The sequence below is a fragment of the Gossypium hirsutum genome, chromosome A10, assembly GCF_007990345.1.
Source record: "Gossypium hirsutum isolate 1008001.06 chromosome A10, Gossypium_hirsutum_v2.1, whole genome shotgun sequence".
Taxonomy (NCBI): Eukaryota; Viridiplantae; Streptophyta; class Magnoliopsida; order Malvales; family Malvaceae; genus Gossypium; species Gossypium hirsutum.
The window spans coordinates 102,643,123-102,924,918 of NC_053433.1; the positions used below are offsets into that span (position 1 = coordinate 102,643,123).

At 33.4% G+C, this 281,796-nt stretch overlaps 14 protein-coding genes, 4 long non-coding RNA genes and 2 pseudogenes across 27 annotated transcripts; 8 read left to right on the top strand and 12 right to left on the bottom strand.

Moving 5' to 3' along the window:
- Positions 1–1,488: 1,488 nt before the first annotated feature.
- LOC107935602 (uncharacterized) lies at positions 1,489–2,376 on the bottom strand. Its single transcript, XR_005902623.1, has 2 exons — positions 2,253–2,376; positions 1,489–1,978 (listed from the first exon to the last, which is right to left on the bottom strand). It is a non-coding gene; the product is annotated as an uncharacterized lncRNA (long non-coding RNA).
- A 7,694-nt stretch (positions 2,377–10,070) lies between these two features.
- LOC107942336 (MATH domain and coiled-coil domain-containing protein At3g58370-like) lies at positions 10,071–12,731 on the top strand (annotated as a pseudogene).
- Positions 12,732–12,760: 29 nt separating this feature from the next.
- Positions 12,761–23,626, bottom strand: LOC107942335 (pleiotropic drug resistance protein 3-like). Its single transcript, XM_041077856.1, is given in 25 exon segments — positions 12,761–13,104; positions 13,228–13,482; positions 13,731–13,902; positions 13,992–14,169; positions 14,172–14,218; positions 14,391–14,524; positions 14,651–14,734; positions 14,827–15,117; positions 15,205–15,522; positions 15,623–15,696; positions 15,786–15,923; positions 16,016–16,169; positions 16,463–16,566; positions 16,669–16,829; positions 17,277–17,590; positions 17,681–17,962; positions 18,058–18,359; positions 18,481–18,571; positions 18,651–18,704; positions 18,873–18,949; positions 19,035–19,194; positions 22,484–22,568; positions 22,686–22,768; positions 23,012–23,135; positions 23,220–23,626. Coding segments are annotated over 25 exon segments (4,356 nt in total). The 3' UTR covers positions 12,761–12,837.
- Positions 23,627–25,905: 2,279 nt separating this feature from the next.
- Positions 25,906–27,993, bottom strand: LOC107942339 (pentatricopeptide repeat-containing protein At3g06430, chloroplastic). The gene is made up of 2 exons (XM_016875994.2): positions 27,519–27,993; positions 25,906–27,435 (listed from the first exon to the last, which is right to left on the bottom strand). Exons 1-2 carry the CDS (start codon positions 27,852–27,854, stop codon positions 26,323–26,325), a joined length of 1,449 nt encoding a protein of 482 aa, XP_016731483.1. The 5' UTR covers positions 27,855–27,993; the 3' UTR covers positions 25,906–26,322.
- Positions 27,994–41,682: 13,689 nt separating this feature from the next.
- Positions 41,683–44,730, top strand: LOC107942338 (pyruvate dehydrogenase (acetyl-transferring) kinase, mitochondrial). The gene is made up of 6 exons (XM_016875993.2): positions 41,683–42,534; positions 42,994–43,252; positions 43,404–43,584; positions 43,733–43,880; positions 43,981–44,194; positions 44,459–44,730. Exons 1-6 carry the CDS (start codon positions 42,286–42,288, stop codon positions 44,515–44,517), a joined length of 1,110 nt encoding a protein of 369 aa, XP_016731482.1. The 5' UTR covers positions 41,683–42,285; the 3' UTR covers positions 44,518–44,730.
- A 184-nt stretch (positions 44,731–44,914) lies between these two features.
- LOC107942337 (probable boron transporter 7) lies at positions 44,915–50,083 on the bottom strand. The gene is made up of 14 exons (XM_016875992.2): positions 49,908–50,083; positions 48,935–49,040; positions 48,739–48,821; positions 48,343–48,535; positions 48,069–48,207; positions 47,810–47,975; positions 47,531–47,697; positions 47,161–47,334; positions 46,937–47,032; positions 46,719–46,835; positions 46,291–46,610; positions 45,875–46,154; positions 45,457–45,594; positions 44,915–45,373 (listed from the first exon to the last, which is right to left on the bottom strand). The coding sequence occupies exons 2-14, from the start codon at positions 49,036–49,038 to the stop codon at positions 45,362–45,364; spliced, it is 1,989 nt and encodes a 662-aa protein (XP_016731481.1). The 5' UTR covers positions 49,039–49,040; positions 49,908–50,083; the 3' UTR covers positions 44,915–45,361.
- A 1,854-nt stretch (positions 50,084–51,937) lies between these two features.
- LOC121207550 (uncharacterized) lies at positions 51,938–53,393 on the bottom strand. Its single transcript, XR_005902625.1, has 2 exons — positions 52,546–53,393; positions 51,938–52,446 (listed from the first exon to the last, which is right to left on the bottom strand). It is a non-coding gene; the product is annotated as an uncharacterized lncRNA (long non-coding RNA).
- A 480-nt stretch (positions 53,394–53,873) lies between these two features.
- LOC107942334 (uncharacterized) lies at positions 53,874–59,635 on the top strand. 2 transcript variants are annotated; one of them, XR_005902626.1, is made up of 4 exons: positions 53,874–54,636; positions 54,745–54,874; positions 54,950–55,295; positions 59,356–59,635. It is a non-coding gene; the product is annotated as an uncharacterized lncRNA (long non-coding RNA). The 2 variants fall into 2 exon arrangements; XR_001695815.2 differs by lacking the exon at positions 59,356–59,635 and having other exon boundaries at positions 54,950–55,321.
- Positions 59,636–77,392: 17,757 nt separating this feature from the next.
- Positions 77,393–86,193, bottom strand: LOC121203496 (probable boron transporter 6; annotated as a pseudogene).
- Positions 86,194–117,201: 31,008 nt separating this feature from the next.
- On the top strand, positions 117,202–121,473 carry LOC107896559 (probable GTP diphosphokinase CRSH, chloroplastic). 2 transcript variants are annotated; one of them, XM_041077859.1, is made up of 5 exons: positions 117,287–117,884; positions 118,677–119,609; positions 119,719–120,003; positions 120,214–120,366; positions 120,751–121,473. In XM_041077859.1, exons 1-4 carry the CDS (start codon positions 117,495–117,497, stop codon positions 120,346–120,348), a joined length of 1,743 nt encoding a protein of 580 aa, XP_040933793.1. In that variant the 5' UTR covers positions 117,287–117,494; the 3' UTR covers positions 120,349–120,366; positions 120,751–121,473. The 2 variants fall into 2 exon arrangements, with proteins under 2 accessions (XP_016677237.2, XP_040933793.1); XM_016821748.2 differs by lacking the exon at positions 120,751–121,473 and having other exon boundaries at positions 117,202–117,884; positions 120,214–120,529.
- LOC107895473 (ABC transporter B family member 11) lies at positions 120,579–125,365 on the bottom strand. Its single transcript, XM_041077858.1, has 7 exons — positions 124,865–125,365; positions 123,718–124,246; positions 123,316–123,589; positions 122,371–123,173; positions 121,827–122,093; positions 121,477–121,740; positions 120,579–121,375 (listed from the first exon to the last, which is right to left on the bottom strand). Exons 1-7 carry the CDS (start codon positions 124,984–124,986, stop codon positions 120,734–120,736), a joined length of 2,901 nt encoding a protein of 966 aa, XP_040933792.1. The 5' UTR covers positions 124,987–125,365; the 3' UTR covers positions 120,579–120,733.
- Positions 125,366–134,831: 9,466 nt separating this feature from the next.
- LOC107896560 (flap endonuclease 1) lies at positions 134,832–139,362 on the bottom strand. Its single transcript, XM_016821749.2, has 17 exons — positions 138,993–139,362; positions 138,775–138,891; positions 138,599–138,657; positions 138,387–138,446; positions 138,183–138,236; positions 138,018–138,066; positions 137,874–137,921; positions 137,641–137,706; positions 137,501–137,551; positions 137,152–137,271; positions 136,995–137,079; positions 136,808–136,889; positions 136,593–136,707; positions 136,441–136,497; positions 136,303–136,349; positions 136,167–136,221; positions 134,832–135,101 (listed from the first exon to the last, which is right to left on the bottom strand). Exons 1-17 carry the CDS (start codon positions 139,002–139,004, stop codon positions 135,027–135,029), a joined length of 1,152 nt encoding a protein of 383 aa, XP_016677238.1. The 5' UTR covers positions 139,005–139,362; the 3' UTR covers positions 134,832–135,026.
- Positions 139,363–140,354: 992 nt separating this feature from the next.
- On the bottom strand, positions 140,355–143,563 carry LOC107896561 (uncharacterized). The gene is made up of 3 exons (XR_001683777.2): positions 143,184–143,563; positions 142,596–142,763; positions 140,355–140,674 (listed from the first exon to the last, which is right to left on the bottom strand). It is a non-coding gene; the product is annotated as an uncharacterized lncRNA (long non-coding RNA).
- Positions 143,564–160,726: 17,163 nt separating this feature from the next.
- On the bottom strand, positions 160,727–165,003 carry LOC107895474 (uncharacterized). The gene is made up of 6 exons (XM_016820745.2): positions 164,989–165,003; positions 163,784–164,053; positions 163,463–163,508; positions 162,968–163,154; positions 161,380–161,459; positions 160,727–161,226 (listed from the first exon to the last, which is right to left on the bottom strand). The coding sequence occupies exons 1-5, from the start codon at positions 165,001–165,003 to the stop codon at positions 161,444–161,446; spliced, it is 534 nt and encodes a 177-aa protein (XP_016676234.1). The 3' UTR covers positions 160,727–161,226; positions 161,380–161,443.
- A 2,098-nt stretch (positions 165,004–167,101) lies between these two features.
- LOC107896564 (protein transport protein SEC23) lies at positions 167,102–178,191 on the top strand. 6 transcript variants are annotated; one of them, XM_041077861.1, is made up of 14 exons: positions 167,110–167,307; positions 167,435–167,825; positions 167,990–168,744; positions 168,815–168,988; positions 169,084–169,245; positions 169,399–169,541; positions 170,042–170,117; positions 170,197–170,372; positions 170,471–170,552; positions 174,336–174,413; positions 175,508–175,669; positions 175,790–176,053; positions 176,985–177,089; positions 177,761–178,191. In XM_041077861.1, exons 3-14 carry the CDS (start codon positions 168,022–168,024, stop codon positions 177,899–177,901), a joined length of 2,286 nt encoding a protein of 761 aa, XP_040933795.1. In that variant the 5' UTR covers positions 167,110–167,307; positions 167,435–167,825; positions 167,990–168,021; the 3' UTR covers positions 177,902–178,191. The 6 variants fall into 6 exon arrangements, with proteins under 6 accessions (XP_040933798.1, XP_040933795.1, XP_040933794.1 ...); XM_041077860.1 differs by having other exon boundaries at positions 167,435–167,510; XM_041077862.1 differs by having other exon boundaries at positions 167,435–167,510; positions 167,995–168,744.
- A 544-nt stretch (positions 178,192–178,735) lies between these two features.
- On the bottom strand, positions 178,736–184,367 carry LOC107896562 (uncharacterized). 2 transcript variants are annotated; one of them, XM_016821750.2, is made up of 11 exons: positions 184,128–184,367; positions 183,710–183,792; positions 183,431–183,616; positions 183,170–183,281; positions 183,008–183,041; positions 182,702–182,739; positions 182,550–182,584; positions 182,282–182,434; positions 179,602–182,117; positions 179,241–179,318; positions 178,736–179,124 (listed from the first exon to the last, which is right to left on the bottom strand). In XM_016821750.2, exons 2-11 carry the CDS (start codon positions 183,766–183,768, stop codon positions 179,051–179,053), a joined length of 3,285 nt encoding a protein of 1,094 aa, XP_016677239.1. In that variant the 5' UTR covers positions 183,769–183,792; positions 184,128–184,367; the 3' UTR covers positions 178,736–179,050. The 2 variants fall into 2 exon arrangements, with proteins under 2 accessions (XP_016677239.1, XP_016677240.1); XM_016821751.2 differs by lacking the exon at positions 184,128–184,367 and adding an exon at positions 183,903–184,040.
- Positions 184,368–188,937: 4,570 nt separating this feature from the next.
- LOC107896565 (60S ribosomal protein L10) lies at positions 188,938–191,368 on the top strand. The gene is made up of 4 exons (XM_016821760.2): positions 188,938–189,093; positions 189,625–190,125; positions 190,736–190,818; positions 191,124–191,368. The coding sequence occupies exons 1-4, from the start codon at positions 189,084–189,086 to the stop codon at positions 191,190–191,192; spliced, it is 663 nt and encodes a 220-aa protein (XP_016677249.1). The 5' UTR covers positions 188,938–189,083; the 3' UTR covers positions 191,193–191,368.
- A 2,673-nt stretch (positions 191,369–194,041) lies between these two features.
- Positions 194,042–197,217, top strand: LOC107896566 (uncharacterized). Its single transcript, XM_041078577.1, has 4 exons — positions 194,042–194,047; positions 194,142–194,744; positions 195,361–195,633; positions 196,716–197,217. The coding sequence occupies exons 1-4, from the start codon at positions 194,042–194,044 to the stop codon at positions 196,983–196,985; spliced, it is 1,152 nt and encodes a 383-aa protein (XP_040934511.1). The 3' UTR covers positions 196,986–197,217.
- Positions 197,218–201,221: 4,004 nt separating this feature from the next.
- On the top strand, positions 201,222–204,482 carry LOC107896567 (protein ENHANCED DISEASE RESISTANCE 4). 2 transcript variants are annotated; one of them, XM_016821763.2, is made up of 3 exons: positions 201,222–201,549; positions 201,712–203,952; positions 204,066–204,482. In XM_016821763.2, exons 1-3 carry the CDS (start codon positions 201,429–201,431, stop codon positions 204,077–204,079), a joined length of 2,376 nt encoding a protein of 791 aa, XP_016677252.1. In that variant the 5' UTR covers positions 201,222–201,428; the 3' UTR covers positions 204,080–204,482. The 2 variants fall into 2 exon arrangements, with proteins under 2 accessions (XP_016677252.1, XP_016677251.1); XM_016821762.2 differs by having other exon boundaries at positions 201,712–204,482.
- Positions 204,483–204,526: 44 nt separating this feature from the next.
- On the bottom strand, positions 204,527–207,152 carry LOC107896569 (probable RNA-binding protein EIF1AD). The gene is made up of 4 exons (XM_016821764.2): positions 206,834–207,152; positions 206,270–206,345; positions 205,731–205,857; positions 204,527–205,032 (listed from the first exon to the last, which is right to left on the bottom strand). Exons 1-4 carry the CDS (start codon positions 206,945–206,947, stop codon positions 204,810–204,812), a joined length of 540 nt encoding a protein of 179 aa, XP_016677253.1. The 5' UTR covers positions 206,948–207,152; the 3' UTR covers positions 204,527–204,809.
- Between the last annotated feature and the right edge of the window lie 74,644 nt (positions 207,153–281,796).

Genomic DNA, 281,796 nt, shown 5'->3' on the forward strand with positions numbered 1-281,796 from the left:
TAGTGAAATGACATACTCTAAACAAAAGAAATGTTAATCATTACCTGGATAAGAACTCGATAAATACAAGAGCCTCAAAGCAAGGACGAATTTCAACCAAGGGCAAGAGAGCGATAATTGAGAAACGCAGATTGTTCGTGAAACCCGAGGACGGGTACAGGGCCTAAAGAGAAAGTCAAGAGCCGAAGTAATGAATATAGTCGCAAAAAAAATCATGACAAAGAAGGACATACGACAAATATGCCTAAAGCTCATAACATAATCATATAGGCATAAAGGCATTTAAGACAAACATGTGCATATCATGATAACGTCATGCATGACATATACAGATACTCAGTAGAGCGAGAGGAGGTGATGATAGCTGTACTAAATCCAAGGAAAAGACACCTGAGTTCCACCAGACAACAGGTTTTGGTATTTTGATGCTGTTACTTCCGTTTTCAAAATTCAACTTATATTGCGAGAAATGGGTTGAGCCTCGGGACACGCTGAGGTAATTTTAATTTCTATTTTCAAAAAAATCAACTCATATTGCGAGAGGTGAGTTGAGCCTCGGGACACGCTGAGGTAATTTTAATTTCTATTTTCAAAAAAATCAACTCATATTGCGAGAGGTGAGTTGAGCCTCGGGACACGCTGAGGTAATTTTAATTTCTATTTTCAAAAAAATCAACTCATATTGCGAGAGGTGAGTTGAGCCTCGGGACACGCTGAGGTAATTTTAATTTCTATTTTCAAAAAAATCAACTCATATTGCGAGAGGTAAGGTGAGCCTCGGGACACGCTGAGGTAATTTTAATTTCTATTTTCAAAAAAAATCAACTCATATTGCGAGAGATGAATTGAGCCTCGGGACACGCTGAGGTAATTTTAATTTCTATTTTTAAAAAAAAATCAACTCATATTGCGAGAGATGAATTGAGCCTCGGGACACGCTGAGGTAATTTTAATTTCTATTTTTAAAAAAATCAACTCATATTGCGAGAGATGAATTGAGCCTTGGGACACGCTGAGGTAATTTCAATTTCTGTTTTCAAAAAAAATCAACTCATATTGCGAGAAATGAGTTGAGCCTCAAGACACGTTGAGGTATTTTCAATTTCTATTTTCAAAAATCAACTCATATTGCGAGAGGTGAGTTGAGCCTCGGTTCACATGCTGAGGTAATTTCAATTTGTGTTGTCAAAAAAATCAACTCGTATTGCGAGAGGCGAGTTGAGCCTCAAGACATACTTAGGTATTGTCAATTTTTTGTATGTTTCAAAAATCAACTCATATTACGATAGGTGAATTGAGCCTCATGACACGCTAAATGAGTTGAGCTCAGGATCACATATCGAGTAAAGAATAAGATTGGGGCTATTGAAGTCACCAGATTTTGTTTCCTTGAAGTTGCAGTGGAGCTGATCAAGGATATTAGATGATGTCCTTCTAAAGTTACAGAAGAGAAGACCACAAGCCTTATCTGACTAAAGCAACAGAAGAGCAAATTGAAGCTGTTAATCTTATATTTCTGAAGTCACAGTAAAGCAGATCGAAGTTACAAATCTTATATCCTTGAAGTTACATTGAAGTATATTGAAGCCACAAAGCATATATCAGAAGAGGTAATGGATTGAACCAAAGCTACAAGATACGGGGGACTAAAAAGAGACTACCTGGATGAGAAGATCACCAAAAGAAGTCAAAACTTAGCGAGACCGAGCAAAATTGGCCTTTCTTTGTATCTTTGCTCTATTCCCGTTACACGACAATAAGCAAAGAGAGGCAGCTGTTGTAGGCCAATTTTGGCCCGTTTACAAAATACCCAGGCCCATTAAACCATTTAACCCATCCTCAAACCCAAAACCTAAAATTAACCTAGCCTAACATCCAAGCCCAATCCCAAAACCCTAAACTCCCACTTGCCTCTTCCCACTCTCCCATGCTGTCTGCCACCAGCACCATCACACACCCCACCGTCCATGCCCATGCCCTGAAAACAAGCAAAACAGAAGCAAGAATAGAAAATAATAATAATAAAGTATGTAAAAATTAGGCCATATAAAAGCCACCCAAACAACAAACGAAAAGGAGGAGGATGTACAAAAAGTTTGTATCAAAAACAAAAGAAAAAGAAAAGCTTAGAAGGTGAACTTCAATTTTTTTCCTCTGTTATCTCAATCTTTCTGTTTATCTTTGCTTTGTTTTATTTTTTTTCATTAACTTACTTTAAAACGAAAAAGAATCAAGGAAGAAAATAGTCTTACCGAATCTACCCCGTGGCCGCTCCCCTCTCCGTTCGGCACGGTGAACCGCCGGCGATGATGGGTGTTGAAACCTTAACTGAAGAAAGGAGGAAGAGATAAAAAGGGGGTTTGAGAGCAGTTTTTCAGAAAAAAATATATAAAGGTTAAATGGTTTTAAAATAAAAAATTGAAAAGTCAAAAGGAAACGACGCCACTAACTATGATTTGTATGTTTCTGCTTTTAGGGATATTTGTCCCCCTGGTCCCTCAACCTCTCCAGTGCTTTGCAATTTAGTGCTTTAGTTACCTTTTTCCTATGATTTTGCAATTTGGCCACCTAATTCTCTGAGGTTTTCAATTTAGCCCCGTACCAAGCACTGCGTCTTAATGATTGGGGATATTTCTGTTTTCGGTCCTCCCATGTTGCGCGCATATTGCAATCTGGTCCTCTCCTCCTTATTTTCTTTTCAAATCTGCCCCACAACTTTGTTTTTAGTTTAATTTTAGTCTTGTTTTCGTTTTGTTTTTCGTTTTTTTATCTAAATATCCTTGTTATTTTCATATTATTAATATTATTATTTATTATTATTATTGTACATTAGTGTATATCTTCATGTATGTATATATCTATGTAGTAATGTTTCTATTACTTTATTTTAATATTTTTATTATAATGGCTTTTGTGTTTCAATATTATTATTATTATTATTATTATTATTATATATCCTTGTTAGATGTATACATATATATATATTACTGTTTTTAATACCTTTATTTTAATATCATTTTATTATATTTACCTTTTGGTATTGTATTACATGGTTATTATTATATTTATTAGTGAATGCCGCTTACCCCCCGTATATATTTTTAATACGTATTAATAGTCAATTTTTTAATATATATTATATGAATAATTTATATATAATATTATGTATATATTTTAATATTATCAGTTATATATCTCTATACTATATGATTTCTAATACTATTATTTATATATATTTTCTTAGTACCACATTATGTATATATCATGTATATATTTATTTTTACCCATATTGTATTTATTATTAATTTTAATACATTTATTTTATAATCCGTATGTATATACCTTTCTTATTTGTATTATTTGTGTATGTTGCATTATTGATTTTGTATTTATTATTTTCCCTATTGCTACTTATTATATTATTATTTGGTGTATATATATCTTTTACTATTATTAGTATAAATGTATTTTCCTTGTCCATAGTATTCCTAATATTATTGTATATGTTCAATTACACTATGTGTATTTGTATCTAGTATGTATATATTTAGTAATATTGCATATATATGTCTATTAGGCATTATATTTTCATACATCATGTATATATGTCATATATTATATTTTTGCATATTATCTTATGTATATATTACCTTATATTATTATTACTAAATGTACTTTATATTTGTTTATGTTTGGTTTTTATTTCCCTTTTAAATATTATTATTGTTTTGCTACTGCTCTAGTATTATGTTAATATTTTTCATTTGAAAATGTCATTGTTTGCATATTTGATTTATTTCAAATTCTTATTTCATGAATATTTTTTATGTTTTAATTACTAATCGAGGCAATACACTGATTTAACGTTAAGTCGTAAATTTCATCGCTATGTTGGATGGAATTTGTCGGCTCGTGTTAAAACGGTATATCCTTCTCAAAAATCAAAAATTGAAAGTTCTCGTCTTTTAAATTGGATCACGATTGGAATTTAAATTGAACTAGCATTTTTGAAAATTAAGTCAGCACATGTTTAAAAGATACCAATTTTGGGCGTCGCGAGGGTGCTCATACCTTCCTCGCGCGTAACTGACTCCCGAGCCCTACTTTTTCTCTGATTTTAACGTAGACCTAAACTCGGCCTTCTTTTTAAAAAAAATAATAAATTTATTAGGTGTCCGATCATACCTATAAAAAGGATCGGTGGCGACTCCCCTCTTTATTTCTGTTTTTCAGTTTATGTTTCAAAAAAAAATCAAACTTCAGTTTTCAAGTTCTCAATAAATTGCCACAATTAGAGACCCCAAACCAAATTTTTTTTTACGTCGCTACATCGGTTACGAACTCTTCTTTTATTTTATTTTTCGGTTTTTTTTATCTCAACTGTTTCTTTGCACCTTTTTTTTAATGAGTGTTGCCAGGCTATCAGGCAACATCCATAAATTTTTTCATATTTTTTTTGAATTATTTTAACTAGCACAGTTAAAAAAAATTTACTAGTGCCGACTGACACATCAGTGTCACCTATTAAAATATATATTTTTTGTTTTCTTTTTGCATCGTGACTGATTAAAAAAATTACCTATAAATTTTTTTTGTATTTTTCACACGTATTTCAAAAAATATATATGAGTGCTACTTGATATGGTGGTGGCACCAATTTTTATTTTTATTTTTTTAAATCTGATGATTAAGGGGGGAAGGGAGTGGTATTGTCGATATATCAGGTAACACCAGTGATAATTGTAGCAAACAAGTCATTTTTATATATAATTTTTTCTTCAAATCATGTAATTAATTAATATTTTAAAGTTATTTATATAAAAAAGGACCAACAGGTAGGGGTGAATTAGATAATTTTACTATTATCTCTTAATTTTTAAAGGAATATAATTATAATTGTGCCATTTTGGAAGCCAAGACCTCTAATTTGGAAATCGCCTTGTTGGTTGAGATTTGCAGTCTCAAGCTTCCAAGCAGCAAATTAAGATATAACATTAGTTTTACTTAAGCATTTTGATAGCAATCCAAAGGAGAAAATGGGGTAATAGAGTGCATTTTGATCTGTAACACCCCTAATCTGAATCCGTTACCGAAATAGAGTTACAGAGCATTATCGGAGTTATCTATTTATTTATCAGATATTTTATTTCATCTAACGTTCATATTTGGAACCAATTGAAATCAAACATATTGTCCCTTAAACGTACTTATTTTTCTCGACATGTTTTACTTGAATTTATTACTTGTCTCAATATACTTAATTTTCTTGTATTAACGTATCAAAGATAATCACATATTTACATGTCATGATAAATATCATTCTCTTGCCATTTCTTCATAAACATAAATCAGGTAATTCATTATATCGATATTTCATGCATTTAAAATTACAATTCAAGTTACACTAATTTACCTCGTTGCTTGTTCATGTTTATAATTTTATTAATCGATATCTTTTCTTTTCCACGTTCAAGTCTCGTATTCGAGTCATCTGGATCTCTATAAATAAATTTGATCGTCGTTTTTATTTATTTCATGTTCTAATACATTCAATTAATGCTTTAAACAAAATTATCATTTTACCCTTAAACTTTTAATTAATGACGATTTCATGCTTAGGCTCAAAAAAATAAAATTCTTGCAATTTAATCTTTATTTCCAGCCATTATTCTTATACAAATTGATAACAACCCATGAATTCTATAAAATATCAGAATTTTCTATAATTTTAACACTTTTCAATATAATCCTTAAAACATATTTTTCCCCGATCTTGAACTAAATTAATAATGTCATTTAATTTTACAATTTAAAATAATAAAATAATCCATTCCATGCAAATTGGTCATTTTTAAAATTTTTACAAAATTTCCCATAAAGTTTTACTTTTATTCAATTTAGTCCCTGAGCCTAAAACATGCAAATTAGCCATACTAGCTGAATATTCACACATATTTTCCTCCTCCTCCTCTCCATTCCACATCCTTTATTTATATAACATGCTATAAATAACATTATCAATAATTTCACTATTTACTTATATGTATATTAGAAACTGCCCATTTGTATCATAGTCACTAAATTATTTATATCTTGAGCTGCAGAACTCAAAATTAATATATTGTAATTTTATATGAAACTAGAGTTACGTATCTTATTACCATAAAATTTTAAGAATTTTTTGTTTAGGCAATAAGTACATTTTATTCTTTAAAGTCACCCTTATTCTGCTGTCTGACAGTTCCGACTCTTCTTTACTAAAAATTAATTATCTCATTGTACAGGATTCGGATGATGTTATCGTTTGTTTCTATTGAAAATAGACTCATTCAGGATTTTAAAAATATAAATTTAAGAATCTAATTATTTTTCTCAAATTTTTTATGATTTTCCAAAGTCAGAATAGGGGAATCCGAAATCATTCTGACCTTATCTAACTAAATTTATTATATCTCATAATTCACGATTTCATTGCTTACACCGTTTCTTCTATAAGAAACTAAACTCAATAAGATTTAATTCCATATTTTTTTCATCCTCTAATTCGATTTCTAAAATTTATGGTAATTTTTCAAAGTTACCCTACTGCTGCTATCTAAAACTGTTTTAGTGCAAAATGTTAATTACCATGTTTATAACACCCTTATTTTCTTTCTCTACGCTATTTCTCATCACTTTCTCTTATTTTCTCTTCACTAACATATCAAGAACATAGAACCATATATAAGAAAATTCTACTTTAGCTTCATTTATTCTACTTTAGCTTCATTTCCATGCTTTTTCAATAATATCAAACTTAAAAATACATGGAAATCTTGATGTTCTTACCTTGTCTTATTGTTTCCAATTTTTAACTTGATTTTCTCTCTCCTCCAGCTTCCGTTTCTTGAATCTAACTTGATATTCTAGCTTCCCATAGTCTCCTTGTGATCTTTCTCTTTTGATGGCTAGAGAAATTCTTTTGATTTCTAGGTGAAAATGATGAATTTTTGGTGAAAGGACCAAATTGTAAAGAAAGTAAAACTTTCTTTCTTTCTCTCTTCTTCTCACGTTAGTTTGCATGGGAAAGATGATGGATAGTGTGTGTTGTGTGTGTGTTTTTTTTCACACACACATATATATATAAACTAAATAAAATAATAAAATATCTTATTAAAATATTAAATAAATAATAATTATCTAATTAAATAATTATTAAATATCACCAACATCATCATTACTTTCTAGATTTCTCTCTCTTCCATTGACCATTTTGCCCTTTGTGATCTTTTAAAATTTCATTCTTAGTCATTACTTAATTTGGTAAAGTTATAATTTAGTCCCTTATAGTTCTTCACCTATTCAATTTGGTCCTAATTCATCAATTTTCCTTAGTTTCTAGATCATTCCACCCTTAAAATATTTTCACTATTAGTCCTTCAAATTTTTCATATTTACACTTTAATCCCTCAAGTTTTGAGTATTTACTCTTAGGCCACAAAACTTTTCTCACTTTTACAATTTAGTCCTTCCTTGAATCAATATGTCATAATATACTTTCCAGTGACATAATTCAAATTTCCTCTTCTTGTCACTTTATTTCATTATTTTACTATATTAAAGATAATATCTTACTCTAGAAATTTTCAGGGTATTACATGATTCTTCTATTTATTAAATGAACATCAATATTTGGCAAATCAATTAAGAAGTTCTTTTTTTTTTGTTAAAAAAAATTAACCACAGTATTTAATTAAAAAAATTAAAAATAGACTTGTTTAACACTTATCTTATAAAATCGTATCAGGAGGCGATTGAGTAAATACAAGCAGTCTCATTATGCGTCTCTTAATCTCTTTAGCTATAGTATCAACTGCCATATTTGTTGTTTTTAGCACAAATCGAAACATAACATACCAAGTAATTATTTTTATAACATATGATACAAACGATTAATTTTATGAGATTTATTAAATTAAACAAAGTGAATTAATTTTAAAAATGACGTAAAATTAAGTGATATTTTTAAATTATGTGACCCATTGTAGTTTAACTTAAACAATTGTATTTAGAGGTGAATACAAGGTAAACAAGTTCCTGTCCTAAAAAAGAGAAGAAGTAAATTTGTGTTTAAATCCTTTTAAAATTATAAGATAATTTAAAGTTTTATTTTTTCATCCCTAATATTTTTTTCTACATTCTTCCTTGATTGCATTTACTGAATAGAAAATAAAATCGAATTGAATTAAATGCAATAATTGGAGTGAAGTATAGTAGATTGGATCAACATGGATTTATTCATTGTTCGGGTTATTCATCCAAGTTCGAAGGTCCGTCCGAAATTTAAAAGGATTTAGACAAAAATATTAGGCTCAAAAAATGAACTTGAAAAAAAAAGGCCCATTTAAAATATAGGTCAGGCTTGAACATTCAAGGCCTGAGCCCGGCCCATCCCAATCCGTTTTTAAGTTTATGATAATTTATATTACGTTATTTTTATATATTATGTAATTTGTAACACATTAAAAATATGAACCTATACCAAATATATGATACTATTCTAATGTAAATATTAAAATAATGTTGAGATGATTATGTGAAAATTTTCAATAAATAAAAAAATAAAATTATTAATATTAAAAAAATATAATATAAATATTTTTAAAAAATATTTAAAATATAATATAAGCGAGCTTAAAATAGACTTGGGTTAGTTTTTTTAAAATATGAACAAGTTTAGACAAAATTTTAGACTCATATTTCGGGCAAAGTCGAACTTAGATAAATATAAAGTATATTAATATTATGTTTAGACTAAACGCGAAACATCTAGATCAACATGGTACATAGCTTTAAAAATGCCATGTTGAAAGAAGCCTAACATAGTGACATAATGTTGAAATCAAACGAAGAAGAGAAGAGAAGTAGAAAAGGGCCTTTGGGCTTTAGGTGTCCACCAAATGGGCTTATGTATATTGGAAGACCCTCAAACACAAAGAACTGCAAAAAATTAAATATGCTTTTAGTTCCTATACATTTTGAGTTTTTAAAATTTAGTCCTTTTATTTATTTTAAAAAAATAAAAGTCCAATTTTTAACAACAGTAATTTATTTCAGTTAAATTTTAATATTTTTTATCAATTATTCTTTAATTTTTAAATCAATCGTTTGAATATTAGAATGTCATATTTTCAAATTTTAAGGAACTTAATTAATAGTATTATCAATTGGACTTTAATTTTTAAATCAAAGGGGCTAAATTTTAAAAATATAAAGAGTAAAATGACTGAGAACCTAATTAAACCAAAACAAAAATGCGACCATTAGCCATGGAAGAACTTTAAAAGGAGCGCATTTGCTCTATTCTTATTTCAACAGGTTGCGTAGCCTACAAGGCAAAGATACATGCTATACTTTTCTATTACCTTTTTTTTTTTTTTTTCTTCACAGCTGCTTCTTTATTGAAAACCATATTTCATTCAGCAAGCAGAGAATGTATGCTTGTTAATTTATCACAAACAATCCTCAAATAAGCAAAGCATAAATGTCGAATCCTCCAAAAAGACCTTTTTACGTTTGGAATCACTTTCTGACTCTCCTTTTCCTATATATTTGTGTATATGTATATATGTATATATAGCAAACCATGTTTGAGCCAATTAGACGGTGTCTAACAATCCTTTCCTGTACAAAATCTGTCCCCATGGCTACTCTCGTATCCGATAATATTGGAAATTGGCCAACCATGCTGCTGTTACATTTTGTGGTTGAAGTGCATGCAGCTTGATGACATGCTGCAGCACATATGCTTGCTGTAACAGCAAGGTTTCTCTTTAGTTTCATTCTAATTAATCTAGTTTAAAATGGACAAGTTGATGACAACTTGATGCATTAGGTGTTGAATGACTAGTTTAGGTGGCTTGTTTATGTGTACAAGCAATGTTTTAATAGTCCCAATGCTGATTAGTGGGGTTAGTTGACTATTTGGTGATGTATTTGACTATAAATGTATGTTTTTTCTAGTTGAATGAATGAGCTGAATGAGCTATCAGCCATTAGCTCCCTTGCTGCACATTTGTGAGCAAGTAAAAATGCTTCTTGCACCTTGCTTCATGTTCTGTGCTCTTGTTCTCTCTTTTGTTGCTGCCTCTTGCACCAACAATTGGTATCATGAGCCTATGTCTTACGGGACCATTGATTTTGCTTCCCCTGCTTGTTGAAAAGAAAGAAGCTGTCAAAGCACAAGCAAGTCATTAAGGACTGCTTGTAGAGAAGATAATATCGGCTCAAACTTATAAGATCCCCAAACTAGCTTGAATAAGCTGAAGGAGGAGTTTAAAGGAAAGGTGTGAGCTTTCCAAATGTGCAAGCTTAGCAAGATGTCAAAGCTGCAAGCTTAGCAAAGTGCGAGCCTGATGAAGACACCTGTTGAAGACAATATGCAAAGATGTGAGTCTGTCAAAGGTGTGAGCTCAGCAACATGTGGAAGCTCAATGCGTGTTGTATAGTTGCAAGCCTCTTGAAGACAGTAAGCAAAGTGTGAGCCTGTCGAATTGCAAGCCAAAATGGCAGAATGAAGGCAAGCAACTATACTCACGAACTGTTTGTGCAAGAAGAAAATGAATTGGTCAGCTTGAATCAAAGCATCTAAGAGCTGCCAAGTTCAAAAAACTTGATGAATGACTGGTATTTGCAGCATGGAGTCCAAGGAGGAGTATTGGAAATTGGCCAACCATGCTGCTGTTACATTTTGTGGTTGAAGTGCATGCAGCTTGATGACATGCTGCAGCACATATGCTTGCTGTAACAGCAAGGTTTCTCTTTAGTTTCATTCTAATTAATCTAGTTTAAAATGGACAAGTTGATGACAACTTGATGCATTAGGTGTTGAATGACTAGTTTAGGTGGCTTGTTTATGTGTACAAGCAATGTTTTAATAGTCCCAATGCTGATTAGTGGGGTTAGTTGACTATTTGGTGATGTATTTGACTATAAATGTATGTTTTTCTAGTTGAATGAATGAGCTGAATGAGCTATCAGCCATTAGCTCCCTTGCTGCACATTTGTGAGCAAGTAAAAATGCTTCTTGCACCTTGCTTCATGTTCTGTGCTCTTGTTCTCTCTTTTGTTGCTGCATCTTGCACCAACAGATAACCTTGATGGTATCTATCATTAAACATCTCTGTATATGATTGTTCTTCATTCAAACACAATGTCTGGTTCATTGTTCTTTTAATTTCAGCTCATATTTTGTGCAGGCTTGTTAAATTTGCAGAAGTTGAAAGATCTATATCAGATACAGCACCCTGTCATTACATACTAAAGATACAATCATTTTCATTACTTTCAAAGAATGGCATTGAAAAATATGAATCTGGAGAGTTCCAAGCTGGTGGATACAAATGGTACTTTTGACTTATTAATGGCTGAATTATAGGACAGTATGTTTTATAAGTTAATGTTGGCTTTTTATCACTTGCTTACCCTATCGTTTTCGTGCGCACTTGCAGGAAACTCGTACTGTATCCGAATGGGAACAGAAGCAGAAATGTGAAAGAACACCTTTCTCTATACTTGGTTTTTGTTGATGTTAGTTCTCTCTTTCGTCACGGTTTGGAGGTCCATGCCGATTTCCGGTTTTTCTTGCTTGATCAGAGCAAGGACAACTACTTGGTAGTTCATGGTATTTTGATTCCATGCAGCTTTCTTTTTTCACTTCAACTTTAGAATGTATGTATATACATGTATAGAAGATGTGAAATTGATTTTTGTTATTTGTCATGTCATGCCTAAGATGCCAAGGAAAAAAGCAGGCGCTTTCACAGATTAAAACATCAATGGGGATTTGATCAGTTGATCCCCATTAGATCGTTTAATGATGTTTCCAACGGATACCTACTCGATGACACTTGCGTATTCGGAGCTGAAGTGTTCATTACCAAGGAAACGAGCTCGGGAAGAGCAGAATGCTTGTCAGTGATGAAAGATGCCATCGGTTGCAAGCATGTTTGGAAGATTGAAAACTTTTCAAAATTAGAATCAGAATACTCGGAATCACAAGCATTTTTTTCTGGAGATCAGAAATGGTATGGTATCCATGATATGAATATGAATACGGATATGATACGTTTTCAAGGCCTACTCAGGTTCGATTTTTCATGTTCATGATGCAGGAAAATACAGCTTTATCCGAAAGGAAGACGACATGGATCAGGCACTCATATCTCCCTGTATTTGGCTTTGGAAGATCCAGTAACTCTCACGGCTGGTTCTAAAATGTTTGTGGAGTTCACTTTGCGTGTCCTGGATCAGATGCAAAGCAGGCACATCGCTGGAAAAGGTATAAACGCTGATACCATTCGTTTAATAACATTCATCTTCATCAAGCACATCATATCATAATCACACAAGTAAAAATATCGGTTTGTGTTGCAGTTAGTCACTGGTTTAGTGAGTCAAGCCCGGAAAGTGGTGGGCAAAATTTGTTTCATTGCCGTATTTCCACCATACCGGTGCTGGCTGCCTGGTCAAGGATATCTGCATGGTGGAAGCAGAGGTGATCGTCCACGCGGTTGCTAGTATATTGTAACTACAACCATTATGTAAACAAATTTGTATTCGAACTTATTACAACATGTTGTGTAATTTTTTTTGGTTGGATTTGCTTAGAATTTACAACATGCCTTGTTACTGTAATTGGTCCACCTGAAGCCTGTTATATTTACATATTGAGGATTTGCTTAGAGTTAAGACATATATATATTGAGTTGAATGACTTTCATAAGTAAAACCTGTCTCTTTATTAGTTTATCAGGGAATGTTTTGTACAGATAGCAGCAACAGAGGCTGAGATTTGATTTAACTCCTTTGGAAATTTAATTTTCCGATAAAATAAGCGAAAAGAAGTGCCAATCCGACGGGGAAGATGATGAGAACAATGGAAACTGAACCTAGAGACGTATGATGATAACCAAAATAATTTTCTAAGAAAGCAGAAACCGTCGTAGGTTCTCCGAAAGCGTGCATTTCTTTATCGATATCTCCATACTGCGACGTGAAGATGGCATTCAGTGACCAAGACGTGGGGGTTAAATAATATAGCCAAACCCACCAACTCGGCATTTCCTGCAAGAGGGCATCAATTTCATGCTTAAACATGCCGAAATTCAGCAAGGATTGGCATAACAAGGAGCAATCACATTCACTAGTATTTTTATTTAGTATTAGGAGTTTTCAAAGCTTACGTACCGGTCTAGGCATGTAAAAGCCGGAGAACAAATTCAAGACGGAGTAAGAAGATGAAGCCATAATGAAAGCCACTGGGGTGTTGGGTGTCAATGACACTATCATCATCCCTAAGTAGGTGAAGCATAGCAGTGAACAAAACATGGTGTAAAATGACCACAATACTTTATAGGCTGACCAGTAGAAACCAATCATTGGATATGTGATCATTACATATAGAAGTGCAACACCAACCAAGTATGGAATCTCAATTATGACCTACAAAATGAAAATCCCAACTCCATTAGATAAAGAAAACAAAAATGGCAACATCTCAAGATATCCTTCACCTTTTACTAGAAACACCATGGATTTACTACATCTTACTTGGCACCATGCTGACCTTATCGGATTAATTAACTTCCATCAAAAGAAAATGGTACTCAAATTATAGTGTAAAGCACCATCAAGTGTATCTTGAAATGCTAGACAGAATAACTCAGATAAACTTTGAGGGAAGTTTAAACCTGTGCAAATGAGTAAGCCCACGAAGAGTACATTCCTGCAAACATTTCACGATACATAACTGTTCTTTGGATTGAAATGAATGGTAAAATTGATGAGCAACTGTTGATGCCAAAGAAGAATAGTGCTGAATACATCACACCAAGTGCATTGAACAGGTCTTGTTGGTTATTTCTATAAAAAAAGAAGGAAAAAAAAAAGGTATATTGCATCAGTCTTGAATATTTTCAATTTTGAAGCTCATAGTTATCGGGATTACTGACATTTTGGTTCCTCTCTGCCAGAATAGTATGCCGAAGATAACAGATGAGACAGAGAAGAAAAAAAAGCGTGCCAAATTGTATGAAGGACTTCTCCAATAAGACAAGTGCTGTTTCCATAGGCATGCTTTGAACTGCTCCCAACCATTCTGAGGAAATCGGGTAGGGAACTCCAATTCTTTGAATCAGGAGGTGGTGAACTCAATTGCTTAACCAACTCTATATTTTCCCTGTTATAGTAAGATGGCCATAAGAGTTACTTGCATGCTAAGCTAGCCAAAATGCAACCATATATAATATGTATGGAAGTCAGCAAATGAAAGCCAATGCTGGTAGTGGAAAAACCAACTACTAAATTTGTGACAGTGTTAGCCTGCACCTAGCATTTTCCGTTGTACTTACTTATACAAAGTGGATGTCTCATAAACATCAGCAAAATCTATGCTAGTTTGGGCCTCTGCAGATTTAGAAGTAACGTCTAGCATCCATGTCGCTGGATTATACTTGTCTTTAATCTTGGGAAATCCAGGGATGTTCTAAAGCATTATATGGTAACAAAAACGGAATATCTCAGAACCATTAATAATGATAATATGTTTCCAAAGATTAGATAATACTTGCAACCGTCATATTGTTCATAATAAATCCTCTAGTAAGCTGACCTGAAAGTACTGAATAACTCGACTGGAGTTCTGACCCAGCGGTCCAGAGTAGATAATGCGCCCGCCAGTTTTCATTAAAATCAACTGCCATGCCATGTGAGCAAGAAAAAAGTGCATGTTAGCTTTAGATCCCATTTCACCATAAGAAATGTTATGTATATATCATATTATTCTACCTCATCAAATGCCTCAAATATATGAATACTAGGTTGGTGGATAGTGCAAACTACAGTTCTCCCAGTTTCAACAACATTCTTCACTGCCCTCATAACAATTGCTGCTGCTCTTGCATCTAAACCTGTAGTTGGTTCATCCATGAACATGATGGAGGGATTGGCAACGAGCTCAACAGCTATGGTCAGCCTCTTACGCTGCTCAGTAGATAAACCATTAACTCCAGCTATGCCTACTATGGAATCTTTGATTTCATCAAGCTCTATGGTTTCAAGTACTTCATTTATGAAGCTCTGCAGGAAAAATAAAAAAGAAGAGACAATGATGAATAAGAAAAAGGAAATCATTAATTATAATCTGAAGTAAGGTGCCTTCCATACAGCTTTAGTTTCTGAATCAATATAAGAAGGAAGACGCAGCCAAGCAGAATATATTAGTGATTCTTCTACGGTGAGATGGGGAGTATGTATATCAGTTTGCTCACAGTAGCCTGATACCCTGGCATATGCATCTTGAACCTTGAGGTACCCACCAATTCTAATCTCTCCTTCAATTATGCCCCCAGTTTTCCTTCCGGAAAGAACATCCATAAGAGTTGTTTTACCTGCTCCACTGACACCCATCAATGCTGTTAAAATACCAGGCCTAAATGCTCCGGTAATGTCCGATAAAAGCTGCACCTTTTTCTGCTTAAAACCCTGAAACAAGAATTTACAACTTCGTTCGAGTTAGAGAGCAATGAAGAATTTATAATGCCAACTACATGAACGAATCTAGAAGTAGGATTAGGATTGTTACCATAGGAATATTCACATAGTACTGCACATCCCGGAATGCCACAGTCAGTGGCTGGAAAGGCAAAACCATTTTTCCTATAGACATATTCATACAACACAAATTCTACATTAATATATAATAACACTTTTCAATTTTGATGTTAAAGAGGATTCGATATTCTCACCTGTTTCAGATCCAGAAAAACTGTCAGTTTCAACACTGATTTTGCTTTCATTGTGTATGCTTTCATCTCTACTATCTTCTTGTCCTTGTAGCTGATAGTATCTTTCGAAAGAAACCATAGCACGAGACTTTCCTGGAGCTGAACTTCATCAATGTATTGATTAGCACAAAATTTATATATATTTTCCCTTTTAAAGAGGAGCTCTGGCCAGCAGTTGAAGATCAACTTACGCTTCAAGAAAGTCAAAGCCAACATAAAAATGACATTGAAAAGCGCTGTTAATCCAAATAAAGCTGCAACCGATAACCAGTAAAAGGAGCTATCAAAGTTCAATCCACGATTTTCTAGAGTTTCTTGTCCAGCGCTTGTGTTTCCGGACTTAACCTATAAGCAAAATTAAACAAGTTAAGAACCAATATATGATTTATGCCTAATGAATGAATCATTGATGGAGGCTCTAATGGATCAGAATTACTAAAGATAAGAAGCAGACAAAAATGAAAATCACATTGGTTCTTTGCATGCTAACACTAGTTTCTCTTGTTCTCAGCTTCTGGCCAAGGCCAAACAAAGATTTAAGATGATGACAATATGCCAAATCCTTTGGTTCATCCATATTCATAATGCATCAAAGTGCCGACTGCAACCACTGCAATTTATTGAGTAGTGAGTTTTACCTTTTCCCACCGAGGAGCAAGAAGTTCATTCAATGCCATGCCTATCTCCCCATATGATACCGGATTTAGCCAAAATCCCCAGTTTAACCAAGGAGGCATAGATGCTGCAACCATATAAGGTGCAAAAATTGTAAAGAAAAGCACTTGGCATTTATCTAAGCAAATGAATTTCAAATCAAATGGTGGAGAGCAGCTAATGACATTACGTTGTGTCACGATGAAGCCACCGAAGGATGACATAATCACTAGTGCAAGAGTGCCAGCAGTTGTAGAAGCAACTATAGTTTGGGACACCGAGGAAATTAAACGGAACATGGACATTCCTGCTACGTGCAGACCAAAGCTTACAAGGAACTGCCGAAAGAACCTAATAGGAGCATATATAATATACTTCAGATGAGATACACAAACACACACACATATATCAATCACAATCAAAATTTTAAAAATTTAGTACTTTGAAGAGTGAACTGTTAGACTTGATTTCATCCATATGTTTTCCCTAACCAACTTAAAGCTATTTTATAAAGTTACATTTTAGAGTCCATGGCAGTAAGGTTTATAGATCCTATGTGAATTGAAACATGTATGTCTCCAATATTACAAAATCAGATTGATCTTTATCTTTTCATCTGCATTAGTATTCATTTTTTTGTAATGTACCCCTTCTGAATTGATGCATATACTAGTAAGTACTAATAGTCATGTCTAAGGGATAATTAAGCCACTCATGTATAATAAGTAACATACATCTGACACTTCAACTTAATCCCCAAAAACATAGAACTAAAGTTTCCATATGTGCAGATCTTACCTTCCAACCTCAGGGCTGTAACCAATGGTATAATAGGTGAGAGAGATCAATAAAAATGACTCTAAGAATGAAAGCGGGATTTTTAGGATTGCTGCAGGAATTGCATAAGCCCACGCAGGATAGAAGCATAACTCCCGCTGTTTGTGGAAAACTTCGAGTCTTGATACGGTTAAGCTCAATTCTGGAAATGCATCAACAATGATTAACATGAGAGTAAAAAATAAAGCACCCAAATAATAATTCGCATGGATGATGTCAACAGCCATTCGAGTGCGTAGGAAAACAGTCATAGTCATTGATGCACCCATGAGAAGCTGCAGAGAAAAATAATCCAACAATAATGCTCTCAGCTATGAAGGATAAAAATGGAAGTTGATCAGATGATGAAACACGATGTCAATTACCTGTAAAGTCTTGAACACATACAGAAAAGAGTTCCTCTTCATCAAAAGGAATTCCCTCCTTAAGCAAGCCTTAAACAGTTCCCATTTACTAAGCGAGTACCTTTTAAAGGAAAGAGAATCTCGGCGGCTTTGAGTCTTTTCAAGTGGATCCGAGAGCTCCTTCTCTAAACTTACGCCGATTTTACATTCTTTGAACTTTTGGATGAATTGATTAACAGAAACATATCTGTAAGGCTGTTCCTTATGGTACCAGTACTGTGCTTGATCTTTTCTTGAGATTACCTGGAGCAGATAAAAAAGTATAATCATTTAAGAGACCAATGAGGACATGGAGACAATGACGTTCACAAGTATGAGCCTCACAATCACAGGTATACCTCCTGAATGAAGTCAGCAATTCCTTTTCTTTCCAGGCACCTAAACCCGCAATTCTTGAAGAATTTGTGAATATAAGTGCGAGGGCCATGATACACAACTTTCCCTTCTGCCATCAGAATAACATCATCGAAGAGATCAAAGATCTCTGGTGCAGGTTGAAGAAGAGATATCAATGCAGTAGCATCAGTATGATGCACCAAATGCTGAATGCAGGAAACAACCTGGAAACTAGTAGAGCTATCAAGGCCATTCGATATTTCGTCCATGAATAAAACTTTTGTTGGACCTACAATCATCTCCCCTGCACTTAAAAGAAAATCCAGTCCTATTCAACCCAATTCCTAGACGTTTTAAGTTTATTGCACTACATTCTACTAACCAAATGACACATATTAGCAAGTCTACCCTCAAACATACACTACCTGTAGTCAATCTCTTCTTTTCACCACCTGAGATACCTCTTCTTATGGCATCACCAACCATTGTGTCAGCACAGTTGTCAAGTCCAAGAATCTGAAAAAAAAAAAAAGACACGACATGAGTTCATGTTTCAAGAAGGTATTCTTCCCTGTAAAAGAAAACCAGTTTTTACCTTCAGAATATAATCTGTTTGAAGGGTACTTTCCGTACCTTCAACTGATATTGCCTGAAAGAAACGATAATAGTTTAGTCCATATAACATTGTGCAAAAGAACGGACGTTATGCATCATATATAAAAGTTATCTGTATTCTATGTGCAAGTCTTATATCAAAATGGAAGAGCACTTTGATTAATTCGAGCACTGAAAATAAAATAGAAAGCTGAACAGAAACCTTCATGTAAGCATCTACATCAGGATCCGGAACTATCCCTGCCTGCTTTTCTCTTTGGCTGACTTCCTTAATGATTTCTTTATAAGCACGCAAAAGATTAGGAAATAACAAAGAAAAGGAAGTAACTTAATATCAAAATCAACATATAAATTGAGCACTTACCAGCTCTGCTTCCTATACCCTGAAAGCGTGCAGAAAAATCAAGTGTCTCCCTTACTGTCATCTCTGGAGTATGCAGATCATATTGGCTAACATAAGTTGATGTTTTCCGAGGATTAAACTCATCTAGTCCATAACCATTGTAAGTTATTTCCCCTGAAACCTTTTGCAGAATGAAAAAGATAATAAGCATGTGTTGGAGTTTGAGTGCACTTTAACCGGGTAAAGTAAGAATTTCAAACAGAGCACCAGCAGCAACGTATTATACCCGGATAAAATATGAAGAAAAAATGCTTGAAGTTCAAGCTTTTAGCTATTGTTGGGGATTTTTGACAGCAGAGGAACGGAGCAGAGGAAGAAATACAGGACAGAACAAGGCAGTATTTTTACTTGCTCACAAATGTGCAGCAAGGGAGCTCTGGCTTCAGCTCATTTAGCTCATCTTTTCAATAAGAAAAACAATACATTTATAGCTAAAAACTATCACCAAATACTACCTACTACCACTAAGTAGCCTAGTAAATTGATAAACATAACTTGCACACATGGTAAAGCTGATTTGTCAATCTATCAGCACCTAAACCTATCAAAAACATCAACAACTAGTTCATTTTTAACCAAACTAAACTAAATTGCAACTACAACAAACAACATGTTGCTGCAGCATGCAGCATGCAGCATGCATACAAGCCGTATGCACTCAACAAAAACATAACAGCAGCATGGATGGCCAATTTCCAACACTCCTCCTTGGACTCCATGCTGCAAATGTCATTCATTCATCAAGTTTTTGAACTTGGCAGTCCTTAGATGCCTTCTTTCAAGCTGACCCTGCACAAGAACTTCATTCTCAACTTATCTTCAACCTTGGCCTCATTATCAACAGAATCTCACTCACACACTTGACTATCCCAGTCTTTTGTGCCTAAATATTCGTTGATCAAATGGAGTCTTCTCCTCCTTCATAGCAAATCTGACTTGCACACTTGACTATCCCAGTCTTTTGTGCCAAACATTTTCTCATCAAATGGAGTCTTCTCCTCCTTCATAGCCTCGGTTGACAACACATCTTGCCTAGCTTGTTCATTTGTTCATTACTGTCCTGTTTCTTCTTACACAAACAGCTTGCAAGTATAGTTTGCTTGCCTTCAATCTACAGCTTGCACCCTCTCGAGCTTGCATTTAGACCGTCCGCCACACTTTGGCTTGCACCCACTCGGCTTGCATTTAGACGAGCTCTCACTTTGACAGGCTCGCACTTGGTTTACTGTCTTCAACAGGCTTGCAACTTTACAACTTGCATTGAACTTCACCTTTGATAGACTTGCTCTTCACATACTGTCTTCCTTGAAACTCCTCATTCAGCTTATTCTAAGCTTGTTTAAGAGTCTCACAGGGGTGAGTTGCTGCTGTCTTCTCCTCCTTCAACTTATAGTCTCACAAATGTGAGTTGCTGCTACCTTAACAAATAGCCCTCAAAGATGTTAGACTTTGGCAGCTTCTTTCTTAACAAGTAGCAGAAGCAAAGACAAGCCTTCAAAGATGACAGGCTTCAACGGCTCCTTGCCTTTCTAGCAGTAGAAGCAAAAATTCCAAAGGCCCTTAAGACTAAGGCTCTGATACCAATTCCAAAGGCTAAGGCTCTGTATTCCAAAAATTCCAAAGGCCCTTAAGACTAAGGCTCTGTATGCTTCAACGGCTCATTGCCTTTCAAGCCGAAGCCAAGTCTGCCTCGAGCACCTCTGCCTACGAAGGCAAGAATACCTGGTCAAACGAGCCTAAAGCAGATGGTGCAGGAAGATATCCACCATGTCCACACTGCAGAAGGGCAAGTCACCCGGGTAAAGTATGTTGGTTCAGGCCTGTGTGCAGTGCAGATTTTGCAAGAAGATGGGTCATGTAGAAAGGGTTTGCAAAAATAAGGGCAGACCAAGATACAACCAACCCCAGCAGCCAAGAGCTGAAGCTCAAGTAGTAGAAGAAGACAATGACCAAGAAGAACAAGTTTTTGCAGTTTCTTGTTCAGCTGTTAAAGGAAAAGCTACAGATGGATGGTTGATAGACAGTGGTTGCACAAACCGCATGACCCCTGATGCTAGCATTTTTAAGTCAATTGACAGAAGCTTCAAAACAAATGTGAAGGTCGGAAATGGACACTTCATCAAAGTTGAAGGCAAAGGAGATGTGCTGATAAGCACTCCTACAAGTACCAAACTTGTTAAAAATGTCTTGTTAGTGCCTGAAATTGATAGAAATTTGCTTAGCATTGCTCAACTGCTTGAGAAGGGCTATTCAGTTGTATTCAAAGGCAAAGAATGCCTGATTAGTGATCCTAGTGGATCCAAGCTCATGACAGTAGCTATGACAGAAAAAAGTTTTATTGTGGACTGGAATAAGAGTCCAGATAGTGCCTACACAGCTGCTGCAGATGAATCCATGCTGTGTCACAAGAGGTTTAGCCATGCCAACAACATGTCAATGGCTCAGCTAACCAAAGAAGATTTGGTTAAAAATTTCACTAATTCTGTTGAGAAAGAAAGGAAATTTTTGACATTCAAAGAGGTGCATGATATGCATGGGAACCAATCATCTGCTCAGATAAAAGAATTAAAGGCACATGTAACTAGCTTGGAACTTGAGTTGAAATCATTGCAAGCAACTAACAGAGATATGGCGGAGCAGTTAGAGAACAAAGCAATTGAAGCAGAAAAACTGGGAGATCAAAATATAGGACTCCAATCCCGCATTTCAGAACTCGAAATAATGTTGGAAAAGAGAGAAAAAGAAATTTTTATTCTCACGAAGAAACTTGAGGATGATAACAGTGAATCATTGTCTGGTATGAAGAACTTGACTGCTCAGGAAATTAATCTGCTATCAGAGAAGGAGACTTTGCAAGCTGAGAAGGCTCTGTTGAAAGAAAATTTGGCATTTGAAGGTGATGAAGCATCAAATCAAGTACAGAGGTTAATGGATGAGGTAAACACATTGCAGCAGTAGCTGGAATCTCTTCATATCCAGAAGGCAAAACTAGAATTGCAGTTTGATAGAAAGAAACAAAAGTCATCCGAAAGATTGAATGAAATGGAGAATCAAAAATTGGAGTTGAAGCTAATGGTCGAGGACCTTCAAAGAGATTTGGAAGCAAAAGGAGATGAGAAAAATGATTTAGTGAATAAAATCATTAGAGAATGCTTAATGAACAAGAGTTTGCAGCATGCAAGCCAAGGAGGAGTGTTGGAAACTGGCCTGCATGCAGCATGTGAATTTCCAACAGCATGCCATAGCTTAGCAATTACTAAATCAAGCAGCACTAGGTTGTGGAATGCAGCTTCATATGGTGTTATTATAAACTTTGTACTTTGACCCAAAACAGCATCAATGGTTGTGTTAAGTTGTTAACATTGAAACATTTCGGGAGAAATATATTTCGAATTAGTTAAAAATGTCACCTCGAGAGTTTGGCTTAATTTCCCAGCAAGTGCCAGCAAAAATGTAGTTTTGCCACATCCTGGAGGGCCAAGCAATAAAGTCATCCTAGATGTAACCATATCCAAACAGAAGTTTAGTCAACCTAGTCCCCAATATGTATATAAATATAGAAGGTTTTATTCTCTTCTCTTGTTTAACGTAGAAGTATTTCCATTGGTGTACCTTCCGGGTTTTATGATGCCGTTGACATCTTTTAGGATGCTTATCTTGGCTTCTTGTTTTGAACCTAATAAATTAGATATACCCTGTCACAACGGTAGAAACTAGAAAACATTACTAAATTAATCACCAACTAGCAAACCGAAAACAAATACATACAAGAAATACTATCATATTTGAGAAAAGACAAGTGAAATACCCAAGGTTTGATCATAACTTGCAACTTAGGTATATTATGAATGAATGCATGAGCCATCTCAGCTCAAGATTTACTTATAGAATTACAAAAGTGATATCAACAAAATGGTGATCTACTCGCCGGTACTTACAGAAAAGGCGCCTTTGGTGGCATTCCAGAGTGTGGGAAGAGGTTTGCCATGAACCAACTGGCACTCGGCTTGGACACTTAAATTTTTATACCTCACTTCCACAGAAGGCAACTGTACTCCAGCCCTGTAAAATTTAAAACATGCTCTTAACACGAATCGGATTAGAGAATGCATCAATGCTGCTATACATGATGAGAGTGAGAGTTACCTGTCAATTCTGTGCCTAAGTTTTTCCAACAAACTCAGGTTATCATTTTGAACATGTTTTATGAGCTTGTCTATGAAACAATGCCGCTCATCAGGTCCAAGTTTGGTGACATTAACAAGTCGTTTTCTTCCAACTTTGTCATCGAAAAGAGCCGTAGTAATGCGTTCAAACAATGGTAGTCTCTCAACTGCAGCCCATTGGGACTCGTATTCATCATCATCATCATCATCATCATCATAACAATAATCATCATAACAATAATAATCATCATCATCATAATCACTATCATCATCAAAAGAAGTCAGAGTACGTAAAGTCTGCACCTCCTCAGTTGAGACACTCCTTCCAATATTTGATAACTGGATTCTCACGGATTCTATCTCATCTGAACCATCCTGTTGGGCCATCATACAGTATTGGGATGATGAACCAAAGGGTTGAAAACATGCAGAGAGTTAAGATGTTGTGAGAGGTAAATATGTAGCAGGGAAACGTGGAAAGTAAACGATACGTTAAATTCAAAGACAATTAAAGCCAAAGCGAAGCGATGCGCCTTATGAAAATGGAGTCGAAAGGGTAGAAACAAACAACAAATAAACAAGCATATTACAAGCATAACTCGAGGTGACATTAATTAATGGGCTATTTTTAGTTGTATTGTTTTGGAACCTTGTGAGGAGGACGAACAATGAACAAATCGATGTATTATTATATTTGATTAAATACTAAGTTAAAATATGCTACAGTATCTCCTATTTTATTTCAAGAATTAAAAATACAAATCTAAATATTTTTTTTTATTTTAAAATGTTATACCAATAATTTTTTTTTTAAAAATTAACTGAAGTTAATAATTGAATTTAAATTTTAACTAAATTCGAAACAATACTTAACAATTTTAATTTTTTGCTTCAAATGAGAGATTAGGGTAATTTAGATAACATAGTGATGATAGTGGCAAAGCTCCATTTTTATGTATACATTTGAGTATTTGGCTCTACTCTTGTCCTCAATGGTTGGGTGCTTATCATTTAACCTTGAAAAGGTTCGAAAGCTTGTAAGCAAAATAAATCAAAGAAAACATGTTTATAACTTAATATTACTAAGTCATTTGGATTATTAGTTTGTAAACTACACAATTTCGATTCAGAAAATTTTGAATTCCTATAACCTAATCTCTAGCTATACCACTCCATTCCAACAATTTATTAGCTTATCCAAAAAAATTTATTTTCATTTTTCGATTTTTTAGTCTTTAAATTTACTTTTTTTGTAAAATCACTTCAAAATGGATAAAAAAATTAATTTTTTTAACTTTGCTGAAGTAGCATGTGGATGACACATCGATATTTAATTAATTTTTTTAAAAATTTAAAAATTCAAAAAATATAAGAACTATTTTTAAAAATTTTAAAAATTAAAAATTATAAAAATATTTTTTAATTTTAAAAAATTAAATAACTGCTTACATGTCATCCACATGGCAATTTATGTATATGCCACATCATCATAGTTAATAAACGTCAAATTTTTCCATTCATTTTAGGGTGATTTAACAAAAAAATAACAAAAAATGTAAGTTCAATGGCTAAAAGAGAAGAAAAATTAAATAAAGGACTAAAATGATATTTTCTTTATAAAGCTGAAGGGCCAAATAAGTCATTATACCTTGTTCTATATTTATAATATTAAATTTCTACTTATGTACTTAAAATCCAAACTACTTTAATTATATTAGTTGTCTTTCTTCGTATTGTTAATATAGATAGATTGGTTCAATTAGGTGAAATTCATTTCATTGAGAGATTTAAGTAAGAGTGTATGAAATAAGCTTGTCTACTTGGGTATAAGCCGTTTATTTTCACTCTGTTTTAACTTTCCAATCCTTCTTATTATTAATGAATCTATTTTTCTTTAAAATAAAGGTATGTTGGTCATATACAATGCTTAATCAAACTGGACTCGAATTAGAAATGTCAAACAGTGGCATACAAATTGGAATTGTCCTTTTCAATTACCTGCATGTTTCAAAAGTTTGCTGCCACCAGCAAGTGCACCTCAATGAATTCTAATCTAAAACTTTACACATGGAGTATTGGTATTTACTCTGGTATCTGCTTTGCAAAACACAATTCTTTATATGTGAGGTTTTAGGGTTGAATCAATTGAGGCATGACAAAATCTTGATATCTACTTCGTAAAGTAGATTCTTTTATATGTGAGATTCTAGGTTTGAATTTATTGAGATGCACCTATACATTGCAAAATCTTAAAGAGTTCTGTGAGTGCTTAAAAGGTTTCATATTGTGTATGAAGTGTCTCAAGTTGGAATGGTACCTTTAAGCTACCGCAATTGTCTCAAGTTTTGTTGCCGATTCGAACCTAAAACCTCACACGCAAAAGGCTCTTTACAAAATGCACTTCTTTGTTGATGGCAAAATATTTGTATTAAGTGCACTCTTTGTACAAAAGATTCTAGGTTTGAATAGAGGACAATTTCTGATAGAGTATCACAACATAACCCGAAGGTTCAGGTTGTGATAGAAAGTATGGTTCGGTCGTGGGTCGTGACAGATAGTGCAAGTAAATATTAGATGAATCTATTCCATCACAATAACCTGATAAAAACCATCTATCTATAGCCTTTTGGATTCCAGAACCCACAAATTCTAATCACTCACAAAAGTAGATAACCGATGAAGATCCTCTTCCCACTGTCAATAAAAAGAAGAAATTACAGCTCTGAAATTCCCCTACATTCCCCTACATTCAACAACTTTGTACATAAAATGAACTATTCCCCTACATTCAACAACTTTGTACATAAAATGAACTATTCCCCTACATTCAACAACTTTGTACATAAATTGAAGTACCCGCAAGCTTCCATCCAAACATCAATGAACCCCCAAAGATATCAGTCACAGCAAATATAAGAGGATAGGCAGTGATCAACCATCCATTCTAGAAAGCAAATGCAGCAGCTGATCTATCAGTGACTCGATTCATTAAGATCGCAAGCGCATTCAAGGAAAAGCTATGCTTCTCCGATTCGGTTGTGGGAGAAATACAGCAGCACTGTTATTGGTTTCACTCAAATGTTCTACTGAGATGGTAGACAACCATTATTAAGCAACTCCTGTTGTAGTTGCTCCAAATAGTAGATCTTGTCATTCATGCCTTCCTTTCTGTATGCATCCACCATGATGGAGAAGGTTAACTCATTAGGTGGGCATTGCTTGTCTTTCATTCGATTAAAAACTCTCGCCATTTCCATCAAATCCTCTGCCTTTGCACAAGCAAATATTACAGCATTGTAAAATGAGGTATTTTCAGGTATCTCAAACTTGGCAGCCAACTGAGCTGTGCTAATAACTTTATGAAAGAGACCAGCATTAGCATATCCATTGATAAGGCAGCAAAAGGTCTTGGTGTCTGCCTTCATCCCTTCAGCACGCATTTGATCAAACGTGTATTCCATGTGTTTCACATCCCCGACATCAGCAAATGCCTCAATGACATTGTTGTAAGTAGAGGTTGTCCACGGAAATTGAAGCTTCCGCATGTATTCCATCACGGATGACATCTTATCATACATTCTTTTCTTCCCATAAGCACCGATCAAGATATTGAAAGAGCGTGTTTCTGGCTCGATGCCAAAATTTCGGAATTTCTCATACCATCTCTCCATCATATCAATCTGCCCTTTGTTACCAAATACACTGAGGATGGTGTTCATTGTCCACACATCAGGTTTGCATGCTGAGCTCTCCAACATGCCAGATAGGACTTTCTCCATCTGATCAAACTTCCCCGCCTTACCATATCCACTTAACACTATGTTCTGGGTAACTGTATTCGGAGTTATCAACCGCTCATCCATTTCCTCATACAGAGACTCAACCAAGTCGAATCGCGAGGCATCAACACACGCCTTAATCAAGGTACTGTAGGTGAAGACATCAGGCTGACAACGAGGAAGTGTTTTCATTTGGTTAAGCGTTGAGAAAGCATCGTCAATGAGATTGTTTCGACAATAAGCAGCGAGCAATGCCGTGTAAAGCTCTGGAGTTGGTTCACATCCTTCTTCAACCATTTCATCGAACAGCTGGCGGGCACGGTGGGGTTGCCCGGATTTCCCAAGAAGAACAAGTAGTTTCATGTACGTGCCTTCTTTTGGTTGATAAAAGGGTTGTTCCCTAAGCATCTCAAATACCTGAATATTAAAAATTGGCTACCTTATCATCAGAATAAAGAATCCCACGACCGCTAAAAGAAGAGGAGAAGTAGAGAGTGAACCTGGAGAGCTTGAAGCCACTGCTTCTTTAGGATGCAATCGGACAAGGTTTCGGTGACGGTGGAGACCCAGGCCTTGGCGGCGTTCTTGCGGTCGAGTTTCTTCTTGAGATTCTTGAGGGGGGTTTTCTTGGAAGACCCAGGAATGGAATGGTGTGACAGGCCAGGGTACTCTCCTTCCTTCCAGTGCCTCTTCTTATCGGAAACAGCACCGGCGACGGCAGATGGAACAATGAAGGAGTTTGTGGGATGGGGCTTGGACTTGGGCATGGGTTCTGGGCGTAGCAGAGCAGAGGAGAGCAGAGAAGAAGAGAAGGAAAGGGACATTGAGGATGCCATAGGATTAAAGTGTGGATCTTTGGGAGCAATTCAACTAAGCAGCAGCAGTTGAGCTAGAGTTCTCTCTCTATTGCCGCTGTTTAGTATAGGAAAGGATAATAATAAAATAGTCCCTATAGGTTGCAAATATGATAAAATTATATTTTGCTCCCTTTCATTCAAAAAATAATAAAATAGTCCCTGTATGTTTAAAAAGAAAAAGGTAAATTACACCAACAGTCATCAAACTTTAGGGTAAATGACAAAACAGTCACCTAGGTTTCATTTCAGTCACTTAACTTTCAAAAAGTAACAAAACGGTCACTAACGTTATAAAAAAGTGACAAAACAATCACTAACTAACAGTTACCGTTAGGGTATTAACGGGATTGTTGACGTGGCAAGTTAACCGCTGATGTGGCAAGTTAACTTGCCACGTTGGCGACGGCTGATGGGTTTGGGACGGGTTTAGGGAAAAAAATTGAAGGGTTAATGGGTTAATGTTTTAGGGTTAGAAACAGATTAGCTTCAGGGGGATTTGGGGGGGGAACGAAAATCTATTTGGAAAATTTTGATCGGTATTTGGGGTTTTTTAGGTTTTAAACTGAATTGGGAATTGATTTGGGGTTAGAAATCGGTTCAATAATCGATTAACAGGGTATAAGTTTTAGGGTTTAGGGTGGTTTATTTTGTTTAGGGAGAAAAGAAGACGAACCGAAAGTTTTTGATTGTCAGAGACAATGGGCAGTAGAAGGGAAGCTACCAGTGCTGTTACATCCACTTTAACGGGTAAGTTCCTGCATTTAGTTTTAAATTTTTTGGATTTCAATGCTGTTATTTCGATTTAAGGTTAATTATGGATATTTCGATTTCAAATTTAATTTCGATTTTGATTTTGCTTTCGATTTCTATTTCAATTTTGATTACAATTTTGAAACACTCACTGATTCTGATTTTGATTTTGATTTCGATTTTGATTTCGAACTCAATCTAGGATTAGAATTTGATTTTGATTTCAATTTAGATTTCGACTTAAGGTTATTTCAATTTTGATTTTATTTGTTATTAATGTGCATGACAGATTAGGGTTTGATTTTTAAAGTTTATGACATATAATGTGTACTGTATTGTGTCTGCCATTGTTTAAGGTTATTTCGATTTTGATTTTGATGTGTTTGTATCTGCCATTGTATGAATGCCATTATCAAACTGATCTTTATTGTGTGTATCCGTCATTGTTTGTATCTGTCATTGTATGAATGCCATTATCAAACTGATCTTTATTGTGTATATCTGCCATTGTTTGTATCTGCCATTGTATGAATGTCATTATCAAATTGATGTTTATTGTGTATATTTGCCATTGTTTGTATCTGCCATTAAATTATACATTATTAAACTGATGTTTATTGTGTATATCTGCCATACATTATTAAACTGATGTTTATTGTGTATATCTGCCATTGTTTGTATCTGCCATTAAATTATACATTATTAAACTGATGTTTATTGTGTATATCTGCCATTGTTTGTATCTAGGCTCCTATTGTTATTTACTTTCTTTATTGTACTGGTTATTGCCTATTTTTGTCTGCCACATGAGAAAAATGGTTGTGTTTAATTAAATTAATTTTTGTATTGGTTGTTGTCTGCCATATGCATGACAGAAGTGTTTGTATTAAATTATTCGGTATTTTGTATTGGTTATTGTCTGACAAAAATGGTTAAAGTGTTTGCCTATGTTGTCTACCTTTATTGATGAGTACTTTGTTTGGCAGGTTTAATTGATGACAATTTTAATGAAAATGAAGAAAACGTATCTGGTAGTGATGTGTCTGGTAGTGAAGTGTCTGGTAGTGATAGTGATGCATCTGAAAGAGTTACTTTAGATGGTTTAAACATGGATGGTATAGGAGTAGATGAACTGTGAGATAGTGATGATTCTGGGAGGTTAGATAGTGCACATGGATCTGACTCAGATGGCCAAAATTGGCCTGAGTTCAATCTACATGGGTAATCCTAAACTTGAGGTTGGAATGTTATTTAAGTCCAAACACAGTCTAAAAGAAACTGCCAAGCAGTATGGTATGTTGAATAATTATTTTATTAAGTTTCCCAAAAATGATTTAAGAAGGTTAAAGGCAGTCTGCAATGAAAAATGTTCTTGGTTCATATGGGCTTCTAGGCTAAACCCTAATGACCCTACTGACCAGACTTGGCAAATTAGGAGTTCAAACCCTAACCATACTTGTTCTAAAGTCTATAAAAATAGGAATGTAACCTCAGCTTGGATAGGTAAACAGTATAAAGAAAAATTCATTGCCGATTCTGATTGTTCTTTGAAATCATTACAGCAAGATGTCAAAAGAGATTTTTGTTGCTTGGTCTCACTAACCAAATGTAGGAGGGCTAAACTTAGGGCATTGGAATTAATTGAAGGAGTTCATAAGGCTCAATATGAGAAGATTTATGAGTATTTATTGGAGGTTAGGACCCAAAATGAGGGAACAACAACAATCTGTTATTTGGATAACAGATTGTTTCAAAGGATGTATGTCTGTTTGCAGGCATGCAAAGATGGCTATAGGGCTGGTTGTAGGAGGATAGTAGGTTTAGATGGATGTTTCTTAAAAGGCTACTATGGTGGCTACTTGCTTGCAGCTGTTGGGATAGATGCAAATAATGGCATCTATCCACTTGCATATGCTGCTGTCGAAAGTTCAAACCAAGCATCATGGCTTTGGTTCTTGGAGTTGCTTGCAATGGACTTGGAAATTATGAGCTCGTACCACATATCTTTCATGTCTAACAAACAAAAGGTAAAACTCTATTTATATATATATTTTTATGTTGTTTCTATTTAAGGTTTGTCAAAGAATTAAATTAGTTTTTTCCTAATTGCAGGGACTTTTGGAAGCAATATGTATGTTGTTTCCTAATGCAGAAACAAGGCACTATGTTAGACACCTACATTCTAATTTCCAGAATGCTGGTTTCCAAACAAAGGAGTTGAAAGATTTGCTTTGGAAAGCTGCAAGAGTAAGCACTACAAGAGAGTTTGATGATGCCATGGATGAACTGAGAAAAACCAATCACCATGCTTATGACTGGTTGAAGAAGAAAAATCCTGCTCACTGGTTAATGTCTCACTTCTCAATTAGGAGCCATTCTGACATGTTGGTGAATAATCTATCTGAATCATTTAACAAGGTAAATCCCTATGTTTTATGTTTCTTACTGGTCATTAGCAATTCACTAATCATTTATGTGATTTATGGACAGATGATACTGGAAGCAAGAGGTAAACCTATTCTGACCATGATGGAAACAGTAAGGACCAAGATTATGTTACTTATTGTCAAGAAGAAAGAAGAAGCTGACAAATGGAAAGGAACTTTGTGTCCAAAGATCAAGAAAAAGCTGGATGTAAATATAAAAGATTCATTAAGGTAAAGATTCTTTCTAATGCCTATATTCTGACTTAATGTTGCTGATCACATGCAGTGATTGTTGGAAAGCTATTGACTTTTTTTAATATGTATGCAATGATTATTGGAAAGTTGTTGACTATTTTTTAATATGCATGCAATGATTGTTGGAAAGCTGTTGACTATTTTTTAATATGCATGCAATGATTGTTGATGTGTTGCCTATTTTTTAATATGCATGTAATGAGTTTTTTTATAATATTTTAACCAAGCATGCTCACTATTTTTTAAGTGTGTTCCATCACATGCTGGTGGGGACAAGTATTAGGTTGAATGTGGTCCAGGCAGCCAGCATGTGGTGGACTTAGTTCAGAATTCCTGCTCTTGCAGGAATTGGGATCTCACTGGCATCCCTTGCTTACTTGCATTATTTGTCATTCATGTAAAAAATGAGTTCCCAGATACCTATGAACAAACCTGGCACACCAAGCAAACCCAGATTCAAATTTACTCCAACTTTGTAAGTCCAGTAAGGGGTCCTAAACAATGGGCCTCTTTGTCAAACATGCTACCAATACTACCTCCTCCATTAAGAAGGCCACCTGGCAGACCTACTAAAGTAAAAAGGAAAGAACCTGATGAACCACAAACAACAGAAAGGTTGAGCAAGAGAGGGGTGGAGATGAGGTACAGTAAATGCAAAATAATAGGCCACAATAAGAGGAGTTGCAAAGGGGAAGTTGGCCAAAACATTCTAGTAAGTAATTTGCCTTAACTTATAATATACTTCTATCTATGAATTTGTTTGTTTTTCACATTTCTTTTATTCTTGTAGGTTAAAAGACATCAAGTTGGTGTCTGATCCTAGCAAGAGGCTACCCCAAGTCAGCAAGAGGGTACCCCAACTCAACAAGGTGTCCCAACTCAGTTACCTACTGCCCTGTAGCACCCCAAACCCGGCCCAGAAGTTATGGCCGGATCTGGCATGCCACATCAAAAACGTAAAAAAAAAATTTCCATTCTAAGTCCAGAAAATCGTACTTGATGTTCAAAAGATTAATTCATTAAAGGTTAAAGTGAATGGAAGCTGTGCACCAGGTAGGAAACCGGAAAAGAGGTGGTGAGTCCATCGGATTGCTTAAGTACCAAGCTCCCTTCGGATCCAATCCTAGACATGCATACCGCCATTGCCACACTTTAACGTCATGGATATTTCTAGGAAACCGATTTGATTAAGTCATTTTTAGGAAAAGTGATTAATTTTGGAAAATACTTTCATTGCGGAAGCTTTGCTTGTAGTCGTGTTATTTTGAAATCAGCTGTTGTTTTTGAAAACGCGCCCTAAAGCTATCCAATTTCAACAGTTAAAATAAGTATTACCTATCTTAGTAATACATATTAAAAACCATCAAAAATAAATAAGCGGCCTTATTACATTTAAAAGCCCAAAACCTCAAACGTAATTAAAAGGATGTCTAGTTCACCAGAAGAAAATCAAACTTTCAGAACGGGTGGCCACTCCGAATTCCCTCACAGCTCCAAGCCCACTATGGTTAGGGATTACCTGCGTGGATGAAAATAAAAGGGATGAGTTTGGGGAAACTCAGTGTGTAAAATAACCCAACCATAGTCTAAATCAGCTCAACCCACAGAAACAGAATAAGTTGGCCTTAGCCCAGAACAGAATTCAGAATAAAGCCCATTGGCCCATAACAGAACAGAACAGATATTACATGTTTATGCAGAAACCCAACCATATCCAACCGTATACACCCCCGTACCAACCTTACACCGTGTGGGGAGACAACTCGACCCACCCAACCGCTACACACCACAGAATTTGCAGCATGGCTGCCAGAACAGATAATGTGACAGAGTCACCAGATACAGATAATCGTGGCAGAGCCACCAGAACAGATATATGTGGCAGAGCCACCAGATCAGATATTTGTGGCATAGCCACCAGAACGCTTCCTCCATAATATAACCCATGTCCCCATGCAACAGATATATAATCATGGCATACATCATACAGAATCAGATCGTCATGCTTTTCAGTCAAAATTAACCCTAGTGGTATAACGGTAATTTTACACCTAGGGGTATAACAGTAATTTTCTATACATAGGGGTATTATAGTAATTTAGCTACTTTTAGGGTTTTCATGCATATCCTAACTATTTACGTACTATCAGAACACTTACCGCACATACTTACTGAATTGGGCCCGTCGGCCCATGAACCCGATCTTTGGCCCATTAAGCCCAAATTATCAAAATGTACGAAATCGCGCGTACTGCAGTTTATTACTTTAGATTACCAAATATACAAACCCAACTATTTTACAAGCATTCGCACACTCGCAAATTCCCAAAATACCGACTTTTCGGCATTTCGGCATTTCGGCTTTTGCCAATCTAGTCTATGAGAGGGTGTCAGTTACACACCTGTTTGCGATGATATGCTGACGAGATCCACACACGAACCGCCTACAATTGGATTACTAACACGTTAATCTAACTATTCAAATACAAACTACGTATTAACCCCTTACAATATTCGGCCAACTACACCTACAGATCATAATAAGCTTATAAGAAATCAATAAGCAACTCATTAACAAATTTTTGTCAATGTTTACCACATAATCATAATTTCACTGCAAGCTGTCTTCCTGAGCAACAGTCACTAAATCATTTATAACTGGAGCTACAAAACTCCAAATCAAGTTCCGTTAATTTTCCCTGAAAATAGACTCATATATCTTTTATCCATAAAATTTTCAGAATTTTTGGTATGGCCAATCAATACCAGATTTTTCTTAAAGTTTCTCATGTTTCACTGTTTGACTAATTTAACCACTCTTCATTACGAATCAAATTTCTCATTGTACAGAATTCAAAATATGTTCTTGTTTATTTCATTAGAAACTAGACTCAATAAGCTTTAATTACATAATTTATTCAGCTTCTAATTCTTCTCCCACAATTTATGGTGATTTTCCAAAGTCACGTTACTGCTGCTGTCCCAAGCAGATTTATTACCAAATCACTCTTTCACACATACCTTGCATGCATGTTATTTAAACATGTATATCACCAATCAATCATCACATATCTATGATTTTACTTAAGTATAATCTCCATTTCATCATTTTAAAGCACAACATGTTAGCTGATTTTCCCTTTAACATCTAAGGCACATGCATGCTCATTTGTTTGGCTCAACTTCACCTATCTTCCATTTTTCATCAAAAGAACATGAAACAACAACCATTTCCTTCATTTTAATTCATGACTAAATGCTCACAACACAACTAAAAATCAAAATATACTTCAAGAGTTAAGGTAGAATCAAGAAGAACTCATGAACCTCAAAATAGAAGCAAGGTACCAAGAACTTATCTTCAATTTTCCTCCTCCTAATGACCGAATACTCAAGAGCTTTCTCCTCTCCTTTCTCTTCTCTAACTTCAGCTATGATGAACAAAGATGGACAAAACTTTGTTCTTTTCACCCCTTTTTCTTTTAATAAAACTTCATATTTCATCCATTTAATTCTTTAATACAAAAGACATGAAATTCTTATCGTGAAACATTTACCTAACCCATTATCATGAAACATTTACCTAACCTATTATCATGGAACATTTACCTAACCTATTATCATGAAACATTTACCTAACCTATTATCAATTTGTATCAATTTGTACCATAAATTATGGATATGAAGTGTACATTTTGTCTACAACAACATGATGGCTGGCCACTTCATGTAAAATGGGAGGTTTGTCATGCAAATCCTCCTATTTTGCACTCCTATTTATTTGGCCACTTCAATTTAGCCTATAGCATTTTCAAACATTTTCACATAGGTCCTATTTCATAATTTCACCCCCTTTTTCTTATAGAACAAAAATTAACTAAAATTGCCGAGTTCTATCTTAAGCTTGGGCTTTCTAGAGGCCCACTAACATAATTAAACCTATGCCAACATTCACAGGATTCCCGAAAATTGGGGCGTTACATGCCCCAACTCATCAAGAAGCTGCCTCAAGACAAAAGCTCCCATTAAAGAGAAAATCAACCACAACCACTATTAGATGGATGCCTTCTACTCAAGAGTCATCCATGACAGACCATTGATGATGATGTGAACAAACTGCAGTTTGTTAACCTTTTAAAACTGTGTAAATTTGTCTGCTACTGATTATTAACTTAGGCAGATAATTTTTTGGGAAATTTCCCTATGATTGCTACTGTTGATAAACTTAGGCATAGTCACTGAATCTTTTTGTAAATTTTCCTACAATTCACATCTGTTCAATTGTAATGAATTGTAGGAAAATTTGGCAATATTTTGCCCCTCATTCCTTTTGTAAACAGTTTACAGTTTGGCCTTAATATATGAGCAATTTATCATGCTATTTGTTATCCAACTGTTATCTTTTCTAACTAGCAGCCATGTATACCAACTGTTAAATTTGTATATCAATTGTTATCTTTTCTAACCAGTAGCCATGTATACCAAATGTTAAGCAATTTGTAAACAACAACATGAGTTGGTTAGCTATGTATACCAGCAGCCATTTTTAACACATGTTAAGCAACAAAAATATTCCAACACAATTTGTAATCAACAAAAATTTTCCATTTCATTCAAGTGTTTGTAAACAACATGAGATGGTTAGCCATGTATAACAGCAGCCATCTATACCACCATAAGCAACAATTTACCAGCAACAAAATTACAAAACATAAGCTGGTTTTCAATTAACATAAAATGATTTTTAAAGTTTTGAAAATAGCAAAACAGTAACAATTACAAGCACCAAAAACCAGGTTCTTCTCTCCCTCTTCCTTGCATCCTCCAATGTCCTCAGTTTTTTTAGAAGACCTAACAACACCATTCTTGAACGGGGCGTCAATGGTGGATCAAACCAGCTGAAAAATCGACATGGTTTTCGAAATCGACTGCCGAATTGGTTACACCCAAAAAACCTCCTACCTGGGTTGTCATCGGACCAAGACATGCTTAATTTGGCTGGGTCTCCACAAAAGCACACCGGAATCACTTCAGGCATATCCATTTTTCCTCTTCTCATTCTTCTTCTTCTCTTCCTGCTTCTCTTCTTCTTCTTCTTCTTTTTCCAAACCCTAAAATGGTGTTGGTACTATTATTAAAGTGTTAGTAACCGGCCAGCTAGACTTAAGGTTGACAGCTAGGACTCCGTCGCCTGCCACGTCACTTTACTGTGACGTCTATAACGGAAAACGGTAAAAAGGACCGTTTTGTTACTTTTTGAAAGTTAAGTGACTGAAATGAAACCTATGTGACTGTTTTATCATTTACCCTAAAGTTTGGTGACTGTTGGTGTAATTTACCCAAAAGAAAATTATTTCTTTCTATTAAAAAATCTCATCCAAACTGACCAAATAATCAAATAACCCCATATAGCATGTCACATATATCTTATGTTAATATATATTCATTGATTTAGAATAGGAAAAATAGATGAAATTTTTAAAAAGATCGATTTACTATTTATCTATTTTTAGTAGAGAAAACAAAATACAATTCAACTTTTAATATAAAAACCTTCATAATACTTTTACCATAAAAATATTTTAAAAAAATAAAATTAGTATTAATATTATTTTATAAAAATTTAAGTCTTAGAGTTCTTGGAGTTTAAAATATTCGACTCCCACGTATGGGACTATGGGTTCTAGTTTAAATTGTTTTCTGTTCATCTATTTATATGTTGTATTTTGAAAATTAAGAGAAAAATGTTTGGGTCTAATTTGTTTTTATGGGTAAATTAATGAAATATGTTGATTTTTTTAATATTTAAGTAAATAGGTTGTTTTTTTTATATTTATCGGGATAAGTTTTTTTTGGAGAGAAAAATGAAAATGCGTTTTTACTTTGTTAATAATTTTTTTCTTTTACAGTTAGAAATTAGAAATTTATAAATTTATTTTTGTTTGTGTTTAGGACAGATATAGTCATAGTTTTAAGTTGTGTTTAGGTTCATAGTGATGTTGTAGAGCTCGGTGACCTAAACATTTCACCTTCCATATGAGGATGGAGTCATTACTAAAGAAGTCGGTATTGCATTGTAACTCAATGTCCTAGTTGATGCTGATTATACGGTCAAAATTTGAAGTGTATCTAGAGCTTCAAGTTTACAAAGGTTATTCTGTCAAGGGATGAAGTATAACTAGGGCCCCAATTAACAGTGAATATACGGGCACGAAAACGAGTTTCATCTTATTAGATGAGGATATTTTATAAAACCTATACAGAAGTCTAAAATCATAGTCATATCAAAAAGCACAGTACCGGCTGTTTGTTGACAATATGTGCTTTTTGCTATGAGTCTAATGCTTAAGTTAGTGGTTTTGTTTAGAGAGAATGAATAAAAATCGGAGATAATGAATAGTAAATATATCCAAATAATATTTTCAAAGAGTATATCTCTCGCGTGATAATCTTCTCAATCTTAGAGCTTAAGATACCTCAGAATTGATTCATCCTTCTGCTTCGTTTGTTTGCTCTTTTTATCCCATTATGATGGTGTCAACATTAAAATTCTTTTGCACTCTCACCATTCCACAACTCCCTTTTTATCTTCTTAATATTAAACATGTATTAAATATTTCTTTATGAGTATGACATAATAATAACATAACATATTACCAAGAATGTGCTCCAATTGAGTGATCATCAACAAGACCGTGGTGGCCATGTTATCTGCAGGTACTTCAATTCTATACTCCTCAATCCCACATCACTCTCTCTGCTTTTCTTTTCCTTTTTTGCTTTGCAATTTCCTTTTCCACTTTGGGTATTCCATATTCATATAAAGAAACAACGAAAAAGATTTGAGAAAAGTAGTACCACAAACCAAATAAAATAAGAATGTTAACTAACTCAATAACTAATGATCAACAAAAGTAATCAAGACAGCTTTCATCAGTCACTATCAAGTCAAGACTAGCTTCAATGGTGAAGCTAGATAATTTTTTTAGGTAGTTAAAATTAAATTATATATTTTTACGATAATAAAAATATAATTTTATTATTTTAATAGCCTAAATTTTTATAATTTTTAAAGAGATAAATTAAACTTTTATCATTTTTAAGAGACCAAAGTACAATTTTCCTATTATTAATTTAAAATTTTATAAATTATAAAGGACTTAAATTAAAAATTTATCATTTTAAGAGGGTAGGTTTCTACTAAACTCTGCCCCTCACTAACTCGTAATAAACACTCTATTAATATTCTTGTCCTATAAATAAAATTAGTTTAATTCCATCACAAGTCCTCAAAACTATTGTCTAGATTTTAAGTTAGTTACTAAATTTCAAAACTTTTTAATTGAAATTTTAAAATATTAATATTAAGATTAGTATTTGATACATTAATAGTGTATTTTTTTATATATTTCACAAGTAGTTTTAAAAATTTGTTGTTGTCGAAACCTTCTTTTGAAATTGACTTTTTATTTTAAAAACTAAAATGGAGTCACTACCAATCTTTTTTAATTAGGTGTGATCAGATCATCTCAAGGCTTTGTCATTTTAATAAAATGTTAGATTTATTAAAATCATTTTCGGTCTACAACAATCTAGGAAATGGGTTCGAGAGTCGGTCATGTATGAGGAAGGATTAGCATCCTCATAATGCCCAAAGTTAGTACCAAATTGATTACTTGATGTCTTAGTGTCGAAAGTTGAAAATTCGAAGAGAAATTAAAATATGATCCCCCTTTACATGATGTTCTTTTTAATTAAAATCACTTAGTTAAATTAAAACTTATGTAAAATGCCTTCTTATCTCGAGATAACCAAAACGAAAAAGTCATGTCACGTAAGTTAGGGCACACATCTCGAATCCTCAAAAATAAATTTTCTGATTGTTTAATTATTATTTAAATCTCGTGTGTTTTTAGTTTTAAAAAGGATGTTCAATTATTTAGGTTCAAAGAGAAAGTCAAACTCCATAAGTTAGAGCACAACTTCTCGAATCTCTAAATAAAGAACGTTGCCTCGGTTTTAAATTTTCCCTTTTTATGCATCAAGTAAAAATGAATGTAACATTTAAAGCGATGTGCATTTAATTTATTTGGGCATAGTATGAAAATGGACAAATATATTTAAACATGATACATGAGATAGAAATAGCAAAATAATATAAAATAGCCATGTGGGTAAAACATATTAGAATGATAAATAATAAAGAAATAAATAAATACCATAATAATAATGTAACTATAATAATAATAAAAATATTAATAGCAATAGCCATATCACTATCATAATACCAAAGTAAATAAATAAATAAAATATGTAATAACCATCTAAAAAATGCACAAAAAGGAATATAAATAACATAAATTTTAAGTGCTAAAATAAAATGAAAAACAGTAATTAAATCGATAAAATTAAATAAATGAATGATTAAATTGAAATTTAAATAGAATTTAAAGTATGAATTATATAAAATAAATAAATAAAGCAAAATAAGTGTAATTATTCCAAACCTAGTACACGTGTTGTTTCCAGGAGTGACTAATGGTCAGAGGATCAAAATGAAAATAAAATAAAATTAAATGGTAAATTTTAAAGAAAAAAGAAAAATTAAATCAGGACTATATCAAAACATGCTCAAAAGCGGGAGGACTTGGGCAACAATTATCCCACCCCTTTAAAAACACGCGGATCTAAAGGAGTTTAGGTCAGGCATTTGAGTCGTGTCTTAAAACGATGACCTTTTAGGGCTTCTGGAACCTAGCCAAAACGACGTCATATCATGGTCCCTATATATACTAAATTTTTTTTTAAATCATTTCTAAGCTCAGTTAAAAAAAAACTTTAGGACCCTTTTTTTTTTCTCTCGTCCCTTCCCTTATTCGGCCTTGGTGCTGACGAGTCTCCGTCGTGGCCACCGGTCATCGACGACGGAGACCGCCGCCTCTAGTGGCCGGAGACCCTAAAAGCTTCCCCTTTTATCCCCCTTTTTTTTAGAGAAACCGGATCTTGGTTCAAAATCCCTAGAATCCAATCAACGCTCAACAACAAAAAATGAGACTTTTCGGCTTTTATCCCTTTTCAGCGCGGCCGTAGGAGAATCCCGAGGGATTCAACATCCTTCGAGGCTAAAGAACCACCAACAACGGTGGCGCAAGTGAAAGCTTAAGTCTTTTGTATTTATATATATATGCTTCGAAATAAAAAAAATTAAAATACCTTCTTTTATTTAAGCACTTGTAGGTTTTTGCTTTCTTGTATTCTATTTTTGATTCTCTGTCCGTAAAAATACAGTTTGTTCCTTATGCTTTTATTGCTGATTACATATATATATTCTTTTCCTTTTCTCTGTTTCTGCTATCTCTGTCCTCTATCTTGTTTCTTTTTGTTTATTGCAGGTATTCCTGGCAAGGTCAACAGCGCGGGGAGCCGCGCCTTGCCATTTCGGTGAAAAAAGGGGGAAAGGCTTCGAGCGACACATTGGCTAATGTGGCAAAAGAGCGGTGCCGAAGCTGCTAGGGTTTCTGTTAGTTTTTTAGGTTTTGAGCTTGGGTTGATGTAGTATTGGGCTTTTAGGGTTTTGTTAGATTGGGTAATGTATTTGGCCCTCGGTTTCAGGTTGTATGATGGACTGGACTTTTGTTATTATTATTTGTTTTGTTTATTGGGCCAGACGGATTTGGGCTTTTACAGCTATCTCTTTTTCTTTTTTTACAAATATTTTGCTATACCCTTACACTTGTCAACTTTTTAGTCCTACTTATATAGTCTAAAAACTTCATTGCAATATACCAATTAGGTCTCTTTTAAATTCCGGTGTCAATTTTAGGCATTAACTTTCAATTCAAACTTGGCATATAACATATTTAAAAAAACATTGACGAAACTGTAAACACATATATACCCATGACGTGTTAAAAAAAGTATAAATAAAATTTAGGAGGATTATTTTTTTAACACATTAGATCCAAACTATCTATGCAGTATGTCTATACACATTTATAATTTGATTTATATGTTTTAAATATGCTCCGTGCCAAATTTAAAATTCCATTTAATATCCGAGCTAATTTAGATTGATAGAAGAACTTGATGTAAACAATAGACTCAATTAAAACATTTTAAAGCTTAAGAATTAATTTAGAATCGGGCTATAACTTAAGGATATCTTATGGCATTAACCCTTAAAAAGTTATAAACGGTTCAAAAAAGGTTCGTAACAATAAATGATGTTAATATGGAATCATAAATTAACGTTCATATATTTAAAAAAGTGCCAAAAAAATCATAATTACTTGAAATTAATAAAAATTTCCTTATATTACCAAATATTAATGGTATTTTTATTGATATTTAATCTCCGCGGTGACTGCTGTTTTTACAATAATAGATAAACATATCTCCCAATACACCCTTAAAAAACCGGCTTTGCGAACTATTATATATATGTATATATGCATTTTTCTCTTCTCTAATGTATATATATGCATGCATTTTTCTTTGTTAATCGAAATAACCAAAAAAAAGAAAAGAAAAAAGAAGATAAATTGATTGAGTCATCAATTGGCCAAAAGAATAGAGGCTTTCAGTTTTCAGCAGGGTCTGATAATTGCCCTTTTTCTGTTTTGTGTTTGCTGCTTTAAAATCACACTTAAAAATTCTGGGGAAAGAATATACTATGACGGTCATGGGTTTTTCATGGCGTCTGCAATCGTAAAACCCAGTTTTCCATGGCTTTTTCCTTTTGTCGTTTTCTTTTCTCTGTCTCTCTTTCTCTTTCGGTTTTAGTAATTATATTAGACGTTACATTATTGTCCAATTAAAATTCAATTAGTGTTAAGGCTTTTCCTTGTTTTGGGTATTGTTTTTGTTTCTCTTATTTATTTTGTATAATCTTGAGCATTTTCCCTAGTAAAAGTTTCTGGCACTTGCATGTTGGGTTTCCTGGATGAATTATAATCGTTACAGCTAGGGAAGGTGGTGTGATGGCGGCCAAGAAGGCGTGTGAGTCTTTTTCCAAGAGCTTAATTGAGGATGTGCATAAATGGGGTTGCATGAAGCAGACAGGGGTGAGCTTGAGGTACATGATGGAGTTTGGGTCCAAACCCACTGACCGGAACTTGTTGATTTCGGGTCAGTTCCTCCACAAGGAGCTCCCCATTAGGATTGCTCGCAGAGCCATTGAGCTTGATACCCTCCCTTATGGCCTTTCTGAAAAGCGTGCTATTTTGAAGGTCTCTTCTTTTTCTTCTTCTTTCTCCTTTATAAAATTTCCATGTCTTGGATGGCTTGTTGCTTCACTTTTTTGGCCAAAAAAAAGGGTCTTCAAGCTTCAACCTCCACTTAGCCTTTAAATACCTGATTCTGCATAGTGGTTAGTAGATCTTAACCTTCAATTTCATGATTAGTAGTAATTCCTTCTTACTGTATTGTGTAGATTCTTCTTCATGTGTTCTGCCTTGTGATTTTCAAGTTATTTGTTGCCCTTTGCTTACATTTTGATGCATGCAGTCCCTGCTGAGTTTTTTAGGGCCTCTAAATCTAATATAGACATAGAATTTCACTTAAAAAATCCAAGAAATTGTTTGCTTTTTTCATAAAATTTTACCTATTGTGTCAATTGCAGTCCTTAATGGTTTAGCTTTGGAAATGGGGAGATATATGACTCATTTACTTGAACTTGTGATTCATAGGTCCGAGACTGGTACCTGGATTCCTTCCGTGACCTAAGATCTTTCCCTGAGATCAAAGATATAAATGATGAGAAGGAATTTACACAAATGATCAAGGCTATCAAGGTGCGACACAACAACGTGGTCCCTACGATGGCTTTGGGGGTTCAACAGTTGAAGAAAGGAATAGATCCCAAGATTGTTTATGAGGATCTTGATGAGATTCATCAGTTTCTCGATCGGTTTTACTTGTCACGGATTGGAATCCGCATGCTTATTGGTTAGTTTCGACTTCATTAGTTTTGGTGAGATGAATCTGTTGTTTTCTTGATGCAACACTTGCTGCTAAATGTTTTTCATTACCACATTTGTAACTGTATATTCAAGCTCGGTCTATACACTCTGCATGGTTTAAATTTTGGTGAAACCAGGGCAGCACGTCGAGCTGCATAAACCAAATCCTGCTCCACATGTTGTGGGCTATATACATACAAAAATGTCTCCAGTGGAGGTGGCAAAAAATGCTAGCGAGGCTGCACGTGCTATTTGTTTGCGTGAATATGGAAGTGCACCTGATATTAATATCTACGGTGATCCTAGTTTTACATTTCCGTAAGTTGGTTTATCTCACATTTGTCGCATTTGATCCATTTAGTTTCCATCCTGGAGCCATTCTTTGTCTTTAGTTCAGTCATACGTATGGTTAAGCAATGATCTTGTGCTTCCTGTCCTGCATATTATCTGTTTTCTTGCGTTACAGTTACGTTCCAACACACTTGCAACTTATGGTATTCGAGCTGGTCAAAAATTCCCTGCGTGCTGTCCAAGAGCGCTTTATGTATTCAGATAAAGTTGCACCACCTGTTCGAATAATAGTTGCCGAGGGAATCGAGGATGTAACTATAAAGGTAGTTTTATCATGCTTAATGTTTGTCCATACTATTTTCATTTAAATATGCATTTTCACTTGTTGTCTAACAATATTAATTGGTCTAACTGGCAATCCAGATCTCAGATGAGGGGGGTGGCATAAAAAGAAGTGGTCTTCCCAAAATTTTCACTTACCTTTATAGCACTGCCAAAAACCCCTTGGATGAGCATACAGATCTTGGAACAGATGATAGAATAACAATGGCAGGATACGGTTATGGAATACCTATAAGCCGCTTGTATGCAAAGTATTTCGGAGGAGATCTTCAAGTTATCTCCATGGAAGGATATGGTGAGTGCGGTTTGCTACGATTTTGATTGTCTACAATCGAATGTTGATAAGACAGTCATACTGTTTCGCTTTGTAAGCAAGCATATTTGGTTGACATCACATGTATCTTTGCGTATACATGAACATATAGTTGCATTATATATTGTTTAGGTGGCACTGGCACTGGCATCTCAAGGTAGATTTTAAGTAGAAAGCAACAGTCAAAAGGATTGTTCATATTATAGAAGCAGATAACTAACATATCTTTTGTGTTGTGATTGACAGGGACTGATGCATATCTTCATTTGTCTCGCTTGGGAGACTCACAAGAGCCATTGCCATGATTCTCTTTATCTACTTGGTCTGCACCGCCAGGAGGAGGGAAATATAGCGATGAACAAGGGGGAGAAATTTTAATGTCTATCAAAGTGTTTGTATTAAAATAAATATTGTATAATCCAAGTACAATCACCTCACCTCCTGCATAGTTTTCTTATTTCCAGCTGGTGGAACATTGTTTTCAATGTCGAAACATGGAACCAAATAGTGTTTTTCAAGGCCAAAAGTCTTGATTCAAACTTGTAACTTGGTATGCTTCGATGCCATCCAGCTTCTAAGAAACAAATGACCTTGAGAAGTAAAGAGATTGAGGTCATACCTTTTCAGTTGCAATTGCGGGAGTCCACCATGGCTCATGGGAGTGCCATGGGACATTGGTCAAAGGCCCAAGGAGAAAAAGCAAAATGAAACATGCTCTTTTATTATTATCACTCATGCAAGGAAAAACATTTTTTAACAACAAATTCAATAAAAGAATCGGCCTTTCCATTTCTTTTTAACGTGAAATGTACCTTATCGTCACTGTAATATTCTAGCAGATATGCCTAATTTGGAAGGACTAAAATAATAGTAGTGCAAACGAAGAAAAAGGGGGAAATACGGTTCAATGCTTCCTTTACTCTATTTTTGCTTATCAGAAAGGCAAAATTCTTGGACAATCTTCTCATAGGACAATCTTTTCATTCCATATGTGATGAATGTACACGTGAATGGCTTCCCTTTTATACTGAAACTAGCTTAAATAGTGCTATTCTCAATATTGCCCTTAGCCTATACAAATATTAATCCCGTACCATTAGCAATCCTTATTGTAGTCAGCTCATCGAACACGAAAAATTAATGTCGCTCTCATGGATGAACCTGTATTCCATAATCAAGCATAATGACGATGAACTGGGAGTGGAATATCGCATTATAAAATGGAAGTTTAAAGAGATATATACCTGATGTAACCTTTCTTCCTTAAAGCTTACGGTTCTAAGCTTCAATTCTCCTCTGTGCGTTGTCATTTCATCTAATATCTCAGCATCAGAAAAGTTGTCTTCAGATCCTTCATTGTGAGAAACAAATGATTCCCTTCCCTGTTTAAACATTACCATGTTTGCGATCAATGTGCATATGAAAAGAAGTATAAAGTCATTTAAATCAAAGGAACATTTATAACTTAAACTGCGCTAGAGCATAGAAAGAAAAACTGTATCATTTACGCTAAGATTTTCAGTTATGGAGAGGAAACCCTTCCCATAAGTTCGTTCCACAGGTCGAAACACCAAACTATTTAGTGTAATTACTAATAGCATATGCAAATATTGCTCTGGATCTAAAACAACAAATTATTAGAAAGGACCAAAAAGGATGTACCTTGAATGATAAACTTAAGTTTCTGCGTGGTGTGCCAAGAATTTCTTCATACTCAGCTGCATCAAGTTCCCGCAGATGTTCAGGAGCGAAAAACTTTGGAAGGATGTGCTGTCTGATGCTGATGAGGAGGAAGAACGGCAGCGGAAACAGTATTCCAGCTATAGGTATCCATGTCACCCCGAAACATACCAGAAAGTATACCAACTGGAAGAGTGTAAACATCAAAATGGACTTGAAAGGTACTGACTCCACAAATGATGCATGAACACCTTCAAGGACTCTGTTCAAAGATATAAGATGCAAAACCACATCAACTATCACATTCAATTTCTTATCAGAGTTATGCTACTGCTTCTATACAATATATCTTTGTATAAATCATTAAACATGTTTATTCTTAAGGTACAATGACTTACTTGTAACGTCTCCTAGGGGTGATAAACAGTAGCAACATCCTTTCCCAGAACTGGTTCCCTGGGAGGCTGTCAATCGCCATGTAGGCAAAGTATCCCCACAGTACCGAGGTAGGTATCATTTTTACCACAGGCAGAGCACACAATGAAAGTCCAACAAGGAAGGACTGCAACAAGTTGCTCATTCTTTGCTCATTAACTCTAACTGGCAAATGAGCATCAATGTGCTTCTCAGGATCAAAATTTTCTTTTCCATTCTCCCTACCATCACGTTTCATTACAGCCTCTTTCAAGTTCTTCAACTCTTTATCTACTGAAGTAGGCTGCAATCCAAATTATGTTGTAATGAGACTTTCAGCCAATTAAATATTTTGCAAGCATGCATTACATACAAAGTAATATAAGCAGTATTACAAGCCTATAGTACTTACAGCAGGAGATTCGTCCATTTCTATGAACACAGCTTGCATCCTCCCATAGATTTCTGAGTTGCTTGCTAGTTGCGATATGCCCTCCTTGGCACTTTGTACCATTTTTTTCCGAATCAGCTGCAATTGATTGATTATATAGTATAAGAATCTAGATTGATGGGAATCATATGAATCATATGGCAATTAGAGGAATGGTTCCCAAAAGTACGATGTCTTACCTGCCTTTTGAGAACTGCAAGGCTTTTAGTGTGCATGGGAGATTGTGGAAGGACCCCATTTGAAGGAGGGAGTCCCAGCAACCCACAAATCAAAGTCTGAAATGACATGTGTTTAAGCCTGATATTAGTATGAAATATATATATATATTTGAAAATATCAATTTTAAAAAAAAAAGGGGGTGGTGGCAACTATGGAGAGAGAATAGGTCGGAAGAATTAAGTACCATAATTCCTAGCAATAAGATATCATAATGGTAAGCAGAAGGATTTTTAAGGTTAAACTCCTTTTGTTGTGCCAACTGTGAAGCAACACTGTGATCGAAGAAGTATAGACCTGCTATCATTACTGCTGGTATAAAGGCAGCAAAGATGTACATTATGGGTACCTTTCCCATATCCTGTAACAAGAGTTGAATATAAAATTATTGGGGCTTTCATCTGATTAGAAAAACCAGGTATGCACCAAACAAACATTCCAATGTTTCCTAGATTATAGCTTAAGGTTATGAATTTTAGAGACAGTTCAATTATAAGATATCAATAACATAAGATCCCTGGAAAGGGAACAAATAAAGTAATGGATTCATCACTTACCTTTATCACTGTCCAGTGATGTAATGATTCAGATTCCCAAAGAAGTGGACAGAACAGCCTCCTGGGGACTCCAGAACTAACTTGTCCAGGTATCATGTAAGACAATGCTGTCCAACACAAGATCATAAGGGGAACACCATAATCTGCAAGAAAACCTCTAATCCAACCTGAAAGAAAAGCCATTAAAAACAAGATTTAAACAAAAAAAAAAAAAAGTCCCACAAATAATATCAAGTGAAACTGTCAAATCAGTAAATGTCAGTTAGTGAGTTGATGTACCTGTTCCGTAACGCCACAATCTTGCCTTACGAGTCTTTAGGGAAGTGAATAGAACCCCAAATGAGAAAATGACTGCAAGCAACCCATTTGTATATAGCCAGGGGAACTGATATTTCTCCAACTTAGGATTTTCACCTTTGGGAACATTGAACTCACTGATCACTCCCTATGATCCAAACATTATAGTTATCAAGGTTAAACCATAGAACTTTGTCATCATAAACATCACAATTTCTTTGTTGCATAAGACATTCAATACCTTAACAGCCTCTTGAAGGAAAAGAACAGTTATCAACATGCCGAAAAGCTCTCCAGCAACTCTTGTAAATCTGTTGATTATGGTGCATGCATTGAATATAGCAAGAAAAATGAGCAGCATAGCTGTCCATACACACACCCAGGGAAAGAAAACAAAAGAAATGAAATTAAACAATGAGAACATTTCTGCTGAATCAAGAAGCTCGAAAAATATTAAATAATAATTTTAAAATTACAATCAGGGAAAAGAAAAAAGAAGGAATGACATCCATTACCATGCAGTCCAAGCCAAAAAGAGCTCCTGGCCCAACTCAGGCCTTCGTTTGCAGAAATTGTACAAATAAGTGTACATTATAATTGTTGGCTCTGCAACACCTACTATTAACAAAGGTTGCCCACCTAAAATGGAGTGAATGATTCCACAAATAGCTGTGGAAGCCAATGTTTCCACTGTGCTGAGGGCACCGTCTGAAACAAGAAAAACAAAAACAATCATATGGTTTATTCATTAAAAGCCATAAACTCGACAAAAATAGGATAAATAAGTTTTCAGCACTAATATCCAGCATTAATAATCTTAGAGATAAGATGATTTGCATTGAAGCAACTTCATCCTTCATCATGCTAGCTTTTCAACATTCTCATTTTAAGGAGATAAGCAGATGCACTACCTGTATCTCGACTCAATTGCTCTCCAAAGGCAATAACAGGAAGAGCAGAAGCAAAGAAGATATAGAAAGTAGGAGCAAATATCCTGTTAAAAATTTAAGAAGGAAAAGAAAAGAAATACGAATCAAAATAAAAATATCTTCATCAGAGGAACAAAATGTAGTGCCAGAAACATCAAAACAAAGAACATGAACATACCGAAAGCCTGAGCAAAGTCCATTGATCCAATCTTGCTTGTAGCACGCGCTTCTTCCCTTGATGTCTTTGGTTATCCCCTTGAATGGACTTTTCATGTTTCCCATAACTGATTCAACAAGGGCAATTAAAAAAAAAAATAGCTTTTACATAAATCTATATTCTACAATGATAGCAACACATATGTCCAAATCATCCTCTTAACCACATAGGCAAAACAGTGCAAAGAATAAAATATCTCTAAGAAGTTGGCAAAGCACATCACACTAAAGAGAACATGTATATATCATGTATGCATGTGGATTTTGCGAAGACCAGTGGTGATCATGATACAATTGCCTTAACAAAGAGAAAATCAATTACCAAAAAATAATGGGATACATGTGATCTGTAATTTACAATTAACAACTTCATAGAATATAGCAGAACCATCCAAAATAAAGCTAATATAAAAACCATCTGATCTGTTGATACTGACACAGTTCATAGAAATCTCATAAAACAATACATATGACAACCATTCAGATGGATGGTTTGTGGCAGGCTGAATCAAGGGGAAAAAAACCAATAATGTGTAAAAGAAGATGAATATCTGAAAGAACCAATAATACTACAAAAAAAAATCAGCATAATGCAAACTACAAAACATAGTAATTTTACTCACATTTTTCTTTTTTTAAGAAAAAAAAAGGTTGATATTCAAGATTCAACTAGAGAACAGTGGAACATTTCCATTTCTACTATAAAACAAGCAGGGGAAAACCCCACATTTTCTACATTGGAAAAAAAATCAAAATCTCCAAGGAAAAAAACAACAAAGAAGTTACTCACATTTAAAGTTGTTTTTTTCTTTTTCATTGTTTTGATTCTATGTTTGAAAGCCCATGCACGTAAAATCCAACAAAAAAAAAAGAAAGAAAGAAAGAGCATGTAACATCGCTGAAATGAAAATTGGAAAAGAAAAATGGCGACGGACCTCGAAACTCCAGCGCCGGAGACAGTTTTCAAGTTAGATTTTACTTCTGCTTCTTCTTCTTCTTTTTTTCTCTCTCCTATGTCTCCTTTAAAATGGAAATGGAAATCAAACTGTCTAAAATCTTCTTCCCTGTTTGCAGTTTACAAAGAGAAGAGAGGCTGAGAATGTGAGGGAGGGGTTCCATGCCACTGACCCTTTATACTATACCAACATATATTTTCATCATTTTTCTCATAGCTTTATATATATTTATCCGGTCCCTGTACTTTTTGGACATATAAAATTTACTCCCTCTATTTTTATTTTAAATTTAGTCCTCAAATTGATACTACTGTCAATCAATTTTCGTTACATTTTATTATGTGATAACAGATTCAATTTTAACAAGAGTCGGTTAACATTGTTATGAATTAGATTTTGATATTTAAATCAGACTAAAACTAAATTTGAAAATTCTAAATAATACAGGGACTGGAGCATAATTATACCTTTGTCATATCGTTTATTTCATTTTTTATTTGGCAGTGTAGGAGAAGTCCAAGATGTTGCCAGCTAATGATATTGTCAAAAACATTGTACTAGGAAAATACAAATAACATTCTTTTCTTTTGGGTTAAATGCTTTCACACGTCAAGGGTTTTGTTTTAGTAATACAAATAATATATGATTTTTGTAGTTTATGATCAAATATCAACATCAATTTTATTAATAGAAATAATTATTCATAACAATTTATTTAGTAATCTAATTTTATTTCAACATGTGAGTATTTAATTAATTTTTAAATTTTAAAAATTAAAATTATTAAAAATTAAAAACATATTTTTAAAAATTTTAAAAAATTAATTAATTATTGATGTGTCATTTACATAGCAATCCATGTGTATACTATATGGGCAAAGTTAACAAATGATAATTTTTTCATCTATTTTGGGATGATTTGATAAAAAAAATATAAATTCAAAGGCTAAAAGAGACAAAAAAAATAAATGAAGGGTTAAAATATTTTTTTGTAAAGTTGGGGGCTAAAAAATTCATTATGCCTAATAATTATATTAGTCCTTTTTTGGTTTTTCTCAAGGTTAACAAATTAATCCTCCGTATTCTGTAGATCCATTAAGGGGTAGATGCTGGTCACGAGTTTCAAAGATAATTATATTAGTCTTTAACTAAATATGAATTTGATGAATGAGAGACTTTTTATTCATTGATCCAACATGCAAGGGCGAAGCCAGAAAATTTTTGTAGGGAGCCGAAATTAAATTGTAATTTTTACGATAATAAAAATATAATTTTTAAATGATTAAAAATACAATTTTAACTTTACTAATTTAAAATTTTAAAAATTTTAAAAGAGACAATAAAATTTTAAAAATTTTAAAAGGGGACAAGGACCTTCCACCCCTCCCCAGATTTGCCTCTGGCAACATGTATTAAGGATGATAAATATATTTAAGGGAGAGATCCATTTACATTATAGTTTTATACAACATTTATAACATTTTCTACAATCCATATTTTAGCAATTCAATGATTGAATTTATTAATATAGATATTTTTTTATTTATATAAATTTTTAAATTTATCTGATATCTTTATCATATCGACCCAAATATTATCTTTATTATAATATATTTAAGGGTTGAAATTCTTTTTACATAAATCATATAGTTAAACATTTTTAATTTACTCAAAACTTAACATGCATTAGATCTTTATGAAGTAGCTTTGCATCATTTCGTATAATTTTGTACGATAAATATTTTTATGATCTAACTGCCATATTTTATATTCCATTGCCATATTTCATATTCCATAGATCATGCATGTCAAATGTGACAAAAATTAATTTTTTTTAAATATGTATTTTATGTAAAAAAAAAATCCTTTCAATTGTTCAATAAAAACTAGTATATACATTATGAAGTTTTGAAGTTTTACATGCATAACAAGAACAATTGTATTGATAAATCATAATTATAATAGTAATTAATATACTAATAAATAAATCTTTAGAATCAATATTATAATTATTTTAAAAGATAGAATTTATATAGGAAATAAAGTATGAAATTGATTAAAACAATAAGAATAAAGAGTATCTGCACTATCTGCCTAACTATAGTACTATAGAAGGTTGATGGGTTCTGCCACCTGCTGAAGATGCTAAACGAGAGCGGAGACGAGGGAGCAATTGTTCAGAGACTGCCCTGTTGCAAAGGAAATGTGGGAGAAGTTAAATATTTGTTGGCCTAGTTTAGTTGCAACTTCTGACTTTCAAGAAGAGCTAATAAATATTTTTGAATATCATTTTGTTCCCAACTGCAGGTTGATTACATGCGCTTTATGGGCGATTTGGACTTGCAGAAATAGATTTCTACATGAGAGGGAAATGAAGTCGGGTTCTCAAGTTGCAGATTTTGTTTTAAACTACCTAAAGGAATTAGATGGGCTAAATAGGTCTGTACTTGAAAAAAAGCTCCATACGATCAGGTGGGGTGCTCCGATAGGCCAAGAGTCAAAATAAACTTTGATGCCGCTTTCAACAGTCAAAAAAGAGAATCGTGCTCTGGGTTAGTAGTCAGAAATGAAAAAGGAGAAGTTATATGCTCAGGTACTATTTTAAATGCGAACATACCATTAACTTTTGCGACTGAAGTGACGACGTGTTTTCAGGCTCTTGATCTGGGCATACAACTTGGGCTGAGTGAAGTGGAAGTAGAGGGAGACTCTTGGATGGTGATTCGCAAATTGCAAGAAGAGAAAAAGGACAGATCTGAAATCGCAGCACTTATCAAAGACTCAAAGCATCGGAGTTTAAGTTTCAGATACTGTGTTTTTCGTTTTATCTACAGGGATTCTAACAAAGTTGCTCACTTTATAGCGACTGAAGGACTCAAAAAGGGAGAAACTATTTATCTGATGAATAGGGTTCCTCCTGGGCTGAGGCCGTGGTGGATGAGGAGCGGAGGTGGACGGAGCACTTAAGGGAAATAAGGAGCCGGATTGTTGAAGAAGAACTGGGAGGTGATTTTGAAGAAAGTTAACACTTGGAATTCTCATGAAGGGAAGCATGTTTCTAGAGAGTAAGTGAATTCAGACTACTGTTGATGGATGGAAGAGACAGATGATAATTATGATCTGTTGTTTTTCTAGGTGGTGTCATTATCTTCAAGAGGGGGTATTTGTTGGATTACAGCTGGGACGCAAGTTCTTAAAGCTTCCCCGACTATTCGTCTGCTGGGTCTTTAATGTTTTGGGAAGATTTTATCTTGGGCTATTTTATTTTGTGTTTTTATCTGCTTTCGACTTGGTTTCTAGATGACATTGTCTTACTTTGGTTCGGTTTTGTTTGTGTTGGTTTTGTTTTGGGGCTGAGGTGAATACAGATCCAGTATTATTTCAAAAAAACAAATGTTTCAAATCCAAACAAGGTAATCTTCAATCAGAATGTAAGACTACAATGTATAAAGGAAGAAAACGTAAACCAAATGCACCCTTTAAAGTTAAAATGTAATCTTTTTTACCAATAATATGTCTTAGATGGGTTTAGTAAGAAAAAGGTTCAATCTTTTTAAGTAAAATTTCGAATTCAAGTTTAGTAGATAGAGAAAATAGTGATAAAAGAGGTTGTACTCCCTTTCAATGGTCTAACTTGACTTGACTTTAGATTTAATTAAACCCACTATGGTTATTAGACACCAAAAGTTTTGTATTTTTTTTTGAAAAATCATATTTGGATTGGGCTTTATTAAAATGTACCAAAAAACTAACATAAACCTAAAATAATAAAATAACAGGACAACTGACCCAGAACTAACACATTGGGCCTTACTGGATCCTATATGAAAATAATTGTAAGATAGTCCTAATAAATGAAAACACACCATAATTCTACTAAGAACAAGCCCGTATACTTTGGCACCTAAAAACAAAATAGCATATTCTAGAACCTAATTAAAAAAACCACCATTTCACTGCCCAATCAGAAAAAGCAATCTGTTGCCCGTCCCATCTAATCGTCTGCCGTTTTTTCTTCATGACGCTTCCAGATTTCCAAGGAGAGCTCTTCCACTGAAGCTATTGATTGCTAATCCCTTCTCTCCATTTCACATTTTGCCTTCATTCTTACATTTTCCTCATCCTTTCCGCAAAACATTTTCCAGATTTCCACAGAGAGCTATATTTACCTCGCCCTTTCATTTTCATTTCAAAAATGCTCTCCAGGGTCTCATCTGACCTTCATGTTCAGTCCAGTTCTCGCACCCTCTCATTGTCAGCATGTTTCTCAGCGAATTTGGGAACCCGTCCTATCAGGTAAAACTCTTTCTTTTCCTTCATTGATTCAGTAGCTATACTATGTGCTAGTTCATTTGCTGTTCGTGGGGTGAACTCAAAACTAAAATTCTTAGAAAATGACAGTGACTTCTGAATGTCGTAGATATAAGCCCCTATCTGTGATTTATCTATACTATCCAACTTGCACTTCTTTATTATTGCTAATGAATCACCCTCAATGATAATTGATGTCCATTACATGTTGATACCGAGTCGAACTGCTATGCGACATGCGAGAGCCTCAGCCCAAAAGCCGATACAACGCACTCATGAATCTCCGAGCACGAAACCAGAACCTTACCCTCGCTGTTCCTAGTGACTAATTCCACTGTCGATAGCCAAGATCTTTCATCAAAAGCTGCATCGAAATTGATATTTACTACCTTTGCAGGTGGAGGCTTCCATTTACTAATAACTTTACATATTCCTGTCTTTTTTTGTTCTATCGTACTTAGCTCTGATATGTAATTTTGTACAAAACATGCTATTTCTTTTCCAGGTTTGTTGGTCTTCTTGTGAATCCTGTTATTTCTGTCACCCCAAATTTCCCATAATGCACAGCAGACAACCTTACTCTGAGATGGAGAACTCTGCAAAAACACCCAGATGAGCCACTGCGTGAACTCCAGGTTCGGTTCTTGTAGCACATACTAATATGATAGTTCTTTCCATACTGTTACTGAAATTAAACATTCTCTGAATAGGTGTTCCATATTTTTTTATCCTCGTCCACATCGAGGGTATTCTGTAGTATTTGAAACTCTCTGTTTATACATATTAGCCCTTGTAGCTAAGAAATTTTTTGAAATTTTCCAGAATGTATTTTTTATCTTTGAGGGTATATCTATACTCCATAGCTTTTTGTAAAATTCCTTATAGTCGTTTTGTAAAGCGTAAGCTCTAGGCTCTTTTGCCATATTCTATAATAGTTTATAGGCGCTACGCACTGTAAACTCTCCCGAGGGTTCACCATTCCAAGCCCGCAAGTCTTCATGGGGTTCTTCTGCCAATGGTGTCCGAAGGATTTTCACTACTACTTCCTCTGGAAAGGTAACTTCTATCAGCTCTTTTTTCCATGATCTACTGTTATTATCAATCAACTCAGCAATTCTAAAATCACTCATATCATTAACAAAAGACATTAATCTGGAATTTTCCAATTCTGGTACCCACGCATCATTAAGTGCTGAAATATCTGAGCTCTTGCCTACCTTCCAACATAATCCCATTTCGACAGTACTCCAAGCGGCCCATATACTTTTCCATATGTATGAAACATTATTTTTCAACTACACCTTTAAAAAGTTATCATTTGGGAAATATTTTCCTTTAAGAACTTGTGTTACTAAAGAATCTAAATTTTTTAGAATTCGCCAACCTTGTTTTGTAAGCAAAGCGATATTGAATGTTGCCATACTTTGGAATCCCATTCCACCCTCTTCTTTAGAAAGACACAAATTTTCCATTTGCACCAATGGATTCCTCTTTTGCCCCATGCTTTCTGCCACCAAAGTTTAGCAAAACTACTATCTAATTCTTTACAAAGAGAAGCTGGAAGAAGGAAACACGACATCGCATAAGTTGGGATAGCCTGAAGTACTGACTTTATAAAAACTTCCTTACCTCATTGTGATAAAATTCTTGTACTCCATCCATCGATTCTTGAGTGGACCTTCGCTTTGAGGTTTTGAAAAGACTTTTTTTCCTGCCAACCACATTGGGAAGACCGATATATTTCTCTAGATTTGTCGAGCTCTGTACCCCTAGTATTGTTGAAACTTCAGCTTTCCTCCTTTCTGAAGTATTCGAACTGTAAAAAATAGTGGATTTGTTGAAGTTTACACATTGACCTAAGCATTCCTCGTACTCTTTTAGAATAACCTTTAGTGTTGTTGCTCCTTTTTCTGATGCCTCACCAAACAATATACAATCATCTGCGAAAAGAAAATATGATATTATTGGTCCTCTCCTACTAGCCTTTGCACATTTTACAACACCTTCTTTTATTGCCAATCTCATCAATGATGAAAGGCCCTCACTGCATAAAAGAAAAAGAAAAGGGCTCAGTGGATCTCCCTAGCGTAGACCTCGAGATGACTGAAAAGTTCTTCATCTGCCCCCATTTATATTAACCGTAAAAGATGTTGTGGAAATACACTTCATGATCAATTCCACCCATTGGTTAGCAAATCCTATTCGCAACATGATACCCTGAAGAAAACCCCATTCAACTCTGTCATATGCTTTGTTCATATCAAGTTTAACCGCCATATATCCTTTCAGTCCTATTCGCTTTTGCCGAAAAGAATGTAGTATCTCATAGGCCAATATCACATTATTAGATATTAACGTCCCTGGTACAAAAGCACTTTGTGCCTCATCAATACATCTACCAATTACTCATTGAAATCTGTTACCTTTTATCTTTGCCATTATTTTGTAAAGAACCGAACACAAACTGATAGGTCGAAAATTGGCTAGACTTGTGGGATTTTGAGTTTTTGGGATCAACGCAATATCTGTTTGATTAAGAGAGCCAAAATCCTGACCTCTATTTAAAATACCCAAACAAAAATTGATGACATCTCCACCTACTATGTGCCAGTATTTTTGAAAAAATAGTGTTGAAAAACCATCCGGTCCTAGGGCTTTTGTGGGCCTCATATCTTTCAATGCTGAATACACTTCCTTTTCTGTAAAAGTTTATAATAGAGCATTATTGACCTCTGCCGAAACCCTGCTTTCAATGTCCGTTAAAAGATGAGATGAATCTCCGACACCATTTGACTTGAAAAGCTTCTGAAAAAATAGAGTTGCCACTTCACTAATCTCGTTAGCATCCTTAGCCTCTCCTCCCTCCTCTATCTCCAACACATTGATTGTATTCACTCGTCGATGATAAGAAGCAAATCTATGAAAAAAGGCAGAATTCTTATCCCCTACTTTAAGCTAATTTGCTCTTGCCTTTTGTTCTCAATAAATCTTATCTTTGTCAATTTCTAAATTAAGAGAGATCTTTGTATCTATAATTTTGGAAATTGTTTTGTCACTTCGTTCCTCCGCCAACATTATTTCAAGATCCCTTATAAGCTTTTTCTTTAATCCATCCCTCCCTTCTTTAATTGTTCGTTCCCCAACTTTCAGATCTATTTGTAGCCGTTCCAACTTCTCCACTATTGTACCCCTAGTTAATTCCCATGAATCTTTAACTAGTTCTTCCATTATCTCCTCCAAAGTCCACCATACTTCAAACTTAAATCTTAGAATTCCCATATACTTTTTTCCCCCTTTGTATTTAAAAGGAGTGGACAATGATCCGATATTGAATGAGGTAAATGTCGAATATTACCTATTGGAAAGATATGCCTCCATCTATTATTTGCAACACCTCTATCGAGTCTTTCTCTTATATTAGTTTCTGGCAAGTTCCCTTTTTCCCATGTATACCAAGTTCCCTTAAATCCCAAATCTTCTAGTTGGCACACTTCTAAAGTTTCCTGAAAAGCCTCCATTCTTCACTCCTCCCTTGGTATCCCTCTATTTTTTTTCAAATGAGTACAAGATTTCGTTAAAATCTCCACATACTAACCATGGATGATTTTTATCTTGTCCTAGTTTCCGTAGCAAGTCCCAAGAAACACTCTTATCTTGAACATAAAGGGAGCCATAGAAACCTGTCAATATCCATTCTTCTTTATCATCACCCTCCTTAACCATGACATCAATATGATGTTTAGAAAAGCTCCTCAAAGTAACTGCGATATCACCTTTCCATGCTAGACTTAATCCACCTCTCGAACCTTCCGCTTTAACATCGATACCATTCAAAAAGCCCTAACCTCTCCTGACCATCTCCATCCGTTGCTTATCAACTTTTGTCTCCATTAAAAAGACCATATAGGGATTATGCTGCTTTAGAAAAAAATCGCAGCCTTCTTATTGTCCGTAGACTCCCCAATTCACAGACATTCCAACTAATGTGTTTCATGGCGTTCGGTCAACTTGCCAATTGGCAGCTGCCGATTTTGTACATTCAGAAAGATTATTCTCCTCCATGATCTCACGCATTACTTGAGGCCAAACTTCCCCGCCTTCCTCTAGACTTTCCTGTCTTGCTCTTTTAACTCCCTCTTCTTGTCCACCCTCCAAACATCAGATTACATAATCTTCTTCCATAAGTTTCCTCTTCCTTTTATTATTAACCTCTCTGCTTTGTGTCAAAGTAGCCATTGGACCAATTCTTCTCCATCTTTTCTTCTTAGATGAGCATGGCTCAATACCCAACTGATTTTTATTGTCCACCAGCTGGTCATCTTCCTTAGCTATTGATGTATCCTCCTGTTCCTTACCGTCCTCTTTACCATCCTTAATTAGCTTCATTATTTGTATCCCATTCATATTTATTCCTTCCTTCGTTATGCCTTCTGCCCTTCTCCAGAACCGGTTCTTCCTCTCCTATATACGAGTATTGAGTCCCTTCTCTCCTTAAAAGCGTTTTAAATTTCACGCACTCCTTCCCAATTAAATTAGATTCTGCTTTCAAAGCTAGTGTGAAGGGTGGATCATCACCTATTTTACTTATTTCTGTTGGGGTTAGCACTGAACATTTTTTAAAGCTATGCCTCATTCGTCCACACCCAAAGCAAAACATTGGTAAACTTTCGTACTTAAAAGAAATCCACAACTTAGTCATATTATTAATTGATACAAAAATACCTCGTCGAAGCGGCTTCTGTACATTTAAATTGATCCTAAGATGACACCTCACCATTGATCTCAGTTCTTATTAAACCTCCAAACGTGACTCCAATTGCATGCAATAGATCTTTTTTGTCGTACTCTGGTAAACACGCCCCTATTTTCGACCAGAAAGGAGAAGAAATAAGCCGAATCTGAGTTCTTTCTACTGGTTTAGATAATCTATTAAATAAAATAAGACTCTTACGGAAAAGCCATGGTCTCTCTTCCATTATTGACTCCAGATCCTCTTCAAGATCAAATTCAATTAAGAATAAATTCTGCCCTACCGTCTGAAACTCAAATTTCTTTCTTGTCTTCCATATACTCCTCATTTGTGCTTTAAAACTATCTTGATTATACAATTTTTCAGTCCAAATTGTGTAGATCAGATTTGGCCTCTCACTCAGCACCACCATCGATCCTTTGACTGAGAGTTGAAGGAGTTCTTCAGCTAGAAGCCCGATCTCATCTCTCCCTACCCCAACGTCACCACTACTTTCCTCCATCCTAAGCCGCAGATGTTACTGCTTTCTCCAGGACACTATAGGAAGCACTCTTGGCTGCTACGGTTTTTTTTAAAATCTTAATATTTGAAATGGTTGGAGTACTTTTTTTTTGTCAAAGTTTTGTATTAAGAATATTAAAATGTACAAACTATTTTTAAAAAATAAAAAAAATTTAAAAATATTTTTCAAAAACCAATTTTATGGAAATAAAGTGATGCTTAAAGTTGTTACATCCATTATGGGGATAGAAAAAAATTTCACCTATAAATTTTTATCTAAAAGATTAAGAAAATATTGTATAAAACTGTGATTCTATGTCATCAGGAAGATAAATCTAATTTGCTATTTTACTATTAAAAAGGGATAAGGACAACATAGAATCACGATTTTATACAATTTTAATTAATTTTTTCATTTTAATTTAAACAATCCCAATTAAATTGAAAACCATTACATTTTTATTTTGAAAATTAAGTGTGTAAAATATACTAAAAAAGTGCATAGGTTTTAAAAAGGTAATAATTTAATTATTAAAAATAAAATACGTAACAAACTTTATTTTAATTTTAAATTTGGATTGACATTGTTATAGTTTCGTCAATTAGAGAAATTTGTCAGAAATTAATGAAGAATCCATCCGGTTTAAGAAGTCTCCGCGTGAGAAAATTTGTTGTATGGGGCAGGCAGACCAAAGACACCAGCCAAAACCGCGTAGACCCCACCCCACTTTTTTTATTCAATCTAATATTTTAGAATTAATAAATAATATTAATACGAAACAATTAAATAATTAAAATATATGGCAAAAAAAACCCTAAAAAATGTAAAAAATTAATTCAGCTCCTTTATTAAATTCGCACCAGATTAAGTCAACTGATTTAATGACTTTCTCTAAATTGATACTTTTGTTGATTTTAATCTAATCAGTTTAACCGACTGATTTGGTCCAATTTAAAATTTTATGATTTTTTTATAATTTTTATTATTTTATATTAATTTTAATACTTTTTATAATTTTTATGATTTTTATAAAATTTAATATGTCTTTATAAAATTTTAAATATGCTTTATTAATTTTATAAATATTTTAGAATTTTATGTTTTTGATAAAATTTATATATTTTTTAATTTTTATAAGATTATATCAATTTTCATATTTTTTATAAAGATTTTCTGATGTTATTATTATTTTTATAAAAAATATTAGATTAAATCAGAAGTTGTCATGTGTCACTATTTAATTAATTTATTAATTTATTTTTACAGTTAATATGGTTAATGACGAAAACCGCTAACGGTATTAATTAATTATTTTAAATAGCAATAGTAGAGTTAATTGATTCTTTTGCATTTTTGTTAAGGATTCCATTTATATACAGTAAATTACTAATATTAAAATTAATTTTGATATAAAATATATGTGAGGAAGTTGGAAATTGTCATTAATTTGTTAGCGAGTGACGACAAGTGAAGTGAACACTGACAAAATTCAATAACGCCGCTCACATGATTTGCAGTTAGACCCTATAAAGCCATAATTTTATAGATTTAGTCCATATTCTTTAATTATATCATTCAAAGTCCTTACACTTTTCCAATTTTGAAATTTTAGTATTGACTCAAATGACAATCGTTAATCCATTAACTGAAACTTTAGTGAGTAATATGTGGAAATAACAAGCTAATTTAGTATTATACATATTATAATATGTTTGCCGTTTCATATTTTGGAAAATAGCATTATTTAACTTAATGAATTTAATAGTTACCATTTGGTGAGGACTAAAATTGTAAAATTTGAAAAATAAAAGGACTAAAAATGACCAAATTAAAATACAGAGACTAACTGTATAACTTTTGCAAAGTAAAGGGGCTATTAGCAGAATTTAACCAAAGTATTTCATATCCGAAATGCTAGGGTTGAATATTTCAATTGAAATAAAATGTCATTATGACATTTAAGAATAAAACAACTGTCAGAATATATGTGATTATATACCATTTATAATAATAACAACTTTATATAAAGTTCCCTAAAAACCCTATATATAAAAGTTCTCCCAATGCATGGGATAGGTTAATTCAACAAGGGTATTTATAGTATTTAAGAAAATTAAGAAAAAATATTGGGAGTTAATTAAGATATCGGTTTTATTATTTTTATTTGTATTTTAAGTATTTTATATTTAGTCAATTGAGTCTTAACTCGACTGGTATGGGTATTATTGTCAATGCAAAATAACGTGAGTTCGAGTGCGCTGAAGCGCATTATTCTCCTATTTATGAGTTAGGTAGTAGCTATAGGTAATTCTAGACATTGTGTCAAAAAGAACAGATATAATAAGAATTTATAATAAAGTTGTTAAAAAATAAAAAAAAATAATTAACTTTTAAATGTTACTAATTAATTATATATATGCATTCGTATATTTATATTATTTTTCGAGTTTTTACACGTTTTTAATTATTTTTTTTTGTATATTTTTATGCATTTGTGAATTTGGTGTTGTGTTCATGTTATTTGTTTTAATTATTTTAAATTGTTTAAGTCATGTATTAATTCATCTCACATTTAGTATAGCTTTTTTGAGTTTATTAAAAAATTATATAATCTTAACGATAAATGTTGAGTATAGCGGTAAAACATATTGCACTTTAAATGAGAGAATTTATGTTCAAACTTTAGAGACAACATGGTTGGAAAGAGTAGCCACAAACCCAAAATGATTTGTTTTCATAAACCGTAAAACGAATATTAAAGATACCTTACTCATACCCCCGAAAATATATATAATTTTCATACATTCAAAATTGATTATATGCATATTTTTAGGGGTGTTCAAATGGTCCAATTAACTGAACCGTTAACCGTTAACCGAATTGAATTTTTTTCAAATACATTAACTGAACCGAAATATTTCAGTTAATTTGATCGGTTAATTGAATTAACCGAAATTTATATGTTTTTGTCTTTTAGTTAAAATAAGTATAAAAAATATAAAAAAATATATTGCTAATGTTCATTTTTTTAATAGTTAAAAAATATTATATAATATATTATTTATTTCGATTAATATAAAAAATAATAGTTCAAAACATACATTACTAATAAAAAATATAGATTATATATAATATATTATTTATTTCGGTTAATTTGGCCAGTTCGAAATTGGATAATTAACCGAATTAACTGATAACTGAAATTTCAAAATATCATTAACCGATCTTCGGCCGAACTAAATTTACCCACCAACCCATTAACCGAATTAAATCAGTTCGGTCGATTAATTCAATTTTAATCAAACTATGAACACCCCTATATATTTTAACACATTATGTATGTGTGTCATGTTTACATTACTTTGATATTATAATATATTTATATAACTTTTTCATAATTATTCAATTTAAGGAAATAATTACATGTTAATAATTTGTTTATTTAGATTTTAATGCGTTTGATATTTATGTCATGTACATGTAGTTTTGATGACACCAAGGTTACTTTTTTTTTTATATAATACCTAAAATTACCTCTAATCTCTTTTCAACTCTTAAATAGGAGTATAATGCAATTCAGCGCAGTCGAGCCCATATCCTTTTACACTAGTAACAATATCGATGTCAATCGAACTAAGATTCAATCGACTATTATATCTTAAATTATTTCATATTTCTTATAATTTTCATAATAATTTAAATTTAAAATTATTTACTTAAAAATTCCATCAACACTTACCACCGTAATATTATATTAAAAAGTTTAATTTATTTTCCGAAGCGAAGGTGTATATTATAATTATATAAAAGTTAGTACTATGAATGAGCTTTGCCGATTTGAAACTTAGAATCATCAAATTTTGACAAATAACACCTACCTTACATCATAATGTGGTGGGGCTATTTTAGGTATAAAAGTATATTGTACGAGGTTGAGATATTTATTTGATGGGAGTTTAAATCATGTTATTTCATTTTTATTCTTCGATATTGTATAAAAGTTTAATTTTAAATTTAATATTTTATGTTAATTAGGATATTTAGTCAATGCTTAACAGTAATGAAGATGGTTTAGAGTGTAAGATTATTTAGTATATTATCATGTATTTAATATTATCTTATTTTATCCATTTAGTTGGAGGGTAAAATTTTACTGTTTAGTTGATAGAATGTAAAATTATTTAGTACACTATCGGGTATGTAATATTAGCTTATTTGATTCATTTAGTTAGAAGGTAAAATTTTGCTATTTGGTTGATGGAATGTAAGATTATTTAGTACAACATCGGGTATATAATATTATCTTATTTATTTCATTTTGCTTGAGGGTAAAATTTTTGATAAATTGTAAGATTATTTGAAAACACATTTTACTAAATTGTCATTCTAGCATTTGTTTTCTTTCTATTGTTTCCTACACAAAAGTTGAAGCTTATAATATTTTATTGGTATAATGATAAATTTAGCCCTCAACGTTTACATTTTCTGTCAATGTCATTAATCTATTTTTGAGCTAAATTTAGCCCTTAACCTTTTAAAAAAGAGTCAATTCGTTTTCTTTTTAATGAAAATGATGACTAAAACATTAATTTTTAACTTTGTTGGTGTGGCAACTTGCATGGGAATGCATGTGCACATCATGCTAACATAACATTATTTGTCTTACATGTCACATCAATAAATAATTCAAATATTATAAAAATTAAAAAAATATATAAATAAGTTTATAAAAATTCAAAAAATTTAGCACGGAGCAGACGTGAATTGTCATGCAGGTTATCATGTTTAAAAAATTAACATTTGAGTTAGTATTATCATCAAAAAATATCATTTCGACTCTTAGTCAAAAAGGTTTATGGTCAAATTTGACTTTTTTTAAAAAATTAATGGCCAAATTTAACTAAAAAAAGAATAAGGATGAAATTGACAAAAGATGTAAACGTTAAGAACTAAACAGCATTATGTCTATTTTATTTTACTATTAAATGAATACATTTATCTAATAAATTAATTTCATATCTCTTTTTTCAAATAAATAAATTAAAGTTGAGGAAAAGTGATAAGCTGCTAAGGCTTTTCTTTTAATCAAAGTGACAAAGAAAAAAAAGAAAAAATATATTTTTTATTATTAAAACATATTACATGTTATGACTTAAATATTAATTTTCTTCAACTTATAATAATAAAAAATATGATTGAAATATTACCTCAAGAATATATTAAATAATTAAAAATTTTGATTAATCAATTATTGTTATTTCATATTGGTTTAAGAAAACTGAATCAATGTTATTGATAATAGGGATAAAATTGTCAATAATGTCACATTACCAAGGGAATATAAGATTACAAAAGGAAGTTATGGGGTAAAAGTATCATGGAGATCCTATACTAAGTGCTAGATTGCATTTTGTCCTATTTATTTATTAAAAAAATGAGCAAATTAGTCCTTATACGTTAGATCAAAGAGAATACAAGTCCTTTCTGTTTTCTGTTAAAAATTCTATCGATTTCTACCATTAAAAATTGGTATGATTAACAAAATAACTAGACAGTTACACATGGCGCACCTCGTGTACCTCATTCTAACATACATGGATCAATTTTTAATAGTAAAAATGGATAGAATTTTCAACAGAAGGACAAGTTTGCCCACTGATCTAATGTATAGGGAGTATTTGCCCATTTTTTAATAGAGGGAGCAAAGTGCAATATGATTCTTATTAAAGAGGCCTCCATGGTATGTTTACCAAAGTTGTGGTATTGAGATTGCCCTCTATATTCCCAAATATTGGCACTATTGAGAATGTGAAACTATCAAACCAAGGTAATTATCAAAATTTAAATATCGGAATTCTATATCGAAATCCAACATTACCCTTGGGAATGTTACTGTTAAGGCATATAAGGTCTTAGTGGATGGTTCGATCCCCTGTAGATGCAATATGCATAATTAATATTTCTAACAATACTGACACCTCTTCCATGAGCTTGCAGGTCGTATCTACACTAACCATTGACTGAGGTGGTACCTTGAAAGGGATACAAAACTTCTAAATAGGTAAATACCTTTCGTTAAGGGTCCAAGACCTAACTCCTCTCAACAGTTGCAATACTTGAATCAAATGCACCTTAGGAATGTAAGATTACCTCTACCAATAAAATTACTTACCTCTACCAATAAAATTACTGGAATGAAAGATTACTTAACACATTTTAAAATATAAGATTTTGGTTTTAGTTAATAGAATCCAATATTACCTAAAATCACATTTTACTAAATTATCCTTATTGTTTTTTTTTAATAACAACTTAAGTTCCTTGAATCTTTTTCAATATCAATTTTTTCATACAATTATGATAATTTATGAAATTCATTTTTATTACACCTCGATTTAACATTTGAATTCAATCAAATAAGGATTGATTTTTTTTTCCGAACAATTGAACCTAATTATGATAGTTTTTATATCATTTATTACTTGTTATTTTTAAATAATTTGATAGTTTTTATTATGAAAAGGGAAGTGAAATCAAATTCTTCACAAAAATGATTAATATATATACACATATCTATATTAAGATCTGCAATGTCGTCTAATAAATGCTAATAATTTTTTAATAGAATTACATTGACTTTGGCAAGAAAATTAATTATCTTTTGGCTTGATGCAAATGGATTGCACTAACTCATTTACTAGCATCTAAGAAAAAGAAAAACCTTAAAAAATTATCTCCTTTTCTACAAGTTGTTTGTTTCATATTTTCTGTTTTGTCCAGCAATAGTGTCAGCCTTTAGGTTGGCTATCACTCGTCTTTTTTCCCTCCCATCAACCATTTCTTTATTTATTCTTCTTATTTGTTACACATGTTTATTGATTTATTTTATGGGTATTTTTGTTGTCTTCACAAGTTATAATAGACAGATGACGGTGCTTGTCGTTCACTAAAATTCCACCGGCCACCAGTAGTTTTTCTTGGAAAGTAGGTGACTTTTTGTAAACTTCTTAATCTGTTTGAGAGTATTTCAAAATAATAAATGACTTCACATGTAACACCCCTAACCCGTATCCGCTGCCAAAATAGAGTTTCGGAGCATTACTACCATTTGCAGATCACTAAAAAAAATTTCACTTAAATACTTACCGATTCCATGCATCAATAAATATATTACCATTCAATCAATGACTTGGCACTTGCCTAAGCATCATCAACAACAACACTTGTTAGTGTACTTACACATATTGCATATAAATTCTTATTTTCTCAATATATCATATTTAAATTTAATACTCGTCTTAACTTACATATTTTCCTTATATTAACATATAAAAGATAATCTCATATGTACATGCCATGATACATATCATTCTCTTACCGTTTATTTAATAACATTATCATTCATTTCATTATATCAACATTTCATGTACCATATACTTTCCACCCATGTGTCCATATAACATGTACAAATCATAATATAAATTCAATACAAAGATAAATGATTTATGAGTTCATTAATTCCATAATTTTCATATTCTTCCATTTCTCATATTTATCCCGTTGAATTTCTCGGAATTTCGATGGATTTTCCTTTGTTCAACGGGATGTATCATTTTATCGGGTATTATCAAATATATCCATATCAATTTCATATGCATGACAAAAATACAATTCACAAGTATAATCATGAATTCCATTCCATTCAACCGGGATTTATTTTCAATTTATATCGAGTATTATCAATATTCCATCAATTATCATGAATTGAACATTCAAATCATATTTTCATCACATAACCACATATTTCAAGTGTTTAAGAATACAATTCAAGTTACACAAACTTACCCCATTGCTTGTTTGTGTTTATAATTTCATTAATCCGATATCTTTTCTTTTCCATGATCAAGTCTCGTATTTGAGTTGTTCGGATCTTTATAAATAAATTTGATCACCATTTTCATTCATTTCATATTCTAATGCATTTAATTAATACTCTAGGCAAAATTACTATTTTGCCCATAAACTTTTAATTAATGACGATTTCATCCTTATGGTTAGGAAAATAAAATTCTTGCAATTTAATCCTTATTTCCAACTATTATTCTCATGTGTATTGATAACAGTCCATGAATTCTATAAAATATCAGGATTTTCCATAATTTTAACACTTTTCAATTTAATCCCTTAAAACATGTTTTTCCCCGATCTTGAACTAAATTAATAATTTCGTTCAATTTTGTAATTTAAACAATAAAATAATCCATTTCATACAATTTAGTCATTTCTAACATTTTTACAAAATTTCCCATAAAATTTTACTTTTATTCAATTTAGTCCCTAAGCCTAAAATATACAAATTAGCCATGCTAGATGAATATTCATACATATTTTTCCTCCTCCTCCTCTCCATTCCACATCCTTAATGTAGATAACACACTTGTAAGTAACATTATCCATAATTTTTATTATTTACTTTTATGAATATTCAAGCTGTCTATCTGCGTCATAGTCACTAAATTATTTATATATGGAGCTATAGAACTCCAAATTAAGATCCGCTAATTTTCCCTGAAACTAGACTCATATATATTCTTACCATAAAATTTTAAGAATTTTTTATTTAGCCAATAAGTAAAGTTTATTCTTTAAAGTTACCCCTGTTCTGCTGTCTGATAGTTCTGGCCCTTCTTCACTAAAAATTAATTATCTCCTCGTACAGAATTCGAATGATGTTCTCGTTTATTTCTACTTAACTAGACTCATTCAGGATTCTAAACATATAAACTTAAGCCCCTAATTATTTTTATCCAATTTTTTATGATTTTCCAAAGTCAGAACAGGGGAACCTAAAATCATTCTGACCTTGTCTCACAAAATTCATCATATCTCATGATTTACAATTCCATTGCTTACATAATTTCTTCTATAAAAAAACTAGACTTAATAAGATTTAATTTTATATTTTATTCACCCTATAATTAGATTTACACAATTGTTGATGATTTTTCAAAGTTAGACTACTGTTGCTGTCCAAAACTATTTTAGTGTAAGATATTAATTACCATGTTATAACACCCTTATTTTCTTTTTCTACACCATTTCTCATCACTTTCTCTTATTTTCTCTTCTCTAACATATCAAGAATATAGAACCTTATGTAAGAAAACTCTACTATAACATTATTTCCATGCTTTGTCAATAATAACAAACTTAAAAACATATTGAAATCTTGATGTACTTACCTTGTTCTCTTGATACCAATCTTTAACTTGATTTTCTCTCTCCTCCAGCTTCTATTTCTTGAATCCAACTTGATATTCTAACTCCCCATGGTCTCCTTAACATTTTTCTCTATTAGTAGATATGGAAATTCTTTTGATTTCTAGGTGAAAATGGTGAATTTTTGATGGAAGGACCAAGTTGTAAGAAAAGGAAAACTTTGTTTCTTCCTCTTCTTCTCACGTTAGTTGCATGAGAAAGGTGATCATCATCCTCCTCTTTCTTTCCTTACATATATTATAAATAAAATAATAATAAAATAATAAAATATCATTTAAAAATCAATTTAAAGTATTAATAAACTAATATTTATTTATTTAATTTATCTAAAATATCTCCAACATCATCATTGTCTCTAGATTTCTCTCTCTACCAATTGACCATTTTGCCCTTCATGATCTTTTAAAATTCCATTCTTGAGTCATCACTTAATTTGGTAAAATTACAATTTAGTCCCTCATAATTCTTCACCTATTCAATTTGGTCCTAATTCATCAATTTTCCTTAGTTTCTAGATCATTCCACCCTTAAAATATTTGCACATTAGTCCTTTAACTTTTCATATTTATACCTTAATCCTTCAAATTTTGAGTATTTACTCTTGGACCACAAAACTTTTCTCACTTTTACAATTTAGTCCTTTCTTGAATCAGTATGTCATAATATACTTCCCAATATTGACATAACTCAAAATTTCCCTTTTTGTCACTTTATTTCCTTATTTTACTATATTACGGATAATATTTTACTGTAAAAAAAATTTCGAGGTATTACTTCACAAGTTGATTTGGACTCGTGTTATCTTAAGTCTTTTATATGTTTTTTGTTTGTTTTTTCTATTGTTTAATAAGCCTTCAGTTATTACAAGGTGAAACACAATGTCGGAAATTGAAGTTAGTGGTGATTCTCGAACAGATGTTGATCGCAATACTAAGAAAGTTTGTTTTAAAGATGGGAATGTTAAAGAAAACAATGATATGTTAATTGAATCTAGGCCTATCCCTTCAATCTCTTGGAAGGACAAACTTTTGGGGGTAGACTTTGATGCCTAGAACAAGAAAAGATCTAACTACCCTGGAGACTGCACTGATGAAGAACTAGAATTTTTGAAAGGCGATGTACACAGGTCTATGGTTAATGGAATTCCCTCTATTGATTTCTCTGAGAGGATCCAAAAAATTCTCTTCAAAAAAATGGACCTCACGATCGTATTGAAATTACTCGAAAAAAATATTGGATATGGGGCATTACACAGTCGTGTTTGTAGCCTATAGAGCCCGTCAAAGCCATTCCATCTCATGGACATAGAGAACGGTTATTTTTTGGCTAAGTTCCAGTCTATTGATGATTAAGCTAAGGTTCTGTGGCAAGGGCCTTGGCTGATTTATGGACAATATTTAACCGTCCAACCTTGGACAAAAGAATTTACTCCCTCTCAACCATACCCAACTATGGTGATGGCTTGGATCAGATTCCCAGGTCTTCTAGGATTCCTGTACAAAAAGAAAATTCTCGAAGAAATAGGAGAGACTGTCGACAAAGTGGTTCGACTGGACCTTAACACAGATAATAGAACTAGAGGAAGATTTGCTAGGATGGTTGTTTACGTCAACCTGGAGAAGCCATTAATTGCTCAAGTTATTGTTAATGGACTACCACAGAAAGTTGTTTACGAAGGCCTACCCACGATTTGCTATACCTGTGAGAGATACGGGCATTCCAAGGAATTTTGTAGTTCCTCGCAATCGAAAATTGACTCGGGGAAGGATCAGGCTGAAGTTTCTCCGGTGAAGGTCTTAGCGGTGGAGAAGGTGACATTTACGAGCCTTGGATGGTAGTTGAGAAGAAATCCAGACGTAATCCTAGGAGTAGTAATCTCAATAAAGCTCATCTTAGGGGAAGAGGGAATTCAGGGTCAAGATTTAATGCTTTGGTTAATATGGAAACGTTAAATTTGGAAGGCGAAAAAAACAAGGAGAAATATGAGCAGTCGGTGGATTTTAATACTACATTGAAAGCTGGAAAATTCCTTGAGCAGTTGAGGTCTAAAATCGGGGTACCCCTAGTTCAAAGAGTAACGGTCAGATGGGGGGAATTAGAGAGGAGATTGAGCTTGTTAGACCTATTAGAGATGGCCCAGTTAAGGAGAGAACAGTGGGTCGGTTATCTACTGTTTCTTCTTTGGTTAATTCTGCAACTGGTCCATCAAAATCCATGGTGGATATGGACAGCACTTGCAACATGATTACCCAACCCACTGGCGTTTTAGAATCTTCTTGCACAGAATCGTTTACTCAAGTCATTGAAACAGGGGAGTTGGCTAAGTCTTTTGATAGCACTAGTCAAGTCAATAAAGCAGGGGTTTCAACTAAGCCTTTGAATACTCCTGTTCTTAATATTTTGTCCGATGCAGAGAGTTCTAAATTGGCTTCCAATTGTCCTAATTTTAATCCCATAAATTTCTCTTGTTTTAATCCAGTTTTTGTTGGTCAGGAGACGAGCAAGGATGAAGCCTCTAATAAGCTTACAAAGAATGAGTCTTCGATGCTGGATTTGGTTGACATCCAAATTGATGAATTCTAAGGTAGATTAAATCCAAATAGACATACGACAATTTCCTTCAAGGAGAAAGGAAAAATTGAAGAGGACGATTCAAAGAGGAATTATGCGTCTGATTCTGGCAGTAATAAATTTCAAAACTTGGGGAAATCGGTGGGGAGCAAAAATTGGTTTTTTCGAGCTACCAAAAAAATTAATAAAATTACTCATGGGAAAGGGATTAATTTTAAAACTAAAAATTCTTCTAAACTTCTTTTAAGTGATTCTATGTCTAGGATAGCTCAATCAGTATCTACTGTTCATCTTAATGATTCGAAAACTCTTGGTCCAATTACTGGTAAAGGGAACCAAGCTTGATTTTTTTTTGTTTTGGTGTTTTTATTGTGGTATTATATTATTATTACTTATTTTTATGGATCTGAACTTATCAATTTTTTCTTGGAACTGTCAAGGCTGCGTGAGCAATAAATTTCTTCGAGCTTTTCGTGAGTATAACCTTGAGCACAAACCGAATATTGTGTGCCTTTTGGAGCCGAGGATTAGTGGTAAAAAAGCTAATGATATTATTGACAAATTAGAGTTTGATTTTTCTCACCGCATTGAATCTATTGGTTTTTCAGGTGGCATTTAGGTTGGTTAGAAGGACAATATTTGTATTAATATTATTCACAATCACCCCCAGTTTATGCTTCTTCAAATTCAGGGTAATTATGTTATTAATTCATTTTTCATCTTTGTTGTCTATGGTAGCCCTGATAGAACCAAGAGGAAGTCTCTTTGGCCTGATTTAATGGAAGTTGTACCTCCCGATCCCTTACATTGGCTCATTTTGGGGGACTTCAATGCTATCCTTTCTCCCAAGGACAAAAAAAGTGATCGATTAACGGGTAAGAGATGTAAGCTTTTTGGTGATTTTGTCGAAGCTTGTAACTTGCAGGATCTTGGATTTATAGGTCCAGCATTTACTTGGCAGAGAGGTAATACGTATGAACGAATCGATCGGGCTTTAGCGACTGATTCTTGGATTTCATCGTTCTCGCATACTTTAGTATATCATCTTTCGCATATTAAATCGGATCATAGACCCATTCTTATTAATACTATCCCTGATCTTAACCTTCCGAAAGGGAGACCTTTTCGTTTTCTTGCAGGTTGGACAAAACATGATAATTTTAAAGAATTGGTCATTACGAAATGGAGGTTTACAAGGAATATGACTGATTCCTTATCAGATTTCACCTTTCATGTTAAAGATTGGAACATGTCCGTATATGGCTTTATTGGCACGCGCAAGAGACAACTTTTGAGATAGCTTAGAAATATTTAAAAGGCCATGGAGTGGTCTTCCTCTTCTAGGTTACCTGATTTGGATATGGAGATTCGAGATGAATTGGAAAATGTACTCAATCATGAGGAGCTTTTATGGAGGTAGAAGGTTATATGTGATTGGCTTTAGTTCGGGGATCGCAATACCAAGTACTTCCATAGTCGCACTATGCAAGGCGAAAATCTAATCGTCTTTTGTCTCTATGCACGAGTAGTGGGGATTGGAGCGCGGATCAGAGTCTTCTTCGAGATGAGACAGTCAGATTCTTTGAGAAATTATATGGAGAAATCACTCCCTCCATGGATACTCTTCCCTCTGATTTATTTCCCCGTCTCACGGATGATGATATTAGTTTCCTCAGCAAGCCAATTTTGAATGACGATATAAAGAAAGCCCTCTTTGATATGGCTCCGTTGAAGGCTCCGGGAAGTGACAGTTTTCATGCACATTTTTTCCAAAGTCAGTGGGATTCTGTTGGAGAGGCGGTTTGTGAGTGGGTTCAGGGTATCTTTGCTGGTAACAAGATTGAAGAGGATTTTAATAATACACTGATAGTGCTTATCCCCAAGAAGGAACATCCGAAGGATTTCAGCCAATTTCGGCCAATTAGTCTGCGTTCGGTTATGTATAAATTGGTGATGAAGGTGATAGCCAACAGATTTAAAGTGGTGTTTCCTAAATATATCTTTCCTGAACAAACGGGTTTTATTGCTAGACGCAATATATCGGATAATATCATCATTACACAAGAAGTCATTCATTTAATGCGTAGCAGGAAAATGGGCAGGAATTGGATGGCTGCTAAGTTGGATATTGAGAAAGCTTATGATAGGATTAGCTAGGATTTTATTGACGCGACCCTTGCAGCTGCTGAGATCCCTGAGTTTTTAAGGAAGGTAATTATGAGTGCTATTTCTACCTCTTCTATGCAGATTTTATGGAATAGGGTTCAGTCTCAGCCTTTCAAACCTGTAAGAGGGATTAGACAGGGTTGCCCTTTATCACATTATCTCTTCGTCCTTTGCATGGAATGACTTGGACATATTATTCATTCTGAGACTTCAGCAGGAAGGTGGCACCCGATTCGGCTTTCTAGGTCAGAGCCTTCTTTATCTCACCTTTTTTTTGCTGACGATATTGTCATTTTTGCCAAAGTAGAGATGGATCAAGTTATTCTGTTAAAAGAAATCTTGAAACATTTTTGTGATTTTTCTGGTCATAAGATAAGCGCTAGGAAGAGTAATATTCATTTTGCGAAAGGTGTGGATGATAGATTATGTGATCAGATTAGTTTATACTTTGGATTCTAGAAGGTATCTAATCTAGGGAGGTATTTGGGAGTGCCTCTTCTTCATGAGCAGGTTACTAAAAGCACTCTTAACTTCATTGTTGAAAAAGTGAGGAGAAAACTTCAGTCTTGGGAAGTTAGAAAACTTTCTTTTGCGAGACGTGTCACACTTGCCCAGTCAGTTCTCCTAGCTATTCCTAATTATTCCATGCAGTCCCTTCTAGCTCCGAAAGGAGTATGTGATGAGATTGAAAAGATTGCTAGACAGTTTATTTGGGGAAGCTCTTCTGGTCATCCCAAAAGTGCTTTAGTTGGATAGGAGTCTATCAGTCAACCTAGATCTCGGGGAGGACTTGGTTTTCGACATCTTCATGATCAAAATAACTCTTTTCTCATGAAAATTGGATTTAATCTTATCTCTCCGCAGGATGCTTTATGGGTCTGTGTCTTTTGGTTGAAATATGGATGGAAGAATCAACTCCCTGAGTTTATTTACAGAAATAATTGTTCTTATCTTTGGTGCTCCAATTCTAAGGTATGGCCCCTCTTTTGTGAGAACCTTATATGGTCTGTTGGAAATGGATCAACAATCCGTGGCTGGAAAGATTCTTGGGTTTCTAATACGAGTCCCCTTTTTAGTTATGTCCCAGTTCATTCTAGTCTTGACTTAGAGTGTGCTCTAAGAGATTGGGTGCTTTCTAATGGTAATTGGAATTTGGATTTACTTCGTTTATGGCTTCCTGATGACATGATCAAGCGAATAGTAAGTGTTCCCCCTCCTCATCCTGAAGGGGGAGTGGATAGGATCATTTAGGCTCGTTCTGGGTCAGGGTCCTTTTCTGTTCGAAGTGCTTATTGGGCTTTAAAAGAGAGTTCCCGGAGTTATCATGATAATGCTTGAAAGATCATATAGAAATATCGAGGTCCACAGAGAGTTTGTCTTTTTCTTTGGCTTGTAGCTAAACAGAGGCTTCTTATTAATTCTGAACAAGCTAGGAGAGGGATTGGACATAGTAGTGCTTGCCCTCTTTGTGGGCATGAAATCGAGGATATTCTACATGTTATCCGTAATTGCTGGAAGGCTAAGGAAGTCTGGATGCTCGTTCCCGCCGAGAAATCTACCAGGTTTTTTTCTGACCCTTTTCAAATTTGGTTTTTCACTAATCTATGTTGTCAAGATAAATTGCAGGATAAGGGAATTACTTCGTCTTGTCTTTTTGGGATAATTGCTTGGAGACTTTGGAAGAATATGAACCTTTTCATTTTCCAAGACATCATTTAGACGGCTTATGAGACTATCAAAACCTCTCTCAGTTGGGCTCAACATTTTGAATTGTTATTTGGTGTAGCCAGATTCACTGCAATCAGTTCTGAAACTCCCCATCGCTTGGTTGACAATTGGGTTCACCTATTTACTGATAGAGCAGTTGCTAGAGATTTTGGAAACGCCTTAGCGGGTGGAGTGGTTCGAGACTGGAGCGGAAATTGGATTTTGGGATACACCCATTATTTGGGTAGATGTTCACCTTTGGAGGCTGAATACTGGGGCATTTTTTATGGAATTCTCATTCTATTGAGTAAGGGTTATAAAAAAATTCAAGTTCAGTCTGATAACCTTGAAGTGGTTAAGGCTTTGTCCACGAAGATATTAGTAGATTTAGGCACTACAGTTCTCAAGAGAATCAAACGACTTCTGCGCTTTGATGATCAATGGGATTTTAAGTATGTCACTAAGGAGTGTAATTTAATCGCAGATCAATTGGCAAAGATCAGTCTCTCTTGGAAATCACCTCTCCAGCTTTTTGAAGTGCCCCCTGATTTGGTGGTTAAGGCTATTCAGCAAGACAAAGCTTTTAGAACCTCTTAGGAGGTTTTTTAGTAGTAATTCTGTTTATTTTTCACCAAAAAAAATAAGTTTTCAGTTTTAAAAGTTTTTGTCTGCTCTTGTAGCACGTTTTTTAGTCTTGTTTATGCATGTAATCTTAGCTCTACAAGTGATTTTAGGGATGATTTTGTTGTCGTCCTCTCTAGTTTGGTAAATGCTGGATTCTTTTGTCAATTTTCACTCGCCGCTTTGGACCATCCAGGGCTGATTTCCTTGTCGTATTGGGTGCTTACAATCACTCCAAATATGTCGTGCTTAAGTTGTGACAAAGCCAATTGTCAACGTGTCATAATGTTTTATTGATGCTGAGGCTAAAGCCTTTGTTGTGTTGATGGAGCTTATCCTTCACCATCTACAACGAGTGTTTGTTATTTTTTTCCCCTGAATTATATGGTTCCATTCATTGAATGAATTTATCTTTAAAAAAAAATACTAGACTTATATTTTATTAGCATAAAAAGGATTAAATTTATTAAAACAATAAAAACAAAGGATGAAATTGTTCAAAATTTTAGATTTCATCTGGAATGTGAGATAATTAAAAGAAGAGTTGATATTGAACTTATTTTCTATATTCCAGAATTTCATTTAGTATGTAAGATTACCGCTTCAAAGGAATGTTTGAAATCCAAACATTATAATCATATTCTAAAATCTTACATTACCATGGAGAATGTAAGATTTTGCAAACCAAACAACCCCTTAAAGTAATATATATTATACTAGTTACCATTCATTTTATGTAAATTTCACCATGTTTATGTGTCGTGTTGATGTTAATTTGCATTTCATGCATGCTTTATATATTTTTCATGGTGATTAAGTTTAGAGTATAATATGTTTATTAATGCCGTGTTGTGTTTTAATTCAAAACATATAGTGCGTAATCAGTCATTGAAATTTAATTTAGAGAAAGATTTTTTGTTTATATTGTATTCTTATTATGTTTATCATATAAAGTATTATATAATCTTTTACACATTAATAATTGATTTTATATGGATTTTTTTTTCTAATTTTTTTATTGATTTTGATATATTCACATATATTTTTTTCATATTTGATTTTGATATATTCACGTATATTTTTTTCATATTCATTTTATTTTTCTAGAACATGGTTTTTTTTAGATGAAAAATAATATTATTAAAAAAAAGAAAAAAAATATATCAATGTAACAAGCTAACGAGAGAAACGAAACTCAAACCATCAAGCTTCCCTAATACATCCAGACCTAACTCTCTTGAAGGCCATATTATCACAACGCTCGTAATAGGGCAGTGTTAGCAAGACAATGAGCAATCTTATTTGCATCCCGACATATCCAATGGAAAGATAACGCTTGAAAATGCTTCAATTTATTATATTTTTTATTTGTAGTATGAGTTTCCGTTTATTGAATCATAATTACATCCAACGAAAACAAACCAGAGTTGCAACCATAATTTTAGAGAAAAATGCCCAAGGAGAAATTGCAAAGGGAATCCACCATGGCTCATGGGCATGCCATGAGACATCGTTCAAAAGGCCAAAGGAGAAAAAGCAAACTGAAACAGGCTCTTTTATTATTATTACTCATGCAAGGAAGAACATATTTTAACAATAAGACCAATAAAAGAAATTGGCCTTTCAATTTGTCAAAAACTATGAAGAAGAAAGGGGAAATACTATGTTGAATCTATACAAAAGGTAACATTCTTGGACATTCTTTCTATAGGATCATGATTGTTTCTTCAATCAACCACAGGATGACGATTATCGTTACCGATTCACTGGACACTAAAGTTTAATATTGCTCTCATGGACGAACCCGTATCCCCATATTCAAGCATGGGGATAATAAGCTATATAATCTGGTAATGGAATATCATATTGCAAAATGTAGATTTAAATATATAACATATATATATACCTTGTGTAACCTTTCTTTCTTTCTAAACATCAACTCTCCTCTGTAGGTTGTCATTTCATCCAATATCTCAGCATCACAAATGCTGTCTTTAGTCTCTTCACTTGTTGATTCTCTTTCTGGTCTAAACACTACCTTGTCTATGCTTTTTCATGGTTTGCCTACAATTTCTTTGTACTCGGCAGCATCAAGTTCCCGAAGACATTCAGGAGGGAAAAGCTTTGGAAGGATGTACTGTCTGATGCTGATGAGGAGGAAGAACGGCATCAGGAACAGTATTCTAGCTGTCGGGAACCATGTCACTGCGTAACATGCCACAAAATATACCAATTGGAACAATGTAAACATCAAAATGGACTTGAAAGGTACAGTCTCCAAATATGGTGCATGAACACCTTCCAAGACTCTGCTCAATGATACAAGAAACAAAACCATGCCAACCCTCACATTCGGTTTCATAAAATGTCTGTTTTAAGATACAATGACTTACTTGTAACGCCAGCTGGGGTGTTGAACAGTAGCAACAACCTTCCCCAGAACTGGTTCCCTGGGAGGCTGTCAATAGCCATGTAGGCAAAGTATCCCCACAGTATCGAGGCCGAAATCTTTTTTTACGATAGGCAGAGCAAACAATCAAAGTCCAACAAGCAATGACTGCAGTAAGTTGCTCATCATCCTTTGCTCATTAACTCTTACTGGCAAATAAGCATCGATATATTTCTCAGGATCGGAATTTTCTTTCGCAATTGCCTTCCCGTCATGTTTCATTATAGCCTCTTTCAAGTTCTTGAACTCTTATCTACTGAAGTAGACTGCAATCCAAAAATTATTCTTTAGTGAGTCTTGTAGCCAATCAAATATGCTTGCAAATCATGTCTATAATACTTACAGTAACAGATTTGTCCATTTCTATGAACACAACTTTCGTCCTTCCTTAAATTTCTGAGTTGCTTTCTAGTTGTGATTGCCCTCTTTGGCACTTTTTGCCATTTTTTCTGAATAATAGATGAATGGTCTCTAAAAAAGTACAATGTCATACCTGCTTTTTGAGAACGGCAAGGCTCTTAGTGTGCATGGGAAATTGTGGAAGGACCCCATATGAAGGAGGGAGTCCCAGCAACCTACAAATCAAAGTCTGCAAACCATGATTGACAACAAGCATTTAAGCCTCATATATTATGAAATACGTATATAATGAAAATAAAACTTGTAAGAGGAGTTTTAAGTACCATAACTCCTAGCAGTAAGATATCATAATGGTAAGCAGAGGGAATTTTAAGGTTAAACTCCTTTTGTTGTGCCATCTGTGAAGCAACACTGTGATTGTTAGGAATCGACCTGATTAAGCAACGAACAAGAAAATAGCGGAATAAATTGAGAAATTGAACAACCAAATTTAACGTGGAAAAACCCCTCCAAAGAGAATAAAAAACCAAGGGCAAAGATAATTTTACTATAATGGTAGAATAACGAAGAGTACAAAAGATGGAGATTAAGACTAAACCCCAAAAACCCGAAAACAAAGAACCCTCAAAATGTAAACACAAAATTCTCTAAATGTGTTATGAGTTCCAATCTCTAATGGGTGTATTTTTCTAAGGTTGTAAAAGAGCCTATTTATAGGCTAAATTCATAAGTCAAATAATAGTAAAATAATATAAAATAATCAGTGTTTGATTAAAACAAGTAAACAGAGTTTAATTGAAATATTATTTCTCAAATTTGACTAAAAATAGAAGTCATATTTAACAAATCTCCACCTTGATTCATATTTCCACAACGCCATCTTTGCCAAAGCCCGCCATGAGCCTATCTTGAACTATGCAGGGAATTAACTGAGTCGAATTTGTGCTTAGAAACTGGAAGTCTTCTAGCCTTCGACTTGTATACTGTCAAATCAAAACTAACTCGAGTCTGATTTTCACGAACACGGTGCCTGTAACGTCCCCTAACCCTATACCGTCACCGGAACAGGGTTACGAGACATTACCAGTAAGTACAGTCCAATTTCGATCATTAATTAAAATAAATATTCACACACATCCTAGTTTTAAGATGTCGTCCCTTTAATGGGCCCTCGCGGTCCAATATGAACAGTAAATTCAATTCGGGACTAATTTAGAATCACTACGAATTTTTAGTAAATTTCAAAATTCATACTACATACCGTTGCCAACCATAATTTACTCATTTCATCAATACTTTTACAACTTAAATGACTCTCATTAAACATTCTGGGTACATGCCATTATCAATACTCAACATACTTTACCTTAATGAATTCGGGATCGTCTTGGGATGCTGATTCAACGTACTATCTTTACTTAACCTGCGCATGGAAACAAACCGTACGCTGAGTATGGTATACTTAGTGGTATTTCTATAATCCGAACAATTAATAATATAACAAATACTTAAGATCATAATAACAATTACAATTATTCAATTATTTATTCATAGATAAATTTCAACTACTTACCATATAAATTTTATACAAATCATATAATAAACACAATAACATAATTGTTCAATTCTTAACTAAATTCATTATTATTTACTCCATTCTTTCACTTACTACTCGGTATAGCTTTCCTTAATTTACTCACAATTCAATATCATTAAACTATATTCAACTATACACTTACCAATCATATTCCATTTTAATTCATTTCAATAACAGTCAATTTCATTTATATCATATCAACTTACTATCCCTGATAGCTTTCAGTATATACATACGATTCATATATCTCAAATCACATTTCAATTCATCAAGTGGCATCATATATCATCAATTCGAACTCCAATCATTTCATGAACCTTTGGTTCATATTTTCAATTTCATATCTAAATTTTCAATTCTCAATTCAATTTCTCGTTTCATTTCAATAGCTTGATCAATCAAATTTATTCGATTTATCTTTCACTTATTTACCCCTATTAACAAACCCGGACTTTGACGGATACACGGATTCCAACCCAAACACACCAGTACGGCACATTGTGCCTAAAACGGTACATAGTACCTAATCAGTATACGACACATAAAGTGCCTAAAACGACACACGAGGTGCCTGATACGACACACGAGGTGCCTGAAATACGACACATAAAGTGCCTGATCGATAAAGCCGGCAAATCCCGTACACTTCCAAATCTTATGGCATGCCAATTATATCCGACTCAGCCCGACTAGTTAATAGGGTATTTCATTCACTTTCTCAATTTAATAATTCTTTCATCAATATCTCATTCCGATAATTACACATATTTACCCATTTTCACAATTCATACAATTTCATTCAATTCAACAAATATATTTCAATTATGCACATTAATTCATAATTCAATACAATTCAATTTACTTTTCAATACCAAATATTCAAATATCATAATCTCATATATTCATATCAATTTCCTCATATTTCTGATCAATATATTTTTCAATATAACATTTATTCAATATTCAAATTTCTACATAAGTTATATATATTATATAATTCAATCAATATAAATTCAATCAAAATAATTTCAATCAATAAAAATTCAATAAATTCATCGCATACCAAAATCAATCCATTCCAATTGTAAAACATCATAATTCTAACACTAACAATTTCCATATGTATATAAATATAACAAATAATAACTAAGTTCGGATTATAGAAATACAAACCGTAATTTTAGAGCTAACTCCCGTTGACTTTGTCTTGTCCTTTCTTAGCCGAGATTTCCGGTACCACATTGACTACGAAATTAATACAATTCATAATCATTAATACATTACTAATTCATATCTTGAGTTACAGAATTCTAAATTAAGATCCGCTAATTTTTCCTGAAACTAGACTCACAAATCATCTTACAATAAAATTTTCAGAATTTTTGGTTTAGCCATTAAGTACAGTTTATTCTTCAAATTCACCCCTATTCTGCTGTCTGACAGTTTCGTCTCTTCTTCACTAAAAATTAATTATCTCACAGTACAGAACTCGGATAATATTCCCGTTGATTTCTCCTGAAAATAGACTCATTAGGGATTCTAAAAATATAACTTTAAGCCTCTAATTATTTTTATTCAATTTTTGGTGATTTTCCAAAGTCAGAATAGGGAAACTCGAATTCATTCTGACCTTATCTCACAAAATTCATTATATCTCATAATTTATAACTCAATTGCTTATACCGTTTCTTCTATAAGAAACTAAACTTAATAATATTTAATTCCATATTTTATTCATCCTCTAATTAAATTTCTACAATTTTTTATGATTTTTCAAACTTAGACTACTGCTGCTGTCCAAAATAGTCTTAGTACAAAATGTTAATTTACTTTAATTTCAATTTAATTCTAACTAAATTCACTTACTTTTCTATCTTAATTCATACTTTATTTCTACTCAATTTTTAACCAAAATTAGACATAATTATCTATTTTTCGTCATAAAACCATAATTTCAAAATTCTTTCAATTTAGTCCTTAAAGCATAAAACTTATGAATCACTTTACAATTCAATCCTTATATCATTTCTAACTTGAATTTTTATTAATTTAGCCCTTAATTCATCATTTTATTTAACATGGACAATATCTAGAAATCTAATAACTTTCAAAATATCAACTTAATTTCATCAAAACTTTGTTCTAAAACTTCTAAAACATCAAAATTAAGTAAAAAGGGCTTGATTGACTTACCTATTAAAGCTTAAAGCTTCAAACCTTCAATTTTCTCTTTTCTCCCTTTCTTTCTTTCTTTCTTTTTCTCCCCTGCTCTCTGTTTCGTTTCATTCTGTTTCTATTTCCTTTCTTTTGTTTCTTTAGTTTATATAATATAATATAAGATAATATAATATAATTAAAACATAAAATATCTTTATTATATAATAATATAATAATATATTAAACATAAAAAAAATCTTAGATTTTCTTCACCGTACACCGCCTCAATTTATACTTTTTGTATAATTTCCTTTTTAGTCCTTTTTATTTTCTTTTAATCTATAATTTAACTTTTACCCCTTATTCAATTTAGTCTTTTTTCTTAATTACTCTTAATTAAATTAAATTCACTTAATTAAACTTTAATTAACTACTCATTTTACTTCGTAAATATTTTTAATAAATATTTACGAATCCATTTTTCAGAAACAGAGACCCGAAAATACACTTTTTCGATAACGGTAAAATTCGAGTCATTACAGTGCCTTAACTTTTCAAAACCTGCATCCAAAAGAGAACCTCTCTTCAACGAAACAGTCATACATTTTTCCCTCCTATGACCAAGTTGCCTCTGCTCCAAACAAGTTGACTTCAACTCCGTAACAGGCGAGGGACGTCCAATTTTACTGGTCACTGTAGAATCTTCCAGAATATAAAGACTGCCAGTTCTTTTACCTTTTAACAAAACGAGAGCTCCACGAGATACTTTAATGCCGCTCGACTCGATGTTGATTCTGCATCCTTTCAAGTCTAAAATACTCAAGGAGATGAGATTCTTTTGTAAATCAGGTACATACCTGACATCTAAGAATATCCTAATTGTCCCATCGTGCATCTTAATTTTAACAGTACCAATGCCAATTACCTTACTAGATGAATCGTTTCTCATGTGCACAACTTCACCTTCAACTGAACTGTATGTGGAGAACCATTCTCTATTGGGACACGTGTGCAAAGAACATCCTGAATCTAGGATCCACTCAGACGTGAGCTTGGAGTTATCGCTAGTTGACACTAACAAGAAATCATCACCGCTTTCATCGACTAAATTAGCACTAGCTACATCTTCCTCGTTACTCTCAGCAGCTCTTTTATTTCGCAGTTTATAACAATTTGCTTTGACGTGACCTAACTTTTTACAATAGCGACACCTTTTGTCTTGTTTTTTTGATGCTACCAAAACGGAAGGTTGCCTATCTGCCTTGCTATCCAAACCAAACTCATTTTCGAGTTTGTCTTTACTCAACAAATGACCCTTCACATCTTCAAACGAGAGTTTGTCTCTGCCATAAATCAGGGTCTCCCTAAAAGACTTGTGTGAAGGGGGTAAAGAGCACAATAATAACATAGCCTGATCTTCATCGTCAATATGAACCTTAACATTCTTTAAATCATTTTAAAGAGTAATGAATTGACTAATGTGATCTCTAAGAACCTCATCTTCGTTCATGTGAAACTTAAATAGACGTTGTTTCAACACTAAACGGTTAGCCAGAGACTTAGTCGCATAAAGAGTTTCTAACCTTTTCCACAAGGCGGATGAGATTTTCTCTATCAATACCTCTTGCAATACCGTATTCGCGAGGCACAACTGGATTGCAGATAAAGCCTTTTCATCAAGTTGTTCCAATTCTGTTTTATTTAGATTCTCAGGCTTTTTCCTGGTAACAACCTTTTTCAAGCCTGATTGAACTAGAATTGCCATCATCCGAACTTGCCACAGATTGAAATTTGTCTCACCATCGAACTTCTCAATTTCAAACCTTGTTGTTGTCATTTCTAAACGGGCTGATCTATGAAAATTAAATTAGCTCTAATACCACTTGTTAGGAATCTACCCGATTAAGCAACGAACAAGAAAATAGCGGAATAAATTGAGAAATTGAACACACAAATTTAACGTGAAAAAACCCCTCCAAAGAGAATAAAAAACCACGGCAAAGATAATTTTACTATAATGGCAAAATAACGAAGAGTACAAAAAATGGAGATTAAGACTAAACCCCGAAAACCCGAAAACAAAGAACCCTCAAAACGTAAATACAAAATTCTCTAAATGTGTTATGAGTTTTAATCTCTAATGGGTGTATTTTTCTAAGGTTGTAAAAGAGCCTATTTATAGGCTAAATTCATAAGTCAAATAATAGTAAAATAATCTAAACTAATCAGTGTTTGATTGAAACAAGTAAACAGAGTTTAACTGAAATATTATTTCTCAAATTTGACTGAAAATAGGAGTCAATTTAACAGTGATCACAGAAGTATAAACCTGCTATCATTACTGCTGGTATAATGGCAACAAAGATATACATAATTGGCACCTTTCCCATATCCTGTAACAAGGAAAAAAAACATTTTAGATATTCAACACATGCTCATTTTAAAGACAGTTCAATGGTAAGTATATCAAATAATGGATTCTTAACATACCTTTATCACAGTCCAATGATGGACTGTTTCAAGGTCCCAAAGCTGTGGACGGAACAGCCTCCTAGGAACTCCAGAACTAACTTGTCCGGGTATCATGTAAGACAATGCTGTCCAACACAAGATCATAAGGTGAACCCCCTAATCTACAACAAAACCTCGAAGCCAACCTGAAAGAAGAGCCGACAGAAACATGACTTTTAAAGATCGGTGAAACTATCAAATCAGTAAAATCCCAATTAGTGAGTTAATGTAGGTACCTGTTCTATAATGCCACAATCTTGCCTTACGTGTCTTTAAGGAAGTTAATAGAACCCCAGATGAGAAAATGATTGCAAGCAACCCATTTGTGTAAAGCTAGGGGAACTGATATTTCACTAGCTTGGGATTTTCACCTTTGGGAACATGGAACTCACTAATCACTCCCTATCATCCAAACATTATTATTATGGAGGTTAAATGTTAAAACCACAAGAATCTGTCATCCTAAACATCATAATTTCTTTGTTGTTCAAGTCATTCAATACCTTAATAGCCTCTTGAAGGAAAAGAACAGTTATCAATATGCCCAAACCCTCTCCTGCAATTCTTGTAAATCTTGTGATTATGGTGCATTCATTGAATATAGCAAGAAGAATGAGCAGCGTAGCTGTCCGTACACACACCTTGGTAAAAGAAAGCAAATAAGAACATTTCTGTGGAATCAAGAAGCTTGAAAAAATATTAAAATCCATTACCATGCATTCCAAGCTAAGAAGAGTTTCTGGCCAAAGTCTGGTCTTTGTTTGCAGAAATGGTACAAATAAGTATACATTATAATTGTTGGCTCTGCAACATCTACTATCAACAAAGGCTGTCCACCTAGAATGGAGTGAATGATTCCACAACTAGTTGCCGAAGTCAATGTTTCCACCGCGCCGAGGGCATCATCTGAAAAAAAGAAAAGAACAAAAACAATGTAAGGTTTATGAGTTTTCAGCACTAATAACAATTGAACATTCTAGTTTTTAAGGAGATAAACAAATAGAGTACCTGTGTCTCGACTCAATTGCTCTCCAAAGGCAATTACAAGCAGTGCAGAAGCAAAGAAGATGTAGAAAGTTGGAGCTAATATCCTGGTAGAAATAACAATTGAAATATGAATCAAAATCGGAAATGTCTTTATCAAAGGAACATAACGTAGTGCCAAAAACATCAAAAATACCGAAAGACAGAGCGAAGTCCATTTGTCCAATCTTGCTTGTACAAAGCGCTTCTACCCTTGATGTCTTCGATCATCCCTTCGAATGCAGTTCTCATGTTTCCCATAGCTAATTCAATAGAAGTAGAAAAAAATTGGTTTTACATGAATCTTATATTATACAATGACAGCAACACATGTATCCAAAAACATCCTTTTAATCACATAGGCAAAACAGTGCAGAGTATAAAATGCATGTGTGTGGATTTTGTGAAGACCAATGATAGTCGTGACTACTCATAGAGTTGTGAATGGTGTGGGCCGAGTGCTAGACCCGATTGATAGGCTCAACTCTAGCTTAAAAAATGGGATTAAAATTTTGTTTAAGTCTTGTTTGAATAAAAATGTTGAAACTCGGACTCGGCTTGGCCCGTCTGTATTAATTTTTTCATTTTTATATATAAAAATATAATATATCAAAAATATTAAATAAATATTTCCTAACAAATTGAAAATAAATTAAAAAAGTTTTTACACTTAAATAATATTAATATATGTGCAACTTAACAAGCAAATGTCTTTAAAATAGTAGTAAAATTAACAATAAAACAAAACTTCTATAATATCCAGACAATAACAACATAATAGTTAAATGACAATAAAATAGTAGAAAAATAACAACAAAATAACAGTAAAATAGTAAAATTTTTTTTGAAAATTTGGATCGGGCCAGGCCGAAAAAACTTATTCAAGACCCGGTCTATTTAGAAAATAATTTTTTTTTATCAAGCCCATTTTTGAGGTTTATAATTTTACCCAACTGTTCCACTTTTCAATAATTCAACTTATCAACAAGTATAAAATATTACATAATGAAAAAAATCAATTACCAAAATAAACACGATTTAATTCAATCAAAATAAAAAATAATTGATAAGATCTATTTTTAAAGTATAAGTCAGCCCAACCGAACTTAACATTGGTCGGATCAATCACTTAACTTATTTAAAATATATATTATAAAATATTAATAATTATTTTGTACACGTCCCGGTGAAATAAAAAAAAGTTTAGAATGATGTAATGTCTTCCTTTATTATTATTATTTTTTATGTGACAACATCTTAAACAAGTGGAGGTTTTTCATTTCACTGTATTGAATAATTAACCATTTTAAAATAAATATATTATAAATACATTTAAAATAATGAAAATATAAATACATTTAATTTACTTAATCCACTTATATAAATATATTTAAAAATATTAACTATTATGGATATAATTAAACAGAGCTATTAAACCACTAAAACAGCTAAAATTGAAATCCACCTAACAGAATTCAACAATTAAGTCAGATAAGACGTTTAATCCACTTATGCTCATACAAGTTTTTACGTACCATCACTAAAATGAAAATGGGAAGAAAAATGGTGACGGACCTCAATTCTCCGGTGCCGGACACTGCTTCCAAGTCAGATTTTACTTCTTCTCTTCAACTTTTGCCTCCCCTTTAAAATGAAAAATATGTAAAAAATCCAAATGAAAAATCAAACTTTCTAAAATCTTCTTCCCTGTTTTCAGTTTACACAAGGAAGAGAGGATGAGAGTGTGAGGGAGAGGGAGAGGCTACATGCACAGACCCTTTATACTATACCACCAATTAATTTATTTGGTATTTTATATTTGATTTAATTTACTAAACCTTGTATCTTATACACCAATATTTTATCATTCAAATTAATTAAATTATTTAAATATATATTTAAAAATGAATAAAGCCTAAATATGTAAATGAATATTGGTTTGAATAATCCAATTCATTATCCAATAATAAAATAGATACCAAACTTTGATATCCAACCCTATTTGAATTAAAATAGGTTTAAATGATTTTTTTATGAATCAAGGTATCATTTATGCCTATTATACGGTTCGTAGAGATTAACTCTTTCAAAGTTCGTGATTGTCCTCAATAGTGTCATCTCTAATATTTGAACCCATATTTTTTTCTTGAAAGTGCACCTAACACTTGTCAGTAAATAAGTTTAAATGATGGTCGGAATTTGTTAGAATAATGAATCTAATATTTAGCATAAAAAATTGAATATGATCTAAATTTAAGAATAAACCATAAAATACATAATTTTTGTTTTAGAATACGAGAATTTAGATTTAATTATAAATTTCATTCTTATACTTCAAAAAAATTTAAAAGTTAATTCATTTACTTTCTTTGTTATAATTTAGTCATTGTACTTTGCCCAGTTGAGAAGTTAATCTAGTTATTGATAAATACATGTACTTAATAACTTAAACAAGGGGTTAGGTGAGATTATTAAGGTTGTTCCTATATTAACCAATGGTTGAAGGTTCGATTCTCGCTCTGGGTACGAAGTAGCTTTAAAACCTGTAGTCAACGTCTACCCCTTAACGGACCTACAAAAGGATTGCCTATAAATTATTACACTATTAATGAGAACAAACTCTTGAAGCATTTAGAGTCTGCTCTTCTAGAACGTCTCTATCTGCTGTGTCTAGCAGGTTCTTATTTTTTAGGGTTTTAGTGTGTTTTGTGGTTTTTTTTAGGTTTTTAGGCAGTGCCGTCAAGATTAATCACTTGATTTCTTTAAATTTGAGGACGTTTTATTTGGGTGAAATGGGGGAATAGAAGGAGGATTTGTTGCGTTATCATTGGATAATGAGGAAGATGAAGTTGTTCAGGTGCAGAGAGGGCCGAATCCAGTTTTTAAGAAGGAGGAATTATGTTTGGTAGGGTGTTTTTTAACAGCAAGTGTTATACACTTCCCAACGATGAGAAGCACGATGGCAAGTCTGTGGCATCTAGTTAAATGGGTTCAAATTTCATAGGATGGATCTAGAAAGGGTTTTGAAAGGATCTCTATGGACCTTTAACAGTCATTTATTGTTGGTTCATCATTTGGAGGATGGTGAAGATCCGCTGAAGGTGCCTTTAATCTTTTCAAATTTCTGGGTTTAGATTCATGATGTGCCTCCAGGGTATTTCTCTTAGATTCTGACGAGACAAATGGGGGATTTCATTAGGAAGTTCTTAAAATATGATGGTGCAAATCTGGGTAGATAGGTGCGAAATTATCTTCGTATTAGGATGCAGATGGATGTGAGGTGTCTTTTGAGAAGGAAGAATAGGGTTTTAGCTTCATCCGAGAATTGATTGTATGTCAATTTTAAATATGAATGATTAACTTTATTCTGTTTCTTTTATGGCCGACTAGGCCATGCGATTATTTTTGTCAAGTGAAGATGGATTTAGGGTTTGAAGTAGCTAAAATAGGGTGGGACTCGTCACTAAGATCTCAATCTAGACAAACACTTACAACGAATAGTGTATGGTTAAGGGGTGAAAGGGGAGAGGCAAAATAGGGAAATAATTACGAAGGGATTGATTTGGGTGGACACAAAAGGGAGAAAGAGAGTAGAAAAGGGTTGAGAGGTTGTATTAACCCCATATTGAGGATTTATTTAGAAGAGGACCGTAATTGGAATTTGAGTGTGGAAGGGATTTATTTGAATTTACAAGGTCGGCTAAACATAGACTAAGATTCGGCGATGTGTGTGATAGAGGGTGGTAATGGAAAGAAAAGGCCTAGAAGGGAGAGCAATAAATCTATGGAAGAGGAGGAGGTGGGGTCACTGGTTATGAAGAACATAAGAATTTGGAAAAAATCCACTTTATATCGGCAGCTGCCAAGGGGCAAGCCGATCTATCCCAATGAAAATCTTTAGTTGGAATATCCGTGGATTGAGGAGTTCACGAGCTATTAGAAGGTTTCAATATGTGTTGAAACTGTATAATCCTTAGGTGGTTTTCATCATAGAGACTAAATTGAGCAAGGTAAAAATGGAAAATGTTAGAGGAAGTATGGTTTTCTAAATGGGGTTGATATTATAGTTGATGAATCAATAGGAGGTTTATGTTTGGCATGGAAAGATAATACCAATGTTAGTTTAAAAAGTTATTCGGCCTATCACATTGATGTCGCCTTGAAGGAAAGTGATGATGGAAAAGAATAGGGGTTTATCGGGTTTTATGGCTCCTCTTATACGCAGAATAGTGGGGTTACTTAAGAGATTTTGGGAAACCTAGCTAAGTCAATCCAAAGGCTTACCTTGGATGATTTGTGGAGATTTTAATGAGATTTTTTATTCATTTGAGAATGTGGGTGGCATACCAATGGAAGAGAGGAGGGTGGCTGCTTTTAAGGATGTTTTGGATGAGTCTCAACTAATGAATGTTGGTTTTTTGGGTACTTGATTTACATGGGAGAGGGAAATTTACCAGAGACTAATATTCGTGAAAGGCTTGACAGATGAGTGACAAATTTGGAATAGAGGAATTTGTTTCCATCATTAGTAATCCATCATTTGCCGCATTATTTCTTTGACCATTGTCCCCTTTTGCTTAATACAGATATAGGATTGGATTCCATGCCCAGAAGGATATTTAGATTTGAGGCATGGTGGGTTAAGGAGGAGACTTGTGTGGATGAGGTTAGACGATTGTGGCAAGGAGGTAGAGTCGATATCTTAGAAAAATTAAAGGGTTTACAGTATGGGCTTGGGAGATGGGCAGTGGGCTTCGACATAAGAGGGAAGGTTGTAAGAAGGAGCTGACAGAAAAAGTAAAGATCCTCTTGGATCAAGACAAAACTGATGAGAATATGGATAAATTGATTGACACCAGAGTTCACCTTAATTTAGAGATAGATAAAGACGATATGTATTAGGAGCAAAGGGCTCGGGCAAACTGGTTGAAATTAGGGGACAAAAATACAATTTTTTTTCATAATTATGCCTCACAAAGGAGGAGAAGAAACATTATTGATAGCTTAAGGCACGATGATGGAAGAGTGACTAGTGATGAAGGGGAGATGGAGGAAATTGTAGGTAGTTATTTTCAACAACTTTTCTCATTTAATGGGTGTGGGGATATTGAGCATATCCTTACTAGGATTGAGAGGTGTGTTTTTGAGGAAGAGAATTCGAAGATGATAGTGAATTATACGAAAAGAGAAAGTTGTGGTGGCTCTTAAAGAGATGGGTCCTACGAAGGCATCGGGGGAGGATGGTTTTCTGGCTATATTCTTCCAACATTTTTGGCATATTGTGGGTGATGAGGTAACAGAATATTGCTTGGGCATTTTAAACAGAGGTATGCCTGTGGACCTTTGTAATATTACTAATATTGTGCTTGTTCCTAGAGTCCCTAATCCAGTGAATTTAGGAAATTTCAGACCTATTAGTTTATGCAATGTTCTTTATAAAATAGTAGTATAATGATTGCGAACCGATTCAAAAGTATAATAGGCAAAGCATTGATGGTGCCCAAAGTGCCTTTGTACCGGATAGATTAATTTCGAATAATGTGCTTTTTGCCTATGAGATTCTTCATAGCTTTAGACAAAAAAAGATTAATTAAATCAATTTCTCATGCTCATTATCAAAAAATTTCAATTAAATACATTTATCAATGTGCGACCCAATACTCAAGCTCAAAATAATTCAAAATTTGACCTAGATAATTCTTTGTAAACATGCTTCAAACAAAATTGTTCTCTCAAAAATTCTAAAATCGATTATAAAAAGCATACCAATAGAGAAGAGCAGTGACTTAAGATTATATGAAGCATATATTGTTCTAAAAAACATCCTAACAACATAAATTAATGTTACAAATTCTATAAAAAGTCAACATAAATGTTTCGAAAATATTCATTACGACAAAGTTACAAATCTGAAGAGCTTATAAAAATATTTCAACATCTCATCAAGTTGAGATTTCATGTAAACATGCATCATGTAAAAATTGAAAAAATAAAATAAAATAAGCAAAAATTTTAAAAATATATAATTAAAAAATTAAATTAAATTAAATTAAATTAAATTAAATTAAATTAAATTAAATTAGCTCGACTTCCCCACATTTAAGTCAAACATTGTCCTCAGTGTTCCAAAAATAAGCAAAGAATTAGAAAACTTCCTTGTTAAAATGCTCAGAAAATATATCAAACTTGACCCATCCTTTGCTATTTTTGTAGCATCAACGACTTGCTCTATTCAAGTGTGGTGGTAACTACAACACAAAATTAAATAAAAAAATAAAAGCAACAAAAAAATTAATTTGAGTGTAGACTAAGAATTAATTTCGCAATCATTTATCTTTCTTTTCGTGTGTTCAACAAATAAGTCTAGCAATAACGAGAATTTAATAAAAAAATCAAATAACAAATTAAAACGGTTTCACCAAATTTTCCTAAGTCCCTCCCTTGATCTATTGTCAAAATTGTTCTTTTATTGCGTTTGATTTCAAAGAAAAATAAAAAATCAACTAAAATGAGTAAAACGACATTTAGGTAGGGGTGAGTCTTCGATCGAGTCAAGTCGAATCGAGTCAAAAAATTTCGAGTTAGTCGAGTTGACGAATCCTATTTTAGCAACCAAACTTAATTTGATTTTTTTCAAAATCGAATCGAATCGAGTCAAAAAATTTTGAGTCAAGTCGAGTCGAGTTAACGAATCCTATTATTTATACTTAATGTTGCGTTTACATGAAGCGATTATTTAACTAGTAGATGAAGTACAATATTATTTAACTACATAAATAATATAATGATTTTGTCTTTTAACGTAATGTGTTAGGATCGTCCCGAATAAGCAACGTACAAGTAAAAATAGTAGAAGAAATTGAGAAGATGAACACACAAATTTAACGTGGAAAACCCCTCAAAAGAGGATAAAAAACCACGGGCAAAGATAATTTTACTATAATGGCAAAAGAATGAAGAGTACAAAAGATGGAGATAAAAAACTAAACCCCGAAAACCCGAAAAACAAAGAACCCTCAAACGTAAACACAAAATTCTCTGAATGTGTTATGAGTTCTAATATAATGGGTGTCTCTTTTTCTAAGATTATAAAGGAGCCTATTTATAGGCTAAATTAGTAAGTCAAATAAACTATACTAATAAATGCTAAATATATTATACTAATAAATACTAAATCTTCTAGAAAGAAAATATATTTTTGTTTAACTTGACTTGCAAGCAATCTCTTAGAATTTGGGTCACACAATTCTAACAATCTCCACCTTGACACAAATTCTTTCAATGCCATCTTTGCCAAAACCCGCCATGGGCCTATCTTGAACTATGCAGGGAATTAACTGAGTCGAATCTATGCTTAGAAGCTGGAAGACTTCTAGCCTTCGATTTGTGCACTGCCAAATCAAAACTAACCCGGGTCTGATTTTCACGAATACAGTGCCCTAACTTTTCAAAACCTGCATCCAAAAGAGAACCTCTCTTCAACGAAACGGTCATACCTTTTTCCCTCCTATGACCAAGTTGCCTCCGCTTCAAATGAGTTGACTTTGACTCCGTAACGGACGAGGGACGTCTGATTTCACCGGTCACTGTAGAACCTTCCAGAATATAAAGACTGCCGGTTCTTTTACCTTTTAACAAAACGAGAGCTCCACGAGATACTTTAATGTCGCTCGACTCGATGTTGATTCTGCATCCTTTCAAGTCTAAAATACTCAAGGAGATGAGATTCTTTCGTAAATCAGGTACATACCTGACATCTGAGAGTGTCCTAATCGTCCCATCGTGTATCCTAATTTTAACAGTACCAATACCGATTATTTTACTAGATGAATCGTTTCCCATGTGCACAACTCCACCTTCCACTGAACTGTATGTGGAGAACCATTCTCTATTGGGACACATGTGGAAAGAACATCCTGAATCTAGGATCCACTCAGACGTAAGCTTGGAGTTATCGCTCGTTGACACTAACAAGAAATCATCACCGCCTTCATCGACCAAATTAGCACCAGCTACATCTTCCTCGTTACTCTCAGCAGCTCTTTTATTTCGCAGTTTATAACAATCTGCTTTGACGTGACCTAACTTTTTGCAATAGCGGCACCTTTTGTCTCGTTTCTTTGATGCTACCAAAACGGAAGCTTGTCTATCTGCTTTGCTATTCAAATCAAACTCATTGTCGAGTTTGTCTCTACTCAACAAATGACCTTTCACATCTTCGAACAAGAGTTTGTCTCTGCCATAAATCAGGGTTTCCCTGAAAGACTTGTATGAAGAGGGTAAAGAGCATAATAACAGCATAGCTTGATCTTCATCGTCAATATGAACCTCAATGTTCTTTAAATCATTTAAAAGAGTGATGAATTGACTGATGTGATCTTTAAGAAGCTCACCTTCGTTCATGCGAAATGTAAATAGATGTTGTTTCAACACTAAACGGTTAGCCAGAGACTTAGTCGCATAAAGAGTTTCTAACCTTTTCCACAAGGCGAATGAGGTCTTCTCTATCAATACCTCCTGCAATACTGTATTCGCGAGACACAACTGGGTTGCAGACAAGGCCTTTTCATCAAGCTCTTCCCATTCTGTTTGATTTAGATTCTCAGGCTTTTTCCCTGTAACAACCTTTTTCAAGCCATTTTGAACTAGAATTGCCATCATCCGAACTTGCCACAGATTGAAATTTGTCTCACCATCGAACTTCTCAATTTCAAACCTTGTTGCTGCCATCTCTGAACGGGCTGATCTATGAAAGTTAAACTAGCTCTGATACCACTTGTTAGGATCGTCCCGAATAAGCAACGAACAAGTAAAAATAGTAGAAGAAATTGAGAAGATGAACACACAAATTTAACGTGGAAAAACCCCTCAAAAGAGGATAAAAAACCACGGGCAAAGATAATTTTACTATAATGGCAAAAGAATGAAGAGTACAAAAGATGGAGATAAAAAACTAAACCCCGAAAACCCGAAAAACAAAGAACCCTCAAACGTAAACACAAAATTCTCTGAATGTGTTATGAGTTCTAATCTAATGGGTGTCTTTTTTTCTAAGATTATAAAGGAGCCTATTTATAGGCTAAATTAGTAAGTCAAATAAACTATACTAATAAATGCTAAATATATTATACTAATAAATACTAAATCTTCTAGAAAGAAAATATATTTTTGTTTAACTTGACTTGCAAGCAATCTCTTAGAATTTGGGTCACACAATTCTAACATAATGGGTAAACATTTATCAAAACGATGTAGTTTTGCCTTTTAACTTAATGATTTTGACTTTAACTTTTTTAAAAAGTAAACATTTATTAAAACAACGTAGTTTTGCCTTTTCTTATTCAACGAGTTAAACTGAAAAACTTAATTTTTTATTCGAGTTGATCCGAATAACTTGATTAACTCAAATAACTCGAACTATTTAATTCAAAATTTAAATTTTTTATCGAATTTTTGAATTAAATCAAATTTTGTTCACCCTTACATTTAGGAGGTTAAATATAGATTTTAATATAAATATAAAATTTTAAAATACAAAAATACCCTTAAAACGTAAGTTTCGATTGTCTACTCCACCAAAAAAACAAAAAGAAAAAATCAAACTGGGAGGATATCTGTCAACGCGGGGGTTTCGTTCGGCACAGGGGGATGTGAAGATTTAAAGGTCAGGGCACTGGGGTGCGAAACTTAGCACTGGGACGTTGAATCCTGCATGCTGGGTTGCCAAATTTTATTAGAGGGTGTGGTTAAGTGAGGCTTGGGCGTGAGGGGGAAGGAGAAGAGTAAGTCTTTGAGTTTTATTTGTTTGTTTTAATTAAAGAGAAAACTAAATATATATAATTTTTTTTTTGTTTTCAAGAAGGAAGAATAAGTTAAAAATTAAAAATATTTTTAAAAAAATCATTAAATAAAATAAAAAATATAAAATTGCACATTTTCTCCCAAATTAGCCTTAACACTTCGTTTAATGCTCGTTTCACTTCTTCGACTTGATCCTAAACAAACAAAACACTAAAACAAAACAAAAAATGAAATGAAATAGAATAGAATAATAAAACAAAAATACTCGAAATAAAATATAAGTAAAAAAATGCTAATGAGCTAAAATTAAACATGCTATTCAATCTAGAGATGTATTCTACATGCAATGCTATGAGAAATAAATATAAATAAAATAACAAATTTAACAATAGAGTTGCCTCTCTGTAAACACCTTTCTTTAACTTCTTTGGCTAGACGTTTCTCTTCGAATTTGTCTAAGTAATTACATCGAGCGAAAGGGTGCCTCTATCTTGCATTTTTTTTTTGTTTTCACTTATCAGGTGGTTTTATTCTCTTTTGCAATACCGAAAGTTTTCATGATCCTTCAAGGTTGATATTTCTACAAAGAAGCACTTTCGAACCAACAACATTAGTAGATTTAAATGGGTTAAAAACATCTATAGCAAAAACACAAGATACGAACTCAGATTTTTAATGGCATCATAAATATTGAACTTAGTTACCTCACCATCAAATTCCAAGGTCATTGCACATTCATGCATGTCAATTTTTGTTCTAAATGTTTTCAAAAAAGGTCTTCCTAATAAAATTAGTGTGGAACGAGAGGTAAAATTATTTTTCATAACAAGTACATAAAAATTAATGGGAAAGACCAACCCATTAACTTGCACCAAACATTTTCTAAGACCCCTTTAGAATAAACCACAAGTACATCAACTAACTAAATTATCACACCTATTCCTTTTAATGATCCAACATTTAGAGAAGATAACACACTTAATTTTCACCTTACTTATTGTGTAAAGAATAGTAAACTTATCTAGGTCTTCAAACTTAGAAGGAAATTTCTTTTGGAGAACAGCAAATACATTCTCTCTCGCACTTATTTTCTCATTACCTTTCATTTTTTTTCTTGTTGGTGTACAATTCTTTAAGAAATTTAGCATAATGAGGTATTTGTTTAATAGCATCAAGTAAAAAGATATTTACCTTGACTTTGCAAAACATCTCAAGTATTTCCTCCTCTTCCTTTGCCGTGTTAGTCTTAGTGAATCTCTCTGGGAAGGGAGGTCGAATCACAAAATGCTTCAATTCATCTACACTCGATCAATTAGTTGATTCTTTGGGAGCAACAACCTCTTTTTTGGTTTCTTCATCCATGGCTCGATCAAGTTCGACCTTGCTAAACTCTTTCAATTCTTTACCATTTCTCAAGGTAATTGCACTAACATTATGGATTGGATTGACGATAGTTTGTGAAGGTAACTTACCATAAGAGTCCAATGTGCTTTACGAGGTCACGAGTTGGCTGAGTTGATTCTTTATGTTCTTGTTTTGATGTTCTAGGTAGTGAATAAGGTTCTCTGTACACTTTTTTAGGTTCTCAATGCTTGACTTCATTTCCTATAAAGAAACTTGAATAATGTTAGTAAGAGATTTGACTACATCCTTAAGAGACTTACCTTGCTTCTAAGAGGATGGTTGTATGGGACCATGTTGCCTTGGTTCATAGCCAGAATCTGAATAATCCCTCTATCCATGATTGTAAGTATTGACATAGAGATCAAATCCCCATTGTGGCAAACCGAGAAATCCTCTAACTGTATTGACATGTTTGCTTGTATCTTCAAAAAATATAGGGCATGAAATGTTTTTGTGGCCATAATTAACACATATATCACACGCTGTAATAAGTTGGGTATTTCTTAATGCCACATGTTCAATAATTGCAGTTAGCCTATTGAGATGATTTTCTAGAGAAGACAAAATTGCCTCATCCACTCTGCTTGGAAACTTTGTATAAATCTGACGTATTGCGGCTATGCAGCCATTTTCAAAGACTAAAGATGAAAAAAGGAAATAAAATTATTAATATCGATCCCGGACAACAACACCTACAAAAATAAAAACCTACTTGAAAATAAAAATGAGTAGATAGCAGCAAATATGGTTGTATTTATAGAGATCAGTAATAATTTTATTCCTTAAACAAAAACATATAAAGTTAATAAAATGGGGTTGTCAAAGCAAAAACTAAATTCAAATCAGAAACTAAAACGAAGAAAGCAACAATTAAAAGTTTTGAAAATCACGGGAAAAGCTCTAACTAAAAATAAAATCTTCATTTGATTCATAAATTCGATCATCGATGCAAATATAAATTCAATACATTTAATAAATTAGTTTTAGTTGCTAACTCAATGCTAGACAACTAATCTCTCCTTACTTGTTTGGTAACCAAGAGGCAACTCATTTAAAATTACTTCCCTAACCAATAAATAACCTCACAACTCAACGCCCAAGATTTAACTTACTAGCAACATTAATAACTAGAGAGACCTAATTCTAACCAATAAACTCACCTCAACGGGGTTCATTTAGCTAGATCACACATCCGCTTCACATAACCATAAGCTACAACATAAACGAGTTATGTAGTTTGTCACTAGTATTAGAATAAATTAAATAATTACAAATTTAATTATTCTAATTGACAAAGCAATCATTCTAAGCTATCAAAATCGACTGAATATTTAATAAATCATTGTAAGTCTCCCCTCTCTTAACCTAATAATGTTTATTTATAGGGCAAAAATAATGTGATGGAGAAAATACAAATTCCCTTAATCACATAAAGCAAATTTTTTCAAGATTTTTGGGAAATTTTTGCGTCAAATTTCTAGGCCACTTTTCAATGTCTTCTTGATGTTTTTAGGCTCAATCTTTGATTAACCTTATATATTTCAATTTCCTTTTAATCGGTATATTATGGACATAAAATGGAGGTCTGTAGTTCAAGTTATGGCCAAAATATTGAAGGTATATTGTATTGAAAATTCAAATTGCAAAAACTTGTCAAAAATAAACTTTAAAGCTCATTTTTCTCTAATTTTTTTCTAAATCAATCATAAATAAAATCTAACTATAAATAATTTAATTAAGAACATAAATAGCATAATTCATGAGAAAAAATATTACAAATAAATTGAGAAATTATGCACTTATCACGGGGCCATTTTCTTGTATATATCATAATCCCAACTTATAATGATGAAATAGTTCTAATACTAACTTGGACTTGGTAATTTCTTGCATAAAATGACATTTTTAATTAATAATACATTATTTATTTTGTTGGAGTTGTTATAGCTGTCGTCGTAGTAATAGTTACAAATGTACTTGTAACTATCCAAGATTCATAACTTGCTATATTTGTTGTTGGTCATCTTTTGTATTAAAATAATTAGGCCTTTTATTAAGTTGATTTCTCGGAAGTGTGTTTGCCCATTTACGAAAATTGGTCTAATGGATAAACATATCAATGAATATTGGACCGATCCAAAACATACAAATTGAATCCCTGATAGAGATTAATAAGAGTAACTTGGAGATCTCTGATTCATCTTAAACTTTATTAGGATATTGCTAGTCCTACTTTACTGGCTACTTTGGTGGGGATTAATATTATAATTGATCTATATGTTAACAAATAAAGAATGCGTATACATATGAGATTTGTATAGGTTAGAGGAGGTGAGTTTTAACATTTATGCGTCATTTGGTTACTAGTGTAATAACATGAGAAAAAACTTATTTATTAATATGTATTACAATTGTTAGAAATAAAATAAAGTATAATTAGTACAAATTTAAACTTGAAACTATAAAGATGAAAAAAAACTCTTGTAAAAAATAAGACATCTTCAAAGTCAAGAAAAAATTTTCCTTCTCTTCGCTAAAAATAAGTCATGGGAGTGGGTAAATATTACCAATTGAGTTCGTCATGTGAAAATAATAATAATCATACCAAACGTAATATTAGTGTGTTCATTGGGAACCTATTTTAGTGAGTGCATTTTATAAGTAAAACAAGTAAGCCACTTGGTTTTACAAATTAAGTTTTTAAGTGGAAAACCTAGTGGAGAGTGATCTAAATCTAAAGTCCAAGTGTGAGGTTGCTACATTGGTGAGCTGTAGGACTTAGATAAATTTTTTTATTTGGGTGAAGATAGTGAATTGACTCTTTAGGTAAGGTCCCATAGACGTAGATGATTATTGAACTGCGTAACCAATTGTTGTGTTACTGTTCTTTAGTTGTTATATGCCTCAGTTATAACTACTCCTTAATAACTTGCAAAAATAATTTGTTTCCGATAGATTTCACTTGGAACCAATGTTTTTGGAACCGAACTATTGGTCAAACTAGTCATTGGTCAGGCCATCATTTTTCGGCTAACCGATTCGTCATCCAAATCAAATTAGGAAAAAGTGTCAAGTACTTAATTCAACCCCCAAAAACTTAAATACAAAATTAAGAAAAAATGTCAAGTTCAAGTACCAAATTGAGTAAAAATTTAAATACCAAATTAAAATATATACAAATATTTATATATCAAATCTAGATATTAAACTATATAGAAAGAGCTAGGATTAGTTACATAATTTTTTTTTAGAAAAGAGAAATGACATTTTAAATGAATGATTATGTACTAAAGTAAATGTATATTTATAATATTTTATAAATATCGTAAAGAACAGATACCATCTTGATTTAATACCTTTTAATGAAAATATTAAATTGTTTTCGGAGGACTAACTACCATTCAATGTCATAATTATATTTTAACAAAAAGGGACCAAGTCAAAAAAAATTTAGGAGGGATCAAAATTAAATTATAAATTTTATAATTGTAAAAATGTAATTTCACAATTTTAATAGTCTATATCTTTATAATTTTTAAAGGATTAAATTAAATTTTTATCATTTTTAAGGGGCCAATATAATTTTATCTTTACTAATTTAAAATTTTAAAAATTTTAAAAAGCCTAAATAGAAATTTTCCATTTTAAGATGGCCTGAGACCCCTGCCAGCCCTCTAACTACGCCCATGGTGCGTAGGTTTCTTTTTTATTAAAATATAGTTTTCTAGAAAAAATTATTAAAATAAAAATTATTTTTTCAGAATATGATTTTTCTTTTACAGCTACTTCGAAAGCTGGGGTATTGAAATGACATATCTATAAGGTAAAACAACTAACGAAGTATAGCTCTAGGAACCCGATGCGGACGTTTGTTAGGAATAATGATAAAGCATACTGCATCCTTAATGAGATAATGTATGTTCCAACTTTGGAGACAACATTGTTGAGAGGAGCAACCACAAATCCTGAACATAGACAATAAAATGAACATGAAAGATAAAAAAAAAAAGAACTCTAAATTTTCTACTTTCTCTTCCTATAAAACTGACTACTTTAACCAACAATTGTTTAGTGCAATATGAGAAAATGTGAGTTCGAACTTTGAAAACGACATTGCTGGAAAGGATAGTCATTGTTTCCAAGAAGATTAGTCTTTATAAACCGTTAAACGGATATAGAGGATATATTGGTTATAAAAAATTATTGATTTAAGGTTTCAAGAAAAATACATAACTTATCACGCCTTAGATATGGTAAAATTACTCACATAATTTTCTAATTTTGTTATTATATTTTTCTATGATTAAATTATACGATTATAATGAAACTTTTTTTAGATTTTACGAAATTGAATATTATTTTTATAATATTTAAAACATCAAAGAGATTGAATTGTTTGTACTCGATATAATTTCAAATTTCTAAAGTTGAGTGGAGATATTGAAGACAACTTAAGGAAGGCAATTTGTTAATGACATCTATAACAATAAAGTTTTAAATGATACCAAAGTTGCTTGTTGCCTTATTGGAAAAAGGCTATAAATGCATGCATTTCATTTTTCATGCAAGAAAGTAATCATAACACTAAAAGATGTTATTTTAACAACCGACCTTCAAATTGCTAGGTAGGTAGTAATCAGATATAATAACATCGACATGGAGTTGTTATGTTATCAATTGTTGGTTGCTTTGTTGAACAATGAGGAGAATGAACGCAATGAAAATCAAAAAGTTCACATGGTTGAAGAAACATAGTTGAAGAGAAAATGGAGCGATATGCTAGAGCATGAATGCTTTGGATGATATGAGAAATATTTACTGTCAATTTTGATTTGGTCAATAATGCAAGTAGGGAACCTCAACTTTGGCAAATCTATACAAGGCATTCTACAAGACGAATTGACATCAAACTGATGAAATAACCAATTCTTATTTACTTCTACAAACTTAGGTGTGGAAACATATGCCATTGTTAGCGCCCATCCCTTTTCAATCATGGGAGTTCCCTCTATTTTGAAGGTAAAACTATAATAATGGTGGATATCTTATACTGTATTAAATGATGAGTATTTATAATGTCCTTTACATTTAATATTTGAATAGATTTAGGGATTGATTGGATCATATAGATTATACAAAAGATCGCATTTGGATGAGGCGAGCAATTGATCGATTAGCCAATCCAAAGGTATGTTGTTATATTCGAATTCAATTGAAGTAATTATTCCGATAAATGAATGTAATTGTATTTATTGTAAATGATTGCATTTTTTGTGGAGGTCATACTTGGAGAATTCGATTCTTGATATTTTACCGATGATAATGTATGAACAGTTTGCATTCTACAAGTCACAACTTACTAATTGTGACTCAAATTCCGACATTTTTTGAGGAAATAAATACAGTGGCAAAATAAGCGGATCTGTGGATAGCACAAGTTGAGTCCGTATAAAACTATACTTCTTCTATTTGACTTTAATTAGAACATGATTTTTAACCCTTAAATAGATGTAGTCGAAACTATTCTTGTATATTCGTTTTTCAAAATTAGTGAATTTCTCCTCCTCTGCCTGTGGTTTTCTTTTGAAAAGGTTTTCATGTAAAATCTGTGTGTTCTTATTTTCTTTTCTTATTGCTTTGTGATCATTCTACCACCATTATTGACGTTTATTATAACAATATTTACTTTTTTCTGGTAAGATAAAACAACTTTAAACGACACTATTGAGATAACGCATTAGCTCTTGTATAGCTAACATAATCTGCTTGTACCAAACCCTGCACAGAATGAGGTGGATTATCAAACCTATTGAGATAACTGCATTGTGAGTTTTTGGGATATGGCGAAAACAAATCTTTCAACCTCGATGCATCATTTAATGAATAGAGGGTAATTTCATCAATTGACTGTCAACTACTCCTCCCTCTGTAATCGTCTCATTAGAAGAATATTATCACTTTCAATCTTTAACTAACAAATCCTTTTCTCCCATGCTATACGTAGACCCTCTAAGATGGCTCTTATTCCAATCTTAAAATTTTCGTTTTTACCTTGCAACATTGAAAACCCCCCATAGCCAATTAGCATTAGTATTTCTAAACATTTCCCCAATTCCAACATAAGATTTGTTTAGCGACACTGCCCCATCTATGTTGAGTTTAACCCAACCATTAATCTCCATCTACCCTAACATAACAATATTTACTTTAGCTTGCTTAGATTTTGATATTGTAATTAGACCCTGTGGAAAAGAAAAACTTATATCTGTCTTGTCTTTTGTGCATGCATCATTTCCCCCTTACTTAAAAAGATTCGTCATTTAATTTGAAATATCGAAAGGTATTAAGTTAGAAGCATTAAAAAACGCACTAACATATACTCACTAAGAAATTCAATCTTGTAGGCATTATCATTCATCTTATCTAAAACTTAAAAAGGCAAATCTCCTTTAGGTGCTAACTTGTTATTCCTTTTGAGAGGAAAATGTTCGTTTCACATGTGTATCTAAACCCAATCTTCAAATTCAAATGTAACTGTCTTATGGCATTATTAACCTTATTGTGTGAAAAATAAAATAAAATAAAAAACACATAGATTTTACGTGAAAACCCTTCTGGAAAAAAACCACGGGCAAAGGAGAAGAAAAGTCACTATGTCGAATTCAAAATAATTACAAGAGGAATAGACTATGTCTATTATAGGCTTGTAAAGCCATATTCTAATAGGAGTGTAGTAAAATTAAAACACCTTATTCTAATCAATATAAAATAGATGGAGTTTAATAAGGTTTAAGAAACCTTATTCTAAAATAAAATAAAAGAAGTGTAGTTCTATATGGATTTTACTTTTATTTTACTTTACCACTGTATTTTATTTAAATAAGGATTCGAGTCATTTAATTCTAACAATCTCCACCTTGACACGGATTCTTAATGAACAAGTTCTTCATCGCGAACTCTCAACGAACAAGTTCTCCACCTCTTCCATAAAACCCCTTAAGGGTTTAACTTCAACAATGAACACCAACCAAGTCTAAGTAATGCTCAAACTTGGTTATAGGAAGTGACTTAGTTATCATATTTTTAGGATTTTCATGAGTACTAATTTTTCTCACAACAATATCACCACGAGCAATAATATCACGAACAAAATGATACCAAACATCAATGTGTTTTGTTCTCTCATGAAACATTTGATCTTTTGTAAGGAAGATTGCACTCTGACTATCACAAAATACTATACTGATTTGAAGGTCTTCATTGAGTTCACTAAAGAGTCCCTTCAACCAAATAGCTTCTTTACAAGCCTTAGTAATCGCCATGTACTCAGCTTTAGCGGTAGACAAAGCGACTGTAGTTTGCAAAGTGGCTTTCCAACTAATTGCACAACCTCATATTATAAAGACATAACCTGTGAGAGATCTTCTTCTATCAATGTCTCCAGTAAAATCAGCATCAACATACCCAATGACTCCATCTCTAATTCTTCCAAATTGTAAGCAAACATCAGTAGTACCTCGTAAGTATCTTAAAATCCACTGAACTACTTTACAACATTCTTTACTGGGATTTGCCATGTATCTGCTAACTGCACTGACTACATATAATAAATCTGGACATGAACAAACCATAGCATACATGAGAGATCTCACTGCACAGAGTATGGAACATGTGACATGTACTTAATCTCATCATCTGATTGTGGAGACAAAGCCGATAAAAGTCTGAAATAGGTTGCTAAATGAGTACTAACAGGCTTAGCACTCTGCATATTGAACTTGTAAAGAACTTTCTTAATGTACCCCTTCTGACTTAGGTACTATTTACTTGTTTTTCTATCTCTAAGAATCTCTATACCAAGTATCTTCTTTGTTGGTCCCAAATATTTCATCTCAAATTCTTCACTTAGTTGGGCTTTAACCTTTCTTACCTCTCCTTTATCTTTTTACTGCTATCAACATGTCATCAACATAAAGAAGAAGATACACAAAAGAACCATCATTGTTTTTTTTAAAGTAAACACAACTATCAAAACTACTTCTTTTGAAATCATGAGAAGTCATAAAGGAATCAAACCTCTTGTACCACCGTCTTGGTGACTGTTTCAAACCGTACAGAGACTTTTTCAGCAAACAAACACAGTCCTCTTTTTTTTGAGACTGTAAAACTGTAACACCCCTATCCCGTAACCGTTGTCGGAATAGGAAAGGGGTATTACCAGACTTGTAACTCATGTCAGAACAGTAAATTTTTTTTACTTTTTTTTCTTGAAATAAAGATCATTCATTTAGATAAATGCTAAATACATCCAGGGATAAAATTAAACTTCTATAAGTACACATTCAAAAGATGCCATTTTCGCATGGCTTATATACATTAACCAGAATATTATTCCGCTACTAGTTTATTCTATACATGCCATAAAATAATCCAAAACATAGCAGTACCAAACAGTGGATAGTGATAGTGTGACGAGTTGTTGACGATCCCCGAGCAAATGCCAAATTTGATAATCTATAAAACAGAGAAACGTAACAACAGAGTAAGCTTTCAAGGCTTAGTAAGTCTTAAGTAAAACAATTAACTTTGCTGGATTAAATACATTTATAACTTACACAAAATCCAAGTAAAGTCTCGATGGGCTTAATAAGCCTACACAAGTACATAATACATACCTGGCCAACTTAATGTGCTGATCATCCGTAATTGTTGATTTATTACTAAGTCGCTTAAGATTAGGCCTTACACAAATCACGTTTTGAAATGTCAAGATATATCACCATTCGGTCAAATAGATTAAACCCTATGTATGCACATGTAATTCATCTATTTCATCCAAATTTAAGAGTATATACCCCTTCGCATTTAAAAACATCAATGCTACTTTTAGTTTAATCAGTCGAACTAAAACATAACACTATAATCACATTCGATTTCCATATTTGGAAGCACATATTCATGTTTTCATCTTACATAAACAATTTGATAGAGTCAATACTCGTTGAATATAACTTATAACCATCTCATAAGTGATTCCCCAAGTACATTTGTAGTACAAACGAAATCGAGTTCACATAGCAAGTAAGTATCACTTACCATATACTTAACCTTTGTACACTTACCGTTTCCATAGTTACCAATTACCAATTCAATCTTTCAATACCTCTAACCACTTAATCATATGCACTCATTTCGTGCACATACATAATTGTATATATGTATTTAGGAGCTTAGTTCTTTAGTTCATATTCACATTAATATTTCAAATAATCAAATCATGACAAGTATTAAAGTTTCGTATACGTATATAAAGGACCAAACATATTCCTTATCACATATACATAAATGACCAAACGCAATCCATACCTTGTATTTGCACATCCTACCGAATACAACTCAAATTAGTAAATTTTTATCAAACTAATTAAATCCTTATCTTAAAGATATACAAATGGTCTTCGGTTTGAAATAATTCAAGGCACTTAGCCATAGCCTGCTAGGTTTTAAAAAAAATCCGAATCCGGTTACCAGTACCAAGCCTGCGGGACTTTAAGCCCGGATATATCATCATAGTTAATTCACAAAGTTGTATGCACATCAATTCACATACCTTCGATTTTTCCAACACGGAAACACATTAATAAGGTATCACTTCATTCGAACTTATTCGTATCTCAATATAGCTAGTCTCATTTCACAAAAGCCATTAGGCCACATCACGCAATCAGCGATTCTTAACTCGGATACTTTTCAAATTCCATGTATATTTAATCACATGTTACCACATTTCACACAAACTATCACCATTGTAATTCATTAACCTCATTTGAATATAAGCGTATAGCATGTACCTTAACTTCATGTCATAATAGCATTCGACTTTAACACATATTTATATATACATATATATATCCCTTTCAATAAACTTCCAACTAAATAAGAAAATACACACATGACTTACATTCTTCTCATGACAACCATTCGGCTAAACAACATATAAGTCACCACACCTTCAATTTATAAAACTATCAACACATATTACATATACATTGCTTACGTTTATAAAATAGCCATTCAGATAACTTGCACACATTTATATTTTAGCCATTTTGGCCTCACCACCTATATATTTATCTTGTATATCAATTCAGCAATAGCTTATAAGCAACTCAATTAGTTTCATCAATGTTTACAACAAAATCACAGATTCACTACAAGCTGTTTTCTTAAGCAACAATCATTAAATTATTTGTAATTGGAGCTACAAAACTCCAAATGAAGTGCCGTAATTTTTCCCCGAAAATAGACTCATATATATTCTATCCATAAAATTTTCAGGATTTTTGGTTTGGCCAATTAAAACCAGAATTTTCTTAAAGTTTCCCCTATTTCACTATTTGACTATACTGACCACTCTTCACTACGAATCAAATTTCTCATTGTACAGATGTCAAAATATGTTCTTGTTTATTTCATTTGAAACTAGACTCATTAAGGAGTCTAATAATATAAATTTTATCTTATAAAAATTTTTGTACTATTTATAATGATTTTCTAAAAACAGAACAGGGGATTTCAGATTCATTCTGACACTGTCACACACAACTTTAAATATCTCTCTATAGGAAATTCCTTTGCTTGCACTGTTTATTTTATAAGAAACTAGACTCATTGATATTTGATTACATATTTTATTCAGTCTCTAATTCCACTCCAACAATTTATGGTGATTTTCAAAAATCACGCTACTGCTGCTGTCCTAAGAAGATTATTACAATTTGCTCTTAAATTTCCAAGTCCAAACACTTAAGAACTTACCATTTGAGTTTAAAACATATCATCATATATAAGTACTTCTTATTATCACATACAAATCATAATTTAAATAGCACTTTTCTAATAACCAATCGGCTAAGGCTCATAGAAGTAACTTATTCCTTATCATTTTACTATAGGTAATTACACCAATTCATAGTCCTATCTTTACCCGTATTCCATATCATTATTCATTATAACTAAACTTATATGCTAGAAACTTATTTATTTCAATATGTAATTCAAGTAGAACCATTAGGTCACATTTTATTTATTATGTTCATATAAATATATATCATCGTTTATCAAATCTTAAGCTAAGTTCCATTACTCAAAGACTTACCTCGGATTTATTTGAACAACTGCGGATAGGCTACTCGATTGCTTTCTCCTTTCCCTTATCTGATTTAGATCCTCTTTGCTCATGAGCTTAATTAAAACAAATGAATTTGTTTAATTACTTATTCAACATTACTTCTTTAATAGTCACATTTGACAATCATATAACTTCAGTGCATAATATGTTTATAAAATATGCCATGACTAACTTTTATGCTTATTATACCAATACCTAATTCGCATGCACAAACAAAAATTCACATTACTTACCACGTTTTCATATACACAAATTTAACTATATATATATAGCATACCATTAACTTATAAACCCTATTCGGCCCTAACCAAACAAATTTAACCTCCATTTAAAATTTTCATTCCAAGATCAAAGTAGCAATTTCATAATGGTTTCACCTATGCCAAACAATGACCGAATCACTCCATCATAATTATAGCCGATTCTATTTTGCTCCTATTAAGATCATAACTCACTTAGAATAATTACCAATCTTTTCCCACTCTCATATACAATACTATAAGAAATGCCGAATGCTTTAACATAACCTAACTAGAATTTTATCCAACAACATCTTAATTAGCCGTTTCCTATCCTTAAAAAAACGTCAAATACAAGGCGATTTACAACTATACATTATACCAACTTGCTAGAACTCTTAATCCTTAACCGAATGTTATAACTCAACTACACATTTTATTCATTAAAACATCTTCAAGGACCACATTCGGCAACTCTCTTTAAATACACTAATCTCAACTTTCAAGTTAAAAACAATTTACCATTTATACATATACTAGATAAATGACCGATTATTCAAAAATCACATATGTACATAATTGAAACTTATTCCATAACATTCACAAGGCCGAATACCCACATGAACAAATTAACCAATGTCATTCAACTTTCAAAGCTAATAAGTCAATATATAACCAACCATCTTAATGTCACAAAAAAAAGTATCTACTATGAGTTTCAAGCTTATTGACCGAATTTCCAACCTCAAAAACCTAAGTTTAATCTATGGGATAAGTAAAATTTGAACTAATCATCTCAATTATGCATAAATTTTCAAGAATTATTCAATACATACCTCATTCTAGCCATCATCTAAGCCAAAAATCAAACAACAAAACTTTCTTCTTCCTCACTTTAAGCTACGGCAATGGAGGACAATGATGAACCAACTTTGGTTTCTCCTCCCACTAACTATTATCTAATATCTCCTTTTTATTTATTAATTCATTTGTAATATAAAATGTTAAATCAAAAATACATATTATATATAAAACAATATCATGACCGGCCACTATCCCAAAAATGGGTATTTTGACATGCAAGTCCACATTTTTGAATACATGCATTAATAGATCACTTTATATTTACCTAACCTATTTCACAAATGTCTCACGTAAGCCCTTTGACTAAAATTCACATTCAACTAACAGAATTTAAGCATCAAAATTTCACACATGCACTATCACACATAGTAGATATGAATTTTAATATTTAATAAATTTTATAACTCGATTTTGTGGTCCCGAAACCACATCTCGACTAGGGTTAAATTAGGGATGTCACAAAAACCCTTTGGTTGTTGCATGTAAATATTCTCATCAAGTTCTCTAAGCAAAAATGTAGTTTTTACATCTAACTGCTCAAGCTTCAAATCATGCATAGCCACATTACCAAGCAAAGCTCCAATCGAACTATGCTTCACAACTAGGGAGAACACATCTGTGAAGTCGACTCCTGGAATTTGACTGTAACCCTTTGCAACAAGCCTTGCTTTATATCTAGGTTCTTCAACTCCTAGAGTCCTTTCTTTCTTTTTAAACACCCATTTACAACAAATAACCTTTTTACCTTGAGGAAGTTTCACAAGATCCCATGTTCTGTTTTTGTGGAGTGATTCCATCTCCTCTTGCATAGCAAACATCCACTTTTCTGAGTCTTCACAACTAACTGCCTCAGAATAATTAGATGACTCTTGGTTTGCATCTATATATTCAGCCACATTTAAAGCATAAGCAACTAGATTAGCCTTGACATACTTCTTTGGAGGTTTAATTTCTCTTCTAGTTCTATTTTTGCCAATAGAGTATTATGGTAAAGAAGCAACTCTATTCTAAAATCTTGTACTGGCTTGAGGAGTTGACTTTGTATTAATCTAATGCTCCACCTACTTTTGATCTTCTTTATTGGAAGAGTCTTTAAGAGATAAGTTAAGTAGCATAGCAGTTTCATCAAAAACAACATCTCTACTAATCACAACTTTTCTATTTTTAGGACACCATAACTTATACCTTTTTACACCAGCTTGATAACCAAGAAAAACACATTTAATGGATCTCGGTTTCAATTTTCAATTATCAACATGAGTATACGCAGGACACCCAAAGATCTTTAAATCAGAATAATTAGCAGGATTACCAGACCATACCTCTTGTGGAGTCTTTTTCTCAATGGCAACAGAAGGAGATCGGTTGATCAAAAAACACGCAGTAGAGGCTGCTTCTGCCCAAAACGACTTTGGTAAGTTGGCATTTGACAACATACATCGAACCTTCTCCATGATTGTTCTGTTCATTCGTTCTGCAATGCTATTTTGTTGTGGAGTACGGCGAACTATCAAGTATCTCACGATCCCTTCTGATTTGCATAGTCTATTAAACTCATCAAAACAGAACTCTAAGCCATTATCTATGCGGAGGTATTTTATTTGTTTTCTCATCTGTTTTTCAATCATAATTTTCCAAGGCTTAAATGTGGAAAACACATCGCTTTTCTGCTTCAGGAAGAACGACCAAACTTTTCTAGAAAAATCATCAATAAAAGTTAGCATATAATTAGCTCCACCTCTCGAAGACACTCTAGATGGCCTTCACAGATCAAAATGAATATACTCCAACATTCCCTTCGTGTTATGAATTCCTCTAGTGAATCAAACTCTCTTTTGCTTCCTAAAAATACAGTACGCACAAAACTTCAGTTTGTAAATTCCTTGCCCATCAAGAAGTCCTCTTTTACTCAATTCTGCCATGCCATTCTCACTCATATGCCCTAGGCGCATATGTCAAAGTTTAGTAATATCATCATCTAACAAGGAAAAGAAGGCGACAACTGTATCACCAATAACAGTAGAACCCTGCAAAATATATAACTTGGCAGTCTTTCTCTGCCCTTTCATCACAACAAGGGAACCTTTAGAAAATTTTAAAACCTCACTTTCAGCTGTGTATACCCTTTTGAATCAAGAGTACTCAACAAAATTAAATTTCTCTTCAATTCTAGAACATGTCGTACATCACTAAATATTCTGACAACTCCATCAAACATCTTAACTTTAATTGTTCCAACACTTGCAATTTTACATGAAACATGATTTCCTATCAAAACAACACCTTCAGACACTGTTTCATAAGTTATAAACCAATCCCGATTGAGACTCATGTGGAAGGTGCAGCCTGAATCAAGTATCCACTCCTCGCTCACTTTAGAATTATTGACAGAAGCACTAGAAGTTCACCATCGCTGTAGTCTTCTATAACATTAGCTTCATCGGAATTTTCTAGTTGTTTTCTCTTTTGATTTACAAACCCCCTTTTAATCTTGTTCTATAGCTTATAGCACTCAGATTTAATGTGCCCTTTCTTCTTGTAGAAGTTACAAGTTTTACCTGTGTTTGAAGACTTTGATCTACCCTTAGATTTACCATGAGGATTCTGTTCCTGTATCCTTCCACGATCATCATCAACATTCCAATCTTGTTTTTCACTAACAATGAGACCCTCTCCCTAAGAGTCGGGTTTAACCACAAGATACTTCATATTATCATAAAAGGTCAAAGAATCATAAACTTCATCAATTGTGAGAGACTTGCGGCTATATAAAATCATGTTTCTAAAAGTTGAATAAGACGGGGGCAATGAACAAAGTAGAATTAACCCTAGATCTTCCTTATCATACTAAACCTCTATTGCCTCCAAGTTTGAGAGAATTTCTTTAAACACTGTTAAGTGTTCGTGTACAGACGCACCTTCCTCCAAATGACGAGCATAAAGATGCTACTTCATATACAACTTGCTTGTTAGAATTTTTGATATACATATTTGTTCTAGCCTCTTCCATAATGCAGCGGCAGTCTTCTCTTTCATCACATCCTGCAAAATTTCGTTGGACAAATACAAATGTAATTGTGTTAACGCCTTTTCATCCTTACGCTTCTTCTCTTCATCTGTTAATGTCGAATGCATCTTATCTATCCCTAGCAGGGCATCCTCCAGATTCATCTGCGCATGAAATGCTTGTATCTTAATCTGCCACAATGCAAATCTGGTGTTGCGATCTAACAGCGGAATTTCATACATCAAAGACATCATTACCGTGACCGAGATGAACAACCTGGAAGCTCTAATACCAATTTGGAAAAATAAAATAAAATAAAATAAAATAAAAACACAGATTTTACATGGAAACCCTTTTAGGGAAAAACCACGAGTAGAGGAGAAGAAAATTCACTATGTCGAATTCGAAATAATTACAAGAGGAATAGACTATGTCTATTTATAGCCTTGTAAAGCTATATTCTAATAAGAGTGTAGTAAGATTGAAACACCTTATTCTAATCAATATAAAATAGATGGAGTTTAATAAGGTTTAAGAAACCTTATTCTAAAATAAAATAAAAGAAGTGTAGTTCTATATGGATTTTACTTTTATTTTACTTTACCACTATATTTTATTTAAATAATGATTCAAGTCACTTAATTCTAACAAGTTGCAATCGGCTCATTCTTCTTTTCAATTTGAAACCTTGCTTTCTCATGAATCGATTTAACTAAGTTCACTTTTTTCTCACCATCTAAATTTGTTAGTTCATTCAAAGGTAAAGGCATAAAATAAAAAATTGTTAGCGAATTAAAACCATAAACAATTTCAAAAGTAAGAAATCTAGTAAAAGAATTTATAAAACGATTAAAAGCAAACTCAACAAAATGCAATCATTTTTTTCTAAATTCTTTAGGCTCTTACCTACAACAATTCTAACTAAAATATCTTAAAACTCGATTAACAACCTTAGTTTGGCCATTGGTTTGTGAATAACAAGTAGTAAAATAAAGAAGTTTAGTACCTAGCTTACCCCACAGTATCTTGTTGGACAAAACACATTAGCAAACAAAAATATATAAATATAAATAAACAAATATTTATATATATAAAATAAATTGAATTGAATAATTTATATTTAAATTTTCGGATATGAAAAACCAATAAATAACATAATAAAAAAACAAAAATAAAAAAGAAGAAATGAGTTTTACTAGATGTTAAGGCCTATTTTACAAAGTTTCCTTAAGGCAGATTCGGTCGCTCCTATGGTACTTGGAGAAACATTGGTCTAATGCCTCTCAGGATACAACAACACAATGATTGAAGCAGTAGCACCCCTGTAGTGATCAATGAGCAAACGATGCCTTTTTCTATCACCAAAACGTTGGAAAATATGGAGAGGAAAAGAAAAGAATTGTTGGAGAGAAAATAATCTCGGTGTGAGAGAGTGAGATTGAGCAAAAAATTCTGAAGAAGTCTTAGCCTTTTATAGGCATTCAAAGTAGAGGAATTTTTGGAAATATCCATGTATAATTAGACAAAATCTACATTAAAAGAGCAATTAAATCAAATTGATTAGAATCAAATAAAATCAGGATATATGTCCTTTTATATAAGATTTTGTATATATTTACTAAGGGAAAAATAAATTTCGTATTGGGCTAAAATATATTTGTAAGCCTGGCATTTCACATTGCCCATGTCATGCGAATGTGCCTCTTAAACCCCCTACACGCGAGGCAAGGTTCTAAACTTAGTTATTCAATTACCTTTTAAGTGGGTTCTCACATATATACACATTTCACACTTGGTATTTAACCAATGTGGGATCTAAGATTTTCTTTTCCTCAACAAATATTTACAAGTAGCTTACTTTGAGCATCAATTTCTCATTCATCACTCAACCATTTTGAGCATATGATATACCGTTGTAAAGTTCTCATGATGGAGAATATAAAATCATAATTTTATGATTCAACTCTCCACCTTTACCAATTGCGAGTATGCCTCAAAATTCCTATAAATTACAATATTTTCAAAATATCTTCCAAAAATGACTTAGCAATTTCACATCTCTACCCAAAATAATGGTTAGGAACTTCGTGAAGTCTTACAACTTCCCTAAAGAACAAATTGGCCACATGTGTTACAGCATTGATTTTGTGACATGGACTAAAGTGAGTCATCTTACTAAATATGTCAAAAACAACAAAAATATTATTATTCCTTTGGCATAATGTTAAATTTAGCCCTCAATGTTTATATATATATTTATCAATTTGGCCCTTCTTTTTTTTTGAGTTAAATTTGGCTCACAACCTTTTAAAAAAGAATCAAATCATTTTTTTAACGGAAATGCTGACTAAAACATTAATTTTTTTTAACAATGTTGGTGTGGAAACATGCATGACAGCGCACATATGCTTTCACATTGACATAACATTATTTATCTTATATGTCATGTCAACAAATAATTTAAAATATATAGAAATATTTAAAATTCATAAAAATTATAAAAATTTAATAAAAATTCACAAAAAATAGCTTAAAGTATATATGGATTACCATTCAAATTGTCATGTTTAAAATTTTAACGTTTTATTCAATATTTTTGATAAATAAAAAACAATAATTTAACTCTTTTTTAAAATTTAATGGTTAAATTTCTCTTCTCTTTTTAAAGGTTAAGGTCAAACTTAAATAAAAAAACAAGAACCAAATTGATAAAAAAATATAAACGTTAAAAGTTAAATTTAAGTCTATACCTTTTCATTTTTAGTCCCTAATAATCCCAAAGCAAAATTCATAGAGAAATCAATCCAAGGGGACCTAGGAAGAAGAAAAGGAGTATATAAACCAGGCCACATAACATTGGACTTGGCTTGTTTGAATGCAATACATCTCGCACAAATCTTTTCTCATATGCATCGAGAAAAAGTGTTATTGCACCATGTCCAAAGTTTTAAGCATATTAAAATGTTTCATCAATCCTTCACCATGTAGTGTTTAAGAAAAAAAAAAGTCTGCCAAATCGATATATTTGAATGGTTTATGGAATGTAAATTAAAAAATTATAGTTATTGGAAAGTGAATTAATTTTTTTTATTTAACATATAATTAATTTTAATTTTTTATGATATAAAAATAAATATTTAAGATTTAAAATAGTGAAAATAATTTAAAAATTCTTAAAAGTTATTATCTTTTAGAATATTTATGAAAAGAACCTTGAAATTTTGTAAAATAATATCAAAAGTCGTAAAATAAAAATATTTTTATTAAAATAAGTCTAAAATGTAAAAATAAAAAATTAATATCAAAAAATTAAAAATCAAATTAAAACCGGATTATAATAAATGATCCAAAAAATTTAAAAATCCGGAACCAACTGAGTCGATAGCACCCCTACCACCGTGTGCTTCCCAAACAAATAGTTGTCTAAGTGAATAGTTTAGAATGTACAATCTATTGTCATGGATTAAGAAACCATTCAAGCTATTGAATTTATCAAGTGACCCATTTTCACATGCATCATCCATTCTGTTGACACGTGGCACACTCAATCATCACACTGTTTTTTTTTTTCATTTTATTTAAGTCGTTAAATTTTAGTTTTCATCCATCTAATATGCTTAAATTCAATATTTAATCTATATATTTTTTATTTTTTATAAAATTTAGTTTTTATATTTTTATAATACTATTAATTAGTTCAAATAGTTAATATCGTTAATTTTCCCGTTAAAACATGATCTAATTATATATAATTTAAGTATCCTAAGAGTCTTAAAAGTTAACATATAACTTCTCATTTTTTTTAAGTTTACATTATTTTTTTAAAGATACAAGATAATAATTGAATTTTAATTTTAACTTTTAGACTATAATGATAAATTTACCAAATATATAAAAATGACTTGAAATATTTAAACATATGGCATGTTTTAATTTTAATCTTATTGATAAATTATTATATATTATTTTAAATGGCTTTAAATAAGAATTATACATAATAATTTCTAACATAAAATTAAATTGATAAATTGCTATTTACTTATTTATTCAATTTAAAATTATATTTTGTTGAAATTTATATATTAATTAAAAAATTAATATAATTATCAAACATTATTTAAAAAAAATTAGATGTTAAAATTTATGTACTACAATAAGAATTTATAATACTTTATTAAATACACCCTTAATCAATAACAATTTACGTCTTTACCTCCTAGAAGTGGCAAACAGAGCAGGTTTTCGATTAAGGATTACTTTTATTTAGGCAAACTACATCTGCACTTCGTTCACTCTTTTTCAAAAATTACACTATTTGTAAATTCGTCTTTCGGTCACTAGTTTTTAAAAAATTATAAAATAATTATTTATTTTATATTTTTACTATTTGTACCAATTAAAAACTGTCATTCATTTTTTTATAGTTCAATTAATTCTTATGAAGCAATTTTATACATTATAAATTGTGAACCTTAAATTTAAATAGTTTTTTTACTTTATCTAATATTGACTGTGAAATTAATTTAAATTTAAATAAGTTTTTTTATTAATTGATGAGTATTAATTTATCATATTAATTATTAAATTATCATTTAAAGCTCATTAAATAAGTCTTTTTAAAATAAATATTTAACAGTTTAAGAATTTATATAAAAAATTTTAAATAATTTAATAATTATTTTATAACTTTTTGAAATTGATTGAGTTGGGTTGAGGGTTGGGAAGCCCGACTTTGAAATACCGGTTGTGGAATCCAATCTGGTAACTGGAAACTAGAAACTACTGACCTAACCAAATTGACGGAGTTAACTAAACTGAGCTAAAACTAAAAGTAAGAACTATCCGAGTTAACTAAACTGTGCTAAAACTAAAAGTACGAACTACCCAATTCCGACTAGCTTAGCTCAGCTCAACCACACATATGTATATGTATGAACATCAATCTCAGCCACACACTGTAAAATAGAAAAATTTTGTATTGGGATGGAGATGGGGATGGGGAAGAAGTTTCGAGATTTCCTTTGATTGAACGATGCAATAATCAACCATCCAAAACATGGTGGCAATAACATCGGTGGAGGCGCTGTTCCCCAAATTAAAGATGGGAGAATGCGTACCCAAATCCCATTTATTACCACTCTCATCATCTATTCCGCAGCAGCAGCGGCCATTCATTTGCAGAGCTGAAGCGTCGGCAACTAATGCAAGTACGGCGACAGCGACTGCGTTGGAGCAGAGTGGAGGTGGGAAGATGGTGGTGGAGTTGGTAGGAGCCTTCAACCAGTTGACCCAGGAGATCAACGTGTTATCCAGCAGCTCCTCTCGCTTGCTTTTCAAGTCTCTCAAGCTCTCCATCCCCATCTTGCGGGCCTTGCCTCACGCTCCGGATGGTCGCCGTCTTCTCTCTAAGGCCTTGTCTCTCGCTCTCCTTCTCGCCCATCTCCAGGTACATTTTCTTTCTGGAATTTCTATTCCTATTTTTCTATTTTGTTGATTACATGACTATAGGACTGTAAATGAACAGAGTAATTGAATAGTTCATCAACATTTTGATTTCTCTTCGTTTTTGTGTGTTTATTAAGCTAAATGTACAAAATGATCGGAGGCTCGAATCGGCATACGTTTTGTTTATTTATGTTCACAATTGTTTGAAGTTGGTTTAATTGTTTAAAGCTATTATTTGATTTTTATATAATTAATATTATTTCTGTTTTTGTTTTTTTTTTATATAATTATTAATATTTATGTTACTTATCCAAAATATATATATTTATGTTTACTTGTAGTTTGTTTGTTTGTTGTTCATTAATTGCTCATGAAGAATATGTTCGATTATATGTTGATGAACATATTCGTTTAATGTTTGTGAACTCGTTTAATGTTTGTGAACGTATTCATTTAATTTAAATGAGTAAATATAAACTCAGAAATGAATGTACACGAACATAATTTTGAAGTTCTTGAGTACACGGATCGAACATGAACAAGCAAAAAATAAACGAATGAACATAAACACTCAAGCTCAATTCATTTACAGCCCTACAGAGGAATGATATGAGGTTTTCAGTTTTCTTTCCCTTAGGCTCTAACCGAATACAACATCATTCGTATGCCTTTGTTTCATGCAAACACTTAAGCTTAGTTTGAAAAATTAACCGTGTTGCATTCACATGATAGGTATGTATTGTATGTGTTTTACTTCTGAAAATGGGTATCAAATATCCTACCATGATTGCAGATGGATGCCGAAGTTATTTCAGCTGGTTTACTCATCCAAGTTGTGGAAGCAGGTGCCATTTCCATCTACCAAGTCCGAGATCGTATTGGTATCGGTACTGCTCATCTTTTGCATGAAAGCTTGCGTTTGAAGAATATCCCTTCCAAAGTTGATGTTTTGGATGATGACAGTGCGGCCGCCCTCCGAAAATTTTGTCTTACTTACTATGACATCAGGGCTCTCATTTTGGACCTTGCTGTCAAGCTCGATACGATGAGGCATCTTGATTACCTCCCAAGGTATCAGCAGCAAATGCTTTCTCTCGAGGTTCTGAAGATATATTCCCCCTTGGCTCATGCTGTGGGAACCAACTACTTGTCGCTGGAGCTCGAGGATCTCTCCTTCCGTTATCTCTTTCCTTATTCATACCTATACGTTGATACATGGCTACGAAGCCATGAGACTGGAAATAAGTCTCTGATTGACATATACAAGGAAGAGCTGCTCCAAGCTTTGAAAGCTGATCCTATCTTAGCTGACATGGTCGATGGTATATCTGTTAAGGGCCGCTACAAAAGCCGGTACAGCACAATGAAGAAGCTCTTGAGAGATGGGCGTAAGCCGGAAGAAGTAAACGATGTTCTCGGATTACGAGTCATATTGAACCCTAGGTCTGGCATAGACATGTCACAAGTAGGTGAAAGAGCATGCTATAGGACACACGAAATAGTTCAATCGTTATGGAAAGAAATGCCTCATAGAACAAAAGACTATATTGCAAGGCCCAAAGCAAATGGGTATAAGAGCTTGCATATGGCAGTGGATGTAAGCGACAATGGAACACCTAGACCACTTATGGAAATACAAATACGCACTACGGAAATGGACATGTTAGCCACAGGTGGAACTGCAGCCCATTCATTGTACAAAGGTGGCCTAACTGATCCAGAAGAGGTCTGCAGTCTTTAATCTACATTAGTGACTTGGCTAGGGAATAGCAGAATCTATGCTTATCTCTCTTTTTAACTTAGTTTAAAGTAATTTTCTATTGGTTTATTCTCAGGCAAAGAGACTTAAGACCATAATGATTGCAGCAGCAGAACTTGCAGCACTGCGGCTTAAAGATTTCCCATCCACAATTCATAAAGGCCTCGAGTTTGGTCAAGGAGATGAAGTATTCCGCCTTCTCGACAAGAATGGTGACGGGAAGATTAGCATCGAAGAACTAATGGAAGTTATGGAAGAGCTTGGTGCATCAGGGGAAGATGCCCGAGAAATGATGCAGCTCCTTGACTCAAACAGTGATGGTTCTCTAAGTACTGATGAATTTGACTTGTTCCAAAAACAGGTAAAATGGTTATTCTAGTTTTAATGGAATCATAGGAATTCGGTTTAATAAGCACTAAACATTTATAATTTCCTACACCCGTAATGCTAACTTTAACCGGCTCAAGAACTTTTACTGTTGTTGAACTAATTGGATGCTTGGATAACTTGGTATATGGCTATTTTTACTTGCTTGTTTTATTAGTAAATGTGGTTCTTTTAACATGTGCAGGTTGAATTTATGCGTAATTTAGAGGACAAAGATGTGAAATACAAGGCAATGTTGAACGACAAGCTCCAACTAGCAGACAACAGTGGGTTGATTCAGGTATATAGTAAAGAATTTGGTGACAGGCTTGCGAATTAGATGCCCAATTGTTGAAAGGTAATCTGATTGATCATTTTAGGCAGATTCTATGCCCATGTAAATCATACATACGGTTGTATATGTATATAAGCATACTGGAAAGTTATGATTTTCTTTAGAATTGTAATATTTGAAGAATAGAATATATTCATAAATGAATGTAAATGATACCTGTTATGAATTTCCTGGTTTCTTAATATTATTTATGACTAACCTCAGAAGAAATGTGTGACAAACTCTTCAATCATTTGTTATGAATTTACTTATATATACTCCTATATTTTATCATTGTTGTGTTATAACACATTAGATATTTATGTGCAAATATTAATCTCTATATAAGGAAAGCATGCAAGGATATATTATTTATGTATTCTCCTAAAGTTTACATTTTGTTTCTAGGGGCCATCAAGGAGGCATAAAAACCATCCTTGATTTTGATTAACGTTTCGTGCCTTCCTTTCTCAACTATAACTCCATTCCTAATCACTGCAATCAAATCCGCACCCTTGATTGTTGATAACCGGTGGCTCACCACTACTGTTGTCTGCCCGACCATAACTCGCTCTAGTGCTTCTTGAACTGCTCGTTCACACTTGGCATCGAGAGCACTGGTGGCTTCATCTAGTAGTAGTATCTTCGGAGCTCTGATTACGGCACGTGCAATTGCCACCCGTTGCTTTTGCCCTCCAGACAAATCAATACCTCGTTCGCCTACCACCGTGTTGTACCCCTGTTGCAAGCTGCTGATGAAGTTGTGGGCATTTGCTAATTTTGCTGCAGTCACGATTTCAGCCTCTGTCACATTTCCTGCCTTCCCATATGCAATGTTTGCTCGGATGGTGTCGTTGAATAGGACAGGCTCCTGGCTCACCAAACCCATCTGCTGCCTTAGCCATTTTAGCTGCAACTTTGAGATCTCAATTCCATCTAATGTGATACGACCTGCATCTGGTTCATAAAATCTTTGCAACAATGATATGAATGTTGACTTCCCACTTCCACTTTCTCCAACTAGAGCAATTGTCTGATATAAATACCACAGCAATTAGATAAGGATTTGCTTGTCAGATTCAAAATGTTCTAAAGATCATTATACCAAGTAATTCTAAGCTCATTTCGACTCACCATGCCGGCGCGAATCGTCAAACAAAGGTCTCGGAATATTTTAATATCAGGCCTTGAAGGATACCTGAACCTGACATGCCTAAACTGAATATCTCCCTTAACATGTTTCGATCTTTTTCCGCAATTCTGACTGGGGTCTATTTTGGATCTCTGGTCCAGGATTTCAAAAATGGAAGCTACGGAAACCTTGGCTTTACTGGTGTTCGGGGCGAGGGAGTTTGACTGAGAAATACCAATGGCAGTTACACTGAGAGCAAAAAACACCTGCAGGAAATTCACATATGTACGTATAGTTAGGCACTGCAATGAACGTATATACAGCTCACCTGAAATGGTATCGGAAAACTTACTCGAAAAACCTGATGGAAAGTTGCCTTGCCATGATGAACTACAAGGGCTCCAACATAAAAACTGATAGCATAGGCAAAAAACAGGAAGAAGGATGACATTCCTAAACCTATGCCACTGATCAATCCATGTCGTATTCCAGCCTTTAGAGGGGCTTCACATTTCTTTTCGTACTGTTTCACCACTTTCTTTTCGGCACAGAACGAAGAAACAGTCCTCATACTCCCGACGGCTTCATTCGCCACCTGGTTGGCCTCCTCATACATTTTCTACATGCAGTCATATAAGGAGTATCACTACTTTCATTAATTAGTGATACATATACATATACATATACACACACATACATATGTATGTCGTAGATACCTCCAATACCATTTGTTCCGCACGTGCAAGTAAAACATATATAAATACATATATACAGACATGCATACATAAATACATGCATGCATGCATACAAAGAACTGATAATTTATATACATATCCTCAAAAAAGTCACACATACATATAGGCACATACAGACAAAATTTCATTTTCCCTGGATACCTTGGCATTGGCAGTGAATCCTTTCATGGATTTGAGTTGACCATATCCACTTATCCCTATAAGAGGTAGCAAAGCAAGGATGGCCAGAGCCAGTTGCCAATTTGCTTGAAAAGCAATGACCAGACCGGCGACTGCAGTAGCCGTACTCTGAGCAAGAATAGCCAGTGAGTCCCCAACCACCCTTCTTACCAAAACTGCATCCGTGGACAGCCTTGTTCCAATTGCACCACTCGAGTGTTGAGGCTCATCAAACCAACCTATATCCATGTTTACTACTTTCTCAAAGCATATTGATCGCACCCTCTGTATTAACTTACAGCCAGCAACGGCGAAAAAGTAGGTGCTCAATGAGTGAGACAAGAAAGATGCAAAGCCAAGAACAACAAACATTAGTGCCCAAAACTTGGAATCCTTGCTGAGTTCCTGAGGTGGCTCAGAGAACGTTTTGATTATACCAGAAAGCACAGTGCCAAAGATTGGCAATATCACACCATTAGCCACAGCTAGCAGAGCTCCTAAGAGCAATACAGGTATCTCTGGGCTGTTAAGGCGAGCTAGGCGAGAAAGTGGGACTTGTGGAGGTCCTTTATCTGAGGCTTCTGATTTTGAAGGCAATTCAGGCATTGCCTCTTGTGATTTAGTAGTGTGTAGAAAATGACGATGAGGAGCTGATAAGGATTGGGGACCAATTTCTAAAGAATCACGAACTGATATATCCCGTTTCATCTCTTTGCCAATATCTTGCAACCTTAGGAGCTGGTTGTACAATCCTTTACGATCCTTGAGTAGCTCTGCGTGTGAACCTGATGTAGAAAGTAAAGGAACTATAATTATGTATCAAGTTTCAGGTCTTGTTCAAATTATTTCAAGTTGGGATTCTTTTTTTCAAGTCATTTTCGAGTTCCCCATGATACAATAACTCACATATATGAAAACTGAAATCACCTTTTTGAACAATCCTTCCCCGATGAATAACTGCGATGAAATGTGCATTCATTACGGTGCTCAAGCGATGGGATACAACGATGACAGTTCGGTTGAGCATAGCTCTTTCCAGTGCGCCTTGAACGATCCTCTCGGATTCTCCATCGAGAGCGCTTGTAGCTTCGTCTAATAGTAGAATTCTGGGGCTTTTCAGAATAGCTCTAGCAATGGCGATCCTCTGTTTTTGTCCCCCAGATAGCTGAATGCCTTGCTCACCCACCATTGTGTCTAGTCCCTGCACCCATCAAAAGCCATTGTAGTTTAGGGGTTTATTTTAAATATGGACTATAGTATGGGGATTCTCGGCGTAAATAACCCCTTCATAATCAGCAAAAAAATCATTTGGCGGGCCAGCTTTCAAACCTGAGGCAATTTAGAGATGAAGTCAGCGGCATTGGCAAGCACAGCAGCAGCTATTACATCTTCACTGCTCGCACCCTCCCTTCCATACGCTATATTCTCTCTAATGCTCCTCGAACCAAACAACACTGGTTCCTGCGAAACCAGCCCTATTTTCCGCCTTATCGATTTAAGCTGCAACTTTCTCAGATCAACACCGTCGATCAGTACCTCCCCAGTCATTGGATCGTAAAACATTTCTATCAAGCTAATCACCGTCGATTTCCCACTTCCACTGCGTCCCACCAGAGCGGCTGTTTTACCGCTGGGTATAAAAAGAGAGAAGCCTTTAAGTATTAGCTCTTTGGGTCTTGCTGGGTAGCTGAAATAAACATCCCTTAGTTCGATTTGGCCTGAAATATCATCCATTTTTCTTCCCTTTGGACTATATGCGTCGATCTTTGGTTTCCTTTGAATTACCTCGAACATCTTGAAGGCTGCAGCTTGCCCTGCAGCAAAGGCAGTCAAGCATGTAGATGCCAGTCCTAGATTCCTTCAATCGTACTCCAAACAAAGATTTTTAATGTTAGAATATCATGCATTGTTTGAGTATAAATTGATAACAGAGGGTTAAATTTATTAAATTATTTAGAATTAAGATTAAATTGATAAAATGTATAAATATTGAGTATTAAATATGCTATCGTATCAATTAGAAAAAAACCAAAGTTTTATTGGTCAATCAAAATAGAAATTATCTAAAGTAACCGAAACAGAAATGATAAAATTGAAAATTTTCATAATTGGATGATTAAAATATAAATATACTAATAATTGGATCATTAATTTTATAATTTACCTTAGTAATTATTTCATGAAACCCATTAAAAAAACCTACTTAAATTGGCTCAATTTTTTAGAGATTACTTTAAACATTTAAAAATGATGATATAATGGTCTAGCATTTACAAAAATCTCAACTGAAGGCTAATTTTTTTTTTAAATGTTAAAACAAGGACCATCATGTGTTTTATTCTAAACATATTAGTAGTTTAGAGTACTTTTGTAAAAGTTAGACCTTTATATAATCATTTTTGACACTTATTTGAACAAGCTATAAGGTTGGGCATTAATTTGAACATTTAGCCAAAAACTTTGAGAGAAAACTTACAAGGAGCTAAGGACAACAGCAAAAATGACGTTGATGACAGTCCCTGCGGTGTAGCCTTTGTCCAGCATCATTTTCCCTCCATACCAAAAAGCAAACCCATAGCTGCTGAATAAAATACACATCAACGTCCCAAACCCCACTCCTGATACCACACTTTCTCGCACCCCCCATTTATAAGCTTTCGACAATGACTGGTTGTAGCTAGCGATGGCCTGTTTCTCGCCTGCAAATGATGCAACCTGTTATTAGGGCAGCAGTACGCTTGTTTTCATTTTGTAGTTCCCATAACATAAAACCCAAATTGCTACCATATGTTGCCTACAGTTCTTATTGAGCCGATTGTTTGTTCAGCGATGGTGGCCGCAGTTGAATACGTAGCTTGTCCACGGGATGCAAAGCTGCCTACCACCTTATGCAAGATAGCACCAGAAATGACTAATGGTGGGATTGAAGACAACAGTACAAAAGTGAGTAGCCACCCTTAACCAAAGCTACGACAAATCCTCCAGTGAATGCAGCCACTTGCTGTATGAAGCTTCCGATCTGCCGTACATAAATCATGCAACACAATTTTTTTTAATTTTCTCACTAAACATCCCAAACTATGAACTTCATTTTAAATTGGTCCCTAAACTTCAAATCATTATAATTACATCCCAAACTATCGAGATTATATCAATTAGGTTATTTCGTTATTAAAGTCATTAGTTTAACTGTTAAATGACATCTTAGATCTTATGTGACATAATCTAAAATGAAAATTTAAAGAAAAAATATTGTAAAAATGGAGTTTAATATAAAATTCTTAGTTTTGAGGTTTTCTAAGTTCTTTTCATGGAAACTTTATCATTCACTCTTTTTTTTAGTCTTTATATTTGACTTTACTTTTAAAAGTTATACGGTAGCATTTTATATTTTAAAATTCATTTTAAATTTAGATACATAATATTTGACATGTCATTTAATGTTTTAATTAACAATTTTAACAATGAAAGGATCTGACTGATAGAACATTGGTAGTTTGAGGATGTAATTAAAACATTTTGAAGATTGAGGATCAATTTACAATGATGGTCATAGTTTGCAGATATCTGGTGCAATTAGCCCATTAGGCTTTTTAAATATTTTTGAAATTTTCAATTAAACACTAGTATTTTGGAAGTTCTCGTTAAGTATTCAAAAATTTTGAAAATTTAAATTAAACCCCTCAATTATTTTTTAATTTTTCATTGAACCCGTAAATTTTTAAAAACCCCTTGAATAAACGACATAGAAGGCTAAAAAGAAAATGCTTCTTTCTTTTCTTTTTTTTGCTATTGTATGAACTGTGATTCTATATTATCAATAACCCTTTCTAATAGGAGCATGACAAATTAGATTCTACATGTTTTGGAGTAGTGTTATATATACCTTCTCTCCGATAGCATCTCGGATAAGAATGGTGTCGCCTGACATCCTCCCAATCACTTCTCCGCCAGTGATCACATCGTCAAAATAGCTGATATCCTGCCTCAATATAGTCTTGAGGTATAAACTTCTTATTCTTGCTGCCTGCCGCTCTCCGGTGACCATCCAAGATGCCACTTCTGCAACAGACATTTAATTAATCCATCATTCTCATATTCGTTTCCTCTCAACTTAAGCTTAATTATCAAATTTATTATAAAGTAATTAAATACAATATATATATATATATGCTTACGCAAAAATGATACCACGGCTGATGCCACAGCTAAGTACAAAAACTTGAGTGACACCTGAACATCATAGAATATTTGTGAATTAAAATAAGTTTCCCATCATGCCAAAAAAAACCAATAGCATATTTGAAACAACAAATAAATACGAGGATTTAATTGTTATATATTAGTAAACTGAATCTTAGTTCAATTAGTATAGAAATTGTTGTCAATATAGAACATAAATTCAAATGCGCTGAAACGTATTATTTACCTATTTATAGATTAAGGAAGAACAAATATGATCAGAACCTATAATGAGATTGTAGATGTAAAGATAAAAGTTTTGCTTTAAAGAAGAAGAAGAGATGAATTTAGAAGAAAATAGGGATTAATAAAGTCAAAAAAATTGTGTTAAAATGACTAGCATTGAATTATTAATTTTCAAAGGGGACTAAAAAGAATATTATATCATTAATTAAGGTATAGCTACAATATTGTTGAATTTGACTTAAACTCAAAATAAATAAAATTAATTTGAACTTAAAATGACTCAAATTTAAAATTATGTGACCATGAAATGATCTGAACTCGAAGCTAAATCTAAACATACAATTATCTGAATACAACTCAAAATGAAATGAACAACAAGATATTAAAATAAATTCAACTTGAAATAATCCAAAAATTTTAAACCTCTACCCGACGGCGGGATGGTGGTTTAGTGGGTACCGGAAGATGTTGGGGGGATATACCTGTGTAACATCGTGTACGGCAGTAGCGGTGGTCACACTTTTCCCGATGGAATCAACTAATTGGCCGAAGAATATGGTCATAACCGGCATACATACCCCATTTCCCACAGCACATATTGAACCCACTCCCATCAATCCATAATCCAATGGATCCGCATACGAAAACAGCTTCCAATACGCTACTACCCTCCTTCCATCTTTCTCCTCCTTCCTCATTTTTAAACACTTCAACTTGCAGCTGCAACAGAAAGAAAGGAAAAAGAAAGAAGAACCTTGTTGATTGTTAATTTGTTGTATTAAGCACTAATCAAAACATGCATGCATGCATGGCAGGACCATAACATGCGTGAAATTGAAGGTGGGAAGAATTAATGGTGGAGGCTGAAGGCAAAGGCAACAAACGAGGGAATCAAGGAAGAAGAACAATGAAGAAACGATTTATTTGGAATATTACTGCCGATCGATGGAGCAAGAAGACGATACTCGGAATATTGGGCGACGGAGGTGGGAACAAAACAAATTTACTTTGATCCATAATGTACCATGCATCGTTTATCACAACGCTGTTTAATTTTGTTTATCTATATCTATTTTAGTGTGATACTCTATACGACCATAGGTTGGCAATTGGCTTGCCCATCATCATTCTACCCAGCTATGCAATTATTATTTTATGATTTTGTTTTCAATAGAAGGGATGGTGTAAAACTGTCATTCTACCCACCTCATATTTATTTTTTACTAAATTATTATAAAAAATAAAATAAAATATTAAAATAATACATTTAAAAAATTATATACCAAAATGGTACTTATGGTGGTGCCGCCTGGTGCACAGGCGTGACCACCCTACACACTGACATCCTCTGTTTAAAAAATATATTAATTTAAAAAAAACAAAAACTGTTAAAAAAACTGATGTGACTTGTTAAAAAAACTAATGTGAGAGAAACTGTTAAAAAAAACTGATGTGACAGGGATGGAGGGCACGCCAGAGGCTGCACTGGTGAAGCCTGTGGCAGAGGCGGCACGAGTGAAGCTTATGCCATAGGCGGCACCCACTCCCCCAAAGCTTAAGGCATCAGTCATTGCAGAAGAAAAGAAGGAGATGAGAAGAAGGTACCAGTAAAATAAATTACAGAAGAAGAGAGGGAGAATTAAAAAATTATATAGATGAGGTTTTAATATTATTTTTCTAAATATTATATTTTAGCAATTAAAAATTTCAGAAGAAGGCATCAATAATAATAGAGTAGATACCAAAAATTATATTTTTCTAACTTGTTTGTAAATATGAACAAATTCAAGTTTTCAACTAGAAATTACTCTAACTAGAAAATCTGAATTCCTTGATAGCATGGATCCACCTTAATAATGTTCATACATACCAAATATTATATTTTTCTAATAATAGAGTAACGTCAGTGAATTGTTTCTACCAAATTCAGATTCACTAAATGTCCATTGATAAATATTTTTACTTGGGACAAAATAATAATTTTATATGTATACTTTTAAGGCTTTATTAAAATTTTTAATTTTTCATATTGAGAAAATTTTTTAGTATTTTATTTTTTTTGGTATTTTATTTTTTATAATATTTTAATAAAATAAAAATATTTTTTAATTCCCCCTCTCTTCTTCTGTAATTTTTTTTTACTAATGCCTTATTCTCATCTCCCTCTCTTCTTCTGAAATGACTGATGCCTTAATGTTTGGGAGAGTGGGTGCCGCCTATGGCATAGGTTTCACTGGTGCTGCCTCTGCCACAGGCTTCACCAGTGCCGCCTCTGGCGTGCCCTCCATCCCTGTCACATCAATTTTTTTAACTGTTTCTGTCACATCAATTTTTTAACAGTTTTTTTTAACTAATTTTTTTTAAACAGAGGTTGTTAGTGTGTAGGGTGGTCATGCCTGTGCACCAGGTGGCACCACCCTAAGTGTACCATTTTGGTACATAATTTTTCAAATGTATTATTGTAATGGCCCAAATTTCAATGATATCGGAACAGTGATTCGAGATCACTAAATCTGATATGTGAGTTTAGATATTAGTAAGTAAATGCTAAGTGTGATTTTAGAAATAATTTTTAATTAGTGAAATTATGAATTAAAAGAAATTTGTAGATCAAATGAGATAAAAAAATGAGGTATCGAGACCTCAAATTCATAAACCGAGCCATAAATATTTTTAGAAATATTTATGGAGTTTTAATAAGTTAGAATTAAAGTTTCGTCAAGAAATTTTAAGGTTTCGATAGTCAATTGGGTAAAAAGGACTAAATTGAATTAAGTGTAAAATTATGAAATGTGATTAAATAGCTCTAGTAATAATTAAAGGAGGACTAAATAGGCAATTAAACACCTATTATTGGGCTGGACGGCAGGTGTGTGCTGGAAAAATAAAAATCAAGTGTGAACAAGGGGTAGAATTGGAATTGGGTAAATATTAAATTGTAAAATAAGATATATAGGTAAAAATCTAGAGTTTTCTTCAATTTTCTTCATCTTCTCCAGAAAAAACACCATTGAAGGGTTCTTTTAAGCTGGTCTCTCATATTTCTATTACATGTAAGCTCAATTCTTGATTATTTCTTGTGATTTTTGTGATTTTGAGACTTTTGCAACTAGGTCCTAATATCTAATTCAATAGTTTTTGTTTTTATGAATATTTTAGAAAGATACCATGAGTAAGTGCTGAAATTTTATGATGATTTATCATGGAATTAAGGTTTTAATTTCATTATATGATGATTTTATGAAGAGATTTGCATAGAAATTTATTTTAGGACCTAATTGTGAAAGTTGTTGAAATTGGGGTTTTGTGTTGAAGCTTGGAATGTCAAAGGCTGTGAAGTAGTTTTCAGTGTTTAGATAAAATGATATTTGAAAAGAATTAGTTTAATTTATGAATGAATTGAGCAGGGACTAAATTGTAAAAATTGAAAAGTTTGGGAAAATTGTGTAATTTCAAAAATTTAAAGGCATAAATTGTGAAATAGAATGGAATTGAAATAGATGCTAATGAAGGAATGATTTTATAATTATAAATCAAGAAAACGAAGTGAATCGAGGAAAGAAGAAAATTTAAGAATAGTCCCTGAATTTCTACGACTTTTGCAAATTAGCCTAGGTAAGTTCATATGGCAAAGTTCAATGTTTGATATGAAAATCTTATGATTGTTAAAGTATTTTATTGTAGATGAATACTATCAAATTGTATTAACTAATAAATAATGTGTAACTAAAAGAACAAATTAGTTGGAACAGTGGTTTTGAGTGCTTTCATTTTATGACCATAATGAATTGACCGAAAAGATGTGATAATGTGATTCCGTATAAGACTATAGCTGGGCTATGGTATCGGTACAATGTGATAATGTGATTCCGTACAAGACCATGACTAGGATATGGCTTCGGTATGATATGTGAACCGTGTAAGACCATGGCAGGGCTATGGCTTCGGTGTGTGATGTGCAACAATGTGAAAGTCCATAGTTCACTGTGGCAATGTGATAATGAAGCACTCAATTCCCTTATTGTTCCCTAATTTGACAATGAAAGTAAATGAGGAATGGGCCCAAAGTAGTTAAATTATAAGTAGCTATATGGAAATTATCCAAATGAGTTATTAATGGAATTGTGATTTGCAGGATAAAATAGTTAAACTAATAGATATATGATTGTGTATGATATTCGGTAAGATTTGTATTTTTATGCCTATGAGCTTACTAAGCTTCTATAAGCTTACTTGTATATGATATTTGTTTTGTAGATTGAATTATTTATATATGGAGGATCGGATTTACACCAAAGATCACACTATTCAGATTTACTCCGGTAGATTTTGTTAAACAATTTTTTTTGGTGTATATGACATGTATAGGATTTGATTTAGTAATGTAATTATATGGATAATTAAGTATGCAAACTATGTTGAATGTGATGTTTTGTGATTGGAAAATGAAATATACATGTTTTGGTTTGAGATAATTGATTGGTTGGATTCTATTAGTGAATAATTGTATTTAGGTACAAGAAATGGATAAAAAGAATGATATTTGATTAAGATACATAAGTAAATGTTTTGGGCATGAATAGGGTGTGTTTAGTATGTGAAAATTGCTTTAAAATGGTCAAAAATTATGTTTTCACACGGCTAAATCACATAGGCGTGTGCCCAGGCCGTGTGGAAAAGTCAGAATCTGCACATGGGCAGGCCACAAGGGCATGTTCCAGGCCACATGGGCATGTTCCAAGCCACATGGGCATGTTCTAGGCCACACAGGCGTGTGCCCCTATCTTCAAGGAAAATTTTCCAAAGTTCCCGGTTTAGTCTCAAATCACTTCTAAAACATATATAGGGCCCTGTAGGCCCATATTAAGGGCTTTAAAATGAAATTTGATAAGAATTGATCTGAAATGTAAAGTTTATGACTCGGTTTTATATAAATGTTAGTGTATAAGTACGGTAATGCCTCGTAGCCCTATTCCGGTGACGACTTGGGGTTAGGGGGTGTTACAATTATTTTAGTATTTTATTTTATTTTTATAATAATTTAGTAAAAACCACCTAATAGGAGGATGGCAAATTGATACCAGACCAAGAAAATATCGATACCCTTGTCCTAGTATCGATATTTACGTGATTGTCTTGAAAATTTTGTTAAGTGGTCCTAATGCATGTTTAATCATTATTATAAGTTTATTTAAAGTATGTTTAATATGTTCTAATGATGATTGATATATATTTGATTAAAAATTTATAATATCACTAATAAAGAGGATGATTTCTTAATAATGTGACAATTTACTATGAGTATGACATGGGACAGTGGTGTGGCATCTTGATATTCAGGCTTGACGACCAAGCCAGGTATAGGGTGTTACATTTCTAATAAGAGAATGACAAATCAAATTTGGATAAGAATGATGTGGAATCACAATTTCATACAATACTTTCTCTTGTATTTAATTATCAAATATATGGATATAGTAAAAATTATAGTATTGCGTTAGGAATTTTGGTATCTAAATCCGAAATTTGACAACCTGTCACCATTGATTGCGGCTCTCCAACAAACGACCAATACTAAAAATCAACCTTAACATTATTTTTTCTATTTTTCTAATCTGAACATCAATTTTATCAAAATAAGTATTGATTTTCCTAGATTTATAACTAAATTTTCGAACTCTTATTCTTCAATCTCCATTTTTAGTCATCGGATCAGTCTAAAATTTAAGTATCTTGCCTCCTCTTAAATTATTATTTCATTGTTTGGATTTGTCAAAGTGACCTAAAATTTGCATGAGAAATCAACAACTCCCCTTCTCTCATTCTTCAAGAAAACTAATTGTTTCTTTTGCTTTTTTTTATTGAACATTGATTTTTCAACTTGAAAAAAAAAACCTTCTTTGATTTCTTTCTTTATTATAACCAAAATTCTTCTCTGTTTTTGCCTCAAGATTCAAAATGATTAAGAAAATTTTGTTTGATGGAAGGATTTTCATCTCCATTTTTGTTTGCATGGAGAAATTTGGGTGTTAAAAAAAATGAAAAGATTTTGTAATACCCCTAACCCACATCTGTTGCTGAAATAGGGTTTCAAAGCATTACCGGAACTTATCGATCAAACAGTTATAAATTTGTACACTGATATCACATAATATTCAGGTCAAAAAACAATTAAATTCATACATAATGTCCCTTATTTGAGCCCTCGAGGCCCAAAATACGTGTTAGAAATAAATTAGGACTAATTCAGTGACTCAGAGAATTTTTCGTAAAATATTAAAAATTTTTAAAGCTGCAGGGTTCACACACTCGTGTGGTCAAGCCATGTGGACTCAAAATGTACTTTTAACAACAAGTTTACCATTCCCTACAAGCTTGAACAATAAAAAACTCAAAAATCATTCGTTTAACCAATTCAAAACACAATCAAACACATCCAAAATATGTCAAAACAATCATCCTAGGTGCCTAACAAATTTACCCTCATAGATACCATAATTATATCATCAAAACATATCAATAAAACATCATTCAAATCCAATTTGTAAACATGCCAAATTCAATCTATTTTACCTATTTCATGTTCATTTAAACATTAACTTAAACTTGCCATAATATGACCTCAAACATAAACACGTATTTATATGCATATAACCATCTAATATTAACTTATAATCTTATTTACAATCAAGCCACAAGATGATTAATATTTAGATACCTTAGGTACATGCCGACACAAAAGAAAAAACATCACCACGTTTGAGTTCGAGACTGTTGTTGGATGTTGAATCGACGATCAAAATTTAATACTTAACCTGCGCACGGAAAATAAAACCGTACGCTAAGTAAAACTCAATGGTATTTCTATAATCCAAATATTTATAGAGAAAAGATATTATGATATGTACATTGCAATTATAAGTACAATTGTTAAAAACCACATTAATTTATACAATGATATTACTCATTCAATTTTTCACTTCATAAATACATCAAGCATACCATATTCAATTCTCATCATTTGCTATATAATAGCTTTTCACAATATGATACACATATCATTAAAACAACAATATTGTTCATTCCATATGCAATTCATGAATACACAATTCAATTTCATATTGAATACTTCAATTTTTACTTAATATTTGCCTAATTTCTAATTTAGTCCCTAAACCGAGACTAACTTTTATTCTTCACATTTAATTCTTTATTTTCATGCAAATTCACATAACCAAAACCTAATTAACTACACAACTAACTAAAAATATTTACGAGTCCGTTTTACAAAAACAGAGTCCCGAAAATACACTTTTCGACACCCGTCACTCAATCCGAAAAACAATCGAATGCACAATATTACATTAGTTATCGAAGTAACCTCAAATAAATCAAAATAGGTAAATTCACGATTATTGAACTTATTAAAATGATATTTATAAGCATTCAAACATATTTGATCATAGCTAAACAAAATTACAACTAAAATGACCTTAAAAACAACATTTGAACTCAAAATACCAAAAACAAGAGTTAAGTACCGATACCTAACCCTTATGCATCAATACCTTGAACCAGACTATTACAATGATCTACATATATCAATGTTCCAATATCTCATAGCTCAATAGGATAATTCAAGATTAAATCTCAAAAGATGATTCATCATAGTGATTGAAGTAAAATTCAAATAATTTATTAAATTTGAGAAAATCCAAAATTGTAACTTTAGTTTGATAAATAAAATTATTTGCATTTGTATCCAAATTTTACTTAATCATGTTTCAACACAATTTTGTGCGAAGGGTGAAAACAATGCTCAAGAAACTTCATTTCATTCTTGAAAAATATAGAATGGTAGAGATAAAGGAAATAAGAGTTATTATATTACCACCCTACTATATATTTTTCATAGAAAATTAAGATAATAACATTATTAATGGTTGGTGAATTTTTTTAAATCAAATTTAATTTGTAATTTTAAAGATCTATACTGTACTCAGAAATCAAACAAATTAAGTGAAGCCACCTCTACTTCCATCATATCACTCAAATGTATTGGAGCCAGCACATACACTAATCAAAGATCAAAGTTTCCAATTTACTAAGAAACTATAAAACCCATAAGTTAAAAAAGTAAAAATTCATTACAAAAAACAAAACAGTCCAAATCCCATACAATGCAGTTGCTCTGCTCACCCCTAATTCAACTATTTCTTTTTCCTACCACCACCAGCCTTGTGCTTTTTACTATTAGTTTCTTTACCTGTCTTCTCAGGTATTTCCTGTCACAGTGATGAAAAAAATTTCATGTAGAGCACAATATTCTATTAAAATAAACAGTTTAACAAGTGACCAGAAGACAAATACAGTTTCAGCCTCGTGAGCAAAATGGAGACACTGCGATAAAATAGCTAACAAGATATAAAATAATCCAAACTTGGGTTTCTTACCCTAACAATCATTGAATAAAAGGAGTTCTATGCCTTCAAAGACTTATGGTTCTTACACTTTTAATCATCACAAGTATCAAAGGTTCTTATACTACGTTCACTTTCCTATTATTAACGGTATTAATGATAATGATAACATTAATATGGTGTTCAATAGCTAAGATGAGCACGGATTTGTTCTAAGGTTCATGGTCTTCAATAGCCTTGGTAATTTTGGATATAACATGATTGCATCACATAGGAACACGAGATAGCATGAGAAAATTATACACGAATGAGAACGATTTGTTAACATGTCAAAATTTCTCCAACACATTCTTAATGTGCCAAGATTTATATAACACAGTTTAACACATCAATATACAAGAAAACAAGACATAAATATACAAATTGCCAAGTCCATGAGCAAAGCAGAGACAACCCTTGAAAATACTAGTGGAGAGAATATCTTGAGTTTAGAGTTCGTTAAGGAAATTAAAGCGTGCATTCGGTTCCTTGTCAACCAGTGCACTGAACTTATAAAAGCCAAATACCTTTCATACTTTTCCCTTTGTAAAGATTATCTAACCCAAATATATTTCTCAACTTCTTTTTCCAAAAAAAACACAAACCTTTGTACTTTTTATATGATCTCTTTCAATTATTAAAATAAAAATATTATAAAACAACAAACCCCACGTAAGACAAACAAAGTTATACAAGGCCAAGTAATATAGTTTAATGCAATAAAAAACATAACAATATGTACCCAAAAATGCAGAATTAAAAGAAAATGAAGTTGCATGATACATGAAATGCAACCAGTCAAAACAAATAAAAATGCACTGGATTGGCCACCAGGTAAGAAGAAAAGAACAATATAGTGATAGTTAATCAAAATGCTTAGTGGAGCTATACCTTTCGTTTAATTGGTGCAGATGTGTTAGCAACTGGCTTGAAAAAGGACTCTAGTCTGGAAAGAGAAGGGTAATGACATAGTAAGCATTAGAACAGAATCTTAAAACGTCATTTTATGTAACTATGCACTACTAACCGGCCCTGTGAAGACTTGTTCTTGGCTGCTTTAATTTTCTCTACTCCCTAGTGAACAAAAGAAATAAAGATGAATAGACTTTTTTATCAATTTAAACAAAAGAATCATAACAAATTGATTTAATAAGAGAGGAAATACCTTCGTCACTCTGTCAATATTGAATCCATTTTCATTCACCAGAAAGGTAATCAACCCCTAGAAAAAATTGACAAATAATGCAGCTGTATTAAACAAAGATAGCTTACACATCCCCTAGAACAATATATGTAATTAGGATAGGAATTACACACTTCAAGATCTGGAGGACTCCACTTCATCTCAAGTTGCTCATCGTCCATGCAGACTAATGGTTCTTTAAAAAGCCGTCGAGCCTCTTCATATGGCCAATCATCAGGTATTGAGTACCTGAATATGAAAAATGTTTTTATTCATATAACTAAAATTAGTTAGCGTACAAAAAGAAATCTGCGTAAATCATTCTACACCACACATAAACAATCCAGACCTCTCTTTGTTTATGTTCTGAAGTATTTCCTCTATAGATCCATGTTGACGAATTAGCTTTAAAGCTGTCTGTCCCCCGATACCTGGTAATAGCTTGAGAACATCGTCATATACCAGCTACATAACCCAAATTTTGAGTGAATCATGTAACATAAAGGTCAGACACTCTAAAGAAAACCCCAGCATACCTCGAATACTGTCACAATAATCACATCCAGAAAGAATGCACAAGTCAATGAATTGATCCATTGTAAGATTCAGCTCTTCCAAAACCTAACACACATCTCCGTCAGAAAATCAAACTCAAAATCAACAAAGTACATGAGTGTATAATGCTTAAAGCACCTTTGCAACATCAAACTCCATGACTGGAACTTTTCTTGAGCTAGGGTCCATTAAGTGTCTAAGAAACTTAGGAGTTCCAAAGGTTAAAGAGTCCATGTCCTCAGAAGCCACAGCATAAACCTGATAAATATGAAGGCATGATTTCAACCCCTAAAGCCATATATAGTACTAGGTTATCAAGAATAAATGGTGTATACACTGAAAATTAAATAGGCTGCATCTTAAAATGGCATTAGAAAAAATTTGAACTTTTTCAATCTCATAAAGGTAAATAGAATTATTACATGTCAGTTTTCAGGACTGATAAGGCCCTAGATAAACAACTTATCATGACCTACTGGATACTTGCCTTTCCAGATTTGCAGAGTGCAGCACATTGAGCCTCTGCTTCAGAAGGAGCCTGTGAAAAAATAAAACAGAATTCAATAGAATGAATCGAGCTTCTAAACCCAAAACTGAAAACCCCACATTCAAACAAAGAACACTCACATCAATCACAGGCACCCCCATAAGTCTTAAAAGGCGTTTACAGTCTTCATTATGCTGCCTTGTCACCTGGAAACAGTAGAGAGCAATAAAGCCAACATCGCACTTTGGCACAGTTCTATTTTAACCAGATCTTTTGTATTTATGTCATGACTAAACATCCAGAAATAAATACCAAATAAAACAGTGAGCTATCACATCTACTATTGGGAGAAAATGGATGAGAAAAGACTCACTTTTACTGTCCGCTTGCTGAATTTTTCAATGTCCTCCTTATTTCCAGTCTAATAATAAAAACAACAGCACCTTAATTTTCCGTAGTGGTGAAACAACAAAAGAAAACTTCACTTATCACTCCATGTGTGACCAAAGAAAAATACCTCCATGGCTTCTTGCAAATCCTCAGTAGCATCTGCCCTCTTTGAGTAACTACATGACAAATTTAGTATAAAAATTATGAAAAAGCAACATTCTACTCATCAAGCTCCGGTCATATTGAAGGAAACCAACAAAAAACGATTTGAAAATAATTTGCAATAAAGTACCGCTTAGCAAGCTCTTGTTTTTTCAAATCTGGAGGCTGCCCATCAAAAACATAGCTGAAAGAAAATACCACAAGCATTAGCAAATAAAAGGCCTTTGGGATGTGGTACCATATAGGCAGCATAGGGCAGAAAATATCTGCGCTAAAATGACTGACTAATTAACTTCTAAGGAAAATGAAAAGAAAAGGGAAAGAATCACATTACACAGGTTTAAGCCCAGCTTCAAGAAGCCGAATTGTCCGAGTAAACATGCCTTGCAAATGACTAAGGATTACGCCAGCAGAACCCATGTAAACATTTTATGAACCAAATAATGAAAATGTAATTGAAAAGGTAAAAAATAAATAAGAATCAGCTAACGATAGTTTTGTAAGATAAAAAGAATTAATGAATGAAGAGAAAAATATATTAAAAACCTGGTAACTTCACCGGCTTCATTGGTGAGCATTTCAGTCCCCATACGACCCACGACAATCTACAGTCAACCCAAAATTTAAAAAAAAAAACATTATTAGTTAGTCTTAGCTCTCAAATGGAAATAAAGGAGAAAACTTTCATTTTTTTTTTCTTTTCGAGGGAACAATATACGAACGAGAAATTGGTAAATGCTCATGCTGGCGTCGATGGCAATCTTGCGGCCGAAATAGCTCTCTAATTTCTGTTCCTTCATGGCCTTTGGCGCATTGTCTGCTAGAAGCTTCGTTAAACCCTAATCATGAAATTCAAATGCCAAAACATCGATTAATATTCAGATAAAGAAAACCCCAATTTAATTCTTCAAAAAAAGTTAGAAACACTTAAAAAAATCACCTTAATACCCATTGCTGGTTGAGAGAGAACGTGGAGAGCAGAGGAGTAGTGACTACAACCGCTAAAGATTTGGCTTGGGGTTTTGTGGAGAAGCTAAAGTGAGTTTCCTTCGCTGTGCTAGAGAGTTTTTCCCTCCTTCCCAATAACTACTATTATGCTATGACATAAGATTCTGAAATTAATTTTGGGTAAATTGCGTTACAGGTCATCCAAATATGATTAAATTTCTATTTACGCCAAACTCCCTTCACCGACCACCATTCGCCAACAGTTTAAGCCTAAAAAATACATCCCTAAACTCATTTATACTTCCTATTTTCAAACTTAACTCCTGTTTCATCCAAATCAGCTTTGATTTTCCTAACTACACCCTGTGCTTCATTTTCACCACTAGGATCTTCCAAAAAAAGGCATCAAAGAACTCAAAACTTGTATAGGCAAGAGAGAGTACGAAGTAAGGTTTTGAAGGGGTGATATAGGGCACTTCAGTCAGGTATTTTTAGATTCTTTGAATCCTCCATCATAATTTGATTAGGCTCGATTCAATTCTAGATTTTTTCATATTATTTTGTGAATATTATTTGACAAAATTTCAATGCATTTTTCATAAATCTCGATTCATGATAGTTTTTGATTTAGTCGGCTTTCTTGCTTAACCCTAAGGGTACGTTTGGTTGGAGTAATGAAATAGAACTGTAATAGAATAGACTTGTAATCAATAATTCAGTTGTTTAGTTGAATGTAATGGAATAGAGTTGTAGTAGTATTCATGTATTTGGTAGAATAGAATAGATGTTGTAATAGGATAAGGAAAAAGACTTAAATGACCAAAATACCCTTAATAGAATTTTTTAGATAGATAATTTTAAATTTTAATAAAATTATTATTAAATATAATTTAATAATAATAATAAATAATTTAATCATATTTTAACATAAATATTATTAAATAAAATTTAATAAAATAATATATAATTTAATAACATTCTTAATATTATTACTAAAATATGAATTAATAAAAATCATAATATATAATATTATAAAAATAATATATAACTACTTTATTATTTTTAAACACATATTTAATGCGCTAAATGTTCCATTATCCATTTATTTTTTCCTTGCACTCTTTTTATTCCTTTACTAAATTTACTAAATTTCTTTTATCTTTTATATAATAAAAATCAAGTTTATATAATCTTCAATTGAGTTAATTGGAAGATCCATCTACAACTATGGCTGAATCAACATATTATCATCTTTATAAACATATCATTTATATTTTTATATAATTAAATTAAAACATTTGTTCCTAATCAAACAACTGTAAGGAAAGTCAATCCAAGCTAAGGTGCTATACTGTAAACAAGCATCAAAAGAGCACATAAAATATATATTTCAAAGTTTCATCTCAAATTGGATTATCTTCCACATTCATGCAACCAAGCATTGCAAACGACACACATATCTACATACAATCTACATACTGATCAACTACAGGTTGGAAGAATACTCAATAGCAGTACTTTGTCGAGTAATCTTTCAGAGCAATTACCAAACCACGACCTTTCCTTGCCTCACGATATACAATCCCCATGATGTCTGTGAACTCCTGTTTGTCCTTGAGAGCCCAGTTAATCTTGTTATTATCAATGCTAAGATCAATCATAATGTGCTTGTTTCTGAAAAAAAAAAAGTTCACTTTACATTAAATCAGCTTAATTGCATCACATTCAAACTGTTTTATTAGCCCCATCCGAACATCTTAATTAACACCAATTTACATCCCCTTTAACAACGAATTTTTAACCCTTTCGATCAACAACAAAAACTAATATTTAACAACTATTGTTTTCTTTTATTTTATACATGCAGCAAACCAATTGCTCCACATATTACAACACATTCAAATAAGTATTTACATGCTGGAATAATAACCTTTCAAGCTATAGTTTCCAGCAATCATTTAAGCATTTAATTGTCAAATTTTTACTTCACTACTAACAACCGAACTTAGTAAGAATAATATAATATTTTAGCTACTAAACTCGATTTATAAACCCCTACAACCATAGCTTACCTGCATGCAAACATCAGAATTTAAACATGAGAATTTGCACAGTTTCCTTTGAAAAACTCATTCACAAGCACATTCAATTTGTCCTATTTTGGACAGCACAAGACAGCAACATGCACGGCATTTGTATCACTCAAAAACACACTCAATAGTATTAAAATTTATTAGTTCATCACAATAACAATCCATGATTTTTAATCCAGCAATACTCAATTATTTGGTCCCAAAACTGAATAGCATAATGCAACAAATGCGACTGTCTTTACAGCCCTTAATCGACAAGAAAATAGAACCATTAATTTGTTCAAATTTTGGACAACATAACAAGGGCACAAAATTGGATAGCAGTAATTTTTACACTATTTCCGAGCAGCGTTTAAACTTACAATAAACGAATCTAGCTAATGCTAGACACTAAGTAGCCTTGAAGTTTTAAAGAACATTTTCAGCTATTAAATTGAAACCGAAACATCAATGCTAATTTAATATATATATATTAAGCATGAAAATAACAAAATGAGTTTAAAGAAAACTCACCATTAGCAACACTCAATTTGTACTTCTAAAATAACAAGTCATTCGGCAAATAAAACGCAATTTTCTCATTAACGACACATCATCAATAACAGTCCCAGAGTTATACATTTTAACCACGGCACCAAAGCACTATAATGCTAGACACTAAGTAGCCTTGAAGTTTTAAAGAACATTTTCAGCTATTAAATTGAAACCGAAACATCAATGCTAATTTAATATATATATATTAAGCATGAAAATAACAAAATGAGTTTAAAGAAAACTCACCATTAGCAACACTCAATTTGTACTTCTAAAATAACAAGTCATTCGGCAAATAAAACGCAATTTTCTCATTAACGACACATCATCAATAACAGTCCCAGAGTTATACATTTTAACCACGGCACCAATGCACTATAAATCACAGCTATAACTCCTCTCAATTTGTCTTTTGAAGATACCAAAATTTCATTATTAAGACCACGACAATTAATCCACTTTAGATAATGGTTTAAGACAACATAAATACTTCCATTTTAATCAAGACCAAGCAATAGGAAATCTTAATTATAACTATGACATCTTCTAATTTCAGCTTAGGACATTAATATTTAATCAATTCCAACAGCAGGTTACCTTAATTTCATTACAAAAAGTCATATTCTGACAGCATGCATGGAGTTTGCATGCCTTGACAGTTCACTCGACAACTAACAATCGTCAAGACTTTTCCTTCAATTTTCATCACACATACCAGCATTAGAGTACAATAAATCATTCAAGAAATAACTTAAACTCACACCATAACCAACAACAGCCATTTTTTTTTACAACCATTTCTTCAAATTTCCAACATGATTTATTTGCTCCTAACCAAAAATCAACAGCAGCTAATTGACAGTTTAATAATAAAATTCAGACGACTTAATTAAAGTCACCAACTAGTTTAATTCGACTTGACAATTAACTAAACGAGTAAGTGTGTGTAAATTTCAAGGAATACTTACCGAATTCTTCCTTACGAGAACAAATTTCTCCTTGTCTTTACCACTTTAACTGTCTCCCACCTCTCAAACTTCTTAATATGAAGAAACAACTATTTAATATGCCAAATCCATGGCCTCTCCCTCCATGCTAAAAGACAATAAGTAACCCTTTTTGAACCCCTGTGATGCCTATGATTCCTCAATGCATAAACCAAAATATCAGCCTTTTTAGGGAAGAATAGATAAATACTATAATCTAAGCACAAAGATGAAAGGATCATCTTCCAAAAGAAAAAAAAACTAGGTTATGCCATTAAGTAGAACTTGTGAGATCTAGCTTTAATTCCCAAAAGGCACTTTCAATCTAAGTGCAAACCGCAACAAATTAAACCCAATAAACCTAATTGAAAAATTTTGCGAAATCAAAATTTCTCCCGAAAGAGGAAAAATTCTTCCACAGGAATTTAGAATCAAAACTGAAATTCGAAATATCAAAAGGTATTTCTCTAAATCCAATGAAAAAGAACAATCCAAAATCAACATTGAGAAACCAGAAAGAAAATAGAGGAAGAAAAGTAATGGGAAATTGGAACGATTAGAAAGAGGTACCCTTGGACATTCTTGAGGGTTTGATTAAACCTGGAATCAAGGCTTTCTTTGTTAAGCTAATCTTCTTCACCATGGTTGCCGCTGTTCTTTGAGATTTGTTTAAAAAATCTCAGATGGGAGTAGGGAGTTTGAAGAGATGTGAGATGGGTAGAAAAGGAAAAAAAATAATTTTGTGTATTACTGGAAGCGTTTAATGATGGTGTTGAATTGCTATTCAGTGGTTTTGAGGAATAAGACTGTAATAGCTATTCCATTGAATAGGTTTTACAGCCAACCAAATCCCTGAATAAGAACGTTGTGTTGAATAAAGGAGGAATGGCTAAGCCATTTATGTGAACCAAACAAGGCCTAAGGTTTTGAAATAAAAGGAGTCATGTGCATTAGTGTTAGTGTTAGTGTTAGTGTTAGTGTGCATGAGCTTTTATAAGCTAGGTTCTTCCTGCCCAAGGACAAGTGCCTTATATCTAATAGTTTACGTAAAAGCTTGCATCCGAAAATTTAAGGCAACCAAATCCCTTATTCATTTCATGCTAACTACTTGAGTTGAATAAGAAGCTTATAGTAACTTCAATAATAAAGGAAAAAGGTGCTTCATAGAAGAGTGTGTGCCATGCAAGGGAAATTCCCTTGTGAGGCCTTTGAGGTCTATTCCATTATGTGTATGGGCAACTAGCTAGCCCTTTGTGGGGCTTTTTTTTATTATTTTGGATTGCCTACACATTAATCTTATTTGTTTGTATTTATTTGAGTTCAAGGTCATGCTTATTTATTTAATGGGTGTTGACAATATGAATTGAAAAACCATTTGCAGGTACAAAGATCAATGCGATTAAGGTTAACAAAAACAAAAGAGGTGAACTTAACTTTTCTTGTCAAATTGGGTAGGAGATTGACAATCGAAGATGAAACCTTATGTAACGCCCCCACGCCCGAGACCGTCACCGGAGTCGAGCTTGAGGTGTTACTGAACATAATTTATCGAATTAAGAACTTCGAATCATTTATTTCTACATTCACAGCTTTCTAGCTACCTGCGTCACAGTTACAAGAAAAATCATATCTCGAGTTAAAAAACTCGAAATCAAGATCCGTAAATTTTCCTTAAATCTAGACTCATATATCTATTTACTAATTTTTTTCTAGAATTTTTGGTTGGGCCAATTAATACAGTTTATTAGTTAAAGTTACCCTTGTTTCAGGACTTGACTGGACTGACCTCTGTTTACTACGAACCATATTTCTCTTTGTGAAAAGTTTATATGACTATGCCGTTTATTTATTCCGAAACTAGACTCAACAAGGATTCCAAGAATATAAAATACACCACCTAATTATTTTGTACAATTTATGGTAAATTTCTAAATTTGGAACAGGGGATCCAGAAATTGCTCTGGCCCTGTTTCACTAAAATTCAAATATCTTATAACATATAATTCCTTTACTTGTTTCATTTGTTTTATAAGAAACTAGACATACTAGGATTCAATTTCATATTTAATCCATCACCAAATTCAATTTCTATGATTTTTAGTAAATTTTCAAACTCATGTCAGTGTTGCTGCAATATTCTGTTTATGGTAAATTTCATCTTTTCATGAGTTTTTATGATCTAGATAACATATTAAACTTCCATGACATCAAATTTAACACCCCGTACCCGAGACCGTTGCCGGAGTCGAACACGAGGTGCTAACAGACTTAATTCCTTACTTAAACAGCTCATACAATTCATTTTTAAAATTTCCAGACGAGCTGGCTAACTGCATCACAGTCACTCTAAAAATCATATCTCGAGTTCCAAAACTCAAAATCCAATTCCATAAATTTTTCCTGAAACTAGACTCATACATATATTTACAAATTTTTTTCTAGAATTTTTGGTCAGGCCAATTAGTACAGTTTATTAGTTAAAGTCTCCCCTGTTTCAGGGTTCGACTACTCTGACCTTCATGCATGACGACTTAGATATCTCTCTGTACAGGGCTTCAATACTTATGCCATTTGTTTCTAATGAAACTAGACTCAAAAAGGAATCTGTACATATAAAGCATGACTTCTAATTATCTCTGATTAATTTATGGTGAATTTCCAAAGTCAGAACAGGGGATCCAGAAATTGCTCTGGCCCTGTTTCACGAAAACTTAAACATCTCATAAAATACAGCTCATATGGTCATTTCGTTTCTTTCATATGAAAATAGACTCATCAAGATTCGATTACATAATTTATTCATTATTTAATTCCATTTATACTATTTTTAGTGATTTTGCAAATTCACATCACTGCTGCTGTCAGCATCTATTTTAAGGTAAATTTTACCTATTTCATAGTTTTCCATGAATCAACTAGTAATTTGACATACATTATTTCCAAGTATAATCACGATTAGCCATGACATACGTAACACCAATAGGACCATGATTGGCCATTCCAATGGCTAATCATTACCAAACATTTCCACACCACTTAATAACCATATCATAAGACCATATATACAAAATGATCATAATGTTATACTCAAAATATACAAGCCATTTTCGCATGGCTATACGAATATACATTACCAAAAGATACTTAATTAACAACAAGGGTCAGCCCTATATATGCCATTATCAAGTTCAACTGAAGAGTACCAAAAAGTGGCTTAGATAGTGTGGATGACTTCGACTTTGACACCTCCGAGTCCGATAGCTGACGAACAAAATCTATAATACAGAGAGTTTAAGCAACAGAGTAAGCGTTTCGTTGCTTAGTAAGTTTATAAGTAAGGAACTCATTTGAAACAAAAACACAAAAGAAATAGCATTCATAAGGATAAATAATGCCTATGCACAAGATCACGTATTCGTTTTAATTTACACTTTTATCAATAGGTTTATACATTCGAAGTCAAACTTAACTAAATTTCATTTGATTCAATTTCATGTAGCTCGAGTGAGCTATAGACTTCATATAATCCTAAGAAATGGCCGGAAGAGCATTATTCGATTATGTAATCACAACTGACACTGTACCAAATTTTTCCAATGTATATACGATCCATACATGGTCATATTAGGGATTATGAGCACATTAATCGGAATTATTACGACAGAGTCACACCTTTCCAAACATAAATACCTTCGGAATTTGGCTCGGATGTAACAACCAGCACAAATGCCTTCAGGACTTAACCCGGTTATAATAACCCGCATGAATGCCTTTGGGACTTAACTCGGTTATAATAACCCGTACGAATGCCTTCGGGACTTAACCCGGTTATATTTTTTTTTCCAGCTCATAGCCTGCGGACCTTTAGTCCGGATAGATTCTATCAATATACATATCATCATTCACATTTCAACTCCAAAGTTATACTCAAATTCACATGTTCATAACACCATTACAGCTTAACTCCAAATGATCCTCACTATGAATCGCATACCCACATTAATTAATGAACAATTTTATTCAAGTGCCAACCAAAAATTTCGATTCATTTACCATATTCTTATAGGCATCTTTAATTATGTATACTAGAAGAGCCTACTTAAAAACTTACCTCGGTATATTGAAACGATTGTGGATTGATTACTCTATTGCTTTCTCCTTTCCCCGATCTAACTTTGATCCCCCTTGCTCTTGAGCTTAATGAATACAAGTAGAAGTATTCAATATTTTTACCAATAATGTTTACTTGTTAGTCACATTCGGCAATCACATATCAAACTCATTTAACTCATGTGGCCAATTATACTTGGTCATACATACACATAATCAAAAATAAATTCCAAAATTTTCACATCATTTATGTACTAAGCCGAATTCACTTGCCAAGTTCATATACATTCTTCAATAATTCCTTCTTTGAACAAACACATATTCGGCTAAAACAATGAAAATTTTAGCAGCTTTTAATTTAACACCTAATCAATTATAACACCTCTAAGCATTCTTTTCATTTTACCAACTCTAACCACTACTCAAGCATAACATTTTCATATTCGGCAATAGTATCAAACTTAGTAGCCGATTCTTCCCACTTTGTATCTATGCACCTATTTGATCATTAGTTTAGTTCAAACACCCATACACCAAGATTCATCCAATTTAACATGAAACAAAAACCTAAATCCTCAATAGCTACTATGGCCGAAAGTTCTAGTCTTCCCAAAATCAAAATTCCTAACATGGGTTACCTAAAGAACTTGGTAACTAGTTCAATTTTATCTAAAATTTCAAGAATAAACATGAATTTCATACCTTAATGAAGACTTGAAATGGCTGAATGGCTCCTTTCCTCCCAACCCCCCTTCACTTTCGGCCTTTTGGAATGAACAAGGTGAACACTTTGTTGTTTTCACCCACTTTCTATATTTTCTTTTCATTAATTCATGATATTATGCCATTTAGCTAATTAAAGTTAATAGAAAATTCATATTTTATTATATAATTTGTAGCATGGCCGGCCACTACCTATAGTTTGGCTAATTTGACATGCAAGTACAAGCACTTTCCAACATATATTAATAGGCCACTTTAGCATTTGCCTAGCACATTTCTAAATTTTCTCATACAAGTCCTATTTAATAAATTTCACATACTATATACAAAATTTAAGCATAAATTTTTCACACATGCATATTCATATATAATAAGCATCAAATATGACTGTTAATTATTTTTATGACTCGATTTCGTGGTCCCGAAACCACTTTCCGACTAGGGTCAATTTAGGGCTGACACATCAAACATGATCTAACTTAGCATTTTCCATGACTTATCATTATTAAGCATTTTCTCAACCAAATCATGGCCATATCACAAAATTATTTACACAAAATAGGTGTATTGCTATACATGTCATACTTAAGTTTTACAAGCCATTTACCAAAAAGAGTCCTTCGGATAGTGTGATCGAACCTTCGACCTGTCCCGATTCCTAAGCCGGCTTGTTCGAAACTATAGTGAATGAAAAGGAGGGAATAAGCATAAATGCTTAGTAAGTCATATGCAAATAACAAGTAACATAACAATACAATTATACTAAACAACCTTAGCATGGTATCACCAAAACATATATCACATTTCTAAACATCATTAATCATCTTACCGCCTTATCGTTGTTGTATCTATTTTCAACCCGAAGGTTAAGTACATACCTGTCCAAAGTGTCCATTTCACAATACTTACCAATACGTCACCTTCATCTTAAGTGTTCTTCCATTTCACTAGAAATTTTACCCGTTGAACACATCGGAATATAACTCGGACACATGGATAATTTGCACATAAGTGCCACATTTGTAGCCAAGCTACCATGTAACCCGCCCATAAGTGAACTCGGACTCAACTCAACGAGCTCGGGCGTTCGCATCCATAAGTGAACTCGGACTCAACTCAACGAGTTCGGATGCCTAGTTACATCTCACGAACTCGGACTCAACTCAACGAGTTCGGACATTTCACATCCATAAGTGAACTCGGACTCAACTCAACGAGTTCGGATGTTCAACCATCCTAGTGACATGTCACTTGTATCTTAATCTATTCCTAAGGTTCAAACGGGATTTTCCTCGAACACATCTCCTTGCCATCTTCCGTAAAATACCGAAACCAATACTCGGTAGCACTTTATATTTAACAAATAATACACTTAATTTGCATTTTATTTGAAAATAACCACAAAGCATATATTTCATGATAAAAATCAGCATATCATATATTTAACATCAATAACTTAAAAATAACAATTATGCTACCTTATTTACACATGAACTTACTTCGGTACAAACTTTTTAACAATCGAGCCTATTCCTTGTAAACTTTGTTTTTCCCTCGATCACGACTTGAATCTCATTTCTCTTGATCTATAATACCAACTTAATCTTATTTAGTACACACATTCATTAAAACAGTCCTTAATACGAACTTTGGAAAAATTACCATTTTGCCCCTAAACTTTTGCATAATTACACTTTTGCCCCTAGGCTCGGGAATTAAACTTCATCCCTTATTATTATGTTTTATGACATTCTTATCATTTTTCCCTTCTATGGCAACATCAAATTCTCACTCTAACATGTATTTATGACTACTAAATATTTTTACCGATTAAGCCTTTTTACTCGTTTTTACTCAAAACCGTGTAGCACAAGTTGTCTAACAAAATTTAAAACCTCATATTCTGTCATAAAACACCAAAATACACAAATTTCACCTATAGGTATTTTTCCAAATATGAACCATAGGTTGAATTATTGTTAACATAAGCTAAATCGAGCTACCGGGATTTCAAAAACATAAAAATCATTAAAACCGGGGCTTAAAATCACTTACTATAAAGTTTGAAAGTTGAAGAAACCCCAGCTATGGAGGAGAGCAAAAATCGGCAGAACAATATGGAGAAGATGATCATTTGGGTTATTTTTCCTATTTTTATTTCATTTAATATCCAAATGACCAAAATGCCCTTACTACTAAACTTTCCAAAAATTCCTTCCATGTCCTAATTTTGTCCATGAACTTAAAATTGGTCAAATTACCATTTAAGACCTTCTAATTAATATTTCAAAGCAATTTCATACTAAAAACTTCTAGAATGCAAGTTTTGCAACTTATTCGATTTAGTCCCTAACTTTAAATTAAACTCGTTATGCCAAAAATTTCTTCACGAAATTTTCACACAATTATGCAATCATCTCATAAACCTCAAAATAATTATAAAATAATTATTTCTATCTCGGATTTGTGGTCACGAAACCACTATTCCGATTAGGCCTTAATTCAAGATATTACAACTCTCCCCCCTTTAAGGATTTTCGTCCTCGAAAATCTTACCGGTAAACAAGTGTGGGTATTGGTTTCCCATAGTTTCTTCAAGTTCCCATGTAGTCTCTTCTACCCCGTGCTTTTTCCACAATACTTTCACGAGAGCGACACTTTTATTTCTTAGTTTCTTGACCTCTTGAGCTAAAATCTTAATCGGTTCTTATTCGTAAGTCATATCCGGTCGTAGTTCTATTTCTGTTGGTGAAATTATATGTGAAGGATTCGAACGATACCGACGTAACATAGATACGTGGAACACATCATGGATCTTTTCTAATTCAGGTGGTAATGCTAGCCGATATGCTACCGGTCCAACTTTTTCAATTATTTCATACGGTCCAATAAAACGCTGACTTAACTTGCCTTTCCGGCCAAATCTAAGGACTTTTTTCCATGGAGACACTTTTAAAAATACCTTATCACCAACTTGAAACTCGATTTCCCTTCGTTTCAAATCCGCATAAGATTTCTGTCTATCTGAAGCAGCTTTCAAACAATCTCGAATCACTTTCACCTTTTCTTCGGTTTCTTTTATTAGATCAACTCCATAAATCTGATTTTTCCTGAGTTCAGTCCAATACAATGGCGTCCGACATTTACGACCATACAATGCTTCATAAGGTGCCATCTTCAAACTCGTCTGATAACTATTATTATAAGAAAATTCTACCAACGATAAGTACCTTTCCCAACTACCTTGAAATTCCAATACGCAACATCTGAGCATGTCTTCAAGAATCTGATTACTCTCTCTGATTGTCCATCAGTTTGTGGATGAAAGGCAATGCTAAAATTTAACTTTGTACCTAATGCCTCTTACAACTTTCGCCAAACAGTGAAGTAAATCTCGGATCTCTATCCGAAATGATTGACAAAGGCATTCCATGAAGTCTAACAATCTCACGGATATACAATTCAACCAACTTATTAAGAGAATAATCCGTACGTACCGGAATAAAATGAGCCGATTTAGTCAGTCTGTCAACTATTACCTAGATGGCATTTTTCTTCCCCGGAGTTAACGGCAACCCTGATATAAAATCCATGGTAATTCGATCCCATTTCCATTTAGGAACCATGATAGGCTGGAGTAATCCTGAAGGTACTTGGTGTTCAGCTTTCACTTGTTGACAAACTAAGCACTTTGATACAAACTCAGAAATATCTCTTTTCATTCCGCTCCACTAGTACATTTTCTTCAAGTCATTATACATTTTCGTACTGCCCGGATGAACCGTCAAACAGCCATTATGTGCTTCATACAAAATCTTTTGAATCAACTCATCATTTTTTGGTACACAAATCTGATTTTTAAACATCAAACAACCACTAGAACCGATTCTAAAATCTGATCCCATATCAGCTTCACACTGTTTTCTCTTGGCTAGCAAATCTTCATCATTTTTCTGAGCTTCAGAAATCTCTTGTAAAAACATCGGTCTTGCTCTTATCTCTGCTAGAATCGAACCATCACCTGATATCTTTAACTGAGTATTCATAGCTCTCAAAACAAATAACAATTTTCTACTTAAAGCATCGGCAACCACATTCGCTTTTCCCGGATGGTAGTCAATAATAAACTCGTAATCTTTCAACAACTCCAACCATCTTCGTTGTCTCAAATTCAAGTCTTTTTGTGACATCAAGTACTTAAGACTTTTGTGGTCGGTATATACCCGGCACTTTTCACCATACAAATAATGTCGCCACATCTTCAAAGCAAACACCACCGCAGCCAATTCCAAATCGTGAGTAGGATAATTCCTCTCATGAGGTTTTAACTGCCTCGAAGCATAAGCCACCACTTTTCCTTCTTGCATGAGTACACACCCCAAACCATTTAGAGAAGCGTCACTATACACAATAAATTCTTTACCTGATTCGGGTTGTACTAACATTGGTGCTTCTGTTAATAACTTTTTCAATTCTTCAAAACTCTGTTGACATTCTTCCATCCATTCAAATTTAACATTCTTTCGGAGTAGTCTAGTCATAGGAGCAGCAATTATAGAAAATCCATTTACAAACCGCCAATAATACCCAGCTAGCCCCAAGAAACTTCAAACTTCAGTTACATTTTTCGGTGGTTTCCAATCAACAATGGCTGAAATTTTACTAGGATCAACTCGTATACCATCACCTGAAACAATATGACCTAAAAATTCAACTTCCCGGAGCCAAAATTCACTTTTACTAAACTTAGCATACAACTGCTTATTTCTCAAAGTTTGCAAAACTATCCTCAAATGCTCAGCATGCTATATCTCATCTTTTGAATAAATTAAAATATCATCAATAAACACCACAACAAATTTGTCCAAGTATGGCCGAAATATGCGATTCATCAAATCCATAAACCAGCAGGAGCGTTTGTCAACCCGAATGGCATAACTAAAAATTCATAATGACCGTACCTTGTTCTAAAAGCAGTTTTAGGCACATCCGACTCTTTTACTCGCAGCTGATAGTATCCAGATCTCAAGTCATCCTTTGAAAACCATGTCGCTCCTTTTAGCTGATCAAATAAATCATCAATTCTTGGCAGCGGATACTTGTTCTTGATTGTCACCCTGTTTAATTGCCGATAGTCAACACACAATCTCATAGAACCATCCTTCTTTTTCACAAATAACACGGGAGCACCCCAAGGTGAAAAACTCGGTCTTACAAAGCCTTTATCAGTCAACTCTTGCAACTGCAACTTTAATTCTTTCAACTCTGCTGGTGCCATTCTATATGGAGCAATCGAGATCGGAATTGTTCCTGGTATCAAATCAATACCAAATTCTACTTCTCTGACTGGAGGCAAACTCGGCAATTCTTCTGGAAATACGTTCGCAAATTCACACACAACCGGCACTGATTCAACTTTCTTTTCAACTTCTTTTGTATTAATTACATACGCCAAATAAGCTTCATAACCCTTTCTCAAATATCTTTGAGCCGACATTGAAGAAATCACACTAGACAATGCATTTGATTTATTTGATTCAACCCACAGAGTTTCACCATTTTCACACTTTAATTCTATAACCTTTTCTTTGCAATTTACTATAGCATCATGCAATGTCAACCAATCCATACCCAAAATAATATCAAATTCATCAAACGGCAACAACATCAAGTCAGCCGGAAAGTAATGACCCCGAATCATTAAAGGGCATTTCTTGCATACTTTATCAACTATCACACATTTGCCTAGTGGATTCGACACTTTAATCATAAATTCTGTGTTCTCAACAGGTATATTCATACTAGACACCAGTTTCATGCATACATATGAATGAGTAGAACCGGGATCAATCAAAGCATTAACATTAACATCATAAAGAGAAAATATACCAATAATCACATCAGGTGATGAAGCATCTTCACGCGCTTTAATAACATAAGTTCTAGCCGGAGCCCTATCTTTAGATCTAACTGCTGCATCTCTGGCACATTCTTACTGCTTGCTTCATTCCCAGCTTTTCTTGGATACCTTCCCCTCGAATCCGCACCATTTGCTTTTGTATACTGAAATTTTTCTTTCTCAGCTCTCTCTGGGCAGTCTCTAATAAAATGATCCGGAGAACCACATCGAAAACATTCATTTGCTCTGCACGGACCATAATGATTTCTACCACACCGCTGGAACTCGGGTTTAACAAATCTCGAGTTCCCTACACTAGCTACCGAAGTAGTCTGGGACTTAGGACCCACATTTTGCTTCTTAGAATTCCCATATGATTGCCCAGCTAAAACTTGGGAACGAGGATTCATATTTCTTGACTTTCTGGGTTGTTGTGATGGTGCATTACTCATTGGTCTTTTCTTCCAATTTCGTGTCTCAGGTTATACCTTTTTCTTTTCCTTAAGTAGTTCTTCAGCCTTGCAAGCTCGATTGACAAGTACCACCATTTCTTTTAGTTCAAGGATCCCAACAAATACCTTGATGTCTTCGTTGAGCCCGTCTTCAAATCGTCGGCACATCTTGGCCTCTGTAGGAACATATTCTCTGGCATACTTACTCAATCGAACAAACTCTCTTTCATATTCTGTGACTGTCATATTACCTTGCTTCAGCTCAAGAAACTCTTTACGTTTCTGATCAATAAATCTTTCACTAATATACTTCTTTCGAAACTCTTCTTGAAAGAATTCTCAAGTTACCATCTCTTTCGGTACCACCGAAATCAAAGTCTTCCACCAATTATAAGCTGAATCCCTCAACAAGGATATAGCACATTTCAAACATTCTTCAGGTGTACAAGATAATTCATCAAATACCCGGATAGAATTTTCAAGCCAGAACTCTGCTTTCTCGGCATCGTCATCAATATTTGCCCTAAATTCTTCGGCCCCTTGTTTACGAATTCTATCAACCGGAGTTCTGTGAAATTTTATCATATCCACACCCTGAGGCATCGGGGTATAGGTTAAGGAATTGGGGGAGGTGGGGGAGGCTGTGCATTTGGGTTCGTACGAACGAACTCAGTATATCAAGCATTCATCATTTGGAGAAAGGCTTCCCGAGCCCCTTCTCCTCCTCCTTGACCAACAGTAGGAGGTGGATTTTCAGTTGGCACCGCCCCTTCAGTCGGAGCTGGTGCATTACTCTCTACATCATCAGCCGCAGTTGGATCGGGATCCATTTACTATAAAAAAATCATTTAATAGGTCAGAAGTCGTCACACTATCACAATTTATACATATGGCATGTATAGCAAAATCCGTACATACAACACGTAGTCCGAGAAATGACTAAAACTGCTCTGATACCACTAAATGTAACTCCCCCACGCCCAAGACCGTCACCGGAGTCGAGCTTGAGGTGTTACCGAACATAATTTATCGAATTAAGAACTTCGAATCATTTATTTCTACATTCACAGCTTTCTAGCTACCTGCATCACAGTTACAAGAAAAATCATATCTCGAGTTACAAAACTCAAAATCAAGATCCGTAAATTTTAATTAAATCTAGACTCATATACCTATTTACTAAATTTTTTCTAGAATTTTTGGTTGGGCCAATTAATACATTTTATTAGTTAAAGTTACCCCTATTTCAGGACTTGACTAGACTGACCTCTATTTACTACGAACCATATTTCTCTTTGTGAAAAGTTTATATAACTATTTCGTTTGTTTATTCCAAAACTAGACTCAATAAGGATTCCAAGAATATAAAATACACCACCTAATTATTTTTTTATAATTTATGGTAAATTTATAAAGTTGGAACAGGGGATCCAGAAATCGCTCTGGCCCTATTTCACTAAAATTCAAATATCTTATAACATATAATTCCTTTACTTGTTTCATTTGTTTTATATGAAACTAGACATACTAGACTTCAATTTCATATTTAATCCATCACCAAATTCAATTTCTATGATTTTTAGTAAATTTTCAAACTCATGTTAGTGTTGCTGCAATATTCTGTTTATGGCAAATTTCATCTTTTCATGAGTTTTTATGATCTAGATAACATATTAAACTTCCATGACATCAAACATGATCTAACTTAGCATTTTCCATGACTTATCATTATTAACCATTTTCTCAACCAAATCATGGCCATATCACAAAATTATTTACACAAAATAGGTATATTGCTATACATGTCATACTTAAGTTTTACAAGCCATTTACCAAAAAGAGTCCTTCGGATAGTGTGATCGAACCTTCGACCTGTCCCGATTCCTAAGCCGGCTTGTTCAAAATTACAGTGAATGAAAAGGAGGGAATAAGCATAAATGCTTAGTAAGTCATATGCAAATAACAAGTAACATAACAATACAATTATACCAAACAACCTTAGCATGGTATCACCAAAACATATATCACATTTCTAAACATCATTAATCATCTTACCGCCTTATCGTTGTTGTATCTATTTTCAACCCGAAGGTTAAGTACATACCTGTCCAAAGTGTCCATTTCACAATACTTACCAATACGTCACCTGCATCTTAAGTGTTCTTCCATTTTACTAGAAATTTTACCCGTTGAACACATCGGAATATAACTCGGATACATGGATAATTTGCACATAAGTGCCACATTTGTAGCCAAGCTACCATGTAACCCGGCCATAAGTGAACTCGGACTCAACTCAACGAGTTCGGATGCCTAGTTACATCTCACGAACTCGGACTCAACTCAACGAGTTCAGACATTTCACATCCATAAGTGAACTCGGACTCAACTCAACGAGTTCGGATGTTCAACCATCCTAGTGACACGTCACTTGTATCGTAATCTATTCCTAAGGTTCAAACGGGATTTTCCTCGAACACATCTCCTTGCCATCTTCCGTAAAATACCGAAACCAATACTCGGCAGCACTATATATTTAACAAATAATATACTTAATTTGCATTTTATTTGAAAATAACCACAAAGCATATATTTCATGATAAAAATCAGCATATCATATATTTAACATCAATAACTTAAAAATAACAATTATGCTACTTTATTTGCACATGAACTTACCTCGGTACAAAATTTTTAACAATCGAGCCTATTCCTCGTAAACTTTGTTTTTCCCTCGATCACGACTTGAATCTCGTTTCTCTTGATCTATAATACCAAATTAATCTTATTTAGTACATACATTCATTAAAACAGTCCTTAATACGAACTTTGGAAAAATTACCATTTTGCCCCTAAACTTTTGCATAATTACACTTTTGCCCCTAGGCTCGGGAATTAAACTTCATCCCTTATTATTATGTTTTATGACATTCTGATCATTTTTCCCTTCTATGGCAACATCAAATTCTCACTCTAACATGTATTTATGACTACTAAATATTTGTACCGATTAAGCCTTTTTACTCGTTTTTACTCAAAACCGAGTAGCACAAGTTGTCTAACAAAATTTAAAACCTCATATTCTGTCATAAAACACCAAAATACACAAATTTCACTTATGGGTATTTTTCCAAATATGAACCATAGGTTGAATTATTGTTAACATAAGCTAAATCGAGCTACCGGGATTTCAAAAACATAAAAATCATTAAAAACGGGGCTTAAAATCACTTACTATGAAGTTTGAAAGTTGAAGAAACCCCAGCTATGGAGGAGAGCAAAAATCGGCAGAACAATATGGAGAAGATGATCATTTTGGGTTATTTTTCCTATTTTTATTTCATTTAATATCCAAATGACCAAAATGCCCTTACTACTAAACTTTCCAAAAATTCCTTCCATGTCCTAATTTTGTCCATGAACTTAAAATTGGTCAAATTACCATTTAAGACCTTCTAATTAATATTTCAAAGCAATTTCATACTAAAAACTTCTAGAATACAAGTTTTGCAACTTATTCGATTTAGTCCCTAACTTTAAATTAAACTCGTTATGCCAAAAACTTCTTCACGAAATTTTCACACAATTATGCAATCATCTCATAAACCTCAAAATAATTATAAAATAATTATTTCTATCTCAGATTTGTGGTCACAAAACCACTATTCCGATTAGGCCTTAATTTGGGATATTACACCTTATGGGCTCAAATCCTAAGAAATAAATATTTACTTGACTCAACCAAGCAAAACTCTAATACAATCAGAAATAACTCTTTTTCATTGTGAAACATCCTCTATGCTAAATTAATCATTTAAGATAGTGGTGTAAATGAGACATGTGGACTTCTAAGCTACTTGAGTTTGACTAAAAAATTTTGAAATTGATTAGGTAATTGTTGTGTTGAGTCAAGCTCAATCTCAAGTAGCTCGAGCTATCAAGTGAACTAGACTTGAGCACCTTAATGTCCATTTTGAATAGCTCACAAGCCTAATAGAACTTTTAATTTTTAATATATGTTTTTAAATTTTTTATATTATTAAAATATAGTTTACCCTTATTATATCTATCTATAGATATATTAAATCATTAACCGTATTAATGTCACGAGTCAATCAAATACCAACTAGGTTGGGAAAAGACTAAAATACTCTTTTATGTAGAAAGTAAGATATATTATTGTGAGTTTGATGCATCAACGGATGGGTTAAACTCATAAATTAATTTCACCAAAGTTGTAAAGTTTCAACTCTAGAAGATCAGTTAACTTGCAATGCATTTTTGGATGGGATCCAAGCATTTCTTGGTTGAAATGTCTAATAAATGGTAAAATATATATCTCTTAGTTTTGAAATGCACTTTGAATTGCCTTATTTCAATTTCGAAAGCTCAAGATATGGTTGTTGCAGTGAAGATTACACAAGCAAAAAATTTTGGACATGTTTATTGTAGAAATTATTAATTTTAGACTTTGTTTAGCTTTCAAATCATATTAGGGTCAATAATAAAACTTAATTTTGATTATATATAAGTCCAATAATGTATTTATTAAGTCTTATATTGTAACATTCCTTACCCAACCCTATCGTTGGATTTGAGTTATAGGATGTCACGTTCGTTGCCAAAACAACAACTTTCAAAAACATTATAAATAAATCATTTAAACATTCAAACATTCCATAAACACAGTTACCACATGCTATACAAACTTTTCCGAGTCTTAATCGAGCTTATGAAAGCTCTTTTGTTGACCCAAGCATAAAATAGGACCAAATTGCAAAGTTTTAAAATTTTAGGGTCGAAACGGGACAAAGAATATGAATTTGATTTCTGAAGCTCGCGCGTTAGCCGGATCATATGCCATGTGAGCCAAAGAGGAGGCTATTGCTCCTGATGTGATTGATGGTATATTATATGATCAATTATATATTAAAGCTCCCCTTGTTGTTGTGATTTGATATATTAGTCAAACTTTGTAAAGTTAAATAGTTTAATATGTTAAATTGTAAATCGAGGTAAATTTCTCATTTAAACACGTGAACTTACTAAGCATTTGAAATGCTTATTTCATTGTTTTTCCCATTCCATATAGATTTCATCTTGCAAAATGTGTCAAATCAGATCCATTAAGAGCTTACACTATCCTATCTTCGAATTTGTAAATGTTGATCAATTTGAACTTGAGTTGTAGCATGTATATAGGTATCTTAATGCATATAAATGGTTTGGGTACTTAAGTTAATGTTTTAAAGTTCTTTTGAGATGATCATGATATTAAATTTGCCTTGTTGAAATGGTAAATATTTGAATTAACAATGCTTGTGCTAAGTTGGTATGGATGTTTGATTAGCATACTTGATGTACATACCTATATAGCAAATGAAATGGTAAGGTTGAATGGGAATTGACATTAGCAATATTGGTAATGGATGGGTAAATGCATGGATGGTTAGGTTGAATTGTACAAGCTAAATTGGTATGATTTGAATATCAATTGTAGTTGTCTTGAATTTGTTGAATTGAGATGAAATTATGAAATGTTTGGTATGTGTTTTGGTATGACTTTATGCAATTAAGGTTGTGCAATCATGCACCAAACTTAGAGTTTGAAAGCTTAACAAGAAATAAGTACCAAAAGGCCTAATTTTTGCCAAAAATAGAGTTCTCGTCTTGACGACCATATTTCCTCGTCACAACACCGGCAGATAGTATATGGCATTGCAACATTGAGTGGCCTGACGTCGTGATGTGGTAAACTGTTGGTGGACTACTTCGACAACAGTTGTGACATTCGTTAGCTTGGACCTGACGATCGGGTCGGGCGAGGGAGTGTTACATATATGTTGGAAAAATATGGATACCACTTATATGATAAGAATAATTACATGGTATTATTTACTATCATAAAGTGTTAGCTCAAATTAAAATTGATACTTTAGTTATTAAATAAAATATTGGCCAAATATGTGTAGATACTCTAATAACTAATTCCTAAATGATGATGGTCTAATTAGAAATTAAGATTAACGTACAAAAGTTATATATTAAGGTTATGGTCTCAATACACATATGTAACTTTTTTAACATCCCATTTTTAGAAAAAAGAGAGTCGCCTTCTCTAAAATACTTGTAAGTTAATTTGGAAGTTCAAAACCACAAATATTCCAATATATCGATGGATTCATGTTCTCTTCCTTATGTAGTTTTATTATTGATTTGTTTTTGATGATCTGACATAACAAAGCTGATTTATTGTTTATATTTTTTTGATTTATTTATTACAATTTTTTTCATATTTTAGGGTCTGTTTGATTGGCAGTAAAATGTTTTCCGTAAAATGATTTCTGGAAAATGTTTTACTTTTCTGTAAAATGATTTACTGGAAAATATTTTCTAGTGTTTGATTGAATCTGTGTAAAATATTTTCTGCTGTTTGACAGATTTCCTGAAAATATTTTCCGGAAAAGTTGTTTTTACATATATTAATAAATTTATATACATATTAATAAATTTTTATATTTTAAATTATTTTTACACATATTGCAATGATTTATTTATAAATAAATTTTTTATTAATAAAAGTTTTTTATCTAATTAAATTCCAAATGTTCATCTATTTGTAGATTATACCGATTTGATTTTACTTCTTCATTATTAAAACATTTATTTGTATTTAAATTTTATATTAATTTGATTCTACTTTTATCCAATCTGATTCTTGTGATACATATATTTAACATGGGATTTAAATTAAAATAAAAAATACTGTAATTATTAGAAAATTTCATTTTTTAAAAACTAGTATATTGTATTAACTCGTACTAAATGATATGTCAAACTTAAATTGCTACATTAATATATATTGGGTAACTAATGCAAGTGTAATATGCAATTAAAAGCTAGAATTTAAATGTTACCAACACAAAAAATAAAGACGAGATAATAAAAATTATTAAAAAAGAAAAGCAAAACAGTAATCCATAGCACAACAAGAAACTAGTTATATTGTTGTTCTCTTTTTTCTATCCAAACCCAAAACAAAACATCAAAACCGCATTTAGTACTACCAAAGTCTTTTATGGTTCCATCTAAGATTTGCAATAAATGAATTTGAAACTACTTAGGACCAATGTCTTTGAGAGCACATATCTGCTCTTCCCCTATTGCAGACATAACAGACACAACCAGGTCTTTCCCCTCAGCAAAACCATCCATGATCTGCAATCACACCAAAACACATGAATGTAAAATTATATAACTACCATCTTCATGATATGTAAATTGGAACCAACATTTTTTTTTGTTCTAGTATTAGATACACTTGAATTAGTATGCCAAGAGATTAACTTACCTCCTTACATTCTTGTTCCATTTCCTCATACGTTAATGCTAGCTTCTTTACCACATTTTCTTTTGTTTGTTCAATTGTCTGTAAAAGATCACAGAAATAGTAGTTAAAACCATCCACTATAGTTACCATATCTGGACTACAAACAGCAGCGACATACTTTTGCAAAGACTTTCGCTCATGTTTCACATTTTTATCAAAGACAGTTAAGGGCAAAGTAAGGAACCAACTAACCTTACTCAGTAAATCAGAGAGTTTTTTCATCTTGGCCTCCATCAATGCAATATGTTTCAGACTGTTAATGTCTTGTGAAACTGCAGTAGACCCATTTTGTCAAGGTCCTTGTGAGCCTTTTGCAAAATGTTAGCAAATAATTCATTTTTAACTTTTAGGCTGTTAGCAAAATATTTCAAGTACATATCAAATAATTCCGTCAAAAATCTCAAACAATAATGCCTTTGGGGTTCTGGCAAAGTGAAAAGCTTGACATGTAATTGCAATGGATCTTAAAACCCACATTATAGCAATTAAAACAGAAGAGTACTCTGAGGTTACAAATGAATTCCAAATCCAAATTTTCAAATTAATGTTTCCAAACATAGCATAAATGAACACAATCACAGCATAAGAATTTATAGCCAGAACCACATAATATTTTTCATTCTCAAAATAACTAATTACTTTGAAAGTAACCAGCAAGATAAGATGTTTACAGTGACAACATCAGATGGTACAATAGCAACATGTTTCTTCATTTTTCACTCTTGAATACAACTTGGTCATGCATTTGCCTAAAAGAAATGGAAAACACACATTTCTAAGCACTGAACTGAAGAGGTTGGAGTCACTACAACAAAAAAATGTCTAGCAATGATGAACATAATCAAAGAGGTACAAGTCGTGTGAGTTAAGATAATGTCTAACAACCCGGTAAAATTATAGCAGCACATATATAAAAGAACAATATAGTTCAGCCAGTACAACATGAGAAAAATGACTATATTTTCCTAAAAGAATATGGGGTTCAATAAGGTTCCCCGCATCATAAGGCCAGGAAATTATAGAAGAAAAAGACAGAAATCGATGAAATATAAACCTCTCATTTGCTTTATTATTATATGAAAAAAAGACAAAAATCGTTCACAAAAGGAGTGTGAGGAAGATTTTCATATTTGTATGCTACAAGGCGATTTTGTGTGATTTGCTCAGTTGAAACTTTGTTTTCAGCACAATGTGACAAGTCAACATGTATTGTTTTGCTTAGTGATAAATAATATGTTTTTTTTAAGTAACATCAAGGAATGAGCATGATTTCTTGAAAACCAAGTCCTGCAAACAAGTGAAGCTAGAGAAAAGACCTTATGTAACACCATTAGACCACAGTCCATGCACAAGAAAACCAAACAGTCTAAAAAGAAAGGAAATATTAATAAAGGAACTTAAAACGGACATTGACTTCTCTAAAAAAGGATCTCAGCTCGTCCAATGACTTTTCAAAACTTCCATACATTCTAATGGATAACCTTAGCCACTTCAAAATATGTGCTCTATTCTAATGACTGAGATGATTAATTGGGATAAATTTGTATCCGAATTCGAAGCCATACTCATACAGCCATTCATCTTGAATGAGGCACACCCTTACTCTATTTGCCTATGGTAATAATTTCATAGTGCTAAAATCAAAATGGACAATTCAAGCAAAGCAAATCACTGATACAGAAATCAAAGTTAACATACTGAAAATAAAAAGAAAGAGGACTGTCTATGGTTAAGGAAATTAAAATAAGCATCAATTTTATTATGACTAGTGAGGACTTACATGCCATCAATATGACATTCACCATTGGGGAAGGAGCAATTGCAGGTGACAGTACTGTTGTTAATGGCCTCAGGCACATTTGGCGGCGGCGGTGGAGTAAACCAACTTGACTTATTGTTGCAAGGGTTTTCATTGTAATTCCAATCCTTCTTCCCAAGTTCTGTTGCTATCTCACGAAGAGCTCTTACTGCAAACCCAGAAAGAAAAGAACAAATATTTGAGAAGTAATTGGAGGAACTAGTATTGAGTTGGTACAAATTTACAAGCAAATCACAGGATAATTCTAAACACTCAAGTACATACTCAAATGAACCAAACCTGCAATTTACTGTTTGGTTGAGATTAGTTAAGAAACAATGAAAGAAAAATGGACTGGAACAGAGTAAAGTCTTGGAATATGAAGAGGAAATTTCCAATATCAGCTAGTAAAGAAATACTGTTAATCTTTAACACAACCTGAAGCAAGAAAGAAGTTGCAAAGCTGTGCTAACTTACCTTCATAATCTGGAGGATAGGGCGGCTCCACTTGGGCTTCAACCATCTGTATATAACCAAAATATAACCAAAAACATCATCCAGCAAGAAAAGTCGCCCAAATAGGAGGCGAATAGCCCAATAGATAATCTGTAATCTTCATCGGCTACTATACTTTCTCTCAATTTGATGACAATCAATATAATTTATTAAAATAAAAATGTTAGAAATCAAAGAACGAGAGAGGAAGAGAGGAAACAAAACAGAATATGCTGAGAAGAGAAGATGAAGAACAGAAGAAGAAAAAGGAATGTAAAACGGAAGAAGAAGAAGGAGCCTTACCTGGATTAAGGAGGAACCGGAAGAGGTCCTTGACCAAACTGATTTGCAATCCAAGGGGAAGGGAAAAGGGAAGGGGAAGGGAAAGGGGAAAGGGTAGAAGAAGGCATCATTTTCCGGAAAATGTCTTACCGAGTTCAAAAGCGTAAGACATTTTCTCCAAATTTGTAATAGGTTTTCCCGTGTTGCGGAATTGGTTTTACAAAAGGAAAATATTTTCCTGCTATCAAACACTGGAAAACGTGTAAAACCAATTCCGGAATTGGTTTTCCCCTATCAAACACAGCCTTAGATTAATAAAAGTTTAATTAGGTCTGAGTAAGTTTATGTTACTTACTTTACAAGATAATTAACAAAGTCTTAAAAGGTTTAGTAATTACTTAGGGTTCAAGGAGGACTTATACATGCTTACTAAGCATGGCCAACCACCATAACACGTAGCATGCTTGATTTTTTATTAATAAAATACTCCAAGGGAGAATTTCTTACAAGATTAGCTTCTTGTTTCTTTATTCATAGCTTTTGCTTCAAATCTTCAAGTTTGTAAAGGAAGTTTAACGTAGCTTAAACCTGCTGCTTAATTTAAGCCAATTAGGAGGGTTGATTAAAGACTGGTATAGTTCTTTGTTGGTGCGCAAATTTGCCAAAAGAGGTTAAGCTATTTATCTAACTATTTGTCATCAACATCATCCTATTCTTTTCATCAATCCATCTATCACCTTTTGTTGTTTTTTTTAGTTCTTTATTCTTTATTTTTACCTTGATTTATCATCTAATAATTGTTGAAAATTTTCTAGTCTGAATTCAAGAACTTTAAGTTGCAAGCAGTTACTTAGGTTGCAAGAAAGAGTCATAAACTTTAAGTTAATTGTTCAAGTTCTTAAAATTCAATCTTGAACATTTGCATCATTTGGTATTAAAGCCTAGGATTCAATGTTTAGCATCATCCTTAACTTGACACCTCTTGTCCAAGAATAAGCCCTTGAAGCTTTCTTGAATGCCTTAAACTAAAAACCGTCAAGATTTGCTTCTTACCTTATTTCTTTAAATTTTTTTTCAAATTTTTGTTTTATTTTTTCAACTATTTTAAATTTTATCATACTTAGTTAATACTTGCATTGACTAAAATAAAAATAGAAAGTAAAAAGTAAAACAAAGAAAATTTATTCATTCAAGTGAACTTTGGGCTAAAATTTCTCAAATCTTACATTCAATATCTCCATTGACTTTGTCTTCTTTTTTCATAATGTTTTCCACCTAGAACACCGGAAACTAATCACTCGAAGTTGGATAGTTGTTTTCTAGTATTTTGACCATTATAGCCGATTTTCTTAATTTTTAGATTCAAGGTTTTTTGTTTCCTTACTTTTATTGATTCTTATACATTCACTAACACTTTATCCTTCTTGTGTTAGTAGGTTTAAAGAAAAGTTGCACATTCCTTCCTCCATGTAACTTACTTCATTGCTCTAGCCTCTAATTACAATCCTAAAGCATAGAAAAACTTTGTTAGCAGAAGTCTTCCCTATTATTTCTCAATAATTGAAGTTTGATTAAGTATTATAAGAACTTAATAAGTTACAAAGTCTTGCTCCCTTGTTAAGCGCTTAGGATTAGACAAACTTTTCTTTTTGAGAGCTAAAGGTGAGGATTTGTTTTACGTTCACTTTTTCTTTCTACTTTCTTTGTAAGTGTTTTTTTTTTTATTTCAAATAATGAGTAAGTGTCAATAAGATTTGAATGAGAGGTTTAAACTTCACAAAGAGAGACCAGCCCAAAATGATAGACTTCATGCCTATATGAATTAACAAATGGCTTAAATAATCAAATTAATGCACCAAATATCAAGATCCTTGAACAAAAGTCAGTAAGGAAAAACTCAAAGTCCCCATCCTAATTGGGATGATCGTGAGGTTAATCAAAGGGGAAGGAGAGTTGATTGTGGAATAAATTATGATGATGATGACGGTCCTGTTGTAATCACCAGGAGAGATAATGATATTAGTTCCATCAAATTGAAGGTTCCTCCATTCCAAGGCAAGATTGACCTCAATGCCTACATTGAATGGGAGAGTAAATTTGATTTACTATCTTGTTTTATTGGGGGTTATTTGGGCACCATAAGATTAGGACTATATCTTAAATCCATATTAGAGTTTGTCCTCACTATGCTTTAAAAGAATAAATTAAAGTTCTGTTAGTAAATATAATGATTCAACTATTAACTAAATGGCCTGGCTCAATGGCTAGAGCTAAGAAGGAAAAATCAAGAAATTGAAAATAACCCAAATCAAGGTGCTTTAACAACTTATGAAATATAAGTAAAAAAAAATTATGATTACACCAATCAAGTTGAATTTTAAAAATAAGTTGCATTTTATTTATTATTTAATTTAAATTTTATATCATGTAAAAATAAATATTTTATATTTAAAATACTGAAAATAACTTAATTTTTTATATAAAAATATTTTACAAAAAAAATATCATTTACTTGAAATTTTTTTTAAAAGTATTCATGAAAAAAATTTGAAAGTTATTAAATAATTTAAAATTTTTATATAAAAATTATTTTTCATTTATTTTTAAAATTCACACATGCATCAAAAATTACTATAAAAAAATATAAACATGAATATGTGATTAAAAGTCATATAAATTCAACAATCACATGAATACTAAATATTTTTAAAATAAATCGATTGAGTCTTAGTTCAATTCGCATGTGTATTATTATTAATATAGGAGAATGTGTGATGGAGTTTATGAAACGTATTATTCTATTATTTATGGGTTGAGAAGGAAACTAACCACAAATATTCATGTAACGTTATATATCATAAAGAAAACTTATAATATGAAATATTTGGCATGACTTTTAATTTAATACAATTATAAAGATAAAATTTTAATTTTATTTCAATTGGACTTAAAAATATAAATATATGTATTTCTTTAATATTGAAGAAATATAATTATACATTAAAAATAATATTAATAATTTATAAATATTGAATAAAACCATATTCTTCTTTACAAATCCAAAATAAAAACAAAATTTATATACCATATAATCGTTATTTAAACTAATTCATGATAGCTTTACTGTTTATCATCATAAAATTAATATTTTTATCATATTTACTATTTTTTATATAATTTTTAGAACAATTCATGATAAAAAAACAATCCGTAGATACCAACTATTTTTTATGTTCTGCTGCGTTAAAAACAAATATCAATCAAGTTAATTCTTGATTGGCAAATTTATTTATCAGTAAATTTTGTTGGGATTAAATCTGTATTTTTTTTACTATGCTTTTGTAGGTACATCATAGAATGACGGCATTTTTGCTAGTGTCATGTTCCTCTGGTTAATTTAATTTAAGTTAAAATTTAATTAAAATTTACATTTTAAATGATAGTGTTGTTCTGTTCTATGATCTCTCGACATCTTGGAAGCTTCTCCGTCGGATACGATTCTCTCCGATTCCTCCATCAGATCAGAGGCTTTAGAGCCGTTTCCGGTCAGCTGATTATTGCTTTTTCCTTTAATTTTTTTCAATCCTAATAATCTCTCTTTCCTTTGCTTCTTTTATAATTACTGCTTCTCCACTTTCTTCAAAATCCTCACCAAATTTAATCGACATTTAGGCTGGAAACTCCGATGGAATGGCATGATTCTAGTCGCTCTGATTGGGCTAGATCGAGTTAGGACTTAGGCAGACAGGTTTATGAATTTATGCGGCTTAATTTCGTTGTTATTTGTCATTTCATGTGGTCTGCGTTGCTCTTTCCATAACTGCAACTCGTTGATGAACAAGAAATTTCCCTAACATGCGTTATCAATATTCTGATTTTCGATTTTGCCTTTGCCGTCCTTCGAAATCTCAAGTGAACTGGACTATAACACACTATTTTGTTGTGTAACGCGCCTGCCCCTCTTCGTTTTACCCTCAGTAACTGCTTGATTTAGTTCACATTTCTTTCCGCAAGTTTATTCTACAAATTTGAAGGACATTGGTTGCAACTAGCTTTTATGCTGGCAAGTTATTCATTCTCTCAGAAAAAAGAAAAGTAAAATTCATTTAAACAATCGTTTATATTCATTTATATATATGTTGTTTGGTGAACCACTAAATTCCTTTCTTCTAATATTTCTCAATTTTTTTTTCCTTTTCATGAAATGGTAATTTCTTTTCCTTGCAGCATAGGTAGGGCGAATTAGTTGCATAAAGATTATGGCTGAATTCATGGAGCTGGAAGGGCAGGATGGGGTTCGGATGGCTTGGAACGTGATACCAGGGACAAAGCAAGAGGCAAGTAACTGTGTGGTGCCAGTGTCAGCCGTCTACACTCCGATCAAACCATTCCCCAACATGCCGGTCCTACCCTATGCTCCTCTCCGTTGCCGCAATTGCCGCTCTGTCCTCAACCCCTTCTCCATCGTGGATTTTGCTGCCAAGATTTGGATCTGCCCCTTCTGCTTCCAGCGCAATCACTTCCCTCCCCACTATGCCTCCATCTCAGACGAAAATCTCCCTGCTGAGCTCTTCCCTCAGTACACCACCATTGAGTACCAATCCCCAGGGGAGGCCTCCTCCATTCCTCCTGTCTTCATGTTCGTTGTTGACACCTCCATTATTGAAGAGGAAATGGCATTCCTGAAGTCTGCATTGTCCCAGGCCATAGGCCTTTTGCCCGACAACTCTCTTGTTGGTTTGATCACATTTGGCACCCTCGTTCATGTGCATGAGCTTGGCTTCAATACCATTCCTAAGACCTATGTCTTCAAGGGCTCCAAGGATGTCTCTAAAGAACAGCTTCTTGAGCAGATGAACTTCTTCCTTATCAAGCCCAAGCCCCCCACTGGTGTCATTGCTGGTGCCAGAGATGGCCTGTCTTCTGAGAGCATTGCCCGATTCCTGTTACCTGCCTCTGACTGCGAGTTTGCCCTCAATTCGGTAAGTTTTGAGCAAAATTTTCTTTTTACCATGTCTAATTCAATGCTAAACCACTGGATTCCCTTTCTAGATCTTGGAGGAGCTCCAGAAAGATCCTTGGCCCACTCCTGTTGATCAACGAGCTAGCAGGTGTACAGGCACTGCCTTGAGTATTGCTGCCAGTTTGTTGGGTGCCTGCGTTCCTGGTTCTGGAGCTCGAATCTTGGCATTTATTGGTGGCCCCTCAACTGAGGGCCCTGGTGCTGTAAGGACTGCTTTGTTTCCTTATTCTTCATTCATCATGATAACAATCTATTTCTATTAGTTTTATTTACCTGTTTACCAATCTTCTCCTTGTAGATTGTCTCAAAGAATCTATCTGAGCCAATACGTTCCCATAAGGACCTAGACAAAGATTCTGCTCCCCATTATCATAAAGCAGTTAAGTTCTATGAAGCTCTTGCAAAGCAACTTGTGCACCAAGGACATGTGCTTGATCTCTTTGCTTGTGCCCTTGACCAAGTTAGTATTTGCTTGCACTTTTTAATAATAACAGCTTTTATCCTTTTTCTTATCTAGTATAAAAGCATTCTAGTTGTGGCTTCTTACCTGCACCCGTCTAATTTCCTTGGATAAAATCACATTCTTCTGTTGTGATATGTTATTTTGTCCTAGGTTGGTGTTGCTGAACTTAAAGTTGCTGTTGAGAGAACCGGGGGACTCGTTGTGCTTGCAGAAAGTTTTGGTCACTCAGTATTTAAGGACTCTCTTAGGCGTGTTTTCCGTCCAGAGGACAAGGATCTTGGACTATCTTCAAAGTAAGGCTTTGTTGAACTTAGTCTTGTGCCTTATGTTACGCTGGCTTCATTTTTTCTAAAATACTTTTGTCCACACGAATTCAGACATGGGTATGGAGGGTACAATCCTCTGATTATGTGGAAAAAAATTTAGAAAATTGAGCATACCTGTCCCAGACACATGCTTATATCTGACACTCACCTTCAAGTCTAGTAATGTAACTTGAGCCACCATTGCCTTCCTATAGTTGCATGGTACTTAACACGAACCAGCTCTGAAATATCCATTCTTCTTGATTTTATTAGTCCATTCTGTGCAGCATTAATTTGCCTTGATACTAGCTGGTTTATGTTAGCCTATCGAGGACAATGGTTGTTTCTATTTCAAATTTCATGTACTCCTGGATGCTTTGTGTTGTGTAATTGAATTGCCTGTTTAAACGTTCTATAACTTTTCTATTTTATAACTCATGATAGCTGAACCATTGAACAATCTGGATAACTTATTGCTTGGCTTGTAGTGGTATATTTGAGATCAACTGTTCAAAGGACATCAAAGTTCAGGGTATTCTTGGGCCCTGTGCATCTCTTGAAAAGGTATAGATGAAAGACTTACATGGTTTCCTCTTTCTACTGGCCATGCTTAAAGTGTCTAATTGTTAGTAACTATGTGCAGAAAGGTCCTTTGTGCTCTGACACCATAGTGGGGCAAGGAAGCACTAGTGCATGGAAAATGTGTGGCCTCGATCAAGCTACGTCTTTATGTTTAATATTTGAGATTGTTAAGAAGGAGATCCCTGATGCTACTCTTCAGTCCTCAAACAATCAATTTTATTTCCAATTTCTAACATAGTATGAACTCTTACCTTATATACATTATATTGATTCTTGTTTTAATATTATGGTGGTAGCAGTTCAAACATCTTTGGCTCACAGTTATATTTCTACAGTTACCAGCATAGAACCGGCGAAATGAGACTTCGTGTTACAAGTCTTTCAAGAAGATGGGTTGCTGGACCTGGAAGCATACAGGTAGCCTTTGATTTTCTATTGTAATTAATTTATTTTTCTCAGGTACTATCCTTTCATTGAATTATTGATTGTCTCTTCAATGATTTATTGTTTGATGACTTTTGCTCCACTAAAAGACTTTCCCTGCAATTTCATGTTTATTGTCAATTAGCAATAATAACAAAAGGGAAAAGGAAACAACCAAGCCAACTGTGTCTAATTTGCCTTTGATGCTATGCAACTTTCTAAGAAAAAATGAAAATCACAGCTGATATGGATGGGGAAGATATCCTGTGATCTTGATTTGACACTCATTTAATATGCTTGAAAAAAAGTATATAAGCAATCAGTTGAGACTTGAGGCAGTTTACAAATTTGCTTGGATGTTCAAAGGAGAGTATATGTGAAATCTGTTGCGAAGCTTGTAGCGTGTTTAACATTGGACTACTAGGTAGGTACAAATATATAGGTTGGTTGGTGGAACAGAGATGGATACTATATTACATTATTGAAGGTAATTATTTAAATTTATTTGGTGTCTGTGTATTGATTAGAGGCTGAAATTACTACTTGCAAAAATGGGAAAAAAAATTGAAATATAGGAAGTAGGAACCATTTATGTGGGCTTTGATATTTGGGATTGATTCTTTGGCTCGATTATTAAAAGGGGAAGCTATGTAGGTTGGCATGGCATCTCAAAACATTAATCTACTACAAACTACAAATGGCTGAAGAAGTTTATCCTTTTCCCTTTTTGATGCACTGAGTACCACTTCATTTGGCTTCAGAGGTTTTACATTCTTTTAAACATTTAATAATGTCTGTTTTCGTCTTCTTGAAGAATAGTGTGAATTTTAGCACTGACTTTAGCCTTGAGTTGTACATGACTCAAGCAATGGAATGACATTAAGAATCATACTAGATAAAATAGTACAGGAATAGATGATGAACTTTATACTATGCAACTTCTTGAATTTCAGTCCTTATTGGAAGTTATTTTGTATTGCCTACACCAGTTTTTTTCCTTTCTCCAACATAGAGACCCTTGATCGATGCACATTGTTGCATACATTATGATAGATCATCACTATTAAGTATATTAGCTTGGATAGTTTGGACTTTAAGGTGATGATATGGCATTGTAGCTAGTAACATCTCTTTATTGAAATATACATTTGAGAACCTGTGTAGTTCTTTGGCCAAATCACTTTAGTTTTTTCATTTCTACTTGCTCTTTATTTGTTTCCCTGTTTCATCCCCCCCCCCCCCAAAAAAAAAAAGAAAAATAATAGTAATAATAAAAGGATAAAGGAGCATTCCTCACTTTCTCTGCCCTTGTAAGTTTTCTTTCTGTCTTTTACCTTCAAAATCCCATATCAGCTATCAAACAATGAACACGAAAAAATGAGAGGAATTCCTATGATTTGCTTTTTGTAACAACAGTAAGAAAAACCATCTCAATGAATCTCAAAAGTAACTGGATCAACTAACGAAATAAATTCTGGAGCATAGAGAAACTTTGGCCAAATCATCCAAATAAATCAAAATTTGCCAGTCTACCAACCATCTTCATCTGTTGTCATCTTCTTCTGCAATGCACCAGTTTCAAACTCAAATGTTGGAACTCGCAAACCCAAAGACATGATGTATCTGTGAAATGGGATCTGTATACCTCAAATCTATTGGCACATATGCACATTGTTGCATACATTATGATAAATCATCACTATTAAGTATATTAGCGTGGATAGTTTGGACTTTAAGGTGATGATATGGCATTGTAGCTAGTAACATCTCTTTATTGAAATATTTATTTGAGAACCAGTGTAGTTCTTTGGCCAAATCACTTTGGTTTTTTCATTTCTACTTGCTCTTTATTTGTTTCCCTGTTTCATCCCCCCCCCCAAAAAAAAAAATAATAATAATAATAAAAGAAAAAAGGAGCATTCCTCACTTTCTCTGCCCTTGTAAGTTTTCTTTCTGTCTTTTACCTTCAAAGTCTCACATCAGCTATCAAACAATGAACACGAAAAAATGAGAGGAATTCCTATGATTTGCTTTTTGTAACAACAGTAAGAAAAACCATCTCAATGAATCTCAAAAGTAACTGGATCAACTAACGAAATAAATTCTGGAGCATAGAGAAACTTTGGCCAAATCATCCAAATAAATCAAAATTTGCCAGTCTACCAACCATCTTTATCTGTTGTCATCTTCTTCTGCAATGCACCAGTTTCAAACTCAAATGTTGAACTCGCAAACCCAAAGACGTGATGTATCTGTGAATTGGGATCTGTATACCTCAAATCTATTGGCACATATGCACATTGTTGCATACATTATGATAGATCATCACTATTAAGTATATTAGCGTGGATAGTTTGGACTTTAAGGTGATGATATGGCATTGTAGCTAGTAACATCTCTTTATTGAAATATTTATTTGAGAACCAGTGTAGTTCTTTGGCCAAATCACTTTAGTTTTTTCATTTCTACTTGCTCTTTATTTGTTTCCCTGTTTCATCCCCCCCCAAAAAAAAATAATAATAATAATAAAAGAAAAAAGGAGCATTTCTCACTTTCTCTGCCCTTGTAAGTTTTCTTTCTGTCTTTTACCTTCAAAGTCCCATATCAGCTATCAAACAATGAACACTTTGCTTTTTGTAACAACAGTGAGAAAAACCATCTCAATGAATCTCAAAAGCAACTGGATCAACTAACGAAATAAATTCTGGAGCATAGAGAAACTTTGGCCAAATCATCCAAATAAATCAAAATTTGCCAGTCTACCAACCATCTTTATCTGTTGTCATCTTCTTCTGCAATGCATCAGTTTCAAACTCAAATGTTGAACTCGCAAACCCAAAGACGTGATGTATCTGTGAATTGGGATCTGTATACCTCAAATCTATTGGCACATATTCAACAAAAAATTAATTACTAAACAGGCCTAGAGTCCAAATAATGATACAAAAATATCTATGTGTATGTGTAAGAAAAATTGAAAGAAGAGACTAGAATTTTAAAGGCAGAACCTATTTTGTGAAAGAGAATGGAAATTAAATATCCATTCACCCTATGTTGCTAGTACCTAGCTGCTCAAATAGCCATGCTATGAAACATTACACAAAGGAAGCTAGTTTTAGATGATCCTTTATCATTTGATGGTGATATTTGTCTTGGTGAATATTACCAGTGATAAATAAATAATTAATTTAATGAATTGTCAAGGTATATTTGTCTTTCACTATTTGCGCTCTTAGAGTTGGTACTTTATTATATGGCATGTCATTCATTATTTTCACTCTTAGATTTGGTACTTTTATGTATGGCATGTTATTCATTATTTTCACTCTTAGATTTTGTACTTTTATGTATGGCATGTCATTCATTATTTATATTGATAAATTAACATCATCTAATACATTGTTGACATAACAGTTGCAAACTAACAAAATGGATTGAAGTGAATATTGGATCTTTGTCCTTGGCTAAATCGGGAGTTTAGCCATGTATGAAAAAACATTAAAAAAGAAGAAGCTAGTTTTAGATGATCCTTTATCACTTAATCGTGATACTTTTCTTGGTTAATATCACAAGTTTGCTAGTTCTCTTATCCCCTTCATCAGGTAAACTTGAATAATTTTGCATATTTTTCCTTCTTATCTATTGCCTTTTAATTCCTTATCCCCTTCGAAGATGGGGAATTGTTTACTAGGAATATTTATCAGGTGTCAGGTTCTCAACTTTACTTTTCAGTATTTCACACGATTTCACCTAATCAAGCGACATTTAATGCTGTAGGACTTGATTGCTGGATTTGACCAAGAAGCAGCAGCCGTGGTGATGGCACGCTTAGTGTCTTTCAAAATGGAAATTGAGGTACTCTTTATATCAAACATAATGTTTTTCAAGTTTTTTTAATCCAGATGATTCTTGGAAGAACCGGTATTTCATGCAAGCCAATATTTTACACGACACACACGTATGTAATTATTTTTGAATGTATTGCTTCACTGATACTAGCGGACTTTTTGAACCTTTCTCCTTGGGTGATGTCAGGGTACATGCTTTTAACCACAGTGCCTAGTGTGCTTGAGGTCACTGACAAACTGCCTTTTAGATTTGAGGAAATATTTTTATAATTGTGGGACTGCTTCCTCCATGCCCCCTTTTTTTTGCTATGAAAGGTAATACTAGAGGAAAATGAAGGAAATTCATAAAGGGCACACTACCTAATTACATTGGAAGTATTCCAAGCCTCGCATTAAGAAAGGAAAGGAGTGTGGTTATAAAGTAATCCGATTCATTTAAGAAAGGGATCTGAAACCGTTAGTTTAGGACTTCAAGATTCTTCCTCCCTCCGCACCAGGTAGTGCAAACAAGACACTGAGACATAGTCCCCAACATTTCTAAAAGTGTAAGGTACATACATTTTGGAAGGAAACTCAACCTAAAATCTCAGCAGCACAATACTATTCTAGTCATCCTGCAATATGCAGGAAACCACTAACAAATAGACCATTGTTCTCTAGCAACAATGCAAGGAGCTGAGAACTGACATCATCCTGTTGAGATTTTTTTAAAATCTTACCCTGTATGCAGAAAGATGCTTGGCTTTTATATGATCTGGTGTTTGCATCTCCTAAATGTACTCCCTGTTTCTCCATATTCGTTTTTTTTTTTTGTACAAATTAAGGTTGTGTAGTACATTTTTTACTTTTTTCTATCCTTACCGAGTTACAGACTTCTTCATCTCCTTATTGTATCATGTGTGATGTTTTTTTCCTGGCCCAAGCAACAGCTTTTCATTAGATGTTTAAAATTGGTATATGGGTACTTGAGAACTAGGAGAGATGAATGGGCTTTTCCCACAGCCTATTCAAATACTCCTTTAAGTGTTGTTTTCATTCCTCTGTGCAATTTTTTGACCTGTGTGATTGTGGTGTTTACTATTTTTAAATATTGGCATGCAGGCTGAATTTGACCCTATAAGATGGTTGGATAAAGCATTGATACATATGTGTTCCCGTTTTGGGGATTACCAAAAGGATAGCCCATCTTCTTTCAGCCTGTCTCCAAGGTTCTCAATATTTCCTCAGTTCATGTTTCATTTGCGACGTTCACAATTTGTCCAGGTAGTCCATCTTGGTTTTTATAAATCACATACTTTTCATCACAGTAACTGAAAAATATGACCTAATATAGGTTATGGGATATTGGAATTTTCTTCAAATAAGCTGGTTCATGCCTTACAGGTTTTCAATAACAGCCCTGATGAGACAGCATACTTCAGAATGATCCTGAACCGGGAAAATGTTGCCAATTCGGTTGTGATGATTCAACCTTCTCTGATTTCTTACTCATTTCAGTCTGCTCCCGAACCAGCACTGCTTGATGTGGCTGCAATTGCAGCTGACAGGATCCTGCTTTTAGATTCTTATTTCACCATTGTAATTTTTCATGGCTCAACTATTGCTCAGTGGCGGAAAGCTGGATACCACAATCAACCTGAGCATCAGGTAATATTTCTTGAATTTGGAATTTATATGTTCAGCTGAACAAGAAAAGCAAGTCTATATTTATCCAAAAAACTGACAAGGAAAGCCGATATTTGGAGGTCTGATGTTGGGCAAAACACAGATTGTCCACGTGGGGAAAGTGTAATTGCAGAAAGGCACCAAAAGTTAAGAAGTAGATACTATCTGAAAATTTAATCCTTTCATTGGTACCCATAAGTTTAGCCAAGGCTGTTTGTTGTCTTTTTTTTCTTGACCAGTATGGTCTCATTATCATGGACAGAGAATTACATGAACCTCCACTATTAAACAAGAAATATTGCTGCTGGTCATGAAATATTTTGGCCCGTAGTTTTAGAGACGTTGGCCTCAAATTCCGGAGTTTTTTTTCCCCACTACTTTTTTGCATTGGTAACATTAGCCTGTGTTTTGCATATATACTTAGACTGGATTATTATAATTTTATTTGGCCCTCTAATTATTTGTCTTAGGTTATAGAAACTATCCATGTTTAAGCAAACGGAAGACAACAAATATAACCTAATGCACCAGTCCTTGAAAAAAAAAGCATTAATATAAAATAGCCTAATCAGTTTAAAATATCCTAAATCTATGTACTAGAGTTCCAATTAATCCCTTGAAGTTAAAATAAAACAAAGCAACAAAATCAGTATTAATATTGCATCATTTTGCCTTCATATTTGCTTAGGGAAAAAGTAATTTAAATATTTACTAATCTCATACAAGTTGTGATAGAAAGTCTTAGATTATGCGTGAACCAAAAAAGAATAGAAAAAATACATCCTAAGAAATGCTCTCTTTTTTTTTTTCATTTTATTTGTACTTAAATCGAAAGATTTAAAAAAATAAATAAGAAAAACTGAGCCTTGGATAGTGCATATTTGTTATGAACATTTTCATTTGTTCCGTGTAGGCATTTGCCCAGTTGCTGCAAGCTCCTAGGGATGATGCAGATGCAATAATCAAGGAAAGATTTCCAGTTCCTCGTCTAGTCATTTGTGACCAGCATGGCTCACAGGTCAGAATCTGTTGTTCTTGTTGCTTGTATATTAAGTTTTTAATTGTGGATATAATATAATTAAGACTTAAGAGTACACAGTTGCAATTAGAGATGTCAAAAAACTCCGAGATGTTTAGGCTCCAACCTGCCTTGAGCCTATAGGGGTGGGATTTTCTTTGAACATGGGATTTCAGGGTGGAGCTGGTCAGTTTATTCCCTTAGAATTTTCAGAGTCTGGTTTAGGTAAAAGCTGCCTGCCTCAATATATTTACTGAAATGCCTTCAATTTGATAACTATATTTTTTTATTAGAATTTATAAGCTATATTTTAATTTTATAAATATATATTTTTATATTTTGATTACAATTTCTTAATTTTATAAGATCGTATAGCATGGAGTTGGTTTAGTTTTGTAAAAATTAATATAATCTAAAATTTCCATGTGAGTCGAGGTAGAATCTGGGAAATTATTTCAAGGTTGAGGTTGGAGTTGGAGTTGCGTGCTAAAGTATTAAATAAAGTTCCAGGCAGGGGCGAGGGTGGGGCAGGTTCAGGTTTGAGTAAAAATCAAGTGCGAGCAAAAATCACCCTTTGCCCTCTTTAATATATTATGCAACATTCATTCATCTTCTTGTTGGAAATCTGGTGTTATTAAGAGAGTGTGTGATGAAATGATTGTGGATGTCAGGCCCGTTTTCTTCTAGCAAAGTTGAATCCTTCCTCAACATACAACTCAGACAGTCATCATCCGGGCGGAGATATAATCTTTACTGATGATGTCAGCTTTGAGGTGTTCTTGGATCATCTCCAGAGATTAGCAGTTCAATAATCTTTTAATGAATATGATAGAGCTGTAGGGAAAGGGAATTTTGTAAAATTTATTATCATTTAAACTTTTGTATAGTAATTTTAATGCAAAACTCGTGCTCTTTTTTTTTTTAATTAACGAATTTCAGTCACAAGGAATGGAGGGAACACAGTCTTCTTCTTTTTTTTTTTTTTTTTTTTATCATGTGGAGGGATACATTCGAACTTCGAAGATGCTATATGGTTATTAATTTGTAAGACACTTCTCTTTTTGGTGAGAAAATGAGGGAGTGGTGAGTTCATTTTAGGACATACCCTTTTTTTAATATATATATTAGGACTAGAATCTCAAATATTTGATCTATCAGAAAAGGAGAAATAAGTTGGAAAGTTCGACACATTTTTAGGTAGAATAATAGAAGGAAAGAGCATATGTTAAGTCTCTTAAGGGGGTAGAGAGTTGGAAAATTTTATTAGAGATAAACCCAATGACTTATAACAAAAATAAAATGTAATCACTGCAGCGATAGTTGGTTCTTAGTTCAATGGTAAGATCGAAGTCCTGAGAATGTATGAATTTTCTCTTCTTATATTTCAAGTTCCAGTGAATCTTTATAGTGAAAATTTTGTATTTAATTGTTCAGTTGACGTTTCATTTAGCTTTGTTGACACGTCGAGTCTTGTAATTGGTTGCATGAATTTTATCTCTGAATGCTATATTCTTAGCCATTTTAGATCACAAAAAAGTTGTGCAACGCGCCACTCTAGCAGTCACTACGGGATTCCACAGTACAAGGCTAGAATTTTTTGAATGCTAGCTCTTATAATTTGTGCTGATACCAAATAAATAAATAAATTAAATTAAATCATTATGGTTTTATTATGTCCTTAACATAATGGTTAACATGGAACAATTTGGTTTAGCAGCATGGAAATCCTAATCCTGCAAAGTACTGTATCTACATCAACATCTCACCAACACAATACAGAGCACCAGATAGAGATGATCTCCCACAGCTGACATGCAAAGCAACACCAACACACCAAAAAATAATAATAATAATAATAATGGTAAGAGAAAAGCAGAAGTTTTGGCCATTCAGCCAAGCTAGTTCATTTTAGCTTAAGGACTGAGAGAGAAAATGTCGATAACCTCGTTTTTATAAATGTCCTAGCTTTGGCGAATCTTCATGTCACTTGGTTTACTACCCCTAAACGCTGAAAGGGAGAAGAAAGACCTTGGCCCTGAAAGAAAATAAAAGGCAAAAAATATTAGAATTGGGAAGGAAAAAGAAAATAAACATTTTATTCCAGAAGATTAAAAGGAGAGGAACTGGATTAATAATGACATGGATGTTGACCTTTGGTAGTGGAGGAAGCTGCAGAGACACCTCCCTTTTGCAATTTGTGTGCATCAAATGTGCTAATGCCTGATTGAGCTGCATAACCAAAATATGCAGTCCTTTCATAAGAAATAGGTGAAGATTCAAGGAATGTAATATTTACAATTATTTTTGTATTTTCCAGAAACTTGAGCAAAAACTTGAGCAAAGAAGCCAAAACAGACGACCAATAGAATAATGAACCACAGGACACAGGCATGAAAGCAGTTACTCCTATGATTTTGACCTAGAGCCACCTCGATTCTATCCATATGAGACAAACAGTTTGACAGAAATAAGAATGTAATGATTATGGAAAAAGAGAAAAATCAAAATATACCAGATGGAAGCTCATGAGCAACCAAGTGATTTTCATATCCATCCGATAACAAAGTCTTTTGTTGCCCATAGTTCTTTGCATGAAGAGCAGCCTTTCGTAGTAGGTTATCAGCATTTTTCTTAATATAAACTTTTGATTCTTCTGTGTCATCCTCTCCTTCAGAAAAGACAGACGGGCTAGACCAACCCGACATATTTGCATCCCCCTTACTCTTCCGAGCAAACTTCAACAGCCTCTTCAATCCCTTGGGTGCATCCTTTTGGTAGACCATTGCAGGAGGATTTTCAGCATTTCCCCATTCGGTAGTATCAGCTTCACTACTTTCTTCTTGCAGCATCTGTGACAAAGAGTGACGGACACGAGGACTAGCCGATCCAACAGGTGCAGTGCAAGTTGAAGAGGTAATTTCACCCATTTGGTCATCACATTGGTCAGGCAGTTTCTGCTGCTCTTCTATTTCTACCCAGGCAGTTGGTGAGATGGTTGATTCTTCCGCACCTTGGGAAGAACCACCTACATTTTTTAGGTCCTCTTCAAAGTCAGGAGCAAGTTCATCAACACTCTCAGTCACATCACATTTCTGGTGGTCGTTTGCCTGTGTTTCTGGTAGAATAGCATCATCACTGTGATCCAGTGATGAAAAATGCTGATCTTCGAGGTCATTCACCAAGACAGAAGAATTAACATTGACATCACTCTCCTGAGCATCAATTGAATTTTCAGTGTTTTTCAAAGGGTCCTCCAATTGAGAAGGATTTTTTATCTTGTTAACGGCACCAACAGTAGAGGTCAATCCAGAACCTTTGCGGAGAAATGGCTTTGATTCCAGTGGAACTACAGTACTTTTCTTTGTTACCTTGTTATACAAACTAGGCTTTGCTGAAACCACACTGGATGAGTCTTCACGTGCTACTGCAACTTTTGTCCTGGTTGTTTTGTTGCTTTTCATTGAATTTTGCTGCTGCTTCTCATTCACACCAATTGAACCTTGTTTAGAAGTCTGCGTTGCGTTCACTTTTCTTCGTTGCGGGTGGGAGTTTTCCACTTTAGGACTCAGTCGAGGTACTGATTGTGCTGACTGAGGTTTCCGACTTGTTGGCACAGTGCCAGAAGAAGAGATTCCAGCAGAAATTTTAGCTGGTGATGTTCCTCTTGTTCTTGGTGATGGCGTTGAAGGCCATGACTTACGAGTAGCAGGCAATGGGGATGTTCTAGATGAGATCCTCTTTGCACTTGAAGCTTTTGTGGTTTCTTTTACTGTTTCCTTCATTGTAGCTGGCTGAGGACTCTTTTGTACCTTTTGGGAATTTTTAACAGATTTTAGGGCCTTTGTTGGAGGATCCTTTTTACATAAATTATTAACTTTTGTGGAAGCCATTTCTGCTTTCCTCTCATCAAGAATTTTCTGCATTGCTTTAAATGTTGCTTCTTTTTCAGCACGCTTTCCAGCATTTTCTCCTCTAAGTTTTTTATCCCTCTTCTCCTTGTAATGGTCATAAAATCCACCTCTCTGCTCTGGAGGCAGATTTTGCCTGACTTTAGTTTGAGGCTTCTTACGGCTAGCGGGCTGATTTTCCATCATTCTTTTGAACATTTGGTTCAACTCCACTTCCTTTTTCCGATTCCATTCAGCTGAGCTTTTTGACCTTTCATTAGCTTCCTCTTCTTGGATTATATCTGTGACCTCATGAACATCTATTGGACTAGCCAAGCTCTCTTCCAGCCTTTCTAAATTCTTATCAACAGTCTCATCGACATTGTGTGCATCGGTTCTAGTATCAGGTTCCAAATTAACTTCTGACCTCATGATATCATTATTAGGAGGCTCCAGAACAGGATCTTCAGAAGCATTCTGTGATAGGCATTGGGAGGAGGATTCATTCATACCTGCACTCCATCTTCTCAATACAGACTTACTTGCACCAAGAGAGATGTTTGCTAATGAGTTCCTTTTAGGAACATCAGTAATCTGGTCCCTTTGTTTTCTCTCAAAAAGATTGATTGCATCTTGAACACTCATACGCTGAACATTATTCTCAGGTTTATTAGCATGTCCTGATCCTTCCTCTTCACTACCATCCGAAGCTACATCTCTTTGAGGAAATATCTTTTCTCTAGGAGGAATGTAACTAAGGCTCTTAATGGTCAGAGCAGGGGCCCTACGTGAGCCACTCCTCCCTATTTGAACCCTTCGCATGGGAGACGCTGAACGTCTAGGTGATGCAGATCTTATAAGAGCTCGACTTCTTTCTGCAGACGTTTGAATCTCGTCGCTTGAGTCAGAAGATTCCTCACTTTCTGTTGAGCTCTGACGTTCAACTTGGGCAGCTTTTGCTGGTGAAACACCATACTTAACTGGCGTTTCTGAACTGGGTGGCTTTGATATTTGATTATTTCCACCAGTCTTGTTTATTCTGTCAGTCATTGAAGCAAAAGTGGATGAAGACTTTTCATCATCAGACACAGTAGCAACTTGATTCTTTTGGCTCAGCTCTTGAAACTTGTAAAAAAGATTCCTGCAATAGACTTACTAAGATTATTTTTTGCTTATAATTCATTTCAATAAACAATCTATATATATAAGAAATTCAAATGTTTTGGTAAAAGTATTGCATTACAAATTGTTCAAGCAAATAAGAATTTAAAAGATCCATGCACTTTCTTTTGGAAGGCAACTTACTTTACATCATTTACTCCAAAATTTTCAGCAAATTTGGCTATGTGAGTGATTTCTTTGTGGGAGCAGGTTTCTCCAACGGACTGGTTAAAAGCTGCAACAAACTCACTTCTTAATGCTGTAAGTCTTGAGTCCATAGCACGTAAGAGCTCATTCCTAGCAATAAACTTTCCATAGGTTAGTTACAATTTTCAGGAGAAATTAAACACCCTGACAAACAAACCATAATACATATATTATATATACATAAATATTATACTAGTGAACTTACTTTGAGGAATCTGACAATGAATTGTGACCGTCAATCTGCAGAGATCAAGTGCATATATTAGTGGCAACAACATAAATTAGAATAATAAGAACAACTACTAGAGGACCTAAAGGAAATTTTGATTACAAAAAGTTTTGAAGAACAGCGGTTACTTTGGATGCTAGTAGCACGTCTCCTGAGTTGCAAGTATCTGTTGAACAAGGAAAGAGAACAATTAATCTCTCAAGGCATTTAGGTTCAATTGGAAAAACACAAAACCAGGGAGATAAGCAAGACAGACAAGGGACAACACTTCTGTTCCCAATTAGTTTAAAAAGAAACCTCAATCATATGTTAAAGTCTTCAGTTTATTTGCAATGCAAATAAATAGAAGGCAATAAGATGAATGAATAGTACTCCTTTTATACCAAGTATCTAAGAAAATTGTAACATTAAATTCACTCAAACATAACATTTACCTTTTTCGCTGCTTTGAATATGATCTTGGTGACCCTGAGAAGAAGAAGAAGAAGAAGAAGAAGAAGAAGAAGAAGAAAAAGAAACTTTTGTTAGCGATGGCTCCTACATATAATTAAAAATCTAGAGACAGTCAAAGACACAGACAATATTTTATCACTTACCTGAGCATATAGAGAAAGATGAAATTTTCTGGCTTCCTCCAAAAGAGACATCTCACCTTCAATACCTTTAGCAGTATCCACTAAATCAGTTGAACCAACAAGATGTACGAATCTGAGAAAGTACAAAGGGGGTAAGCGCATGCAGAACTAAAATGCCCCCCGATTCAGAGGTCCGACCCAGCTTGACTCCTGATTAATCAGGACCCTATCAGATGTAGGAGGACCTCTGACAAAAAAATGGAAAATGAGAAAAAGGAGAACCTGGTGAAAGTAGATTTAGTAAACCAGTGAGCATAGTTGAGATTGTTAGGAGGTTGGAGTTTGTAGTCAGCTTTGGAGCCTTGGGTGTACAAGTTTTGTAGGTCTGGTAAATGGGGCAAGAGCTTCTCCAGAACCCCAACTCCCACTTTTTCTACTTTGTTGTCACTACAACTATATGCCTCATACCTAATACATATAATTCAACATAGCAGAGAATGAGTATTCCATCGTAGATAAAAAGAGTAAGTGAGTTAGTGACATTGGAGATGCAGGTTGAACCTGTTTTCAGCAGGTAGGATCTGAATGGTGGCGTAATCTAAAGGCGAATCTCCATCCATCTCTTGAAATTCCTTTTTGGGTACCTAACAAAAACCAAAAATAGAAACAAAATGGTTAACGGAAATGGCGAAATCAGTCGCAACTCAGCTGCTGCATTATTGGATTCGGATCTGAAAGAGTTAAGAATGCACACCACCACTATATCTACAGCTACAAAGCTTTAGCTTTTTTGAAAGGGACACAAGCAATAAAATCAATCGCCTTTCAACTGCAACTTCACCTTGTACTAGTAGTAGTAGTAGCAGCAATTGAAAGCGCAATTTTAGTTCTGACACCCCCCAATAAAATGCAAAATTGGTGGTTTGATTTTGATTTGGTTTCCATGAAATAGAAATTAGAAAAATAAAAATAAATTTACCTTGTGAAAGTTGAAACAGAAACAAAATGACGCAGTGGCAGTGGCAGTGGCAGTGACAGAGCCTCCTCTCCTCTCCTCTCCTGAGAGTGTATGGAGATAGAATGTGAACTGAAATCTGAAAAAGTATCAAGAGACTGGAAAACCAGATGTATGGTTTCGTCATTGGTGTTGGATTTTCTGTGTTTTTTTTTAAAGAAAAATTGGATGAATTATTATTTATTTTAATTATCAATATATTAAATTAATTGAATATGTCGAAGTTAATTAGTTAAATAGGACTTTCCTGTTGACATACCAGTAAAAGTACTTGTATTTGGATGCATTTTTCGATAATTACACATTTTCATACTATTGTGAGGAAAATATGTTCAACTGGATTTTTTTATGTTTTTCTCCAAAAATGATTTATTTTTAAAAATTTTTAAAAAATCGATTTATTTCACCAATTAACTTCTTTTTCATATAACTAATAAAATATTATTATTAACAGTAATAATAATAATTGGAACGTAAATGGTGTTTTACCTTTAATTTTGTCTCTATCTGTCTAAAGATCCCCTATCAATAAAATTAAAGCGGTAGACCCACCGATTACTATTTATTAACTAATTTCTCATTTAATTTTAATTTTAATAAACAATTTAATTTCCTACTGAATTTTGGTCAACGGACCCAATTAATCGGCCAAAATATTGACTTCGACAAAATAAAATCCAGCTATGGGCTTATTATTTTTTATCTCCTTTTTTCCTTGAAAGGATTTTTCTTCTTCTTCTCCTTCTCTTTATTTTTATTTTTATTATCATATATTTATATTATAAATGAAATATATATTAAGAAAAATCAAATTTTAAAATAATATTGTAAAGGTCTTTCTTTATTTTAATATCTTTATTTTAATATCATTTAGAAAATAAACATATTCTTTAAAAAAATAAGTATTTATTTTGAGAAATTATACATTAAAAAACTCATATATATATAAACTATATTGTGATGAAGCCAAAAATAGATAATTTATTTTCTTTCTTTATTTTTAAATCTATTTGGTTTCTTCTCACATTCTAATATTTGTTTCTCAAGTCGAATAATTTGAATTTAAATTTTCTTTCATCTCCTTTTTCCGCTTGTATTTCTTATCATTTGGTATCAGAATGGAGGAAGGAGACAGAAGGAGGATCGAATTCAAGTTGTTTGACTAGATTTGATATGACATGAAAGGAGTCCAATTAAATCATTTGAAATATAAATCCTAACAAACTCAATCAATGACTCTAATCAAGAAAATAGTAGCAATATAAAATAAGAGTTTTACAATATTTTACCCAGACAATAATAAGAAAATAGTAGCAATATAATAACAAAATAACAACAAAACAACAACAGAAAAGAAAGTTTAGGTTGATTCAAACCGGACCCGACCAAAAATCCTACTTGAGGCATGATCCGTTTAAAAAACGAGCCTTATATTTTTGTGCAAGCCTATTTCGAGTCTATATTTTTACCTAAATTCTCTCAATTTTCAAGTCTAAACAGATGACTTAGCCTATAATCAAGTCCAAAAGGCAGGTAGAGGCCATGCCCTCTCCCTCCCAAAATAGAAAATTACAATTTTGTCCTCTTATAAATGTTAGATTATAAATAAATATATGATAAAATTATATTTTGAATCCACAAAAACAAAAAAAAATGTTTAGTCTCATTTAAATATGATGAAACTATAAATTAATATATAACAAAAATTATATTTTAAAAAATAAAAATTTATAATTCAATTTTAACTTCCTAAATTTTTTTTCTAGATTTTGCCCTAGTTATAATCTAGTATATATATATATTAGTTTTTTTCTTATTGCTGAAGGGAATTTTTAAGAAGATTTTTGTATTGTGATTTGAAATAACAAGTGTGTGGATGGTGAAAGGACCACATTGGGAACGTAAAGTGAACATGAAAAAAGAAAAAAAAAATTCAAAAATTCACGATTTGTAGTCATATGCTTATTCCTTATCCTCCTATCCTTACCTTTGCTCCACTGCTATTCCACCACTTCCTTTTCTTTTTGCTCTACTTTGCGTTGCTTATCATTCAAGTTTCCTAGGGGTTTCAAAACAACCTCCACCCCCCTGCCCTCTAATGCTTCACTTCAAAACAACTCAACCCAAATCAATACATTCATGCACGCATACATATACTAACATTTTTTCAATATTTCCTTGCAAGATATATCATGATCTCTTCAAAAAGTGAAAAGAGTTTAGTTAAAAATATAAGTTTAAAATTTATATTTGGACAATAAATAAGAACTGTTTAAAAAACGAGTCGGGTCTCAAGTAAAATTTTTTTTTAACTTGAGCCCAACTTGACCCAAATTAGCAAAAGACAAAAAATCTATTATTTTCTTGTTATTTTCTTACTATTTTGCTGCTATTTTTATTGTTATTTTCTTACTGTTTTGCTATCATTTTACTACTATGGTACTACTATTTTGTTGTTATTATTTGGATATTGTATAACTATTTTTTTATTGTTGATTTTGTTACTTTTTTAAAGGCATTTGTTTATTAAGTTACACCTATCTTAGTTTTATTTAAAAATAAATATATTTTTTAATTTGTTGAGAAATTTTCGTTTTAATGTTTTTAGTATTTTTAAAATTTTTTTCATATAAAAATTTAATTCAGACAGGTCAAACTGAGTCTAAATTTTAGCATTTTTATCCAGGTCAAATTTGAACAAGATTTTAGACTCATTTTTCAAACCAAATTCGGGTCTAACAAATAGGCTTAAAATTTTGGCAAGATCTAGGCCGAACCTAACCCGACCCATGAATAGGTCTAATTGTGAGCGTATTGTAATACTTATTTTTGGTTATCGAAAATATAAAATTAAAGATAAATTGGAGAATTGAAATTGTTGTTTTATTAAGTATGCATAATGCATGTCTTAATTGAACTTTTTCCCCTCTAAATGTGTATAATAGTAAGAGCTATCATATTAGGTTTGACGTTGAGATATAGTTTGAACTAATTAGGTATTAGTTACATACCTAAATAAACTCTATCACCTTTGAACCTAACTTCTCTTTCGTAGCAATAGCAACAGTATTAACTAAACTAATATTGAATTAATTACATTAATATAATTGAAGTATATCAATTACATTAACGTTCAAAACAGAGCATAAAAGAAAATGTAAAATTTTGTTCTCTTGTTGTGTGGAAAGCAAAGGTATACCTCTTAAATTTGTTGAAGAACGAAATCATTGAAGAGCAAAAACATGGGCTCTATTTAGTTCAAATCCATGACATTTAAAATATAGAGATTTATGGGCTGGTAGCTATATTTTGGTCGCTCATCAATATTGTATGTGCTAGAGGTTATATGTTTTAACCACCACTTTATGCGTATTATTTTTTAGTTTCATGAATTCTATATTAACAACTTAATGTGTGTATTTAGGTTCTTTTCAAAATTAGAAGATAAAATTTTGAGTGTGTTAATTTTTCAATGACACTCAAAGAGAATAATACATTTATGTTATCAACACGATATATTCTAATATAAAAGATGAACTATTTTTCTAATAGTCAACCATATTACTAAAATGTTTCATTCCAGAAGAGAATTCAATCATACAAGGAAATCTCCATGTTAGGCTTTTGAAAATTGATTCACGTCAATATTTTAACTAAAATAATTAGCTATTTGAGCTAATTAATGACACTAAAAATTAGAGAGACCATATTATGCGAAGTTAAAGTGTAGAGATTAAACTCAAATTTGAATATAGTAAAGTGACAAAAACCATATTTTGACCAAGGAAAATTATATTTAGGAAAACTAAAGATAAAAGTGAAACAACATATAATAAAAAAAATTATTAAAAAATCCAAAAATAATAAGAGAAATTCGCTTTTAATTTTTTTTATATTTTACCAAATTTGGTCGTTTTTCTAATTTTCAATTCAATTGATGTTATCGAATGATCAAATGAATTTATTTTAAGTTCACTCATCACTATGATACTAATTTTTTATCCTTGGGAAGAGGTTGTGATGAAAACCAAGTGAATTGTATAACAAGAATTAGGGGTGAATTATGTTCGATTTGGTCAAATTTTTTAGAATTTTTTGAACAATCCATGATATTCTAATTTGATTCTTGATATTCTATCTTAATTTTGAATTTTAGACTTTATTTAATAGCATTTAGGCATTATTCGGTAAAGTTCCAACTGTTGTTCATAATTTAAAAAAAAATTAATTTGTTAAATAAAAAAATAATCAATAAATTTTATATTGTATTTTTGGAATTTATTTTTATATAATAATTTTAAACATTTTAAATATATAACTTTTTTACATTATAAAACTAAAATTAATTACAAATTAAATAAATAATTAGATTTCAATTTAATTTAATTTGATTAACCACAATTTTATATTTATATTCCAAAAATCATCTATTTAATTTGGTTTTTGATTTTTTTCCTCCACCTAGCACAAACAATATCAAAAGTAAAAATTTTCAAACATAATTTTATTTAATTTAGTTTTCAGTTTTTATATTGATTTTTAAATTTTGATTTTAAAATTCATTTTGATAGAACGATTTTTATTTTATGCTTTTTTTTTCAAATATTATTTGAAAAGTTTCGAAATTTTTATGAATACTTTTAAAAAAAATTTCAAGTAAATAAAAATATTCAATATTTTATGGTTTTTAAAAGTAATTTTTATATGGAACTTTTAAGTCATCATAAAAAATTAAAATTAAATAGAAATTAAATAAAAATAGTGTTCGGTGCATGAGAAATTCGAAGCAGATGCGGACTGCTTTGCTTGTGCTGTGACTGATGTTGTATGAGGCACCGGATGATATAAAATGAAGAAGGGCACAAAATCAGGGTTTGGGATTTTGTGCTCTCAAATCTCATCTGAGCACGACACGACGACATGGGAAGGAGTGAGTAACTTCGTTATCTTGCTTGCTTACTTGCATTCTATTAGAATTCTTCTTTGAATTCTTTACTGCCATAATTATTCTTATATTAATTGTTCTCTAATATCCTTAGAATTCAGTTTTGCTTTCATTTTTCTAGTATTTTATCTTTTTTTCCCTCAATTAATGTGTACACTTTACATTTACATTTAAAACACACTATATTTCGATCTTATATAGAGAAAGCTCATTTTTTTTTGGAATGTGGAAATAGTTTGTACCCATTAGATCTGTTTAATGTTTTCTCATTTAGACTTTCTTGTGAGGTTACTGGCAATGGATTTACATATGTTTTTTTTTTCAGTTTTTATTTTTTAAATATAGTTTTAAGGATATCTGGATAGTTATTTATTTATTTTTTTAATTCAGCTTGTGGAGTTAAATGGCATAATGATCTAATAATTTTTTCACCTTTTCTTCTTTGTTTGGTATTATTCACCACATTCATCCTAACTTTACTAAACTGTGCTGGTTTTCTAAAATTCTTTCCTTTAGGACCGGCAAGGTGTAATCGGCAAATCAAGAACAAGCCATACCCCAAATCTCGATACTGTCGTAGTGTCCCAAATCCTAAGATCAGAATTTATGATGTTGGGATGAAGAAAAAAGGTGTTGATGAGTTCCCTTTCTGCGTCCATCTAGTCAGTTGGGAGAAGGAGAATGTCTCGAGTGAGGCATTGGAGGCTGCCCGAATTGCCTGCAACAAGTACATGGCCAAGTATGCTGGGAAAGATGCTTTCCATTTGAGAGTGAGAGTTCATCCCTTCCATGTTCTTCGAATCAACAAGATGCTTTCATGTGCTGGAGCTGACAGGCTTCAGACTGGAATGAGGGGTGCTTTTGGGAAACCTCAAGGAACATGTGCTAGGGTTAACATTGGTCAGGTCCTGCTTTCGGCTCGTTGCAAGGACAGCAACAGCCACCATGCGCAGGAGGCGCTCCGCCGTGCAAAATTCAAGTTTCCAGGTCGTCAAAAGATTATCGTTAGCAGGAAGTTCGTTTCTTAGAAATTGAATGAATTCTGAAACTCCTCGATCTATACTAGAGGATCATAGGTATCATTAATCTCTGCTGTAATTTACATTCTAGACCATTTAATTTAGCCTCGATTTTCATTTAGGTCAAAACCTTTAATTTCATTAAATTACACTACGAAACTTCTATTATTAACAAATTAGGTAGCTTATGCTAACTTTGTTAAGTAATTATAATGGAAAAGTTAGCTCATTGTATGTACGTTAATCAGCATAGAGTCCCGAAATTAATTCTGTTTTGAAAATAAAACAAGTATGCATGCTAAGACAGGTTTTACAATAAAATTATTTAATAGAGGTAGTATAAGTGACCTAATCTTTTGATAATAAAAGTTCAAGTTGTATAATTTAATGAAATCAAAGGTTTGTGGCTTACATGAAATGTAAATTGCCTTTAATCTTTGCTTGTGAAAGCATAAATGTGTATTACGGAACAAAAGGTCTGGTTTTTGCTCTAAATTTTTCTTGTTGTAATTGACTTACATGACACATGCACAATAAGTCGCCTGTGTTCTCAAAATAAGGTTTATTATATTATTATAATTTCATTGTTATTGTTGTCGTCATTGTGAGGGGATTTACCAAGTATAGCCGTGCTGATTATCTGAAGTGGAAGTCTGAGAACAGGATTGTGCCAGATGGTGTCAATGCAAAGGTAATACTAAGAAAACTAAAGATATAGTCGAATATATTATCTCTTTGAAACAAATGCTTTGTTCTCTTGTATCTATTCAATACATTATGGCTATTTGTAGCTCTTAGGAAGAATGTGCATCGCAAAGTTGTGAACTTATTTTGGTGGTAGCTTCTTTCTCTTCATGTATCTGTGTGTGTATATATATTTCCTTAGACACTCTTTTGAAATGATATTTGCTTTTGATCGAACTTAGTCATTGATTTGGGACTCCTTGTGTTGTTTTTGGCTTTCTAAAGTGGAACTTTGTGATTTATAATGTGCAGCTTCTTCGATGTCATGGACCTTTGGCTAATCGTCAACCTGGAAGAGCTTTACTACATGCAACAGCTTAGATCGACTCTTTTGAGTCTCTATCTAGAAAATTTTGAAGCTTAAGATGGACCTGTTTTATTAGTTTATTATCATAGTTGGGTTGTTTTTGAGTTGAGCAAATTTGTGTAGGTTCAAAATATTTGGCATTTTGAATTGGTGGCATTGAGAGCTTAATGGAATTGCAGTTTGTTGTTTCCCTGAGAAGCCTAGTGTTTATTGTCTTTCATTTCATCTCATTCATTTACTGTGGTTCTAATGCATTTTGCCCTTCCATCTTTTCGCTTCCCTCCATTATTTTTGTGCCTATTACTATCCGATACACTTTTAATATATAAGTTTTAGGAGTATAAAGACGTTTGAGTTTCTTGACGTGATGAATCAGCAAGGATGGAGGGTGGCGAAGGTGGCGGTTCACCTTGGCAGGGCAAAGAGCTGTAGTGTTGGGTGGTAGGGGAAAGATGGAGAGAATGGTTGATAAAGAGTGGATTGGGAGGAAAGAGTGTATCCGGTGATGGGTCTTGTGATTCTAGTGGCGGTAAAGTTACATCTTGTCTTCTTAAAGGGGCATCGATTGTCCATCTGACGTTTTAGGTCGGTCAAGCAATTAATGAGCTCAATGTTCCACATGCTCTTGATGAAGGTAGCTCGGCATGAAGGTCTTCTAGGTTCACTGTAGAGTTACTTGTTGAAGGTCCGCCCAGTGCAAGATTCGCTTGGAAAGGGTACGTGGAAGGCTCACGATGGTAGTGTAACAATTGCCCCCAAATGAGGAGAGATTATAAAGTGAACTCCGGGAGCTTGTTGATTGAGGAGGTCTATGAGTCTGTTTAGTGAGAAGGTCTGTCGACGGTATTTGGGACTTATTGAAGTTGATGGGTGAAATTTGTAACATAAGTGTACGTGCGAATCATGTAATAAAGTTATGAGAAGAGTTTGTTCTCACGCCATTAAGTATCAATTATTTAATTTTAACTAATCTAGATTAATAAAATAAATTTTAATTACTATTAAAATTAAAGTAAGTAAATTATGAAGACTTTCTCAATCAATTTTAAAGATTTGAATTTCTAATTTCACCCACTTTAATTAATTCAATCTATGTAAATATTATCTCAAAATTTAATGGCATTAACTAGGTTTTTTCAGTATCTAACAAAGTCAGTCCACCTTCCTCACTAGTTATATTCCTATCTTTGTTGCAAATTACTTTATTCGTCAATATTATTAAAGTTAACATTAATTTATTCAGTCTAGATCTCATCTGAATTAAGTTAATCTTAATTTATTTAGTCTAGAGCTCAACTTAAACTTTTTCTTCCAAAACAAATTAAGGTCATCAAATTGATTAAATAAGCACAGGGTTGGATAAATAATTAACGAGGATCAAAACAATTGAAGAGAAAATAAATAAATTAACTAATAAATAAGATTCATCATCGTTTGAAGAAAATAGAATTTAGTTAAACAATGCAAAAAAATATTTAAAACAAATTTACATTAAAAAAAAGTAAAAAGAAATAATCTAAATTGAAAATGGTCAAATAATTAATGTCTAGCTCTTTAATTTTTTTTCCCTTTATCTTTACAAGTTTGAAGATTCCTTTTGGTGTGTTAGTTTTATTTAATTTCCAAGTGATATTTCGTTCTTTTCTTTTCTTTTTCTTCTTAAATTTTGTTACCTTTATTTTTAAGGTTTTTCCCGCACCACTTTACCGCACACAACATTTGCAGTGAAGTGAACTATTTGTTACTAAAGCTTCGTTTGGGGCGGCGGTGTGGCACGTTTAACTTATTTTTTGTCTCACACTACAGTATCGTTACAGTATTTAACTTCACCGCTACCGCTATTTTTACACTAACTACAAATAAACGCACTGCCCATCCAAACTCACCCTAAGAGTTCTGAATTAAAGAGCATATTTCACCACACTAAATTAGATTTAGCTAAGTGGAAGGCTTTTCTCCACCCTTTTTATCTTATTTTCCAAGTCTTTAGTTCTTTATAGCATAGCTACAATAGTAAAAGGGAAATAACAAATAAGTCCAAATTAAGTCTAGAACGTGATAAAATTTACATGAAATTGAAATAAAATATAATAAAAAGTATTTAAATGCTAAAATATTATGAAAACAACTTACAACACTTAAGTAGAGATGTTCATAGGTTGAGTCAGACCTAAGCATGATATTAACATATTTATATTTGTTTAAGTTTGGTCTTGTCCAAAATATGAGCTTAAAATTGTCCAAACTCAACTATATTTGCAGAAGACTAACTTAAGCTTATTGTAGGCTCAACTATATTATTTTTTTAATTTTTTTTAAAATATTTATATTATATTATATTAATATTTAATAATTTTATATATTTTTTATTTCTTGAAATTTTTTATAGAGTTATCTTAACATTATTTTAATATTTATATTAGAGTAATATTATATATTTAGTATAGGTTTATTTATTTAATGTGTTCTAAATTACATAATATATAAAAATAACATAATATAAAACAATATAAACTTAAAAATAAGTCGGGCCGGACTAAATTTAGGCCTTAAGTATTCAAGTCAAAATCTGATATATATTTTAAACGAGTCTAATTTTTTATTTAAATCTATTTTTAAAACCTAATATTATTATTCAAATATTTCTAATTTTAGAATGAATAACCCAACTCGTAAATATTATTCAAATATTTCTAATTTTAGAATGAATAACCAACTCGTAAACAAGTATACACCAAAACCTCGTTAGCTTTTTAGTCCATATTTTGGTCCAATCTCTCATTTTTCAAACCTAACTTAAACAATTGAACCGTTCAGATTTTGGTTCACCCGATTGAACCATCAGGTCCAGGTTTTTTCAACCATGCTGGTCTACTGTTCTCCGTTTCCCAGTTTTTGACAATCGAATCGGTGAAGGAAGCTTATTTTGTTTTTGATCGTCGACTGAGTTTGTGCGTCCTTAGAATCTAAAACATTCTGACCCCAAAAATGTTGAAGCTCTCTTCTTCTTCTTCGTCGTCATCATCATCATCATCTTCTTCAAGAATTGTCGCTGCTTTCCTCAAGCTTCACTTCAAACGTCTTCAAGTCAACCCCTTCTCCTCCTCCCACCACCACCACCAACTCCCTTCAAATCCCACTTCCTCAAATTCCGCTCTTTCCCACTTCCTTTCTCGCTCTCCCCACCCCACTCTCGCACTACCCCTTTCTCTAACCTTTACATTGCTAAGCCCAATCATCCCTTTTCCCCTTCTGGGTTTAGGTTCTTTTCCTTTAAATCCTCCAATTCTGCTCCCAAATTCGATGCCCATTTCGCCAAAAACCTTCTTCAGAAGCCGGCCAATGTCTTCGCTTCCGCTTTGTCTAGGTACCGGGAGGCTGTTGCTTTGCATTTCGATGCTTTTTTCAAGAGGAATTACTTGTTTCTATTTGGTGTTGGAGGAGTTCTACTCTGTGCTTTGCTTTGGAGGATTATGTTCGGCATTGCCAACACTTTTGTTGGCCTCTCTGAAGGAATGGCCAAGTATGGCTTCCTTGCTCTTTCCACTGCAATTGTTTCTTTCGCTGTAAGTTGCTATATTTTGTGATCAGTTAGCATTGTCCTTTGGGTTTTGGATTGATTGAGGTTGAACCATTGACACCATAAATGGGATATTTCTGCATTCTGCATACGCTTAATGTATGTTGCTAATTGCGAGTTGTTCATGCATTTGTCAGTGACTGCCTATTAACTCTTTTTATATACCAATTTTGGTTCAAGAAGTTTGGGTAAATTATTTACTTTGATTTACTAAAAGTAGAGTTTTACAACTTCAGATCAGATTCTCTGGTTTTGGAGTTAGTATTCTATTATACTGTAAATTAGCAATAATAGCATGAATCTGCGCTTAAAGGGTGAATGTTCTTGGATAACAAAATATAATAAAGCTCTAGCCGTTGAGCTGACTTTAATTCATTGTCCGTCATCTTATTGAATACTTGGTTTTTACTTTTCTTTGTTGACTAATGTGTTTCTATACTCCAATAAAAGTGAACATTGCTTCTCTTAAACACCCATGTTTGGTTCTCGATTTCATAAGTACGACTATTTTGCTTCTTGCCTGGATGGATGGTTCTGCCATTTTTATTGGAAAATGACAGTATCTTAACTGTTTGCACTTCGTGCTTATTCATTATCTTCAGGGCTTGTATGTTCGCTCAAGATTAACAATAAATCCTGACAGAGTCTATAGAATTGCCATGAGGAGGCTTAACACAGCTCCTGGGATTCTTGAGGTTATGGGTGCGCCACTTGCAGGAACTGATTTAAGAGCTTATGTAATGTCTGGTGGTGGACTTACACTGAAGAATTTCAAACCAAAATTTAGGAGAAAGCGGTGTTTTCTTATCTTCCCCGTCCAAGGTTCTGAGAAAAAGGGTCTTGTGAGTGTTGAAGTCAAGAAGAAAAAGGGCGAGGTTTGCTTCTAACTTCCTACCCATTTCTACTTTCTTGAGTAAACTACACATGAATCCTTGCACTGTGGGCAAAAACCACTCTCCTTTTCCCTTTGGTTCAAGAGATGATGTGCAAAACTATGTAGTTTGCAACGTTTTTACTTTTTTTCTTTTTGAAATGACAACAGCTTTGAACTACGGTCATATTAATCAATTCATAGCTAAGGTTTTTATGTAGCTCATATACTTATAGATTTTATTTGGTCATTTCATTAAAATCAACTGTTAAGCCCTTCTCTATATAACTACAGAATGTTAAGTATAGATTTCTAAAGCTGTTTGGATGATCAAAGTGTAATTTACCAATTTTTATTAAACCCTCATATGGTAGAGAAAGCACCTTGTATGGTTATCCAACAATGAGATAGATAGCAAAACTTCCATTTATAGCTAGTACCGCATTTTAAGCATGTGACTTTACTTGTGAATTTTCCTTGAAGGTCACACTGACTTAGACCCTAAAATAATTTTTCATGTCTTCTTCTTCTTTGAATAGAGAGCATCTGTCTGCATGTCTTCCAAAGATTTAGTCCAGGTGTGTTTGTAAATAGTTAGGGGGAACCTTTTCTTTTTCTACTGATTAATGATAGAGAGGGAGCTGGTGAAGTGGTTTCTCTCTGTCATTCTTCAGTAAATGAAATATTTAACGTCTTAACATTTCTAGGAAACATATAAAATCTTTCTTGTATCGTACCCTGGCTCCCTTTTGTTTCCTTGTGGCATGTACCTTAGCATTCCCCGCCAGCCCAAATACACACGCACACAAACACAGACACACACAAAAGAACAGGAATAAAATGGAAGAGTACAGAATGCTTATATGCTATTATAGTGGTAGTTATGATATATCCCTGTGACTAACATAATAAAGAAGCCCTGAATTGAATAGGATAAAGGACCTATTTGGGTTCAAATCAAAGGATAAAGGCTTAATTGAATGGTATAAAAGCATAGGGTTGTTTAAGAAAGTGAAATAGCATGAGGTTTTCTTAGTATTTTAGCCCATTCCTATATATCAGAGCATTTGTTATTCTTGTTTGCAGTATGATATGAAGCTATTAGCAGTAGACATTCCAATGGCATCAGGACCTGATCAGCGGCTATTCCTGATTGGAGATGAAGAAGAGTACAAGGTTGGTGGTGGATTGATCTCCATGCTGAGAGATCCGGTAGTGAAAGCAATGGCTGCAACCAAGGAATTTGATGATCTTGACCAAATTGAGGAGGAGGAGGATGCTGAGCAAGAACTTCAAGAGGCCGAAAGAAAGCGCTGTGAAGAAATTGAAAAGCTTGAAAAAGATGGCAATCAATGATGGCTAGCCATATTTTGTTCTTCTTTCTTGCTTTTGTTTACTGAAGTTTCCGAAAGTTTGCTTGAGGCTTTAACAATGCCGGATATTACTTGATTTTATGAGGAATGCCCTTCATTATACTGATTGTGGCCATTGCTTTTTCCAAATCAACTTCCTTGTACTCAAATGCCCCAGTGAAACAAATAAATTGTACCATTGACATACTGTGCATAACATGACATGGTTTTCAGCATTTGTAGTGTTCGTCTTACCATGTTTAGAACATTATTTCTATCTTTGATGATATTTATCATGTTACTATGTCTTCTCATCCAATGACTCCTTAAGCAGGCATTTCTGAATAGATATTTGTATCGACTCTCTTGGATAGCACATGCAAGGAAACATTAGTTTTTATTTTGAGGGTTACCTTGCTTCCTACTGTTGCTTTCTCTCCAGGTGAGTTTGAGCATGCGGACTGTGAAAGATTCGCCCGAGTGTGCATTTCGCGCAATAGAGTTTAAAGTCCCCATCTCCACAGGTTACTTCTGGCAGAGACAATCAGACAAACCTGAATTTTGCAATCTATTCAATGCTGAACCTTATTTAAGATAGCCATCCTTTCATAGTTTGCTTTTAGGATATGTTACTGGAACCGGAGTAAGCTTTGCTGGTCCAACTAATACAGTTGTAGTAAGAGTGAGTTATCCTGCATTTAGTTTGAACTTACTGATTGAGCTCTGTAATAACATCTCTCTCCACTAAAAAGAGGATAGATAATACACACACAGGTGTCTAATGTTCCTGTGAGGTGGTAAACTTTATATGTGGCCAATTCCATTCACCATGTCTATATATTCCTTCGTTAACTTGCATATTCTATTTGTACAGTGGGAGTTGTGAATGTGGATTAATTCAATTTGTAGGTTGCAGACTATTTTGCTCAGAAATTCAAAGCGGTTCAAGCGTATTTTTGTAAGAAACATTACTCTTGTCTGTAGCCTATGTATGAATGCCATGCTGGAAATGCTGACATCTTAAATTCCAACTCTCTGTTGAGTAGTTGTTAGATGGTCCTGTGATGATTTCTGTTTCTATTAATGAAAAAAAAAATTATAGTTGGCAGAATTCATGGGAAATGGGAAAGTGCACACATGGTGTATTTGAATTAACGTGACTGCAATTACCACACCATTTGCATGTTCAAACCTGTCATATTTTATTACATTCTGGAATTTCAATGGTTGCTTGTCCCTTTCTGTGTCTCTGCCCCTGTCTCGGTTTGGACATGGTCATGGTATATTTTTTAGCTTTGCAGGAGGGGTGTTGAATGATTCTTTTCACCTCCACTCCATAGTGTATAAATTATTCTATTTCAAGTGACATAATTTAGTAATTCTCATGGTCAACTAGGCATATTTCTCACTTAAGGTAAAAGGTGAGGTAGGCAGGTATTTTTTGACACCGGAACAAGCATAAGCATACAAATTTTATATTAAAAAGGGTGTAAAAAAGTAAACAATATTTGAACCCTGAAGGTGATACCAACAAACTCGGAACCCAAACAAATGTATGGCTTGAAATGAGGTTAAAGTGATGTGCATGAAAAGGCGTTGCAGGGTATTAGTGGTGGAATAGTCGCATCAAAATAGCTATTGACATTTAATGTTGGAGATTGCAAAGCAATCATATCTTAACTTGCTGTTGCTATTGCTATTGCCGGTCATCAAAGGCAAAAGCAAAGACTTGTTCTTTATTACAGCTGTGTATGCACTGTCGGTCTCTTAATCAATCAAACATTTGACTTTTCCATCCCATACGGTTGACTACTTCTTCTTCTTCTTCTTCCTATTCTTGAATCCCAATGAAACTGAAAGAAACTTCTTTCAAAATTAAAAATAATTTGAAAACCAAAATTGGATCCTATTCCTAGTTCATTCTGGGTCATGGAAGATGGAATCTACCTGGATGTTGGAACCAATAACCAGGTAGGGCTGCCTGTGCTACATTTCTTTATTTTCTACTTGAAATATTGATAAAATTAATCAACCTTTGTATGTAACCATGCATGTATTATTATTATTATTATTAATTGTAGGATACATTATCCATCTTAATTCTTTAATTTGGATTTCAGATTTGTTATCATATTATTATATATGATTTTGATCAAATCAAACCCTTCAATCTATGTTTTTTTTTTTTGGAATAAATATAATTTGGATAAAAGATACATGGAAAAATTAGGTTGAATTCTACTAATAGTCCCTATATTATGCGGAATTATGGATTTAGTTCATATACTCTAATTTGGTTATCGTTAGTCTTTGTACTTTTTAAATTTTAAAATTTTAGTCTTAACCCGAATGATAGCCGTTAAATTTATTAAGTTAAACTCAGATGTTTTCAAAGTCTTATGCATAAAATATATTATTACATGCTTAATGCCATTTTAACTTTCTATTTTCATATAATATAAAAAAACATATTATTTTAATAAACATATATAATGGCTTATCGATTGAGTTGAGATTGAAATTTTAAAATTTAAAAAAAGATTTAAGGTGATCAAATTGGAGAATAAATACTAAATTCACAACTTCCACGTAGTAAGCAGTGGTGGATTAAAAATATGATTTAGGGGGCAGGCAAAGTCAAAAAAATTTTTTGGGGTCGGAATTAAATCATATATTTTTATAATAGTAAAAATATAATTTTGTCATTTTAATAGCTTATATCTTTATAATTTTTAAAGGATTAAATCAAATTTTTATGATTTAAGGAATGCAATTTTGCTCTTATTAATTTAAATTCTTATAAATTATAAAAGTCCTAGATAAAAAAAAATTATTTTAAAGAGTGTTTGGGCCCCTGCCAGCCCCCCTTAGATCCGCTCACAATAGTGAGGGATAAAGAAAAGAGTTTGGCCTGATGGATTTAATATTTAACATTTTGATTAGAACTAAAATTTCAAAACTTAGATAGTACAAATATTAAAATTGACCAAATTAAAGCATATGGACTAAATCCATAACTTAAACATAGTAAAGGGACTAATAGCAAAAAAGTTGACAAAAAGTTACTTGGGAAATAAACAAAAAAGGGAAAAGCAAGACTTTTTCTTTTGGCAATTTCATATTCATTTTCAAGAATCGGCTTGGCAGACAAGTCAAGTAACAAATCTTACAAAGACTTATTTGTTTTATTTAAAAACGAAGCTGTAAATATAGGAGTTGACTTGGTAATATTCCTATTACTTTAAGTTTACAATTCAGACACACCTCTTCCCTTGTCTTTATTTTTAAAAAAATCATCACGCGTAATATTTTTATTGGGACGATATTATTTTTTATAAAAATAGTCATTTTTATTTATCTCAAATTATATTTTGTTATTTATGTTTTAAATATTACGTTTTAGTCACTTATATTATAATTTTGTTATAAAATGGTCACTCTGTCTTTACACTCCGTTATCTCCCTAACAGAAATTTTACGTGACAGTCCAAATGAGTTTTAAATACCGACTTAGATGTCCAACTAGGACGAGAATAGATTTTTAATTAAATAAAATTAATTAATTAAAAAATTTAAATTAATTACACTTTGAACTAAAAAAGAAAAACCGTTTGTCTCTTTTTCTTTTAATTTTCTTTTCTATTTTGACTGAAAAAACTATTCTTATCCTAATTAGATATCTAAGTTGGCATTTAAAACCCATTTGGACTGCCATGTAAGATTACCGTTAGGGAGATAGTGGAGCTTAATGGCAAAGTGACTAATTCATAATAAAACGATGACATAAGTGGCTAAAACATAACATTTCAAACATAAGTTACTAAAATGTAATCTGGGGTAAACAAAAGCGACTATTTTTGTAGTTTAACCTTTGTTATCATTAAGACAAAATTAATAGTGTAAACACCAATTTTGAAAAAAAAAATTAAGAACCAATTTAAGAATTGAGTATAGTTTTGGGGTTAATTTACTAATAAAGCCAAAAAGAATAAAATGAAATAGTTATAGCGTGTCTGTTGGCAGTAACTTTAACTGTACCCTTCAAAAATTACCAAAGTAAAGACATGTGGCATACCAGGTCATCACACAATATTCAGTTTCCGACGCACAATGTGGAGCAATAAAAAAAGAAGGAAAAAAGATATGACCTCTTTGGGTTTTGGAAGTCAACCCTTGACTTGTTGTTATTATTAATAATAATCCATCAAAATAAATATAAAAAAAAACCTTCATTAAAGATCACAAGCAAGACAAACTCCATATTTCTAACAGTTCTTCTCTTCTCTTGTTATCTCTTTCCTATATTCCAACCTGTTTCAATTATGCTCCACATGCTGTCTGTTGTTTCTGTTTATTTTGAGTAATTCAATCACCAAACTCATATTGGTTGAGTTGAGAGATCTGAGAAGAATAATAATAAATAATAATATTGGGTTTGGAATTGTGTATGGCCACTGAAACAGCTCCTAAAGTTCGATTTGTTAGGTGTCCTAAATGCCTTTTGGTTCTTCCAGAAGTGCCTGATGTTCCAATATACAAGTGTGGAGGCTGTGATGCAATTCTTGTAGGTAAGCATCACCAAAATTACTAATTTGGTCTTTGAAGATTTTCATCCTTTTTCCATGGTTGATGAATGTTGTTGGTAGATTTTATTGTGACCTGCAAAGTAAAAATGGGAAAAAAATGGCTTCCTTTTTAGTTCCTTATGTCCATTTCTTGATGTTTTGCAGCTAAAAATAAAAAGGCCATTGCCAAAACCACCTCTGTCTTGCAAGAAGCTGAAGCTGTCGGGAATCAATCGGTTCGGTTGTCGGAACGCGGAGAATCTAGCGGCTCAGGTCTGCAAGATGTTGTTCCTTCCCCTTTGGAGAGTCGATTGAGTCAAGAAAGTGGAGGGAATCGGGATGTTTCTACCGGCTCTCATAGTGAGGAGCACGGTGAGGACGTATCGGTAGAAGGTCGCTATGAGAAGGATCAAAATACATCCAGAGATAGTGATGGTGATGGTGAAATGCTTGATGAAAATAGATCTACTGGCTCTCATAGTGAGGAGCAAGATCAGCACTTATTGGTAGAAGGGCGACGTAATGGTTGCTATGAGAAGGAACAAAATGCATCCAGAGATAGTGATGGTGATATGCTCGATGAAAATAGATCTACTGATTCTCGTAGCAAGGAGCACGGTGAGAAGCTATCGGTAGAAGGCCAACGTAATGGACGCTACGAGAAAGATCAAAATACTTCCAGAGATGGTGATGGTGATATGGTTGATGAAAGTAGGTCTATTGATTCTCATAGCGAGGAGCACGGTGAGAACTTATCGGTAGAAGGCCATAATGGTAGCTACGAGGCAGATCAAATTGCGTCCAGAGATGGTGATGGTGATATGGTTGATGAAAATGGACCAAATGAAGGGCAGCAAAATGGAACAGGACTGTTGCAGACAGAATCTTTAGAACATTGCGATGTTCGACTGCCAGGGGTTTCAATTGAAGGTTCTTTATCAGCTGAGCTTCATCATGAGAATGAAGAGTTAGTGTTGGAAGCTGAAACAAATTTAGAAGCAGAGGCAAATGACATGAGCTTGCAGTTAGAAGGTGCAAATTCACAATTAGAGACTAATGACAAGGTTGATTCCAACACCGGAGGCTCTCCAAAAGGTGAACATCATCGGTTTAACAGTGTGAGGTCTATGGATACTTATGGAACTGTCGATTTTGTCAGTATTGGTTCTGAGTTTAGTGGTCCTATTGAATATTTGTCGAAATCCACGACAATCAGAAGCTCCCATGCTTATGATGGCAGTATCTCTTCTTATGATGGAATGGATGATCACTTCCCTGACCAGCAATTACATTCCTTTGAGAACAATTATAAGCCTGCTAACCTTTCATCAGATTTTCCCAATAAGAAGCATTATGCGACGAGGAGATACGGCAAGTGGCACCGAGATGAACCACTAGAACCTGTAACGCATCACCGTCCACCTAGGAACTGGCCAAGACTGGAGAGAGATCAATATCCATCCCAAATTCCTTTGTCTCAAAGGGTTCCCTTGCATGGCTATGAAAGTGCTGGCCCTTCACATGAATCGCGAGATGAGTTCCCTTTTGATTCAGCCTTCCATCCATTCAAGAAGGCTGAGTATGGTAAAGAAGAAAAGATGAAACTGTTAAAAATGGTGTATGAACTCCAGGATCAAATTAGCAAGACATGCCAACTGAATGAAAAGACCAATGGAAATGCTTCCTCTCATGTACCTTGGAAGCAAGAGCATTTTTCTACATATAACCATCAGGAGGAGCCACCGGAGGATGAGATTCTTTATCCTACTTACTATGGAAGACATGGACTGAGGAACAGTTGGAGCCAGCAAAGTAGATTCTCGCATGTACCTTTTTCAGGTGGTGCAATAAACACTAGACATGGCATCGATAACACTTGTTTATGCTGCCATCCTCAAGCCTGCCAGCGTTCAGAGCGGTTGCCTCCTCCCGTTTTCCCACATAACCGAGGATTTTGTAGAGCCTATGGCAGTCATAATTGTTATAATTCCTTCAGCTCTTGCCCCTCTAGCCCCCAAAGGTATTTGGAATCTGATTTTTCTAACTGGATCCATGAAAGTCAACCTGATGATCAGAGGTACAGAGATCATGAAATGAAGAGGTATTTGAGGGAGAAACATCATTCAGCTAGGCGACATATCCGGCCCACAGCAGGTGGAGCACCTTTCCTAACGTGTTATTATTGCATCACACCGTTGCAGTTACCTGCAGATTTTCTACTTTTCAAAAGGAGATTCCATCGGCTAAGATGTGGTGCTTGTTCAAAGGTGCTTAAGCTTTCACTTCAGGAAGGAACTCATATAGTGCCTTATGATCTGGTTGCTGAAGCACCTCCACCGAGTGAGGTTGAAGACCACAGTGAGGCGATTAATGTAGGAATTTCGGGATTGGCATCTTCTAGTCATGGTAATTTGCAAGCGGATCCTATGTCTTACTCTGATGATTATGGACACTCTTTCTGCATAAGCTGCTCCACAGATGGAGATCCTGTTTCTCATACAAAATTTCATCATCTTCAGGGCAGCAATGCTGATTTCAAAAATATGTCCAGTAGCTCTTCTAAAGCAGGGCCTTCCAGGTCGAAGAGAGGATCGTCAGAAATTGAAGGGTTGCCACCGAAACCTGGAGGGTCGCCACTTCATCGACTGATGGGCTATTCTTCTCTAAGCCAAGTGCTAAGGGCCATTGGACCATCCTTCTCTAGCAAAAGAACTCAGATTGAATAGCTGAGTAAACAGTAATGTAACTAATTTTGCATATTGGCAAGGGTGGGAAATATTAGCATTCATCCGTTTAATTTGTTTAATGATTACATATAGGAGTTTATAGTGGAGATATTTACTTGATTTGTTTATTCATGTATAGTGTATAAATGATTAGAAACTGTTTACAAAATGTATTTGATGTTTCCTTGTTATTACACAATCATCATCATACATTGCCATTCTTTTTTCTTTTAGTCAAAGCAAGCAAGAAAAGATGATAGGAAAGTGTAGAATTAATCATACAAATTGAACAAATCCTGTTTCAACAAAATCAACTTTGAACAAAAATGAAGGAAACTTTTTCCTTTTCTTTTAACACAAGATTTTTACATACACTGGAAACAAAAAAAAAAAGTTCAGATAGAAGAAGCTAGCACAAATCTGTAAAGACAAAAGATGTGGGTACTACTTGTGCCTACTTAATGTATTTTTTCACTCAAGAGATTGACGGTGAAAATCGTGCGATTGGTTTATGAGATAGTATGCTACAATCATTAATCAATCTGTATCAGATCCTGAGTCGGACTCTCTATCCGATTGCAACTCAAAAGGCCTTATTCTGTTCAAATTAGCTTCCAATGGAGGAAGCCCATCCTCATCACTTGACTCAATCTCATCATTTACTTCTATTGGCGTGGTATCTCTCTCCAAACTTTCTGAGGTGGCACCTCCATCGTTTTCATTTGAATCATCTAGATTTGAGGATTTGAAAATTTCAGGCCTGTAGGAAATATAAGCAAGAATAGGATCAAGTACAACAGAAAAAGTAAATTTCAAGATTAGAGAATTTGGGACCAAACGAAGACAGTTAAGTGGCAAATGCAAGCATGTTCATACAAGTCATTTCTAGCAACTTCAAATTTTATAGGTAGTCCTTCTTGCATGCCTTTAGTTCTTACATGGACAATTCATAACCAGAAGCTATATAAAATTTTACTAGGATGACAAGCCCAAAAGTTGTAACTAACATATACAAAAGATGTAGAAAAACAGATGGGAATGAATATGCTAGATGTAAAGAAGAATTCAGTTGGAATTGCCTTAGATAAGTGTGCTGTCGTCTTTATTTATTTATTTTATCCCATCATCACTACAATCAGAATGCAGGAAATTAAACATAGTCTGCTGAAACCAGTGCACATGATGGGACAATGAAGATGAACTGGAATATTACAAAATGTAATCTAACAAGAAAAGGACAAAGGGACTCCAGGCAATTGCAAACACAGCCAATAGACACCCTAAATTATTAGCTAAGGGAAGTTCAATGAAGTTGGTATTTACCAACTCAAGCAAAAGAAGCACCCATCAATCAAACCTTAAGGTGTTGTATCAAGTTCAAGTTTCTGAAACCCAAGTATTAAAATTAAAACAAGAAAGACGCAAAATGATGGCAGGCTAATGGAAACGCAAACGCACCATTCAGGAGATTTCTGTAGCGCACGAACTTGGTCATAAAACAGAACTTGAGAAACAATGCATGCCACCTTGCAACCAGACTCAAGTGCCTTTTCCTTTCCACTTTCATCAACTACAACAAAACTCCCTATAAATTGAAGAAGCAACCAAGACATATTAATAACAATCAAATACACATAAAGAACGATTCATTAACATAAAATTAATCATTCTACACTGCAAAACTAACCAAGATTTACTCCAAGGCTTGAACAACTATCTAAAGAGAGAAAAGAAGAAAAAAAATTGGGGATATAAAAACTACACAATCAAACTGCTGGATTTGGATATCAAAGCCAGGCAGGCAACAGGCAACCAATTAACTGAATGGTTCAGACAAGGAATTTATGGAACACAGAGAAATATGACATCAATAAAGAAAAAAAACAACTTATAGCAGATTCCAAAATGACAGTAGATGTTTTTGCATATTCAAATGAAGCAAAACTCAAAAAATTTTGATTAAAGCAATGGTCAAGTGACATTTATTTAAAACGAACCTCGTTTTATCCACATGCTCTTCTGAAACTTAGCTGGAAATAATGCTAGTGATTTTTGTCCTCGAGCATCTATTACCTTCATAAGGTAAACGACCAAAAAAAAAGTGTTGCAACAATCAGAACAAGTCAAATGAAAACCTGAATGCAATGGCAATCTGATGCAGAGTACATGGCATTAATGCATCATAGAATATAGAAATTTGATATACCACTCGGCACCGTAAATGCCCTATATGTCATAGGTCATGATCGAATTCAACCCTAAGCAAACTCTTCAGTGTGACTATTCAGGTATTCCCAGGCCCTCCCAGCATGTGAGAGAGTGCCGAGCTCTCTCGGCACAGTAGGGTACTGAACTCATAATCAAATTAAAATAGAAAGGGAAATAATTTCTCTTAATGACTGAACATGACCTTTTACCTTGAATAGCAATCGAAGTCACATAGTTTCATCAAAGAGAAATAAGAGTGGATTTGATTGAAAACCCAGACTTTAACTGGGAATTTGATACATTAGTCTACTAACAGTAAGAGGAAATTTGAGAAGTGAAATAACAAAGTGTACCTCGATGAGATTGGATCCCCTTAGAGACAGCACTTGCATAACGCTTTGGCCATGTTGAAGGTTCAATATTTGGTCTTTTGCCGCCCTCTTTAGATTCTTCCTCCCTCCTTTCATTGATTCTGTCTTTCTGTTCCTAAAACCAACTTCTGTTTTAGGGTTTTTCTCCAACGTTAATGAAAAAGGCGAAAGAAGAGCCGAAAGGAGAGTTAGGAGAGAACAAACGACTGGTCCATTCTGTAATGCTGCCACCGAAACAAGTGATAGACCAATAAGAAACGAGCTTACCGTGGTTGTGACCTATAGGTGTTCATGTTTGGACAGCCCGTCTCGTTTTAGGTTTTAGGTTTTATAAGTTTGCTTTTAATACTTTTATCCTTACCAAATCGAGTTAATATTTAATTAAAATTTATTTTTTTTAAATAATGAAAAAAGAGAATTTAATTATTATAAATATTTTAATAATCCAACCTTTTGAATTTATGAAGATATTTTTATTTTTCATACATGTAAATTTTTAAATTAATTTAATATCTCTATCACATAGATTTAAAATATTTTTTAATTGTTATATTTAATGGTTAAAAAAATTTTATATAAAAAAATAATTAAAAAATTTTAATTCATTTCAAACTTGATGGGCATTATCTAAATGAATGAGATATAAAATTTAACAAATGGATTGTTAAAATATTACTAGTATAAAAAGTATTTTATATTAATATTTATAAATTTTATAATTAAATTTAATTAAAAAGATTTTTATTTTTTTAAACAATAAAATATATTTTTTTTACAAGTCGAATCAGGCTCAAGCCCAATTTTTTTTAAACTAAACCTAAACCTGACTCAATTTGGCCTATAAACACCTTTAGATGTGACCCATAATTGTTTATTATCTCTATACATATTCATTAAATAAACAAATCATCAAATTGATTGTTTATGGAAATAAACAAATATTATTCATTATCTTTATGCTAGATTATCCTCAATAATTTTTGCACATAAAGCAAATGAATAAAAAATATTGACTTATTAATTACTTGAGTACTGAGTTGCATTATATTGATAGATTATAATAAGAAAAACATATATATATTAATAGGTAATTGAAATTGTATTTAACACGTAAAATCAAATTGAACAAATGATTCAAATAATAAAGGGTTATTATGTTGTTTATAAGTCCAATCGGGGTGATAGTTTATCTTAGCTATCGAAGTTAGATTAACTCCCAAAAATAGATATATATATATATATGTATGATTGTTTAAACTGGCAATACATTGGATAATGCCCAAGCTGAATTTGTCTTAGATACATTTATAGATTTATTCGTTTGTGATGTTCACGGTGCAACTTACCTAAATCTTAAGTAAGTGACAGATCATGTGTATATAACTCATACTTTGATATATTGAAATTTTGAGCTTTCATGGTAGTGGTTGAAAATTGATATGTTGGGTATGTGAATTGTACAAAACATGACATTACTTATAATAGTAAAATTTATAACTCAAATAAAGAGTAAATGATATATTTTCATTGTGTAAAACCCCAAATTCGGCCTAGATGTTATGGCCAAATATGAAGCTGTTACTTAATATGATTGAAATTTTAGCTTTTGAGTAACCGAAAAATCGACATTGTAACACCCCAAACCCAGCCCAGACGTTATGACCGGATCCGACATGCGTTCAAAACATTTTATATTATTGGTCCAGAAAAACTTACTTAGTGTTTTAAAAGATAATTTCATTATAGGTTAAAGTGAATGGAAGCTGTGCACCAGGTAGGAAACCGAAAAAGAGGTGGTGAGTCCATCGGACTGCTTAAGTACCAAGCTCCCTTCGGATCCAATCCTAGACATGCATACCGCCATTGCCACACCTTAACGTCATGGATATTTCTAGGAAACCGATTTGATTAAGTCATTTTTAGGAAAAGTGATTAATTTTGGAAAATACTTTCATTGCGGAAGCTTTATTTGTTGTCGTGTTATTTTGAAATCAATTGTTGTTTTTGAAAACGTGCCCTAAAGCTATCCAATTTCAACAGTTAAAATAAGTAATACCTATCTTAGTAATACATATTAAAACCATCAAAAATAATTAAGCAGCCTTATTACATTTAAAAACCCAAAACTTCAAACGTAAATAAAAGGATGTCCAGTTCACCAGAAGAAAATCAAACTTTCAGAACGGGTGGCCACTCCGAATTCCCTCACAGCTCCAAGCCCATTATGGTTGGGGATTTCCTGCGTGGATGAAAATAAAAGGGGTGAGTTTGGGGAAACTCAGTGTGTAAGGAAAACCCATTCAAAGCCCAAGTCAGCTCAAGCCTATTGGGCCTAAGCCCATTCAGGTAACAGTGGTACTGGGCCAGAGCCCTTTTCAGATTACAATAAACTGGGCCTTAGCCCCTTATTCAGATAACAGTATGGCCCATAGGCCCATTTCAAAATACATGCAACATTAGTAAACATATGCAAGCCCATTTGGGGAGACTACTCAACCCACCAACCACTACACTCCACCCGTACCAGCCATACACTCCATGTGGGGAATAGCTCAACCCACCCAGCCCAACACTCCACAGTTGCAGCCTTGCTGCTCAGTTAACAGTAAATTGAGGCAAAGCCTCCAGTACGTGGACAAGTCACTTTCAGTACTTCCTCCGTCAATATCCCAGTCCCATGCATCAGATAATAACAACATGGCATACAGTAAATAAAAACAGTCAAACATGCATTTAGGTCAATTTAACCCTAGGGGTATTTCGGTAATTTTGCACCTAGGGGTATAACAGTAATTTTCCATACATAGGGGTATTATAGTAATTTATCTATTCTTAAGGTTTTTCATGCATATTCCTACTTTTCACATACTAACAGAATCACGTACCGAGGGTTCTTACCGAATTGGGCCCGTTGGCCCATCATTCCAATTTTGGCCCATTAAGCCCAAAAATATCGAGGGCACAGAAATCATGCCCTTTTCAGTCCAAATTTTGCAGCTTACCAAAAACATTAATCGATTTACCTCACGAGCATTCTCACACTCGCAAATCTACAAAATACCGGTTTTTGGCATTTCGGCTTTTCGACTTTTTCCGATCCAGACTAAGAAAGAGGGTGTTAGTTACACACCTGTTTGCGACGATATGCTGACGAGATCCACACACGAACTGCCTACAATTGGATTACTAACACGTTAATCTAACTATTCAAATACGAACTACGTATTAACCCCTTACAATATTCGGCCAACCACACCTACAGATCATAGTAAGCTTATAAGAAATCAATAAGCAACTCATTAACAAATTTTGTCAATGTTTACCACATAATCATAATTTCACTGCAAGCTGTCTTCTTGAGCAACAGTCACTAAATCATTTATAACTGGAGCTACGAAACTCCAAATCAAGTGCCGTTAATTTTCCCTGAAAATAGACTCATATATCTCTATCCATAAAATTTTCAGAATTTTTGGTTTGGCCAATCAATACCAGATTTTTCTTAAAGTTTCCCATGTTTCACTGTTTGACTAATCTAACCACTCTTCATTACGAATCAAATTTCTCATTGTACAGAATTCGAAATATGTTCTCGTTTATTTCATTTGAAACTAGACTCATTAAGATTTAATTACATAATTTATTCACCTTCTAACTCATCTCTCACAATTTATGGTGATTTTCCAAAGTCACGTTACTGCTGCTGTCCCAAGCAGATTTATTACCAAATCACTCTTTCACACATAACTTGCATGCATGTTATTTAAACATGTATATCACCAATCAATCATCACATATCTATGATTTTACTTAAGTATAATCTCCATTTCATCATTTTAAAGCACAACATATTAGCCGATTTTTCCCCTTAGCATCTAAGCACATGCATGCTCATTTGTTTGGCTCAACTTCACATATCTTCCATTTTTCATCAAAAGAATATGAAACAACAACCATTTCCTTCATTTTAATTCATGACCAAATGCTCACAACACAACCAAAAACCAAAATATGCTTCAAGAGTTAAGGTAGAATCAAGAACTCATGAACATTAAGATAGAAGCAAACTACCATGAACTTACCTTCAATTTTCTTCCCCAAGTGACCAAACATTCAAGAGCTTTCTCCTCTCCTTTCTCTTCTCTAACTTTAGGCTATGATGAACAAAGATGGACAAAACTTTGTTCTTTTCACCCCTTTTTCTTTTAAAAAAATTTCATATTTCATCCATTTAATTCTTTAATACAAAAGACATGAAATGCCCATCATGGAACATTTACCTAAACCATTATCATGGAACATTTACCTAACCCATTATCATGGAATATTTACCTAATCCATTATCATGGAACATTTACCTAACCCATTATCAATTTGTATCATGAATTATGGATATCAAGTGCTCATATTGTCTACAACAACATGATGGCTAGCCACTTCATGTAAAATGGGAGGTTTGTCATGCAAATCCTCCTATTTTGCACTCCTATTTATTTGGCCATTTCAATTTAGCCATAGCATTTTCAAACATTTTCACATAGGTCCTATTTCATAATTTCACTCACAAATGACAAAATCAAAGCATGAAATTTTGCCAACATTCACAGAATTCCCGAAAATTGGGGCGTTTCAACATAAACGTTCAAAATCCCAGTTTTATTCAAAATCATTTCTTGTTGTTCTATTTAATAAAAACATTGTTTTGTTTTTATTTTTTAAAACTTATATTCTTTTTTCAGCATAAGACTGCATAAGAAGGGATATTTGAGAAACACAGTTCGTTGTTTGAAAGCCTTTAATTTTGTAGAGAAACGAACTTTGTCAACTAAAATATTTGAGTAGTAAAGCAAAATACGGAAATAAAGTTTAAAAATCTAAACAGTCCAAAAAGTCCAGAGAGCTTAAAAATTTATAGAACCAAAATACCAAAATTTAAATAAATCAATTTAAATAGATTATGACATTAACTGAGCTCCCATTTGCACCGACCTGCCTAAGTCTGAGGATTACCTGAAAATATCAGTCAAATAGAGAGTGAGTTTTTAGTGTATAACTATTAACTTAAAACGGTTAAATGCATATTAAACATATTTGTTAGAAATATATTTACATTGGAACAGATACAGACATACAATCCTACCTCCAACCGCTACACACCAACTCCGTCCATCCCAACACACCATATAGGTGTAAAACACCCATCCAACCCTACACATCACTTAGTGTCGTTAGGACACTTTACAAAATAGTTACAGCTGAGCTGCCGGATCATTAGACGAACTGTCGCCATTTTACAGAAACACTTCCTCCACATATTAATATACCCTATCCCAAATGCAAATACATAATATAGCATATATCAGACATGCTCTCAGTATAAACACATAGCATAACATATAAAAAAATGTTTAATCAACACGTGACAATTCAGTTATATGAACAGATATTAAAATTCATGCAAATAGTTGGCCAGATTTTATATTTTATAACACATTTAATCTCATATAGTGTAACAGTCCTTTTTTAGTGGTGCCGGAAACAGTGATTTTGGGCCCACCAAATCTGATGAGTAAGTTCGTAAATATTGTTATTTAATATTTACGAGTCAAATGTGATTTTTAAAAAGGTTTTTGATTTGATAATTTATGTTATATAAGTGATTTATTAAGTTCAAGTGATTTTAGAAAATAAGGTATCGGGACATTGTTTTTATAAACTGAGCTGTAAATATTTTTATAAATATTTACGGAGTGTCATTAAGGTGGTATTAAAGTTTTGTTAAGAAATTTTAACGTTTCGATAGTTAATTAATTAAAAAGGACCAAATTAAAAAAAGTGCATTCCCGGGACTCCGTTCTCGTAAATCAGACTCGTAAATATTTTTAATAAGTATTTATAAAGCTAGTTGTGTAGTTAATTAGGTTTTGGTTAAGTGAATTTGCTTGAATTAAAAGTAATTAGGTATAAAGACTAAATTGTATAAAGGGTGGAAGTTGAATTATAGATTAAAGAAAAATTAAAGGAATTATTAAATAAGAAATTATGCCATTTCTCATAAATGAGGCGCAATGAGTGTTTATTATTAAAAAATTTAAAGTTAAAATATATATTTAATATTATAATATTGTATGTTTAAGTATATATATTATATATATTATATAATAAAACAAAGAAATAAAAGAAAAAGAAATAGAGAAAGAAACAGAGAAGCAAAAATGAAGCACAAGAAAAAGAAAGAAAGGAGAAAATTAGGGTTTCAAAGTTCTAAGTTCAATTGGTTAGTCAATTTAGTCCCTTTTCTTGTAATTTTTATGTTTTTGGAATCCCGATGTTAAATACTACTTGACCCATGTCAAAATTTTAGAAATTATTGAGTTTTTAGGTGTTGTTAATGTTGAATAATTTTAGTATTAGGGACTAAATTGATAGATTTTTAAGCTAGAAATGAAAAAGGATTAAATTGTAGAATAAATAGTAAATTTTGTGTAATAGGGACTAAATTGTGAAAAATTAAAAATTTAAGAATTTATGTGAAAATAGAGAGTTGAATTTAGTCCAAAGTGGAATTTTTATGAAAATAAAGAATTAAATTGTAAAGAAATGAAATTAGTCTCGGTTTAGGGACTAAATTAGAAATTAGGCAAATATTGAGTAAAAAGTTGAAATATTCAATATGAAGTTTAAATTGTATTGTATTGATAGATTTTAATTGTTTTAATTTTATTAACGTCGTACCGGAATCCTCGACTAAAAAAGGGAAAAATAAAGTTGACGAGCAATAACTCAGAATTTCTGGTTTGTATTTCTATAATCCGAATTTAGTTGTTAATTGTTATAATTCAATTTAATGTATATGGTAAGTGTTGAGGTGAGAATTATTGTGTTTTTCAATTGAAATGGATTGATTTAGTATGTGATGAATTTATTGAATTTATATTGATTGAATTGGTATATATATATTGAATATATTGATTATTTGAATTGAAATGAATATTGGTTGTATTTGATAAGTGAATTGGAACCCTGTTAACTGTATCGAGCTAAGTCAGATATAGATGGCATGCCATAGGATTGAAAGAGTTTAGGGATTCCTTCAACTTCGAGTCGATGAGACACTGGTTGTCAATTTACTACTACGGATTAATTCGATGAGGCACTGGGTGCCAATTTACTTTGGTTTAGCCAATGAGACATTGGGTTTCAAATTATTACTTCGAATTATCTGATAAGGTACTGGGTGCCAAACTGGTGTGTTTTGGTTAGATCTGTGTATCCGTCCAAGTCCAAGTCATGTTAATAGGGGTAAATGAATAATAAAGTTTTATAATTGATAGTGAAATGGTATGCTACGAGAAATGGAAGTGAAATAGTGAATTGAAAATAGAATGTGCAATATGTTGCAAATATATGGAATATATGAATTATATACTCATGAAATGACTATGGAATGGATATTGCAATTGTATAATGAAATGTGAAATAAATTGTGAAATAAATTGTGAAAAGCTATTTATATAGCAACTATGAGAATTGAGATGTTTGTGAAACAAATGAAATATGATATGGTTGTTGTAATAATTAAATATTAGTATGTGTTTATATTTCAATTGTATATTTGAAATTTCTTATCTTTAAATATTTGGATTATAAAAATACCACTAAGTTTATACTCAGCATACGGTTTTGTTTCCCATGCGCAGGTTAGGTACTTAACTTTTGATCGCCGATTCAGCATCCAACAACGATCTTAAACTCAAATGTGGTGATGTTTGTCCTTTGTGTCGGCATGTACCTAGGGTGTCTAAATAATAGTTATTTTGTAGTTTGATTGTAAATGAGGTTATAAGTTTAATTTTGGTTGGTTTTATACATATAAATATGTGTTTGTTTTTGAAGCCATATCATGGTATGGTAAATTGAACTCAATCTAGATAGGTGCATGTGAATTTAATTCTATGTTTAAGTGCTCATGAATTAGGCAAATTGATTTGGATTTGGTATGTTATAATTTGGATTAAAATGATGCTTTGATGACTTGTTTTAATGATATGAAATGTTTGAAATTTCTGTCTGTTTGATCTGTAAACTCCGGTAATGCTCTGTAACTCGGTTCCGGCGAGGGATACGGGTTGGGGGTGTTATATTTAGTGGAATCAGAGCTTTACAGGTTTAGCCAATTCTTGGACTAAATCGAGCTCGAAATTGAGTTTAAATGTACATGTCATAATTAAGTTGAATTGAGTCGAGATTTGGATGCTGATATATTTGTTTTTTGTTTTATAGTTGAAAATGTCAAATGACTATAATGATTATGTTGATGATAAATGTCATGTTATACGTGTGTATATATAAAAGTAAAAATTTAAGGCTTTATAACCTTCACCCCTTCACTTGTACAATCTTATATAATGGAATTTACAAGATTTATATTCATTAAGTTTACAAATGTGAAACTGAAGAGTTCAATAGTTGAATGAATAATAACGTGGCTAGAGCCGAGGATGAGTTAGCAAGTAAAGAGAGTTCTAGAAGAGATACCAGATTTTCCTGAAGATTATTTGGGATACACAATGTCACTATTAAGGAAGAAGTTATTCACGAGTAATCGACTTATTCAGGAATGGTATTTAAAGAACGGGTTAACCAGAATTTCTTTTGAATTGATTTCTTTAGTGATTGGGATAATATGGGATCATTGATGACTGTAGTAGTCAATGGAATAATGTTGAAATTGCAAAGAAATCTAAATGCAGTTGTTATAGTCGAGTATCTTATAGTGATCTCTTCTGGGTATTCTATATGTTCTTTTATTCTCACAGAAATATGTAACTGTTCATTTTCAGAGGTGATTCTTATCGTAAGATAATCGTAGCAAATCATAATATTAGACGGAATTATTGTTAGTCTGGTTGATTCATAATCGACATTGCTCTATCTTTCTTTAGTTTTCTAATCCATTATGTTCGATAGAAGACTTGATGATAAGACTCATATGATGCTATTTTCTATTTCACTACAGGAAAATAGGGCTTTAGCGGTGTTTTTAGCGGCGTTTAAACAAAAAACGCCACAAAAAGTACACATTAGTGGCGTTTAGAATAAAACGCCACTAAAAACTGAGCAATAGCAGCGTTTCAGGTCCAAACGCCACTAAAAATCGAGCAATAGCGGCGTTTCAGGTCCAAATGCCACTAAAAACCGAGCAATAGCGACGTTTCATGTCCAAACGCCACTAAAAACTGAGCAATAGTGATGTTTCAGTTCCAAACGCCACTAAAAATCGAGCAATAGTGGCGTTTCAGGTCCAACGCCACTAAAAACCAAGCAATAGCGGCGTTTCAAGTCCAAACGCCACTAAAAACCGAGCAATAGTGGCGTTTCTGGTCAAAACGCCACTAAAAACCGAGCAATAGCAGCGTTTCTAGTCAAAACGCCGCAAAATTTTTTATCTATAGCGGCGTTTTTGGTCCAAACGCCGCAAAAAGTTGAGCATCCATTTTCGAGTAGGTTAACCGATACCCGTTTCGATTTGATCCGATTTAATTTTCATATTATTTTCTTATTTTTGTTTTGAATTTGATTTTATTTTGATATTTGAAACTAACTTTATAAAAAATATAAACTACACTATTCACTTAGCTATGAGAAAGTTTCATTTTAGTTACTTAATTATGAAAAGTCACGAATTGATAACTAAACTATTTAGAAGTTTTCATTTAAGTTATCAAGCTGTTAAAATCGACGCCGTATGGCTTTCTCTAAACCCTTAAACCCTAAACATAGACCATATATAAACATTAATCTATAAACCGCAAAACCCTAAACCCTCCAAAAAAATCATATGGATGTTGATGTGTATATATATAGATATTAATGAAAAAGCTTATGTTCATTATAAATTATGGAAACAATACTTAATATTGATTAAATTTATTTTTGGGTTTAGGGTTTAATATTTAAGGTTTAAGGTCTATGGTTTAAGGTTTTATAGTTTAAGCTTTAATAGCCATAGGCCGATAGTATGTTAATCTCAAGTGAATCATATTCAATTAAATCCTAAACCTTATAATTAATATATATTTAAGGGCATAACTAGGGGATTGAAAGTGTCTCGACCCCTCTAAAATGAAAAATTTTTCATTTAGGCTTTTTGAAATTTTTAAAAATTTTAAAGGTAAAAATTGCACTTTATCCCTCTAAAAATGGAAATTTTTTATTTAATCATTTCAAAATTATAAAAATATATGCTATCAAAATAATAAGATTGCATTTTTACTTACAATTTAGGGTTTAATGTTTAGTGTACGTATTTTAAGTTTATGGTTTAAGGTTTGTTATTTTGGGCTTGGGGTTTGTATTTTGGGTTTAAGGTTTAGGGTATATAATTTTAGGCTTTAGGCTTTAGATTTTAGGGTTTAATGTTTAGTATTCAAGGTTTAGGGGTTATGATTTGTTATTTTGGGTTTAGGGTTTAAGATTAATGGTTTGTGGTTTAGCATTGTCTTAGTGTTTATGGTTCTAAAGGGCTAGGGTATTAGAGTTTAAGGGTTAGGGATTTTGATAAAAATGATAAAATAAAATTATTTTAGGGTTTAATTAAACAATAAGATTATTTTTAATAACTTTTGTACCTTGTAATATATATTTAGAGTTTAGAGATTATGATTTTAGAGTTTAAGGTTTGGTTTCATTTTTTAAGATTAATTTCGTCCACAATTTATAAAATTATACAAATTAATTTTATTTTATTAAAAAGTTTAATAATTTTATTAAAATTTTATAAAATTATACAAATTAATTTTATTTTATTTAAAAGATTAATAAAATTAATTTACTTTTAAATAGAATAAAATTATTTAAAAGTTTAAATAATTATACAAATTAATTTTATTTTATTTAAAAGTTTAATAATTTTATTAAAATTTTATAAAATTATACAAATTAATTTATTTTATATAAACTTTTAATAAAATTATTTAACTTTTAAATAAAATAAAATTATTTAAAAGTTTATATAATTATACAAATTAATTTTATTTTATTTAAAAGTTCAATAATTTTATTAAAAGTTTATAAAATTATACAAATTAATTTTATTTTATTTAAAAGATTAATAAAATTAATTTACTTTTAAATAAAATAAAATTATTTAAAAGTTTAAATAATTATATGAATTAATTTTATTTTATTTAAAAGTTTAATACAAATTATTTTACTTCTGTACCTTGTAAAACGACGGCGTTTCATTAGTGGCGCTACCTAATAAACGCCGCAATAGGTTGATTTTTAGCGGCGGTTGTTGAAAACGCAACCAAAGGTCATTATGTTTACCAAAACGGCATCGTTTTTGTTTCATCAGTTTTATCCCTACCACTATACTGAAACTCATTATTTTTCCCCCCAACAAAATTTCCCCTAATCCCTAAATTTTTCCCAACTTAATACCCCAATGATCGGAACCCTCAAATCCTCAAAAATTCTCCCAATTCAAAATCCCCAAATCTATTTCCCATAATCCCCAAATCGAAATCCCTTTTACTTACGCGAAGTCCCTTTTAAGTGTTTATGAAATTGGATAGATGGGGTTATGAAGTTAAAACCTCTTACGATTCTTGCATATCTGTTCAACGCTAACTATCACCAGGTATTAGCTCTTCTCCATCTTTTACAGCAAATATTATGGGGGTTTGCCATCATTGGGTGTTTTAGAAATAGACTTAAAAACTCTAGCAGTATAGCCAATTTTAAAATTTGAATATAATGCTTGCTTTCATAACCAAACAATGTTAATCAAGTGATGTGTCCAATCAATTACATTTTCAATTTTTATATTTAATCACTTCAATTCAAATAATTACAATATGTTATATAACAAAATAGTTAGAGTTAGAGATTTATATATAATTAACTATATACATTTTGTACCGTTTCAATCAAAATGAGAAGATAATATATCAAGTTGGGAAGCTAAAATGTCACTACCTAGCTGGTTTTGTTTTCTTGACCTACTTTGCTTGGGAAGATAATCTATCAAGGGAACAAAATGAGTGACAATGTGTGTTACGACACTTGAATTTAATGTTATGTTAACTCTTCTCTTTGCCTACATTTGTAAACATATTACTAAAATTTTTAAACTTCACAGCCTAAGTTAGGTTTACTGTAATTAAGTTTGAGATGAAGATTTGGGAGTGAGAACTAAGAAATAGGAATATTAATAGGATGGATTAAGCAATATCACATCAGATAAGAAGCAATTTTGAGTTTACTGTAATTAAGTTTTTACCCTTTTTTGGGTTGTAATGATATAATTTCAAATTTAACTTTCAAATTTACATGTTATTCTTTTTTTTTAGTTAAATTTGACTTCAAGACTATTACAAGCCCAATTTGCCCGGCCCAAAACCCAACTATCCCTTAAACCCAACTATCCCAAAACCCAACAACCCAAAACCCTTTTAACCCTAGCCCACAATAATTAAGAAAAAAAAACTAAGAAAACCCTAAGCTAAGCCGCCGCCCTAGCCTTGTCAGCCACCTGCCACCGCCCCAACTGCTCCTGCAAGAGGAACACGCAAGCAACAAGGAAAATAATAGAAAATATATGTAGTGGCTATATAAAAGCCTAAGAGATCAGATTGTAAAAAGGTTGGATTTTCTTTGAAAAGAATACAAGCAATTTATTTTAGAGTAATCCCCAAAAACACAAAATTACAGCAAGAGTTTGAAGAAAAAAAAAGAAAGAAAACAAAGCAAACATTTAAGGGTATTTCCTCTTTTATTAGCATTCTTTCTCATTTATTTTGAAACCATACATACACACCTATATTTCATTTTCTTTTTTTTAAACAGTCATATACAATACAAAGATTTCATTTTTATTTTTTTTCTTTTTTTGGTTATATATATATACGAAGTATCAAAAAAGAAGAGGCATAAAAAGGGTAAAAAAATCTCACCTCTTTGGATTTTCGGCCACTGTGTGCGGTGGCCGGTGGTGGGCCGGCGACGGCGGAGGTTGGCCGGCTTCTTGGCCGGAATCTGGGCTGACCCAGAGAGAAGAGAGAAGCCTTTTTTTGTTTTTTTTTTTAAAAAACTTGGGGGAGAATGATTTTTTTTTAAAAAATTTTAAGCTTTTATAAAGGACCAAAACGGCGCCGTTTTGGTCGATTTCCTCAGACGTCAAAACGAGGTCGTTTTGGGGAGATTGACCCGACCCAACCCAATTAAGCTAGGATCCGCGTGTTTTGTGAAAATGGGAAATTTACGCGCGCAGTCCCTCCGCTTTTTTATCATTTTACAATTAAGTTTGTTATGCTTTTTAATTTCGCCCATTTGATTTTGTTTCGTTTTCATTTTGGTACCGTGTAAAGTGCAACGTTTTGGAGGGAAGGGAAATTTCCTTTTTAGTCCCCCATGTCATTCGCTCACTTCAAATGGGTCCCTCCTCTTACTTTTATTTTTGATTTGGCCCCAGAACTATGTTTTTGTTGCGATTTTAGTCCTTTTTTTGTTCATTTTCATGCATTTATCATTAAATTAATTATTTTTAATATTAATATAATTATTATATCATATTTAATATTATTATTATTATTATTATTAGGTTTATTACCGTAGGTACTGTTATTGTTTTCTAATATTATTATGTTACTTATTATTTGCTACTTTTTTAATATTATTAATATATTCTATTTATTTTTTGTACTGCATTATAATTTTTATTATCATATTATATTTAGTATTGCTTTAATATTATATTAACTATTATATTTTATTAATATTATTATTATTATTATTATTACATTATTATTACATTATTTTATTATTTTCCTTTTTTATTGTTACTTATTATTTGCTATTTTTTAGTATTATTAATATAGTCTATTTATTTTTTGTACTGCATTATAATTTTCATTATCATATTATATTTAGTATTGCTTTAACATTATGTTAACTATTATATTTCATTACTTTTATTATTATTACATTATTAGTACATTATTTTATTATTTTCCTTTTTTATTGTTACTTACTATTTGCTACTTTTTTTTAATATTATTAATATATTCTATTTATTTCTTGTACTGCATTATAATTATTATTATCATATTATATTTAGTATTGCTTTAATATTATATTAACTATTATATTTTATTACTATTATTATTATTACATTATTAGTACATTATTTTATTATTTTCTTTTTTATTGTAAATATTATTATTCTTATTCTAATATTTTAATATTATATTTTAATATTTTTCATTATTTGTATCATTATTTTCATTATTTATTCTTATACGTCATTTATTTATATATTTTTTATTTTATTTTTCGTTATCTTTGATCTGTAATTAATTCGTGTGCTTGCTAATTCCTTTATGCTTGTCTCTTATATAATTTTCTATTAATGCATTTATTTTGTTTGTACATATCATCATCGTAGCCTGTTTTTGCATTTTATTACAAATTCATGTTATATTAACCATTATTCGACACAAAAATGATTCTTTTGTAAAGGCAATATCCGGTATTTAGAAATTCGAGAAATGGTGCCCTAGCGTATTGGGTTTCGATTTTCCTCGTTTAATCTAAATAACCGAATATCCTTTTTTTTCAAAAAAAATAAAAATACATAAATTTTAGTTAAAAAAACTTATTCTCGAGAATTCGAAATGTCGTGTCCTAACGTGTTGGATGTGACGTCTTGTTATCCCGAGATAAGGTTTTCTAAAATAAGGCAATGTTTGATGCTCGAAAATTCGGGGAATCGTGCCCTATCGTGTTGGGTTTCGATTTCTCGTTTGTCTAAGATAATCGGATATTCCTTTAGAATTTCATTCGTATTCTCTAAATGCTAAAACAAGGCAATGTCCAATGTTTGGAAATTCGAGGAATAGTGCCCTACCGTGCTGGGTTTCCGTTTCTCGTTGAATTAAATAATTGGACATCCTTTTGTAATTTTCAACATATAGATTTTTGAAAGCCAAAAATTTATCGTGTTCTCAAGGGAATAAAATATCGTGTCTTATCGTGTTGGATATGATGCTGCATTCCTTTGAAACAAAAGAATTTTGACGACCAACTTGAATTATGCAAATCTTTAAGGAACCATTTTTTAAAAATAACTTAAAATCTCAGACATAAGGACAATACTTAATCAATTTGGTACCAATTTTGGGCGTGGTGAGGGTGCTAATCCTTCCTCATACGTAACCGGCTCCCAAACCCGTTTTCTCAAATTTACGTAGGCCAAAATTGATTTAAATAAAATAAAATGTTTTATCAGATGAGCCAATCATACCTAAACAAAAAGATTGGTGGCAACTTCATGTTTTGTTTTCCAAAAGTCGATCCCCGTTTTTAAACCCCCCAAAAAAATGGTTTCGACAAAGACCATCAACCTTTTAAAAAGAGTTGAATTGTAACCATTAGGTGTAGCATAATGATTGCTCATCTTCTCCTTTAACCATAAGGTTGTGAGTTCGTTCCCCGTCGTCTTTGGGAAGACCTCTTTTGTCCCCCTTCCCACCCCCTATGGCTGTTGGTTAACTGCATCGTATGGTTTGAATAGCAGATTTGGCTTTGTGCTTGTACCACCACACCTTGCATTTCTACCTATGTTCAATTAATGCTAATAGCTCATTAAAGCTACACTACTATCTAATTAATCCAAATTCGATTTGTTTTGTTTAAATGCTTATTTATATATATAACTCCATTAATAGAAAATTAATTTTATTTTATTTAAATGTTTAATAATTTGAAATTCTTTAAACATCGTCAATTCAATTATAAAAAGATAAGATACCTAAATTGTAACACTCCTAACCCGTATCCGTTGCCGGAATAAGGTTATGAGGTATTACTTGACTGAACAAAACTTCTATAAGGTCAAAGATACTTACCAGACATAAATTATCAACAATGCAAACCTGTCTCATTGATTTTCCATAAGAGCTCTTATAAATTTCCAAAATGACTAACTATCAAAACATAACCGAATATCTAATAACAAAATAACTACTATAAAGTTATAACTAAAACATTTCAACACATTAGTTCAATTATAAGGCTTCTCTAAACAAAATGAGCAAGCCATCTTCGCATGGCTATAATGTATACAAAGTCGAAATATCATTCTACCTATAGTCTATCCTATACATGCCTTAAACCATGATGATATACAATCTTCTCAACTCACATAATGACTCGATAGTGTGATGATATCTCCGGCTCTTCCAACTCGAATTAAAGGATAAACCTATAAGAAATGGAAAAGAGAACACGGAGTAAGCTTCAATGCTTAGTAAATTTTAAGCAATGCAAACAATTAATTTACTTATAGATCGATTATTTCAAATTTTCAAGAAATCATTCCTAGGTAATTGCCATTTTGGCCAAGTATCCATGAACATAATGCATATTTAGCAAATTCATCTCACTTGAATCTGAACTCAATTAAAACCAAATATTCAAATCACAAATAAGATCATAAGAACTCGAAAAGCATCTCATTAACTAGTTTTAACCATGTTTACAACAAAATCACAAATTCACTACAAGCTGTCTTCCTGAGCAACAGTCACTAAATTGTTTATAACTGGAGCTAAGAAACTCCAAATCAAGTGCCGTTAATTTTTCCTGAAAATAGACTCATATATCTTCCATCCATAAAATTTTCATAATTTTTGGTTTGACCAATCAATACCAGATTTTTATTGAAGTTTCCCCTGTTTCACTGTTTGACTATTCTGACCACTCTTCACTACGAATCAATTTTCTCATTATACAGAATTGGAATTATGTTATCGTTTATTTCATTTGAAACTAGACTCATTAAGGAGTCTAAGTATATAAATTTTATCTTATAATCATCATTGTACAATTTACAATGATTTTCTAAAAACAGAACAGGGGATTTCAAAGTCATTTTGACTCTATCTTACACCACTTCAAATATCTCATTATATACAATTCTTTTGCTTACAAGGTTTCTTTTATAAGAAACTAGACTCATTAAGCTTTAATTACATAATTTATTCAGCTTCTAATTCAATTTCCACAATTTATGGTGATTTTCCAAAATCACGCTACTGTTGCTGTCCCAAGCAGATTTATTACAATTTGCTCTTTCACACATTCCTTGCATTCAAATTATCTAAACATGTATATCATGTCATTCAAGATCGAACTCATATAACATAGGCATTAAAATGCTTCACTAACAGCTTTAGTTCAATTGAAACGAATAAAATACAATATCATATTCACATTTAATTTTCCATGATCGTAATCACCTAAAAATAAATCATATACTTCCACAAACCTTTCCACAAGGACCAAGTGTTTATATTTGAATATAAACATAAAATCACTTCACATAACTTCACACATTTACCGAATATATCACGATCACATATATAGTCATAACACTTATTCACAGATGCATCACTTTTTATATTTATAATTTAATTCAAATCAAATCACATACGAGTACATGATATACGTACCTGGCCAACTTAATATGTAATGCACTTTCAATTTGTCAACTTAGTGTAGGATCTTGTAATTGTATACTTTTATCAAATTCATCGGCACTTGGCCTGCTAGGTATAAAACCTGAAATTATATTACCAGCACAAAGCCTGCGGGACTTTAGCTCGGATACATTTCCAGCACGAAGCCTGCGGGACTTTAGCCCGAATACATTTCCAGCACGAAGCCTGCGGGTCTTTAGCCCGGATACATTTCCAGCACGAAGCCTGCGGGACTTTAGCCCGGATACATTTCCAGCACGAAGCTTGCGGGTCTTTAGCCCGGATACATTTCCAGCACGAAGCCTGCGGGTCTTTAGCCCGGATACATTTCCAGTGTCTTGCTTATTTATTCACATGTTAACACATTTCACATAACATATCACATTAGCAATTCAATTGCTTCATTCGAATATAAGCACAAAATGTACACCTACCCTTTAACTTTCGGTTTAATAATCATACACAAGGAACACAAATGTCGAAATCCTGTGTCATGACATATGTATCCTAACTATTCCTAAGGTTCATACAGGACTTTCGAACGTCGTAACTCGGTCGAATCGAAAGCTCGAACATAGTTTTCAAACTCATACACATTCGGCATTTACAAGTATAAATTCATATATTATATACCAGCATATATACTTAACATTTAACTACATTTAGGCATGTGTATTTGCTTATAAACTTACCTCAGACGTCGTAAAACGGGACGGAGCTGCTAGTCGACAACTTTCGTTTTTTCCTAGTCCAAATCCGATTTCTTTGGTTTTTGATCTTAATCTAGCTTGAACAAGGCCGAACCCTACTTTGTTTTCTTTCTTTTTCTTTGTTTTAGTTTCGGTGCAAAGATGAAGGAAATAACATGAATGTGGCTTATTATTTTATGATATAATAACATATATTATTTTATTATTAATTTACCTAACTAACCTTAATGAAATAGTAATAAAATTATATAACCTATGTCCATTACCGTACAAGCCACATGTTAATGGAATAGTTACATTATAAATACTCCAACTTAGAAAATCACTAACTATTTGGCCCTCTTACTTTAAACTATCAAATTTTCAATTTACGCAATTAAGTCCTATTATTTAATCGGACACCCAAACGACAAAATTAAATTACGAAATTTTTACAGATATAAATTCACACAAAATAAACATAGAAAATAATTTAAAAATATTTTTCTGACTCAGATTCATGGTCTTGAAACCACCGTTCTGTTTAGGGTCTAAATCGGGCTGTTACATAAATCCAACCCTAATCCATCCAAAAATAATATGACTTTGCCAAACATTTCTTTCAGTTCAAGAATATTAATTAAAGTCTTGTTTGATTCAAATGAAAATTAATGTTTTTAATGATTAATTTTTTTAATGATTTAATGTTTTTAATGTTTTTAATGATTTAAACTTAGTTTAATTTTATTATTTTTAGTCAAATGTTAAACAAACCATGAAATTGTCATATCTATATCATTATATATAACTTCTAAATGGATATAATCTCATGATTTCCACGTATTTTATCTTTATTTTTATATATACCAGTAAGATTTCAACCATATTTTGCCTTGAGTTAATTATTTATTGAAACAGGGACGGCTGTCATGATAGAGGGCATTATATTGAGTTAAATATATTTGTTAAGCTTCATTATATTTGTTGAGGGAATAAGAAAACACTAATACTTAGTTTTTAAATATTGTCAAGGAATTTGATATTAAATAGTTTGGCAATGTTTTAATAAGTTGATATAGTTAGGTTAATGTGCTTTTTTTTGCTTGCAGAAAAAGTTGGATTTCACTCTGAAAGTCATTGGTGGTGACATATCAACTATTCTAGGACTTTCTAATGCTATTGAGGTTTGTGTGACTTTTGACATTGGATTATCCTTACTACTTCATTTTGTTCTTTTGCACCGTATCAATCAACTTTGCCAATTCTTCTTATTGTCTTTATTTTTTGCATCATTGTTCCACAAATAGAACTTGTTATCATCTTGGATTTGCACTTGCAACTCAAATTCGTATTCCATTTTCATGCTTTGACATCTAATTGTTTATTTAGAGTTTGTGAATTTTTATAGCTCTTTGAAGTAATACAACATTAGTAAATAATAATTTGTTTCATGTCTGAATTGGTGTTATTTTCCCATTTATGCTGTAATATTTTGTATATTAATGTTGTTAATTTTTTAGCATCTTAATGCTATCCAAATACGTGAGTCTTTGAGATTTTTTTTTGTGTTTCATAGCTTTATGAACTAATATAAATTCCTGTTGCATTTATGTTGTCTAAGTCTGAATGGATTGAATGTGTTTTGGCATGCATAATGGCTGCATTTCTGCTGTCCAATTTTTGGACAGTTTAAACATGTTTTTGCATGGGGAATTTCTATGTTAAATGCTGTCCAAATTTAGACACATTGAAGGTGAAATTAGCTTAATAAGTTTTGTGTTGTACCATGTTAAATGCTGTGCAAAGTCTTGACAAATTGATGATAGAATGTGCATGTTGAAATGTCATGAATTGTCTTCTTAATGCTGTCTGAAACAGTTTATGCATGGGAAGTTACCATCATAATATCAAGTATTTAAGGTCTCTTATTTATGGCTGTCCGAAACAGCCTATATATGTTAGATTTTCATCATTTTTAGAAGTGATTAATAAATCTTTATAATCCTGAATTTTGTCCTTAATATAATCAGAGTGGTGAATGAGATAACGTATATTCAATATATATAGAACAACTACTTTATTTATTTTATTACAAGGTAAACAATATTTTTACCCTTTAAATTAAATTTTCCAGGCTAATGTTTCAAAAATCTCCAGTTTTCTGCCATCCAGTTTGCTTAGCTGAAATCCACATTCTCTGAGGTAAGTCAGTTCTACTTCCTTTCTTTCTCCAATTTTTGTTGCTTGTTTTCCTGTGCCGTTAGCAACTCAGCATCATTGGCTTTAAATTGTTTTAAATTTTATTACCATGTTCTTCTCTAAAATTTATGTATACCTTTTGTCTTTGACATGCACGCCTTGTGGTGTGAAATTGTCGTTAGCACTCTGCTGCTTCTCCAGTTTGCTACCATCCAGTTTTCTGTTATCTCCAGTTTTGGTATGTATGATAGAATCTCAATTTTTTTGTCTAGTCACTTCTTCAGTCACTACCTTATTGTTCATGAGCCTAATTTTGATTTTAACTTTATCAGGTGAAAGGGGAACCAAACATATCTTAGATCTGTTCTAGGTACTATCGAGCACCTGAATTAATATTTGGTGCAACTGAATATAGCACAGCCATTGACATCTGGTCTGCTGGTTGTGTTTTGGCTGAGCTATTGCTTGGGCAGATACATGTTTCATTGTATACTTTTTTTTCTTATTTATATGCATTTTCCCTTTAAATTACTTAGCAAATACTATTTTTCTGACTCCAGCCTCTGTTTTCTGGTGAGAGTGGAGTAGACCAGCTTGTTGAAATTACTAAGGTACGTTTTAGTTCAAAATTCTCATCAATAATAGTTTTATCATGATGATTTTGGAAAAATTAATCTTCTAGGGCTTCGATTTTGTATAGATTTAATTGCTAATTTTCCTTTCAAATATTGGATCATTTTACGTACTTTACATTTGCCATCTAGTTTTCTGCCTTATGTTTTCTGTTATCTGCCATTTAGTTTGCCATGTTCCTTTTTTGGTAAAATTTTATTGCAATGTTCTTTTGTAAAAATTAGTTATGAACAAGATAATATACAGTTTTGAAATGAAATATGGAAGCAAAACTGAATTTGATGCCACAGAAATCATTTCATTAACTAAACAACAAGACTTTCACCTATAAATTTGTTTCAATTACCTAGTAAAGATTTGATTATGTTATTTTATTTTTAATATCAATTATTGTTATTCTTATTTTTCATACAAACGTAAATTGGATAATAACATATGAAAGTAAATATTAGCCATGTGAAATCTGGATCAAATTTATATATATATATATGATTCATTCACTGACCAAAACACCCCTTGAAATACCTTGACTCACATGGGTATATCTAGTTAATTTTTCATCAATAAAAGGGTATTTTCATCATTGAGAATAATTCACCATTGGTATATATGATCATGTCCAGCTGCCGAAAAAGCTTGTTCCAAGATTTGCACATCTCTTAATTAAATCCAAACAGCTAATAATTACCATCATAATGCTTAATCTTTACCACACCTTGAAACAAACAACCTATACTTAACATGTGATTTACAATCTAAGTTAAGATTTAATTATTTGATTCTTGTTATGCCTTTTCTTAGTCCTTCATCTTTTGTGCTTGATTAATTCAATCCCTTTTTTATGTTTTCATTTTTACCCTCCTCCATACAATTAAACTCAATTAAATTAAATTAATGGGTATCTTCGATAGGACATAGTTTTATTTTGAATATGTTATTTTATTTTATTTTAATCACAAAAAATATTTTGTCTACTTTTATTTTTAAATTACCTAATTAAATTAAATTGCATTTAAAGTTTTTTTAAATATTTTATTGCATTTTATTTTAATCACAAAAAATATTTTGTCTACTCTTATTTTATTTTTAAATTACCTAATTAAATTAAATTATATTTAAAGTTTTTTTAAATTTTTTTTATTTTATTTTAATCACAAAAAATATTTTGTTTACTTTTATTTTTTGTTAAATAACCTAATTAAATTAAATTGTATTTTTAAATATTGTTCAACAAATTAGACTAGACTTACTTGGAAAATATTTTTTTTAATTTATTTTAAGGAATTAGCCCATTCATTCCTGAGTTGATTTAGCATTCATGTGACTCAAATAAAAATAACCATAATTGAGCACACATGATGGACTTAATTGAAAATAAATAATTAACCCTAAACTTGTAAATTTAATCTAATAACCAAATCTTCACTTCTTTTTGTGTTTTCCCATCAACACAATCACATCAACATAAATATATATCATATCTTACATAATTTACATAAGATAAACAACTTACATAATTTACATAACTTACATAATACATAAATATATATCATATCATAACTTACATAATTTAATTATACTTATAAATAAACAACTTGCCCGTGTAATTTATTGTAAACTTTAGATTTCAAGAACTACGAAATGGATAGGAGTTGGATGAATTTGTCAAGGGTAAGCAACGCCTATCGAAATGGAGTACAAACTTTTCTAAATTTTGCATTTCAAAATGCAAGCCAAGAAAATATGATTCTTTGCCCGTGTAAGAAGTGTGGCAACATCAATTGGCATTATCGTGAAGTTGTCTATGAACATCTAATTGTTGATGGCTTTATCCGGGGGTATAAAAAATAGATTTTTCATGGAGAGTGTACATCTAGTGGAACTTCTTCAACGATTAATCCGACTTATCCTGATACTGCTTACCATCAGTATGTTAGACAAGATGACATGGAAGGTATGTTGCGGGATGCATTTAATATGCACAGTCATGGTGAGCAATCGTTTCCACCTGACTTTATTGCATCCGATGATTGTAATATTGGTGGAAATGTTTTTGGCGAAACGGGAACAAGTGCACCTGATGAGGAGCCAAATGAATAAGCGGCGAAGTTCTACAATTTACTTAATGAAATGAACGAAGAACTTTACGAGGGATCAAAATATTCGAAATTGTCCTTCTGTATTTGTCTATTTCACTTAAAATGTTTGGGAGGGTGGACTGGAAACTCTTTTACGATGCTGCTAGAGTTTCTGAGAGAGATGTTTCTGTTTGCAAAAATCCCCAGTCTTGTCAAGATATGAAGAGACTAATAAAAGATTTGGGCCTTGGGTACGATAAAATTCATAGTTGCCCAAATGACTGCATGTTGTACTGGAGTGATCAGAAAAACCAACAGTCTTGTCATGTTTGCGGTAAGTCTCGTTGGATGGATACGAATACAGAATATGTGAATGCGGATGAAGGTGGGGCACAGTTAAGAAAGAAGCCAGTCAAGGTTTTGCGATATTTTCCCCTGATACCAAGACTTCATAGGCTTTTCATGTCGCCAAAGACAACCGATTCTATAAGGTGGCATAATGATCAACGAACCGATGATGGATTATTAAGACATCCTGCGGATTCTTTAGCTTGGAAATCATTTAACAGTAAATTTCCAAGCTTTGCAAGCGATCCTCGGAATGTGAGGCTTGGGCTAGCAACTGACAGATTTAATCCTTTTAAAATCATGAGTACTTCGTACAGTACTTGGCTTGTAATGCTTGTTCCTTACAATTTGCCTCCATGGATCTACATGAAGCAATCTTTATTCATTTTATCAATGATTATCTTTGGAGAGAAAGGTCCCGAAAATGATATTGACATCTATTTGCAGCCACTTATTGAAGAGTTAAAACAGTTATGGTCGGGTGTTGAGACATATGATGTATTGAGAAATGAGAACTTTAATTTACGTACAACTTTGTTGTGGACAATTAATGATTTCCCAGCTTATGCTCATTTATCGGGTTAGACTACTAAAGGACGTTATGCTTGTCCTTGTTGTGCTGCGTAAACTTGTTCGAAGTGGTTGTATAATGGGAAGAAGTTCTCTTACATGGGCCATCGCCGGTGGTTAGATAGAAATCATAAATTTAGATTTCAAAGGACTCTATTTGACGGTACTGAAGAGTACAGAGGAGCTCCTGAGCAGACCATTGGATCTAAAATCTTGTTTATGTTAAAAGATATCAATTTTAGTTATAGGAAGATGAATCAACTACCTAACATACAAACAAAGAGAAGATCGAGGGATGAATCTAATAATGAATCTGATGAAGAAGATGATCCTAATAAGGCAGACTTGTGGAAAAAATGGAGTATTTTTTTTGAGTTACCTTATTGGGAGCACAACATTTTACGCCACAATCTTGATGTCATGCATATTGAGAAGAATGTCTGCAAGAACATAATTGGGACAATTTTGAATGTCGATGGAAAATCAAAAGACAATCTTCAGAGTTGACTTGATTTAGTTGACATGTGAATTCGACGTGATCTTCATCCTCAAGTACTTCCAAATGGGAAATATCGGTTGTCGCCTTCTATTTTTTCAATGTCAAAGGAAGAGAAAGAAGTGTTCTGCATGGCGTTGAAGGATATAAAGGTCCCAGATGCGTATGCGTCAAATATATCTCGATGTGTGAGTCGTAAAGATCGAAGATTATATTCATTAAAATCACATGATTACCACATCTTGATGCAAGATTTACTCCCAGTTGCTTTACGATGTTGTATGTCAAAAAATGTAACGTCCTGTATAATTGAACTATCCAATATAATGAAAGCTATTTGTGGAAAATTTTTAGATGTTGAAGAACTTGACAAAGTACAGGATAGAGCCGTTTTGACTTTATGCAATTTGGAGAAGATCTTTCCACCTTCCTTCTTCACTGTTATGGTGCACTTAGTAATCCATCTCCCTCACGAAGCAATACTTGGTGGACCAGTTTTTTATCGATGGATGTATCGTATAGAAATGTGCTAATTTATTTGTCAAGTATTCATTCATTCACAATTACAGCTTTTGATAAATATTGTATATCGTGTTTAGGTTCCTAAGTAAATTGAAGTCTTATTGTCACAATAGGCGTTATCCAGAATGATCAATTGCTGAAGGCTACTTGGCAGAAAAGTGCATGACCTTCTGTTCTAGATATTTAGAAGATGTTGAAACACGATTGAATAGACCAAGTAGAAATGCTGGGCTCAATGATCATAACTTGGCCGAAACTTATTTATTCCAAAGTTATGGAGAACCAATCGACAAAGTTGAAATTGCAGAATTAGATGATATATCGTGGATACAAACACATCGATATGTACTTTTTCACCACGATTCAATTGAACTGTTACGCAAGTAAGTTCCAAAATTTCCTCACATATTCGTCGTTTTGATTTGTTTATTTTCTAACCAATGAAACTTGTTTTTAACATAGTGAGTACAAACAAATTTTAAGATCTCGTGCATGCTCTCGAAGATTACAACATCGAGAGATTAATAAGTTATTCAGAGAATCTTTTCATGAATGGTTAAGCCAAACGGTATGTAGCTGAAGTTAATAAGTTACATATAATCGCGAAATTTAGTTAATCAAATAAGAATGTTTTTACATAATACATTTATAATTTCTCAATTTACTTTCGATTCAATAGGTTTGGAGTGGGAAGGACGTCAATGAAGAAGTTAAATGGCTTTCCCAAGGTCCGAACAGAGTAACAAAAAGATATAGTGCCTTCTTCATCAATGGATACAGATTTCATACAAAATATCTCGAGAGAATGAGGAGAACTAAAAATTATGGAATTATTGTTAATTCTTCAATTACAAGTTATGCTAGTGCTAGGGATAGTAATCCGGTTGAGGGTAATGTGGAGTATTACGGACTTCTTACCGACCTTATTGAGTTGGATTACTATGACAGATGGAAAGTTGTCTTATTTCAGTGTGATTGGGCTGATGTTAATACTGCTCGCGAAATTAACAAAGATCAATTTGGTTTTACAATGGTTAATTTCTCTCGCTTGATTCACACTGGACAACAATTGATGGACGAGCCATATGTATTTTATTCTCAAGTGGAACAAGTTTTTTATTCGAAAGATCCAACTGATGAGGGTTGGTATGTTGTACTCCGGAACACCCCTAGAGACTTGTTTGACATGGGTAATGGAAGTAGAGATGACGTCGTCGAAAGATTAGAAACATTTCCTTTTCTAAAACAAAACTTAGATGAAAATATCCCTAGTACTAGTACACAACATCAATGGGTTCGACATGATGTAGATGAAGATATTTACGAATAATGGTGTTGTAAGATTTTACGATTTTTTAATTATATGTAATACTATAATTTTAATCTTGGTCATGTTATATAATTTAACTATTTTACATGTACTATTATTGTTGTAATTTGTTACTAAAATTTCAACTATTTTATGTGTATTACCGAAAAAATGCGTAGAAGAAGATTACGAGATTTAAGTATTGTCCAGAATACTCCAAATTCGGAAGAAGCAAATAGTGACTTGTAGACAGTTCTTGGATATTCGAATGTGCCGGAGACACTTGACGAGCCTGCAGAATTTCAAAGTAATGTTAAGTTTATTTTACATGTGTGTTGACTTTTATTATTTATTTATTTTTCAATTTTAATATAATAATATATCGTTTTTCAGCTGAAAGTGGTGGGACACACAGAGGTCGAGAACGTACGCTACTTAAAGATTTATACGAATTAAATCCTATCGAGCGTGTCAAAGTAAGTAGAAACAGTCATGGTCAGCCTGTTGGATCTAAAGCTCGACTTTTAGCAGGCTATTTGGGCATTATAGCACGAAATGCCAATATGTTACCCATCAACTACGAATCATGGCATCACATGCCTGATAGCAACAAAAATCAGGCTCTCGATAATATTAAGGTAACAAAACGTTAAAGTAATTTATAATACTTCGGTTTAACTTTAATTTATATTTACATTCTAAACTTATGTTTTTTTAGGAGAAATTTGCTTTAGAGGTCTCCGATGACTATATGAAGAAAACATTGGGTAAAAAATGGAGAGACCATAAAAGCACTTTGAAAAAACTATATTTTAAGAAAGACATAAGCCTCGAGGAAAAATTGAGAAATGTCCCACCGGGAATGCTGAGGTACCAATGGGAAGATGCGGTTAGATTCTGGAATTCAAAGAAAGGAGAGGTATTACGTATTTCCAAACTCTTATATATAGTGTTTACTATATACGTAACAATAATTTCATTATGTAGGACCGTGAGCGAGTTGGAAGAAGCAGCTGGTAAAAACAAAAATTTACGCACACGGCAGGATCGAGAAGTTTTGCTTCTGTAGCTGAGGCCGAGGTATTATGAATTTGTTAATTCTGTCAAATATTAATGACTTTCTACTATTAAATAATATTTTTACTACTATATTGTAGGAAGTCTCGTCAGGTCAAAAAGTTGGACGCCTTCAGCTTTTTGAGATTACGCATAGGAAGAAAGATGGATCTCCTATGACATCCGAAGCTGGAGAAATTATGGTATATTTACTTAATAAAATTTGATTTATTATAAATATTTATAATGTTTAATTATAATGGTTTAATTTGTAATGGTGTAAATTCAATGTTATCGGAACAGTGGTTTCGTAACCACAAATCCAATTTAAAGAGAAATTTATTTCAATATTTTTGCTTGAAAATTTATATGATAGAAAAATCGTATGAAAATATTGATAGGAAAATTTTATCAATTTAGTGATTAGTTAGAAAAAGAAATTATTGAAGAAATTGGGTAAAATAAGGTATCGGGACCTCTATCTCGTAAAACCGAGTCAAAAATAATTTTATAAATATTTATGAAATGTTATTAATGTGGTATTAAAATTTCGTTAGGAAATTTTAATGTTTGGGTAGTCAATTAAATGAAAAGGACTGAATTGTAATAGGTGTAAAAGTTGCTAGAGTGATTAAATAGCTTATTAGTCTAATGAGAAAGGATTTAAAAGGCAATTAGACCCAAAATTTATTTGGGCTGGATGGCAAGGGTATGAAATCAGTAGAAAAATTGATAAATTAAGGGTAAAATTGGAATATTGCAAAATTAACTAAATAAAAACTAGGACTAAATAGGAAATATCTAGATTTCTCTTCATTTCTCTTCAATTCCAGCAGCTAAAAACGCCATAGGAGGGTTCTCTAAGCTGGTATTTCATAATTTTTGCACCAAGTGAGTTAATCCTTGCCTTTTTCTTGTAATTTTTGTGTTTCTAAGACTTTTACAACTAGATCCTACTATTAAATTCATTAGTTTTTGATTTCATGGATGAAATTTAAAGTCACCATGGTTGAGTGCTGTAAGTTTATGATGAAATAGAATGAAATTAAAGCTTTAATTTGTTTATGAGATGATTTTATTAGGCAATTTCAATGGAAATTGATTTTTGGGACCTAATTGTGAAAATGTTTGGAATTAAAGTCTATTGCTGAAATTCTGATTCCTAAAGGTTGTAAACTAGTTTAAGGTGATAGAATAAAATGTTAATTGATAAAAATCAGCTCAATTGAGAGGCTAATTGAGTAGGGACGAAATTATCATTTATTAAAAGCTTAGGGGAAAAATGGTAATAAACAACTTGCACTAAAACAGTTTGGACAGCAGCAGTAGACTAACTTTGAAAAATCACCAAAAATTGTAGGAATCGAATTAGAAGATTAAAAAAATATGGAATTAAAGCTTATTGAGTCTAGTTTCTCATAGAAGAAATATTGTAAGCAATCGATTTGTAAATTTTGAGATATAATGAATTTTGTGAAACAAGGTAAGAATGAATTCGGGTTCCCCTGTTCTGACTTTGAAAAATTATAAAAAATTTAATAAAAATAATAAGGGACTTAAATTTATATGTCTAGAATTCTGAATGAGTCTATTTTTAATAAAAACAAACAATAACATCATTTGAATTCTGTATAAAGAGATAATTTATTTTTAGTGAAGAAGGGTTAGAACTGTTAGACAACGGTGACTTTGAAGAATAAACTGTACTGATTGGCTAAACCAAAAATTCTTAAAATGTTATGGTAAAAATATATATGAGTCTAGTTTCATGGAAAATTAATGGATCTTAATTTGGAGTTCCGTAGCTCAAGTTATAAATAATTTAGTGACTATGACTCAAGTAGACAGCTTTGAATGAACTATAAATAATAGTTGAATTATAGAGAATGTTGCATATGAACATGAAATGTATTAAATTGATAATTAAATTTATTTATTTAGATCCAGAAGATTCAATTACGAAGCTAGATCGAGGAAAGGAAAAAGTTCGGGATTAATAGATTTTTACTGTTTACAAACAAGTATCAAGGTAAGTTCGTGTAACTTGAATTATATTCTTAAATGCTTGAGATTGTATGTTATTGATGTGAATATGATTTGAGTGTTCATTGTATGAAAATTAATGAAACATTGATATATTTGATAAAAGGGGAAGAAATCCCGGTTGAATGAAAGGAAAATTCGATGGATCTCTGAAAAGGAATTGACGGTAAAAAGGATCTAACCCGGACGGGTGATCCTATCCTGATATAGCCCTCCCGAAGAATATGTGTAAAATGGATTTAGCCCGGACGGGCAATCCGAATTAGGGTCTGAATTTAGCCTGGACTGGTAATTCAGATCCAAGCTCATTAGAGTAATTGTCGTTGCAGGGGATTTAGCCTGGACTGGTAATCCCGACAATACTCTATGAGTTTATATTGCAGGGGATTTAGCCTGGACTGGTAATCCCGCTGCAAGGTTGAGGTTCGTGGGAGTGTGCTCTCTAAAATGGAAATGTGCGCACATGAATATGAATTGACGGACCCGGAATTGTACACTAAAAGTGTACCTCTAAAAATCCATCGAAATTCCGATAAATTCAACGGGATAAATATGAAAAATAATAAGGGAATGAAATCATGGTATTGATGAGTACATCAATAATGGTATATATATTATTGATACATGGAAATTATTGTACTAACTTGAATGTTGAGTTTGTGCATGTTAGGGTAATAATGCATTGAATGGATATATGAATGTTTATTATATTGTATTGAAAATATTAGGTAAGTATAATTCTTGTTACATGAGCTTACTAAGCACAAAGTGCTTACCCCGTTTCCTTTTTCCCTGTTTTGTAGTGTTAAGAGCTCGGAGGTCGGATTTGGTCGGAGACACATCACACTGTCAACCTCAGGATTTCGGTATATAAAGAAATTTTATTTTGGAAATCAATGGCATGTAAGCTAACAAAGTAAATGTTAACGTGAAATGAATGTAAAGTTAGCCATTAGTATGGTTAACAAACCTGGTTATAGATATGTGATGACGTTATCTTATATAAATGCATGAATCTATCATGAAAATATGTTGAATTGATTTGGTTGATGTGGATTGGTCTCGATTTAATATTACATGGAAGGTTAGATATTTATAAAAGGGCTATATTGAATATAAAAAAAATTAATTCGTAAACTCCGGTAATGCCTCGTACCCTATCCGGCAATGAATACGGGTAGGGGTATTACATAATTCGTCGTTAGTAGTTTTAAATAATGTTAAGTTATGTTGCATTCCTTTCTATTATATATTTCGTTTCTAACTCTTTGATTAATTTATTAGAAGAAACTAAAGGAGAAGAAGGCGGAATACGAAGCGATTACTTCAACTGATAGTTCTGTTAATCTTGAGAACATTGATAACAGAATTATCACTGAAGTTTTGGGTCCTAAAAGGTACGGTCGGGTTTGATTTCAAGGATCTGGTGTTACCCCGATCCAATATTTTGGATCTGGCTCCCAGCAATACATGCTTTCCGGGAGTCAAGCTCAAGTTGAAGTTCAGAGGTTAAGAAACCAGATAGCTCAAATGCAAGCGAGCACAGTTGAGCAAATTGCCGAGGTTCAAAAAAAATATGAAGAACTCCAGCAACAACTTAGAGCAGAGGCAGCAGAGAGGGAGGCAGCGGCAGCAGCGAGGGAGGCAGAGACAGCAACGATGGCAGTAGAGCAGAGCAGAAAGTACGATGAGCTCCAGCTACAGCTTCAGTAAATGATGCAGATGTTTCAACAGTCGCAAAAGCTCCCATCTTAGACATTAGTTTTCTCCTTGTAAGAATGTTTTTAACATTGTCACATTTAACATTATTGTAAGAATATTTTGAGTTATACTTAATTTATTAATTTACATCATAGATTTTTCGTTGAATTTGAAGTATCATTTAGATTTAATGTTTTTGGTTGTATTTTTTATGTTACATTTGCTGTTTTTGGTTGGATTTCATGCTATATTTGCTGTTTTTGGTTGGATTTAATGCAGGAAGGGTTGGATATTGGTGAAAAATGTACATTTCAAATCTGCCAAAATTTAGCGGCGTTTCCTATAGCGGCATTTTTTTGCGGCACTTGGGAAAAAGCCGCTAATAGTTTTTGCAGCGTTTAAAAGCGACGCTAAGGCTAAAAAAATGTCGCTAAAAGTCTGTTTTCTTGTAGTGTTTCTACTGGTTGATGTTCTGAATTACATATATGTAATTTATATTATCTCTATCACAACTATTTCTAGTACGTATGAGCGATATTCTTCTTCTAGATTTTTCTCTGGGATATCATTGATGTCTTTATTATTCAATGTGATTTTTATTCTCGGAAATTTAGTATAGCTTCACATATTGGATTTCATTATCTCGGTTTTCTTATCATTCTTATTGTTTAATTTATCAAATATGATTCATCTATAAAAGATATTAATTGGCCGGAAGTAATTATATTTATTATTGTTAAAAATCCTAGTTCGATCATGAGAGCTCGGTGATATGGATCTCAAATTATAGAAGTTGTATTACTGTACTGGTTGTTATTGGGACTACTTTTGGTTTTCCTCTTCTATTTTAGAGTACACTATTGATGTTGAGGTATTGTTCTATCTATATAGTTGAAACATCGATCCTATTATAGCACTATGGTTTTTAATCTATTTGATGGTTGTGGCTTCGGTATGCTCAAAGCTTCGATGTTAATAATTGAAATAGCTTTATTATATATAATCCATTTCTAGCTTTCGTGAAAAGGTTGACATCGGCAAAAGAGTAGACGGTGGAAGATTGAGCTCAAACTTGTATATTGGTTTTCATTCCTCAAGTAATCTTGATTAATGTCACCAAGTTAAAATGGGATGTTATGTTTCATTTAAGTTAATGCAGTTTTTAAGGATCTTTGAGTATTATTCTGAAGGAATTGTGATAGATTGTATGTCTGACTGTCTTGACAACAAGAAGAAGGGATTATTCTGAAATGTTATTGTCTAATAGATAAAATCGACTGAGTTGTTTTTTAATCAAAGTGGGTTATTCATTAAAAATTTAATTTAGTTATACGCATTTGAGTCTATCCTCAGGTCCGGGAATAAATTTTAGAAATATTCTTGAATTAGCGAAATTGTGATTTAAAAGAATTATTAGGTTAATTAGTCTCGAAAACAAGGTATCAAGACCTCAATTTCATAAATCGAGCCTAAAATATTTACGGAGTTAATAAGTTAATATTAAAGTTTCATTAGAAAATTTTAACGTTTTGAAAGTTAATTAATTAAAAAGAACTAAACTGAAAAAGGTGCAAAACTTGCTAATGTGATTAAATAGCTCAAGTGCTGAATGAGGGAGGATTAAAACAGAAAATTAGCCCAAAGGGTATGGCTGGGGCGGCATTTACAAGAAAAAAATCTGAAATTAGGAGAAATAGGGGTAAAATTGGAAATTTTACAAAATAAAGTAAAATAAACAACAAATCAAAGGAAATCTAGACATTTCTTCACAATTACTCGGCTAAAAATGCCATTGAAGAGTCCTTCTATGCTGGTTTTTCATATATTTGCTACATGTGAGTTCAATTCTTGTCTTTTCTTGTAATTTTTGTGTTTTTAAGACTTTTACAATTAGGTCCAATTGCCTATTTCATTAGTTTTTGATTCTATGGGTAATTTTGAAACTTACCATTGATGAGTGCTGGATATTTATGATGAATTAACATGGATTTTAAGCTTTAATTTTGTTATATGATGATTTTATTAAGTAATTTTGATAGATATTGATTTTAGGACCAAATTGTGAAAGGTTAAGAATTAGGGTTTGGTGTTGAAATTAAAAATATCAAAGGCTGTATAATAGCCTAAAATAATTAGATAAAGTGTTAATTGAGAAAAATTAGCTCATTTGATGTGTTTATTGGTAAGGGACTAAATTGTAAAAACTATAAAAGTTGGGGTAATTATATAATTTTGAAAATTGAAGGGTATGAAATTGTGAAGTGAATTAGAATTGAATTATATGTTGATGAATAAAAAATTTATATTATAGATCAAGAACAAAAAAAAAATCGTGAAAAAGGGATATTAGTTGAATAGTCCCTGAATTACAACAAATTCTAGAAATTGGCCCAGGTAAGTTCATATGGTTGAACTTTCATGATTAATTGTTAATTTAGGAATGATATAATGTATTATTTCATATTTTTGTTATTGAATTATAATTATTGTATAAATATGGAAATTGAATTGAAAGTTCAAATTAAGTGGAACGCAGGATTGAGTGTGATTGTTCTGTGATACAAGATGAATTGATGGATAAGACCATGGTTGGACCATGGCAATATTTAAATGTAAGACTATAGCTGAGCTATGGCATTTTAGCGAAAAGACCATAAGTGGGTTATGGCACCTTGGACGTAAGGCCATGGTTGGACCATGATAGTATATATATGTATAAGACCATAGCTGAGCTATGACATCCTGAAGATAAGACCATAACTGGGTTATGGCACTGTAATAGCCTAAATTTTCAATGGTGTCGGAACAGTGATTCGAGATCACTAAATCCGACAAATGAGTAGAAAATATTATTAATTTAGTGAGTATAAGTTAAATGTGAAGTTAGGAAAATTTTTGAAAAAGCGAATAGTGTACTAGAAATAAATATTAAAATAATTAGAATCGAAAACGAGGTATCGAGACTTTAAAAATATTAAATCGAGCCATAAATGTAAAAATATTTATGGAGTGTTAATAAGGTAGTATTAAAGTTTCGTCAAGAAATTTTAAAGTTCCGATAGTTAATTGAACAAAAAAGACTCAATTGTAACAAATGTAAAATTATGGAAATGATTAAATAACTTAAACGATAAAAGAAAGAGGGTTTAAAAGGCAAATAAACCCAAGGTCTATTTGGGCTGGACGACAAGGGCATGAAATCAGCAAGAAAATAAGGAGAATTAAGGGCAAAATTAGAATATTGCAAAATTTACTTAATAAAGTTAGGACTAAAGTGGAATTATCTAGATTTCTCATTATTTTTCTGCATTCTCATCAACAAAAACACCATAGAAGGGTTTTCTTAAGCTGGTTTTTCATATTTTTACTGGAAGTAAGTTCAATTCTTGATTATTTCTTGAAATTTTTGTGTTTTTGTGACTTTTACAACTAGGTCCACTTGTTGAATTCATTAGTTTTTTATTCTATGAAAGAAATTGAAAGTTGATATGAATATGTGTTGGAAGTATATGATGATTTAGCATGGAATTAGAGTTTTAAATTGTTTATATGCTGATTTTATTGAAAGAATTGAATAGAAAGTGAATGTTTGAGACCTAATGGTAAAAGAGTTTGAAGTTAGGGTTTTATGTGGAAATTCTGAATTTCAATAGTTGTGAAATAACTTATAATGTTTAGGTAAAGTATTAATTGGGAAAAATTAACTTAATTGAGAGGTTAGTTGAGCAAGGACTGAATTGTATGAACTGTGAAATTTGGGGCAAAATGAAAATTAATATTTTGCACTAAAACAGTTTTGGACAGCAACAATAGTCTAACTTTGAAAAATCACCAAAAATTTTAGAAATCAAATTAGAGGATGAATGAAATATTAAATTAAAGCTTATTGAGTCTAGTTTTTTTTATAGAAAAAAATAGTGTAGGCAACGAAATTGTAAATCGTGAGATATAATAAATTTTGTGAGACAAGGTTAGAATGATTTCGGGTTCCCCTATTATGACTTTGGAAAATCATAAAAAATTTTAGAAAAATAATTAGGGGCTTAAATTTATATGTTTAAAATACTGAATGAGTCTATTTTCAAAGAAACAAAAAAGAACAGCATCTAAATTCTGTACGATGAGATAATTAATTTTTAGTGAAGAAGGGTCGGAACTGTCAAACAGCAGAATAGGGGTGACTTTAAAGAATAAAATGTACTTATTGGCTAAACCAAAAATTCTGAAAATTTTATGATAAGAAGATATGTGAGTCTAGTTTTAGGAAAATTAGCGGATCCTAATTTGGAGTTCTGTAGCTCAAGATAAAAATAATTTAGTGACTATGACACGGATGGACAACATTAAATACACAGAAGTAAATTGTGAAATTATAGATAATGTCACTTATAAGCGAGTTATAAACATTAAGGTTGTGAAATAGAGTGAATGTGAAGTCAATACTGATAAGTGAGTGATTTTACAATGATAGATTGAGAACCCAAAACAAGTCAAGGAAAAGAAAAAGCAGCTGATTAGTCCTTGAATTTTCACAAATTTTGCAAATCGACCTAGGTAAGTTCATATGGCTTAAAATTTAATGATTAAATGTTAATTTTATGAATTATATAATGTATGATGAGATATATTTATTGATGAATTGAGAATAAAATAACAATACAAAAACCGAATAAATGATCAAATTGAGCGAAACTTCGGATTTGAGTATTTCTGATCAGTGACAAGTGATAAGTGGTAGCCTCAGCCACACTTATCTGATCAATGACAAGTGACAAGTGATAAGTGGTAGCTTTAGCTACACTTATCTGATCAATGAAAAGTGACAAGTGATAAACGTGATCCGTGTATGACCGTGGCAGGGCTATGACTTTAGAAAATGATATGTGATCATAAGATTGTAGTTATACTATGACAAAATGGAAGTGAAGTACTCAATTTCCCGTAACCATTCCCTAATTTGATCAAGAATGGTATGTAACAAATGGACCCAAAAGAATTAAAGTAAATGGATAAGTGGTAGTGAGTTTATACAAGGGAACTCACCAATTATTGTGATTGACAAATGAACTTAATAATTGTGTATATTGTATAAATGTATGAATATTTGGTAAGATTTATGTTTTATGCCTATGAACTTACTAAGCTTCTATAAACTTATTTGAGTGTATTCAATATCTCTTGTAGATTGACGTGAAAATATACGGAAGATCGAATCAACACTGAGGATCACACTATCCAGATTAGCTCCGATAGCTTTTGTAAATTTCCTTTTTGATTTATATGGCATGTATATGGTTTGATAATTAAATAAATGCTAAGACTTGCTTAATGAGTATGTATTAAAGTAAAGAGTGATGAATATGCTAAATGGTATAATTATAATAGAAGTATGATTTGGTATCAAATTGGTTGAAATGGATTAGTTGGTTTGGATTGGTCTTGGTTTTAAAATTGCAGGAAAGGTTAGATATTTAAAAGGGGTTATATTGAACTAAAAAAAAAACTTTGGAATTTTGTGAAAAATTCCCTATGGTTATGATTTAATTCTGGTTTCATACGGAAGTATGTTTTGAGCTTTGGAGGCCCATCTAAAGGACGCCATGACATGTTTCAGTAAATGAATAGTATTCAACTTGTAATAACGGAAAATTAATTTGGTAAACACTGGTAATGCCTCGTACTCTATTCCAATGACGAATACAGGTAAGGAGTGTTACATTTAGTGGTATCAGAGTCCGGTTTAGCCGGTTCTCGGAATATGTGTGATGTGTAAAGTGTTTAGAAATACATGCCATATAAATCTGTGATAGTGTGATGTGTATGATCGGATCTAATTCTTGTTATTTTTATAGATTATAAAGATGTCAGATAGATCTGAAAGTGCTGAACAGGAAGATGCTAACAGTAGAGTACAGACTTCTAAGCAAGGAATGAGTAGTGATGTTCCAATTTCTTTGATGCGATAATGAGAACTTAAAAATATGATTTATGGAGTTATGAATTAGTGGTATAGGGAGATGATACAAGAAAGAAGTCAGGCTCAACCACCTCCTCCCCCTACTACACCACATGTGGTACCCCCGGTTGCTCCTCCACCTCCTCCAATAACTGAAACTAGTAAACGTTCTCCGATTAAAAAGCTTAAGAAGTTTGGGGTTGAAGAATTTCGAGGTAGATCAGAGGATGATTCTGTAAAAGTTGAATATTGGTTACAAAGTATGGTAAGAATTTTTAAACAAATGGCTTGTTCCCCGAATGATTATTTGATATGTGCTATTTCACTATTAAAAGAAGAAGCGTAGAATTGGTGGGAAACTGTGGAAGCGATAGTACCTAAAGAAAAGCTTACTTGGGAATTTTCCAGAACGAGTTTAAAAAGAAATATGTGGGGAAAAGATATCTAGACAAGAAAAAGAGAGAATTTCTCGATCTACGGCAGGGAAATAAGCCAGTGGCTAAATACGAAAGAGAATTTGTCTACCTCAGCAAATATGCTCGAGACATTGTACCTACTAAATAAGAAATATGTATCAGATTTGAAGAAGGGTTAAATGATGATATTAGAATGATGATTGGGGGCAATGAAATACGAGGGTTCGTTGTTCTGTTAGACCGTGCTCAAAAGCTCGAAGAAGTATATAACAGAAAAATGCAGCGGGATCGGAAAAATAAAGGGTCATTTAAAAGAGGTACTTCTAAGTCATTTTCAGATTTGCCGGTGAAGAAATCTAGAGAAGAAATTAGTCGAACTACATCAATGCCAGGAATATTGGGTAGAGGTAGATCAAGATAATCTTATTTTAGGGAAATCGATAGACCTGCAACAAGTGTGAGCAGTGTCCAGAATACTCCCTGGCCTAAGTGTCAATATTATGGAAGACATCATTTCGGTGAATGCAGGACTAAGATGGGGGCTTGTTATAAATGTGGGGCTACTAATCATCTTATTCAAGATTGCCCTCAGCTGCAAAAAGATGAAGTGGAACACAAAGAACCACTCTTCAAAGAAGTAGACGTTCGGGCCAGAGCAGTGCTATAAGGGCTACCCGTTCGGGTATGAGAGAACCAGTTAGTCAATTAAAGAATAGAGCACCAACACGTACCTACGCCATTCGAGCAAGGGAAGAGGCTACGGCTCCTGATGTAATTGCTGGTACTTTCTATCTTTATGATGTTACTATTTATGCATTGATAGACCCTGGGTCTACTCATTTATATATTTGAACTATGCTAGCATCTGAAAATAAATTATCTGTTTAGTCCACTGATTATGATATACAAGTCACTAATACATTAGGTCAAATTGTGATAGTTAATTTGATATGTCGTAATTGTCCACTGAAAGTAAAAGGCTGTGAATTCCCCGCTGATTTGATGTTGTTACCCTTTCGGGAATTTGATATTATTTTGGGAATGGATTGGTTAACGAAACATGATGCTGTAGTGAACTATCGAAAGAAACAAATTGATTTGAAAAATCAGGCAGGAGAAGTGATTTTGACTGAGTTTGGAAATATAAAAGATAATGTCAGAATTATTTCAGCCTTTTGAGCTCAGAAGCTAATACGGAAGGGTAATGAAGCATATTTAGCTTATATTCTTGATACCTGAGATTCTGAATCAAAGTTAGAACAGTTGCCAGTTGTTAATAAATTTGCTGATGTGTTTCCTAAAGTATTGCCGGGTTTACAGCCAGATCGTGAAGTTGAGTTTGTGATTGATGTGATCCCGAGAACAACTCCAATAACCATAACACCGTACAGAATGGCACTGACAGAATTAAAAGAGTTAAAGACTTAGTTGCAAGAATTGTTAGATAAGGGGTTTATTAAACTGAGTATGTCTCCTTGGGGTGGGGTTATAGTTGATAGATTGACCAAGTTGACACATTTTATTCCAGTCAGAACAAATTTTTCATTGGAGAAGTTAGCGAAATTGTATATCTCCGAGATTGTGAGATTACATGGAGTTCCAGTATCTATTATTTCAGATCGGGATCCGAGATTTACTTCGAGATTTGGAGTAAATTACAGGAGGTTTTGGGCACTAAATTAAATTTCAGCATAGCTTTTCATCCCCATATAGACGGACAGTCAAAGTGAGTGATTCAGATTTTAGAAGATATGTTAAGGTGTTGTATACTTGAGTTCGGCGGCAGTTGGGAAAGGTATTTACGTTTAGTCAAATTTGCTTATAATAATAGTTATCAAACTAGTATTAAAATGGCACCGTCTGGAGCTCTGTATGGGAGAAAGTGAAGAACTCCATTATATTGGTCTGAATTAAATGAACCGAAACTAGTGGGAGTAGACTTAATTCGGGAAACTGAAGAAAAATTTCGTATTATTCGAGATTGTTTAAAAGCTGCCTTCGATCGGAAAAAATCATATGCAAATTTAAAGAGAAGGAAATAGAGTTTAATGTGGGTGATCGTGTATTTTTGAAAGTTTCACCGTGGAAAAAAGTTTTGCGGTTCTGCAGAAAGGGAAAACTCAGCCCACGATTTATCGGGTCATATGAAATCATTGAAAGAATCGGTCCGGTAGCTTATAGATTGGCTTTGCCCCTAGAGCTTGAAAAGATTCATAATGTGTTTCATGTGTCTATGTTGAGACGGTACAGATCAGATCCATCACATATAATTCCTCATACAGAAATAAAGCTCCAACCCAACATGACTTATTCAGAAGAACCGGTGAAAATTCCGTACGAGGAGATAATTAATTTTGAGTGAAGAGGGGTCGAAACTGTCAGACAGCAAAACAAGAGTGACTTTAAAGAATAATCTGTACTTATTGGTTAAACCAAAAATTCTAAAAATTTTATGATAAGAAGATATGTGAGTCTAGTTTCAGGGAAAATTAGCGGATCCTAATTTGGAGTTCTGTAGCTCAAGATAAAAATAATTTAGTGACTATGACACAGATGGACAACATTGAATATACATAAATAAATTGTGAAATTATAGATAATGTTACTTATAAGCGGGTTATAAACATTAAGGATGTGAAATAAAGTGAAGGTGAAGTCAATATTGATAAGTGAATGATTTTACAATGATAGATCGAGAACCCGAAGCAAGTTGAGGAAAAGAAAAAGCAGCTGATTAGTCCTTGAACTTTCACAAATTTTGCAAATCGACACAGGTAAGTTCATATGGCTTAAAATTTAATGATTAAATGTTAATTTATGAATTATACAATGTATGATGAGATATATTTATTGATGAATTGAGAATAAAATAACAATGAAAAAATCGAATAAATGATCAAATTGAGCGGAACTTCGGATTTGAGTATTTCTGATAAGTGGCAAGTGATAAGTGGTAGCCTCAGCCACACTTATCTGATCAGTGACAAGTGACAAGTGATAAGTGGTAGCTTTAGCTACACTTATCTGATTAGTGACAAGTGATAAATGTGATCTGTGTAAGACCGTGGCAGGGCTATGGCTTCAGAAAATGATATGTGATCATAAGCAAGATTGTAGTTATACTATGACAAAATGGAAGTGAAGTACTCAATTTTCCGTAACCGTTCCCTAATTTGATCAAGAATGGTATGTGACAAATGGGCCCAAAAGAATTAAAGTAAATGGATAAGTGGTAGTGAGTTTATACAAGGGAACTCACCAATTATTGTGATTGACAGATGAACTTAATAATTGTGTTTATTGTATAAGTGTATGAATATTTGGTAAGATTTATGTTTTATGCCTATGAACTTACTAAGCTTCTATAAGCTTACTTGAGTGTATTCAATGTATCTTGTAGATTGACGTAAAAATATACGGAAGATCGAATCAACACTGAGGATCACACTATCCAGATTATCTCCAGTAGCTTTTGTAAATTTCCTTTTTGATTTATATGGTATGTATATGGTTTGATGATTAAATAAATGCTAAGACTTGTTTAATGAGTATGTATTAAAGTAAATAGTGATGAATATGCTAAATGGTATAATTATAATAGAAGTATGATTTGGTATCAAATTGGTTGAAATGGATTGGTTGGTTTGGATTGGTCCTGGTTTTAAAATTGCAGGGAAGGCTAGATATTTAAAAGGGGTTATATTGAACTAAAAAAAACTTTGGAATTTTGTGAAAAACTCCCTATGGTTACGATTTAATTTTTGTTTCGTACGGAAGTATGTTTTGAGCTTTGGAGGCCCATCTAAAGGACGCCATGACATGCTTCGGTAAATGAATAGTATTCAACTTGTAATAACGAAAAATTAATTTGGTAAACACTGGTAATGCCTTGTACTCTATTCCAACGACGAATACAAGTAAGGAGTGTTACAGGCACTACGAGTGTAAGACCATGGCAGGGCCATAGCAATATATATGTAAGACCATAGTTGGACTATGGCATCAAGAAAACGATGTACTCAAATCCATAAGACGTTCTCTAATTTTACGAAGATTGGTAAGTGTCATATGGAATTAATGTGATAGAATTTAAGAAGTTTTTGATATTGAGCTCAATCAAGTGAATTCATCATTTGAAATTGTGAATGAGAGGAAATGATAGTGACATGCTTGTTTAATGATTTATTATAGTATGTTCGGTAAGCATTATTTTTAAAGTATATGAACTTATTAAGCTTCATTAAGCTTACTCGTGTTGTTTAATATTCTTTGTAGATTAGCATGAGGTTCAAGGATTGGATCAACACATCAAGCTACACTATCTAGATTAATCTGATAGTTTGGCAGTGTAAATTTTGGTTTATATGGCTTGTATAAGGTTGGTCTAACAATGATATAGATGAAATATAGTTATGAAAGTAGATAGTAATAGTACTAGATAAATTTATGTAATGAGTTAAATGGGTAAGTAAAGTATAAGTAAATGAAGTGTTGATGATGTTATGCCATATTGAGAACATGTTTTGGCTTGTATTGGTTGCTTGGTTGAGATATATTGGTATATGGAAGTGTTGTGTGCAGGTGGATAACAAAAAGGGTGGGAAAAATGACTTTAAATTGACCTATTTTCATCCGCAAAGGCAGAGACACGGGCGTGCATCTCGGCTGTGTGTGACACACGACCTGGCACATGGGCATATGGTCTGGTCGTGTGTCCCCTGCACCTAGAATGCCCAGGTTTTTACACACGGCCTGGCAAACGGGCGTGTGACTTGGCCGTGCGACCCCAACACCCTTCACACGGCCTATCACACGGTCGTGTGGTTGGCTGTGTGACCCAAGTCAGTAGCTACCCTAATTTGAACACGGGATGGGACATAGTCGTGTGCCTCACATCGAATGCCCACACGGCCTAAGACACGGGCGTGTAACACCCCTATCCCGTAACCGTCACTGGAATAGGTAAGGGGAGTCACTGGACAGACAGAACATAACAGAACAATAGAGAATCACTGATATCATATAATATCAATACATAGATATTCATTCACAATTTAACCTTTAATATAGTCTACGAGACTAAAAACATACATTTAGGAAAGATCGAGATTAAACCGAAATCATTCAAAATTTTCAGAACTTAATCAAATATTTCAAAGCTGTCAAAGCCACACGCCCGTGTGACTAGGCCATGTGACTTACACGGGCATAAGCCACGCCCATGTGATCCAACCGTGCCAAAAGAGGTCCTATACTGACTTTTTCACATGGCCAACAGACACGGCCGTGTGCCATGACCGTGTGATACATAGCTAGCTACTGACTTAAGCCCACGGCCATAAGGCACGCCCGTGTTCCCTAACCGTGCAAATTTTAATAGGTTACTGCCAAACTAAAATGACCACCAGGCACGCCCGTGGCCTCTAACCGTGTGGCATAATACAGGCTTGATTTAAGCCAATTTGCCACCCCTTTAAGGCTCAATCCTTCAAGCAATGCTAAGCAACATTCATACAACAAATTTTCAGCCAATTTTATGCTCAAAACATGCTTCATTACAACTATATCATCATCATCCAACAACCCATTCAAAACCATACCAAATCTTAACACAAACATACCATTTTCTAGCCAACTCTCATAGCTCAACATATATACAATTCAAAACTTAATACATGGATATTCTAGCCTATACATGCCATACTTTAAAATATTTACACTTTCAAAAGTACCAAAATGAGATCGATAGTGTGGTGACGATCCTCGACTATCCCTGAGCCTTCAGTAGCTATGATAACTGTAAAACAGACAGTAAACACACAGAGTAAGCTACAAAGAGCTTAGTAAGCCAAATACAATTGGTATAATTACTAAAGCATATATGTATCATTCAACCATATAGATTCATAAACTTAACCATGCTCATTTGTCTGCATATATGTCATGCTTCATTTCCATACATATTTCACAGAGATAGAGTTTTTCATATTCAGAAAATTTAGTAAGATACAAATGTACCTGCATAGGTTATACAATTCATATACTTAATCTCAAATTTCGTACGCTATAATTAGACGGGTCAGAAACAATACAAATACTCATAATCAAGTACAATGCCAACGTCCCAGACATGGTCTTACATGTAATTTAATATCGATGCCTCTATCCCAGACAGGGTCTTACATGAAATCAGATACGATGCCAATATCCCAGACATGGTCTTATACTTAAATCTCAATCGAAGCCTGTGTCCCAAACACGGTCTTACACGATGTCACAGACAGATGTCAACTTTGCTTAGGAACATACAGATGTTTTTCAGATATTAACATAGTATCATACTTTACTCCAAAGATATACATCAGGCACTCAAGGCCATCCAATACAAATTACAGTTTATATATGCATAATTTATTTCAATTAACACGTAATTGTAATTTGACTTACCTCGTACGGGTTTCGGACGAAATGAGTCGACTATTCAACTATTTTGGACTTCCCCCGATCTAAGTCCGATTTTCTTTGTTCTTGATCTAATTCAATACAAATTCAATTATTCAATCATTCATTTCATTCAATTTAATCCATATACACATATTTAGGGAACTTTGCATTTTAGCCCTTACATTTTCACACTTTGACAATTTATTCCATTTTTCAGAAAATCACAAATATAGAAAATTCACCAAGACTATAGCTTGGCTAAACATACATAGCTTCTATACAAGCCCAAATAACATCTTTAATTCACAATTTATTCCTTCAAAACCTTAATTTCACAAATTAGCCCAAATAACTCTATTTCATCAAAATTCAAATACAAAGCTTATAAATCATCTATTAAACCTTCATAATTCATCCAAGAACATTACAAAACTCATGATATCAACAATGGCATTTCATGAAATCTTTAATAGAAACATAAATTCAGACATGGACTTTGAAGAACATAAAGCAATGATCACAGAAACGTAAAAATTATCAAAAATGGACGAAAATTCATACCGTAATCAAGATGAACAGGGGCCGAAACCTACAAGGGTTTTCTTCTTTTATTTTCTTTGATTTTTTTTCGGAAAGAACAACATGAATGGCCAAATTTTTATGTTTTGTTTTAATTATAATAACTTTAAAAATCAAATACCAATTTTGCCCTTAATGAAAACTTTAATAAAACAATTAATGGTTGACCATTCATGACATTTTCCACTATCCATGGTCTAATAACATTATAAGGACCTCTCTTTTAATAAGACAAATCAAATAAGCACTTTTAACAAACAACAAGCAACTTTTATATTTTACGCGATTGGGTCCTTTTTCATAATTAAGTACAGAAATAGAAAAATTAAATCACAAAAATTTAACAGATATAAATTCACATATCACAGACACAGAAAATAATATTAAAATATTTTTTAGACTCGAATTTGTGGTCCCAAAACTACTATTCCAACTATGGTTAAAACCGGACTGTTATAGGGCATGTCTCCTGGTAGTGTGAGCCATACGGCGAAACACATGGGCGGTGTGTCCCTTGCTCCTAAGAAAAATTTTGAGATTTAGGGAAAGATTCTCTGAGTTTTTGATTTGGTCCCGATTTATTTCTAACGCATATTTTGGGCTTCGAGGGGACCATATGAATGTTTTAAAAATGAGTTATGATATATGTATTAAAGATTATAAAATGTTCGTAATTAATTCGTAAAGTTCGGTAATGCTTCATAACCTTATTCCAACAACAGATACGGGTTAGGGGCGTTACAATTGGTATAGGTTTATATTTAATCTATAAAGTTCATTGGTGGAATGGAATGTTATGTTTAAAGTTTATACAAGCTTACTAAGCATTCATTGCTTACATAGTTGTTTTTTCCTTACTTTATAGACTATTGGAAGTTTGATCGGGTTAGAAGCTTGTCGGAGATATATCACACTATCTAACAATTATATCGGTAGATTTTGATATCTTGGTTAAGCTTATAGTGGCATGTATATGTGGAATTGTGGTTTATAATAGTTGATGAGTTTGGCATGTATATGTCATTTTGATTGATGAAAACTTGATACTTTTGATGTCTTATTGATGTGTGTTATTTTGACAATGTGTTAAAACATGTTAAATGGCTAAAATGGTAGGTGATGAATTGACCACAACATGGTGAAGTTATGGTATGCTTTGGAAAGGTTTTGAATAGATGTGCATGATTGATATATGGTATGTTTATATGTTAGTTGTTGGTACTATTTGGTAATGGCTAGATTGGTGTCATTTAAATGGTTTTTATGCATGTGAGAAGTGGTCCAAATGGTAAAGTTATTTTGATATGGCACAAATCTAATATGGTAAGGTTGGTACGTGTCAATTGTGATATGTTTTGGTATGGAAACAAGTTAGTTGATAAATGGATAAAAATGCACATGTTTAGGTATGTTTGTAACATTAAGTTGGAGGTACCTTTTTGGGATATTGGTTGTATAGATAAATGACCTTTTGAATTGATCTTATTATGCATGTTTTAAGTATATTTTATGGTTTGATTAAATTTCTAAATAGCTTGTAGGTTTATGCTTGAATTTCGTGAAAGAAATAGCCTAAATTTGACCTATTTCCTATCCACACGGCCTAAGGCACGGGCGTGTGTCTCAGCCGTGTGTGATACACAACCGTGCGACACGTCTGTGTGTTCCTTGTAAGTTTAAAGGTTGTATTTCGAATGTTACATGGCCTGAGACACGAGTGAGTGTATCAGCCGTGTGAATTTTTTCTATCTTTTTCCATGCAGTTCTAAATGTTTTCAATTTAGTCCCAAATAGTTTCTAAAGTGTTTCTAAGGCCTCGAGGGCTCGAATTAGGGATGTCATGCATGTTTTGATTGGATATTGCAATAATTATGAAATGTTGGAAATGAATGGTTTAAGTTATGTATTTATGGTAATGCTTCGTAACCCTATTATGGCGACAGATACGGGTTAGGGGTGTTACAAATTGAATAAAGTTACACATGCATTTCAATACGATGATGTTAGCATGACTCTAACATGATTTATGCCTTTTGTAAATTATTTAGTTAGGTAACTAGGAAAAATTAATTAAGAATCCAAAATACATGTGAGCATTAAAATGACTCAGCTGGGGTCAATTATTTGGGCCAGCACAAGCAAGAAAGGTGGCACAACAAAGAGTCCTTGTAGGACTATGTTTACCGTCTACAAGGTATATTCAACCTAATACTTTTTATTTTATTGGTAACTCCAAATAAATAGAACTCAAATAAGTTCTCTACGAATATTTTATAACCGCTAAAGAGAAAAAGATTGATAATTGACGAGAATCCTCAAATTGATGAAAACTTAAAATTCTTAGTTGTCAATTCACTCGTTCGGCTAAAAACGAGTTTGTTCAAAATCGCTTTTCTTTACATAGTTCTAATTTAATACTTGTTTTTGTGTTTGGAATAATGCTTAAATCATGTGATTTGTGTGAGTTAGAGAATAGTGGAGAATATCTAAATGGTCAGAAGCAAAGGTTAGTTCAAAACCAATCTCATAGGATTCTATAGGGTCAACTTCAATTGGACTTTTCAAGATGCTTTGACATATTTCAGGGATGATTATTGTGACTAAACTGAAGAGCTTTGAGTTCTCTCCGAAATTATTTTTGAATAAACTAATTTCAATGTTTGTAGCTTGATATATGATTGTTTTTGTAAAGGGCTGCAATTCATTGTAGACAATTCGAGTTCAATTATAAATCAACTTCTCTAACTTGTGAAAGCAAATCAAAACACATTCAAGTACTAGATTATTGATGCTCTATTATTCTTAACTATATGAGTTGATCTTGCATGCATGATAAATTTTAAAATTCCGTCACACAACTTACTACGTTTTTACATCACCCTAAACTTCAAAATATTTTAATTTCATTCCTAAAGTATCGATTTTTTTCAATTAGATCCTTTAATTGCTAAAATTGTTAAATTAATCATTAAATTACTTGTGATATACTCTGTTCATAATTTAAAATAAAAATGTTGTTTAACTAAGCTTTATTTGATAAATGTTTTGATATAACAAATATAACATTTTTGAATAATACTTATTTTTGAATAAAACTTGATAAATTTCAAGTGATAATTTGTTTCAAAAAATTTCTAAGAGATAAACTTTTAAATCTATCTTTCAAACACTTAGAAAATGTAAAATCTATCAACTTGTTCAAAATGATAAACAATTTTTTCAAACATTTTTTTCGAGTGTAAAATTGCTCACAAGGATCAAAGTATCGATACCTTCTATATGGTATCGACATCTTGACCCAAGTATCGATACCCCTGTTTGATATCGATACCAATTTGAGCTTCGAAGTTAAAAAAAATTGAACAAAAACCAAAAGTATAGATACCCTTAACAAAGTATCGATACCTTATCCTTGTATTGATACCGTTTTACAGTTTGATGTTTTGAAAATTAAAGAAAAATTGCCCAAGGATCGTTACCTTCCCCAAGGTACCAATACCTCATAGCAAGTATCAATATATTCCCTATTGTATTGATACTATAGGCTTAACGGTCATTGAATTTAGGCATTAAATGCCCAAAGTATCGATACCCCTTCAAATGTATTGATACCTTTTGTTGTAGAAGTCATTAATACTCTGATTTTTACACCTCCAACGAATCAATTCATTTTTAAACAACCCCAATGGTTGGGAATCAATGAGAGGCTATAAATATCAACTTCCAAAGCTTCTAAATCAACACGAGAGATTACAAAAGATTAAAAGCTATCAGGAAACATCAAGAAATCTATTACCAACCTTTTGTGCTTAAATTTTTTATCTTTCTCTTGTAAACACCTGTGAACATTCATTGTATTTTCCAAGCTCAAGTGTTTTTATTGGGTGTGATCTTCATTTGCAAACATTCTAATCTTGTGAGGATTGTTTCTTTATTTGTTTATTTGTTTGCTCGTTTGAGAGGGTTTGTGTCTTAAGATTTGAATAGAAATCCTAAGGGAATTGCAAGGTTAAACCTTGTCCTCAAAAGTTCATCAAATTAGTGATTTTGGAAAATTCTTGGGTGGTGGAAAGCTAAAGTAATGGAGTAGGCAATTGGGGCTGAACCATTCTAAAGTCATTGTGTTCTATAACACCCCTAACACGTATTCGTCGCCGGAGTAGTGTTACGAGGTATTACTGAACAGTTCACGACATATAGCATGCATTTATCAAACATAAAGCATTCATTCTCATAAATCATTAAACACAATTGTATCCCTTATAAGGGCCTATGAGGCCTTAAACATGCTTTAAAAGTGGTTCGGGACTAAACTGATAACATATGAAAATTTTTGAAACTTAGAAAAATTTCAACCATACAGGGGTCAGACGCCCGTGTGAATAGGCCGTATACCTCACATGGCTCCAGACACGCCCGTGTCTCAGGCTGTGTGGAAATAGGGCATCCATACTAACTTGGTTCACACGGCCGGCCACACCCCCGTGTGTCTAGGCAGTGCCAAATCTGTAGGGTATACTGACTTATGCAACACGGCCAAGTCACACGCCCGTGTGCTAGGCCGTGTGCCAATTAGGGGGTATACTGACTTGTACCACACGGCCAATCACACACCCGCGTGTGAGACCTTGTGGAGCATACTGACATTAATTCAGTTTCAATACTAGGGGACACACAATCGTGTAACATGACCATGTGTCACACACGGCTGAGACACACGCCCGTGTCTCTGCCAGTGTGAACAAAGATAGGCTATTCGCAAAGCCAATTTGCCACCCCAACTTTAAAGTACTTACACAAGGAAAAATGGTACCATTTCATTATAAAATTAGGCAGCCAAAATTATCAACCAAATTTACAATTCATATCATTATAATTTCATCTATTCCAATTCTCAAATCACTACCATTTACTTAGCCAAATACATGCCAAAACAATATCAAACAATATGCTCATTTACCATAATTTACACATGCATAACTTACCCTATAAATAACCAACACAACATCTAAAATCATATCTCATCAAGGAATTTCTCAAGCATTTATACTCCACCAATCAATTAACCATTTGAGCAACTATAAAACCATCACAACATTCATAGTAAAACATACCAAAATAAGCCATTACTCATGGCTATATATACAAACCAAAACATATACATTTACAAGCCATTTCTAATAGCCAAACACACATCAATATTAACATCATTTACAAGTCAAATCTCATGCCTATAATCACAACAAAAATACCACATCTAGCCTATACATGCTATATACCATAATTGTATAATTCAAAAGTACCAACTTAGATATTTGATAGTGAGATGATGTTCCCGACGACTCCTGGATCCGAGCTAGCCTTGATTCACTATAAAACATAGAAAAATAACACGAAGTAAGCTTTTAAGCTCAGTAAGCTCGTATGAGATAAACTTAATGTGATCATATAAACATAAATTAATATGTAACATTCATTAACTATCAAACCTTTCAAGTACTCATTCACAAAACTATATACTCTAATCATCATTTCTTCGATTCAAATCTAAAATGGTTTATTCACAAACCTATACCATCTCGTACCAATCTCATATACGTTCTCGTCTTTCATTTACCCGTTAAACCATTCGGAAAGAAATCGGATACTCAAGGGCCTCACACGATAAGTACCTATACCATGGCCCGAAGCCAAATCAAGGTATCTTATCCAAAATACTGATATCATGGCCCGAAGCCAAATCAGCCGATATGCATGGTCCGAAGCCAACTCAAGGTATTCCTAATGACATGTCACTAGCATCCTAAACTATTCCTAAGGTTCAACCGAGATCCCAACAGTCGAATCTTCGTCTAATCATTTCCGAACTTGTTTGTAATCACATAATCACAATTCATGCTATATCAAAGCACATAAAATACATTTGAAATAAAATTATAAAATACGAACTTACCTCTTATTCGAAATTGACGGATCAGGTTGACTACTCGATAACCTTATTTTTTCCCTCGATCTAAATCTGAATTCTTTCTTTCTTGATCTAATTGAATTCAAAATTAACTTATTTAATCAACCATTCATTCAATTTAGTCTAAAACATACATTTAGGCCTATTTGCACTTAGCCCCTAAACTTTCACACTTTTAACAATTTAATCCTTATTTCACAAAACACAAAAATTCACATAATTCAACAAAACCCATGCTTGGCCGAATTATATATAAGTCCCTAGCTGCCCAAAACTTTCATTTATTTCACATTTCAACCACACAATTTGCACATTTCACAATTTAATCCCTTTTTGACATTTTTGTCCAAAATAACTTTACAAAACTAGTTTAACTATCAACAAACTTTTATAATCTATTATAATTCATCAAATTACTCAAGCATTCAACAATGGAAACATGTTAGATGTTTAAAAATTTCAAAATCTAAGGTACGGGCCAAAAACATAGAAATCATTAAAAATCGAGCAAAAACGGACGTACAATTTGATCTTGAAGTAGCCGATATTTTCAAGCCCTAACTACCTTTTCTTCATACTTCATTTGGCCAAAGATGATGATAAAATAATAATTTTTATGCTTTGTTTTATTTAATTCATCATTAATTATCAAATTCCAAAAATAACCTTATTATAAAACTATTATAATCATTTAATGGTTGTCCAAAATGGTCCACTCATGCAATCATTGGTCTAATTACCACTTAAGGACCTTAACTTTAAGATTCTTTAGCTATTAGATACTTTTAGCTAATAGAACACAAGTTTTACGCTTTATTTGATTTAGTCCTTTTTTATCAAATTAACCAACCAATCGATAAAATTAGCTCACGAAATTTTCACACATATCAAATAACATTTTGTAAATACTGAAAATAATATTAAAATATTTTTTTAACATCAGATTTTTGGTTTCAAAACCACTGTTCTGATTTAGATAAAACCGGGCTATTACAACTCTCCCTCTTAGGGATTTTCATCCCCGAAAATATTACCAGTGAATAGGTGCGAGTATTGTTTACTTATAGCATCTTCGGGTTCCTATATAGCTTCTTCAACCCCGTGTCGATGCCATAATATTTTCACTAATTCGATTCTCTTATTTCTCAGTTCTTTGATCTCACGAGCTAAAATTCGAATCGATTCTTCAGCTGTAACACCCAAAACCCGGCCCAGACATTATGGCCGAAGCTGAAGTGCCACATTGGAGTTGAAAACCCACGTTCCGTTTTAGTGTTTTAAAAACCATATATTTTGTTGAGTTAACAAAGTGTATGGAAGTTGGGCACCAGGTAGGTATCCGAGACAGAGGAGGTGAGCCATGAAGGCTGCTTAAGTACCAAGCTCTTTGATTGGATCCAATCCTAGACATGCCCACAACCATAGCCACACTTTGTTATATCGAGTTTTAAAATTTGTTCAAGTGGACATCTTTGATAAATCGGTTACTCGTGGCGTTGAGCTATTTTGAAAACAAGTATTATTTTGAAAACACGTCCTAAGTCTAGCCCATTTGAATAATTATCAACCAGGTTTAAAGTTATTAAAATTAAAATAATCCCGAAAAGAAATAAAAGGAAAGTTAAAATGGCCTAATTACAACCCCAAAATAAATAATAATTAAAGGAAATTTAATGAAAACCAATGCTTATTTAAAAGTCCAAAGGCGATCACCGTGGCTACTCTGAATCCCCTCTGGCCCAAGTCCCCACATCAAAGCTCACCTGCGAGGTTAAGGAAAGGAGGTGAGTTTGGAAACTCAGTGTGCAACAAGCCTCTTTCAGAGCCCAAAACAATAACAGCCTGTTGGGCCTAAGCCCAAATCCAATCTCAACATGTACTGGGCCGTAGCCCTTTTCATATTTCATATTTTATAACACTAGGCCGAAGCCTTTTCATATTTCATATTATTGGGCCGAAGCTTTTACTGTAAACGGTATGGCCCATAGGCCCATTTCAATATCACATGTAATGTCAATGAGAGAATGCAAGCCCATTTGGGGATACTACTCAACCCACCATTCGCTACTCTCCACCCGTACGAACCAACACACCATGTGGGGATTAACTCGACCCACCCCGCCATAACTCTTCACTGGCAGCATAGCTGCTTTATCATATAACTGGAGGCCTAGCCTCTTTTAATAAATGGGGCAAAGCCCTTTTAATAACTAGGGCATAAGCCCTTTATCATAACTAGGGCATAAGCCCTTTTACACTTCCTCCATCCATATAAAAACCCAACCCAATGCATTTATGAATACATCATGTGCATATCATACATATCATGTGCATAGCATACATGTCATGTGCATATCATACATACCATGTTTACTAAAATCCTATGTATCAAAATTTACGTTTAAACCCTAGGGGTATAATGGTCATTTTTACTTAGGACAAAAACTGTCATTTTCATATTATAAGGGTAATATCGTAATTTTAACAAAAATTATGGATTTTTCCATGTTCATCATCAGTTACTAACTATTCATTTGTTTAAACAGCGCTTCTGGCCCACTTTTAGCGAAACCGAGTTATTGGGCCTAAAACCCCTAATAGGCCCTACTTAGCCGATTTTGTCATCTAGGCCCATTTAGCCTATATCCATAACAGTATTAACAGTCTTAACATGCAATTTAACAGATTTCCATTTTCTACCAATTTTACCCAAATGGGCCCGAAGGCCTATTGGGCCCCTATTGCAGCCCCTCGAGGCCCAACTTACCGTGAATGCCAAAAATCATGTTCTTACCATTTCCAATGTTCCTGATCATCATCTCAACGAGTCTAACTAACTAATGAGCGTTCGCTTGCTCACGAGTCCTCGAACTGCTAGAATTTCGGCATTTCAGCTTTTCGACATTTATCGCTTTAAGCTCGTGAAAGAGGGTTCGTTACACACCTGTTGGCGATATTCCTCGACAAGATCTCCTACACAATTTCTCCTATATCCATCGTTAATAATCAGCTTCCCATAATTGAACCAAACCAAAAATCATCTAATATTAATACTTACACATTCGGCCACCATCCATAATGGCCTTAGGAATCTTACCTTGCCGCGATTGATGACTAGGTCTAGCCACTCCGATGATCCAAGCTACTCTAAGTCGACACTACACCTTGTTGCTCCTCCACTAAATAAACCACAAAAATATTAAAATAAGACCCCATAAAGCCTATACCCATATTCGGCCACCTCCCTAAACTAGAGGGGTTTCGGCTTTTGGCCAACAGTTACTCTAGGAATCGTTTAGAGTTTGGGCACTTACCACAGTCTTTCTCCTCTTGAATTCGGATGCCTAAAAGGTAAAGAAATTAAACGCCAACAATTGAAAATGAAAGAAAAGGTTGCTGGTCACAAAGAATCGGCACCCCCTAGCTTCACTGATTTCGGCTTTTGCGGTATTTCGGCAGAAGTAGAGATAAAGGAAAGAAATAATGGGTGAATGAAGGGAAATAATGGGCTGGTTTGAAAGAAAGAGAAGGAAGAAAAGATGGAAGAAGAGATGGTAGGTTCGGCTGCAAAAAGAAAAAGAGAGAAAAAGACTAACCTCAAGGGAGAAAACGGCACACCAATACCTAAGTGCCGAAAATCCCTAACTAAAACCCCTCTACCGAAAATCCCCTCTCCCATCTCCCTTATTCGGCCAACTCTATCTCCATATCAAATCCCTAAAATCTCTCCCCTTATCCCTCCTTAATCTATGCATTTGACTTGATCCAACTCTCCTCTTACAGAATCCACTTAGGTTCCAACACTTACCCGTCCTGCACATAAAAATAAATACTCTTATTTGCCAACACAGGGGATCGATCCCAGGTCTTCCCTTATGCTCTACACGCCACCTTTTTAGGAACCTAGTGGCATCACCCTTGCCACTTTACTAAAGCTCTTTTTGTGATGCATTTTACCCACAAGTTTATATAAGGGCACCTAGCCAGAACCCCTAACTCCTAAGTCCAAAATTTAAAAAATTCTATCGGGTTTTGGCCAACTCATGGGCCTTCCATAAGCCCATTTACATACCCAAATTATGAATTCCATAATCACATACCAAATTTTAGAAATTTACTTAAAATATCAAGAATCGCGAAAAACCCGAAAATCAGGATACTACATCAGCATATGACATATTAGACTGAATTTCAATTTCGATCGGGGAAATGACATGTGAAGGGTCGGATCGGTATTGTCGAAGCATCGATACATGAAACACATTATGTATCTTTCCAAACTCAGACGATCAGGACAGTCGATACGCCACTGGCCCAATTCGCTCAGTAATCTCATACGGTCCGATGAATCGTGGACTCAATTTCTCTTTTTGACCAAACCGTAATATATTTTTCCACAGCAACACCTTTAGAAACACTCGATCCCAGACTTGTGTTACAGGCCATTTTGCCCGAGGCCCAATTAAACACAAAACAAGAACCCAAATAACAAGCCCAAAGTCCCTAGCCCAAATCTAACCCTAGCCTGGAAAACACAAATCAGAAAAATAAAATTTCCAAATCAGACGCCACTGTCCCTTCGTCCACCTGCCCTCTGACCGGCGCCACAACCTCCACCTGCTCCACCGCTCAACCACTCCTGCAAACACGCAAGAAATAGTGTAAAACAGTAGGAAAAAATAGATAAAAAATACATTGTAGATCGGCTATAAAGCCACGAAAAAAACAGATCTAAGGGGTTTTTTTTGGTTTTTTTTCTTTCTTTCTTTTTTTCGACGATTGTAACCAAAAAAAGAATTACTATCAACAATACAATAAAAAGATTTCTCCAAGGTGATTTCCAAGTTTTGTTTTCTGATTTCAATCTTCCATTTTTATTTTTATCGTTGTTTTTATTTTTTATTTTTATTTAACGAAAATATAAAGAAAAAAGAGAAAAACTCACTGTGACGGAGTTTTAAACGCCGATCTGGCGCTTCGTCGGCCGTCGGAGACGGTGGTGGTGCGGCGGGCGCAGCGGTGGCGCGGCGGCGCTATGGCAATCCAAAGGCCGGCCATTTTTGGAGAGGAAAGGAGGGATTTCTGAATTTTTTCTTAAAAGAGGGTGGCTAAAATGAAGGATATCAAAAAAATTTGGGTTTAAATAACCCCATAGAAACGGCGCCGTTTTGTGACTGCATATGGGCGTCAAAACGACGTCGTTCTGCCTCTGGACCCGCGTGCGACCCGACCCGGTAGGAGGGGATCCGCGCGTTTTCATGAAGTGGGCTATTTATGCCCTTGGCCCTTCCTCGTTGTTGATTGTTTTAATTTAGTCCTTTTGCTTGTTTATTTATTTTCTTTAATTTGGCCCCACGAAATTTCTTCATGATTCAATTTAATCAGCGTACGAATGTTGTGCCTCAGGACTTGGGCATATTGTCCGATCAGTCCTTTGCACTTTGTGCATGATTCATTCCAGCCCTTGAACCTTTTATTTGCAATTTTAAACCCCAAATCTTGTTTCAATGTTTAATTTAGTCCTTTTGTTATTGTTTATTTCCCTTTTTTATAAAATAATATTATTACTGTTATTATTAAGTTGTTCATTTATTTTTTATTCGGAATCTTTGTTATATATACATATATGCGTTTTCATGTTATATATATATATATATAATATCCATATTTTTTTTATGATCTATCTATCTGTCTATATATATATACACATATTAATACCCTTATATTTTATATTTCGTAACTTTATACATATCTATATACATGTCTATATATGTATTCTATTCTCATAAATATATATATACTTACATTCTTCATATTTTAAATATGTATCTTATATATGTTATTTATATTCTATGACTCATATATATATGTATATATATATATACTTTTTATATTTTATGATAGTTACATACGTATATATGTATATGTTTACTTATATATATATTTTATAATGATTTTAAAATATGTACATACATATATTTTTTATATTTCCATAATTTTATGTATATACACATATATGTATGTTTTATTTTTTTATAGTTTTATACATTTTCTTTGTTCATTTCTTCATTTACATTTTCATTAGTTAGAATGAATGTTTTAATTTTATTGCTTATATGCTTGTGATTGTATATTATATTAGTTTGTCTCTGTATTTATTTTACTTCGTAGCCTTTGCTTGTATTATTTTAATTACATCATCATTATTGTTATTCCATTACAACTATTTTTATCTAGATTTCAAAAAAAGAAGAAATTTTAAAAATATGAGTAATACTCGGTATTTAGAACTTCGAGAGAATCGAGCCCTAACGTATTGGGTTCCGATTTTCTTCGTTGAATTTAAATAATCGAGATTACTCTTTTAAAAATGATAAAAAAGCTCGTTATCGAGAATTCAATACGTTGTGTCCTAACGCATTGGATGTGACACGTTGTTTTCTCGAGACGAGGTTTTTTTTCGAAATAAATGCAGTATTCAATGTTTAATATTTTGAGAAATTGTGCCCTAACGTATTGGGTTGCGATTTCTTCATTTGATTTAAATAATTGAATATTCTTTTAAACTTTATTGCACGATTTTTTTTTTAAAACTCAAGTTTTAAATGATATCGGGAATTAAAAAATCGCGTCCTAATTTACTGGTCGTGATCTTCTTTTTTAAATCCGAGATAGCTAAAATGTCTTTTAAATAAGCATTTTTACGCATCGAGAATTCGAGACATTGTATCCTAACTCACTGGATATGACGTCTATTTCTCAATTAACGTGAAATGTGCTTCTTTTCTCAAAAAATTTTCTCTTAACGTTTTAATCAAGGATCGTATTTTTTAAAATTATTTTAAGTTATCAATTTTCGACATCAAGACATTAACTAATCAACTAGGTACCAATTTTGGGCGTTATGAGGGTGCTAATCCTTCCTCGTACGTAACCGACTCCCGAACCCGTTTTCTGAATTTCGTGGACCAAAATTGTTGTTTTAATAAAATTAAATCATTTATTAGAAACAACCAGTTTTTGAGGTGATCCAATCACACCTCATTAAAAAGGATTGGTGGCGACTCCCGTTTTTTCGTTTTCGTCAAAACCCAAGTCGATCCCGTTTTTTTCATCCAAAAAATGGTGTCAACAGCTTGGCGACTCCACTGGGGACAAACACGAGAGTCAAGCCATGAGTTGATTACTTTTTGTCTTTTTGTCAAAAATCAAAAACCTAGTTTAAATATACGATCCTTTCATTGTATTTTTATTTATCTTTATTATGATCTTCGTCATTGTGATTCATAATTGCTGTGTTTAAGTTCAGATTTATTTTTGCACATTGCATTGCATGACCGTTGGTCATACCCTTTTAAGTAGGAGTGAGAAGCTACGCCTTCGTGAGGTTTTCACCTCCGCATGGGATAGTGAATCGCTTTCGGGATACATCCGTACCTATGTCTTCGTGAGATTTTCATCTCCGCATGGCCATAGGGAAATGTATTCCCCTGAACTGAACTCAGTCCGTATGAGCCTATAATGGGTGAGGATCGAGGAATCTGCTGGTTCGGGTACCCTTACTTTAGAACCAACCCTCATATAGTAGACTTAGGAACTTAACCTAGGTAGAGCCACTCCAAACCCCTATTATCTACCCGATTAGGTACTTTTTGTTTTCTGTGCTTGCTTATGTTTTGTACTAACCCTTCTTGTTTTGTTTTGATTATGATTGCATTACATTGCATTTGCATCTTAGGAAAGAGATATGGATTCAAATCCAATTACTAAATTAGAAAGCTTGTCATGGAATACGAATTCCTTGATAAAGTGGAAAACAATACGACTTCCCAAACATATTCTGAGAAACACAAGAATGGCGATGGAAGAGTTCGTGACCTTGCTTGGTGGCCTGGGGATTCGAGACGATTGTCCAAAAGCCTTCAACAAGCTGACGAGCCTTATGAAGATGGGCAGATGATGGATCGCGACCAAGATCAAGAAAATGAGCTAGCAATGGCATCTATTGGTGAGATTACCTCAAACATGCGGATGAAGAAAAAATCGATGTTGTTTCTTGGAATATGAGGGTAAGGTCGTACATGTATCCGTTTTATGTAAGGGAATTTGCTTTCTAGAAAAGTTTCCTAAATGTAATTGAATCAGAATCAACGTCTCTTTAGGCATTCATTTCATGCATCTGCATTACATTGCATCATATGCATTAGATTTTCACGAAGTGACCCTAATTATGTAAAATTATTTCAGCTAATCTGGAAAACCAATCAACCAAACATCCTTACGGTACTCGTCGCAAAGCCAAAGAAATGGATCAAAGATTAGAGAAACTGGAGCAAACGCAAAAAGAGATGCAAGACCAGTTACAGGTGCAAATGAAAGAACATATGGAAAAGATCCAGAAAGACATGGCACAAAAGATGAAGGAGTCTCAGGATGAACTAATGACTAAATTGACGCAATTAATAACCAAGGGAGTGGATAAAGGGAAAAATCCTGTGGTTTGCGATGAAGAAGGAAACAATGATGAGCCACTTTTTTCTCCAGGATACACGCCTCCGCAAGCGCAAATTCAGATTGAACCACATCCACGAAGATCTTCTGTTTCGATTAGGCCTCAGCACTTTCAAGGTGACGCTTCAATACCGAAGAACCTTCAGGGCAGATCTGGTTCTAGTCCTGACGATAATCTGGTTGTCCCGGACCTTGATGAAGTAGCGGAGAAAGACAAGATGAAGGAGGAGTTACCAAAGCAGTTTGAGGAGAAATGGAAATGGATTGAAGAGAAGTTTAGGGCGATAGAAAGTATCGACGGCTATCGGGGAATAGATGCGAAAGATCTGAGTTTAGTTCCGGATTTGGTACTTCCTTACAAATTTAAGATGCCGGAATTCGAGAAATATAATGGGACCAGCTGCCCAGAAGCTCATATTACTATGTTCTGTAGGCGTATGGCCGGATATGTCAACAACGACCAACTGCTCATACACTGCTTTCAAGATAGCCTCACAGGGGCAGCGTCTAAGTGGTACAATCAGTTGACGCGTATCCAGATTAGTTCTTGGAGGGATTTAGCACAAGCCTTTATGAAACAATACAGTCATGTAGCTGATATGGTCCTTGACAGAATTACCCTTCAAAATATGGAGAAAAAGCCTAATGAAAGTTTTAGGCAATACGCACAAAGGTGGAGGGAGGTCGCTATCCAAGTTCAGCCGCCACTCCTAGAGAAAGAAATGACGATGCTCTTCATCAACACATTGAAGGCCCCGTTCATCACCCACATGTTAGGAAGTGCTTCGAAGAGTTTTTCAGACATAGTCATGAGCGGTGAAATGATTGAAAGTGCCGTGAGAAGTGGAAAGATTGATGCTGGAGAAAACAATAGGAGGTCAGACTTAAAGAAGAAGGAAAATGAGGTGAGCAATGTGAACACCTACAACAAATCGATTACACAGCCAAGAAAGGTGATTACTAGTCAGCAAGGTTCATCTAGACAAGAATCGTATGTGAAGCAAGGCACTGAGAACCTTCAATTCACGCCAATTCTGATGTCATATAAGGAGTTGTATCAAAGCTTATTCAATGCACGTATTGTCGCCCCTCTCTACACGAAACCTCCACAGCCTCCGTACCCCAAATGGCACGATGCGAATGCACAATGCGAGTATCATGCGAGAAATACGGGGCATTCCATAGAAAACTCCATTGCCTTTAAGAAACTGGTTGAAAGGCTTATCAGTATGGGCATCGTTAAATTTGATGATTCCTCCACTGCGGAAAATCCATTACCCAATCATAATTGACGAGTGGAGTGAAAGCAATGCACAAGCAACTGAAGAAGGGATCTTATTAGATGTTCGCCCTTATAAACTTGGGAGTGTTCTAAAGAAACCTTTGTAGTATTTAGAGCTTACTCAGAGTAATATTCAAAACACACTTGTTGCTTTCAGCCTAGAGCAACAAGAAGTCTTTTGTGAAAAAGGCTTATGTCTGAATGTCATTATTTTAATGGAATGCATCTTTGCGATCTTTTGAACTAATATTTTTTCATTGATTATTCTTTTATTCTTCCATCCAAATCATTCTTTCATTCATTCATAATCATACTGTGCAGATAATTATTCTTAAATTCATACATTCTTTATATATTATTTTGTACCTACAATAGGTCACTGGATATCAACGACATGAATAACACTGCCACAAACTTAGAATCTCCTTTTGAGCGAGACATGTGTTTAGAGGGATCTCACGACTTTGAAGTTGACACAGAGCGTAGCTTATCTCCAAACTTGTTGAGGATGGTAGAACAAAAGGATAAACAGATCCTACCTCTCAGTGAATCATTAGAAATTGTGAGCTTGATGAAGACTAGAATTGACCTGCCTACAGAGACGAAAAACTCAAAGATGTCTTTGTATGATCATACCAGGGTATGCCTCGATTCTTATAATAAAACTTGCACAACAGCACGATGTCAGAAATTTACAGTACGAACGATGCAATTCTTTGCCGGGGCAATGCCTCTCTCGTTGAGTCAGCATAGCTTTACCCATTTGAAGTTGAGTTTCCATCCCTTCAAGATGTTGTTGGATTTTATCCTGATTAAAGATAGAGATCCAAATTTTTCTGTCGTAGTTGCGTCCCAAAAGGGCTCTATGAAAGAAATCTGGTACCAAAGAAGGTTTCTCACATACAAGATGAAAGTGGAAGATCTTATGTGGAAGACTTTAGAATAACATTGATTCTGGTCGAAAAGCATGACCAGAACTTGCCTAATCTCATGAATTCAAAAAATCAAAAAATCAAAAAAATCAAAGTCAAAATAGGAAAAAAGAAAAAAGGAGAGGCCAAGGCGAAAACCCGCAAAGGGCGCTTTGACCAAAGGTGGATCTGAGTTGAAAACCCGAAAAAGGACGACTCAAATTTTGAGCACAATGAGGCATGGACATCACCATTATCGAAGACTTCTAATGGGCATTGTTTCATTTAGAGAGGCTACTTCATGAGCTAAAGTCATCGTATACCGATACAGAATTTTAGAGAAGAGAGTATTGGAGAATGCATTGAGGTTAAACAATAGCACGATAGCTGAAGTCTCAAATTAGCTCAGAAGTGGACACCACGATTCGTCACTGAAGTTCCTAGAGTTGAACATCAAAAACTGAAGGAAAATGACTGAGACTTACGAGGATTGACGTGAGAAATTACCATTTACCCTCATTGTTTGTCGAACATCGGTACTGGGGCAACACTTCTCTTTTTGGTTTACAGGATTGAGGTAGTTCTACCTATTAGAATCCCCTCATTGCTTGATTGAAGGGATCCAATCGCAATGTGATCAGTTGGCCCTAGGAAAAGGGTTAAAAGCTATTCATCAGGGTCAGATGTACCATAAATAAATAATATGAGCCCATAATAAACATGCTCGTCTCAGAGAATTCCACAAGAGGGCTGGATGTTGAAAAAGATTCTTCCTTAACGAAAGGATTCTAAAGGGAAATGAATGCCAAACTGGGAAAGTCTCTATGTTGTAAAGAAGACCATTTTTAGAAGAGCACTGATCCTGAGTGAGATTGCTAATCCTATAAACTCGGATCCAGTCTAGAAACACTTCGTTTAAAGAAGAAGGAAGGACCAAGGTGAAAACCTGCAAAAGGGCACTTTGATTCAAAAAAAAAAAAGAGAGAGAGAAGAAGAAGAAGATGAAAAAATGAAAAATGAAAAAGTAAAAATGGAGAGGCTAAAGGGAAAACCCGCAAAGGGCACCTTAGGCCAAAGGGGATTTGAGTTGAAAACCCGAAAGGGGCGGCTCAAATATTGATCAGAATGGGGCATGAAGTGATCAAATTGGGGCATGTGGTGATCCTGCTATACCTGAAAGAGTAGGGCGACATCTTGGGGCATCGACAAAGTCCTGTAGATCTCCTAAACACATGTCAAACTCAGGAAAGTTTTCAGAAAGTTTGTACAGAGAAGTTCAAGCTGCGATATCTGGGGCACCTAACCTTCATACTATCTATATATTGAATTTGTTGTTGTTCTTGGAATACTTCATTCTTTTTCAAGATACGTGTTCCAATCAATTCCTTTTTTATTACCCTTGATAATTCATTCATTTCGAGCTTGCTCTCAAATCAATTCTATTTCATCCATTGTTATATTCTTTTTTGCAAGTATGTTGCATTGGAATGATGATACTTTCACAATGAAAGTTTTGCATATTACTCTAGAAGTTTCTAAATAATATAGGAACCTGAAACAGGACTATCGTTTAGAACGCACCAAGTTTAAAGGGTGAAATATCTAAGAGGGAATAGTTTAAGTTAAAGGCTATCTTTTCAGATTTTGTTGTCCAAATATTGATTGAGCAAAATGACAAGATGTCGTGTTGGTGGCAAAGCTTCAATGAGCCAACAAGCGATGTTTACCAGGCAAAAGGAAAAGGTCTTCTGGGAGAAGAAAATTTTGCAATTATGCATGAGCATTTGGTTTGACACCTTGGGAATGAGGTAAATGACCAAAGAGTTTCACATTCAATATCATTGAATTGCGATAGGAGAAGATTGAGAAAAGCCATACCTTTCTACCATTGGGTTACAATGGGAGATTGATGGTACAAATTTTATGTCCCAGTGGATTAAACTTTGACGTGCACAGTGGGGGGCAATCAGATTAAGTGTTTCTTTGGATATGCTAGCCGAGCAAGAAGGCGGTGCAGCACGTCAGTGAATAAAGCCTTAATAAGCTTTTGTGTGATGATAAACTAAGCATTAAGGAATCATTTTCATGACATTTTGAATGTTATTCCTTCACATCTAGTTAGGAGTATTTGATTCATTTTGATCATGCCATCCTAATCATTAGGCATAATTAGGTTCATTATACAGGTCATGTTCCCCAGAGAACAGATCAGTGAAGACAGCAGATCTTGCCTTCCTGCGTTAACAGCGAAGCAGATCGAAAACAAGCATTGCCTTCATTGGTTACAGTGGAGCTGGTTAAAGAAGCAGATCTTGCCTTCCTGCGTTAACAGCGAAGTAGATCGAAAACAAGCTTTGCCTTCATTGGTTACAGTGGAGCTGGTTGAAGATAGCAGATCTTGCCTTCCTGCATTAACAGCGAAGTAGATCGAAAAACAAAGCCTTGCCTCCATCGGTTGCAGTGGAGCTGGTTGAAGATAGCAGATCTTGCCTTCCTACGTTAACAGCGAAGCAGATCGAAAACAAAGCCTTGCCTCTCTCGGGTGTAGAAGAGTTGGTTGAAGACAACTGATTTTATCTTCCTGCGTTGACAGTGAAGCGGGTCGAAGACAAACCTTACCTCTCTCGGTTGTAGTGGAGCTGGTTGAAGAATTGCAGATCTGATCTCCCTGAGATTACAGAAGAGCAGATCAAAGATAGTAATCCTATTTCCCTGAGATTACAGTGGAGCGGATTAAAACAAAGGATCTTATCTCTCTGAAATTATAGTAGAGTAGATCGCATCAGGATTTACCTCCCTGTGGTTACAGTGGAGTACATTGAAGCCGATAATTCTATCTCCCTGGTTGGCAGTGGAATAGATTGAAGATCGAAGATGACAGATTTTACCTCTTTGTGGTTACAGTGGAGTACATTGAAGCCAGTAATTCTATCTCCCCGACATTGCGGAGTGGGTCGAAGCGCCAATACCTATACCTCTGAAGTTGCAGTAGAGCAGATCGCATCAAGTCTTATCTCCCTGACGTAGCAGTGGAGCAGACTAAAACCACAAATATCGTCCTCTTAAAGTTGTTGCGAAGAAGATTGAAGCTGCAAGTCAGAACACTCTGAAGTGCAGTGGAGTGGATCGAAGCAACAAGACATAGTGGACTGGAAGGAGGCTATTTGAAGAAAAGAAGCACTAGAAAAAGTCAAGATTCGGCAAGACCGGGCAAAATTGGCCTTTCTTGGTCTTTGCTCTGTTCTCGTTACACGACAACGAGCAAAGAGGGGCAGCTGTTACAGGCCATTTTGCCCGAGGCCCAATTAAACACAAAACAAGAACCCAAATAACAAGCCCAAAGTCCCTAGCCCAAATCTAACCCTAGCCTGGAAAACACAAATCAGAAAAATAAAATTTCCAAATCAGACGCCACTGTCCCTTCGTCCACCTGCCCTCTGACCGGCGCCACAACCTCCACCTGCTCCACCGCTCAACCACTCCTGCAAACACGCAAGAAATAGTGTAAAACAGTAGGAAAAAATAGATAAAAAAATACATTGTAGATCGGCTATAAAGCCACGAAAAAAACAGATCTAAGGGGTTTTTTTTGGTTTTTTTTCTTTCTTTCTTTTTTTCGACGATTGTAACCAAAAAAAGAATTACTATCAACAATACAATAAAAAGATTTCTCCAAGGTGATTTCCAAGTTTTGTTTTCTGATTTCAATCTTCCATTTTTATTTTTATCGTTGTTTTTATTTTTTATTTTTATTTAACGAAAATATAAAGAAAAAAGAGAAAAACTCACTGTGACGGAGTTTTAAACGCCGATCTGGCGCTTCGTCGGCCGTCGGAGACGGTGGTGGTGCGGCGGGCGCAGCGGTGGCGCGGCGGCGCTATGGCAATCCAAAGGCCGGCCATTTTTGGAGAGGAAAGGAGGGATTTCTGAATTTTTTCTTAAAAGAGGGTGGCTAAAATGAAGGATATCAAAAAAATTTGGGTTTAAATAACCCCATAGAAACGGCGCCGTTTTGTGACTGCATATGGGCGTCAAAACGACGTCGTTCTGCCTCTGGACCCGCGTGCGACCCGACCCGGTAGGAGGGGATCCGCGCGTTTTCATGAAGTGGGCTATTTATGCCCTTGGCCCTTCCTCGTTGTTGATTGTTTTAATTTAGTCCTTTTGCTTGTTTATTTATTTTCTTTAATTTGGCCCCACGAAATTTCTTCATGATTCAATTTAATCAGCGTACGAATGTTGTGCCTCAGGACTTGGGCATATTGTCCGATCAGTCCTTTGCACTTTGTGCATGATTCATTCCAGCCCTTGAACCTTTTATTTGCAATTTTAAACCCCAAATCTTGTTTCAATGTTTAATTTAGTCCTTTTGTTATTGTTTATTTCCCTTTTTTATAAAATAATATTATTACTGTTATTATTAAGTTGTTCATTTATTTTTTATTCGGAATCTTTGTTATATATACATATATGCGTTTTCATGTTATATATATATATATATAATATCCATATTTTTTTTATGATCTATCTATCTGTCTATATATATATACACATATTAATACCCTTATATTTTATATTTCGTAACTTTATACATATCTATATACATGTCTATATATGTATTCTATTCTCATAAATATATATATACTTACATTCTTCATATTTTAAATATGTATCTTATATATGTTATTTATATTCTATGACTCATATATATATATATATATGTATATATATATATACTTTTTATATTTTATGATAGTTACATACGTATATATGTATATGTTTACTTATATATATATTTTATAATGATTTTAAAATATGTACATACATATATTTTTTATATTTCCATAATTTTATGTATATACACATATATGTATGTTTTATTTTTTTTATAGTTTTATACATTTTCTTTGTTCATTTCTTCATTTACATTTTCATTAGTTAGAATGAATGTTTTAATTTTATTGCTTATATGCTTGTGATTGTATATTATATTAGTTTGTCTCTGTATTTATTTTACTTCGTAGCCTTTGCTTGTATTATTTTAATTACATCATCATTATTGTTATTCCATTACAACTATTTTTATCTAGATTTCAAAAAAGAAGAAATTTTAAAAATATGAGTAATACTCGGTATTTAGAACTTCGAGAGAATCGAGCCCTAACGTATTGGGTTCCGATTTTCTTCGTTGAATTTAAATAATCGAGATTACTCTTTTAAAAATGATAAAAAAGCTCGTTATCGAGAATTCAATACGTTGTGTCCTAACGCATTGGATGTGACACGTTGTTTTCTCGAGACGAGGTTTTTTTTCGAAATAAATGCAGTATTCAATGTTTAATATTTTGAGAAATTGTGCCCTAACGTATTGGGTTGCGATTTCTTCATTTGATTTAAATAATTGAATATTCTTTTAAACTTTATTGCACGATTTTTTTTTAAAACTCAAGTTTTAAATGATATCGGGAATTAAAAAATCGCGTCCTAATTTACTGGTCGTGATCTTCTTTTTTAAATCCGAGATAGCTAAAATGTTTTTTAAATAAGCATTTTTACGCATCGAGAATTCGAGACATTGTATCCTAACTCACTGGATATGACGTCTATTTCTCAATTAACGTGAAATGTGCTTCTTTTCTCAAAAAATTTTCTCTTAACGTTTTAATCAAGGATCGTATTTTTTAAAATTATTTTAAGTTATCAATTTTCGACATCAAGACATTAACTAATCAACTAGGTACCAATTTTGGGCGTTATGAGGGTGCTAATCCTTCCTCGTACGTAACCGACTCCCGAACCCGTTTTCTGAATTTCGTGGACCAAAATTGTTGTTCTAATAAAATTAAATCATTTATTAGAAACAACCAGTTTTTGAGGTGATCCAATCACACCTCATTAAAAAGGATTGGTGGCGACTCCCGTTTTTTTGTTTTCGTCAAAACCCAAGTCGATCCCCTTTTTTTCATCCAAAAAATGGTGTCAACAACTTGGAACTCAATATGTTTTCGTTTCAAGTCTATGTACGATTTCTATCGATCCGAAGCTGTTTTCAAACTATCGTGAATTACTTTCACTTTTTCCTCAGTCTCTCTGATCAAATCAACCCCGTGAATCTTATTTTCACTGAGCTCACTCCAGTACAATGGTGTTTGACATTTATGACCGTATAAAGCTTCGTAGGGTGCCATCTTTATACTTGATTGAAAGCTATTATTATAAGCAAATTCAATCAGCGGTAGATATTTCTCCCAGCTACCTTCAAACTAAAGAATGCAACAACGCAACACATCCTCAAGTATCTAAAGAACTTGCTCGGATTGACCATCCATTTGCAGGTGAAACGCGGTGTGAAAATGCAGCTTTGAACCCAAAGCTTCTTGCAATTTCTTCCAATATCACAAAGTAAATCTTGGATCTCTGTCTGAAACAATAGATAGAGGAACACCATGTAATCTCACAATTTCGAAAATATATAACTCAGTTAATTTATCAAGCGAGAAATCAATACGTACCGTAATAAAATGAGCTAACTTCGTCAATCTGTCAACAACAACCTAGATCGCATCTTTCTTTTTTGGAGATAAGGGAAAACCCGGTACAAAATCCATTGTTACTCTATCCCTTTTCCACTCAGGAATCATAATAGGCTGTAATAAACCTGACGGTGCTTGATGCTCAGCTTTGACTTGCTGACAAATCAAACATTTCAAAACAAATTCTGAGATATCTCGTTTCATGCCGTGCCACCGATAAAAATATTTCAAATCATTATACATTTTCGTGCTTCCCGGATGTACTGATCAATAACTCTGTGTGCTTCATTTAGAATCTTCCGAATGAGCTCAGAATTTCTTGGTACACATATTTTATCACAAAACATCAAACAGTCATCAGGCCCTATTCAAAATTCTGAATCAGAAGTCGACTCACACTGAGCTCGTTTTGCTTGCAATTCATTATCAAATTTTTTAGCCTCACAAATCTGCTGTAGAAATAACGGTCTCGCTTTCAACTTGGCTACTATCGAACCGCCATCAAACAAAGTTAATTATGTGTTCAAAACATGTAAAGCAAATAATGACTTTCAAATCAAAGCATCAGCAACTACGTTCGCTTTCCCCGGATGATGATCAATCACTAATTCATAGTCTTTTAGTAATTCTAACCATCTCCGCTGTCGTAAATTCAAATCTTTCTGAGTCATCAGATATTTCAAGCTTCTGTGGTTGATATAAATATGACATTTCTCACCAAACAAGTAATGATGCCAAATTTTCAATGCGAACACTATCGTGGCTAACTCTAGATTGTGCGTTGGATAATTCCTTTCGTATGGCTTCAACTGTCTCGAGGCATAAGCTACAACTTTGACTTCCTGCATTAAAACATAACCCAGGCTATTTAATGATGCATCACTGAAAATTATGATTTCTTTACCCAAATCAGGCTGAACTAACACTAGTGCCTCTGTTAATAATATTTTCAACTGTTCAAAGCTCTGTTGACACTTTTCTAACCACTCAAATTTAACATCTTTTTGAAGTAATCTTGTCATCGGAGTCGCAATCATCGAGAAGCCATTGGCTAGTCCGAGAAAACTATGGACTTCGGATATATTTCTCGAAGGCTTCCAATCTATAATTGTAGAAATTTTACTCGGGTCAACTCGAATACCCGTGGCTAAAACTATATGTCCCAGAAAACCAACCTCTTGTAACCAAAACTCACATTTGCTAAACTTTGCAAACAACTTTTTATCTCTCAAAGTTTGTAACACGATTCTCAAATACTCGGCATGCTCAGATTCATCACAAGAGTAAATGAAAATGTCATTAATAAACACAACTACGAATCGGTCTAAGTACAGCCTAAAAATCCAGTTCATCAAGTCCATAAAAACAGCAGTGCATTTGTTAGTCTGAAAGGCATAACAAGAAATTCGTAGTCTCCGTACCTTGTTCTAAATGCAGTCTTCGGCACATCTGAGTGTTTAACTCGCAACTGGTAATAGCCCGATCTCAAACTAATTTTTGAAAACACTATTGCCCCTTTAACTGATCAAACAAATCATCTATCCATGGAAAAGGGTATTTATTCTTGATCGCTACTTTGTTGAGCTATCGATAGTCTATACACATTCTCATCGTGCCATCTTTTTTTTCACAAATAACACTGATGCACCCCAGGAAGAGAAACTCGGTCTAGCAAAACCTTTATCTGTCAACTCTTGCAACTGAGCTTTCAATTCTTTTAACTCTATCGAAGCCCTTCTGTATGGAGCTATCGATATCGGTGTTGCTCCTGGTACTAATTCAATACCAAACTCAACCTCTCTTATAGGTGGTAAACCCGGTAACTCTTCGAGAAATACTTCTGGATACTCGCACACAACTGGTACTAATTCAGTATTTGTTTCTATCACTTTCGTATCAAGTACATAAGAAAGATAAGCTTCACACCCCTTTCTCACAAATCTCTAAGCTAACATAGACGAGATCACAACTGGCAAACTATTCAGATCATCAGATTCAATCTAATAGTCTCATTATTCTGACATTTCAGTTCAATTGTCTTTCATCCACAATTCACTACAGCATCATGTATCGATAGCCAATCCATACCCAAAATCATATCAAATTCATCGAATAGCAACAACATCAAATTAGCCGAAAAACAAAAATCCTGATACATTAACAGACAATTCTTGCAAACTTTACCAACCAAAACACACTTGCCTAAGGGGTTCGATACTTTAATCACAAATTCAGTAGACTCTACAAACAAAGTCTTACTAGATATTAAATTCATACATATATAAAAATGAATTGATCCTGGATCTATCAATGCATTCACATTAGTATCATAGAGAATGAAAGTATCAGTGATAACATCTAAAGATGACGCTTCTTCACGAGAGCAATAGCGTAGGCTTTAGCAGGTGCTCTGGCTTCGGATCTTATAGCGGAATCCTTTATCACCCCTCGACTACCACTCACATTTCCAGCATTTTTTATTGGTCTTCCTTTAGTTGACATATTACTTGGTCTCATATTCTGAAGTCTATCTTTCTTAATCATCTCAGGACAGTCTTTAATAAAATGATCCGGTGAGCCACATTTGAAACAAGCTTTGGTACTCTTATTCCAGCATTCACCAAAATTTCATCTCCCACACTGCTGACACTCGAGTTTGTTGTCTCTCACACTGCCAATACTCGATATTGATGTAGCTTGAGCTTTAGAACCTGAGTATTGTTTTCTACGATTTCTGTTCAAATATTCGTTTGAAGCATTTGGGCGAGTGTACGAATCTTTGGATTTCTTTGATGAAGATTGATACGGCTTACTCATCTACCTTTTTCTCGAGTCTTTAGCTTTTGAATCTGCTTTTATTTTTTCTTTACTAAGATCCTCAACTTTACAAGCCCTTTCAACCAAAACAACAAATTCTTTCAACTCTAGAATTTCGACTAGTAGTTTTATATCTTTGTTCAACCTGTTAACGAATCGCTTAAATATAATTTCTTTGGTAGAAACACACTCCTTGGAATACTTACTCAACCGTACAAATTCTCTTTCATACTTGGTAGGCATTCGGCCTTGTTTTAATTCTAGAAACTCTTTGTGCTTTTAATCGAGAAATCTTTGACTGGTGTATTTCTTTCAGAATTCGGATTGAAGGAACTCCCAAGTAACCCGTTCTTCCAGAACCACAGATATCAACGTGTTCCACCATTGATACGCGGTGTCTCTCAGCAAAGATACAGCACATTTAATACATTCATCAGGAGTACAAGACAATTCATTGAATACTCGAATCGTATTTTCGAGCCAAGACTTAGCTCTCTCAATATCATCATTTAACATTAGCTCTGAACTCTTCAGCCCGTGTTTGCAGATCTTGTCAACTGGAGGCTTATTCAATTGTATCGGATCTATAACTTGAGGAATAACAGGGATTTGTTGAGGAATAGGTGGGGGTGAAGGTTGTTAAGCAGCCGGATTCGTTCGAGCGAACTCCGTAAACCACTCGTTCATCATTTGGAAGAAGGCTTCTTTAGCCTCTCGTCCCTGACTACCCGTCACGGATCTAGAATTAGATGGCGTTGTCCTTTGCGCGGGAGCAGGTGCATTACTCTCAATCTCATCGACTATAGCTCGATTGGGATCCATTACTATACAAAAACACAATTTAAGTTGTCAGGAATCATCACATTATCGTAGAGTATATATGGCATGTACAGCTAGACTTTCACACATGCTACGTTAGTCCTAGAATCGACTAAACCGTAGCTCTGATACCAATAAAATGTAACACCCCTAACCCTTATCCTTCTTCGGAGTAGGGTTACGAGGTATTACTGATCAATTCACAACATATAACATACATTCATCAAACATAAAGAATTCATTCTCATAAATCATTCAACACAATCACATTGTCCCTTATAAGGGCTTACGATGCCTTAAACATGATTTAGAAATGGTTCGGGTCTAAACCGATAACATATAAAAAAATTTGGAAACTTAGAAAAATTTCAACCATGCAGGGGTCACACGCCGGTGTAAACAGACTGTGTGCCTCACACGGCTTCAGACACGCCCGTGTCTCAGGCCGTGTGGAAACAAGGTATGCATACTGACTTAGGTCACACAGTTGACCACACCCCCGTGTGTCTAGGTTGTGCCAAATCTATAGGGTATAATAACTTATGCAACACGGCCAAGTCACACACCCGTGTATTAGGTCATATGCCAATTAGGGGGTAGACTGACTTCTACCACATGGCCAGTCACACGCTTGTGTGTGAGACCGTGTGGAGCATACTAACTTCAATTCAATTTCAACACCAGAGGACACACGGCCGTGTAACATGACCGTGTCTTACACACGACTGAGACACACGTCCGTGTCTCTGCCCGTGTGGACAAAAATAGGCCATTCGCAGGGCCAATTTGCCACCCCAACTTTAAAGTATCTACACAAGGCAAAATGGTACCATTTCATTATACAATATGGCAGCCAAAATCATCAACCAAATGCACAATTCATACCATTATAATTTCATCTATTCTAATTCTCAAATCACTACCATTTACTTAGCCAAATACATGCCAAAACAATATCAAACAATATGACTCATTTACCATAATTTACACATACATAACTTACCCTATAAATAACCAACACAACATCTAAAATCATAACTCATCAAGGAATTTCTCAAGCATTTATGCTCTACAAATCAATTAACCATTTGAGCAACTATAAAACCATTACCACATTTGTACCAAAACATGCCAAAATAAGCCATCACTTATGGCTATATATACAAACTAAAACATATACATTTACAAGCCATTTCTAATAGCCAAACACACATCAATATTAACATTATTTACAAGCCAAATCTCATGGCTATAATCACAACAAAAATATCACATCTAGCCTATACATGTCATATACCATAATTGTATAATTCAAAAGTACCAACTTAGATATTTGATAGTGCGATGATGTTCCCGACGACTCCCGGATCTGAGCTAGCCTTGATTCACTATAAATGTAACACCCTTAACCCGTATCCATCACTAGAATAGGGTTACGAGGCATTACCAGACTTATACACTAGCATTTGTACAAAACCGAGTCATAAATTTGCATTCCCAATCAAAACTTTTCAAATTTCACCATAAATACCCAATATGGGCTTCGGAGCCTAATACATACTTTAAAAGTGATTTGGAACTAAACCAGTAACCTTGGAAAACTTTTAAAAAAAATTCTTGAAGTTAGGGGCATATGCCCGTGTGGCCAGCCCATGTGGCTCCCATGGTCGTGTGGTTAGCCTGTGGGCTATTCTAACTTGCAATTTCTTAAGCATCAAAGGGGGCACACGGCCTGGGCACATACCCATGTGGCTAGGCCGTGTGGTAAACTGATTTTTCACCATTTTTAAGCCATTTTCACATGATTTTGACACACGACCATACTTGAAACCCGTGTCCTTCATATGACCAACACACACGGCCATTTCTTTTGCCCGTGTACTATCTTGACTACACACTTAAGGATGCAGGGGGCACATGGTCATATCACACACCCGTGGGCTTACCGTGTATCACACACGGTCTGATCACAAGCTCGTGTGCCAGGCCGTGTGGACTCAAAATGAGCTTTTTGTCTCAAGTTTACCAATCCTGCATAACTTAAGCTTCAAGCTAATAATTTCCTCAACTTTTAACTAAACCAGAACTCGATTAAACACACTTAATACATGTCCAATTAAACAATAAATCATCCAACCAATGTACCCTCATTGGTACCATAATTCATATCAAAATTATACTACATTATCATACTGATCAAATTCATGTAAATTCAACTTCCAAAATATGTATATTTCATACCATGCTTCAATATCTTTCATGTTCATTCATTATCATTTACAAAAATAACATCTTAACAACTTAGGTACATGTCATTTTACCAAAAGAAAAGTATTTCACCATTTTGAGTCCGGGATTGGCTTGGATGCTAAGTCCTTAGCTTTCTTTCGTACCTAGTCCTGCGCACAGAAAACAAATCGTACGCTAAGTATGCACTCAGTGGTATTTCTATAAACTAACACTTAAACAAATATTAACATCAAAATACATTTAAGTTACTTAATTCAAATCTAATGGCACTAGTTATATTTAAAGTTCTTTTTCAATGAAACGTTCAGTTCAATGATATCAATCAGAAACAGTCGATTTTCAGTACAGTGGCACGATCATTCAATTCAATAGTTCAGTACATTAAATTACCCCTATTAACATAACTCAGACCTGAACGGATACACTGATCTAACCCACACACTGGGATAGTATATAGTGTTTCATCGGTCGAAGCCAGAATGCACCGTAACAGTAACAGTAACAGTAACAGTAGTGGTACACAAAGTACCTCATTGGAACAAATCCGGAACAGTAACAGTAGTCGACACTTATAGTGCCTCATCGACACAAAGTCGGAATATCCCTGAACACTTCCAATCCTATGGCATGCCAACTATATCCGACTAGCCCGACACTGTTAATAGGGTTTTCATTTGACTTTCAAATTTTCGTATAACGGTTAATACATTTCAAATGTATCAATACTTACCTTTAATTTACTTACCATACATAATAAAGCAATACATATAGCTTTTAACTTAAAAGCTCAGTTTATAGAAATGCAAACCGTAATTCTCGAGTTTATTCGTTATCTTCGTTCACTTTCTCTTTTCCTTCCTTTGATGATGTTCCGGTGCTACGTTAGCTACGAAAAAAATTTACATTTAAAATCATCAACACATATCATTTAATAACACACTCTTCTATTTTCCATGTAACTTTTACATAAATTCCAATTTAGTCTTTCCACCATAACTATTTTTTCTCTTCAAATAAATCTCATATTTCATTTAATACTTACTTTAAACAATTTTTAGCTCTTAATATTATAAAACATCAATTCTGAATTTCTTTCAATTTAATCCCTATTATGTCAAAACTTATTTTTCTTTTTACAATTCAATCTTTCTCCCACTTCTAACTTGAATTTTTATCACTTTATTTCATAATTTTCTCAATAGTTTAACTTAATAAACATCTAAAATTCACTAACTTCCTAAATTTCAACATAATTCAAGTAGAGCTTTGTTC

What these genes read in the sequence shown, in the direction of transcription:
- LOC107896565 (XM_016821760.2), top strand. An exon ending in GATTATCGTTAGCAGGAAGT is followed by an intron (nt 190,126 to 190,735) that starts TCGTTTCTTAGA and finishes TCGTCATTGTGA; the next exon opens with GGGGATTTACCAAGTATAGC. An exon ending in CAGATGGTGTCAATGCAAAG is followed by an intron (nt 190,819 to 191,123) that starts GTAATACTAAGA and finishes TATAATGTGCAG; the next exon opens with CTTCTTCGATGTCATGGACC.
- LOC107942339 (XM_016875994.2), bottom strand. Translation starts at nt 27,854, where the DNA reads ATGGCATCCTCAATGTCCCTTTCCTTCTCTTCTTCTCTGCTCTCCTCT. An exon ending in AGTGGCTTCAAGCTCTCCAG is followed by an intron (nt 27,436 to 27,518) that starts GTTCACTCTCTA and finishes TTTAATATTCAG; the next exon opens with GTATTTGAGATGCTTAGGGA.
- LOC107896560 (XM_016821749.2), bottom strand. An exon ending in CACTCTGCAAATCTGGAAAG is followed by an intron (nt 137,272 to 137,500) that starts GCAAGTATCCAG and finishes CATATTTATCAG; the next exon opens with GTTTATGCTGTGGCTTCTGA. An exon ending in TGGAGTTTGATGTTGCAAAG is followed by an intron (nt 137,080 to 137,151) that starts GTGCTTTAAGCA and finishes GATGTGTGTTAG; the next exon opens with GTTTTGGAAGAGCTGAATCT.
- LOC107942338 (XM_016875993.2), top strand. Translation starts at nt 42,286, where the DNA reads ATGGCGGCCAAGAAGGCGTGTGAGTCTTTTTCCAAGAGCTTAATTGAG. An exon ending in TGGAATCCGCATGCTTATTG is followed by an intron (nt 43,253 to 43,403) that starts GTTAGTTTCGAC and finishes TGGTGAAACCAG; the next exon opens with GGCAGCACGTCGAGCTGCAT. An exon ending in GATCCTAGTTTTACATTTCC is followed by an intron (nt 43,585 to 43,732) that starts GTAAGTTGGTTT and finishes CTTGCGTTACAG; the next exon opens with TTACGTTCCAACACACTTGC.
- LOC107896562 (XM_016821750.2), bottom strand. Translation starts at nt 183,768, where the DNA reads ATGGATGGAGATTCGCCTTTAGATTACGCCACCATTCAGATCCTACCT. An exon ending in ACTAAATCTACTTTCACCAG is followed by an intron (nt 183,282 to 183,430) that starts GTTCTCCTTTTT and finishes GTACTTTCTCAG; the next exon opens with ATTCGTACATCTTGTTGGTT. An exon ending in TCATTGTCAGATTCCTCAAA is followed by an intron (nt 182,435 to 182,549) that starts GTAAGTTCACTA and finishes GTTTATTGCTAG; the next exon opens with GAATGAGCTCTTACGTGCTA.
- LOC107896566 (XM_041078577.1), top strand. An exon ending in CTGCAATTGTTTCTTTCGCT is followed by an intron (nt 194,745 to 195,360) that starts GTAAGTTGCTAT and finishes CATTATCTTCAG; the next exon opens with GGCTTGTATGTTCGCTCAAG. An exon ending in TCAAGAAGAAAAAGGGCGAG is followed by an intron (nt 195,634 to 196,715) that starts GTTTGCTTCTAA and finishes TCTTGTTTGCAG; the next exon opens with TATGATATGAAGCTATTAGC.
- LOC107895474 (XM_016820745.2), bottom strand. An exon ending in CCGGTTCCTCCTTAATCCAG is followed by an intron (nt 163,509 to 163,783) that starts GTAAGGCTCCTT and finishes GGTTATATACAG; the next exon opens with ATGGTTGAAGCCCAAGTGGA. An exon ending in CTATCCTCCAGATTATGAAG is followed by an intron (nt 163,155 to 163,462) that starts GTAAGTTAGCAC and finishes CTGGGTTTGCAG; the next exon opens with TAAGAGCTCTTCGTGAGATA.
- LOC107896559 (XM_016821748.2), top strand. Translation starts at nt 117,495, where the DNA reads ATGGTGGCAATAACATCGGTGGAGGCGCTGTTCCCCAAATTAAAGATG. An exon ending in TCCTTCTCGCCCATCTCCAG is followed by an intron (nt 117,885 to 118,676) that starts GTACATTTTCTT and finishes CCATGATTGCAG; the next exon opens with ATGGATGCCGAAGTTATTTC. An exon ending in TTGACTTGTTCCAAAAACAG is followed by an intron (nt 120,004 to 120,213) that starts GTAAAATGGTTA and finishes TAACATGTGCAG; the next exon opens with GTTGAATTTATGCGTAATTT.
- LOC107896564 (XM_041077861.1), top strand. Translation starts at nt 168,022, where the DNA reads ATGGCTGAATTCATGGAGCTGGAAGGGCAGGATGGGGTTCGGATGGCT. An exon ending in GCGAGTTTGCCCTCAATTCG is followed by an intron (nt 168,745 to 168,814) that starts GTAAGTTTTGAG and finishes TTCCCTTTCTAG; the next exon opens with ATCTTGGAGGAGCTCCAGAA. An exon ending in GATCTTGGACTATCTTCAAA is followed by an intron (nt 169,542 to 170,041) that starts GTAAGGCTTTGT and finishes CTTGGCTTGTAG; the next exon opens with TGGTATATTTGAGATCAACT.
- LOC107896569 (XM_016821764.2), bottom strand. Translation starts at nt 206,947, where the DNA reads ATGAAAGGAGGGAGGAAGAATCTAAAGAGGGCGGCAAAAGACCAAATA. An exon ending in GAGCATGTGGATAAAACGAG is followed by an intron (nt 205,858 to 206,269) that starts GTTCGTTTTAAA and finishes TTCAATTTATAG; the next exon opens with GGAGTTTTGTTGTAGTTGAT. An exon ending in CTACAGAAATCTCCTGAATG is followed by an intron (nt 205,033 to 205,730) that starts GTGCGTTTGCGT and finishes TATTTCCTACAG; the next exon opens with GCCTGAAATTTTCAAATCCT.
- LOC107895473 (XM_041077858.1), bottom strand. Translation starts at nt 124,986, where the DNA reads ATGTGTATTTTATTCAGCAGCTATGGGTTTGCTTTTTGGTATGGAGGG. An exon ending in GATTCACTGCCAATGCCAAG is followed by an intron (nt 122,094 to 122,370) that starts GTATCCAGGGAA and finishes GACTGCATGTAG; the next exon opens with AAAATGTATGAGGAGGCCAA. An exon ending in TGACGATTCGCGCCGGCATG is followed by an intron (nt 121,376 to 121,476) that starts GTGAGTCGAAAT and finishes TATTTATATCAG; the next exon opens with ACAATTGCTCTAGTTGGAGA.
- LOC107942337 (XM_016875992.2), bottom strand. Translation starts at nt 49,038, where the DNA reads ATGGGAAACATGAAAAGTCCATTCAAGGGGATAACCAAAGACATCAAG. An exon ending in ATCACTGGACAGTGATAAAG is followed by an intron (nt 47,335 to 47,530) that starts GTAAGTGATGAA and finishes CTCTTGTTACAG; the next exon opens with GATATGGGAAAGGTACCCAT. An exon ending in ACTTAAGTTTATCATTCAAG is followed by an intron (nt 45,595 to 45,874) that starts GTACATCCTTTT and finishes ATGTTTAAACAG; the next exon opens with GGAAGGGAATCATTTGTTTC.
- LOC107896567 (XM_016821762.2), top strand. Translation starts at nt 201,429, where the DNA reads ATGGCCACTGAAACAGCTCCTAAAGTTCGATTTGTTAGGTGTCCTAAA. An exon ending in CTGTGATGCAATTCTTGTAG is followed by an intron (nt 201,550 to 201,711) that starts GTAAGCATCACC and finishes GATGTTTTGCAG; the next exon opens with CTAAAAATAAAAAGGCCATT.